Source organism: Balaenoptera acutorostrata, chromosome 8 (genome assembly GCF_949987535.1).
Source record: "Balaenoptera acutorostrata chromosome 8, mBalAcu1.1, whole genome shotgun sequence".
NCBI classification, from domain to species: Eukaryota; Metazoa; Chordata; class Mammalia; order Artiodactyla; family Balaenopteridae; genus Balaenoptera; species Balaenoptera acutorostrata.
This window is the reverse complement of record NC_080071.1, coordinates 91,750,153-91,985,681: the sequence shown is the minus strand read 5'-3', so window position 1 is coordinate 91,985,681 and position 235,529 is coordinate 91,750,153. Positions and strand designations below refer to the sequence as shown.

The 235,529-nt window shown below is 47.8% G+C and overlaps 3 protein-coding genes across 41 annotated transcripts; 1 reads left to right on the top strand and 2 right to left on the bottom strand.

Moving 5' to 3' along the window:
• Positions 1-20,365: 20,365 nt before the first annotated feature.
• On the bottom strand, positions 20,366-167,543 carry LRRFIP1 (LRR binding FLII interacting protein 1). 37 transcript variants are annotated; one of them, XM_057551273.1, is made up of 26 exons: positions 167,408-167,543; positions 88,369-88,455; positions 81,739-81,756; positions 77,992-78,039; positions 76,349-76,393; positions 75,673-75,723; positions 72,668-72,706; positions 69,051-69,104; positions 66,732-66,794; positions 64,253-64,330; positions 62,838-62,882; positions 61,630-61,695; positions 56,729-56,818; positions 47,966-48,001; positions 47,091-47,216; positions 45,471-45,542; positions 43,553-43,723; positions 40,318-40,410; positions 39,268-39,360; positions 38,005-38,097; positions 36,533-36,674; positions 26,369-26,418; positions 24,699-24,816; positions 24,001-24,080; positions 22,807-22,911; positions 20,366-21,220 (listed from the first exon to the last, which is right to left on the bottom strand). In XM_057551273.1, the coding sequence occupies exons 1-26, from the start codon at positions 167,501-167,503 to the stop codon at positions 21,110-21,112; spliced, it is 2,070 nt and encodes a 689-aa protein (XP_057407256.1). In that variant the 5' UTR covers positions 167,504-167,543; the 3' UTR covers positions 20,366-21,109. The 37 variants fall into 37 exon arrangements, 6 of the variants coding, with proteins under 6 accessions (XP_057407256.1, XP_057407259.1, XP_057407258.1 ...); XM_057551276.1 differs by lacking the exon at positions 62,838-62,882; XM_057551275.1 differs by lacking the exons at positions 64,253-64,330; positions 66,732-66,794.
• Positions 167,544-194,698: 27,155 nt separating this feature from the next.
• RAB17 (RAB17, member RAS oncogene family) lies at positions 194,699-216,838 on the top strand. Of its 3 annotated transcripts, none has more exons than XM_007184778.3 (6): positions 194,699-194,905; positions 200,928-201,087; positions 210,298-210,449; positions 211,698-211,811; positions 214,428-214,521; positions 214,789-216,838. In XM_007184778.3, exons 2-6 carry the CDS (start codon positions 200,931-200,933, stop codon positions 214,899-214,901), a joined length of 630 nt encoding a protein of 209 aa, XP_007184840.1. In that variant the 5' UTR covers positions 194,699-194,905; positions 200,928-200,930; the 3' UTR covers positions 214,902-216,838. The 3 variants fall into 3 exon arrangements, with proteins under 3 accessions (XP_007184840.1, XP_007184838.1, XP_007184839.1); XM_007184776.3 differs by having other exon boundaries at positions 194,703-194,905; positions 211,698-211,823; XM_007184777.3 differs by lacking the exon at positions 194,699-194,905 and adding an exon at positions 199,363-199,481 and having other exon boundaries at positions 211,698-211,823.
• Positions 216,839-221,096: 4,258 nt separating this feature from the next.
• On the bottom strand, positions 221,097-223,818 carry PRLH (prolactin releasing hormone). Its single transcript, XM_007184900.2, has 3 exons — positions 223,725-223,818; positions 221,798-221,929; positions 221,097-221,295 (listed from the first exon to the last, which is right to left on the bottom strand). The coding sequence occupies exons 2-3, from the start codon at positions 221,871-221,873 to the stop codon at positions 221,132-221,134; spliced, it is 240 nt and encodes a 79-aa protein (XP_007184962.2). The 5' UTR covers positions 221,874-221,929; positions 223,725-223,818; the 3' UTR covers positions 221,097-221,131.
• Between the last annotated feature and the right edge of the window lie 11,711 nt (positions 223,819-235,529).

The following is a 235,529-nucleotide window of genomic DNA, read 5'->3' as shown; positions in this document are numbered from 1 at the left end:
GAGCCTGTGCCCCGCAACAAGAGAGGCGGCGACAGTGAAAGGCCCGCGCACCGCGATGAAGAGTGGCCCCCACTTGCCATAACTAGAGAAAGCCCTCGCATAGAAACAAAGACCCAACACAGAAAAAAAAGAAAGAAGGAAAGAAAGAAAGAAGTCAGGAGCTCTTTAAAAAAAACAAACAAACAAAAAACAAAAAAAAAACCGTGTTAGGCTACCCAAAAAGTCTTAATCCAAAAAACAGAGTATTAAAGGCTACAATGTGACCCTATTTATGTCAAACCCAAAACAAAAATGTTTCCAAAACAAATTGTAGACTTACTAAAAACCAATGACATGATAAGTCCCTACAATGAAATCTTTCAGCAACAAAAAGGAACAAACTATTGATATATGTAAACTGGTGGATTAATCTCAAAAACATTACGCTGAATGAAAGAAGGCTGACAAGAGATCACATATTGTATGATTCCATTTAAATGAAATGTACAGAAAAAACAAATTTATAGAGACAGAAAGTAGATTAGTGGCTTTGTGGGACAGGGGATGGGAAGAGGGGTTAATGGTATCATTTCAATTTTAACATATGTGCCGCTGAAGCGAGCACAGGAAGGGTTAACTGCAAATGGGCATAAGGGATTTTATCAGAGGAATTAAAACGTTCTGAAACTGACTTATGGTGTGACGGTTGCACCACTTGATAAAGTGACTAAAATCACTGACTTGTACGTTTGAAACGAGTGAGATATATTTCAATATATCTGTTTTTAAAAAGTTAATGACAATGGTTCTTTGAACCCAGCTGCTACATGAGGAAGCCCAAGCTGGTCACCTGTCAGAAAACCAAGGCACCCTAATGGACACATGAGTGACCTCAGAGAAGACCAGCAGAAGAAATGTCCAGCCAACCCACAAAATCATTTTGAGCCTTCTGGCCTCTAGTTATCATCACTGTCTACACGCCTAAAAAGCTGAAGTACTTGTCAAGGGATTCTGGTGACCAGGTATTACAAAGGTTCCTGATGAGTTTGGAAAAAAAAAAAAAAAGAATTGATTTTGTTCTAATTCTCAATGAACTATTTCAATCGATGATCCTGAACAAATCCCCAAGTTTACTCTCCCTGTTCTACAATGAGAATACATTACAAAGCAGAAGAACTCACTCCTTGGAGACAGTATGTCTAGCTTTGAAACCTGATTTAGACACTTAATATTAACAGTGTGAAAAAAATTAATGACAATGAGAACACGGGACTTCCAAAATACATGGGACCTGCCCAAAGTTATAGCCAAAAGAAGTCACAGCTTTAGATTCTTATTATTCAATAAAACTAAAATAAATGATTTAATAAGCAGTCAAGAATCTAGAAAAGAACTAAAGTCTTTATTTCAAAAAGTTGAGGATAGAATTAGTTAAGACAAAAGAAAAAGTGACCAATTTAAAAACAGTAAAAATGATAATACCAAGAGCTATTCTTTGAAAAAATGAATTAAAGTAGATAATATCAGACAAATCTCACTGACAGTACTGAAACAAAAGCTAGCAATGAGAAAAGAAGCATTTTAACAAAACATAAAAATGTACTTTTAAAAATTGAAATTGCTATATACACCTTTGATGGATAATTTGTAAATTTAACCAAAATAGCCAATTTTCTAAGAAAATAGTTTTTAAAAAAAACTTACAGAGTGCTTCCCTGGTGGTGCAGTGGTTAAGAACCCGCCTGCCAATGCAGGGGATACGGGTTTGAGCCCTGGTCCGGGAAGATCCCACATGCCACAGAACGACTAATCCCATGCGCCACAACTACCAAGACTGCGCTCTAGAGCCCGTGAGCCACAACTACTGAGCCCGTGCGCCTACAGCCTGTGCTCTGCAACAAGAGAAGCCACCGCAATGAGAAGCCAGCGCACCGCAGTGAAAGAGTAGCCCCCGCTCGCCACAGCTAGAGAAAGCCCGCACACAGCAACAAACACCCAACGCAGCCAAAAATAAATAAATAAATAAATTTATTAAAAAAAAAAAACTTACAGAAAAAGCTAAACAGAATTAACAATAGAAAAAATTGAAAAGGCCATCAAAGTTTTATCCTATAACAATTCCTATCAAGCCTACTAAATTCTTAATTCATCTGTATAAACAAAAAAGTTCTAGGTCAAGTGAACAAAACTCTAACCTGGTCATAAAAACAGAGTGACGGTCCCTCAATCAATTCCCAGACTTGTGTCAGTGTACAGACCTAGAAGCCCTTGAATTAAGGGGAGGCTGGGTCTTCTTCAGGAAGACCCCCAAATACACTACTAAAAATACTCTTCCCTAAATGGTCCCTAAAGCCTTTTACCGGGGTAACTGTACATTGGGGAAAAGAAAATAATCAGGGGACTCCGGGAGGGCTCACGCCAGAGAGTGCTTCCCACAGCTTCTGCTGCCGGTGTCCTTGTCCCCATGGTGAGCCACAACCACCCTCCACGTCTGCGGGAGACCCTCCAACACTAGTAGCTTAACATTTTAGGCAGAAGAGAGATGTGAAAATGCCTCAAGATAGATAAAGTCTTGGCCTGCTGGAGAAATTCAAGAGTACTGTGTGATGGAAAATGAATATGGACATGATGGCTGGACCTGGAGCAGCTATCTTGAGCCAGCAGGTAACCTTGGTAATGGAGCTACATATGAATGAGCAATCACACAGAAAGTGCTGGATCTCTAAGGAATTTGTGGAACAGACTTACCATATCAGCATTAAACTACTTATCTCTAAAACCTTTCCCTATCCAAGAAATAAATTTTTGTTTTACTTAAAAAAAAAAAAAAAGAGAAGAAAAGAACCACACCTTTCAGGAACACTGGCTCTGAACTGACACTGATTTTAGGAGACTCAAAACATCACTGTGGCCTTCCAGTCAGAGTAGGGGCTTATGGAGGTCAGGTGATCAATGGAATTTTAGCTCAGGTTCATCTCACAGTGCGTCCAGTGAGTCCCTGAACCCATATTATGGCTATTTTCCCAGTTCCAGAACGCATAATTGGGAAAGACATACTGAGCAGCTGGCAGAATCCCTGCAGTGGTTTTCTGACCTGTTGAGTGAGGGCTATTATGGTGGGAAAGGGCAAGTGGAACCATTAGAATTGCCTGTACCTAGGAAAATAGTAAATTAAAAGCAATGCCACATCCCTGGAGGGACTGCAAAGATTATCCAAAGATAACTCCTCTCCTTTTGAGAAACAGCTCTTGGCCTGCTACTGGGCCTTGGTGGAGACTGAACACATGACCCAGGGCCACTGAGTTATCATGCAACTTGAGCTGCCTGTTATGAACTGTGTGTTATCTGACTCACCCAGTGTGCACAGCAACTTTCTATCATCAAGTGGATCTGGTACGTATACATATGTGATCAGGCCCTAGCAGCCCTAAAGGCACAAATAAGTTACATGAAGAAGTGACCCAAATGCCCATGGGCCCCCACTTCTGCTACACTGCCTTATCTCTCCCAGGCTGCACCTATGGACTCATGGGGAGTTCCCTATGATCAGCTGACAGAGGAGACGACTTGGGCTTGGTTTACAGATGGTTCTGTGTGATATGCAGGCATTACCTAAAAGTGAGCAGTTGCAGCATTACCAGCCCCCACCCCTCAAGGACATCCCTGAAGGACACCGGTGAAGAGAAATTCTCCAGTGGGCAGAACTTTGGGCAGTGCACCTGATTGTTCACTTTGCTTGGAAGAAGAAATGGCCAGACCTGAAATTATATACCAATTCATGGGCCGTGGCCAGTGGTTTGGCTGGATGGTCGGGAACCTGGAAAGAACATAACTGGAAAACTGGTGACAAAGAAATTTGGGTATGTAGCTCTCTGAATGGGCAAAAGACGTGAAAATATTTGTGTCCCATGTGAATGTTCACCAGAGAGTGTCCTCAACAGAGAAGGATTTTAATAATCAAATGGATAGGATAATCCATTTTGTCGATGCCAGTCCGTCTCTTTCCCCAGCTACCATGTCAACACCCAGTGGGCTCATGAGCAGCAGCACTGTGGTGGCCCGGATGGAGATTCTGCATGCACTCTGCAGCAGGGACTTCCACTCGCCGAGGCCAGTCTGGCAAACTGCCAGCAGCAGAGCCCAGTACTGAGTCCCCAGTACGGCACCGTTCCCCAAGGTCATCAGCCAGCTACCTGTTGGCAGGTTAATTACACTGGACTATTTTCACCATGGAAGAGAACAGTGTTTTGTCCTTACTGGAATCGATGCTTACTCTGGATACAGATGTGCCTTCCCTGCATACAATGCTTCTGCCAAAACCACTATCCATCGACTTTGAGAATGCTTTATCCACTGCCATGGTATTCCACACGGTAACGCTTCTGACGAAGGAACTCACTTCACAGCAAAAAGAAGTGGGGCAGTGAGCCCGTGCTCAAGGAATTCATTGGTCTTGCCACGTCCCCCACTATCCTGAAGCAACTGGCTTGACAGCAGAGTGGATGGCCCTTTGAAGGCTCAGTTTCAGTGCCAGCTAGGTGACAATACCTTGTAGGCTGGGGCAAGGTTCTCGAGAAGATAGCATATACTCTAAATCAGCATCCAATATACGGTGCTGTTCCTCTGATAGCCCCAGGATTCATAGATCCAGGAATAAAGGGGCCGGAAATGGGAGTGGCACCATTCAATATTACCCCCAGTAATCTACTAGCAAAAGTTCTGTCTCCTGTTTCCACAACATTATGCTCTGCTGGCCTCAAGAGGAATGCTTCCACCAGGAGACACGACTCCACTGAATTAGAAGTTCAGACTGCCACCTGGACACTTTGGGCTCCTCACGCCTCTGAATCAACAGGCAAAGAAGGGAGTAACAGTGTTGGCCAGGGTGACTAATCCTGACTACCAAGGGGAAACTGGATGACTACTTCACAATGGAGATAAGGAAGAATATCTGTGGAATACAGGCGATTCCTTAGGGAGTCTTTTAGTATCACCATGCCTTGTGATTATGGTCAATGGAAAACTAAAACAACCCAATCTAGTCAGAACCACTAAGGCCCGGACCCTTCAGGAATGAAGGTTTGGGTCATCCCCCAGGTAAAAAGAATACAAAACAGGTAGTAGAAGAACGCAGTTATAAATACCTGATACAACTACGTGACTGGCTGCAGAAATGAGGACTGTAATTGTAATGAGTATCTTCTCCTTATTCTGTTATGAATATATATATATATATATGTATATATATATACATCTATTAAGCAAATACCTTTGTTTCCTTTCCTCTCTTATTCCCTTATTATGTAACATAAAATGTACTGACCTTATCAGTATTTAAGCATTGTCAACTTTACATAACAGCATTTACGGAGAAGAGTAAAATCACTCAAAATTTTACCTCCTCTTCTGGGGCCAAGGGATTAGCACATTTTCAGTTGTATGCATGATAGCTGTATCATATTAGGTGAAATTATGATCTTGTAATTGTCTTTATTTGGAGATTAAGCATGGTTTAAGGAGATGCGTATGGGTGCCAAGTTGACAAGGGGTGAACTTGTGATTGTTAATTTAATGTGTCAACTTGAATGGGCTAAGGGATGCCCAGATAGCTGGTAAAAAATTATTTCTGGGTATGCCTGTGAGAGTGTTACTGGAAGAGATTAGCATTTGAATTGGTAAACTGAGTAGAGAAGATCACCCTCACCAATGCAAGTGGGCATCACCCAATAGGTTGAGGGCCTGAATGGAGCAAAGAGGTGGAGTAAAGGTGAATTTGCTTGAAATGGGACATCCACCTTCTCCGGCCCTTGGAAAGGTGACCACTGCTTTGCTTGGAATCTCAAGCTCCTTGTTCCATGGTCTGCAATGTTCTTCTGGGCAGGAAGTCAGGCTACACCAGGGCTCATGTTGCAGGTTTCCTTTCTTTCAGAAATCACAGTCCTGTACTGTCCATTATCCATCTGAAAACAGTTGTTTCACACACGTGGCCTAGTTTTCAAGTTGTTTTATGGCAACATGGTAAAACCAGTCTATTACTTCATCATGGCCATGAGCCTCATTATGCTTGAGAGTATGTTTTCTGACTACAGTACAATTAAGAATAACAAAAAAGACAATAACTTCCCAAATATTTGGAAATTAAACAACACACTTGTAAATAATTCATGGAGAAATGAATATATCAACAATGGAAGTCAGAAAATAATTTGAACTAAATGATTATGAAAATACAATACGTCAAAATTTCTGAGATGCAGCTAAAGTAGTGCTTACAGAGTAATGTACAGCGTTAAGTGCTTATATTAGAAAAAAAGGTTTAAAATTAATGATCTACCTTAAGAAACTAGAAAAATTAGACGAAATTAAACCCTAAGAAAGTAGGATGGAAATAATAAAGAAAAGAGAGGTAAATAAAACAAAAATAGATTATAAAAAACACATCCAAAGTTTTTTAAAGAAGTTAATAAAATTTATAAACCCTTCACAAAACTTATCTAAGAAAATGAGAAAACACAAACTACCAATATCATGCATGATAAAGAAAGGGGACATCACTACAGAACCTACAAATTTTAAAATGATAATAGGGTATATAATGAACAACATGATCTGATAAACTCTACAACCTGAACATACTTCCATGAAAATACAACCTGGATGCAAGAAGAAATAAACAATCTGAAGAGTCCCATATCTCTTAAGAAATTAAAACTGTAATTAAAATCTTTTCCTCACAGAAAACTCCAGATGTAGATAGTTTCACTGATGAAGTCTACCAGTCAATTGAGGCAGAAATAGAGTCAGAATTCAATCCTAACCAAAGTCCATTAGAGAAATATGGATGAGGGGCAACTTCCCAATGTTTTATAGGTCCAGTAATATCTTGATACCAAAATCTGAGGACACTGCAAGTAAAAAATAAAGAGACCAATACTTCTCATGTACAAAGACTCAGACATCCTAAAGCAATTTTTTGCAAAGCAAATCCAGCAACACATAAAAAGAATAATGCATTCTAATCAAATGAAGTTTATCCCAGGAATACAAGGTTGGTTTAACATTTGAAAATCAACTGATGTTATTCACCACAGTAAGAGAATAAAAGAGAAAAATCACATGATTATCTCAATAGATGCAGAAAAAGAACTTGATAACATTTATTAAAACTTAGAACCAGGGATTTCCCTGGTGGTCCAGTGGTAAAGAATCCACCTTCCAAAGCAGGGGACACGGGTTTGATCCCTGGTCGGGGAACTAAGAGCCCACATGCTGCAGGGCAAGTAAGTCCGCACGCCACAACTACTGAGTCCGCAGGTTTCAACTAGAGAGCCTGTGTGCCGCAAACTACCGAACCCACATGCTCTGGAGCCCACGTGCCACAACTAGAGAGAAGCCCGCACACCACAACGAAGAGCACGCACACCGTAATGAAAGATCCCGCATGACACAACAAAGATCCCGCAACTAAGACCCAACACAGGCAAAACAAACTAACTAAATAACTAAATAAATATTTAAAAAAATTAAAAACCAAAAAACCAAAACCCTTAGAACCAATTCATGGTAAAAACCTCTCAGCAAACCAGAAACAGTAAAGATCTTTCTCAATCTAATAACAGGTATCTACATACAAAAAAGCCCCAATTAACCCTAAAGCTAAGATCATGCCTGATGGTGAAAAATTCAATAACTTCTGTCAAAAACAATACAGTTATTCTCTCACCACTTATATTTGATGTACTAGAGGTCCTAGCCAGTGCAATAAAGAAATAAGAAGCATACATATTGGAAAAAAAGAGGTAAAACTGTCTTTATTCAGACCATATGATAACATACAGGGAAAAACCAAAGGGATACTCAAAGAAACTACTAGAACTAATAGGTAAATTTAGCAAGATTGAAGAATACAAAGTCAATATACAAAACACAAGTGCACTTCTATATTCCAGCAAGAAACAATTGGAAAATGAAAACTCAAAAACAGTACCACTTACAAAAGCGCAAAAAAACCATGAAACAGTTGGTGGTTAAATGTAATGAAAGATATACAAGACTTTTATATTGAAAACTACAAAACAATGATGAGAGAAATTAAGGAGGAACTAAATAAATGGAGAGATATACCATATTGTCGGATCGAGACTCAGTATTGTTAAGATCTGTTCTCTACAAATTGAACTATAGATTCAACACAATTTCACTCAAAATCGTAAGATTTTTTGGTAGCAGTTGACAAGTTGATTGCAAACTTACATGGAAATGCAATGAACCTAGAATAGCCAAAACAATTCAGAAGAAGCAATTTGGATGACACATATTTCAAGATTTACAAAGCTACAGTATTGGCAGTGTAGTATGTTAAACTAATAGATTAAAGAACATATTATGAGAGGCAAGAAAGAGAGCCACTTGACTTTTAAGAAAGGCATTAATTCAATTCAATGTAGAAAGGAAGTTCTAAGGCATATCCTATAAATGGTACTGGCACAATTAGATTTCTGCAAGGGGAAAAAAATACTGGGATCCCTACCTCACATTATACCCAATAACAAAAGTGAGATGGCTCATATTTCTGAAGGTGAAAACCAAACCTATAAAGTTTGTCAAAGAAAACATAAGAGAACATATTCATGACGTTAGGGTAGGCAAAGATTTCTTAGAACACAAAAGGTGTTAATAAAAAAGTTGTTAATTTGAACTTCAGCAAAAAAATTTTTTTTGAATTTTTGCATTTTGTTTTATTTATATTTTTATACAGCAGGTTCTTATTAGTTATCTATTTTATATTCATGTATATATGTCAATCCCAATCTCTCAATTCATCCCACCACCACCACCCGCCCCCCCACCACCTTCCCCCCTTGGTGTCCATATGCTTGTTCTCTACATCTGTGTCTCTATTTCTGCAAGGCAAACCGGTTCATCTGTACCATTTTTCTAGGTTCCACATATATGCGTTAACATACGATACTTGTTTTTCTCCTTCTGACATACTTAACTCTGTCTGACAGTCTCTAGATCCAGCCACGTCTCTACAAATGACCCAATTTCGTTCCTTTTAATGGCTGGAACTTCAGCAAAATTTAAAAACTGCTCACTACTGAAAAGTGAAAAGACAAGCCAAAGACTGGAAGAAACTATTCACAATTTATATATCCAACAGAGGACTCTTGGATAGATTATGTAAAGAACTTGCATAAATAGAACCTTTTAAAAAAAGACAATCTAATAAAAAAAAGGACAAAGTAGTTGGACACTTACTTCACATGTGCATAACACAAAGCATATGCTCTTAAGTGTATAAGCAACTGCTCAACATCATTAATCATCAGAGAAATGCAAATTCAAACCACCAAGATACCACTTCACACTCACTAGAATGGAAAAAAAAACAAAACCTGGTTAACACCTAATATTGTGAGGATGTGAACAAACTGAAACTCATACATTGCTAAAGTGAATACAAATTGTTAAGACCACGTATCTTGGAAAACTGGCAGTTTCTAATGATGTTAACCACATAACTACCCTATTACCAAGAAATTACATTCTAGTTTCAGCAATAAATACCCTTCTCTAGAGAATCATTCTTTAATACACTATTCAATAATGACTGAACCCTTATTTAAGTCATATGCTAAGTGTTGAAGACATGAGTTCTTGCCCTAACAGTTAATGATAAGCACACAATAAATAAGCAATTCCCAAAAGCCATGTGGGAGGATGGGAATGGAGCACATTTTATTACAGAGCACCTTTTCTCAAACTTGCCTGACATATGAATCACTTGGGGCACTCTTTAAAAATACAGATTCCACAGCCTAATTTGGAGGCCAGAAATAATAGGAAATTTCTATAACCTGAAGATTTAGGGAAACATAAAAAGACCTAAGCTAATCTAAGGCCTTCATGAGAAAGTGTCCTTTAACCTTTAACCTGAGATCGGAAAGAAGAGCAAGGAGGCGTTAGCTGTAATACTGATTATCGTATCAATTTAGTATTAGATTTTTATATAAAGGATATAGTGTCACACACAAACTGCATTTGGAGTTTTTAAAACTGAGAGTTGTATTTAAAAAGCAATTAAAAACTAAAATTTTGGATTTCACAGATAATTAAGTAGGAAATAATACAGCATGCTTGCGTTGAAAAAGGTAAGGGAAAACCTATAAAGAAAGTGACACCTATCTAAGCTAAATCATGAAGATCACGTAGCGGCTGGCTAGACTAAGGAGCAGGGAAGTGAACAGAGCACCTCAACCTAAGGGGACAAATATGGGATGGCCCCAAGGTAAGAGAAGGGTAAGAAGAAGGGACAAGATAACTAGACTTATGTATAAAAGTGAACTCATTATTGTTGATGGTACACTCACTGAGCTAGGAAACTAGGAGGAAGAATACTTTTCTGTTCTTTATATTATTTTGATTTTGGGTAGGGAGCAGTGGTGATGATGAGTTCATTTTTATACATAGTAAGTTCAAGGGCCTATAATAATTTGAAATAGATATACAGATGTGAAGCTTAGGAATTATCTGGACTAGAAATATTCAACTTTCAACTAATGTTTCAGAAATTCTTTTTAGCTGGTAGCTGAAAAGATGTGGCCCAATATCAAGAGCTTAATAGCCTTTTATTTATTTTTTTACTGCGATAAAACTGGCTAGCAGTTGTTAACCTTTGGGGTTATGGACTTTCTGAAGATTTGATAAAAGTCTGAGAAAATGCACATACATACACATATAATTTAAAGGATTTATAGACTTCTATACTACATTTAAAAACTGCAAGTTTGGACTTCCCTGATGGCGCAGTGGTTAAGACTCCGCCTGCCAATGCAGGGGACACAGGTTCGATCCCTGGTCCGGGAAGATCCCAAATGCCGTGGAGCAACTAAGCCCGTGTGCTACAACTACTGAGCCTACGCTCTAGAGCCCGCGAGCCACAGCTACTGAACCCGCATGCTGCAACTACTGAAGCCCACGCACCTAGAGCTCGTGCTCTGCAACAAGAGGCCACCGCAATGAGAAGCCGGCGTACCGCAAAGAAGAGTAGCCCCCACTTGCTGCAACTAGAGAAAGCCCGTGCACAGCAATGAAGACTCAAAAATAAAATTAAATAAATAAATTAATTAATTAAAAATAAATTTTGAAAAAAACCTGCAAGTTTGTAACTCCTGGCTTAAGAGATTTTACTTAAGTCAGTAAAGATCCTACTCTAGGAATGCCAGGTAAATGTTTAAAATAAAGACTGGGTATAAAGAAAGCTAGTTTATCAAAATAATTAACATTAGGGCTCCCCTGGTGGTGCAGTGGTTGAGAATCTGCCTGCCAATGCAGCGGACACGGGTTCGAGCCCTGGTCTGGGAGGATCCCACATGCCGCGGAGCAACTAGGCCCGTGAGCCACAACTACTGAGCCTGCGCGTCTGGAGCCTGTGCTCCGCAACAAGAGAGGCCGCGATACTGAGAGGCCCGCGCACCGCGATGAAGAGTGACCCCCACTTGCCACAACTAGAGAAAGCCCTCGCACAGAAACGAAAACCCAACACAGCCAAAAATAAATAAATAAATTTATTTAAAAAAAAATTAACATTAAAATAGATAAGTGGTTTTCTTACTTTTTGGACTCAGGTACTCTTCACATTCTTAAAAAGTACTGAAAACCCCAAGGAGTATTTGTTTACGTGAGTAATATCTATTAATACTTATATTAGAAAGTAAAACAACAATTTTAAATATTTTGAATTTATTCATAAACCCATTACTTAACGTAAGTAACACTTTCAATTTAAAAAACGTGCATTTTCCAAAAAATTAGCGAGAAGAACACATATATTTTGCAAGTCTCTTTACTATATGCCTTTACAAGCTGGACCCTCATTCACATATGATTCTGCATTCAAATCTACCTTCGACGTTTTGCAAGCTTCATTCTTAAATATGAAGACACCCAAGTTCAAGAACTTTGACAAGAGGAAAAATTTTAGTATAACAAAAATACTTGCAAATCATGTATCTGATAAGGGTCTATCATCCAGCATATCCAAAGAAGTCTTACAAGTCCAACAAAAAGACAAACAATGCAATATTTTAAATGATCAAAGGATCTGAATAAACACTTCTCCAAAGAGAATATACAAATGGCCAATAAACACATGAAAAGATGCTCAACGTATTAGGTAAATGCAAATCAAAACCACAGTGAGAAACCACTTTACACCCACTAGGATGACTATTAAAATAGAGAGTAAGTACTGTCAAGGAAATAGAGAAATTGGAACCCTCTTACAGTGCTGGTGGGAATGTAAAACGGCACAGCCATTCTGGAAAACAATCTGGCAGTTCCTCAAAAAAAAAAAAAAAAAAAACAGAATGACCATGTGATCCAGCAATTCCGCTCCCAGACATACACCCCTTTTTATTCTACTCTGCCAGGTCTCACTCATCAAACTATTTTCTCCCGTGTTTTCAATCCCGGAACCAAACCAGAAGCTGCTCTCCTCCCTCTGACACCTCCCTCATCCCTACCGGGTCTTGTCAGTTTTAACCCCTGACGCATCTTGGTCAAGAGACCACTGACTGTTAACATGGATCCGGGCAATAACCTCCCACCCAGCCAGAATAATCTTTCCAAAATGCAGATCTGGTCAGTTTACCCCACTGCTTAAAACTAAGCAACAGACTGTCACTGTTCTTTGGATAACGATTAAAGCTTTAGTACCGTCTACAAGACCCCCCCCCCCCCCACACCAAGGGCCTGGGCTCTGCAGGAACCTTAGCACTTCGTGGGTTCCAGATGCACCGGCCACCGCGCTTCCTCACACAGGTTGGGTCACGTGCATCCTCCGCCTGCCGCACCCCGGCCCCCCAACTACCTACAATTCCTGCTCAACTTTCAGACCTCACTCCCAATATCCGTTTCTTAGGGAAACCATCCTGGCCCTCCACACAACATCAGGAACGTCCGCCAGTTTGGAAAACATCCCACCCTTCTGCCGTCCGTCCCACACAGCAGGGTAATTAACTAATGTCCAGCGTCCGTTTCTCGCTCTGGACCGTGGCTGGCTGCTGCCGTACCCCGCGCCCGCTGCACAGGCCCCATTCGTATTTGTCGCAACGATACACGCGTGAGTGAATTCCCACCTTTCCCCGGAGAAATAAACGTCAGGTCCCGCAACGCAGCTCGAAAAGAACTTTAGGCGCGCCAAGTCCGCCTCGGCGCCCGCGAAGCGAGGCTGGGGGACCCGCTTGGAACCGAACGCAAAGGTACCACATTGGGGGATTCTGGAACTCCAAGGCCCCCCGACGAACGCGCAAACCCTGCGGACCACGGCGGCGCCCCCGGACCCTGCCCGCTTCCCCTTCCAGGACCCGCTGGAGGAGACCTCGTTGGCCTCCTTCACGCCGCGCGGCCCTCGGCGGGCGCCGACGGCCCCTTGGCGGGGACTCGCCGCCACTGGGCTTCGCTGCCCGTCCCCCACACTCCCGGCCTCCGCCCTAGCCTGCCCGCAGCCGCCCGCCCCGCCAGCCCGACTCCCAGCTCCTCGCACCTCGGAACCGCGCTATCGCCGCCGTCGCCGTCCGTGAGACACCCCTTCTCAGCCGCTGCCTCGGAGGGAGTGCCGCTCCTCGTGCAGCCGCGGGTCCCGCCGGGTAACGGCCGTCCGCGGCCCGCCCACTGCCTGGCGGGGCGCTCCCATTGGCCGGTGCGCACAGAGGCGGCTCTGTGATTGGCCCGGCGCGCGGGCGCGAAGGCGGGAACCGAGTCGCCCGCTAGGATTTTGCACTTCCCGTGGGGGGGTGGGGGGAGAGGTTTGGCCCGCGGGCTCAGCTCGCAGCGACGCCCAGAGAGGCCTTAACTGCTCTGCAGCCCGCGACCCCTGACCTTCGGCTCTCGTCTGGACGGCGCGGCTGTGCAAAGCCACTGGAGGAAAAAAGCTGGGCGGCGCTCCCCGCCACCGCCGTCGGGGGCCCAACTGGCCCCTGGTTCGGGCCCGGCGCCCGCCAGGTCCCGCGCCCACAGTGTCCGGACAGCCGGTCCTGGCTGCCCTCCTTGGACAGCTGTCCCCACCGACACGTGTCCCTTCTTCGTGTCTAACACAGCGTGTCCTCCCTCGGGCGGTCTTTTACAATATCATTAGCAGGGACGGGGCTAGGGTGAGAGAATGAGTCATTTACTTGCCTTGGGCGCAGAATTTAAGGGGGCGTCAAAAACCTCGATAATCAAGATAAGTGATATTTTAATGCAGTCGTTGAAGGCAATCAAAAATAATGAAAATTCCAAGATGGACAAAATAGCCCCATCAGCACTCCTAATTTTTCCTTCTGCCTCAGGCTTTAATATGGCTCCTCAAGGAACTGTTATCCTGTTTTTAAAAATGTTCATTCTTTTCATCATGAATTTTTTGCATGGATTTTGACTTTTGCTTAAATCATGTTGTTTAAAATCGTCTCAGGTTGCATTAAAATCTTAATTTTTTGATGCCATCTCCAGATACTCCCCACTAGCCCTGTGGCAGTGGGGTCCTTGCTTCTGGTAGTTTCTGGTGTCTGTGTGTAGCCTGAAGCACTGCGTTTGCTGCCAGGCAGCTCTTACATAATTGATTTGGGGCTTACATAGTTTGGATGTGAAGTGTGACGTTTTCATGAAATCTGTCAATCTCTTTGTGATTTAATGCAGTGATTTTAACCCCATTTCAGGTTCAGAATAATGGTATTTACACAGTAGTTTTTACTTGTTTTTGTTTTTTTAAAGTCAGGACAGTGGTTACTTTTATTATTTTTTTGAAGTAGAGTTGATTTACAATGTGTTAATTTCTGCTGTACAGCAAAGTGACTCAGTTATACATATAATATTCTTTTCTTATGGTTTATCATAGGATATTGAATATAGTTCTCTGTGCGATACAGTAAGACCTTGTTGTTTATCCATTGTATATACAATAGCTTACATCTGCTAACCCCTTTACGTGCCTTTTATGATTTGATTATTTTAACATTTCCTTTTTTATATCTTTTAAATATTTTAACATTATTTAAGTCACATGTATTTAATGTAGAAAATTCAGGAAATTGTAAAGAAGAAAATAGAAATTCCCTATAACCCTACTTCTCACAGAACCTCACTTTGGAGGCTACAAACTTGACATTATTGTGCTGAATTAGTCTTTTACTGTGTTGTAGAATCTGAGTTTTAAATTTTATTTATCATTTTCCATCTATGTTAAGTAAGATTGAGCTGTAGCAGGTAGTAGACCATGAAAACTATCTGTGTTCTCTGTTCTGCCCCCGTTCTCATAAACACTGTAATGAGTTTGGTCAAAAACATTATGAAGGCTGTGATGAAAGTTAGTAACGTAACAAGAAACATATTTTCATTTATGAAAGGTTTAGAATCAGTCTTGTTAGTTCCCCAACCAGTGATTTAACCCAGGACCCCTGCAGTGGAAGTGTGTAGTCTTAACCACTGGACCGCCAGGCAATTCCCAACGTTACTCTCCTTTTGAAAGTTGGGAAAATCATCTGTTTTCATAAATTTGGATAACTGGCCTTGAGGGCTCTGAAAGAAACAAGGAATGGTGGAACAAGGAAATTTTGATGAAGAAAAAAGTGAGTAGTGAGTGGTTCAGTGAATTAAGCTATGGTTTTGCTGATGGGCTTGTAACGTGGTGAACACGTTACACCTGAAGAACACATGAAGACCCTCGAGGTTGGTCCTCTCAAGCAGAGATGAAGCTTAAACACCCAAATTTGCAACTTCCAGGGCCTTCTGTAGTAGGGGAAGAACGGAATCTTTCTCTCTGGACTGAGAAGTGTCAAGATATTGAAGAGCATCATGGAAAGGGATGCTGGGCTGCATCTGGACACCGACTTGGGAGCAGGGGACTCAGGCTAGGAACCCACCCACTGGTGCCTGACCCTGTGGCTACAACAGTGATTCCTAAATTGTGCTCTGCAGAGTCCTGGTCCCAGAAGGCTCTGAAAAAAAAAACAGGTTCCATGATCCAACAGTTTGGGAAATTGTACCTAGTCCATTTCCCTCTTAAGGAATCCCAGTGACATTCACAAGTAAATACTCCTCAGCAAGCAAACCCATTGAATGTTATAACTGAGTGTTACCGAAGAATATTTATTTATAGACTTCTCTATACTAACATTCCTAGGAATTAGTGGTTATAGTTGGGAAACACTGGACTTACAGTAATAGTAGTGGTCAGAATAATGAAGAAGCAACATGTGCTACCATTTCTTGAGTGCTGTGCAGCAGACACTGTTCTAAGCATTGAACCTCTGGTGCTGAACAAGACCTTGACCTCCCAGCAGAGCAGAATGGTTACAGGGGTGGGCTGGAATCCTATTGCTGGTTCTAATCTAGGGCCCTCCATTTCATAGTTGTGTCCCTTTAAGCAAGTTGCCTGATTTTTCTGTGCCTCAGTTACCTTACTTATAAAATGGAGGCAGTAAGAATGCCCACCTCAATGGATTATTGCAAAGATTAAATATGATTATAGATGTAGGGGAGGTAGTGACATAATCAGATTTTTAAAAATTTTACTCTAATAGATTGGAGGTGTGAAGAACACTGCAACAGAGAAGACCAGGCAAGGGTAGTTTGCCAGTGACAATGGCCTGGTCCAGAGGAATAGCTATGGTGATGGGAAAAAGGATGGATTTGTGAGGTGTTTTGTAAGTAGAATTGACAGAGCTGTGTGCTTGAGATCAGAGTGGAGGTGGGTGAGGGAGAGGAAGGGATCAAAAATAACACGTGGGCTTCGGACTAGGCTGGTGGTATGGATGCTGCTGCCTTTGTAGCGGTAAGGGTCTGGGGAGGAGACGCGTGCAGCTGGAGCTGGGGAGTGGGAGGGGGACAGGGAATTCAGTCTACATCAGAAGACTTGGCTTTGTAAGCTGAACCGGATTTTGTATTTCTGTACTCTGCGTATTGTCTTTTGTAATCTCTTTTTTATTTTTAATAAAATTTATTTATTTATTAATTATTATTATTATTAATTTTTGGCTGTGTTGGGTCTTCATTTCTGTGCGAGGGCTTCCTCTAGTTGTGGCGAGCGGGGGCCACTCTTCATCGCGGTGCGCGGGCCTCTCACTATCGTGGCCTCTCTTGTTGCGGAGCACAGGCTCCAGATGTGCAGGCTCAGTAGTTGTGGCTCACGGGCCCAGTTGCTCCGCGGCATGTGGGATCTTCCCAGACCAGGGCTCGAACCCGTGTCCCCTGCATCGGCAGGCGGATTCTCAACCACTGCGCCACCAGGGAAGCCCTGTAATTTCTCATTAAGTAACCCTTTGCTGGCCCCTCCTCCTTCACCCAACCCCTGTCAGGTTGTTCTTGGCTCTTCCTGTGCCCTCTAATTATTTACACTTTCTCCCTAGGCAAGTCTAGTCCCAAGACTAGAGAATCCCCTCTTTGTTGATGACTCCTATATCTACATCTCCAACCTGGGTCTCTTCTGCGAGTTCCACACTCGGTTCTCTGCCATCCTGGAGGGATGCAGGATGCCTTCCAGTGGAGGATGAGAGAAGGTAGATAAAACAAAATCTCTTGTATGATAGACAGTGATAATTTGAGAAAAATGAATCAGAAAAGGGAACGGGAATTGTTGAGGGCTGGCAATTTTCAATAGGGTGGTCGGGGAAGCACTCACTACTCCATGCTCGTTTTATGTTTCATTAGCTTCTCAAACTTGATGTGGCCTAAATGGAACTCCTAAGCCCTCCTCTTTGACTTACGGTTTCGGTAGGACTACATTTCACTTTCACTGTTGCGTCAGGTAAGATCTTACTGTTACGTTGTAGTGTGCATCTCAGGCATGGGGGTCGTTTCTATTATTACACATGAACCCATCTGCTTGGTGTCAAGAGATTGATTCTGTGCGAATGATTTTTTTCTAGGTACTCCTATAATATTTCAATGTGTTTATTTGACTATTTCATGCAGATAGCATAAGTTACATTCATACATATTAAATCATATTTGGTAAGTAAATTGAAACGCTTAGGTTTTTTAAATTATTTTTTTATTGTTTGGCCATACCATGTGGCATGTGGGATCTTAGTTCCCTGAAGAGGGATCGAACCGGCGTGCCCTGCAGTGGAAGGGCAGAGTCTTAACCACTGGACCACCAGGGAAGTCCCGGTTTGTTTTAATTATACTTAAATTATTTTTCTAATTCTAAAATAAGTATGGACAAACTTAGATTTAAAACAAAGACATGATACTGATGCAGAATCGAGTGGACATGTAGAAGCTAGTACTGTGACTGAAAAAGTAAAGAAAAAAAGGGACTGGGAGGAGGTGTGGTGTGAATTTCATGATGAATATTGATTTGTTTTCTGGGAAGAGCAAAATGAAAGCGTGCTTTGTTACATAAAAACAGTTTAAAGATAAAGCTGACAATATTAAGAGAAATCTTCAGCAAATACATAGTATGATGGTTTAAAAAATATGTCCACAAATTCTTTGATACTCTTTCCTTTAATATCTAGGGTTGCTGTTCTACATCCTACGATGCTCAGGACAGACACCCAGCACCCAGGAGTGATCTGGCCTGGGACGTCAGTGGTGTGAGGCTGAGAAACGCTGGGTTACAGGGATGAAAAAAGCCAGCCACAAATTCCCTATAGCCACAGGAAGTTTTATTCTATGAAATAAATTTAAAAATTGTGTTCTAGCTTCCTCTGGATGAGGAAGTGTGTGCAACATGGATTTGCTGTGTCTGTAAGGATTGGCACAAGAGGTACCAAACTAAAGGTCTGACTTCCTTCAGAGCCACTGATTTGAGAAACACCATCTTCCCAGGGCTGGTGAGACAAGCAAGAGTCGCTTCTTCACCAACTGTGAGACTTCCCTAGGCTCTGGTTTCCTCATCGGTGATATGGATTTAATAACAGCATCTACCTCTTTAGGGTTTTCATGAAAATCAAATGAGTGAAAATATGTAAAAGCATCTAACTAACTGCCAGGCATGTCTAAATGATATATAAGTGTTTGCTGTCATTAGTGTTATTTGTGAACCAGATGGATATTTTACTGGTTAAACATGTTTGCATTAAGATGTTGTGGAAGGAACATTAAAGATAAGACAATGAAGTAAACATTTCTCTTTTGCTGGCTGGAAGGACACTGCAGGAAGCAGGAGCTCCTCTTTCTGGTTCCTTCTGCTGTGCTTTCTTCCTCCTTGTTCACGGGGCACCTGTGGTGAGCAATTCGGGTCAGCCGGTGGTGCTACCCTCAACCAAAATTTCTCCCAGTCTCCCAGTCTCGGCCCAAGTTTTCCTGTCTCCTGATGTCAGCCCTCTGTCACCCTGTAACTTGTCTGCCCCTAGTGGGTAGTGGCCCCAACCCCTCCAATGAGGTCTCAGTCCCAGTTTGTCGCATTCTCGGGTTCTTTAGATCCTCTTTCATCCGTAGTAGTTAATCCCCTATTATGAGTTAATCATTCTTTATGTTACACTCTCCCTGTTCAAATTACTGGGTGGTTTCTGTTTTTGGAGCGGACCGATACACTGCATTCTTGAAACAACTTGGAACATTTAATGCTCATTAAGTAGAATTTCAAACTAAGTCTTTTGAAGCCGATCATCCTAAGATTTGTTCTAACAAATCTTAGGTAAATATAGAAACCTGTGGGGGAGTTGGAGCTGTCCTGGGATTAATGCAGAGTAGCTTTCCACATAAAAACATTGTTTTTTGAATATGCAGCAGCTATAGCAGGTCTGTGGCACTGACGTGTGGATTAGTGATTGGATAGTTTTATCTATGGAACGCTCAAGAAGAAGATCTGAATATCCTCGGCACAAGGAGGCCGAATTTCTCTTACCCGGTGAAATGTAGCTTTGCCTATCCCACATCCAGCCAGTGCTGGGGGACGGAACTTCGTGACCTCTAGCACTCTGCTGGGAATGTTTTCTTAATTATATATAATCAAGAAAAATGGAATGATTATATATTCCAATTCATGTCTAGCAGTCCACCATGGGTATAGTTATGGATGATGTTATCTTGGTTTGCACTTGCTAATATCCTGAAAAGCTGGCCTGCTGAACCAGCCTTATGTGAAACCCAACGTATACGAAAGAGTAACTGAAAATCAGCAAGTAGCCCAACGCCGTTTACTTTTGTCCTTGGAGTTACTGTCTCTACTCTGGTCTGTAACTTCTTCAGTTTACTTTTTAGTCTAAGAGTGCTGATTCTTATAAGTATTCTATTCTTATTCACTGTGAATACATCTTCTTTTTTAAATAGAGAAAGAAAAGTACATTGATTTGATATGCTAAAAAAATAAAAAGATGATCCAAAATATACAGAACAATTAGTATGAAATACAGATCTTCTTTCTCAGTGGGAAAAAATAAAAACCATATTGCTGAAGTCTTTCAACATTTCATTTTTTAATTTTTCCAATAGTACACTCTTTAAAAGAAGTTAACAACTTCAATTCCAAATATAAGGATTCAATAATGCGAATGAAAAGCTGTCATTTTCAGTGAAGCTGTTGCCTAATTACCCTGGAAAAAAGTATTCTTTTGATTGAACTGATGCAAAAATCCCTTAGAAAAGCTTCATTGTTGCCTGTAAAGAGTCTTCTTAAGGTCACTTTTACTTCTAGACCATCCCCTTGTTTCTAGTGAAAGAGTTTTGCTTGGTAATGGCTTGTGGTTCCACAGTGTTTTGTGTATGAGAAGCGTAGACTAAGAGATACTACTGAAGTCGCTCAAATTGTAGATTCTGCCACAAAAGGACGTCCCAACACTGAAACATTTCCCCTTAATGTTCAGCAAGACACATGAAAAGAAAACTCAAGTCCCACGTTCATCTTTACTTTGATCACCATTTTAAATGGCATGAAAAGGCTGCTGCACCGTCGGAAACAGAGCTCCACGGCCCAGTGTGCTTATTAAATGGCCTGCAGGTTCGGAGCGGCCGCCCCAGCCCGGCTTGCGGTCTGCAGACGGAGGCATCTGGTTGCTGCTGGGGGTCCCGGGGCTGAGCCGGGTGCTCCCCGGGGGTGTTCTCTCAGAAGCAGGGGAAGAAGCAGTGCTCCCAGACAGCAACAGAACAGCGTACGAAACAGTGCTCTCCATCCACCCGATCGTTTCCTGTTCAGAACTGGCCTTTACTGCTGGGACAAGAGGACACTCCTGTTGGCTTTCATTTTTTCCAGACGCTTCACTAAGTGGCCGTTGCTCACCTCGAGCTCTTCTGTTTTGTCCAATGCCGAGCGAAGCTGGAAATAAAGGCAAAAGGCAGTGAGCTTGGATTCCAAGCCTACTGAAAAACAGATTACGACCCAGACCCACCGAGATTCTAAAAATACACATATACCTACACGTGTGTATACGTATATTTCTTAATTTAAAAAGGAACACAAGGCACAAGATTCTGGCCTCATGAGTACCTAGGGAACCTTCCTCCTCTGAAATAGCTAGACCCCAGACATGGCGCAGTCCTGGGGATCCTGATGGTCTCACAGAAGGTGAGGCAAACAAACAAACAAGAGCTGAGCCAGACCAGCTGGAGGAGGTGATCCCCACAGCCCTGGGCAGCTGGGTGCTAGGGCTCTGCAGCCAGAAACCAAAGTGGGACTGCCTGAGGCCAGGATGATCATCCCCGGGAGCCAGGGCCACAGAGCCTGGGGGTCACAGCAGGAGGCAGATCAGCAGGGAGCTGCCTGGACCAGCAGGCAGTGAGGCAGAGTGGAGGTGCCCTAACACTGCCCTGTGATTGTGGAGACGTGCATCATTAGGACAGAGTCTGCAGTTCTGCTTCCGATCCAAAACCCTCCAGGAGGGTGGGCGGGGTCCTGAGACAGGTTAAACGCCCCTGCCCTGCCTTTCACCAGCAGAGGCAGAAGCAGAAGCAGAAGCAGAAGCAGAAGCCCTCTTTGTAGAAAGTTCCCCAAGTCAGGCCTGGGGTATAAATTCAAGTATATAAATTCAAATCAAGCATAATCTCATCAAACACCAAACACACGATGGGACAAACCATCTGAGTCAACAGAAGCAATAAACAACAGAAACAGACCCCCAAGACTGAACGTGTTTCAGTCGTCAGTGTGGAAAACAGAACAGCTGTGTATGAAATCTTTAAAGAAATAAGGATGCAATCAACAAAGGAAACATAAACAAGAAACAATCAGGAATGAGAATACGAAACAAAAGGAGGTGAAATGGAAGATCTACAAAAACTGTACATTATGCAGCATTGGGAGGTAAGGAGATGGGAAATGGAAAAGACAGATGGTAGAGAAATGCAGAGGGTCCATGAGAAGATCTGGCATCCTCTGATCAAAGTCCCAGGGGGAAGGTGGAGTCTAGGGAAGAGGAGTTACTGAAGGAGATCGTGGTTGAAAATTTTCCAAAATTTATTTAGAAAAAAGACCTCACAGATCAAAGAAACACAACACATCCCAAGCAGAACAAATGGCAGTAAACCCACATATTAACACATTAGAGTGAAATGTAGAAAATCAAAGGCAAAGAGAATGGAAGGGCAGCTAGAGAGGGGAAAAAAAAAAGATCACCTAAAAAGAGTTAGAATGACAGATCTCTTAGCAGAAGCCAGAAGATGGTGGCATGATAGTTGGAATCACCATAGAGAGAAAAACCACTGACAGGTGATTCTGGCCCTAAGCTCCTAATTGGCTGAACTACAATTTCCTTTATGGTGTGAGCACAGCCCTTCAGAGTGGTTTGGGCAGATATGACAATGAATGATTTGGCCGCGGGTTTCCCGGCGGTAAATCCTCCCTTTGCTCTCCCAGCTAGAATATCATTACCCATTCTTTTCCTAGAAATAGCCTAGAAAATTTACCTCTCTTTGAAGTTTCCGTTTTTCAGCCTTAAGTTCATCTTCTATCTTTTCAGCATTTTCAGCAGCCAATTTATAACGTGATACTTGGCTTTCTAACCTTATGACCTGAAAGGAAAGGAAAAATCATGTGTATAAATTGATAGGCCTGTTTTCTTTCCCCGATTGCTTTACTATATTTGAGATCAAAAGGTATAATTTAATAAAATGAGAGAAAACACCATGACAATAGTTATGATCTAGCATTTGGGACTATTACACAGGTTCTAGCCACGCAAGCTATTTGTTCATATTTATGAGCAAGCCAGTACTGACACCTATGAGGGACTCATTTCCTCCCTGACCCTTGTCCCAAGTGTGGTTCCCGCCGTGCAGACCCCATGATACCATCTCTCCCCGATATGGGTCGATCCTGCAGAACCAGGCTGGTGAGGCAACGGCTCCACCAGGACCTCAGCTCCAGTCTAATCTCTCCCAGGGTTGGGGGTGTGGGGAAGCAGGAAAGGGAGGAGAGAGGCAAGGGACTCGGAGAGCAGGGTGACGGAAGGCGGCTTTGGGGTGGCAACTGCGGCCAGAGACTCAGCCTGCCCTCAAAGGCATGCTTCCAAACACGCATCGCTTTCTAAGTGCGCTTCTCATTTTCGTCTCTACAAAAATTCCAAAAAGTTCCAGCCACATATACCCACAGTGGAGGGGGCAAGAGTACCTGCTTTTATCTCTCCCTCCGGTTAGGACACAGTCTGTCCCAGGGCCCAGCATGCTGGAGGCATGAGCGCCCCAAATCTAGGGGCCAGAGCAAGCCGATGGGCTGGGAGGGAAAGAGGGAAAATCCAGGCAAAAGGGACATCCCTGCATGAAGCGTTTTGTAATTAACCGATTTTTTTTTTTTTTTTAAAGAACAAACTTTCAAAAAAACCCCTAACCACATTAGGTACTTTCTGCAACTAACTTTGTTTATAAAGGATTAGTATGGATTGTAACAGCCCAGATCCTAGTTATGACCTCTCCCTCCCCACATCCTCTCCTTGTAGGAAATACACAGAGAGACTTGCTGCCTTGTTTATCCCCCTTAGGACCTTTTTTGGTTCTAAAATTCTCTGCTTCTTTTTGTCCTCAGCCTTCAAGTCTTTCTAGCAAATAAAACTTCAGTTAATCCTCAGTTGGGCGGCCAGTGATTGCTTACAAGTGTGCACGTACATTTTGTTCTAATGCAGTTATCTCTTGCTCAGATTTTGCAAGTTTAAATTTGAGGTCGCTGATCTGTCTGTTGGCATCCCCTAAAGGTTGAAAGAGAAGGAAAATCTGTTAAGCTCTTGGGCTTTTAAAATGTTAAAACAATAGTTACCGGGAACCAAGCCCTTACTTTATAATCGTTTTGCTAATCTGTAATTCCCGACCTGTGGCCTCACAACTCAGGAGGCGCTCTTTCTCCGCAGCAGGGAGAGTGCCCTTGAGCAAAGAAGGCAAAGAAATGGTAGGGGGAAGGGGGAAGGGGAGAGAGGCTGGGCCTGCTTTTGTCCCCGTAAGCCTCTTTCTAGTTGACTGGCACAGAAAAATACCTTCCGATTTCCCCATACAATCAGCAGATCCAAAGACTGTATTCAGCGTAGTAAACGTGGTTTCTAGCAGCGCGTCAGCTGGTGGTACCTTGGTGCACGTTTTGGGGCACCTGTTCTGTTTCTTAGGCTCAGACAGAAACATCCTTGCTCTGCCCACCTGCCCATCCTTGCTCTAGCCCACAAGGAAACACCTCTGTGCTTCTGTACTCAGGGCTTTTGGGGGGACGTTGGGAACACCGGCCGTTCCTTGCCACGATAGTTTTTCTCCTCCCGCATTAGTACAATAAAAATCGCGAATGGCAAAGGGATTTCTTCTACACGAGGATTGACATTTACTTTGTAGATCCATCACATGCACGTCCGTCCCGTTTTGTAAGATCCCATCTTCCGGGTGCAGACTGTCTAATCTGATATTCCTCTGTCTCTCTTCCAGCTGCCCTTTGAGTTTCTTAATCTGAAAACATCCACCAATAAAGCACGTTAATTTCTCTATTCTAAATGAGACGAGAGCCTATCAGAAAGGAAGCTGCATGTAACGTAAAAGCCCACACCCCCTAAGTACAATCCGATGTTGCCTTGCAGTCATTTCGTGTGTCTCGAAGGGGCCAGAGAGACAAGGGTTCCATAATGAAGCAGGAGAGAAATGTAGTAAGACATTACAATCCACCAGGAAGATGGGGGAGTCTCTCCCGTTTCATAAAGGAACAAACCCAAATAAATAAATGAAAAACCTTGTGCCAGTTAGTACTCTTCTCAGAAAGTAATAGTAGTATACAGGATGAAAATGGAATTATATTTACTGTAACAGGCATGCACTATTTTGTAACTCTGGGTGAGAAGTTATTTCTAAGGTTGAAGTTCCTCTCGAATTCAGGAGGAGATTTTCCATAGAACAGTTTTGAGTGTTTATCTATGAGTTCATAAATCAGGACACGATTCCCCTTTGCTTTATTCACTAAAGAGCCAGGAAGGGCCACCAGGAGCCTTCCAGGCACAGCAGCGCTGTCCCCGACAGAACCCAAACAGGTTGTAGGTTTGCCACCTGCAGAGAGCTGGCCTCTACATAGCTTTCTTCCCTCTGAGACAGACACACGCACACAGAGTAGCGGGAATTGCAGTTAACAGCCGTGACTGCAGAATCTTCTGCTATGTAATGGGGTGTCTCCCAGCCCTTGTTCTGTTAACCTCTAATCTCTGTGGACTTGTTGGAAGTCCCCCCACACACCGACAGGAGCAGAGCAGACCCCCCAGTGACATACAAACCATCGGTGCATGCTGCTTTAAGAAAACAAGTACAGAATTACCATGGACACATGTTTTTAAAAGATCACAGGCACTTCATGAGAATCCTCCCACCACATTTAGTGCCTTACCCAATTTTGAGAGAAATCTTCAGATCTTGTAAAAAGCGAGGCAAATACCTTTGATTAGGCTTACGCGGGGAAATGAGAGAAATCGAGCTTCCTTAGGAAGTGATTGTGGAATAATTTAATACTACCCTGCATATGAAAAAGACCAAATAGGACAACTGTGTAGTATTTCTTGAGGTAGAAGAGATCAAGGAAGGTAAACTATAGTTAAAACAACTTGGATCAGCTGTAACAAAGAAATACCTGCTGGACAGGGGTGCTGATCACTGAGAGATTTACAAAACTGACTTTTACGGGCCAGTGGAAGAGGAAGGGTGTCGGAATGTCTGGGGAACACCCTTGCCTCTCAAGGCTTAATCGAGGCCTTCTACATAAATCTTTATTTTAAGCAGCAATTCATGTAGCATGTACCAACTTCAGACCATGGCCTTGAATCTTTGGGACATCCTCTCTAAATCTGATATGATTTCTGATCTTTTACTTGGGTAAGAACATTAAGAACACTGGTTGGCTTGCTAATTATTTTCAGCCACGATGCATCAGGGGTTTCCTGATGAAGCAGGAAGCTAGAATGGGAAGGTTCCCGGTTTCAGGTGCCCCGTTCCAGAACCCGTAAAGTAATAAAAAGATCGTTACCTGTTCCAATAAGCATTCCCGTTCATCAACAAGCTTTTTCAACCTAATATCTAAAGAAATCAGAAAGATACAGGTTTAGGTGACTCCATGGACTGCCCCTTTCAGCAGGTTGCTAAACTGAAGAAGGAGCATTGGGGTTAGTGAAACTGATGATGAAGGTATTATACACGTACCACAGCGAATGAGGCCACAGACAGGATGGGGGAGGAATTCAGCCAAGGGGGGTGAACTGCGTCAACCTCCCGCACATGCTTGTCTCGTCAGGGCAGCATCCGGCTGCATGCAAACAGGCTAATCTTCTACTCTGGGTTAGCATGCAAGAGCTCTAGGGCCAAACCACACTGCAACACAAGATCTCACAAGGCTTCACGGTTTAACATCATTAGCAAGGTACAAACACACTGAGAATCGGGATCAAATATCACCAGCATTTTCGTTAGCCTTGACTTTCCAAGTTTCCATCCCCCAAGGGTCGATCTTCCTCATTTCTCTCAAAGACTCACCAATGTCAGAGTTCTGACTCTGCTTATGAACCCTAAGTGTGCCGACAACACATCCCGTAACCCACTTGTTGCTCTTCTTTTGAGGAAGAACGCAGTAATAACTTAGGTTTCTGTCATTCTTCCCACCCCAGATATAGAAGTCTGCATATATGTAAGCACCTAGAAATCCCCCAAACATCTCTCTGAAGGGGCATTGAGTAAAACATTCTCCAGACTACAGAGAGGAAACCAAGACCCAGGGAGGACTTTAGGGGCAAAATCCTACACCAGTTTCAAGGCAAAATCAGGACGACATGATGGTGGTGGGTGCTCAAGGGTGCTGTGCCCTCACTGTGTGCCAGGCACTGTCCCAGCCGCTCACACCACCTCCCGCGAAGCCCTCCAGGTGGGCACTGCTGCCACATCCCTCTTCGACAGATGAGGACCAGGCCCAGCAGCTTTCCTAAGGCCCCAGGGCTGCACCCCTAACCCCTGCACCCACTGTTTTCCTAAACACAGCCCTCTGAGTCAGACCGGACTCCTGGCCTGAGGCTCTTCTTCCCAGGTTTTGATTAGCTGTGTGAAATGGAAATAATTCATACAAAACGCACCTTTGTTTTCATTAAAAAAATCATCTATCCACATTCTAATCCAAGTTACGTGTTTTCGCTGATTGTTTTTCCAAACATCCTAAATTGCTATTTTGAAAGGCACAATAACAAAATAAATGAAAATAGAAAATGTTATGTATAAGATACATTTATAATCCTTTTGAGTTCCATTTTAATTTACACACAAACTGCTTCTGACAGATGTTTTACTCTGTCCCTTCCATAAATGCACCCAACACTGAAACAAAAATCAAAAATAAATTAAAAACCTGGCTCTCTTATTCAATATCACTTTTCATTTTATCTTGTATATTTTATATTCCTATATACAAAAACCACAGGCATCATAAGAAACACTGAATATATCAGAAGGTGATTTGAGGCTCACATATCTATTTACAATTTTATTATTATTTTTTCTATTAGAAGACTTCAAATATCTTAGACAGAAAGTAAAAAAAATGTTAAATTGTAATAATAGTGCTAACAATAAAAAACAAGAGCAATCTGACCTTTAGTCTTATAGTGAAAATATGAAAAATGGAGAGAGACAAATGGAAGTTTTAAGGAAGAGAAATTTTAAAGCAGAAGTGGAGAAGATTAAAACTAAATAGTTTCAGGAAACTGGAAAAAAGAAAGAAGCAAAATTGTTTGATATAAAGAAAATAAGCACTGAAATAAGTCAGGGAAAGACAGACAGTATATGTTATCACTTACATGTAGAATTTGAAAAATAAAACAAACGAATGAATATAACAAAATAGAAACAGACTCACAGATGGTAACTAGTGGCTACCACTGGGGAGAGGGAAGGAGAGAGGGGCAAGATGGAGTAGAGCATTAAGAGGTACAAACTACTATGTATAAAATAAATAAGCTACAAAGGTATATTGCACAGCACAGGAAATATAGTCACTATATCATAATAACTTTAAATAGAGTGTAATCTATAAAAATATTGAAACACTATGTTATACACCTGAAATGAACATAATATTGTAAACCAACTATACTTCAATAAAAAAAAATTAAAAAAAGAAATGAAAATGAGTGCTGTTTATTTTACAGTCTTAAAAGTCAACAAGTCTAACCTGTGAAGTGAACAGTGTTGCATGACTGGTAATTACTGTGATACTGAGCAAGAGTGCTGCAAACCTATACGCACTAAGCAGCCTTGCTCATCATTGGTCTCTAACACCCAAATGATCAGCATTAAAGAAATGAAGTCACACTGTCTCAAACTCAGAGTTTTCTTTTACACTGGGAAGTTAAAATCAATTGGCAATTAAAGTTATTTTAGTAACATTGTTAAAGGATTACATTTTTTAAAAATCTGGTTTTTATATATTAAATTCCACCACACTTTCTGGTGTGAACTTTAGAGACCCGGGAAACAAGAAACAAAGTGGTGAGGTCATACAGACAGTCACAGGGGCAGCAAGCAAGCACCGGGACCCCCAGCCCTGCTCCAGAGGGGCTTGCGTGTTGTGACCGCGTCTGTCCAGGCTGCAAAGGTCAACCACCAGCAACAACCATGGTCACTCGGCACTTACTCTCTAGCGCTTTACTGGGTCTGATCCTCACCACCACTCTAAAAGGCAGGTTCTAACCCCAATTTCAGAGAGTAAAATGAGACACAGTAAGGGTAAGGAGCTTACTCATAATAATATATTGTCAGGAGGATAATTTTCATTCTGTGGGTTAATTTCATCCAATCCGGGGCCTCCTCTCCCCATGGCAGAGAAAGTCACCTCCCTCCATATTCGCAAAGATAATGATCACGAGACTGACATCTCAAGAAATCCACTGAGTGTGGTCCCTTCTCCGCTCCCTCCTTGCCCTGACTTAATTTGATTATAATCCATGTGGTCAGTTTTCAACTTCCCCAGGGCTAGCCTCCCACGCCAGGATCGCCCCTCCTTCCTGTAAAAGGCAGAACAGGGCCAGGCTGCTGAAGAGGTCTGTACAGATGGCAACTCCCTACAGCAGCTGCTGCTTCAGTTCAGCCCAACAGCTGAAGCCTTTCACGTCTCAAAAAATTCGTTCGTCTTTGATGTAAGAGGGGCAGAGAGGGTGAAAGGGAGAGCGCGAAAGGGTTTTTCTCCTGCAAGACTGTACTCCCTATATAAGATCAGCACACTGAATAAGCACGTATTCTGTATGTGGCACGCTCACAAACACCCCTTCCTTTCCTTCTGGAGCCCGGACATTTGGAATGAATCTTACTGTTGTGTTCCCTTGTTTCGATGGCCATGGCGGCACGTCATACAAGGCGGTCTCCTAGAAAAGGAATCTATCAATAGAAAACAGGAACCCTAAACTGTCTAAACACCCAGAAGCAGCATTCCAGGGTCCTAGTGACAGTGGAAATTTAAATGTTCAGGTCATTAGGTTTTCCATTAATTGGAAATACTCAATGTTATAGAAAGTAGTCAATGCCAAGATATCCCATTCTTAAACACTCTTTTCAAAAATTTTACTGCTTCCCAACCTTTGTATGTTATAAAATAGCCTATAATTCAAAATTCTGTTACCTTTCCTTATTTTTTACAGAAACTCACAATTATATTTACATACTTTGGAAGGAAGATTAACATTTTACATACAGTAGGCGTGTTCTGGTTTGGGGTTGAAAAATACCCCAGCTTTTTGATTTAAAGTATCAGTGATCGATGCTTTTCTCTGTTCTGCCTTATAGTGAAACCTCAGTGGTCCAGGTTCCTCTGGGGTTGTGGCTGACAGGTCACCTTTTGATTCTTTTCTGAGTCTGAGTTGTTTGACATTGCAATCTTTCCAAATTGCCTTATATACTTCCACGCCTTCCTACGCTGAATATACCAGAGGTAACCATTTCTTGATAATTCAGGGGCCTTCGCGTGTACATTAATTACTGTGTGGGGCTGTAATATCATCTAGCCCTCGGAGCAGAGTAATTGATGTTCATAGTGAAGGCTCTTAGATTATCAGGGATGGTTTGGCTCTTCAGAATCCTTATCTTTTTTTTTGCTGACTTTCCAATTCTCTGCTGCTTCCACTAGAGATTGGGTCCTATGTGTTTGTTCATGGGCAGAGCACCTTCCATATAGGAAGTGATCTACATGTTTATTGATTAAATGAGGGATGAACACTTGAGACTGCTGGCTGGCTGGCTGGAGGGATGGGAAGCCTATAATAATGCCCTTAAATGTGCTGTTGAATAACATGGGAAAGAAAGGAAAGAACTTAAAATGGTTTGATGATCTCACCACTGAGTGAGTTTGGCTGTTGAATCACTTCCCCAGAGGCCTTTAAAAGTAGGAAGGAGAGCTGTTTCCCAATGTGCATTCCGGTATGAAAGCAGCTTTGCTAAAGTTAGAGATACCAACTTTAAACTCCTTTGCAGCCCTTGGACTTGATTCTCTAGCAAGTCCCATAGTTTTCTATTTATATGGCACAAGTGGAGAGAATTGATCAGTCCCATTATCCTCTGCTTCAGGACACTTATGCAGAAATAGTCAATGTTTATTTGAAATTCTCATCATCCTCTTCAAAACATTCTAAGTATTGGCACCTGTAAGCAAAGCAACAAGATGGAGACCTTTCTCAACTGGGCTCTTCATCAGAACCACAGACCACAGGAGATTCTATGAGGAAAGATCTTACTCAAGGATGGTCCAACACTAGTCCCAGTCTAGATGCCGGGAGAGAAGCTATTCACTACTGACAATGGATATTACGCATGAGTCCTCCATAGAACCCCAACTGGGAATTAGCAACCCAGAAGTAGATAAAAGTAGATTAAAGATGATATTATATAGCCACAGCCAGAATTCAAGTAGCACAAGAGTGATCACAGGCTTGTAAAATTATAAAATGTTTTTATTTCAAATTTTGTTGAGGTATTGGTCATTTTTGCACTCAATTATATCTTGTAACAATAATACGAAGTCATACGATCTCATAAAGTGTCAACAGCATTCAAACTGTACATTCCCCTGTAATTTTAATATTTTATAATGGTTTTTTATTTAACTTTACAATTATTTTTAAAATGTTTCTTTATATAGAAAATATATATCTTGTTCAGGAAGATCAAAACAAGAAATTTCCGGTAAGAATATACTGAAAAACAACAAATGAAAATATTTATACCAAAATACCAAGTGATTCAACTATTTAAAATATCCTGTTAGAGTCTAATCAGAAGTTTGCACAAGAATAGCATCCTTTTGTCTTGCTCTACTGAATAATGATGAAACAAATACAAAGAGAAGTAATTTTAAGGTTAAAAAAATAAATTTTAGAAATGATTCTCCCTGCCCAAATACTGCAGTAGGAAATGCAATTACAACATGTATCTCTTCCAGAAAAAAATTAAAAAAAAAAAAAAAGTCTTTGTATAAAATGACTTTGGTACATAACTGTCAGGAAGTCAAAATCTCCTACAAAATAAATTCAGGTATCCTCAAGAATGAGATCCAAAAGTATTGGTCTGAGATAAAATCCTTATATGAGGTAAAAGCAAGTAAGTTATCCCTAGTGCTGTAAGATGTTTATTTGCTATCCCTAACATGATTAATTACTGTCCTAACATGCAAATCTCATCACTCAGTGACCTATAGGCTGTTTGGCCATTTATGTACCTTTTAAATAAAATACCATACAGGTTATATTATACATATCAAGATCAAATATGAAAGCACATATATTTAAATGAGACACCTTCATTTAAATCATACTCATAATGTGGAAATCTCAGGATACTATTTGGTCACTTCAATTAGATGCTGATACTTTTGGTCAAGAATATGCACATTCATATCAGCTTAAGGCAAAAGCGAAATATTTTGATGCTGATTTTAAGCAGGAATAAAACAGTGTACATTATTGTTTGATGCTCTTGGAATGCTCTCCATTAGAACTAACTCTAATAACAGAAGTGTCCTTCTCATCTGTGTGATAACCTCAGTGATGAAATAGAAATCTACAGGTAACAGTCTATAGCTTCAAGGATTAGATAACTTGGTGGTGGATTGTCATTCGGTGCATCTATACCAATCTAGACCATTTTCTGAGTCTCACCGGTGGAGTCTCTCACAGTTGGACTTGCTGTGCAGTCCTGGCCCCTCCCTAAGGCCCCGCCTCAACCTACGACAAGGTACAGTCCTCTTTGCTTCTGCCCCTCCCGTGTCCACCTGTCATCTCTTCCTTGCTTTCTGAATTAGAGTCCCCCGCCTCGCCTGCTGGTGCCACGTCATCATGTTCTAGACTAACGCTATCTGAGACCTTCCTGATGGTCTGACCTACATTTTCTGATGTCACATGCTCTTCTGTGCCTTCTGTTTGACAGGCATCGCTAATGTTCTTTGAGGGACCTTCGTCTTGGAGCGGGGTGCTGCCTGGCACTTCCTCATCGTCTGGACCTGGAGGATGGCTGGGAGTGGTGCTATCTTCTTCAGAATCATCTTTTATAGCACCTTCCTCTAATTCTTTATTACTGGCACTGGTGCCTGATGACTGAACTGTATTATCTTCAAAATCCAACGTGTCCCCATCAGCGACTGCTTTCCCTGTCTTAGCGTTTACACCAAAATCGTCTTGGTTAAGTCCTCCATCCAACTCAATTTTAGGATTTTCTGGACCATCGGCATTTTTACTGCTTCCTACCGCAGTGTTCTGTTTTGGGTTTTTAGTGACCTCATTCTGTGCTTCTACAACTGGTTTTTTGTCAGTAAATTTTACCTGCTCTTCTTTCACTTCTCTTAAATCTGGGTTTTGAAATGTTAACTCTTTCTGAACATCTTTGGTTTCTACAGGTGCTGGTGATTTTTTCTTCTTGTTTTTCTTTTTCTTGTTCTTCGTTTTCTTGTGCGACGAATCCAGTGCCTCTCCCGGTTGGTCATTCTTTTCTTCATCGGGCTCTTTCACACCTAGGGGTTCACCTTCAGCATCTACCGTACTTGGACCTGTCACCTCCTGAGGACTGCTTTTGGCTTCTGGAGAACAAGGAATGGCTTGGACTTCCAGCTTGACTGGTTTCTCATCCCTTAATTTTCTTCCTTTACCCTCCTCTTCATTGTTCTCCCCACCTACCTCTGTGCTCTGAATTGGGACCTCCTTGGGCTCAGCTACTTCCTGGTTGGTGAGTTCTTTCTCTAAATCATGCCCTGAGCTTGGGTCCAAGCCTTCTGGAGCATCTACCTCCCATTTTTCACGGTGACTCACTGTGTCATCGATACCCCTCGGAGGACCTGAGGCTACTGTGCCCACCTGCTCCCCCGATCCGGTGAGGCCCGCCTCTGGCACAGCCTCTGCGGGGTTCCCACTCTGCTCCCCAGTGTCTGCACTGCTCTCCCTTCCAACTTCAGGTATTTGCAAAGGAGCAGATTCCTGATGTGGCTCTATGCTAATCTCTTCCAAGTTGGTTTCAAAATCTTCCTGTTTTTCTTTCTCCCACTCTTCTGCAGATTCTTTACTTTGGTTTTTGACATCCAAAGCATTACTGCTGCCCTGCCCAATCCTAGGACCTGGGATTTCACCATCTAGTTCACTGTTTATGACCTCACTTGACTCAACCTGCTGTGTGTTTTCAAAGAAGGAAGCGTTCTCCAGAATTTGGCTTTGAACCTGTTCCGCGTTCTCAGGATTTACTAACGTTCCTGGGGAGGGGGCACTGTCTTCAGAGGTTTTCTGGTCCTCGGCATTGTCACCAGGATGTAACACCTCTGTGTCCACAGAGTCCTCTCCTGGGTCCTCTTTGTGCGGTCTTTGCTCAGTGTTCTGCAAGATTTCTCTTTTCCCCTCATTCTCCACCATTTCATTGTTCACCTCCACTTCATTGGCTCTGCCTAAAAGACCATTGAGAAAATTGAAGGGACCCCATGATGTGGCTGACCGCACAACATATATTACAACGCAAACACATGTTCTCTTTCCCAGCCAACCCCGCTCCTAAAGAGAGAGAGAGCCGTCAGAGCAGCACGCGGACAGAAGCCTTTGCCAGTTCTGTGCGGCAAAGCAGCCATCGCGTTAGCAAATGCCGGATCAGCGGAGGCCGCTGCCACCGTGTCAAAGGCAAGAGTGGCTGCCGGTGCCACCTGGGGTGAACTGACTTTCAAAGGTGAAGTTAAGTTTTAACAAATAAGAAAGAGCTCTGGATCAGGCAGCCAAACTCTGCAAGATGAGGGGGTTCAGAAGGACTGAAGGTTCGTGGTCCCCATTCTCATTTCTGGATGCACACGGGGACCACTCCTACTTTTCCAGCTGTCAAACTGCACTGCATATCACGCAGCTCTAAGAGCAGCTTTCAAATAATTTTTAAAAGAAACATTCAGTTCACCTTAAGAAACTCAGCCTCAAGGTCAATCTCAAGGGAAGCCACTTTTGAAATAGCTCATGGAGGTAAAAAGAACTCCACCCTCCACCCCCTCATCACTGTCTTCCTGGGGAAGCAGCCCGTGCCCTCAACACCTTGCTCCTTTCCTGGAGGGAAGGGGGCCGGTTACAGCAGGAGGGGAACGCCTCAGATCAAGAGACCGCTTAATTAGATGTAAATCAATCAGCGATCAAAGAATTATGAATGAAAGAGCCTGTTGCTGCTTTGGAATGAACAGTTACATTTTGGATTCCCCACACAAACAACATCGCAGCATATGAGCTACCGCCACGATGCTGAAAGTCAAAGCTCGGTAATTTACGACCAGCAGTCTCCAGGGAAGATGGAGAGCCCGGCAGGATTCTATTCAGAGTCAGCTTTTCCTCACCCCTTAAAAATCTCTGGTATTGCATATGTTTTATAATGTACATTTTATATTAACTAAATATTACACAGATATAAATAAAAAATAAACATATATCTTGGGAAGTTCCTACAATTCTTTACAGGGATATGTGATCAAAAAATACATGGAGACCACTTACAAAACCGATGTTTCTTGTTCTTTAAGTGTTTGTTACACAACAGTTATCAAGGATTTATAAAATGTATATTTGAACAAGAGCAGCATGATAAGTTCTAGCTGCTCACGTAGGGAACATAAAGGTAGGATGGACACTCATCAATTTATCTTCCCTCAGCAGCTCTGACACAACGAAAAGAGCTGTGTTTCTTGAATAGTCATCAAGGTAATAAGGCACCTTCCCAGAAAGCCAGTCCTGGGAAGCTGGGGCCTACAGGTTTCTTCATGTCCATGAAGAATCTTCCAAATGGGAACTACAGCCATGGTCCCTGACCTTATCCCAGCCTCACTGTGAAAAGCTGGAAATGGTTGCGAGCGAGGCCTTATTTGCTGGCTACAACTTCAGGCGGCCCACCACATGCAGAAGGTTTATCCCAAAGCCAAGTATATTACGACAAATATTAATTGGTGAATCTTTTCAGATATTTGAAAACTGTGTAAAATATTCCTACAATATATTGGGTTTCCCAATTTACATTCTTTCAGAAGCAAAAATGTGACATACAAAGGAACATCACCTCTGACAAAGGGGCGGACGTTTTCAGACTCTTGTTGGTAAGGAGAGCCCTCCGCAGTGACCACACTCACCACCCACAGCTCCCCGTCCATCTCGCCTACACCCAGGGCTACTTGTCCATCTGCTGTCCACAGGCACTTCAGACTCTCAAAACGCTTAATGGTGCACAGGATTTGCAGCACTGGCTTGCAAATACAGTCAACTAACCTACTTTACGGCTCTGCTATTCTGATCTTTTGACAATTCTGTAACGGAATAAGTCACAACGCCGTGTTTGGCACATAACTGAAGAAAACCAAATACAATAGAACCGTCAACACGGTCACTTAATTTTGAGATTATTTTCCTTGTTTTCACAGTCTCACTGGCAGCTTTGAGAAGCAAAAGAAACGTATTCTTAAGCCATTGGTGGTGAGCACTGAACAGAGGTACATGCCAGACAACACACGTGGGTGATGGCATCGTTTGACAAGGAAGTTCCCATGAAGTGACAGAACGAAGGGCATGCTGGGTGATTGTTAATCGATCAGTGATGATTACGTCAACTCTACCAATGCATGGAAGGTGAACCAGTGCTGACTGGAAGATGCAAGGATCAAAGGAAAACAAGTACTTACCTAGCGTCCCATCCCCTGTTGCCTTGAGGGCATTTAACTCTTCCTTTGTCATCTTTGTAGAACCTTGGTAGCCAACATTATTTAGAGAGTCTGAAGTCTCTCCATTGGTAGCTATTTCTGAATTTAGGATTACTCCATGTTTCTGGGAATAAAAACAGGCTCATTGTAATACTCACTAAGTGATATTAGGTTAAACTTTATTTTATAAATAATAATTTAAAAGACCGCTATTTTTCCCTAAGCTGAGGAAAACTCTGCAGAGACAGAGGAGCGCTAGGCTCCAGCCCTGTAAATATTCTATCCACACACACTGATCTGGGATGTCTTCCTCCAAGGGTCCTTCTTCCTTACATGTTCCCATCCACGTCTTGATGTGCTGGTGACAAAACACCTTCCTCGGGCATCCTTTTTCACTGTAGGCTGCCAGAAAGTGCAGCATCAAGCAAATCACTATAAAGTGGTCTTTACCTCTAAAACCCCGGCTGTGTTCTTTAAAAGGAGAGATAGAGATAAAGAAAGAAACATGTACGTGTTCTGAAAGGAATGATGAAACTTGGCTGGAAGGTTTGTTATATTCAAAAGAAATACAATTCGCGCTCACTACACAGCAAAACACTTTAAACCCGGCGACGCTTCACAATGCCAGGACGCCCCCGTCACCCGGGATCACCACCTCCCTCACCCCTCCTGCCGCCCATCGCTCCTTCTCTTCTGCTTGGAGGAATTCCCAACCCTGTACTCACACCCTGGCGGGGAGCGGCACTGAGAATCTGAGCTCGAAGCCTGCTCCCTGCTGGCTTACTGCTCTGGCCTTGACCCTTCATTATAAGTAGCTGACATGGATGTTTCCATTGGCGATGCATGCGCCAGCCCGTGGCCATACCCCCTAGACTCAGCACCGCCTTCTACGGTGCCAAGAGTCCACCCAGAGCTCTGACCCCCGCCCACTGCTGCCCGTTGGTTTATTTTACTCAGTTTCCAGCCAGCAGCTGAAGCCCCCTTGACGTGGCCCAGACAGAACTTTCCCACCATCCACAGGGTCTCCAAGTCTAACTAGCGTCAGTCACACCACTGTTCAGCTACAGAAGTCCTTATGTTCCAGACTTTAATATAAGAAAGAAATACATTCTCTAACTTGGAGGAATGTCCTGGAGAATTTACTGGCGAGTTTGAGAAAAAATGTAGACAGCCTATCAAAAAAATTGGATCTTGGAAATCAGAGTTGATCAGAGTTGCTTTCAAGATCAGATATGCCTATAAACATCTAAAGGCGATCAGCACACCCCACGGAATCTACACTGACTTCACACATCTCTTTGGGGTCAGTAAACCCACGATCTGATTTTATTAACAGAACTTAAATCAACGACATAAAATTAATGAACCCCACAAACCACACACATTCACCCTTGAGAATCCTGGAATTTGCTGTTGTCGCCTGGATTTTTTAAAACTGTACTTTGGCTTCATACCTTTAATTCCTCTTTCAGCACGACTACTTCTTCTCTAAGATCGTCTCGTTCACTCCTTATGGAATCAAAGAACTCTTTCTGCCTCTCTAACGCCTGAGTGTGTAGCAGAGCAAAGAGAGAAGATTCGCACAGGTGAGCAGACGACTTAAGAAGCAGGACTAGGAGGGAGGCTTTTACTATGTAAAAGGCTAACATCGGCAGGGCATTCGACAGACTATGCTTAAAGACACAAACACAATGCAGTGTTAAGCGCTGCACTTAGTTTACGCCAGCCAAGACAGGTCGCTGTGCGTCCTCCCTGAAAGACATTAACGTTCTGAAGGATGCTCTCTTTTTTACACCCTCTCCTGGCTTAGTCTGCGGTTTCACGGCATAGTTGGAGAAGGGACAGAAGCCATGCGCCCATTTAAATGAGGGATAAATAAAGGAAAAGAAGAAACGTTTACAAACCCCCAGTGACAACTATTTTAGTAATTTAGATTATTGTTGTACATTGATTCGCGGTGTTTGTTGTCAGAGATAAACATAAAGTGGTCCTGAAGCAAACACAACGCACACACAGACATGCACACAAAATCTTAAATAAGCGTCGGTGAGCATATCAAAGTGAAGGCAAGGTGCAGCTTCACGAGGCAAAGGCGCTGACGTTTGCTTCAGCATCTAGAGATTGTTATCAGAGCCGTGTGGAGTGAGTCGCCGTGTTTTGGAAGCCATTTGGCATCGCGGAGCACAGCCGTCACTTTATTAAGCGTGTTCTTTCTCCCTACTCGTCACTCCTAAATGCAGATGGGCTGCCTCTTCTTTCCCTGTGGAGGGAGAGGGGCTGACATCTCCCTGGGGAGGCTCAAGGTGGGGATGCGTGAGGTACAGCACCTGCCACCTTGCAGCTTCCTCAAAGCCCTTGGAGAAGAAGCCCAGGCAACACGGGACAGGGAATTCCAAGAGGTCTGAGCCTCCACGCATGAACCCGCCCAGCGTGCCTTCCTCAGTCCTCTGATTTCTGTGCCGCTGGCTGCTCCCAGGCAGGCAGGGAGCCCGGGAATGCTGACCAAAGGAGAATCTCCACGTTGGAAGTCCACTTCCAATTTGGAGTAAATGTCAATTTGGGTAAGTTCGTGTCATCTCTCTTTTATTCGTTTTGTGTCCCACGGGGGTCCCATGCAAACTCATACAAGCCTTTTTGCAAACCAAAGATTCTGAAAGCACTCAATTTGCTAAGCAGACTGCCCACTTGAACAGATTTCAAAGACTTGAGAATCCTACCCCTATCTTTTTGTCTTTCCATTCTATTGTTTCCTGAAGATCAGAAATCTCCCTGATATAACTCGCCTGTTTCTGCTGTAGCTGTCGGATTTCCTGAAGAATAGGAACAGATAGAAAGAAAGCAGATACAGGGTTAAACGGGAAGAAACTCTGAAGTGTAGACAACCCTTGAGCCAGCAAGTGCCCTTGGAGGTCCCAGCACCATTTTTTCTCACTGATCCCGAGTTTGTTCTCAGGATGCTGGGACTTTATCCTTGTCCTTTTCCCCAGCTCCAAGTGTAGGAAGAAAACCAGCTAGAGTGAAATTCTCACTTACAGGCACTAGAGTTCTAACCAAATTAAAAGAGTAAAAAATCAAGCCTGTATTAGTTTCTTTTTGTCGCTGTAACAAACTAGCACAAATTCAGTGGCTTAGAACAACACCAATTTATTTTCTTACAGTTCTGGCGCTCAGAAGTTCAAAATGAGTCTTATGGTGTCCCCAAGGCATGGGCAGGCCTGGGCTCTTTTCTGGAGGCTCGGGGCAGGGGAGAATCTATTTCCCCCTTTCTTTAGTTCCTAGATGTGCCCACAAGTCCTTGCTTTGTGGCCCCTTCCTCACGTGGCTCTGACCTCTGCCCCCGTGGTCACATCTCCTATTCTGCCTTTGACTTTTCTGCCTCCTTCTTGCAAGGACCCTTTGGATCACTCTGGGTCCAAGCAGATGATACAGGATAATCTCCCATCACAAGGTCCTTAACTTAATCACATCTGCAAAGTCCCTCTGGCTGAGTAAGGTGACATAGTCACAGTTCCAGGGATTAGGACATGGACATCTTAGGGGGGCATTATTCGGTCTGCCACACCTCCTCAAACAAACACAAAACCACCAAAGAATGAGAATCTTCACTAATAAAAGGAACTGTCTCCTCAAGCGAGGCATAGAGAATTCGCCTAAACTCAATTTTCAAGAAAACTGGTAGCTTTAGTAATGACCCAACAAGATGCTCCTAAGTCACACACAAAGAAAAAAAAAAAACACAGAAAAGAAAAACAGGAAAAACTACTCACCTCAAGCATTTCTTCTCTTTGCTTCAGGGCCTCTTTCACCTCAGCAAACTGAAACTGGAGGATACTGTGGGCATGCTTTTCCCTTTCAAATTCCTATTAAGGAGGACAAGATCATTCAAGTTCCAGTGGAATCACATTTTTCTGTCACTCTAGTTCACGTTCTTATGATTTACCTTTACCTGGAACAAATTACCTGTTACCATGTCATCACAGTTTTCAAGGCCTTTTTTAAAAATAAATTTATTTACTTTTTTTTGTTTTTATTTTTGGCTGTGCTGGGTCTTTGTTGCTGCGTGCGGGCTTTCTCTAGTTGTGGTGAGCGGGGGCTACTCTTTGTCGCGGTATGCGGGCTTCTCATCGCGGTGGCTTCTCTTGTTTCAGAGCATGGGCTCTAGGTGCACGGGCTCAGTAGTTGTGGCACGCGGGCTCAGTAGTTGTGGCTCACGGGCTCTAGAGCACAGGCTCAGTAGTTGTGGTGCACGGGCTTAGTTGCTCTGCTACATGTGGGATCTTCCTGGCCCAGGGCTCAAACCCATGTCCCCTGCATTGGCAGGTGGATTCTTAACCACTGCGCCACCAGGGAAGCCCTCAAGGCCTTTTTAACAACATGAACCAGTTTCTCTGGATTTTCTAGAAGACACCCCTACGATCTACTGTAAAATTAACCTGAGGACAAACATATGGACACCAAGGGGGGAAAGGGGCGGAGGTGGTGGTGGTGTGGGATGAATTGGGAGATTGGGATTGACATGTATACACTAATATGTATAAAATGGATGACTAATAAGAACCTGCTGTATAAAAAAATAAATAAAATAAAATCCAAAAATTCAAAAAAAAAAATTAACCTGAGGAGTTGATGCAGCTGACAGTATGACCCGATTTCTTTACAGGTAAGCCGTGCCCGGGGAAGGCCCCCCAGGCTGCCTGCTGAGGGCCTGGAGGAGGCAGCTTTGCAAAAGAGCGGTAATAAAATCATCCATGAGTTTGAAATATGCCGATGAATACTCTTTGGGACAAAAAGGGATGGTCTACCTTGGCAAGTTTATCTCACTAACAGTAGGCGGCCAGCTCTGTACCTCAGAGACAAAACAGAAACAAGCGGGGGAAGCAAAGCCCTTGTCAGCACAAAGCCGCTCCCTCAGTCCAACCCTTCCCTGCATGAAACTCATCCCTGGAACCGGGCAACACGCTCTTCTGTCTCCCACTCAGCTCACCACAGCAGCGCAGCCCCTAATGATGGTGTGGTGCCCACCCAGCTGCCAGCAGTTTAGGGAACAGCAGGGAACACCTTCCCTCGATTTGTTACCGGTTATTTTAGACGGGATTTGACCTTAGCTCACCCTGGCATCATGTGCTCACCCACTTTCTGAAGTCTGGGGATGACTGGACCCTCCTAGCTGTGACAAAGATATGTCTGTAGGGCTTTGCTTCGCCCATGGTCCCCACCTTGGGTCAGCGTTCCAGGATCACCCCACTTCTCTGGAATTAGATTCGGGGCTTCTTGGTCTACTTCCTGATGCCTAAATGAGGGCATTCTAGGAGCATTTAGAATGCGTTACAGTACTGTTCCACCCAAGTGGGTTCAGAATATGCTCTCTGCTCCTAAATTATGAATTAGTTTCAAAGAAAGCTTTCATGACATCAGGTCTCATGAACAGTTTCTCCTTTGTTTCAGAGTTCAGTTATCAGGAACTTCATGGACAAAATTCTTCTTTAGCTTCTAACTCAACCACAGTAGTGAAAGAAGGAGGCCCTTGAGTTGTTATGGTATTTGGCTTTAACCTTTAGGATTTAGAGGATATAGCTAGTTAGAAAAAAAAAAAGATAATGACACTCACAAATTAAATTTTCTATTTATCTCAGCAACTCTGAAAAATTGGATAATATTCTAGGATTTGACAAACCAACTAATTCCTTAAAATATGAAAAACAAGTATTCCTTGCTCTCTGTCTCACAAAGAACAGCTAAGCCCAGTCTTCACCAAATCAGCCTACCGTCATTAATTTCAACATATGCTCATGCTTTTTGTTGATATCATAAGTTAACATATTAATTCCAGTGGTTCTTAATGAAAGCCCAAATAAGATTCTACCCTTTTCTGAGGTTAATGAAGGTTTTTAATTCTCAAGTGGAGTAACCGTGTCTTTTCCCAATCAGCAGAAAACAAATGAACATAATTTTCTTAAAATCCTTGATACTTGGAACTATTTCTCTCTGGTGTTGAGATAACAAAATAAGAATGAAGAAATGTATATTAACAGGAAAATCTTGAAGCATCTAATTGTGCTTTGTCCAAGCATGCTGGGTCTTTCGTAGGCAGGTTTTTTCATGGTTATGATTTTACCTTACATTCAAAACACACAAATGTCCTCCTAGTAAAACTGTCTCTAGTTTACATATTGAAATTGTGCATACCAATACTGCAAGTCCCTCAGCAAAGAGCATGGTATTCTTATTCTTAGATGTTTGGGCTTCCAGGGCAAGTGGAGAACTATTGTTTTTAAAAAAACCACACACAGGGCTTCCCTGGTGGCACAGTGGTTGAGAATCTGCCTGCTAATGCAGGCGACACGGGTTCGGGCACTGGTCTGGGAAGATCCCACATGCCGCGGAGCAACTGGGCCCGTGAGCCACAACTACTGAGCCTGCGCGTCTGGAGCCTGTGCTCCGCAACAAAAGAGGCCACAATAGTGAGAGGCCCGCGGACTGCGATGAAGAGTGGCCCCGCTTGCCGCAACTAGAGAAAGCCCTAACACAGAAACGAAGACCCAACATAGCAATCAATCAATCAATCAATCAATCTTTAAAAAAAAAAAAGAGCCTATTAAAAAAAAAAAAACCACACACACACACAAATATACACATACACATGTATAACATGTATATACCATACACCAAATATATATACATACACACACACACACACACACATATTCTCCCATTCTTACATATACCATATGTATATCCTCCCATCCTTACTTATACCATTTATATATATAGTCTACTATAATTACATATACCGTTTATATACGTATGCCTGTGTATATATATATTCTCCCATTCTTACATATACCATTTACATGTATATTCTCCCATTCTTACATATACCATTTACATGTATAGTCTCCCATCCTTACATATACCATTTATATATCTCCATATTCTCCCGTCCTCACACACAGCGTTTACATATGTGTACACCCCACCCTTCTTTCTCGCGCCAGCACGTACTTTGCTCTTCTCCTCGCACTGCCGCTTGGACTCAGCCAGCTCCTCTTCAAGCTCCAGCATCATGTCCTTCAGCATATCGACCTGGTACATAAAGTTTGTCTTCTCATTGTCTAGCTGAGCATTGGAAACCATGGCCTTCTTATATTTTTCTTCAACTTCTGCTAGTGAGTCCTGCAGAAAATAGGTCATGTTTTTGAAATTGTAGTAAGGAAACAGAAACACAGATTAGTTCAGTATTTTTAACAAAACCTCCAAAAACGCAGCCCTAAATTTAGACTTTATTTCTTAGAGCAAATGAATCAGAAGAAGAAACACATGGCAATTTGAAATGCCCCAAAAGTCCCCCTTTTCAATTTGCTCCAATTCTCATGACTCAGGAAATTAGTTATTAACTGTGTCTAGGGATGAAGATAATTTACAGTCATTAGGACAAGGGGGACGCTGGGTGGAAGGGGCTCTGGTCACAGAGGCAGCAGAGCCCTGGTTGTGGGGATCTGATTCTGTAGCCCGTTGTACAGGTGTCTGAAGCAACCACTCAAGACACGTGGCCAGAACCTGGGACAGAGCCAGCGCTGGGGCGGGGGAGTAGAACACCTGCCACCAGCGGCCCACTGTCCCCATTGGGGCTTATGAACCAGGAAAGGCTGAAGTGGAAGTTCACATGTTCAACCCATAGGAAAACTCAACAAGGTACACAGGCCTCACTGGGTAGGTCCCGGAAAGACAAAGCTCATTCCTTTGAAAAGACAACCAGGGAAAGAGGCCTGCAAAGTAAACATGCCCCCCTCAACCCCGGGGCTCACACACCGGCAGGGCAGGCAACAGAGTACAGCAGCGTGTGGATCCCGAAGCACAGGCCAGCGGGAGACGACTCTGGGAGAACAGAGAGCAGCATCCCAGGTGCAAAGGACCCTGAGCTACAGAAAGGCGGGCACTGGCGGGTCAGGCGTGTGTCAGGTGCTACCAGGAGGCTCTGCGGACACCAGCGCTGCTCTCGCCTGCACTTGCAAACCAGGGCAAGGATTTCAGGTGGGACCAGTGACTCCTGCGCTGCTTCCATGGCTCTCTTTCCAACTCCAGCAGGAGTTGAAAGCCAGAATCTTAATTTTCCCCCGTTTTTAAAGAGCGGTGACAAATAGGAAACTGATTAATTAGTCATGTGATTTGGTGCCCCTGGGATACTGAACTCAGACTGGTTTGGGGGTACTTTCTCAGGAGCTGAAAAAGGAAGGAACAGATTTACCATCTCTTGCTAGACTCATGAGCTGCCCGAGCTGCCCTGTGAAGCCAGAGAATAAAGTCCCTGACGCCCCACCTCACTTCCAGGGAGCCTGGCAACTCAATTTCCTGGTCGGCACAATGCAGTAATTCCACTTTCTACAAGTACCGTGTATTTACTCAAATAAATCCAAGAAGATACACATTCAGACATTGCTTCGCTTAGTAAACTGGCACAGTATGCAAATGATTTGTGTGTTTCAAAAGCACAGCAACGGAACTTCCTTATCGGGAGACATCAGGTGTTTTGAGAAGCAAATTAAGTTGAAGCACTCCTTGTATGTAAGGACTGCAGAAAGTGAAGAAAACCAAAAACCCTTCTTCAAGTGTAGGGTATGCTTCTGTGGGAAATGAGAAACTGTTTTTAAGCCAGGTGTGGTGGGGAGGTGAGTACAAGACATGCACCAGGAAACATGTTAGTAACATTTGCTAATGAGGAGTTACAATTTTCAAGTCTTGGTTTCAAAGCTGCCTTTGGGAAAACCATGAGCACACACCCATGCTACTAGCACTCCTGCCACTTTGAGGTCTACAGTCTGGAGCCTATTTAGAGCAAGCATGCAGTCTGAATGTCTTCTGTAGGATTTTTTAAAGTTAAGGTGGGTTAATATCATGAGTCCACACTTCCGTAAGCTGGTACCTTCATCTCTTTCAATCCCTGCATGTATTTGCCTTCTACATCCTGAATCTGGTCCTTTAACTCATTGAGTTCCTGGGGGAAATGGCAAAAAAAGGCAAATGATGTCAAAGGGAAAAATGGACAGAGACCACAAAGAAGGAGAGGCGATTCTCTGATTCTTTTCTACTTCTGGGCGGTTTCCTTATTTGAGTAGTTGGAGCAGCAATCTTCTTTTAACTTTTTTAAGTGTTAAAAGGAAAATAAGATGAATTTCAACACTACAAAGATGAAAATTTAGGTGTATCTCATATGATATTTTCACACAATTTTATCAAAGGTATGTGTCTTCATATATTTTTACACAATTTTACAAAATCGACAAATGAGCTTCTGAAAATGGAACAGGTTAATTTACTCATATTTAACAGTTCAGTCAAGCTCTTTGAGTTCTGCTCTGTGCTACATACAGTAAGATACTGAAGACAGAAGTCAGCAAAGCCTTGTCCCTGCCCTTACAGAGCCCAAGGACTCTACTTTCCCGTCTTGTTCACCACCACATTCCCAGGGGCTGGTGTCTGGCGTGAGCTGGAGTTGCAATAAATCCTTACTGAACGACTGAATCATGCTCACAACCCAAGACCAGACACAGCTTATGACTGCAGCGAACTCTACTTCAAGGCGGGAAAGGATGACCAAAGGGCTGCAGGAGGCCGAGGGACCACACAGGGAGGGACATTTTAGGAACAGAAGTCAAAACATTGTTCTTATAAAGCGCAGGAGTTGGAAGGCGTCTGCAGGGGAACCTAATCCCACCAGACCTGATGTTTAAGCTCTTCTCTGGCCTCCCTGGCAAATGTCATCCATCTGTTCAGGTAGCACCAATGGAGGCTGGTTCCCTTTCACCAGTTTTCATTACGAGAAAGCTCGTCCGTAAATGAAGCCAAATCTGACCCGGAAGAGCCTCCCTGGCCTTGGTGCTCTCTCCAGAGGACACGAGGTCTGGTGACTCAGCCTTCCCTCTGCACAGTCTCCTTTTCAGATGCAACGTCCCTAGTTACTTTAACAAGCAGAGGCCCATTTCTCTGTCACGCACTCAGTGTTGAGGATGTAACAGAGAACAGTGTCCGCAGACCAGTGGGAGAAGGAAAAATCACTAAGACACCACGATGGGGTCTACTGAAGGCATATTACGCATATTACAAAGGGAAAGGAAGGGCACGCTGCAGGCAGAGGGCGGGGATGCGTGAAGGGCAGGGTGATACCGTCGGGAGCAGCGGGTAATCTGTGTCCAGCACCTTCCATCGCTGAGGGCGGAATGTCCACTCCTGCTCTGTGTACAGAGGTGGTTGAGCACCTCAGGGCAGCGTGGTGGGGGGTCTCACCCAGGTTTTCCCCGGGGGGCTGAGGGATCCCAGCACAGATGTGCTGGCCCTACCGGGGCGGGGAAGTCAGGGGCGGCTCCCTGCAGGAACCAGAACCGGGCCGGGCCCTACTGTTACTAGAACACCAAGCTTAATGGGAGGGAGGGGAGACCAGACCGAGAAGAAAGAGCTGGAACTTTACAAATTAAATCCTTTTTTACTTGAAGACTGATTTTCACAGAAGGTTTCCCTAGGTCATGCGTTAAGTAGAGAGCCTTACCTTGATTTCCCTAATGGAGGCCTCAGTGTCAATGGAGATGGAGGTGTCCCCGCTGCCCCTTCGAGAGGAAGTCCCACCCAGCGAGGCCAGTGTGGCTGCAGACAGGCCGGGCAGGCCACGAGACCCCTACAAAGTGGCAAAGAGCAAGTGCGATTTCAGCCAAAACCAAAGTTATTTCTCAGTCTACTATGATGGGACCTTTACTTGAGTTCAGTTTCCAAATTGGAAAATCTTCGGTGGGTTTATGGTGAGCAACAAAAAGAGGTTCACCTCGAGGGGCCTTACGGATGCTCGGGGTTTGTGTGGATTAACTGTAAGCTCCATGGCTGGGCCCATCGTGAATTCCTTCACTGTTCTGCAGGTTTAACACACACTGGAAGTGGCCCCCCGGGGACCCCAAAGGTTGTGTGTTGCCTGGTGAGCCAGCCACTAGTCCTGTTCACCCCATGGTGAAATTCTTTATTAAAGATCAAGTAGGGCTTCCCTGGTGGTGCAGTGGTTGAGGGTCTGCCTGCCAATGTGGGGGACATGGATTCGAGCCCTGGTCTGGGAGGATCCCACATGCTGCGGAGCAACTGGGCCCGTGAGCCACAACTACTGAGCCTGCGTGTCTGGAGCCTGTGCTCCGCAACAAGAGAGGCCGCGACAGTGAGAGGCCCGCACACCGCGATGAAGAGTGGCCCCCGCTTGCCACAACTAGAGAAAGCCCTCGCATAGAAAGGAAGACCCAACTCAGTCATAAATAAATAAATAAATTAATAATAATTAAAAAAAAAAGATCAAGCAATATATTTTCCTGTTAGTTTCATCCATAAATTTCGGGACCCTCGTGGTTTATAGATGACACAATATAAAGCTCTACAGAAATTCCTTACCTTCTCCGTGAAGTCTTTTTCTGGTCTCTCTTCAACCTGGAGAGGAAAATGAACAAATGTTAAATACTTAAAAGCATTAAATGGAGAATCTGGATTTAGGGGGTAAGATAATAATAAAATAAAGCATCAGCTTCCTCTGTGATTTTAAACACTCCTTTGCCGTGAGACTCTCGGATACGCTGGTGTCACAGCGGTGGCCCATGGGCAGCTCAGTGAGCCTGGTTGAATTTCACCGTGTGGTTTTTCAACTTTCACAATTTCCACAGGAAGATGATTTGTGAATGAACTGAATCTGAACAGGATGACTTGACCAGTTTCTACATGCGTGCAGGACACAGTGTGGGACGGGACAGGCACCAGCCTCGTTCACCCACCACGATTACTATGATCGGAACGTGAGAATACGACCAGGGTTCTGGGGGCTGGAAGATGCAACGACACAGAGTTGTAATTTCGACTATCACTAAACTTGGTCTCCAAAGCAAGAGAAAGCAGTGGAGCCAACTGCAGTTTTTCCACTGCTCCTGAGTAACTGAGTCAATGTGAAAATTCTAGTTTAAACATTTTGAGATATACACCCAGATGTGGGGAGCTGGCTAGGGGGTGGGTGACGGTACAGGAGAATTTGCTGGGTGAAAAGGGGGACCCCAAGAATTTGGCTTTTCAAAATCTTTCCTGTTTGGACTGTCTCTGAATCCTCTCTTTTCCCTCCTGCAAGCAGGGGTCTCTGCGGGACCCCCAGCAGCCTGTGGAGCCCCAAGACAGCACATCTGCTTCAACCATATGGGAGACCCCTGCCCTGTGAGGGTCTGTTGGGGTCAACAGTCTGAGGCTGCACTGGTGCTATTTCTTTCTTTGCTTAGCATCCAACGAAAGGCCAACTTTCTCTTCTTTTTTTTTTTTTCCAGCACATTGAGGGCTCCTTTCCGAAAGCCCATGGGAAAGGTCCCAGAGGGTGAGACAACCCTGCACCAAGTTGTCTCCAGACTCTCTGGATTTTCCCATCATGCCTCCAATCCCACCTCCTGTAGCTCAGAGGTTCTTAAATTTGATGGCCAGGGAGTCAACTGAAAATGCCCATGACGGGTGGGATCACACCGTTGATTCAGGAGACCTCATGAGTGAGCTGGGACCCTGCAGTCACCCTTGACTGCTTACGCCACAGACCATCCAGACTGCAGGTGGACAAATCCTAACGGGTCTGGGTCCAAGGCCACCACAGTGCGGCTCACGAACAGGTCAACTGCCCACAACGCCGTCATGCATGGGGCGTGTGGGTGCAGGCGCTAAGCACAGGTCAGGATGCCGTAATGGCGGTGATTTCCTGTAAAGACGAGCACTTCCTCTCCTCTGCCCACCCTGGGCCCTTGCTGGGCTGGATGCCCACATCCTCACCATCCTGTACCCTACCAAGAGGGCTCACTGACTGCCACCTTCTCTCCTTCACGCTCCTCGAACCTTCTTTGCAAGGGCAGGATGCCGGAAGTAACCGCTAGAATAACACAGCAAAGTGTGAGAGCTAATCAGCCGACCAAGGGGATCAGATGGAATCGTACAAAATACTTGATTAATTCAAAAGAAGGCAACTTCTGAAACCAGCTCTGAGCTCAGGAGAGTCAAGCTCAAGGGTCTTCTGCTTGACAGATCCAATTTGGCCCCCGGGTCTGGCTCCCAAATCCACTGCATCTAGTCTCACGCACCCAGCTCACATCTGGGTCTTCAGCAAGGACTTTCTACTCTCAGCTAACCAGTCTCCTTCTTGTCCTGAGGAGACGACATGAAGGAGCTGCAGCTCTCAGGCCAGCGGGGTGACCCGCGCCGGCCTCACTCCCAGCTTGCTAAATAAGCCCCTGGGCGGGTGGGGCTTTGGATTCTGGCGTTCCCTCCGCCCAGAGGACTCTCCTCTCCACTGGGCCACAGCCGGTTGGCCTCCAAGGACAGGAGATTTCCAGACACTCTTGGCCACGTGCATCCTTTTTCACTCTCGATGTGGCAGTCATAGCCCGTTAGATAAAGACAGCTCACTCACAACCATGTCGCACACCATCTGCCATTTGTTGGCACGTGCATTTAGTATGTGTAAACTTATATATTTTTTCAGATGTGCATGTCACACCAGCCTAACTAGATATTCTGGAACATCTGTAGATGGCCTACAATTGAGATGGTTCTATCTCATCCTCCTTGGCAGAGCCCCAGGGAGCCCCGAACCGATGTTCTGAGTCATGAGGATGATTTTAGCATTTCAAGTGTGGGTCTCCTCTCCACTTGGGAATACAAAGATTCCTGAAAATTTCAAATAACGAAGGAAAAGCTAACTGTCTAGCACTTGCTCTGCTGCAGAATCCATTCAATAGATCTCCTGGACACAAGGCCTTTACTCCCTAGAACAAGTTAGTTTACAGAACAAATATTAATGAGATGAAAATAAAGAGGGTAATTTAACTGTTGGTGGAAAGGGAAGATTCAGTTGAACAGGCTATGAAGCTACCGTGAGAAGCTTGTTGCTGTTTTGCTCTGCAGTTTAAATAGTGTCTTTCCTGACTGTTCATCAGCAACAGATAAATATTGCCTAGAGAAATGAAGCTCCAGAAATCCTATGTTCACCTACAGAGATATCCGTGCCCATAAAAGAAGGACCCCACTTTCTTTTTTGTAGTATTTCTTGTGAGAAAGATGAGAAGAACTATACACCAGACCCCAAAGCACTGGTTTCCTGGGGGCCTTTAGCATAGCTTTGTTCTGCATTGTCTCACCATAAACACAAACACTGCTTTTGTAATTTGCAAAACACCAAATAAGGGAGAAAAAACCCTAAAACCATAGCTTTCTCTTTAGTTTAAAGAAAGTTTAAAAGTAGTTTGAAAAAAGCCTTTGTTCTGAAATAGATAACGCACTCAGAATGTGAAAATTCAGGACATGTTTTTAAGTAGAGACCATGGAGGGAAAAATTAAGCTCTCAATGAGAGTTAGAGCCAATCTATGCTGGACTATTGTTTCCAATCTGTATTTTACGTATCAGGGTGACTGACGTTTGTCTGTTTTCTGAATGACAAGGGACACGTGTATTTGCCAGCCTTCCTGCAACCTAAGAAGTACGCGGAGCCCCATGGAGAGAGGTGCAGTTTTGGTTGGGGGAGGGATGGATTGGGAGTTTGGGATTAGCAGATGCAAACTATTATATATCGAATGTATAAACAACAAGGTCCTACTGTACAGCACAGGGAACTGAACTACATTTAATATCCTGTGATAAACCATAATGGAAAAGAATATGAAAAAGAATATATATATGTATAACAATCACTTTTCTGTACAGCAGAAATTAACACAACATTGTAAATCAACTATATTTCAATAAAACAGAAGGAAGGAAGGAAAGGAAAGAAGGAAGGCAAGGCAAGGAAGAGAAAGGGAGGGCGGGAGGGAGAAAAGCCGTGCAGCAGCATGGAGCTATTGCAGCCCCACCGGATGCCACTAGAGGGCAGCCTGCGTCGAGCGGAGTGGGACCGGCCCAGAGAGCCTTGGTCAGGCAGGGCACCCCTCACTGCCCCTAACAAAGGACAGGTAAGTAACCCTGACGGTGAGTTTAATTTGACATAAAGCATAGTACTTTATCTCTGAAAATAATATGCAAAGAAACAGAATAGATGGAAGGGTTTTTAAACACTGTCGTTTCTGCTGCATGATGTGACCCAGGGCACGCCGTGGACCACACGTGCCCCAACACGCTGCAGCCCACGGCAGCACGGGACCCGGGACGAGCCACGGGACCTCGTGGACATCGTCTTCTTATCCAAGGAAAGGCGGCAGCACCACAGATCTTGCAGCCTGTTAGCCTTCCTACTCTCATTTACTGAGCAATACTAAACGTTTTAGGTCAGTGTGAAAACTTTATAGTAACAGGCTTATGAAACATGCAAACCAGTATTTTATAATCACAATGGAGTGCATAAAAAGGTATCTTTTAAAATCTACAGGAGGTAGTCACTTCCAAAAAATTTCTGTGAACTTTTAAATTATGGCAACTCTTCCTTTCAAAAACAAACACTTAACGTAGCACGTTAAATATTTTATTAATTCCAACCTTCTAAAATCGTGTCTAAATGAGCATACTATTTAGGCTCACTTAAATATAATGTCTGGTGAGGTTTCAAACTCCAAGTTTTCCGTATCACCATCCGGCTTGCCCACCTTCCTCGAGACAGAGTACAGTAGGTGGGCGTGGGAAGACCCTAGCAAAGGGGCCAGGGACAAAGGGACTTTTCCTCGTGGGGCCCCAAGCCCCAGATGGGAAATAGGATCACGGAGGCAGTGTCATCATGGAGTCCCTCTCGAGAAACCAACTGACAGTACTGGACGCTGCTCAGAAAACACCCATTTTAAGGGTAATTTTCCTTCAGATACAAACAGCAGTGGAAGCTACCATTAGAATGGAAATTTCTGGTTTTAAATCCGATAATATTGACCTCATCCTGAATGACTGGTCCTTGAACTCTTGTATTTATAATTCAAGACCTGTTTTTCCACCTGGTTCCTGCTTCCACCTCTTCACACAACACAAAACATGAGTCATTACAGTCTTTTGTTTTTCTAACTCAGATGGGGCTGAGATTCCTGTTCACCACCAATGCTTCTCTGAAAACACACTGGCACGTGAACCTGGGCGCCGCGCAGGACACCCCTGACCGGTGCTTCCGTGACCCAGCAGGTTCACCGGGTTCTGAGGCCTGATGACACAGCTGCGTCGGCCCCTCCAGGCAAGGCCCTCTGCCAGGCTCTCCTCCGGGCCTGGATTACCCAAACTCCCGAGTCCAGCTCCCTGGAAGTATCCTGCCTTCTTCCCTCGAGCCCGTGCTCTGAGTTCTATACTGTATTGCGCCCATTTGCTGGGGTCTGCCTCTCCAGCCTGTGGGTCTGTGAGGGGAGCAGGTGTGTTCCTTCACCACTGCAGCCCTGTGCCTAGAATATTCGATAAACACTGGCTGAATGAACGGACCCCAACTTCCTCAAGAGGAAGATTCTGGAGAAGAAGATAGGGCTCACCTACAGAACGTGAAAAATGAGATGAGGTCCAACAGCGTGTGCCCTTCTGAGATGGGGCGGGCACTCTCTCTGCTCCCCACGAGGCCGGAGGACCCGGGGGGCAGGGCACACTTCACGTCTTTGGATGCTGAGGTACCTTTATTTTCTCAAAGTGGGACAAGCTATCGTTTCCCTCATTCTGGTTACTTTTGTTCTCGGACAGCGCTCCCCTCGCCCGCCCCCTGGGGCCCCAGCCTACATCCCACACCCAGAGCCTCCCAGGGCTGCCCCCGCCCCCTGCCCTCACTCGTACCACCCCCTGGAACCGTATTCCTGATGCATCACCAGGCGGGATCGTTCTCCCCGAGCCACAGTGGACAACACTCACAGCCCTGGAAAACTCGGCCAGGAGAAGCAGGTTATCAACCCAAATCTTTTCTTGTTTTTGTTTTTCAAGCTTATCATTACTCGTCTTTCCAGGTGGAGTTCAGGAAGTCTACGTGCCTGGCCAGGTGTCCCCAGCCAGGAATGAGAGCTGTGACATCTTAACCTGGGTCTTGGAACTCCCTGCCCGCTTCCTGCTCTGCGTCCTTCTGAGAAGCCAGGCGGGGAGGGTCACTCACCCCGCAGGCCTCTCCCTGGGCACCGCCTGTCCCTGCAGCTCCTCCCTCCCAGGCAGGAGGACCAGGGGAGTCTGAGCACAAGCTTCCTGGCCTCTTTCCAATCAACAAGGCCAAATGCATCCACTTACACTGTTCGTCTCGCAAGCCCAAAATGCAAACTCCCAGCCCTTTCCAGGGGTGTGACTGTCCAGGCTCAGAAGACAGAAACGGGGCAGATTCCGTGGAAGAGGACTGAGATTTGGAAGCACAGAGGAGAGGGTTCACTCCGCTCCGTCCTCCAGACTCTCCGCAGAGGCCAGGAGTGCTGCCCACGTTCCATCCTTCAGAGGACCGGGAGCCACTATAACCGCGTGGAAGTGCCCTGCGCGGTACACAGGTGCCTCTGCCTCCTGAGGGCCACACCCAGAGGCGTCCTCAGCTCTGACGCCCCACACCCGCGTGAGGTGCCCGGATGCTGACCTCTGCTCACTAACCGCGCCACCCTGAGTCAGTCGACCTTTGTAAATGAGCAGCTGACTCAGGGGAGAAAGGAGGTGGAACCGGTGACCTGTGTGTAATGAACTGCAAAATCAGCTCAGGCAAGTCCCTGAGAGTCTTGCAAACCCAGGGCTCTCTCCTGTGTCCACTAAACCCATTTTGTGGGAGTAAACTGTTGTCAGGTTTAGGAAGCAGATGACAGAGGAATTCGTATCTGGTTTCAGTCTCTTCCGTCCGGGGACCTAGACTGCGTTGCTATGCTGTGACTTCATCCTGATGCCCGAATAAACCCAAAGACGTCAGACCATCACGGGCTCACAGTTCCCTGCTTCGCTTGAGCTGCGCCAGGCAGGGAGCCCAGGAGGGGTCAGGCCTCAGCTTCTTCTGACCACCGTGAACTTTCATGTTCCCCAAAGTGGGTGCCAGAGAGCGAGCATTACGCCTGAGGACGAGGGCTCTCCACGTCGGATCTATCATGGGAAAACGCCGATGACCTGCGTCGGAAACACGCAAGCAAGGGCCTGAAGGCGGAGGCAGGCAGGCAGGCAGGGCCGCACAGGCGGGGGCTGCTGACCTCGGGGCAGGGATCCCTCAGCTCACGAACGCTGCGCTTCAGTCCCGTCTGCCACGTGCAGAAGAAGCGACTCGCCAGGTTTTGAACACTGAACGTACGTGATACGGAACAGCTGGATATCTTACACTCCCTGCTTGACTGGTCCTGGCTGGAGCAGTAAGCAGTGGGCTTTGTGGGGTGTCCGTCACCCCACGTTTCCTGCCCCACCTGAGCGCGGTCAGCAAGCGGCTTCTCCTATTCCCCTCACTGCTGGGGGGGCGAGGGGGCAGCTTTCAATTCCACAGAGAAACAGGCTCTCTTGTTCTAATACTCGCCTGCCTCATCTATCTTTTGTTTCCTCACCCTCGTGTGTAAATGGCGGAGAGAACATTTCGCTACTAGCAGGAAAGCATCAGGGCAAGCCCAGTGACGAATGGCTCTGGCCTTGGCCTTGGAGTCAGGGAAAGCAGGGCAGGCGTGGGGTGACTGAGGCCCCCGATTCAGCAATACGGGCTCAGTCTGCAAAAGGGATCCATCCCTTTGTTTGCGTCGTCAGAAGCAGCAGATGTCTGCATTTGGTGTGAAGACTCCTGGCTTTAAAAGGCTGCATCTAATTTAAAAAACAAATCAGCAGCACCCCATGGGTGCACGTGTGCAAGTGGGCGACTCAGCCCCACGGCCTCTTCTCTGATGACCAGGAACACTTCCTGAATTTTAGACATCGATGCGTCTAACTGTGGTGTTGTGTAAGTGAGTTACAAACCACAGTCAAGCTCCAAGTTCAACTTTGCCCATCTTCGCCTTTTTCTCCCCAGGGTCTATGAGGAGGGGTCCTGGCCCTCGGTGTGGCAGCCCCCGTGGTGCAGGGCTGGCATGCACACCGCTCGGCACACAGCCCAGGCCCTGTCCGCCGAACGTCCTTCCCTGGTCATTGTGTCAGCCCCCCATCCCAAATGTCCCCCGGGCAGATGTGCCCTGCCAATCCCTCACGGTCAAGGGAACAATACAGTTGCCTCATACAAAGCACCAGATGCGGTGAAACTGTCTAAAATTCCAAAGACCATGGGGAAAACACACAATAATGAGACTTAAATGATGGAGACTAGGTAGCAGGACCCCTTGCTTTCGGAAGCAGAACTTGCGTCATCTCAGGCCGGGTGACAAACAGGAGAGCAGCTCTGTCGTTTGTTTCACAGGCACTGAACAGAGGCCCAACGGGACAGTGGGGGATGGAATAGAGCTAGGGGTGCTGCGGCACTCGCAGGCCGATACTTTATCCTGAAACACCGCTGGGCTCCAGTAACAGATAACGCTCCAAACAAAACGTTTAAAAGTGAACCCTTCAATCTAAAAGAATGGTACAAGTGAACTTACTTACAAAACAGAAATCGAGTCACAGGTGCAGAAAACAAACTTATGGTTACCGGGGGGAAAGCGGGGGGAGGAGGAGGAGGGATAAACTGGGAGATTGGGATTGACATATACACACTACTATATATAAAATAGATATCTAATAAGGACCTACTGTGTAGCACAGGGAACTCTTCTCAATACTCTGTAATGGCCTATATGGAAAAAGAATCTAAGAAAGAGTGGATACCTGTATATGTATAACTGATTCACTTTGCTGTACATCTAAAACACAACACTGTAAATCAACTATACCCCAATTTAAAAAAAAATAAGTTAACTGGGACAAATACAAAAAAAGCCTTCAAATTTTTAAATCATAAAAACAACACATCCAGGCACATGGCTACACTTCTCCGGCACTGCGCAAAGTTCCCTCCTCCCAGCGAGACCCCCATCTCTTAAGCGCTGTCAGCAGCTTCCTAGACGGTCCTTTACAAACTGAGCAGTGCAATTCTGATCTCACTGAATAGTCATTTTCTAAATTTGGAAGCATCTTCCCCAATCCTGTTTTTGCTTAGACCTGAAATAAATCATGGAAAGCCTTCCTACTTTCTCCCGGTCCAGGCGTTTGGAGGTGGAGGGGTCTTCTTAGGCGACAGAGGAGTGAAGGGTCCAAGGGGAGGGGGAGGAAGGAAGGAAGGGGACAGCAGCAAGAGCGAGAGGCCCACTCACCACTGGGCTGGCCCGCGCCGAGCTGGCTCTCGAGGAGGTGCGCGAGCTGGACTTGAAGTGGCCGCCGTGCTCCGAGGGCTGCCCACCCAGCTGGCCGCGGGACACGCAGACAGAAACAAAGGAACAGGTCAGCGAAGATGCAAGGAGAACGGAGGCCACGAGACAAAGGCTCCGGTTAGCTGGGAGGTCAGCCAGGCGCAGCCCAGAAAGGAAGGAGAGGTTAGTGCGGCCGGTGGCCGGCCCTGGGAAAGGAGGCTGGGTCTTCCCAGCACATCCGACATGTGGCCACTCCGAACACAAAACTTAATCACACTATCAAAAGAACACAGAATTCTTGGTTAGTAGGAAGAAAGTAACACAGAGCATCTGTTCAGCTGGGGTGTGGAGGACTCCTAGTTTCTGCGCAGAAAAGCCTCCACGATGTGGAAGAGACAGGTCTTGAGAACGTGAGCTGCCTGCCAGCACAGAAACTGAAGAGCGGGACGAGGCGGGGCTGGCTTTGGGGCAATGCAAGTTTGCTTCTCTACTATCTTTGCAAGTGAATACAAAATAAGATTTAGGGTTAACACAAAATCAGGCAAGGCTTTTTAAAGTGCCACAGGACCTTCTATTTGGGGGCCTGCGTGTATATCTGTCTGTCTACCTATCTACCTAAACTTTCTCTCTTCTAGTAAAGGAAAACAGCAGCAACTTGTGTATCTGGAGGCTATGCCCTCTTAACTTTGATTTGTATTCACATTTGTTATAGCCCTAAATGCATGTTCAGTTTAACAACAATAACAACAAAATCTAACCTTCCTATATGTGTACATATAACCCACATCCCCTCCCTCTTGCATCTCCCTCCCACCCTCCCTATCCCACCCTTCTAGGTGGTCACAAAGCACCGAGCTGATCTCCCTGTGCTATGCGGCTGCTTCCCACTGGCTATCTATTTTTCATTTGGTAGTGCATATATGTTCATGCCACTCTCTCACTTCGTCCCAGCTTCCCCTTAAGCCTGCCCCGTGTCCTCAAGTCCATTCTCTACATCTGCGTCTTTATTCCTGTCCTGCCCCTAGGTTCATCAGAACCCTTTTTTTTTTTACATTCCATACATATGCGTTAGCATATGGTATTTGTTTTTCTCTTTCTGACTTACTTCACTCTGTATGATAGACTCTAAGTCCATCCACCTCACTACAAGTCACTTTGCTATACAGCAGGATCTAACACAACATTGTAAAGCAATTATACTCCAATAAAGATGTTAAAAAAAAAGTATGTACATAGCTGAAAAAAATCATAAAATAAAAGCACTTCATGAGACCTTAAAAAAAAAAATCTTACCTTCCTCTTGAACAAGGCAGGGCGGGGGGGAGGGGGTGAGGGGAGGCGGAACTTGAACACCATTTAGGACCACAGACACTGGCAGACTGAGAAGCTGGTCTGAGAGGCCTGTGCTGACTGTCCTCTCCCCGCCCCCAGGCCCCCTGGAGACCCGCGGGCATCATTCCTACTGCAAATTATATGGGGTCACAAAACTTCAGGGGCGCTCGTGATCCTTATCGTAAATACCATCGTTTAGTTTGCCTGTTTTTCCACCAGAGTGGAATTCCCCGGGGCAGAGTCTGTGTCTATTTTGTTCCCTGCTGAATCCCCAGCGACCAGACGAGGCCTGGCACACAGTAGGTACTTGAGAAATACTTGTTGAATGAATCATTTCAAGTTTAGGCTGTAAATAGCCTTGGTCAAGATGAGCAAATTCCCCAGACCCATCTTGCCTGGACTCATTCCTATGTTGGATAAATATTTATTGTGTATTTACACTTAGGTGCAAGATGCTATTTCAGATGCACAGATAATACAGCTGTACATACACTGTGTGTAAGAATCACTGCCATGTATGGTACATACAAGAAATCTACCAGCATTACTAGCCTCACCTTTTAGCTTTATTTTTCAAAATAGAGGAAAACACCTAACGTCAGCACTTTAAAGCAGAAGTATTTCGCCTTTGGGTTTGCTGATACAAGAGAGAGGAAAACTTGCCCCTGTAGACAAATCCTACTGTATCCTATGTCATTCGAGTCCTGGTTTACGGTGCTGAGATATGACAGATGGTTGTTAATACGGTTTATCTCTGACCCAAGTTTCCCCAACTCCTGAGTCTCAAATCATCTGATCTGACTTGATCACGTGGAAAAGAATAAGCATAAAGTCTGTGTCACTGTGGTCCATGTGGCACCTTTGGAATCGCCCATACTTTGGAGTCAGCGTGGCTAATGTGGACTGAAGTATGTTATTCAACAGCAAGATCTGAGTCCAGGGTCCATCTCTTATCGGCCATGAGACCTTGCGAAAGTTACATATCTTGTTATCTATGTCATGAAGTAGAGACACTGACCACACAGGTTCTGAGGATTATGCAAGAGAATATAAACTGGGCTTTTCTCAAGCTGTCAGTTTCTGCTGGAAACAACTTTCACGGCTCCTGGACCAGGTGGCATCGGTGGTGATGACCGCTTCCCAGAGGGTCAGAACTAAGAAGGTCACTTCACACACGGCCAAGAGTCCTTCCTACAACATGCACACAGCTTACTAATGGTAAGGAAGGTACAGAATAGAAAGGTTTTGAAGCAAAACCGTTCTACTTTCAAGAACTAGTCATTTAATCATTTAACTGTAATTGTAATTAGTCCTTTAATTGTAAACACATACTGTGTCTGAGGCTAATTTCTTGGGAGAATGGAGATGGGGACAAGTCTCTGAAAGTGGGCTCAGGACTGTCTTGGGCAGGCCTGGGGTCAGCCTGGACTCAGCTCACAGTACTACAGGTCAGGACAGGAGGGACCCCCAAGGCGCACTGTCCTCACATTTTTGTATGTGTATTTGTCAGCGGCCACAGCTCCTAGCTGCACAGAGAGCCTGGGGAGACAGCATTCCTGGGCGTGGGGAACTCCGCATCCCCGTGCAGGGCTATCCTGAGGGCTGGGGGTGGGGCGGAGACGGGAAAGGATGAGAGGTCAGTGAACCTTCCCTCCCACTAGGCCTGCTGATCTGTGGCTGGCACACAGCTGATGGCCCAGAGATCTCTTCTGAGGGATTTTACCCCGGGTTTCAATTTGTCCCATTTAATCCAGCAAACGCATGCTGTGCTCCTTCTGCAAGAGAGTGCAGTATTAGGTGCAGAAAAAAAATGTCTTTTGATTCTCTTTTATTTCTTCGGCCTGGTGTGAGACCAGGGACGTGAGCCCTATTTTAGGCATTCTGCTGTCGGGACAAGAAGACCTTTTACTTCCTAACTCCCTAAAGCCATACCACCCAGGCAGTTCCTACAGGAGGGTTTAAAGCACCAAATAACTGCTACACAAAAGAGCAATCAGCGATGCCTGTCACAGTGCCCCGAAGGTCAGGAATCAGCTACTTGAAAAAGTCCATCTACAGAGGCAACATGTAAAGAGAATCTATGAGACGTACATCCCGCCAGACATCAGAATTTCTGCTTTGGTGCTTGGGAAGATCCATTCTCTTAAAGAATTAGGCTGCTGCCTCTTACTGATAAAAGAAAATCATTTAGTTGCATTTTATCGGTCCTATAGGCCTGAGCTATTTCATCCGTTAGGTATGGTTTATGAGCTTTTTAAGGGCCTACAAAAATATTTAAGAACTGGGAAAAAAGCTTAATATAGCGGGTTCCACTGCATTAAAATTTTATGCAATATAAAATTGTTCAATGCAAGTGTTCAATTAGATGTCAACAAAAACTCATGTTACATGGAACTGACACATACACACCACTACGTATAAAAGAGATAACTAATAAGGACCTACTGTATATCACAGAGAACTCTGCTCAATACTCTGTAATGGCCTATATGGGAAAAGAATCTAAAAAAGAGTGGACATATGTATAACTGATTCACTTTGCTGTACACCTAAAACTAACACAACACTGTAAATCAACTATACCCCAATAAAAATTTTTAAAAACTCATGTTACATCAATTATTGTAATTAATATTTATAAAAACTACATTCTGAAGAAAACTGTTGGCTACCGTGGCTTACTTCATAAGAATTCCTGAATATTCATGACTGGAGAAATATAATAAATCATAAAGCTGGATCATTTAGTCAATTAATTAAGTAGTCAATTACTTCCAAAAGCAAAACTATAAAAGCACTTTCAAGTATTTCTTAAGCCATCATAGTTCATGTGGGACGTGGATGCATCTTTCTAGGATTTGTGCAGGAGCCTCAGGATGCAGAAGCATCTGCCCCTGGGGAGGGCTGACTGGGTCCAATGCCCAGTTTCAACTGGTCCTCAGGACAGGTCAACCAGTTTCCTCACTTCCATGGGCTGATCCCATTTTGTCTACCTTTATCCTTCACTCATTCACTCGTCTTTTTCATTCAACAAGTATTTCTTGTACAATTACTGCACCTTTATTGAGAAACCCTATCACTTCAGATCCTTCAAAGAGGTGAAAAGACAACAAAATAAAAAAAGGAAATTCCTTATGGGTAATATTCTAGTCCTTAAATTTGTTCATCTTCCTCGATCATCCAGAGGTGAGAATAATTTGTGGTCTGTTGAATTCCCTTTTGACTCTTTGACTCCTTTTATTATTATGAGATCACTTCATCCCTTGTTGCAGGGAAAGAGCAGATGAAACTCAATTAAGATGAATCTTTCTCCCTTTGACCTCAACATAAACTGATGAGTGAGGACATTAAACTAACCACCAAAGGCTATATGACTTACGTTATCCATGACCCTTATTACCATGGAAAACTGGGATGAGACAGTGTTTCCTCCCTATGACTCTGGTTAGTTATCTCCCAGGGCTGAAGCTGTGCTGAGAGAGTCACCCCAGGGTCATGCAGCAGAAAGCTCGGGAAACACGAAAGTGCCTTACAGCGTGGGAACCGCAGGCACTGCTCCGCCGAGCCCCACCGAGACTGCTCTCATCCGACACAGACGCCTGTGACGAAAACAGACTGTCAGGACAGGGCACCTTTCCTCTCTCCATCGGCACCCAGGAAACACTGAAATGTAAGCTAAGGAAGAGTGACACATGCCAGGAACACGTCCTGAAAAACATCACGATGGAAGACATGCAGGAAAGGCTCAAAACCACCTCCACAGGCAAAGACTGTGCAGCAAAAAAACAGGGTCGTGCAAGAGTCCAAGAGAGAGAAGTTTTAGTTGCTGTCAACCAACTGGCATGCAATGCAATCTCCAATAGATCCTTTAAATCTATGACTCTAAAAAATATTCCTTGCTAAGTAAAAACTTGTTAATCTAGATTTAATACGAGCAGATAGTTCAAATATCCTGAGTTTTCTCGTGGCATCCTCATAGTTGATGCTTAGAAAGTTACTCCAATATGAAGTGACTGTGTAATAAAAATAGCATGTTGATTATAGCTCAATTATTTAAAAATTCTTTAAGAATTGCTAACTAGAGAACAAAACGTTTCATTAACTTGAAAATCCTATGTAATTAATCACTGAGGGTAAATAGGAGCTTACAATACCGTGAATGGAACTTTAATTTTCCCTATTTCTCCTTGAGGACACAGCGGGTTTGCTGGACCAGTTATACATCTAATTCATAAGTGTGCAATCTGATGGAAATTCAGAAAGTTATTAACAATAAGAGTATAGCTACTTTGAATACTTAAGTTTCCTGCAGGGCGTAAGTACCTGGTATTTAAAACTGGAAATTTCCAAGATAATATAACATAATGGATTAATATCTGTTAAGGTTACCAAAGCAATAAAAAGCTATCTTTCTTTTTGCCAATAGATTGAGTAAATGTTGCCAATACTTTATTCCTACCTAACAATCCTATACAAACGTGTCTTCCCCAGCTATTGTCAACTGTCGGGAGAAATAAACCCCAGATCTGGCCAAGGAGGGCTGCAAGTGTAAGCTCCACATAAAGGGGTAATTCACCCCCCAGAAGGGCTGCAAACAGGTAAGTCCAATGCACTCAGAGCAGGTGTTCGGTGGGGGAGGGGCGTGCATGCGCGCTGAGGGCCGGTGGGGGGGGGGTAGTCGGAGGGTGGGGATGGGCGGAGGGGGCAGGAGCGGGCAAGGGGTTGTGGGAAGCACACGCACCCGGTAACTCCCAGCCGGCCGGGCAGCGCCGTACATATAGGAGGGCTGGAGGATGAAAGCAAATGGCAGGTTTTTAAACCCTTGAAAAAAACAGCAACAAATAATAGTGACAAGGTAATCATGATGCTTTTGGTGATCATGACAGCCAAGTTACTGTACGACTGTTAGAAGGAAAAGAAGTCCACAAAGGCACCATGCCTTCAATAACTCTGATAGATGGAAATCCACATTTACAAGAAAAACATGAGATGATTTGTAACTTTAAAAATAGTGAACTTCCCCAGAACCTCTGAAATATGGCTATTTTCTGGGCATCTCTTTTCAGGCATTCCTAGAAGAAAGGGTCGGGGAGCGAGACAGAATGGTGACAACGTCAACGACACCAGCAAGAGCCCAAACCCACGACTCAAAATCCCAGGTGAAGAAAGCACTTGGGGGTGTTAATACACAGACTTCCCCACAGACCAGTGCGGCAGGAATAGCCTGTTTGCCTCTATCAGAGGATCCCAGCCAACAGCCTCCAAGAAACAAAGGAGCTGTAGGGGGGCTTCAGCTGTCCAGGGCTGGCACGCCTCTGGTACAGGGGAACCCACACCCGAACAGAGACAGAGCCTGTGCGGGGTGTGCTGGAACACAAGGGCAGCTCGCTGGTGTGACCTGAGCCTCACCTCCGAATAGCATTATAACCTGTTTACCGGCAGAGGCCACGGAGAGCCCAGGGCAGGGGGCCCACGAGCTGGTCAGGGAACATGCAGGAACAGGGATGAATCACTCAGCAACGCAAGGGACAGGACGATGCAGGGAGGTGGCAGTTCAACCTCCATAACGTGATGTGTTCTTGGAGCTCGGCCTCCGACCTCCTCCTACGAGAACAGGACTCCTATACCTGGAGCTAAAAAGGCCAAGCACCTCGGGGACGGCCTTGTACAAACAGGAAACACAGCGGAGAGCGAGTCAGAGAAATAACGCCGTTCTCCCCACTTTCCAAGATGGAGGAGTTAGATTATGCACAAAAGCCTTCCAAATTGCTTCCTGGATACATTTACAGGAGAAAAATGTTTTTTTAAAAAAACAAAGGAAACCCCAAATGGGGAACAATTGCTGGAAAAGGAGGAGAGACCCAAGAGACCAATTTTTTGGACTTGAGCTTTTGAAAATATACATTTAATAGAGCCTCCTTTTTCCTAAACTCCTTTTTTTAAAAAAATATAAGGTCTTAAATTATTTTTGATTTGCTTTAAAAGGATGAGAAAAGTCTTAGCCAGTTAGTCAAGCCAATTGAAACATCTACTAAGCTTTGCTCTTTGGACTTCACATGGAAGAGGTTGAAGCATCCACATCCATTTAATCAGCAAGTCAAGTGACAGCAGAAGGAAAGAAGAGGGAAGAATGATGTGAAAAGGAGGAGGACAGACCCGGTTTCCATTCTGGGCAGACAGGGGTTTGGGAGCAAGGCCACGACTGAGAAGCCCGAAGTCGGAGCAGGAAAGTCCCTGTAATCAGAGAAAACGGGCCGGAGGGGAAAAAGGCTCACAGCTTCATTTCATCTCAAAGGCATCATCAATTCACACGAAACTGACTTCTGCAACAAGATCGGTAAAAGACATGCACTTGCGGGGAAGAGAGAATGAGGGGAAGGAAATAAAGACAGTCCAGTTAAGTGACAAAACTATTACCTGGGACTAAATTAGGACTTGTGAGTCTACACACAGGCAAAAACAGGTTTCATTAATTTGAACTGATAGCAAGGTCAGTGGGGTTTTGAAGGTCTTTCTAATGCAGATTCTAATTTTTACAGTTTGGTGGGAAAAACTCAAAATCAGGAATTTGCAGAGATAGTAACCTCTATATTTCATTGGAGATGATCACGGGCTTGGTTAGGTATTTACACAATGCACATGTGTTCAGGATTCATAGACGACATGATAGATTCGGTGGTACATTTCTGAGACCAACAGTCTATACGAGATTTCTGGGGAATACTACTATATAAATTAGCGGTTTCCCCAAATAAAATGTTCTATCCACATTAAAGGACCCTTGAAGAGGAGGCTAGCTGCTTCAGATTTCCATGTCAGCAGTGTTCTACTGATCACACAAACCCAGGGCAGCCCTTGAAGGGGATGAAGTAGTTCTGTTAAGGTAACTTGGTGGCACCCTAAGACATTTCCCCATCCTTTCGAGATCCCGTAACTTGTGCCTATCGTTCCTATGCCTTGGATCAGGTGCACCAGAATGACCTGAGGGGCAGGCAAGTGGAATCCTGGGGTGGGCAGGGAGAAAGTTTCTAATATTTGAACACAAACCCTGAAACTTGTTCCAGTGGTTGGGAGAATGCCCTGGGTAGAAGCCATTTTGTCAATTAATTTTGGTGAATAATTCACATCCAAGTATTAGATAACTAACACCATGTTCTACTTTACAGAAAGTATCTAAGCTTGGAAGTAAAGTTTTCTGAATGACGAAGTGCTCTTTTCAACAGCAAAATCTCCCGCTGAATTAAGAAAATGCACACGATACACAAAAAACTCAAGGCGTCAAAACCCACCAATCCTTTGGTGCTTACAGTTGATCTTATATTCAGTCAGAATTCACACACTAGGGGAAGGAAGGGTTGGAGTATTTGTTATTATGGGGGGCAGCGGTGGGAGTTTGGGAAGAGGGAGGAGCTTTGGCAATGTCTGGAGCGCCCCCTTCCGCCCTCCCCACGCAGCAGGAGTAGAAAGTTGGGGGCGGGGATGAGGCACGACAGGGGTGAGGACGAAGGAAGGACTAGGAGTTAGACTACTGTGGCTCTACCTGGTTAGTTTCTATTTATTCTTTCTTTTCCCCTACGTATTCTTTAAGATTCAGTTGACATTCTTTGTTATGACACTTCCTGGCAAAATCAGTTTCTGCACGAGTGTGAGGGGCGAGGGGGTCTGTCTTCTATTTTAGAAGTAAATGCTGGGCTTCCCTGGTGGCGCAGTGGTTGAGAATCTGCCTGCCAATGCAGGGGACACGGGTTCCAGCCCTTGTCTGGGAAGATCCCACATGCCGCGGAGCGACTGGGCCCGTGAGCCACAATTACTGAGCCTGCGCGTCTGGAGCCTGTGCTCCGCAACAAGAGAGGCCGCGATAGTGAGAGGCCTGCGCACCGCGATGAAGAGTGGCCCCCGCTCTCCGCAACTGGAGAAAGCCCTCACACAGAAACGAAGACCCAACACAGCCATAAATAAATAAATAAATAAAATATTAAAAAAAAAAAAAGAAGTAAATGCTTCCAGAGGACCTAACTCACCTGCTTGTCTCTGTGACTTTCCTACCTAAACTAGTTCCCTAATGTTTGCTGAGTGAATACAAATCTCACCTAGGTAGGATAAACAAGCCTTACCTATTAGGGCTCTTAAATAATTGAGAAATATTTGCTTATCAAGATTGGTGTATGTTCTTAAAGTATGGGAAGGAACGTTATTGTGTGGACGTTTGGATTTGATTTGATTTTCATTCCAAGTCTATTCCATCCTTGTGAAATTGCCCCAAGTATGCATGTACCCTGCAAAGTAATTCTGCTTTCAAGAATTCTCAAGGAAAGAATTTCAGGGCTTTCTTCTTTCCCTTTTGATTAATCCCAACTACCAGACAGCCACATACTTTCTTTCACCGTACCTAACTCAACACCACAATTTGTATTCAAACATTTGAATCTGAATTCAAATGCAAGAGAGTGGGCTAAATCCGAATTAAATATATCATGTTAATTACCACCCCAAAATGGACTTTAACAGTTATCCAAATGAAACTTCATAAAATAGACAAAGAGAAAAGAGAGTGGAATTTACACATACAGGATTGCATGCTACAAAACCTGTAGTTTCTGCAGAGAGGATGTGAAAGATTTAAATGCAAACCAACCAAGGTGTCCTCTCTGGATGATGACAAAGTAGAGAATCTGCTGTCACCGCCGTAGCTGGAATTCTGAGCAGCAAAGAAGACAAGGTAAGTGATGAGTACTTCCTTACTCTCCCCAAAGCACCACCTGTCCCAGTCAAAAGGCAAATGTGGAATGACACAACCAAACCAGTATTAGTACTCCAGGAATGCCGAGGAAGCTAGAGAACTGATACCCTCTACTACAGCAGAAACTCTTAACCACTAGGGGTTCTAAGCTGTGTTTTACTTTTCAGTGTTAATATCTCAGTGAGGTCGTGTGATTTAACTATTATCATTATTTAATTATTTATATTTAAATTTAGCTATTATTATTTGTAATTCCTTACTAAATCTCAGGATGGACCATCTATAACCTCTTAGTCTAGACTTTCCGTATGACATCTCTTCTTAGGTAACTAAAATTCCATTTATTGCACAATTTTCACTCTTTCCTCAGCCCAGACATCTGAGGGCTACAGCTCAGCCCTGAAGCTCCAGGGAGGAAACAGACATCATCAGTCTGGCCATCTTGTTCCTGCCCCCAGACTGCTACTTCCGACGTCTATGAAATTTCTCATTCCCATCCAATTTTTCTCCAAGCCCATCCTTACACTGTTCCTGGAGTTTTCTGCTCCTATATAAGATGCTACATTAGAAGTACGTTACTTGGTCCTTCAATCGTTATATTGGGGTGGCCAAAAAGTTTGTTTGGGTTTTTGTAACCCGAACGAACTTTTTGGCCAACCCAGTATTTCTCGATTATTTATTAAATCAATTTTATATCCAATTTCACTCTGTGGTGAACAGTTTTATAATCAAGTTCTTTTGTGTCTGATTTCTAGAGGCATTACTTACTCTTAACTAAATCATAAGGCACAATTCTACCGTTCCAACGTAAAAATCAAAGATTAAAATATATGGATATATGTACGATGTAGAGCTTGATGCCACCTTGTATGGTCACAAACATGCTGGCAACTACATGTTTGGGATGTTCTAGAGAAGAATGTAATATTGGGTAGAAGTTGGACTAAAGAACTTCTAAAGTAACTTCCAACTCTGAACTATGATTCTTTGTGATGGATATGGTGAAACTATGCATGTAGGGTGAAAAGTTACTAACTAGGCAATTTAACCCCAACAAGCAGTGGGGAGCCGTCAGAGCTCCTGCCCTATAAAGCCAGCACTAAACAGCCCTCAGGGACGCTGAGCACAGGAAGCAAAACTGTCCACATCCTGTAAGAACGGAATGGATGTTGCTTGCTTCTGTCCCCGGAGTGCTGTATCACCTTAAAGAAAAACATAACAGAGCTTGAGAAAGTCCAAAGGCTGTCAGTGCAAAAGGCAACATAAATAGGAAGACACAGCCTTTAAACTGGGAGGATTTTTTAGTTTGGAACGAGAAGAGCTTAGCTGAAATAGAAGTGTATGCAATCCTTAATAGGAACGAGAAGGTAAAACCGGACTAGCCAGTTTCAGAACGCTAAGAGGGTGTCCCGTTAAACCTTTGAAACCTGAAAATATAATTTAAACGTATATATGATATTGCTTAATATAATTAAGGCAAATGAAAAGAAATACTGTTTTATACAGCTAGTAAAATTTATCACTACAAGAAAATAAATGAAGCAAATGCAGGAACAGGAAGATTTTAGATAATGTAAGGTATAAGAGATCTGCAGCAGGTCAGGAAACTGAATTAAAATGTATCTGGTTTAACCATCTGAAATCCCCAATGACCTCCTTGGTAAACCCTGAGACCTCCCCCACTTTTTCCTGACTGCCCTGCTATCGGTTCATTTCTTCTTCTCTCTCCCCCTGGACAGCGTCCCTCTGCTTCCTTCCCTGGAGCTATGACCACTGCGAGCATCAGTGTTCAGCAAAACACAGGCTCTAGGGTACGTGTCTTTGAAATTACAAATGAGAGGTGGACAACAGTGGAAATGTTGAATTTAAGTATATTTGCAGGTGGAATACACTTCATATGCACATTACACACATCCACCCAGGGCAATAAGATAATGAAGGAGCTAGTACTTAATTCGACCTTTTAATACCTAAGAGATTCCTTTCAATGTCGATCTCTTACCTTAACAGTTAGAATGTTAGAAGACGAACAGTCTAAGATTGCTAACCAACTGGAAAACATTAGCTTTCATTCTATCATGCACACACACACAGACACACACACACAGAGAACTACTATAACACAGAAAAGAACCAAAGAAGCTAAATGTAGCGATATTTTAAAAAAGCTTTGCAGCAACCTGTTTGAATTTCGTGTCATGCAAATTTACTAACCCTGCCAGATCTTCTATTCAGGGGCTGTGATAATTCTCCATCATAACCATTTGTCTGTTTCAGCGAAGAAAAGGAGAAAAACGGACATCAGTATACAAAAGCAGACACAGGTACAGATCAGCAGGGAAGAATTAGCCGGGTATAAAGTTAATTTCTGGAGTGCAGCGGATGGACACGGCCAGGGTAGCACACATCCCAGCAGGCCCCCCCGCTGCCTCCACGCTCCTGATCTGCTCGGGAGAAACCAGCCCCGTCGGCGGATCACATCACCCTCTTAGTGTCACTGGTGACTAGGGGGCACTCACTCGGGGACGGGAGGAAATGCCAAGTCCCCATGGAGTGAGGCGCACGGGCCTGGGTGCACTTGCTTTCCTCGGCAGTTTTTGGTTCCAGTTTTGTGCTGGTGATGCGGGAATCCCAGCCTGTGAGGAGCCTGGATGCCAGGCAACGTGGGCTGATAACCTCCACCTGAGTCAATTCGTCTTTGGTTCTTGGTTCAGCAGGAAGTCCTTAAAAACCATGGCTCATTATGAAGCTGTATTCAGAAGATTCAGAGAGAGCTTCTACTCAATTTATAATTAAATGCAAACGTTCATCACGGAAAAAATGTCTATCATGGCAGTATATCCTCTCTATCAGTTTTTCATTCATCCAGTCCTCCTACTTTATTTTTCAAAGTGAAATCTGAGCACATATTTCATGATTTCATAATTTGTTCTCCAGAAAAAAGGAGAATGATTAAGTTAAGCATATGCTTGTCTGCCTTCTCTTCCCAATTCCCAGCCAAAGCTCGGGCTCTAGAACTGCTCTCATTCATCTATAAGGAAATTTCTGCTGATTCAAGATAAGAGCTGCCAAGTGTCAGGGACATAACCAGCTCCTGAGACAGAAAAAGGAGCAGTCCCGACAACTGCTAAAAATGGAAGGAGATGCCAGGGTATCATGGACCTGAGTCCAGATTCCAAGTAGAAGCTTTGTCATATAATTTTAGGCAAGTTATTTAATCCACTGGAACCTCTACCTCCTTGGCTGTGAAAACGTGCATGGTAATAAATACTTTACAAGGCCACTGTGAGGATTAAAGCTGATTAAAATGAGTGCCCAGATGAGTGCCGACTGTATGGGTAAGTGCTAGGTACTGAGGAAGGACAGGATACGTTTCATTGTTAAAAGTTCGGGGGAGGGGAGACGGTTCAGCACATATTATGCAGCAGTGACGTTGATGGAAGAATAAATATATGGATTTCCAGGCAGATTATAAATCCAGATTCATGAAACCCTAACTATAAAACTGTGTACTTGCTTGTGTTACAATTCAAAAGCAAGTCTATTCGAAGTTTCTAAATGAAAAAGAGTATGTAGAAATCCTTCAAAATTAAAATTTAAAACTATGAGTACATTAAAACATTTCTGAAATAAATTTGATAGTAAAAACCTTTGGAGATTGGCAGGAATATTATTCAGTCTAATTTCCTTTTTTTCTCTCTCTCAAGAGAAATAATCTTGCATGTCAAGGACTTGTATATTTCAGACCTCAGTCTTACTTCCTTTGATATCTGTTTAGAAGCTAGTTTCTGGAAAAACTTAATATTGAAGGCTAACATCAATCAATTTTAGATGATTTTTACCTTGCTAATAAATAAGGAAGAAAAATGTATTACATATATAAACCCTCTGGCTTTCCGTTGTTGCTTATAAAATACATACTGCTGTAGATGGATTTTTCCTTTTTGATCTTCTCATTCTCTTATTTATTAGCCTGCAGCATAAAGCAGAGGGTGGGTGAAGGTTGGGAGAGCAAATGCCCTCCTTCAGTTGTCCCTTTCTCTCCTGGCCTTCCACGAAAATGCAGGAAAGACCCTTCTTTTGAAGGCTTTGTGGAACATCCACACTCTTCTGTTGTAATGAAACTCTGTCATAGAGAATGTATCCCTACGACGTATTCCCAAATCTGTAGACCTCACCAACAACATCTCTGTAGTGAGAAGTACTTTGACCTTCTTAAAGAACACACCAACTTTCTCCTCTTGGGTAGTTTTTCTGTGTTGAATTCAGATGGGTGGAGCTGTTTTTAGTGGCATAAGAGGGTAATAAGGAGAGTTGAAAATTAACTGTAACAACATTGGAATAAAAAGTCCACAGAAGGCATATATCACCTTCATCTTAAGTCAGGTCTCGGATGTTCACCTAGCTTTGTTTTACAGAATTTTTTTTCAACACTCCTCAGACCACCTGCATCCTGGTCACGGGGTGTGCTTCCCATCCTAGGACATCGGAATACCCAGAGGCCCGGGAATATGCATTTTAACAAGTTCCCCAGGTGAATCTTACATATAGTAACATTGAGAAGCACTGCTCTAAGAGAGAACAAAATAAAGACATTCACCAATCAGCATTGTCTAAAAGAGGATAAGCAAGATATAAGAATAAATGTCCCATCAAAACCAATTATTCTAATGGTAGCTTGTGATTAGTCAGAATGCTAACAGCTACATGCAGTGCTGTCAAAGTATAACCAACTTCACGCGTGACCATGCAAAAGGCAACTGTTATTATTTTAATGAATAGTTTTAGGTATTCTTCTATTGAGTCAAAAGACAGAGCACCTTCAAGGGCAATTAGAGATGGGGGAACAAAATAAGAAAGGCAAAATCACAGCGCTGAAGTGCAATCCCCGATGCACTCAATTTAGTTTTAAAGTGGAGGACAGCAGCCTCACCGGGAGACTCCGGGGACCAGCGTGCTGCGCCGATGTGTGGTCCTGTGAACTATCATCTTAAGGGTAAAAATATATTTTAAAAACCGGAGTTTGCTAGATATTTTTTCAGTGCAATGGAATGAATGAAGCACAAAATCCGTTTGGAAAAAGTCCTTCAAGCGAAGAAGTGGATAATCCGCTATAATAATTTCAGTGCTGAGTCACTCTAATGCTCAGTGTGATTAATGCTGGTGAGATTACATTTTTCTTCCTTTTAGTGTAATTTAAGTTTATAGGTTTTCAGAAAGCATAAGGCGTACAAACTCTTCTAGATGGATGTAAGAAGGGAAATTCTGAATTTAAATCTAAAGGCTTCGTTTTTGTTACCGGATTTGGGGTCTTTCTCAAAGGGCACTTTCTGGCCAAAGAGCCATCTGGGACATTTAATTTGAAAGGATACAGATTAGAAAATAATAAATTTTTCATTAGATAAAATGACTTTAAATTCAATCTCTTAAAGGAAATGTAGAGGCTTGGGAATTCTTGATCTGATTTGAGTTCCCTGAAGAAGACACCATCTTTCCCATCTGGTGTCTGCAGCTGCTACCCCAGAGCCTGGCAGACTGCGGTGCTCACAGGCCGCCGGGTGAGGGAGATGGTCAAGCACCCACACCTGGGTTCCAGACCCGCCCATGAGGGTCAGAGCTGTACCCAGGAGGCTCTGGGAAGAAGAGAGCTCGCTGTGGTGTGTGCACCTGCCCTCTGGCTCTCAGTCCCCAGGTAAGAACAGGTGCGTGGCATGTGTGTCTTTTCAAACAAAGGTGTACAAAGGCTCATGAGATTAGTGGAAACGCCACAGGTTATTATCTCCCACGCAACACTATTAGGATCAGGGCACACGTCTGCCCAACCGTCTCACCCAAGCGTAGGGACCCCCGTACTCCAAGTCAGGCTGCGACTGTCAGAGGAGGGATGGAAGAGAAAAACAACAGAAAAGAGTTGCCCAAAATCAATTAAAAAGCTACGTAAGGCATAACAGAAACATAAAACAAAAAACAGGCAATCTTGAAAATCTTAATGAAATTAAGTTTTTTTCATGACTTCTAGGATCTCATGTGGATTTACAAATGCAATTACGTTAGCATCACCATAAAATCCATTAGCGTTAAATAAAACTTCCACGGCAGATGCTGCTCTAATTCATGGAATCTGAAGCAGTCTGAGCAATCCTTTCTCCTCCTCTACCTGAAACATTCTATTTACATTAGGCAAAAGGTCAACAGATGTGTCACTCTCAATTTTTAAGTAAAGAAAATTAAGTACTTATGGTATCTAAATCTAGGTTTTCTGAGAATGTCCATACAAACGCTAGAAAACAAATTTTCTTCCATTTTTAAGGGTTTATCATCACTGTCAGTGGAGTGAAGAGGGCCTGTATTTTGAGAAAGTCAAGAGATAAAAGATAGGGTCTTTGAACTTTGCAAACGAAAGATTTCCAAATATGAAAATATGAAAAACAGCAGAGATTGGCCCTACGCAGAGATGGAATGAGATGAGCCCCCTGGCGGGGGAGGCGCAGAGGGGAACCCTGCTCGCCCACCAACCAGGAGAGACCACTTCCGGGCCCCCGAGGGGCTTTGGGATTGATGCTGTCACAGGACCCTGGCCCTGAGCAGGCCTCCTCGCTGCTCTGGGCTTGTTCTATGTCTGTAAAGATTAGAAGGTTTGACTCTTATCCCCAGGATCCAAGTTCTCAAGGTCTGTGATTTTTAAAGAGAGTTATTTCTTTAGATGAAGTGCATCACGGGAAAGAGCATGGGAGCACGCCACCCGGCTAACGACGAAAACCCATCCACTGCTGACTTTCCACCTTCTCCCCATCTCTTACTTAGCACCCTAATTGTGGAGCTCCTCCATAAACTTGTATATCCTAAAACAAATAGGCTTGTATCTTGGCAAAGAATGGTGTCCAGCACAGAAATTTAGCTCATTTCCGGTTAAAATCGTTGAAAATGAAATAAATGCTATAAACACCCAAACAACCACTAATAATACAATGGTTTTAAGCTCTTTGGGATCAGGAAACCCTCTGAGAATCTTAAGAAAGTGACAGATTATTTTCCCAGAAAAATGCAAGTACAAACAAAATCTTGAATACAATTTCAAGGAGGATCGCAGATGGAAAATGCTGTTTTGAAACAGAGTTTGGGTTCTTTCTCCAGTCTCTCTCCTATTCTCTCTTGAGCCCAAAACAGTCAGGTTTTGCCCTCACTATTTCCATCAAAAGTGCCCTTGTCAAGCTCACCGACGTCTTGGCCAATGGTCATGTGAGTCCTGTGCTCACATGATCACTCCCCTTCTCCTGGAAAAGGTATCTTCTTCACTTGGTTTCAAGGACCCGACCTTCTCCTGTGCCTGCTGGACAGCTGTAATTTCTGACCCTTGTCTACAGATTCTGCAAACTGAGTTTTGCATTGATAATGTTTGGGTTACATAAATCTTACTTCCTCTCGCGTGAATCATGTCAGAGGGCATGTGAGGAAGTTACAACTACATGGCTAAGGAGAAAGTTTCAAATAGCAAGGAAGCTCTTTAACTGACTTCACCTTTGAACCGTAACTTTCCGGCAAAACCACGATGGATATGCTTTTGGCACTTTCAGGACAATGACAATTGTTAATGGCAAAGCAACAGTGTACAGCCATCCCTCGGTATCTGTGGGGGTTGGTTCCAGGACCCCGCCAGATACCAGAATCTGCAGATGCTCAAGTCCCTTATATAAAATGGCATAGTATTTGCATATAACCTACGCACACCCTCCTGTACACATTCAGTCATCTCTAGATTACTTGTAATACCTAATACGATGTAAATGCTACATGAATAGTTGTAAATACAATGTAAAATGCTATGTAAATAATTGCCAGTTCAAGTTTTGCTTTATGGAACTTTCTGGACTTTTTCCCTCCGAATATTTTTAATCCGTGATTGGCTGAATCACGCAGAACCTGGGTATATGGAAGGCTGACTGTATCACCTTTCTAGTTTATTGTTATAAACAGCTAAATTAAATGTACATTTGGTGCATATATAAGAAGGCTAGGAGTTATATCACGATTTAATTGCCACGGTGATTAAGTCCTTCAGTAAAATGGAGTGGCTGCGTTGAGACCGAATTATTACCAGCAGAGAGATGCAGCTTTAATCCAGTGGTAAACTACACCGACACGCTCAGATTAATTCACTGACTTAAAGGACTAAGCAAAACATGTTTTTCTCTACTTCACTTCCCAAAGCATGCCATGTTTTCAAGTATAATTATGAAGATTTTTGGAATGTTTAAGGAAGAATGTGTATTTGTGTTTATCAACCATCAGGCTGTCAGTGATGAAGAGATTTCATTATAGTTGATGAAAGGAAAGGCTCCTGAGGCCCCAGGCTGGATGGATTCAATGTGCTCCAATTTTCCACCGGCAGCCTACAGCAGCTTTCAAGGAGCTATAGGAAACATCACTGAATAATAGTTACTTTAACTTGTAGTTCCTTTCACTGAGATTCCAATTTGCTGGGGAGCATGTGGACTTCCATAAGGACAGAATGAGCCTTCATGCTCCCCTTCACCACGCTAGCAATGAGGCAACTTACTCTAAATGGGGCAGTTTTGTGATGTGGACCAACATGAACAAATGAGGACGTCCACTCTGGGGAGGAAGACACAACAAAACTGCTTACGCTTAGCAATAATCTCTCTACATCACAAAGAGACATCCCACCACTGAATAGACTTTAAATAAGCACCTTAGTTAGACACTGACTATGTAAGGCTACAGGGATAATGAACAAGAACTGTGAATGCAGGGATGGAAGGGCCAGGAACGTGGACGCAGACTGTACCATGCGAACTCAACCATCCTGGTTACTGACCCTCAGACTTCCACGGCTACCCACTGACACGCGCTCATCTTCATCAGATGCCTAGGAAAAAGAAAGGATGAAAACAACCATGAGGAGATGATGTAACAGACACAGAGAAACCAACGACCAGTTCTCAGAGGGAAGCGGCTGACCCGACACACGGCAGGGGGGCAGATCAGGCCCCTCTGAACATCTCAGTGCACGTGAGCCTGGGTTTTCGCCAAAAGGGCTTTGTTTGTGCGCCTCTGTTTAACAGAAGACTGGTTCTGGGTAACACGACTTTCATTTCATTACAGTGACGGTGTTCACTTTGCTGGTAACCTACAAACATGTAGCTTAATGCATATTACTCTGCAAATTATTCAGGGGTATTCAATAGCAAAAAAAGCACTAAAACTGTCATGAATATATTAATACTCAGAAAATTTTCAAACACGCTCCCCTCACCAAAGTCAGGTCAAAATGCTAAAAGCTGAGTTCACAGTCTTTGTTTAGGTAACAGTATCAGTGTTAGTTAATTTCTTTCATAAGTATCATTAAGATATAGATATAGATACAGATCTATAGATAGATGTATATACATATAGATAGATGGATAGAGAGACAATTTATGTATTTCAGCCATTAACACTGCAAATCAGACTTCAGTCAAAACGCCGAGGTAATGAATGAACACAGTACTAACCGACGTGCTTCTTCTGGATCTACGGGAGTAGCGCTCACTGTCTTCCTACCAAAGCAATGGAGGAAACAGCACAGAAAGGTTAGGGGCAGACACAGGAGAAGGCTTAGATACTCCATAATACAGTATTTCTGATATAAATGTCAAACAAATATTTTCTTTGCTTTTGCTAAAAGGCTTCAATTAAACCACTGGGGGAAAATGTTTTCTTCTAAAAGTGGGTGGGGGGCTTAAGCACACAAATAATCGGCATATTTCATTTTGGCTTTAAAAACAAGTGCGCGTTGGATGAAAAGCAGGGTCTTAATTTTTTCTGAATCTAATGTGGTCCATTTAAATCAGCCTACTTTTCTTCTTACATTCAAAACCTTACTCACTTCTCTTCAGGAATCGGAAGAGAAATCATTTTCGTAAGAGATCCAATACGGACGCCACCCTATCTGCATTCTAAGGTGCTCCGTTCTGCATTTGGACGTCTCTGAAGTCGGGGCATATCTTATCATCAAAGTTGCTCATGATTATAATTAGCAACTTTTTTTTTTCTTTCTCAGTGGTATATAAAACACTGACACATCTTTTAACCGTGTCTTACGATTTGATAAACATACATCTGCCAGTGCCATATAAACTTGGAATGATGGTTTACACACAACAGAGGTTGAAGTTAATAATTTTATAAATAGAGGAATTGTGCGTTCTTTATATTTCAACAACTGTTTCCTTTTATATTATACACAGATCTCTAAATGTTAGGTAATTTTATGCTCCCTTAGATTATTTTATGTGTCAGGGACATCTAATAGGACAGTTCCATACTGGCCAGGTTCTCAAGTGCTACAGGTATGTGATGATGTCCATGAGGCCAGTCAGCAAGGTGACAAGGACAGGAAGAGGTGGGGAGCGCTCAGGTGGATGAATTCATGAGAGGGGGCATGAAGCCGTGCTCCCTCGGGACCAGTGGACAGCTCTTGGAATACCCCCTCTTCTAGAACCTCCCGCCAGGGGGCAAGATCTCCCCCTGGGAGGGGTTAAGGACAGGGGTATCGTGAGGGGTGGGCCCCGACTAAGGAGGACAGCTAAGTCGTGCCAGGAAACAGGGTGAGAAGGTAAAGGAATGTTCTCACCAGAGGACAGTGGTTTCTCAGGCACAGCTGATGGGGGTGGGGTGGGTACCCAGCAGCGAAGTACAGAGGTTGGAATGGGGTGACCGGGCAGCTGACTGCAATCGTGAGTGAAGGAAACGCAGCATCACGCGTCCCCCTGGATTCCAACTAGAGCTGGCTGGACCGGACGCTCGTGGGAAGGTTCTCGCGCCGGGGGCACACGCCCAGCCTGAGTGTCCCCAGCGGGGAGCCCACTGCAGAGGAGATCGGGGTCATGGTCGGGGTGGAGACCCTCACAAACGCTGGCCTGGAAGCTCCAGGAGTCAGCTGCTACTGAACAGACCTGACACCAACGCCTGGCCAGGGCCCCTTCTAACCAGGCTTCACATGGGACGTAAACAACCAGGCCAGATGCAAGCACGCCCAGCAGGAAATCGCTCAGTATTAAATTAGGGTGCAACAGGGATCTAGCCATGTAATTAAACTGTGGAAGAATCCAATTACAAACCATTTAAGCTTTTAAAAATCAGATTCAAGGCCTACCATCCATTGCTCGATGTCGCCCCACTTTGTATCCAGCCCATAATATTTCTACAGACAGAAGGGAAAGAAAATTAGGCAAGAAGTGCAACGGTAATCGCATAGGACACTGTTCTGACATGCATTTCCAAACTGTTGCCTAGCCTCAGGGTCAAGGTAGCATGCCAAGGCAAAGCAGGGAAGCACATGGTCAGCCTCTGCCCCCCAGGCGGCCTGTGAGCCTGTGAAGCCTCCCGACCCGCTCCCTCGGGGAAGACAAGAGAGCCCAGGACAAAGCAGTCCTGGGGCGAGGGGGTGGCCTCCGGAGAGACCAGGAATCCAAACTGAGCCCAGCAGCTTTCAAGCCCCTCTATAAAGCTGTCCATGCCTTCAGAGCAGGTGTACTGCAGGAATAAAGCACGATTTAAGAGAAGCCAAAGCCATTCCCACGTTGCTACAACAGGAGTGAGAACACCAGAGGAAAGGGGGAGAAATGGTGTGCTGCCCCTAGATTTCTGGTACACTTGCTCCAGCTATCTGATAGCCATGCTAAATTTAGGCCCTCGAGAATTTCTGGGCTGTGGACGTCTTTATAACATGCCACTGATGGCAAGATGACCAAGCAGGCTGTTGCAGAAGAGGTCTTGGCCCAGGGAAGAAAAGTTCTGCTTGGTGTTTCTTTAGCCAACACCTCCATGTTTTCAGCTTGCCTGTCTAAACTGCAATGGCCCAAGTTGGAAACAGAAAAGCAGATTCAGGGTGGCTACTACTGTTACTAAATACAGCAATTCCAAATTCAGGTGGGAACCCAGGTAGACTCTCAAATAATGAGGCTTTGCTGTTCTCCTCACTTTTCCCTCAATTTCTAATAAGAAAAACAAGAAACAACCATCCAAACCTCCCTATCGTATGACACAGATGGGATTTTCCTCTTACACGTGAAAAGCTTATAATCAGAAGAAAAAAACTGGATGCTAGAGTACACGACAATTTTTGAAATTGTTTTACAATTACCAAAACAGGCTACTGCTATGTTTGGTTTAGTTTCCATTTATTTTGAAGGGCGGCCAGATTTAAAATACATATGTGGCTCTTCGATGGTCTTGCCCCTTTCTCTTAGAGGTGGCAGCAAGTAGAAAATTGGAAGAAGAAAATCAGGAGGGAGAATTTAACAATGCTTTAAAAATTCAAACAATACAGAACCCTAATATCCGAAGCACATAAGCCAAATCTTTTTCTGTAAGTTCCTTTCCTTAGACTATAAATCGAGAAAGGAAATAAACGTAAACACTTCCTAAAGTCATGTTTTAACATCAGTTTAAGTGAAATGCAACGGCTTAAAGCTATTCTGCGTTCAATTCATGTTAGCCCCACTCTCACTGTGAAATTCCAGATGTGAAAATTTGATGCCATCAACCCTCCTTTATCTCATGGCTTAATTACAAAGACAGAAAGAAAATGTGGTTTTTAAAAAGGAGGGGGCCTATAGAAATTGACAAAAAGTAAATTCCAAAAGAAGTCTGTGTCATCCGATTTTCTATTTCCGTATTTCCCTTTTTGGCCAATTCTATACCCATATCAAATACTGCATTCTACCTATTGCTCTTTTTAGGACAAAAATAAGAATCAGTATTTAGTCTTTCCTCGAGTTCATAGGTGGCCTTATAAACAGCTGCTGTAACTCTACAGTTACATCTCCACGCCATTCCATGGAGGGAGGACACCCTTGGAAACAGTAAGTGCGGTTAACGAGTAGTCCTGGTGTTAGCTAGCAGTGGCAGCACAGCAAACTCTAGAAAGTGTACGATACTGCAAACGTAAACTGCTATGATTAGCCAGTGAGTCATGCAGAAGGAAGCAAAAGCCAGACGAATGAAGAAGTGCTTGACTTTCAGAAACAGCTTTGATTCCGCAGGAGAAAAACCGTGATGGATGTAGCTGATGGGCTGGAACCGAGCCTTACTGCTTCCTTTTCCGTTTCCTGAGTCTTAGTGACAAGGAAAGCCTTCCTCTCCCTTGGACACATCTTTATTATAAAAATGTGTATCTGTTTTCCCATGGAGGGCTTCCTGTTCTCCCTCTAGTTGTACTTTGTATACAAATGACCATCCTGACAAAGTTCTAAGGGTGCATCCCTGGTGAGTTGGTAAAAAGAAAATAATCTCGATCCAGCACCAGATGGGAATGAATCAAAGTGGAAATGACCAGATAGGAGTCCCTTGTCTAGGTTTTAGGCAATTATGTCCTGCTCCATCGGATACTGTGATGGTTCCCAGAGCCTTGTCTTTTACCTATGAAATTCTTACCTAGATTCTCTATGTACAGGTTGGAACTCTAGCTTCAATATACATTTCCAAGTGGACCCTGCAAAAACTAACAAAGTCCAAATAGATTCTGGCACCTACTTAACTGGTTTCTTAACACTCTGGGGGACAGTAGTTATGCAGAGTAAGCGGGGCAGGAAGGAAAGGCAATTTGGAACTGTAGCTGGTAAAGGAATCCAAAACCAGAATTTTAAATGTACTGATATAGGGTGTTTAAAGGGTTGGCATGTTCTAACCTATGAAATTAAGTAGTCACCTTGTTTTGATTTTCTTAGTTGCTCTCAAAGACAAATACAGTTCTTCTTTATCTATAAACTAAATAAATTTGTAAACACAAAGCTATCACAGGTGTCGTAAGTAACAACAATTCATTTTTGGGAAAGACTCACTGTAAACACTTTCTGTAAGTTCTTGGGGCACCGCTTACTCCTTCCTTCGTTATTGCTGGATCAGGAGTCACTGACTGGGTTGTTTTCCTCTTTATTTTCTGTGTCTGGCCTGCTCAGTGCATTTATTTCTAAACCTCAGCTGCTTTTACAAAATACTAGGAAACAGAGAATATTGGGGATAGAAGGCAGGTGTGTTTTATTTAAGCTGTTGGATTTTACTGTTATATCGTCGTTTTCTTTTTTTACTCAGATTTTAAATCAGTATGTAATAATCTCCTAATGTGTGGTAATATGCCTTGATAGCTTAAACCCTTTCTTTTTTTTTTTAAATTTTTTAATTTTTATTTTTTTAATGCTATTCTTGTCTGCTTACATTATTTTTATGTATGTATGTATGTATGTATGTATGTATGGCTGTGTTGGGTCTTCGTTTCTGTGCGAGGGCTTTCTCTAGTTGTGGCAAGCGGGGGCCACTCTTCATCGCGGTGCGCGGGCCTCTCACTATCGCGGCTTCTCATTGCCGAGCACAGGCTCCAGACGCGCAGGCTCAGTAATTGTGGCTCACGGGCCGAGTTGCTCCGCGGCATGTGGGATCTTCCCAGACCAGGGCTCGAACCCGTGTGCCCTGCATTGACAGGCAGACTCTCAACCACTGCGCCACCAGGGAAGCCCTAAACCCTTTCTAATAAAGTTATATGAGAGGATAATCTTTCTTTTTAAATATCTGATTGCAAAAGGTTTTCCAAATTCTGAGGTGTGATTTTTATTTTGTCTTAGAGTTAATTTTTCTTCTTAAACAATTTTCTAATTTCTTGAGAAAAGGGAGATGGGAAAAGCTTTCAATACACAGAAATGTATGCTGAGGGCTGCTTTGCGTGTGGGCTGAACTGGGGACCTAAGCACTCTTGTTGAAACCGATTCATAAATAAAGCAGTAAAAGAAGCAGTAAGAACTTCAATGAGTTTTCAATCAAAGGTGTTATTTCTGAAAGGTGACCAGGTCCTTGGCAAGGGAAAAAGAGTACATGCAAATTAGGAAATAAAGAAGGAAGAGCCTACCTTTTGAACCTGATAGATCTATAGAGGGCAAAAGAAATTGGGAAAGAAATATAAAATCCAGTTACAGAAGTATAAACATCAGAAAGAAAGGTTCTGTAAGTACCTAGAAATATGAGTAAAAGCCATATTGGAAAAAAAACCTCTTGAAGTCTCATTGAAATAATCAGTAATTTCATAACAGATTTTACATTCTATTTTAGATATGTTGGTGAAACACAGGCATGTCCACACAAGTCTACAAGAATCCTGCTACTATTCTAATGCAGAAGTTTGTATAACCTGTTACCATTAATGGGAAAAAGAGCTTCCATCTTCAATTTAAAATTTCTTTTCACCGTGATCAAAGTTTAACAAAAAAGTACAGAAATTTAATTGGAAAGTCAACTGGTCAAATTCACAAAGAGTGAAGAAAGAGGCTTTCACGTTCTGATTCATGCAGAATACGTGGAAAATTCAACAGATACAAACAGAATACCAGGAAAATTCCAGCCAAATGGAGTGATCACTGGAATAGAACTGAAAAAAATCTGAAAAGCTTATTATCATACCTTGACACATTAGTTTGCTCTAGAGCTTTCTCCTAATTTTGTAGTAATCTCTAGGTAAGACTGAGATGTCTACTCCACCCATCCGTTCATTCATTCATTCAACGAAACTTGGACTGAGTCAGGCATTGTTCAAGGCACTGCCACAACTACAAGACTCGAGACTTGGTGCTTCTAGTCCTACGTGGGTGAGCACAGGTCAATATATTCAACACTATGACTATTAAACATTGTTCCTCCAGCAGAGATGTTTATCAGGTCAGTAGCAACAAGAGATGCGCTCTGGTCATCATCACATCACCTGGGCATCATACCACCATTTTTTTTCCATTAGTGTAGGTTCTCGAACAAAGTAAGAGGTTCACTCAGATTTCCCAAAGAATATCTACATATTCTCCCTAAGAAATCCATTAAAAAGGAGCTCATAATCCTTTGAAACAGCGCCCAAGCACAGCTAATGTAGTCGGTCCTCACCATCCGCAAGGGTGAAAAGAACCATTCTGGAGGGTGCAGTGGGCGGCTAGGAGGGCTGGGGCTGCCTGGGCCATCTGGACAGATCTGCAGCCGGCTCGAGGCCCCCATGTCCTCAGGGTCTGCTGGGGCTTGATGACAGGTCTACACTCCTCCAGCACTGGTGACACTTCTCACCTCTCCTCTGTGTGCACTCTCATGCTGGCCTTGGAGGGTCCCAGGCACTAGTGCGGCTTCAACCACGACCCATCTCTGACACCCCCCGGTGGTGATGCCAGCTTCCTGCTCTCCTGAGCCCCCAGCGACGGTCACTGCTCTCCAGGCATTCACAGCCTCCGTGTGCCTGCAGCCGAGCTGACCTCCTTGCTAAGGAAAGCCTTGGTCCTGCTCAGAAGCACCTGTGCAGAGGTGGGGTGGCTCGCCAGCCAGTGGAAACAGGGATTGTGTTTCTCAATTTTTACACCAAAGTATCAACCCTACTAGTTAAACACGGCTCTTCCAAAACATATTCATTTCCACTTAATCAACAACTTAAAATGCCAGTGCCCGGGCTATCAGACTGTATAACCTCAGATTGTGGTGCTATTTCTAATAATAGGCCCGGAGATGTGACATGCGGAGGGGAGACCGAGGGATGTTGTCTGTACACCGTCCTCAGTCCTAATAGCGCGTCCCCAAACCTGCAAGCTTGTCTGTCTCCTCTCTCTAGATGTGCACACGAACGCCCGTGCACGCCCACAGGCCCACCCGTGCACACTCCCCCAGCCCGGGACGGGTCACGTCAAGAATCAGCTAGACGAACAGCTGCTGTTCCCGTGTTCACAAAGCGTGTTCACAGCAGACACAAAGGTCCGTTCTGTGTTTATATGACGAGCCCTGAATCAGCACCAAGGAAAAAACTTGTTTTTCAAGGTGCACGTCTGCTTGCAAAACGCTGGGGACTACGTGGATCTTCCCCCGCCTTGATGGCGCGTGGCAGCATGCTCTCTGCCAAGGTTAATCCCAAGGTTAACACACGGACGCTGCCCTTTGCTTTCGCTGTTGGTTATGCACCTGATTTGGAGGCAGAGGATGCACTGGGAAGACTACAAGCTTTGCAGCTTTTCCAGGTCTGGATCTGAATCTTGGCCAGCCACTCGCTCAGCTTCTGGGAAAACTGTCTAATTAAGGTCCGTCTTCCTCGCCTGTCAATAAAACCCGGACAGACCCCTCTCCAGACTGTGACAGCACCCAGTCCCGGCACCGCCACATGCCAGGGGCTCCAGGAGGTCCCTGCCAGGCCCCCCGCCCCACCCCAGATCTCTCTGACTACGAATAAAAGATACGTGTATTTTATTTTAAACCTTTCAAATCCCTTTTTTGAGGAAGCAGACATAACGCTTTAAATGGCAATGCGCTCCTGTCCCAAGCACACTGAATTTATGATAGCAAAACTGTCCTTTGTATGAGTCAGTGCTCCTGGGCTCACACATCGATACGAACCACGGGGCAGAGCCAGGGCCCTCTCTCCATCCTCCAGGCCTCCGCCATCTGACTCTCATCACCCACGAGGCCTTCTTGCCCGTCCTGGCTTTCCCCACTTGCAGCTTGTTCGTTCAGCGTCTGCACTCACCCACCGTGCTGCCCGGAGTTACTTTCTCTGCTTCCTGCCTGACAGATACAGGCCCCCCACCCAGGGTGTCATTCTGCACCCAGATAATTCACCGCGTGGGGCTGGGCCATCAGGCACGTGGCCTGATCCTGAGAAAGGTCCCTGGAAACGTGTTCCCACGTCTGAAAGCATCTCTGCGGTGGCTGAATGCTGAGGGCACCCAACTAGCAAACTTGTTTTTGTGCGAGACCTTCCATGGAACTTGAATCACGACAAAACATTTTCATCCCTGTGAACCACCTAAGTGTCTTTACCGCAAGAATAAAGAATTTCAATGCAAACTATTATATAGAGAATGGATAAACAACAAGGAACTACGTTCAATATCCTATGATAAACCATAAGGGAAAAGAATATGAAAAAATGTTTGTATACGTGTAACCGAATCACTTTGCTGTACAGCAAAAACTAAAACACTGTAAATCAACTATACCTCAATAAAATAAATTTTAAAAAAAGAATTTCAAGATTCTAATGCCACCTACTAACCAACGACACTGTGTGTCTGACCGAGTGAGGCAAACTGTGGCATTTTAAATCAGATTTCCCAGGTTTTAATCCAATCTTCTCTGCAAAGCCCGAGGTCCTTAGCAGGCACCAGACACCCCAGGGCAGGCCACGCTGCACAGGAGCTGGGCTTGAATCTCAGCTCCTGCCGGGCCAGGTTGCTTCAGTCCTCCGGGCTCCCCTGTCCTGAGAGCACAGTGGGGCTCCCAGGGCCTGGCGAGGCTGCTGTGAGGGGCACTGCTGTGCCTGGCGTGGCAGGTGGCAGGGGACCCTCCACACGGTCCCCCCCTCCCCCCACCGACATCCAACGCCCATTTAATGATACCAAAATTAAATGGCCCTGACTTAGTTTCCCATCTTTGGGTAGCAACTGCAGTTTTGCGGCTTGAAATACTGCAACTGAAGTGCAGGAGTTCAGCAGCAGATCACTCTGCAGAATTCAAATGGAATGGGAGGGGACTTTCTTTGACTCTAAGGGGGAAAAGGGTGCTTTGCTTTGAAAGGAGGCCCTTCAAATAAACGGTTTCTTACTTAGCCGAATTCCTCTTAACTTTCATTTTCTAAATCAAGAACTTATGCCAAAGAACTCTGTAATAGGCTGCTTATGTTATCAACTATATATTTAATTCAATTCTGCCCATAATTAAGGCTAGAATATATTATAATTTGGAAGATAGATATGTATGTATATATTATGTAATTCATTTTGGCCTTGATTTTGTAGAAATTTTACCTGAGAGTAACTTTCTCTCACTTGTGAGACAAATGATAAAATGATTATCATTGATAACACCACCAAGAAAACCAAAGGCAGGCCCCCTGACAGGTTCAAGGTCATCTTTCCCGAGTCCAGTGGTCCAGCTCCAACAACAGAGCGGAGGGGACAGCCACAGGCCACCAGAGACACTACCAGGCGGCCACTCAGTCAAATGTGGCAAAACCTGGAGGGGCAACAATATATTTTGAAAAATTCTTCTTACAGCTCTTTCAAGGCCTTAATATAAAAAAGACTGGGGGCTGGAGGGAAAGCAGAGGAAGCAGATGAACGAATGAGCCTCTGCTGGCTCTGGAGAATGCAGCCTCACCCCGCAAACTGTGATGAAGCCACTGCATTAACCGCCGAGCTTCCCTGCCAGTTGGTTTCCAAAGCAGAGGGGAGGGGCTGGCAGCGTCCTGCACACGGGGGCTTTGCAAGTAGCTACTGAATGGACAGGAATATTCTAAACAGACATCGATGCCAGGCAGTTTGAAAAATCAATTTGTTATTTAAAATCTCTAACTTAGGGAATTCCCTGGCGGTCCAGTGGTTAGGACTTGGCGCTTTCAGTGCTGGGGCCCGGGTTTGATCCCTGGTCAGGGAACTAACATCTCGCAAGCTGCGTGGCTCGGCTCAATCAATCAATCGATCAATCAATCAAATCTCTAACTTAAAAACCAGTCCAGGCTAAGAGAACTATTCCATTAGGTGGCCTCCAACGAGTACTCTTTACGTCAGAGTCTGGTGCCTGGCTGTTGGCTGCTGTCAGGGTGATTCCTAAAGCCCAGGTGACACTGTCTCAGACAGGTTAAGTGACAAAGGTCTACAAAACAACACCACCTGTCCCTTTTCTCCACCTTCCAGTCCAAATACTTCACCCCATAGACTTTCCTGAAAATGCCTCTGAATGTCCTTTAATAATGACTCCTGGTCACGTTCAGACCCCAGAGTTTGTTTACAGACAAGTATGAATCAGGTTCCCATCCTCACCCTTAACTGAGCTAATGGCGGAGGGGAGGAGCTTCAGGTGACCCACCAGCCTTACGAAGTTTCAGCTCAGTTGTAAAGTCCAAATAACTAACGTGAAAATTCAGGAGTCTCTATTTCCAGTTTTAAAATAATAAATATGATTCTGGGTTGGGAAAGGCACTGAGAAAATGCGAACCCCGTGCTTCTCTGAGTAAATTAAGAGAAGAAAAGCACAAAAAATTAAAATACTAAATTAACTAGAGGCAAAATATCATAAAAACGAGAACTTAACGACTGTATTTGTATTTCCAACAGTGAGGGAGAGTGTGGTGATCTACTTTCAAATATTTGCTTTGTCTTTGTTTACGGGTAGTTACAGGACAAGTGATGCTTAAAATACGGTCGGGGTATGGCTGCCCCTCTGCTCGGGCCACTTCCCAACGTCACCGCTGGCGTGTTGTGTGGCCCTTCTCTCAGGGACATGTCCCCTCCATCCCCATCACTCCACGGGCCACCTTGGTGGCCCCCGCCCTCCCGTCATCAGGACCCAGGTATGACCCTCCTAACTAACCCCCTGGGCTTGAGTTTCTAGTAACCTTCAACCGATTCTTGGAGCCACGTGGGAGAGGTTTCCTCCTCAAGTTCAAGCCTGGCCACGCCCCTCCCCCCGAGTACACAGGTCCACGCAGAGTGGCAAACCCCGCAGTCAGGCAGGGAATGACAGTGGGCACCTCACCTCTACAGGGAACGTGACCTTGGGAACCTGGCAGAAACTGCAGTGGTTTTGTGAGAAACTGGAAATCCAGAGTTTTATCTGAAACCTCACAAGTTTTAAGACACCGGTTCGACTTTGAAAATTTGGCTACATGAACCAAACCGGACTCTATGAGTATGAAAATCAGCCCCGGGGAAAGCAGCTGGCCACCTCGCCAACACAACACATTCAAATCTTCCAAACAAGCAGAGCCGCCGGTGGGCCTGGCACAGCTGCTCCCCAGACCCCGCGAGGCCGAGGCCCAAGGGAGAAGGCGGAGACCATGGAGAGGGGCTCGCTCATTCGCTGCGTGGGCTTCAAGGTCACAGGAAAGCCCACCCCTTAAACTGCGAGTGAAAGAGCCCTCACGCTGTCCACGTGGCTTCTGGCTCCGGCTCAAGGTGGTGAAAGAAAGTAGCAAACAGCATTAACAGGTGTGTAAACACATTACTATCCACCTTCCCAGGAGGGCAGTTTCTTTCCTGGTTATTTCATCCAGTGTTTATTCTGTTCTCTGTATCACACAGGGGCTTCAGGCCTCATGAAACCTATGAAAAAGTGTAAAAACCACAGGGGAGGTATTTTTAAATGAGACTGGTTAGTCTCAACAAATAATAACCTGTTCTTCTTTCACATTTTAATTCAGAGGACGGGCATTCTAGCTCAACAGTTAGAACCTCAAGTCCAGAGCCAGCACCTCTTGGCTCCTTCCGGCCAGAACGCTGGGCCGGGGAGAGACACGTGGGCAAGTGCTCTGTGCGGAGGCTCGTCCCAGGATCCGACAGGTTGAGTGTCCAGGATAGGCCATCTGGCATCCGCGTGCTATGCCACGCCCTGACCTGATCTCGAGCCAAAGTCACAGGCACAGGTGCCTTCAAACCGAGAGCGACAGCAGAGGGGCAGGTGCCCCGCGCGGGCCCACGCTGCCTGCAAGGAAGCCTCCCGCGAGAACCGACAAGCCGCCCGGCGTTGTTACCTCCTTCTGCTGCCGCTCCAGCTCCTTCATCCGGATCTCTCGGGCCTCTGCTCGTGCCGCGCGCTTTGCCGCCAGCCTGGCCTCCGCCTGCAACAGACCCGGAGATGCTGTTAGGAGACAGACCAGTGGCTCCTGTCCAGGACACGGTTGACAATGATGCTCTTGTTCAGAGCTTAATAAATAGTAACACAGACTTGTAAGCGTTAACAGGGTCCAGGAATCACGGTCACCATAGTTACAGTAGTCACGACTGCTCCCTTGTATTGACCCCTTACTAAATGCCAGTGGGTGCTATTCTGAGGGCTTCATGCATATTATGCCATGGACTCCTTGTAACAGCCCTATTGGGGAGATGGTGTTACCATACCCAGTTAATAGATAAGGGAACTAGGGCACAGAGAGGGTAGGGCACCCACGGTCACACAGCCCGTAAGTGGCAGGGCTGGGCGGTCTGCCTTCCCCTGGAGCAATGACAGATTAGTGCACGGAGCAAAGCACTAGAGCTGGACAAGACCCCAGGTCACTGGTTGAACCCCTCCCTTTACAGAGCAGGAAGCAGAAGCCCAGAGAGGCCACCAGACCTGTCCAAGGTCACAGGACTGAGACTCTGGCCCTGCTTTCCAGAACTCCTGTCCAGTCACCCCTCACCACTCCCCGCTGCCCCCCAGCTGCCCCTTCAGCACCTGAGCGCTGGGAAGCCCATCTTTTCTCAAGCAAGACATCTTCGACCAGAGCAGAGTGGTTCCAGCTGTTACAAATGTTACATTAAAACAAAATCTGGGGCTTCCCTGGTGGCGCAGTGGTTGAGAATCTGCCTGCCAATGCAGGGGACACGGGTTCGAGCCCTGGTCTGGGAAGACCCCACATGCCGCGGAGCAACTGGGCCCGTGAGCCACAACTACTGAGCCTGCGCGTCTGGAGCCTGTGCTCCGCAACAGGAGAGGCCGCGATAGTGAGAGGCCCGCGCACCGCGATGAAGAGTGGCCCCCGCTCGCCGCAACTAGAGAAAGCCCTCGCACAGAAACGAAGACCCAACACAGCCATAAATGAATGAATGAATGAATGAATGAATGAATAAAAAACCCAACAAAATCTGTCTCCATTTAACTACCTGTCAACTTGTAGCTGATGTGCCCTGTTCTACTCACGAGCATCTAAAACCCTTGACCAGGACCAACCAACGCCGTCGGACCTGGCACTTGAACCCTGTTTTGCATTCTACAAATCTTGAGCTTATTCATTATCTCAGGTGATAAAACGGCCCAGTGAGGTGAACGGTGCAAGGGTACCAGGATTCAGGTTTTCTGGTGTCAAACAAATCCATCCTTTCCACTTAATTTTTTATGGGAATACACTTGTGATTCTTCTAACAGTTCTGACAGCTTTCGCCGTTCCCTAGGTCATCTTAAAACGGGGCCATCAGAGACGGCCACGTGCTTCTGATGTGGTCACTGGGGCCAGCAAGCAGTGAGGTGGCCCAAATGTCCTGTTGTCCAGTTTCTTCCCAAAGGCCAGGCACCCTGTACCGCAGGCTCCTACCAGGACCGTGGCTCCTCATGTCAAGGACGTCCCTCGCCCTCACCCCACAATTATATTGCACAGAACTACAAATTCGTCTTCTAAGTTCTAATCTAAGTTGAAAATTGACCACAGCTGATCTGTCAGAGATTAGCTAGCTAATGTCCTTATAAGGAATTTATTCTATAACCTGCTTCGTTCATGTGGTTTCTTTATCAACCCAAGCCCAGGTCCTTCAAATCAAGGATGTCAAAAATCACAACTGTATCAGAACTTTGATACCTCATTGCCATTTTCAATTTTCTAAACCATGTTACATTGTGTGATGAGCCACTCGCTCAGGGTCTATAAAAAGATCCAGCCAAAACGGAGGGGAGAGGAGGGGAGGGGAGGGGAAGGTTTGATAGACTGACATCTGGGTACACGACTCCCTGTAGCCCCATCAACGGGCCAGCAAGAGGTCTGCGTCCACGCTGTGCAGCTGCCTCTCCAGCCCCTCCTGGGCTCCCTGGCTGTTGGCTCAGGGTCTAAGCCGGTGTGGACCAGGCAGCCAGAGCCCATCAGCTTGGGGAGGGGGCGGTGAGGAACAGCGAGGGGATTTAGGAAAAGAGAAGGGAGGGCATGGAGGAAGAAGAGGGGGGTGGAGGAGTGAGAATGTGAGAAAGAGGCTGGAAGAAGGAGGGGCTGCCAGAGGGGGACAGGGAGAGAGGCGTGTGGCAGGCAGAATTCTAGGGTGGTCTCCGAGATTCCCATCACTGCTGTACACGCTCTACATTCTCCTCTCCCCTTGAGTGTGGCCAGAACGGTGAGTATGACAGATGTCACTCCTGTGACTGGGTTACATTATACTGCAAAGAGAAATGCACTAGTAATGAAGGTCCCTCATCAACTGACTTTGAGTTCATCAAAACAGAGCTCCAGGGTGGGCCTGACCTCATCAGGGGAGCCCTGGAAAAGTGCGCCTGGAGGTCAGACAGAGACTCCTGCTGGCCTCACAAAAGCAAGCTGCCACGTGCGAGAGGGCCTGTGAGGGGTCGCATGACAAAGAATGAGAGCGGCCCAGCTGACAGCCAGCAGGAAAATGGGACCTCCGTCCCACAACAGCAGGATGTAAATGCCACCAACAACCACATGAGCCGGGAACAGGACTCAGCTCCAGAACGGATGCAGCCTGGCCGAGACCTTGACTGCAGCCTTGGGAGACCCTGAGCAGAGGGACCCCGTAGGCTGTGCCCAGACCCCTGACCCACGGGAACTGTGAGATCATCAATGTGTGCTGTTCTAAGCCGCCACATTTGTGGGTATCTGTCACGCATCAGCAGACCACTGACACGAGGCGGTGGGGTCTGGGATGACTCCTGCTCACCCAGCGTGGGTGCCCCTGTGACTAAGGAGCCCGAGCCCCTGCACGCCCACCTCCTCCCCAGCCTGTCCGTCCAGCCCCCTCCTCTGCTCGAACTCCTCTCGGGACCGGAGCAAAGATCCTCGAAGAGACCACCTCTCTGAGCAGGTGGTCCCTGCCACCTGAGACGGCCTCCCCACCAGACTGGCAGGCCTCCAGAATCATGTCCCATCAGACCCCAGCTACTCTGGTGGGCCTCTACCCACCAGCAAAGGGCTCCCGTCGTGGCCCACCTCCTCTCTGGGCCCCACGTCCACCCAGCGTGTCTGTCCTGTCCATGAGAACAACCCCCGACCTGAGGGATCTGGGCTTGGGTTGACAAAGGGACCACACGAATGAACCAAGTTACAGGACAAGCTCCCTGTGAGGACACGAGCTAGCCAACCTTGAAGACAGATCGATGTGGTCAAGCTTCACCTTAGATTAGAATGTGGAAGGAGATAAATAATTCAGTAGAGTTTCAAATGCTTGCAGTCACCGCCGTATGAAGCACCTACATCTCACAGGATTCTTCCATGACTCATATGCGGGGAACAAGGCTCTCGTAACACAGGAAGTGGTAACAACCATGCTTGCTTCTGGGACTCTGGCTAAAAGCTAACGGATACACAAGCCAACGTCTGAAGGGGCACAAAGCCTATGCACAGCCAACTTCATTAGCACAAAACCAGTATCAGCAGAATAACCCCGACACAGCCTGCGATGCCTAAGAGAAAAACCGCACAGAGCTCTGACAACACACTTCACTCTAAAACGCGGACATTGCCAAGAACACAGAACAGCGAGACACAGAGCATCACAGGTGCCGCTCATTTAAGACAGCATCAGAGGAAACGTCTGGTAAGATCAGGCGTTCAACGAACAGAAAGTACAAAATAGCGATGGTCCACCCTGGTGACCTGCAGGCACGAGTTCATTCCCCCCAAACCTTCCAGGGAGGCCCAGCCCTGCCCTCCAGTTGCCGACCGTCAGGCGAGCGGTTCCAGGGGTCGGTGTGCCCCCGGCCAGGGCTTCGGTGATGCAGGACAAATCCGTTGCGGACCGACACTTTTGTAAAATATAAACTCACATGCTTGAGGTCACGGCCGTGTCACACTGTTTGAGTCTCCAAATGCACACTTTCACTTTCTGTCCCTCGCCTGCAGGGGACTGCAGCTTCCTGGCCATCAGCACCCCAGCCCAGGCCTCGCGGCACTGCCGAGACTGCAGGGGAAGGACTTTCAACGTGCAGTTTGGGGCCCCAGTCTCAGGGGGTGCACACAAAGCTCTCGGGGACCATGTACAAGTGACAAGTGCTACGGTGGGTGAGAAACCGTGCTGGGGCTGCTCTGGAGGAGAACGTAACCCGTCCGGGTGTCGGGAAGGCGTCCTGGAGGACAGGAGCCCGAAGCCAACGCCGAGGAGCAAAGAGGAGAAGGGCAGGCGAGGGGGCGGGCGGCAAGGGGCCAGCACAGGGCGGCGGAGTCCCGAGGGCCCGGCTGCCCGCGCCAGCCTCAGCCCTGGTACCTGGAACCTTACCTTGAAGGAACGCGGAACCACTGACGGGTCTGAAGAAGGCAGAGCACAGTGGGGTCTGACTCTCGCTTTAGAAACGTGGCTCTGGCTGAACGTGGGGAGCAGGACCGGGGTGGGGAGGGCGGCGTGAGACCCGGGAAGTGAGGAGAGGCTGCTTCTGAGCGGGGGGAGGGAGGCCGAGAACATGAACCACGTGCCAAGGACGAGCGGAGAGGCGAGAGGGCCCTGGAGGGAACGTCAGGAGCCCAGGGTCCCAAGGAGGCCCACGTGGCCCCAGGAGCCAGCCCGTGCCACGTTGGACGCCACTCACCCAAACCCGAACCCAGGCACACGGTCTGCTGACGCCTCTGGCCTCGGAGGTGGAGCATTTCTCCACCCTGACCCCCTCCCCGCCGCGCTCCCAACCTCAAGCGAGACGACAATGGCCGAAGGGAAAGGATGGAGCAAAGGAGACGGACCTATGGCATTTAGGGTACAAACGATAAACTGCACAGGGCTGTAAAACAAGGTTTGGGGAACGAGACGGCCCAGGCTCCCCCCCACCCCGCCCCCGATGGCTGTCAGCTCCCACCGGAGGTCAAGGTCAGTGGGTCCTCCACTGGCTACCAAGCCCCAGGCCTGCTCGCTGTGACCGCACGGCACTGGCAGGGCCGCGCACCGCTCCAGAGCTTGGTGGCCGGGCCGGTCCTGCTGCCCGTCCCTCAGCCCACTGTCCTCGAAAGGGGCTCTGGAGCAGGCATAGCTCCGGACCCCAAATCCTCCTTTTTTGGCCCAAGACCATCTTTGTTGAGATACACACTGAGACATTCAAGGATGACGTGATACGGCCTCGCTCAGGTGGGGAGAGTGGCCGTAGGCTGGCAGCTGTGGGGCTGGTGGCAGGAAGGGGGGCCCTTGTGCCCCAGCGGCAGCCCCTGGGGCTTGTGAAAGATGCAGAGTCTCCAGCCCCACCCCGGACCCGCTGAGTCAGGGCCTCGGGTGCGGCCAGTCTGGGCTTCCACCCGCCCCCAGGGAGCTGGTTGCTCCCCCCAGCGCGAGGACCTCTGCCTTCTGTTACCCCATCTCCGCTTGGGTATGTTTGACATTTTTCATAATAAATAGCAAACATTTTTTGAAGGAAGGAAGGGGGTGGGGGAAGGGAGCAGAGGCTGAAAGGGAGAGAAAGAGAGGGAAGGAAAGAAATGGAGAAGCCCCAAGGCCAAGCTCACGGCGCCACTGCTAAAAACCCTTGCGGTGTTGCCCCCCAGCCCTCACCATCGGGCCCCCCTCCCTGTTCCCGCGCACCTCCAGCATTAGGGAGGAGGGGAGGGAGGAGCTGACCCAGCCGGGCCTCCTCTGACGAGATCCAGGCTCCCTGGCTTTCTCAGGACTGCCCAGTGTTGGTGGGGAACGAACGCCAGAGTCCCAGCCCCCTCACAGGGGACACAGCCCCCCAGGATCCTACCGTCCTGACCTGGAACCTCATAAACAGAGCTTTACAGACACGGGGCTTTAAAGCAAGGCACCCTTTGATGGTGGAGATGGTTGGGAAGAGAAGATTCCTTTTATCACCAAAGTTGCCTCCTAATAATTCTAAAAAGCTGAACCCTTGATTCCAAAGTTCCACTTTTACATTTTATTTTGCCAGAGATAAATAAGACAACACTCCGATACTAAGGTGATATGTATGGTCTGAGAGATGCTAAAAACACACAAAGAAGCACAAGTCTGAGCCCCAGGGCCTCCTAAACAAATGGCTAAAAACAGCCAGGGGCACCCAGCCAGGGTCTGGGACACCAGCCCTACAGCACCCTGCAGGTCCAGGGGTGGAAGCATGGAGGCCACCGGCCAAGGGCCCGGCCCCAGGGGCGCACATGCTGGCTGAGGAGGTAGACAACCAAAGTGATGCTTCCCTCTGAAATGCCCTCTCTCGGCGGCCCAGACCCGGGCTGGGCTGGAGAAAGGCTGGAGGGTTATATGAAAACGTCACCGGCAAAAACAGGAGTTACATTGGTGATGGGTCTCTGCACTAGGCCAAGGGCTTGGTCAGCTCTAGTTCTAGATGGGACCACAGAGCAGAAGTGGATTCTACCAGAGCGGGACACAAAAGTCAGCGGATAAACAGATGCACGCCTGTTCTACCAGTGACCCTGACAGGCCTCCTGCTTGGAGCACCAGAAACTCCCAGCTGCAATAAAACTGTCTTCCGGAGACAACGGCTGCTCCTTTCTTCAGGGTCAGGGAACTCAGGGACAGCCCCCTGCTTGGCCTGGGGATTGAGCAAAACTAAAAGAGAAGTTATGCACCAGGACGGGAGGAGAAAGCCCTAGGTGAGGCGTGCCCTGCCCTCCAAGCCGGGCCCCTGCACAGCTTCCTTCCTCCCTGAACTCCTGTCTGTGCTGGAGGTTTTGTAAGCAGTGGCAGACACTGCCCGAGGGTGCGACAGCCACACACTGCCCCCAGTACCCTGCACCCCAATTCCAGTGACGTCGGGGGCTCTAAGAGCTCTGATAATATCTGTATCCTTTTGTGGCTCCTACCCGTTCAACCCCACATCATGAGCTTCGAAAAGCAGAAACGCGATAAACACTTCTAAAAAGCCCCACACGACTTCCGGAGTCCTGACTCTGTCTGCATACTTCCTGAGCTTCGAAGCTTTCCTGGGATTCGAGCATGGTGTGGAATTCTAGATCCCAAGACCTCTCACCCCGCAGTCCCAGAAAAAGTTCTTATTCTGTTCTTAAATCCTCCTGGGGTTCCAGAATTCTACATGGAAGCTGGAAGGGGTTTATGAGCCGTAACTCTAGGACGACTCCTGAGAAATGGGCCTGAGCGGCTTTCGTCATTTCCTCCACCTGGAAGGAGGAAGGCCTGGAGCCTGGAAAGGCACCGACGTGATGCCGTGGGAGCTGCTCCCAGGCTGCCCCGCAGAGCCCGGGGACACTTCCTGCTCATTACTGACATGCCAATCAGTGACCTAATGCTCTGTGATGGCAGAATTCTCTTCAGGCCATGTGATATGTTACCACTGTAGTTTATAACCTCTTGGGAAAAGTTAAAGGATGAATTTAAGGTTCACTCATGTGAATATAATAGGAATACCATGCAGTTGAAGCCTGCAGTGTGACAAAGAACTGGTTCTGTTTAGAAACAAGCAGGGGCCCTCTGTCTCCACGTGTGACTGTTCCTGGGAATGAGGAAGGACTACAGCTCCTGTTGGGCAAGGCTGAAATCTCAGAGTCGCTGGTGGACACACACAGCCCCGTGTTAAAGTGATTTACAACATGCTGCAGACGGCGCAAAGGAACCATGAGGCTGTGATACAGAATCCCTTTCCTGACTTGCCATTTTTTTTTTCTTTTTTTCTTGAAGTAGAATTGAGTTACAATGTTGTGTTAGTTTCAGGTATACAGCAAAGTGATTCAGTTATTTTTTTCATATCATATTCTATTATAGGTTATTACAAGATATTAAATATAATTCCCTGTGCTGTAAGATATATCCTTGTTGCTTATCTATCTTATATACAGTAGTTAGTATCTGTTAATCCCAAACTCCTCATTTGTTCTGCCTCTCTCCCTCCCTCCCCTTCCCTTTTGGTAACCATAAGTTTGCTTTCTAAGTCTGTGAGTCTGTTTCTGTTTTGTACATAGATTCATTTGTATTATTTTTAGATTCCACATATAAGTGACATCATATGGTATTTGTCTTTCTCTGTCTGACTTCACTAAGTATGACAATATCTAGGTCCCTCCATGTTGCTGCAAATGGCATTATTTCATTCTTTTTTTATGGCTGAGTAATATTCCATTGTGTATATATACCACATCTTCTCTCCATTCCTCTGTCCATGGACATTTAGGTTGTTTCATATCTTGGCTACTGTAAATAGCAATGCTATGAACATTGGGGTGCATGTATCTTTTTGAATGAGAGTTTTTGTCTTTTCTGGATATATGCCCAGGAGTGGGATTGCTGGATCATATGACAACTTTATTTTTGGTTTTTAAAGGAACCTCCATACTGTTCTCCATAGTGGCTGCACCAACTTACATCCCCACCAGCAGTGCAGGAGGGCTCCCCTTTCTCCACACCCCCTCCAGCATTTACTATTTGTAGACTTTTTAATGATGGCCATTCTGACTGGTGTGAGGTGATACCCCATTGTGCTTTTAATTTGCATTTCTCTAATAATTAGCAATGTTGAGCACCTTTTCATGTGCCTGTCGGCCATCCGTATGTCTTCTTTGAAGAAACGTCGATTTAGGTCTTCTGTCCATATTTTGATTGGGTTGTTTGTTTTATTGAGTTGTACGAGCTGTGTGTGTATTTTGGATATTAAGCCCTTGTCGGTCGCATCGTTTGCATGTATTTTCTCCCAGTCCGTAGGCTGTCTTTTCCTTTTGTTTATGGTTTCCTTTGCTGTGCAAAAGCTTTTAAGTTTAATTAGTTCCCATTTGTTTATTTTTGCTTTTATTTCTTTTGCCTTGGGAGACTGCTTTTGGGAGATCTAAGAAAATATCGCTATAATTTGTCAGAGAATATTTTGCCTATGTTCTCTTCCAGGAGTTTTATGGTGTCATGTCCTATATTTAGATCTTTAAACCATTTTGAGTTTATTTTTGTATACGGTGTGAGGGAGTGTTCTAATTTCACTGATTTACATGCAGCTGTCCAGTTTTCCCAGCACACTTGTTGAAGAGACTGTCTTTTCTCCACTGTATATTCTTGCCTCCTCTGTTGTAGATTAATTGACCGTAAGTGTGTGGGTTTATTTATGGGCTCTCTATTCTGTTCCATTGGTCTATATGTTTGTTTTTGTGCCAATATCACGCTGTTCTGATTACTGTAGTTTTGTAGTACTGTCTGAAGTCTGGTAAGGTTATGCCTCCAGCTTTGTTCTTTTTCCTCAGAAGTGCTTTGGCAATTCTGGGCCTTCTTTGGTTCCATATAAATTTTAGAATTATTTGTTCTAGTTCTATGGGTATTCTGTCATGGGTATTTTGATAGGGATTGCATTAAATCTGTAGATTGCTTTGGGTAGTATGGCCATTTTAACAATATTAATTCTTCCAGTCCAAGAGCATGGGATATCTTTCCATTTCTTTGAATCATCTTCAGTTTCCTTAATCAACATTTTATAATTTTCAGCAGACAGCTTTTATTACCACCTTGGTTTAAGTTTATTCCTAGGTATTTTTTTTTTGATGTGATTTTAAACAAGATTGTTTTTTTACTTTATCTTCCTGATACTTCCTTATTAGTGTAAAGAAATGCAACAGATTTCTGTATATTAATCTTGTATCCTGCTGCTTTGCTGAATTCATTTATTAGTTCTAACAGTTTCTGTGTGGAGACTTTAGGGTTCTCTACATAGAGTATCATCTCATCTACAAATAGTGACAATTTTACCTCTTCTCTTCCAATTTGGATACCTTGTATTTCTTTTTCTTGTCTGGTTGCTATGACTAGGACTTCCAATACTACGTTGAACAGAAGTGGTGAGAGTGCGCATCCTTATCTTGTTCCTGAATTTAGCGGGAAGGCTTTCAGCTTTTCACCACTGAGTGAAAACCCACTGGCTGTGGGTTTGTCGTAAATGGCTTTTATTATGTTGAGACATGTCCCCTCTGTAACCACTTTGGTGAGAGTTTTTGTCATGAATGGAATGTTGAATTTTGTCATATGCTTTTTCTGCATCTATTGAGATGATCATGTGGTTTTTTGTCTTTCCTTTTGTTGATGTGGTGTATCACATTGATTGATTTGCGTATGTTGAACCATCCTTGCAACCCTGGAATGAATCCAACTTGATTATGTGTATGATCCTTTTTATGTATTGTTGTATTTAGTTTGCTAATATTTTGTTGAGGATTTTTGCATCTATATTCATCGAAGATATTGGCTTGCAATTTTGTTTTTTTTGTAGTGTCTTTGTCTGGTTTTGGTGTCAGGGTGGTGGTGGCTTCATAGAATGAACTTGGGAGTGTTCCCTCTTCCTTTCAGTTTTTTTGGAATAGTCTGAGAAGGGTACCTATAATAAGTTCTTCCTTGTATGTTTGGTAGAATTCCCAAGTGAAGCCATCTAGTCCTAGACTTTTGTTTGCAGGGAGGTTTTTTGTTTGTTTGTTTTTAATTACAGATTCTATTTCACTTCTAGTAATCAGTCTGTTCAAATTAGCTGTTTCTTCCTGACTCAGTTTTGGCAGGCTGTTATGTTTCTAGAAACTTGTCCATGACTTCTAGGTTGTCCAATTCGTTGGCATGTAACTGTTCATAGTATTCTCTTATAATTCTTTGTATTTCTGTGGTCTCAGTTGCTATTTCTCCTCTTTCATTTCTTATTTTGTTTATTTGGGTCCTCCCTCTTTTTCTTCTTGGTGAGCCTGCCTAGAGGTCTGTTGATTTTGTTTATCTTTTTAAAAAACCAGCTCTTGGTTTTATTGATCTTTTCTATTTTTTAATCTCTATTTTATTTATTTCCTCTCTGGTCTTTATGATTTTCCTGAGTTGACTTTGCTACAGGAAGTGGCAACAGCTACCAACTTTTGTCTTCTATGTAAACCCCCAACTCCTCACATGCAGTAGACTCTAAAAATAGTTTGCTATTCAAAGCAACCAAGCAGGCTGGGCAATGTGTTCTCCTGCACAGGCAGGAACAGGAGAGGGAGCGTATACCAGCTGGCAGCTCAGAAACAGTGGCGATCCTGGCCTCTGTACCACATGTGTCCACTGCCCCCGCGTCCCTCAGCTGCCACGTGCATTTTACTCCACTCTCAACATCTCATCTTTCCAAACCCCTCGCTCAGGCAATCACGGTAAGTTCCCCCACGAGGGGGCCTGCTCTTTTCAGCCATGACTGTAATTATGATGGCCACGGAGAAGAAGGCACTGTGGGATGACAGTTGTCAATGGGGGAAGGGCCATCGCTTGAGAGGGCATTCTGGAACTGTTGGGGGGGGGGGTGCTGGGAACTCACAGTGATTGGAGGAGGGGATTAATGGCATTTAGGGGGCAGGGCATGGTATGCCAACCATCCTGTACTCAGGCCCGCACAATGAGGAACTTTCCCATTGGCTACTCAAGCAGATAGAAAAACCACATTATAACTTTCAGACCTACAAATTCATTCCAACTCACTTATAAATTCAAAATACATTCTGAGTAGTTTTAACATACACTGAATATTCCAGGAATGCAATCTGCATGGAAATCAAGGGAAGATTACACATGGCTTTGTTCAGAACCTTCCCAAGAGTTACTCTCAATATTCACATTCTGTCACTGCAATTTACTTTCATTTTATTTCTTTTTAATGTTACAGTTAAAACATTATACTGACTTGAAATTATGTGTGAAGGGAGATTTTACCACCTAGGAACTTCATTTCAGGTTAGTAATAAGGATGTTAAAAACTTGTTATAAAAAAGGGGCATTGGGTCTGACAGAGCTGCAAACCACAGTTTTAAAACTTCGGGGTGGGATGGGGGGGAATGAACCCCTCTACTGCACGGCCATGCTTGTTGAAACAGCCCAGCCACAGGTTCAGGGCACAGGTCTGGGGGCCAGTGCTTAAGCCACAAAATAAACAAGACACGTTATCAATTTTACTTGACGATTTGGAGGACATAAAGTTAAGGACTAAAGTTTAACTGGTTATTTAAAACACTATGTTTCCATCAAAATCAAATCAGATGAGTTATGGACTGTAAAATGATCACGGAATTTTATGATAAAACAGCAGCCTTCAAAGAAGCCTCTACCTCGCAAGGCCACTTTACGTCACTGCTTGCTAGGAGCTGGCTCGTGGGGGACCAGGTGGAAAAGCCACCTCTCGCGGCTGTGACTGTGGTGTTCTCAGCGGGGCCCTGAGTTTCCGAAGACAGAGACTGTCCAGAGAAGGGTCTCAAGACCAAGCTACCAGCGCCGGCTCTGTTGCTGACCCATTATGTGAACTTGGACAAACTGCATCACTTTTGAACACTAGCCCTCAATACCGGGGGGCAAGGGGACCAGGTGACGTGATCTCTGGGTGCTCCCTTTGCCTCTGAAATGCTATGTCTCTACACTGGGGTGAATTCTTTGCACCCTGAGACTGTCTGTAGAGTTCTCTTTCCCCATTTTGCTACTGGAAATCTCCTGACTTTGCTTCTCGGAAAAACATACCAGAATAACAAACATTTTAATCAGGAACAAAATTATTCATGTTCCTTTATCGAGAGCAGACTAATAACATTTACCTATTCAAACTTCGCAACACAATCTTTGGCTTAACAACGACCCACGCTCAAGGTGATGAATAAAAACAGTGCACAGGGCTTCCCTGGTAGCGCAGTGGTTGAGAATCTGCCTGCCAATGCAGGCGACGTGGGTTCGATCCCTGGTCCGGGAAGATCCCACGTGCTGTGGAGCAACGAAGCCCGTGCGCCACAACTACTGAGCCTGCGCTCTAGAGCCCGCGAGCCACAACTACTGAGCCCGCGTGCCTAGAGCCCGTGCTCTGCAACAAAGAGAAGCCACCACAACGAGAAGCCCGCACACCGCAACGAAGACCCAATGGAGCCAAAAATAAATAAAATTAATTAATTTAAAAAAACCCCAAAAAACAGTGCACAGCATCTCCCATGCAAATAAAGTTCTCTTGTTGTTAATACTTTTAAAATTTTTTTCTGAGATGAGCGATGCTCACACTTCCTTCAACAGTCTCAACACACTGGAGTTACAAGCGAGGGCGTGATGGCCACAGATGACCTTGTGTGTGCCCGGCAGGACCGAGGGTGACAGGCAAGAGCGGCCTGGCCTCACCTGTGCAGCTCTCCAGGTGACAGGTGCCCTCCAGCCAATGCCTCCGGGCTCCATACCCTTCACTTCACCCGCTCCACTCAGGGTCTTCCCTGCCAACTCCACACCTTTCAGGTGACACAAAACACTAACACTGTTCCTTCTCGGAATAAGGCTGGACCCTCCGGCAGCTCCACAGTTTCCCACGTAGGCCGCACACAACTACTGACAGCCTTTCCTATGCTCAAGTGATTCTCCTGGAACCGGCTAGGAAAGAGCCAGAAGCCGTCATTTCCATCCTCAACAAGCTCATCTGGACGGCGGGGAGGAGCTCTACAGCACGCAGGGATGAGGCTGGTGCCCAGCGGCTCCCAGCGTGGCGTGACACAAGTGACAGCTAAAAAGGTGGTACAGTACGAAAAATAGAAAAACAAAAATTTCTGCAGCTCTGCCATTTCTACTATTCCTTTCCTTATTTAGAAAAAATACAGTTCATTGAGTGTTCTTTTGTCTGAAAAACTACCAGAAATAGAAAGGAAACATTAATCCAATGAAGACTTCTCAGTACGCACTCCGGAGCAAGGTCTTGTGTCCTAACAGGCTGCCTTAGTAAAAAGAAACCCTTCAGCCCTGATACTGGGGTTGTGAGGCCCCAGGGCTGCAAAAGAGAGCCTGACGAGAGCAGTGATACTCGCTGACTGCCTGCCAGACCTGCCCGAGCATCGTGTACGGTGGTGACATCATCAGCACCAGCTCTGAAGCAGCAGGGCTGGGTCTGAACTGGCCCCACTGCCTGCTGGCTGTGTGGCCTTGGGAAAGTCCCCTGAACTTTCTGAGCCCGTTTTCTCTTTATGTGTAAGTGGAGATAACGAAACCACCTCTGAGGTTATGCAAGGGGAAGGGAAGACTTCTACAGAAAACACTTAACAGGGCTGACAAGGCAGGGGTTTGGGAGATTCTACCTACTGTTATTACCTACACAGTGTCTTCTACAACGACAGTGTGAATTCAGCTCACAGGAGGTTTAAAAGCACCAGGAGAAGACAAGCATGCTGAAGCACTCACCAGGAGAAAGAGTGCTGGGGACATTTCAGAGGAGGTAGGTGGAGATTCCCCACCCACACCAAAAGCCCACTCCTATTTCTCTTCCCACAGGAAGACTACACACCCACTGGCCAGAGATAATAAAACAGATGTGAGGATCAGAAATGATGGTGCTTTGATAAGCTCTATTACACAAACATATAAATGAAACATTTTAGTTAAAACGAAAAGTAAATCTTCCTCATAGTAATTTAAACTACAACTAGAGTAGTTGTACTTTAGCGTCCAAACAAAACTATTTATACGGCTTTAAAGTTGTCAAGTTACAGTATTAAGGAGAAAACCACTTGAAACTCTGGCCCTCCCCCAAAAGAATACATGAGGCGCAGAAAGGGGATTTTAGAGGTGGTCTGCAATCAAACACATGGCAATTCTGAATCACTTAATCTTGGATGTAGTCAAAATAGTGCTTTGTTTAACTTAGAAGAAAGAAGTTCATTTACTTAATTTTATCTAGACTGTCTGAATAATGAAAGTTCTGGTAAATCCATTCCATGAAAATATGGAAATAAGCTGCTTTAAAACACACACACACAGACTAAAATTTGGGTGGCCCAGAGTAAAAGCAGTAAAGTAATAAATATTCCTCTTCTCCCTGACCCACGTCTAACATATAGTGAGATGTAACAGGCTTACTGCCTTAACAGGTTAGTATTTCGAACCTTATGGCCAATGGAGCTCCAAGATTAAAACTTTTAAATATGATCAGATATTTCGGAAACATTGGCATATGAGTAACTAGTCATAAACATTTCCTTTCAATAAAGATGTTTAATAAATAAATAAATAAATAAAGTCTGTGGGTTCTGGGAAAAAAAAACCAAACACATTTCCTTTGCTGAGTCACACAGCCTGATTTTTCAGGGATAAGAATTTCCTCTTGAACATTGCCTTTTGAGGAGCAAACACAGCGCACCAACATGTGGCCTCATAATTCTGTAGAAACTAGATAAGAACCAAACTCTAATCAGGTAATACACCAATCAACTTTGCCTGAAAACACTTCAGCCGCTATAAATAACTCGATTTCCTGTGCTCACTGTAAGTGGCAGTTTAGACGGCAGGGTTGACAAAAAGTTTGCTAAGGAGGCTTCCACTACTTTGATATTAGTTCAGGCTGAACAGAAACTAACCCTTAAAGAAAAAGGGAAGTTGAGTCTCCATCTTTGCCCTAGTGCGACACTCTTGCTACTATGAGAAAAGACCTAACTTAACTGTTTTTATACCTTAACTGTTTGGGGAAATGATTCACCTAAAGCAAACCATGATTCCAATGCTCAAAGGTCTTCTGTTGAGCCCAGCAGGGTCAGCCCCCCAGCACTGTGTTAACCCCCCCGCCCCGTTCATCCACATGTCCCCTCGCCACCAGGACCTGGGGACCTGCGCACTGGTACCTACAGTAAGATGAGACTTGGGGGTCCACGTTCTACCCTGACAGCCTCTCTCAGAATGGGGCTGGTCGTCTGTGAGGACTTAGCGCTAATCAGTATGTGGAAAACGACCAGAGGTGACACAACCCGGCACGAACATGGGGAAGTTACAAAAGTTAAAGAAACATGGTTTCTACAACTGTCCTCTCCTGCAAGGAGCCTGGACTTCCTGCTCGGATCCTGCTTTTTTCTTGGCCCCGTGAGATGGAGCTGGACGAATCCATCTCCTCCTGCCAACCCCAGCTCTGGCCTCACACCCAGGTGGCCCCGGCCCTCCTCCTCCCCGGAGACCCCTGATCCCGGGACACAGGGTCTCTGGGCGCAGGACACAAGCCGGCACAAGCCAGTCTGAAATGCCCACCGTTCTCCCGCTGGAACGCTACCGCCCAGGGTGGCTGCTGGGCCACTCCTTCTGACACGTCCCACCCCACTGGCCCTTCAGCAACGTTTTCCTTTTCAACCATTAACCTCAGAAAACAGTTCTGCTCTAAAAAAGTTTTTGCTGCTATTTACTTAAGCAAGTTCACAATTGATTACTGAAAACCCCTAGGACCAAATGTGTTTCAGAATTCAACATTTTTGGATTTTAGAAAGGTAACAAGATGCATACACCATATATTCTGTAACAACCCAGAGTAACAGCCCTTAGTCAAGAACCTTAACACACCGGCAGAGAAATGTACGAATATTCACACTAAGAAGAATAAAGACTGAAAATAGCCTCCCATCAGCCAAATGGGACCTGGGGACCTTGGCACAGATACCTACAATAAGATGAGACTTGGGGGCGGCGAATAGCCTCCCATCACTGCCAAATGAATCCTGCTAACAACTTACAAAAAACAAACAACTTCTGATTTTCAGAGCTTACTGGATCCTGGAACTGGGGGTAGGAGAAGGTGGGCTGTGCCCACCGAGCACCTCCTCAATCAGCAGCTGTTCCGGTCTCTTCTGTCACCAACTCCCAGCAGCATCTCTGTGAAGCATGCATCTCAACCAGATCCAGTCCCAGGGTTAAGTTAAGGGTTAATGAGACGGTGCAGCCAGCGCCTTCAGGTGACAGGTGTTATTTCTACTCCTGCCTCTGACGGACTGGCGCTCCCTTCCTCACATCCTGTTCTCCATGGTCACTCTTTTCTTCTCCTTGCCCAGCAGTTCATTCCTCTGAGCTCAAATCTTGCCCAGGATTAACATCAGCCTGTTCTTGCCATCTATGGTTTGCCTAGGCGGCTCCTTGGGAGCTTGGGCATCTCTCAGCGGCATTCCCATCCTTCTTTCTTCCAAGGGCCCTTCCCTGATGGTGATTCAAGGATCTCTCTGCAGGTTCCCAACTAGGTTAAGGGGTAGGAACCAGCTCCAAAGGTCTGGTCCGGGGGTGGAACGTTAAGTCAGGTCAGAGGAGCACACTAACGAGAACCTTAAAAATATCCACCTGACTGTCCTCGGCAAGGAATGTAATTTTCAAGTGCGTATTCATCAGAATCTGTTTCTACACCCCTCTCTGGTGTTGACCGGGAAGCTCAGGGCGGGGCAGTCTTATTCATCTTGAATCTTCCACAAACACTCAGTAGGTGATTAATTCCTACCTGGTGAAGGAGTGATTATTTGGGGTTCACACTTTTATCAAGGTTCCACACAGGCCGGATAAAGTGGAAATCTAGGGTCTCTCTCTCCCTGTCTGCAGTACTAACTTAATCATGTGCTTCTTTTCCAAACTGCGCCCTTTCACCTTTAAATATTCCCATTCGTCATCAACCACAAGCCACATGAAAAGGGGTAGTTACAAACCTTCCCCACCTCACCCCCTGCCCGATTTTAACACCAAACTACTCCCACATCCATGGTTCCAACGCTGGGTGTTGAGCCGGATAACTGCAAAATCCCCCAGAGGGAGGATCCCCTCCGGACGCGGAGACCCCAGGAGACCAGCCAAAGTGGATCTGGGAACTGGGGTCCTCGGGGGAACTAGAGAAACCGGGTGCAACCGATTGGTTCTAAGGCCCAGCGCAGGGTAAGTGCTCCAAGCCACCCAGCCACTGGGAGTGCCAGCCTCAGAGTGAGGGCACCGCCTCTGGGCACCAGTTCCTAGGTGCTGTATTTTGTAAAACATCAAACTAGCAGTTCTGGGCGAAACTCTAGACCACGCGCAGGTCTCACACCTCGGCTGGATCCGCGGCCGAGTCACGCAGCTGGGCAGAGCCCGTCAAAAGGCCGTAACTGCGGGCAGAGGAGACCAGACGAAGTTCCTTTCCGTCCGGCTGAGGGGCGCTGCCCAGGGAAATGTGCTTTCCAGGGCGCAAGAGGGGGTCAGTGCACACCGAGCCGCGAACTGAACCGAGAGCAGGCCACCCCCCCCCCCGCCCATGCTCGCGTGGGGACGTTCGTTTAAGGGGGTCCCCGGCCAGGCGAGGCAGCCCCACACCTCCCCGGGCACAGATGATTGCGGCGGAAGGTGCCGCCTGCCCTTGGCCCCTAGAACATCAACAAGGACCAAACACTGGCAGTCAGAACCAAAAGTTTCGAAAATGTGTTTTCTTCTTACCAGTCTCTGAGCTTCTGGGCTCAGACAGTCTATTTCCTGGTTCTGCGCGGCCGCAGGGTTGGTCATCCTGCCGGCTGCAGGTCCACCTTCTCACACAGCAGGGAAAGGGAACCAATGCCCGGCTCCCCGGATCCGCGGGCGCGCCGGCTCTCAGCGCAGCCGCATGCCGAGAACGGCGGGGCTACTGCCCGGAGACAAATCCGCGCATCGGGACGGGAACCTCGCCCTTCCCGAGGCGGAGGCGCGCCTCCGCGGTTCCGGGGCTGGGGCGCGGCCGCAGGGGCGGGGCGCAGGTGGCCGGAGCCCGGGAGCCCGCGGGCCTGGGGTGGCGGCGCCCGGGAGAAGAGGAGCCGGGGCCGCCGCCAGCCCTCCACCCACGAGGGTCCCGCCCGCGCTCCACCACGCACCACGCCCGCCCCGTTCTCAGCGCGCGCTCCTCCCCGCGCCCCAGCGCCGCGGTTATTAATCACCACCCAGCCCTCCTTCGCCCCCCACCCGAAAGGCGGTGGGGAAAAAGGACCCCAGCCAGCCCCGCCCACAGCCCCGTCGGCCGCCCACCCACCCGCCGAGAGAGGGCGAAGGGAGAGGCCTCGGAGGACGTGGGGGGAGTGGGGAGGCGCCCGCGCGTGGCCTGGGTCGCCCTGGGGAGGAGCCTGCGCGGGGGCGGGTTCTGCGCGAGGGGCGGGGTCCTCTGGGGGAGGAGCCAGAGCGGGGCGGGGTCCCCGGGGCGGGGCCCGCGCGGGGGCGGGGCGGACTGCCCGCCAGACCCCGCCCCCGCCCCCCTCGCCGCCGGTGCTGGGCTCCCGCCCCAAGGTGTTCTCCAAATTCAGGCCGAAGTGAGCTTCTGCGGCCGCGACGACCTCGCCTTGGCCCCGCAGCACCTGCTGGTCGGGGTACCCAGCTAACGCGTCACCCGGAGAAAGGGCCGGCTTCCAGGGCGACCACACCGCGCGGCCCGCGGGGGTGAGAGCAAGCATCCGAGGGCCGGGTGCGGCCCCGCCCGCCTCCCCCTCCGCACGCGGCGGCAGAAGAACGCGGTTTGGCACGGATGCGGCGCCTCAGAGCCGGGGGGCTGCACCGGCCAGGGATCCGGCGGGAGGTCGTGCGGGGCAGGGGCCGATCCGAGGTCCCCGCCGGGCGCCGCGCGGGGAGGGCGCGGAGAGGAGCGTCCAGCGGGGGAACGGGGCCCCGGCCGCCCAGCACGCGCCTCCTGCAGCCGCAGAACTCGCGTCGCTCTTTCTTTACCAGTCCTACATGCAAAGCAACGAAACGTCTCCTGACCTCGTCAGGCCGAAGCAGAAGCGACGGGCAGGAAGCGACGCAGATTTTCATCGGAATGCCAACCTGCCCCGGCCCAGCCCGCTGCCTGTGGCGCCTGGAAGCTTCCCGCGCCCCCCGCCTCCTACCCTGCGTCCAGGCGGCCCCGGGCCCTTCCTGCCCATGCCCTGGGGGCACGTTTTCGGAGGTCGTTCTCAGAAAGATCACCTCCCCGCCCCCGAAACGAGAACTTAAGAATAGAGCGGCTGGGCCTGATTCTCTGCAAAGGCGGCTCCAGCGAAAGCCTCGACAGACCGCAAATATACATTTAAATGTTACAGTCCCCCAGTTTCCCACTCTCTGCCCCACTCACCTCCTTCTCGGTAACACGTTAGCGCAAGGCCCGTGTGCACTCGCCTTCCCGCTCTGGCTTCAGGGCAGGGGGCTCTGGAAGGAAGGGTGTATGTGTGGGGGGGCATAGGGGGGTGGGGAACAGAGAAGGTTCTGAGGGACCGAGGTCCTAACCTAGGAGAGAGTAGGGACAGCAGAAAAGCAAGGCCGAGTAAAGACCCGAAGTGGCGTGTGCGGGAGAAACAGCAGGATTCCACTCTGATGAGCGGGAACACAGCGCCGAGCCTTGCTGGATAGCAGCGTTAGGTTGGCAAGAATAATTTTCAGAGAGATTGAAATGCAAACCTTTAATACCTTGTTTTCTTGCTATGACACTTTAAAAATATGTCAGTGCGTTACAGTTCTTGATTCTATAGAGTTAAACTAGTTGGCAAAAATAATTTTACGCTGTTCTACATAAACAAGTACGGGACTTAGGGAAATCTATGGTGGAAAGCAAAGATGATTTTCGTTAAGAGCTCCACAGATGAGAATGATAGCCAGTTAATAAAATCGCCTTCTGGGAGTCTTCAGTTTGAATATTCTGATCTAGATAAGCAAATTCTAGAGCTACTTGCCACCTGGAACCTTATGACCACATGTCCCTGAGCAGGGCACAGGGAACAGGCTTCTTTTGTCCTGACTGTCACAGGGCAATGCCTGTAGACACCTGCACCCTCCCCAGCTCCCAGGTGGCCGTCCAATGGCTACTTATCAGTTTTATGAAAACCACATAGGGAAGGGGTTAAGTGGCTCTGGAATTAAACCATCTGGCTCAGTTCTTGGCTCTGCCACTTACCGTGGGATCATGACTAAGTCATGTAGCCCCCGTGTCTCGAGTCTCATCTGAAACATGACAGTGATGATGAAAGTGCCCAGGGCGGAGGGGGGGACCCCCACTGAGTGCAGTCAGGGGAGCTGCCTTGCTGCCCCTCAGCCCGCTCTCTTCTCCTGGCCTCCAGGCGCCCAGGCCTTCCTGCCCTTCTCCGCAGCGGGAAGGAAGCTGGGCAACGACAGGTTTAAATGGCTGAGAACCAGGAGAGATTGTGGGTAGCCCCAGAGAAGACAACAAACCCGCAGCCGCCACAAAAGCTGTGAGAGGGCCTGGCTGCAGGACACTATCATGGGGGAAGAAGCAACTGGTTGACTAGTTTTATTCCCAGGAACAAACTAACAATACCAACAATAAAATAATGACAGTAAAGGCACAAGAGATTTCTGATTCTACTAAGCAGGAGCAAATTAGAGAAAACTGCTTTGCTAACATCCTTCTAGATGAGAGGCCTCTATGTTCTGACATGTGTTCCAGCCCAGCCGTACCGTGAAGATGGCTCAGACCCGTCCCAGCTGTAGGGAAATGTCAGTCTATATTTTAAGTGGTGCTGAATTCACACTTCTTGGTGTTACTTAGACCCGGGGGCCCCAGAACAAAGTGTAGAGGGTCTAGTTGCCTTCTGTTCATTTTGACATAAGTAGTTCTCTAGTGAAAAGGGCCCCTTAGGAAGCCCCTTCCCAGGCAGTCTCCATCCCCTTTGTTTAAACTCAGCAAGGCCACTTGGGAGGATGATTGCTGAGCGACTGGAGCCTACAAACGTGGTGCCGGGAAAGTCCACGCGGAAGTCAAAGAAAGTGACATTTTGCAGAACGGAAACCATGGACGGGCACTGGTATATTTTTACCCCAGTGCTCACAGCTCTAAAGGCCACTCGGCCGAATAATATAAATCCTTTAGCTTGAGGAAGACAAAACTAAAACCACCTAAGAGTGTCAGGTGAGAAGAAATCAGACAAGAAGCCCCAGGTTTTAAGTGTCCATCGACAGATGAAAGGATAAAGAAGATGTGGTGCATATATACAATGGAATATTACTCAGCCATAAAAAGAAACGAAATTGAGTTATTTGTAGTGAGGTGGAGGGACCTAGAGTCTGTCATACAGAGTGAAGTTAAGTCAGAAAGAGAAAAACAAATACCGTATGCTAACACATATATATGGAATCTAAAGAAAAAAAAATGGTTATGAAGAACCTAGGGGCAGGACAGGGATAAAGATGCAGATGTAGAGAATGGACTTGAGGACACGGGGAGGGGGAAGGGTAAGCTGGGACCAAGTGAGAGAGTGGCATGGACTTATATATACTACCAAATGTAAAACAGATAGCTAGTGGGAAGCAGCCTCATAGCACAGCAAGATCAGCTCGGTGCTTTGTGACCACCTAGGGGGGTGGGATAGGGAGGGTGGAAGGGAGACGCAAGAGGGAGGGGATATGGGGATATATGTATATGTATAGCTGATTCACTTTGTTATACAGCAGAAACTAACACACCATTGTAAAGCAATTATACTCCAGTACAGATGTTAAAAAAAAAAAAGAAGCCCCAGGTTTCCATCCTCAGAGAGGTTGGCGGAGAAACCCAGGGCGCCTTTGAATGGTCTGAGCAGCATGCGGCTGGGGAGGGGTAAGGAAGCGGGTGGCCATCCATCCGGACTGCACCAGTGTGGGCCCAGGGTCTTTATATAAAGAGCTGTGAGGTCAATGACAGGTTCAGTTTTCCCTTCTTTAGGTCAAGATCCCACTTCTAGCAGGTGGACTCTATTTCCAGCCCCTTCCAAGCTGCTGGGCAGTCACTGACCTGCAAGCACCTAGTCACTGTTTAAACCCAGGGACTCTGTCCTGAGAGGGACCTTAGGTTTTGTGGAAGCTCTGACTGTCCCGGGCATTCCTAAAAGCCACCATGGATGTGGTGCTCTGAGCCCTCTCCACAAAAGTGTAATGTCCAAAATCTCAAAAGCAGTTCTCTGATGTGCAATAAGATTACGTGCAGGAACTTAATTTCTTAAGGGACCCCTAGAAGAGAACAAAAGGTAAGTAGAATGATCTAATTTTGCTCTAGGAACCTCAGACTCATAGCTAACCAGCAAATGCCACAACATTTAACCACTTTGGGGTCACACCCAAACTTGGTTTACTGGTCTTCATGGTGTGGGGCTGCTTCTGGGTTCACTAGCTTTGCCTCCTGCTGTGGTTGGTGTTAAGTGCTAGAGCAACGGAGACAAACCCTTCCAGGATGTAGCACAAGGCAGAGGGCAGGCAGGGGAGGGCAGAGTGGTTCCTGGCTGCACCCCTAGTTAATAACCCACACAAAGCCATTTTCCAAGTCACAGCCATAACAGCTGTTTTTCATGAACATGAATCCCTAGCCATACTGATTACAGCAGAGTAAACATCTCTATATTACTCCTACAAACAGTGAGCTTACATGTATGTTATAACTTTAGATGGATCCTTCTGACTAATATAAAAACCGCTTCATATTATAAAGCTGGTTCATGAAGTGATTACCGAGATTTGCACAGCACCTTTCAGTTTACAAAGCATTTTACACAGGCACACCTCAGAGACATTGTGGGCTCGGTTCCAGACCACTGCAGTAAAGTGACTATCACAATAAAAGGGAGTCACACGAGTTTTATGGCATCCCAGAGCATATAAAAGTTATGTCTGCACTACACTGTAGTCTTTTAAGCATGCCAGAGCATTGTGTCTAAAAAACAAGGTACATACCTTAATTTAAAAATACTTTATTGCTAAAAAATGCTAATCATCATCTGAGCCTTCAGCAAGCCATAATCTTTTTGCTGGAGGAGGGTCTTGCCTCTGCGTCGGTGGCTGCTGACTGATCAGGGTGGTGGGTGCTGAACGCTGGGGCGGCTGCGGCGATTTCCTAAAATAAGACAATGAAGTTCGCTGCATCGAGTGACTCCTCCTTTCACGAACGATGTCTCTGTAGCACGCAATGCTGTTTGATAACATTTTACCCCCAGTAGCACTTCTTTCAAAATTTGGAGTCCATCCTCTCAAACCCTGCCGCTGCTTTATCAACTCAGTTTATGAAATATTCTAAATCCTTTGTGGACATTTCAACAATCTTCACGGCGTCTTCCCAGGAGCAGATTCCATCTCAAGAAACCACTTTCATAGCAAATCCACAAGAAGCAATCCCTCAGTCATTAGCTTTATCATGAGATTGCAGCAATTCAGTCCCATCTTCAGGCCCCACTTCTAATTCTAGCTCTCTTGCTGTTTCCACCACATCTGCAGTTATTTCCTCCACTGAAGTCTTGAGCCCCTCAGAGTCGTCCATGAGAGTTGGAATCAACTTCTCCCCAACTTCTGTTAATGCTGATATTTTGACCTCTTCTGGTGAATCACAAATGTTCTTAATGGTGTGTAGAATGATGACTCCTTTTTAGAAGGCTTTTAATTGACTTTGCCCAGACCCATCAGAGGAATCACTATCTACGGCACCCATAGCCTTATGAAACATATTTCTTAAATACAATGTTGCTACAAACCTTCTATTTGTTAAAAAACACAGTATCTTTGAAACACAATAAAGTGAAGTACAATAAAACGAGGTCTAGGCAGGTGTACACACACGGAGGCCCACAAAGGTTGTATAACTTGTCCACAGAGGCACATTGGCAGAGTGAAGTCAGGTTTTTAACCCAAGTCCCTGCTAAAAGTCCAAGCCCTTAGCATCCGGCGCACTGCCTGACACAGAGGTGCCCCCTCCCCCCAGCCACCCAGGGATCCTCACTGGGAACAGACAGTCACCAGACAGGCTGTCTCCTTGGGCTGAGCCTGGACCAATAACCCCATCTCCTGCTCCAAGGGTGTTGGCAAAGCAGTGCGCGTACCCAGGTCCAGGCCGTAGCTCGCTCTCCTGGTAAGACCCAGGGCACTGGTAGAAACATCAAATGAGGGAGCCAGTCCCTGCCTGCCATTCACAGAGAAAACTGTACCCCACAGTCAGCTGGCCCAGATCAGGCCCACGGTGAACTTGACACTCGGGCCTGGGTCCTGACTGCCTCCAGCGGACGGAAATATTGGGGGCAAGAGTGGCTAGAAAGCAAGAGAGCTCGTTTCTAGCATACAAACAGCTCCTGCTTACTGAGCACACGCCCTGTGTTGGGTGGCCTACAACCACATACTTCACACTCACCGCTGCCTGTGACTCAGGTCTCACTCTCCCCGGAGACGATGAGTGGGCTCTTCCAGAATGGGAGCAGGTGCCCACCTCACAGATGGATGGATGGATGGATGGATGATTCTCCCAGGAAAATGGAGGACTTTGATAGTTTATCATTAACTCTCATTGATCTTAAGTATTTTATATTTTTGGTAGCAACTGAGAATAGAAACTCTCTTTTTAAAACGGCATGACTTTTGGATTTTTTTTTTTTTTTTTTTTTTGCATAACTACCTGGCACGCAGCAATTCACCACACTTTTTTTGCATCTAGTATATATTTTGAAAATCCCTTTGGATTTTCTAAGGAAGGTGATGAGCTTGAGTTTTGGTTGGACTGAACTTGAAGTGGGGCAGAAAGCCTTGAGGAAGGTGTCCAACAGGCACTTTGGCACCAGAAGTATGAACCGGTTTAAAGTGGTGATAAAAATGGTAGCATGCATATAACAGAAAAGAGGCTGAAGGAAGGAATCTGGGGACTCCTACATTTAATGAATAAGAGAGCGTCAAGAACAAGCCAAGATAGACAATGGGTTGTTAGGGAAACAGAAAGTTAGAGGCCCCTTCTGGAAGCCACTATTCAGAAGGCTGGCATGAATACTGGTGTTAAGGTAGATGGAGTGAAGAGGACAGGGTCGAGAAAGCCTTTAATTTGCAACTAGAAAAACACCGGCTGTTGTATCCTCTTATTGAAATTCTACCTTTAAGCATTTTCAATGGTTCATGCACACAAAATAAATGGCATGTTACAGCCTCGGAGGAAGACAGAATCAAGAAGGTTTTGGGTGGGGAGAGATTTGTTCATGTGTTCATCTGTTTTTAAGGATGGAAGAGACTCGAGCCAGTTTGGAGGCTGGAAAGTGGGAGTTAAAGGAGATTGAGCCAAAACAGGGTGGGCGTGTGGGAGACGGTTGACTAAGGGACAGTGGTGAGGGCGTTTCTGGACTTTCAGGATTTGGCCCGATTCTGAGCTAAATGGGGATGAGAAAACCAAAGTGGCCAGGAGAGGACAGATAACAAGAAGCACAGTCCTGGTGCAGAGACTGTGGACACAGAACTGAAGGACGAGGAAGGGTGGGAGTAGCAGAGATTGAAGGACCCGCCAGAGAGCCGCCTCTGGTCCAGCCAGGGTGATGCTGTTTTCAGTGCCTGAGCCCAGAGCCCTTCCATGGGGCTCCAGAAGGCCCAATAATGCTGCCGCAGGGTAAAATCTGTCCACATTTAAAATAATTTCTAACTTATTTTACTCTGGAATTAAGTTCATCTCCAAAAGTGTCCAGCAGTAAGTCTATAGCAATCTTGGAGGAGGGAGGGATGTATCCATTTTTTCAATCCATTCCTCAGAACTGTTGACCCTTAAGACCAGACCAGATGATCACAGAACCCCCCCCCCCCCCATATATTGTGACTAAGGAAATGGCCACAAACACCTCCAATAAAGCACCTCTGAGGAAAACCAATTCTGTTTTTCATGAACACAACACACTGCAAATACCACCCAATTATTTTCTAAAAATACTGAGAACAAAACAACTCAAACCCATTACATATTTCTCAATCATATAGGAAAAGACTTTGAAAAGTCCCTGTAAGTCAACCCTAATGCAAAGAAAAAATATCTGTATATGCACTCAGAATAGTCCATTTAAGAAACTTTTGATCAGAATAGATAGTAAAATAGGGAAATAGGCTTTACTTTCAATAATTGTATTCACTAGCTAACAGAACACCCCACTGAGAAGAAATAAATGAAATGCTTCAAAATATATTTAGGAATATAAAATGATGGTTAAAAAAATAGAAGCAAAATTTCTTCTAGATGCTCACTGATTTATTTGGCTCTGGCCTCAGTAATCTTGCCTATGAGTTTAACATTCTAGGAGAGAGAGAATGTGCCTAACAATCAGAGCCATGAAACAAGTCTTTACCCTGCTAGCTGAAAAATCCAGAAATCAATCAGGCTACAAATGTGATTGACAGATGTCAGTCACAGAAAGGAAGTGCGGGGAACACAGGAGCTTATAATCTAAATTTAAACAGTACCCATAGCAAATAGGGAAATTTGAGGGCAGATAGGATGAATTCAAAGGTTTAAAATCCAGGCACTCCTACTAAACAGCTTGACTTGAAGACAACCTGACCTCAGGACAGACAAAAATATCAGAAGTAAGCAACCTTCCAACCTAAGATACAGAAATTTCTAAAACAGCATCCCTAAAATAATCTTTCTCAGAAAATGAATTTTCCTAAAGGAAAATAAAGACTGTAACACACTTTAGCACAGCACTAAAAACACATGCCCCCACCCTAAAATAAGGGTTTTCCCCTCTGCATTTTAGCCCCTGAAACAAAGGGCAAAGAAAAGTCATCAACTGTTAGCCTCCAGGAAAGTACCAGACTATGGGTACCTTTTTTATCATCAATCCATATGAACCAGATATCTTTCCAGCAGACTTAACATAGAACATAAAAGCCTCACCTTTGAAAAATGAAGATTTTAGATGAACTTCAAGAGAAGTTTAAGGAAGAGCGAAGAACAGCCATCTGGAGAGACGTGTTTAGTATGAGAGTGGAAATTCTGGAATAACAGGAGATCAAATAGCCACTCCTGACCACGTCACCTCTGAGTGCCAGCCGAGAGGTCAATTAAAGTCACCTTTATACCGGCCACCTCACTGGGCAGCTTCGACCCGCCTACCTTAATGGAAGGGCGTGGTTCCCTAAGCCCATTGTAGATTTTCCAAATGCCTCTTCTGACCCGTGGGTTTGACTTTAGTTACTCAGATTACACTGAAGCCCCTTCCTCTTATCCCCACTTCAGTTGAGGCATTTGTATTAAATATGGGGTGAGACTTTATGCGGAAACTCTAATATAAATATGGAGCAGGGTTTCTTAATAGCGGCACTATTGACATTCTGGGTGGAATAATTCTTTGTTGGGGGGCCATCCTGTGCATCAGAGGACGAATAGCAGCATCCCTGGCCTCTACCCACTAGATGCCAGTAACGCTCAACGCTCTGCACCCTACCTGGATAACCGAAGGTGTCTCCAGACGTTGCCACATGTCCTCTGGGAGAGAAAGAGAACCCTGCTGAGAACCCCTGATCTAGAGGGTTTGAGCCTTCATCCAAGGTACCCACACCGTAGATGGACACTGACTTATCAACTTACATAGACAAGTCACCTCAACAAATACACAGCTAAACATGCACAGAAATAATGAGCAAGACAGAAATATTTCAACACGTTCTCTAATGTCTGTAGCCCTCTTTTTCTTCAAGTAAGAACTTAAAAGCAAGGCTGGGTGCTGTAGTCAGGAAGAGCAAGAAAGTCAGCACTAGACACTGAAAGGTAGGAAGTGGCAGCCACAGGGTGGGAAGTTTGAGGCTGAGATTTCAGACGTGGTACAGTCATGCCAAGACCAAGGATGTAATGGTGGAGGTGGGCTGGAAGGAAGAACGTTGTAAGTGAGAAGGTCGAAGAACTGAGTTTTGCCTCCTGACCCTTCAGGAAGGCCCAATCAAAAAGGGGCAAGTGATGGAGCGCAAAGCCAGAGCGGGGCCGCCAGCAGCCGGCACAGTCAACACAGCACAAAAGCCCTCAAACCTCCAAACAGAGGTTTGGGAGAAAAGCTGGTTGGAATCCCTGCTCTGTCGCTTACTAGGTCGTAGTTTCCGGCAACTCCTGTGACCTCTTCAGCTTCCCATGTGACACAGGAGAGACGCAGCCACCGGGGAGGTGGCAGATAAACGGTGGGACCCCAGGCTGGCACCTGCCACACACTCTGCCTGTTATTCTAAGGAACACAGATTAGTTTTCCTACAGATAAGACTCTGGAATTACAATTTACATACAGGTTTAGAGAAGCCATAGGTAGAGTCCCGAGTCACTTAATTGGCTCGGATTAGGTTTAAGGCTTTAGTGTCAGCATTTTTGAGCACTGGAGCTCTGCCCTTTTTCTGGAACGTCCCACCTCCAAGCCCAGAATTTTGGGCTTATTGCTCTCCCCAGAGCCAAGCTTTTGGCATCGTTGGTCCTTAGACAAGTGTACTGTGAATATAACTCTGTACAAATGTACGAATGTAGACAAAGACTGGAAGGAAACGCAGTAAACAAAAGAGCTGCTCTATTTAAGTGATGGATTCGTGGGAATTTTATTGCTTTTCAGAATACCCTTAGATATTGTTTGAATGCTCTTTTTTTATATAATAGTTTAAGGAACTTGAACTTTATTCAGGAGGCAGTAAAGGACCCACTGAAAGTGTTTGAACAGGGAAGTAGGATTTTGTTGGAACAAAGAACCTGTAGGCTACAAAAAAGTTAAAAATCACCCTCCTAATTCTTTTGCAAAAATTTCTTGGCTGGTCTCACTATTTATTCTTCCAGATTAGCTTCAGAGTCTACTTTTTAACTTTAAGCCAACCTTGTCCCCTAAACTGGGATTTTATTTGAATTACGTTATACTTATAAATTATTTGGGATGGATTAACATCTGTTTAATACCGAGTCTTCTAATTCAGAAACAAGGTAACTCTCTCTCCATTTTTTAATCTATGTCCTTCAGTATATTGTTATACTTTCTTTCATATAGGTCCTACATATTTCTTTATTCCTAAATGCTCTTTTGAATGGGATCTTATCTTCTTGCCATTATTTTAAAAAAATTATTGTGGCATATGGGAATGCTATGGATATTTTTTTTTTTTTTTGGAAGTAGGGAAACTTGTTCCCTGAACATATTTTTTAATTAATTAATTAATTAATTTTACCTTTTTATTTTGTACTGGAGTATAGTTGATTAACAATGTGTTAGTTTCAGGTGTACAGCAAAGTGATTCAGTTAAACATATACATGTATCTATTCTTTTTCAAATTCTTTTCCCATTTAGGTTGTTACATAATATTGAGCAGAGTTCCCTGTGCTATACAGTAGGTCCTTGTTGGTCATCCATTTTAAATATAGCCATGTGTACATGTCAATTCCAAACTCCCTAACTATCCCTTTCCCTCACCCTTACCCCCTGCTATGGATTTTTGTTTATATCATTACAAATTATTTCATTGAACTCTCAGTTTTAGACTGATTTTTTTGGATTAGCTATGTATGTAATCTGCAAGTAGTTACAAATTGTATCTATTCCTTTTCAGTAGTTATACTGCCGATTTCTTTATCCTGTCTGAACAACAGAACTCCCATCATTATAATGTTACACTAGCCCTGGTCTGCCATCTCTTCTTAAATTGGATACTCTGAAATTAGGGAAGTAATAAGGACTCAGCAGCTTTGTGGGTTTGTGCTTGTACTGTAATAATACAGGACAGGACACCAGCCTTATTAGCATTTAAACAGCATTAAAGTTGCCTATAAAGTAAACAGAGAATTTGTTGTCAGTCACTTGATAAAGCCCCTGAAAGGAAAGAAATTGTAAGTCTCAGAACAAGACACTCTTGCCTAAAGGCCACAATCTAATTTTGACCAGTAAAAGATAAACAGGCAAAGCGACTTGAAGAAGGATTAGTACTGAAGTCAGTGAAAAGTTTGTTATTGTTTTCTGCAGGGAGAGGCCCTGTGGAGGGATGACACTCAGATTCTGGGGCCAACACTGTGTGGGCGGGAAGCCGCACCTCTGCCTAGAACTTGCTGTTGGTCTTGGGCCAGTTATATAACCTCTCTCTATGCCTCGGTTTCCTCATCTGTCAAATAGGAGTAACAATGGCACCTAGTTCATACCGTTTATAAGGATTAAATGAGTGATTATTCATAATCAGTATTTAAATAAATAAAAAGCTGGCTGTGAGCATAGTGCTTGGTTTACAAAATGCACAATGTTACAAAGTACTTCAAGGCGCATTTCACCTAAATCTAATGTAACCAGTCACCATTTACAAAGGGATGTGGGAATTAACTTTTGTCCCAGACCAAGGGCCCCTCCCTCTTGCCTTCCGGCCCCACCCCACTGTGGCTTCTATCTCAGCCTGCATCTCTGCGGGCCAGGAACCCACAGCCTGCAGGGCACACCCTGGTGCAGGGGAAATATATGAGCTTGTTAAGCCCATGGAAGTGGAAGACTAACTGGAATCCTAAGTCGTGAGGCTCTAGTAGGAGCAACCATTATTACTCTTCTAGAACAAGTGGCCTGAACTTTGGGACAGTTATTGTCTTTCAGGCAACCAGTCACTTCCTAGTTGAGAGTTCTGCTCCAGATGGCTGGACTTGACTGTGTCTGCAAAGAACGGTATTAGGCAATAGGAGCCCAAGAACTTCTCTTTTTTGGGCAAAGAGACTCTCTTATGGTACAATTTTTGAAAAAGAAGAAATTGTTCCACAGTGAAGCAACTAAGAATTTTGAATAAAAATATTCAAAGTTTTCAGTTCTAATATTCTACGGTTATTTAAAATACTTGTCCTACCTTTAAAATAAAATGTAATAGAACTATCTCTATCTTTCAGCATCTTTATCTCTGGAAGGAGGCAAAGGGAGTAGGCAGTGAAGAACGGGAGAAATCAGGGAGAAACAGATACACTTGGCGGGGGGGGGGGGGGTCGAACTCCAGTGGCTGCCTCCTGGTGGTCACCGGTAAGCATTCCCGAGGGGCCTGCGCTAAATGTTTCACGTAGGCTTAAAAATGTCAGACAACCCAAGTGTCCACTGATAGATGAATGGATAGATACATGTGGTGTATCCATACAATGGAATATTACTGGGCCCTAAAAAAAGGAAATTCCGATACATGCTGCAATGTGGATGAAGCCTTGAAAACATTATGCAAAGTGAAATAAGCCAGATGCAAAAGGACAAATATTGTATGGTTTCACTCACATGAGATACCTAGAATTGTCAAATTTATACAGAAAGTAGAAGGTGGTTGCCAGGGGCTGGAGGGGACATAGGAATGAGATTTAGTGTTTAATGGACACGGTTCCATTTGGGAAGATGAGAAGAGCTCTGGAGATGGATGCTGGTGATGGTTGCACAACAGTGTGAATGCACTTAATCCTACTGAACTGTACACTTAAAAATAGTTAAGATGGTGAATTTTATGTTACGTGTATTTTACCACAATAAAAAATAATTTATATTGAAAGTTTTACACTGTAAGAAAGTGGCCAAATCGACCTTGGGATATCTACTTTATAGCATCCCTTCTGGCTATAAAAATGGTGTCTATGATGAGTATGTAATAGAATGCAAAATGCTTGTGACAACGTTGAGTGCACACACACACACACTCAGTACACACACACACACACTCAACACACACACTCAGTACACACACACTCAACACACACACTCAGTACACACACACACTCAACACACACACACACTCAGTACACACACACACTCAACACACACACACACTCAGCACACACACACACTCAGTACACACACACGCACTCAACACACACACACTCAGTACACACACACACTCAACACACACACACACTCAGTACACACACACACACTCAACACACACACACACACACCCCAATAACATCTATGAAAAAATAAACAACAACAAAGACCTTAAGGAAATAAATCAAACTAGAGCCATGGTTGTCTTTATGTTATAATGCTTTTTGTTTCCTTCTATTTCCCAACGATTATTTTGATACGCATGTACTACTTTTAAAGGGGGAAAATAACACAGAATTTCATTTTTCTCTGTAACTTTATTTGAAAAGAAAGGAAGAATGAAAAGAAAAACCTTTATGCCTTTTGTTCCTAGAGGCTTTTAAACCTACAAGGAAACTGCAATTAATTAGGTTGCCCACCACTTTCACTGCTTTCCTATTTTTGTACCATGGATGCCCCTGGCAGGCTGGTGAAGCCTGTGGCCATTCTCAGAATGGTATTTTTAAAAATTAATTAATTTTTGGCTGCGTTGGGTCTTTGTTGTTGTGCGCAGGCTTTCTCTAGTTGTGGCGAGCGGGGGCTACTCTGCATTGTGGTGTGCGGGCTTCTCATTGCAGTGGCTTCTCTTGTTGCAGAGCCTGGGCTCTAGGCAGGCAGGCTCAGTAGTTGTGGCGCACGGGCTTAGTTGCTCTGCGGCACGTGGGATCTTCCCGGACCAGGGCTCAAACCCGCATCCCCTGCATTGGCAGGTGGATTCTGAACCACTGAGCCACCAGGGAAGTCCCAGATGGTATTTTTAAGTGCTTAAAACAAAGTATATAGGGTTACAAAGGAAAGTGATTATTCTGAAATATATTATCAAAATATATTTTTAAATTGTGATATATCGTGTCAATCACAGTCCAGACAGGAAAAAAGGAAATTACACCAGTTCTGTTAATAGGAGCAATTTAATACAGGTGTTGGATGACTGAGAAGGCAAAGGGGACTCGAGTAACACAGAGGTAATACTTTGTGGAACAGCTAGGGCTGGGGGGAACAAAGGGCTGGGTTAGCGTGCCCCGAAGGCTCAGAAGGCACCGTGCTCCAGAATCTCCTACAGGGCTCCATGACGGTGGTTTCTGAGAGCATGAAAAATACTAGAAATGGAACCGACCGCGGCTGCCTGGGTGAAGGCCGTTGCTCGGGTGATGATCACAGAAACAGGAGGCAGACAGGGAGGAGTGGGTCCTGTCTCCTTCCTTGGCCTCACAGTCGCCCTCTAGGGCCTGGGCAGAGCCCGGGGAGATGAGGTGTGCAGGTCTCCAGCCCCAGCATCACAGGGCTGGGAAGAAGCGGGGTTCGGAGCAGAGAGGCAACAGCCTAATAACCAGCCCAGATACGAGCTTCGTTCTTAGTGTACTGAGTGACAAGAGCTCATATCCACCATAATAGCGACACAGACTTGTACATTTCCACAGCTGTCTGCAACCACCGGAAAGTGACATAAAAATAGTTGGTCCTTGGTGATGAAATCACACACACTTCCAAAGTTTTGGGCCTACATTCATAATTGGAGGTAACGCTGCTCTTTTTTTTCTGATACAATTTCAGGGATCCTTTGAAATCTAAACAAAGACCCTTGGAGGATGATTGGACCCAAAGTTAAGAATCCTTCTGGGTGTTTCAAGATGTCGAATACAGCTCTTTTTCTTCCTTAATTTTGGCTTTAAAAAGTCACATGACTGATTACATGATCACATGATTGCTCATTGATACCAGGTTTCTTTTTACTCTTTGAAAGGGAAAATAATACTACCGCAAATTCATGCCTTGGTGCATCTCCCTAACTGATATTATCAACCATCCTGCAAATAGTAAATAGTAATTTTTGCATTTTATTGATCATATTATGCCTATTTCTGAATGCCACAGAAAGTAAAGTAGACACACAACTGTGCTTACATCCTCACCCGCTCTCCTGGGGGACACGGATTCCTGGGTGGTCTTCAGAGCTCTTTCCTGTAAGGTCTCCTGTCAGCCCCACCACTTTGACTGTGACCCAGATGTCCCCCAACACCAGGTGTCTATTTCTTTTCTCTTGACTTACCCAAGTTTCAGCCCATCTGCCACGTGGACATCTCTACCCGGAGGTCCCAAAGTCACCTCAAGCTCGAGACGTATTCAAAACGGAACTTGTGTCGCCTCCAAGGGTCTTTCCTCTGCATTTCCTCCTCCGAGGGGGCGCTACCAGCCAGTGCCCCCTAAGAAGGCTTTCTCTAATGTCTCTGGGCTTCAGTTCCCTCATCAGTGAAGGAGAGGCAGTAACAGTCACATCCTCCTGGGCTGTTGTGAGGACTAAATGTGCTGCCAGGTCTTGACATCAGTAAACACCCGCCCCTGCGAGGTTGGTGCTCTCCCCCCTCCGCCGGCAGTGCATCCATCACCAAGTCGGCTTTCTCTCCTAATGTCACTTCAGTGTGCCCCCAGGACCACTGCCTTAACCCGGCCTCAGCGTGACTCCTCAGAATGATCAGAATTGTCCCCAATGCCCACCTCCCCTACTGCTGCAGAGTCACCTCATGCACTCACTCAGTCAGTCATCACGCGTGGGTGAGGGCTGCCACGGGTCAGAGACCACGGATGTAACAGTGAGCAAGTTGCAGCCACACCTCCGGGGGAAAGACTGATGTTAAATAATTGCCAAATAAGTAATTAATTGTCATGATAAGTGCCATGACATTCCATGAAAATATCCCCAGATGCAGACAGAAAACACAACTTTGTGTTTCTAAGGAAACAAGAAGTGATTCCAAGCGGGGAGGGGTGGGGAAGGAGAGCCCTCCTGGGAGACCTGTGAGGTTTCCCTCTGAGAGCCGGGCAAAGGGCAAACTCCCAGACATCACCAAGCCTTCTAGATGCCGGCCTGGCGTCCTGCCACCAGCCACTCAGCCATCGCCCTTAAATCCCGCAGACCAGCGACAGAAGACTGCCTCCTGGTGCTGACTTCAAACCTTTGAGACTGAGCCCATGTTTCTTTTTTTCCATGAAGACAATTTATAAAAACGTAATGGTAATTGTAATAAAAGAGGACCCAACCCTCAGCTGAGGAACTTTGGTAACAAGCTCATTTATGTCAGAGTTTTATTTAATAGAGAAACAAGATCACTCTTCTGTCCCCCAGATGGAATACACACCCATTGATAAGTCTACTCTTAATCTATAAAGTTTGAACAATTCCACCAACTGTAAAAGCATTTCATCATGCTCTATGAAGAAATGAAAAACTGTAACTATTTACTAGAGACACTGAAAGTCAGTATTTTGTGGCTTATCTATAGCAATACTTGAAAATACAAGGTAAATCACATTGCAAGGTTTTGTTTAGAGTTTCAAGCTAAGGGAAATATTTTAAAATATATATCATCAATTCTAAGATATTTCTAAGGTCTTATTTCAATATATGATAAAGTAGGTACTCTCTTAGAATAACCAGAATAATAAACCAAATATAAAGCGAACTTAAATTTAGGTCAATTTTTTTTTAAGGGCAAGGTAAAATCTGTGTTATGCAGGTGCAGAAAATTTTCTGCTTTCCAGTTTGAACAAGTAATATGATCATAATGGACACCTAAGAGTTTTTAAATCTTTGATTTCTATTCAATTTTTAATTTTTCAAATCTTAAATTTCTCATTGAACACAAAAGTCTAACTCTCTTGCCTAAGAACCACATTTTCCATTTCTATTTTGAGAAGTTTTATGTTGTCTACCACATTTAAAAAGTCACTAACAAAACAAGAAATGGAGGGCACTGACCCTTCCTCTGTAAAGGGTCCATCAGTGACTATATGTCCTGAGACTGAGTTGCTTGTTGTGGGCTTCTGTAGACTTCTAGAAACTGTGAGGACCTAATACAGTACCATTCATACCGCTGCAGAGATTAGAATGAGGAAAAGAAACTCTCAACCTGGTGAACAGTGAAAAAGCCTTAAGAAAAATGTTGCCAGACCGGTCATTCATGTCACTTTAACTGGAATTTACTTAGAGAGGTGGTCTAAGATATTTCACAAGGGAAACACGCACATGCATGCCCAGACACATGTAAAGCCTGTACTGACCAGGGACCCTAGCCCCTGGCCAGTTGGCCAGCTTCTCCGAGGGGACCACGGAAGTGGGGAGAAGGAGCAAGGAGCTGGTGGGCGGCCCACTGCAGCCCCTGAGCCTTGGCAGGGCCCCCTGAACCGGCTCCTTCCCCTGCCCCCAGCTCTTCCTGCTGCATTTCTCTGTGGTTGTCGTGAGAATACAAAAGACTCAACACAAATGTCATTGCAGTGGTTCACCTCTGATTGGAAAGTGTCCGACTTAAGTGTCCAATAGTGAGAGAGAATCTATTCTGTGCCATCCTGGGTTTCTAACGTGTGACAAAAAAATAGCTTTCGTGGGACCATGGGCGGTGCCTGGTTTGTTTTCATAGGTTGAGGCTAAGTGTTTCAGAGCCCGAATTGATGTGAGAAGTCTCCGGCTCTTGGATTTGCACCTCCATGGCAGCTTAGAACCGCCCACTGCCACTTGCAGGGTATGTGAGCAGTGCACATTGTTACACGGCCCTCGGCTGACACCACGAGCCAACACAAGTTCACTGCTCATCACTTGCAAAGGGGGGTACCGGTGTTACAGCAATAACTGCCACGCGAACCAGAAGGGGTTCGCTTAGTTCAGGATCCCGGGACCCTTTTCGGATGCAAGGGATTGGTTCTCCATATACGACCTGAAGATACTGTGAGTCTCTTCAGATAAAACAAGAGGGTGGACGGGAACCTTGGAAGGGGAGGGTTCACTGTAAGCACCCCCCTGGCCCCCGTGTGCTATGCTCAGCACCTCCGCTGGACTCTCAAAGGAAACATTTCTCCACGAGGCTGATGACAAAAATAAGCGCTAACACTGTGCACCAGATGCTATTGAAATGCCTGACATGCTTTATTCTGCTATTTCTCACAACAGCCCCATCAAGAGAAAGGATCCCACTCCCCAATTTGGGACCAAGGCAGAGGCAGGGTGAGTGGCTCGTCAAGGTCCTGTAACCAGGGGGCAGTGCAGCCAGATGTAGCCCAGGACGCAGAACCGGCAGGAACGTGGTCCCCAAACCTTCACCAGGTGGTCACTGAACACTGTGTCAGATGCTGCGTTGGCACTTTATGGGTTTATCTCATTTAAGCCTCAACAGCCCTGAAAGGTGGGTATTATTATTCCCGGGCATCTGAGAGGAAACCGTGGCTGGGGGTTGAGTGATGGACTCCAGCTGACACAGGTTCAAGACCGCACGGCCGCACCAGGAGCTCAGCTGTGCTGCCCTCCCCATAGTCCTGGCTCTTTCCTACCCCATCCCTGCCTCCATCGGACAAATGTTTTTTCTCTTTCTTCAAACCACAGCTGGAAGGGGCCTCCAGACATGATCTGGCCTGGTCGCTGCTCCCAGCAGATGTCACTATTCCAGTCTTGACAAGTGACCTGTCCAAGGTCACATGGTCAAGCAGCCACACCTAGAGCAGAGCAATCTCCGTTTCAACAATACCGCTTTCTGCCCTGCCAGTTGTGTTATAACAACGGCAAATAGCTTTACTGGGGACATTTCAGACTTTTTCCTCTCGGTGAAAAAACCCAGTTGACAAATCATCCTTAGATAATGCGTTATTTTTTCCCTTTCGGAATTACAACCATCTACCACCATTTGTCAAACGTCCAAGAACACAGGAAATGTACTCCTCCCAGCTGGTTTTTGTTACTGGCTCGGTGTCTAACATTCAGATTTGTCCAGACTCTCATGATCTCCCGCCAGCAGCTGACTCAAGCCCACTCTCCAGGCAGTGGTGAGCGAGGCTTTGTGTCCAGCAGACACATCTCACACAGGGGTGGAGGTTGAGGAGAACTTGTAGGCTTCTGCTCGTCAGCAACTGTTTCCTAGGGAACCGTGTGATGGGACAGCCAGTCGGTGTTTAAGGGGATTGTGTTACCAGAGGCGGAATCATCTTTTTGGTCCCACTTAAGTCCAAACTCTTGCTCTCATTCATCTGATCAAAGTACTGTAACGGCTTCAACATCTTATAAGATAAGCCCAGCGGAGAACCTATTTTAGGGCTATCAAGCACCTGGGTAGGCATGTTTCTTTCAGGCAATGAGGAAGATGTTCAACTCCTAATCTCCACCGAGAAAACATATTTGCAATAGCTATGAAATGGGTTAGTAAGCAATCTACAAATCACCAAAAAAAAAAAAAAAAAAATTAAATAAATATGAACACTCCGAGACACGTTTCGGCAATTTGAAAAAGAGCTTCCAAAAACGAAGAATCAAAGAGCCACCAGCTTTGAGCTCTCAAATTTACAAAGGCTAATCACAGCACTTAATCTTGTGGTGAGGAAGACACTTTCTTTCAGACAACACAGATGCCAACGTAAACTGATACAGCCTTTCAGGAAAGCAGCTTGGAACCAAATATCAGGGTTCTCACACATGTTTTCACTTTTAAAATCTATATTTGCACTTCTAATATTCTAATTTAAGGAAATCATTTGAAGTACAAAACATTATTTACTCTTAAAGATATTCACTGCAATGTTATTCACAACTGAGAGAAAAAAAAAACCTTTCCAAGTCCAACAACAGGAAAACGAAGACATGACGGAACATCCTCAGGGCCATATTCTGTGGCCATTAAAACGTTTTTCAGAGCATTCGATACCAAGGTTGCTCTAATTTCTTTCCTTAAGAAAGACAAAAAAGAATGCAGTATTTCCAAATATATAATTGAGACTATGTTCAGAAACATCCATAGATAAAAGAAAGGAGGGGAATAAAACCAAACGTTATTCTTGGCCACAGTATGGGGCATAATTTTTATATTCTATGATTGTCTGAATTTTCCTTATTATTTTCTATAATGAACATGCATTACAGTTAATGTAATAAATTAAACATTTCCTTTCATCAGCAACTATTAGCTTTGTTGGTAATTTCTTCATTTATTCAGCCTAAAACCTGCTGTAAACCAAACTTCAGGATAAATGCTGTCAGGAGAATATGCGGTGAGTGTCAATGCTCCCACCCCAGCCTGGGGAAGTCAGAGAGGGCTTCCTGGAGGAAGGGCGAACTGAGTCTAGAAGGATGGAAAGGGATGGGAGACACTGTTCGGCAGCTCAGTACATTTGCAGTGCAAGGTGCTGGGGGAGAGAGACGGGAGATGCGGGAGGGGAGGGGAGAGGAGGCTGAGAGGCCCCTGGTGTTAGCTAGGCCGTGTTCACAACTCCACAGTGGGAGGAACATTGGCGCGGGCGGTCCTGGCTCAGGTGGCTGTGAGCGGGTAGGGACGCGAGACAGCGGAGGGGCAGCGGCTGGTTGGAGATGAAGAGCTTCAGTGTTGGGGGTCGGGGATGTCGGGTCGTCAGGCCGAGTTCAAAGGGGGGGTCAGGGCGGGACGTGGAGACGTCGTGAGGGGTGTTAACGCCGTGAGTGTGGCCGGAGTGGCACAGAGAACAGCCTGGGACGGGGCAGAGGAGAAGGACCGGGGCGGGGGGGCGCGAAACACATGGTCGGAGGGTGAAACGGCAGGAGGGGAGGCTGAGAGGCCAGTCCGGTGTCACGCACACGGCTCCCCGGCTGCTGGTTAGGTGGTTTCAGGTCCGTGTCAATCCCAGGTGGAAACCGTGGGTACCACACAGCGGACGGTGACGGGCGCGTGAATGAATCGTGCTCCCATGTGTGATGTCAGGAAGACAGCTTCTCCGCCCTCTCTGTGGCCTCCGCAGAGCAGCCGGGCTTGCCTCCCGCCCCCTGGCCTCCTCCCCATCCTCCCCGCCGCCCGCCCCATCTCCAGACGAGGGAAAATTCCCAGCGCCCAAGAGGAGGGGCCAGAGGAATAAAGTGCCCATCAGCAGGGACTGCCCAGTACCTGTACAGCAGTAACGACAGCTGTGCCCTGCTGGCCCTGCTTCCCGGGCGGTGGCGATGTCCTTACACAGCCAGCCTGCCCGTGTGCTCGACGTGGGGCACAGGAGTCCGACTCCAGAGCTTGTTGCGTGCCTGGGTTCTCTTATTTAATTTTTACCACAGCCCCTGAATTACAGCCATTTTCCAAGTAAGGTCGTGGAGGCAAAAAAAGGCGAAATACCTTGCCCCAAGTCATGTGGCTGGTCAGTGGTGTGGCCGGACCCTGGGGGCTCCTCCACCAGGAAGGCCCCAGCGCCTGGGTGTTTTAAACCAGAGGCACACGGGGTCAGGGGCCACGGGAGCAGCAGGGGAGTTGCCATGGAAACCCTGTGTCAGAGGCAGTCCTGTAAATCAAGCCCCAGGGGAAGAACGGGCCCCAAGGCCCCGAGAGTTGACCGCTGTCCCAGCCCTTCTGGACAGTAAGGATTGCCTGCCCCCCTTGCCGCAGGGAGATGGTGTCACCTACCCAGGCCTGGGGGCTTCTCTCTGCTGCACCAGCCAACTCAGCCGTGCTGAAGGATGTCGAACAACCCCCACACAAGATCGCTTCTACAGAGTTTTAATACTAACAAAGTTTATAAAGAGCATATATCTGTTGCCGTACACCTGAAACTAAGACATTGTAAATCAACTATAGTCCAAGATAAAAGAAAAGTTTTTAAAAAAGAGCATATGTTTGCTTTGTTTTTGTAGTACCTTTTGGCAGTTTCATGGCAGGAAATGAATTACTCAGAATAAAAACCCTCCTTTAAATGTTGTGCTGATAATCAGTAAGGCATCAGATTAAGATATTTTGAGTTGCAGCTATCTCTGGGAACCAACTCATTCTTATGAGAAGAGTGGATTCCCATGCTGACTCTGAAATCTGGGAGAAACATCAGGATCCCTATGTTTTGTAGATTACAGATTACTTTATATGTTTTATTCAAAATCACAGGCTCTTAAATTAAAATTATTTCAAAATATAAAAACATCAGGAGAACAATTCACTCCAGTAAATAAGAAAATTAGCATTTCTTTCTTTTTAAACTAAATTAGTATTGTATTTTACCTTAATGTTTATTTGAAACCCTTAGACTTTAGTTTCGTTAACTTCAAAAAGCATCAGTAGTTTATTCCACAATAAGAAATGCTGCATTATTTAACAGTAAGAAGCTTATTTAAATGTTTCATGAATAATTAAAATTGTACGCGTTCTTTATGATACGTGAGAAACTTAAAAATCTTTCAGTGTCAGCACAGAGCAGTGGGCTGATAATGACCCTGAAGTCGTTTATTAGTTTCCAGAAAAAACCCTACATGCCATTTTATGAATGGAAATTCTTGGCTGTCATGAAACTCTGCAAGGTAATGGAAAACTAAATCAAGGGGGCATGAAAATCAGTATGCTCCAAAATTCTTCACAAATGCTCACATCCTTTGAACCCAGTGATTTCACTTCCAGCCACAACCAGAGATGCAGGCAAAGATGATTAAATGTGAATGTTTGTCTCCATATTATGTATAGCAGAGGGAAATAGGGGTGGGAGGAAATAAACTGTGGTAAATATAGATAGAACACTATGAAGCCACTGGGTAGAAAAAGTGCATTTAGAATGATTATTTTATAAAATGATATTTTATCAAATTCTACAATTTATCAATTTTAAAATTCTATAAAATGCTCAAAATTCTAGAATTCAAACAAAAAAGTTCAAAGAAGGCAGCAAAACACACTCCCAGAGACCAGACCTTCACACCTTCAAGGAAGTCCATTCAGTTTTTGAGCAGCATTACTTTCTAGAAAGTTCCTTTTTATACAGAATGAAGCCCAGCTTCCTTGGAGCTTCTGAACCTTGTACAGAATGCAGCTTGTTTCTCCCAAGGGTAGCACTGATGCCCTTGGACATGCTGTCTCATTACCGGACCCCTGGCCCCTGGACATACGCTCCTACAGGGCTGTCTGTTAGTGGAAGAGGGGTGCCCACCCTCTGGCCAGTGACCTGTCAGTCTCTGTTTTCTTTTCCCCTGGACACACCTATTCACAGCACTGTCAGGAAGGTGATTTAAAAGGCCTGGTTTGTAACAAGCACTTGGTAAAGTCCAGTCATGATTTTTATCAAGATTTTCAGGGGGGGCTTCCCTGGTGGCGCAGTGGTTAAGAATCCACCTGCTAATGTAGGGGACACGGGTTTGAGCCCTGGTCCGGGAAGATCCCACATGCCGCGGAGCAACTAAGCCCATGTGCCACAACTACTGAGCCTGCGCTCTAGAGCCCACGAGCCACAACTACTGAAGCCCACGTGCCTAGAGCCTGTGCTCCGCAACAAGAGGAGTCACCGCAATGAGAAGCCCGCACACCACAAGGAAGAGTAGCCCCCGCTCACCGCTACTAGAGAAAGCCCGTGCACAGCAACAAAGAGCCAACACAGCCAAAAATAAATAAATTAATTAAATAAGTTAAAAAAAAAAAAAAAAGATTTTCAGGGGCTTCCCTGGTGGCACAGTGGTTGAGAATCTGCCTGCCAATGCAAGGGACACGGGTTCGAGCCCTAGTCTGGGGAGATCCCACATGCCACAGAGCAACTAGGCCCATGAGCCACAACTACTGAGCCTGCACGTCTGGAGCCTGTGCTCCGCAACAAGAGAGGCTGTGACAGTGAGAGGCCCGCGCACCGCGATGAAGAGTGGCCCCTGCTCGCCGCAACTGGAGAAAGCCCTCGCACAGAAACGAAGACCCAACACAGCCTAAAATAAATAAATAAATAAATAAAAATTAAAAAAAAAAAAAAAGATTTTCAGCTCCTAGAACAGCCTTCTGCCTCGAAGTGATCCTTGTGGGGACAGTAGGTCTCAGTATCCAACAGGAGATGCAGGGGATGCTGCCTGAAGCAGCAAACTGGTCTGAAAACCAAGATGCTTTCAGAGCTCGGGGCAGAACCATCGTAACTGGACCAGGGGATTAGCAGTGCAGTCAGGGACTGAAGAGCAGCCATCAGCAAAGCCTTGGGCGGGCGAATGGCAGGCACACGCGGGGACAGAACCAGGCAGGATAGGAATCCAGGGTCCCCGCCACGAGCCCGACCCTGATCCCTGCCCCTCCATCTCCACTCCCGGCCCCCTGAGGTTCAGTCCACCGCGGTCCTTCACTGAACCCTCAGGCTCAGATCACCAGGGAACTCCCTACCGCAAGGTCCCAGTGACCTTCTTCTACTTGTGCCCCTTTGGGTCTTTCTGCAGCACGAGACGCTGCCAGTGTCCCTCCCGAGTCTGGATGACTCTCCTCTGGCCCTGGCTCCTGGTGCGCGCCAGGTGAAACTCCTGCTTCCCTTTGTCCGTCCCGGGCCCCCGGCGCTTCATACTCAGCCCCCCACTCTCCTGATCTCCTTAGGAGACCTCATGGGCCCATGCGGCTCCGACCATCCCTGAATGAGATGACTCCCAACTGCAGGCCAGTGTGTCTGAACATTTGCTAGATCTTTCCATTTGGGCAGCCCTCAGCTACCTCAAACACACCACTTTCAGAAGGTGAAACTCTTTTAACTCTTCCCTGTTCACCAGCCTGCCCCACCAACCCACTGGCTCCTCAGTCTGAATAAATGGTACCATGACAGTGCACCATCCACCCCCAAGCCCGGAAGTCAAGCTGTTCACCTCTTTCCCTCCTTGTCTTACAGAATGGCCACAATCTTTATCAATCATGTTGTAAAGCCAAAAATTCTAGTCATTTTCGTTAAACCAGTTCCAGGTGTTAATGGTAACCAGTGCATTTTAATTCAGAGAAAATAGGTTTCACTATAAATAGCCAGATCGAGAAAGGGGGCATAAAACTGTCCTAGTTATAAGGTATTATTAATGGATTTTACTGCAGAGCAAACAAGTATTTCAGGTCAGTTTATGACCTATGGTTATACATCTTCAAGTCCCAAGAGAAAGGAAAAAAATACTTTCAGTAGTTGGGCCTGAAAAAAAATGTCTTTCCTTACCTTGTTGAAGGCCTTAAGAGCACAGGACACACACCACACACTTCAACCCCGAAGAACAAAATCCTACATGTGACACTTAAGGACACTGTCCCAGGTTGCATACTCTCCTCCAAAAATTCACGTCCACCCAGAAACTGTGACCGCGACCTTATTCAGAAATGGGCTAAGATGCAATCAAGCTAAGACGAAGTCATCCTGGATGCGGATGGGCCCTCATCCGATGACTGGTGTCCTTATACGAAGAGAGAAGCCTGAACACAGAGACACAGACAGACAGGGAGAAAGCTCTGTGAAGATGGAGGCAGAGGTTGGAGGGATGTGTGTACAAGCCAAGGCACCCCAAGGTTCCGGTGACCCCCAGAAGCTGGAGAGAGGCAATGAACAGACACTCCCTCAGAGCCTCCAGAAGAAACTAACCCTACTGACACCTTGATTTCAGGCTTCTGGCCTCCAGAACTGTGAGAGAATAAATTTACGCTGTCTTAAGCCACCCACTTCATGGCAGTTACGGCAGCCTCAGGACACTAATACAAACACATTGTCATATGTTGCCCTGGGCACACCAGTCTTCAGACAGATTTTATATCTTGCCCAAAGGAATCTTGGTGACTCCTCTTCTGGGGACTCACAGGTACCTGGGTCGGGAGAGCCTTGGCCAGGCAGCCTGGCCATATAACTGCAGATGGTGGACTCAGAAAACAGAGAAACACTGCCATCTGTCTTTCTGCAGCTGTCCCTGGGCAGGGCACGCTGGATGTACTCACCATGACTGGTATGTCTCTGTCACAGACCTTAGCTTCATTTTAAAATCCCATTGACGGCGACAAGGCCATCGGTATCGTCATCACTCTTCTGCTTCTGCCCGAGAGGATCAGCAGTAAGGACAAAGACGGCACCATGGGTGAGGACAGAGGCACCCATACAGCAGCGTCCCCTGGGCAGGGACTGCAGGTGGACCAGGGGCCCAGAGCAAGACAGAGGGGTAAGGAAGAGTGAGCGGCCGAGTCCCCGATTCAACTAGGATCCAGAAGGAGAGAGGGGGTGCTGGGGAGGGCAGCCCGACAGCTGAAGACCAACCCTCCTTTATACCAGGGCGCCAGGGCCATGCCTGGGCTGGGGATGCAACAGAAAGGGTCCCACCCCACAACACGAGCTGGGTGTCTGACTTCCAGAAAGATGGAGACAGGGGTTCTCTCTCGGGAGTGGCCTCGATTTCTTGTGCTTATTCTTCTCTTGTATTGTTGGTCTTTACAACTTCCCGGAGTTCTTTTTGTATCAGGAAAATCAGCCTTAGTGATACAAGTTGCAAATATTTTTTTCTGTTGTTTGACTTTCTTTTGACCTATTTTTAATGTTGGCTTTCACCATAATGAATACACGTAAACATTCACGTTTACATAAGACAAATGTAAACATCTTTTCTTCTGTAACTCCTATGCTTTGTATCTTACTTTGAAAGGCTTTCCAATATTATTTCAAAATTCTCTCATTATTTCTTCTTTTAATTTTATGGTTTCATTTTTTTATATTTAAACTTTGATTTTCTTATTTTAAGTTGTGAAGCATTAGCTGACTTAATCTTATGCCACAGAATTTGCCATCTGGGCCCAAGCAGTTATTTAATAATCTATCTTTCCCCAATGGTTTGAAATGCTCCTTTTGCCATATATTTCTTTATTTACTTCTGCATTTCCTATTTTGTACCTCACCTGCCTGCCTGTTCTGAGATGTATGGCCAGGACCGTACAGTTTTATTTATTATAGATTTAAAATGTGTTTAATATCTTAAGGCTAATCCCCCTAGGAATTTTACTTTTTTGGAATTTCCTGGTTATTATTGCTTGCTAATTTTTCTGTACATATCTTAGAATCAGGTTGTCTAGTTCCAAAAGAAATCCTATTGCTATTTTGATTGGAACTGGCATTATGTAGATTAATGTGGGAGGCTTGATCTTTTTCTGAAGTTAAGTCATCCCATTGAAGAACACAGTATGCCTGTCCTGCTATTGAAATCCTTGGCATCTCTAAGTAATGTTTTAAAGATGACTTCACATAAACTGTGCTGGTGTTAACCTTATTCCTTGGTATTTTATGTATTCTGCAGCTATTAAATTAGGCTTTTTCTTCCATTATAGCTTCTAACTGGTCATTGCATGATTATATGGAGGCTACTGATTTCGATGCAGTACTTTACAGCCAGCTAACATACTGGATTCTTGCATGGTTCGTAATCTCTTTTCAGGTGGTCCTGTTGGTCACAGCACTTCCACACTGGTTTTAACCTTAGTCTTACAGCTCAGTGGGTACAGTGTTCACTGCCAGTTCTTTTGTGTAGTGTTTTACTTATTTCTTGGTTGCACTGATTCTCGAACTTGGGGTTTCAAAAAATACCGGTAACTCGGTGGCAACAGCAAAGCACCTGACTTAATTAGTATGGGGTGTGGCCTGGGCACAGGGATTTGTAAAGGATCTCCAGGTGATTCCATTGAGCAACATTACATGCAAGACATTGTCTTTAATAGTTTATTCAAGAAGGGCTTATGGGAGTGATATTCCTGAATTCTTGCATTTTCAAAAATGGGATTTTATTTCCGTACACATCCTTTCAGAGAAACTCTATGCATATATAAACGAATACAACATTTTTCCTCCTCAAATTTGAATGACAGTTTGGGGTATACCATTCTTGGTCATCCTTCCTTTTCTTAGCTTTGTGGCCATTACTCCAACTGTCTTTCACTTTGGCTTTTTTTGTTTTTTTTAAATTTTTTTTGGCTGCGTTGGGTCTTCGTTGCTATGCACGGGCTTTCTCTAGTTGCAGCGAGTGGGGGCTACTCTTCATTGTGGTGCATGGGCTTCTCATTGCAGTGGCTTCTCTTGTTGCAGAGCATGGGCTCTAGGCGTGCAGGCTTCAGTAGTTGAGGCACGTGGGGTCAGTAGTTGTGGCTCGCAGGCTCTAGAGCACAGGCTCAGTAGTAGTGGCGCATGGGCTTAGTTGCTCTGCGGCATGTAGGATCTTCCCAGACTAGGGATCGAACCTGTGTCCCCTGCATTGGCAGGTGGATTCCTAACCACTGAGCCACCAGGGAAGTCCCCTGTCTTTTCCTTTATTGTTACCATGGAGAAGTCTGAGGCCAGCATGAATATTTTTCCCCTCATGTGTGACTTGATCTTTTTGCCTAGTTTCCTGTGGAAATCTTTATTATGGCTGTCTAGAAACTTTATTAGACTATGTCTTGGTATTGACTGTAGTATGACTCTATTTTCTGGGTCACAGTGTAAATTTAAATCTTCTTTCTGAGATGTTTTATTAATTTATATTTTGAAATATTTATGCTGTTCTGTTTATTTTGGCTCCTTCAGAGACTCTAATTTTGCATGTTAAATCTCCTTTGCCTGTCTTACTAATCACAGGAGCATCTACAAATGCTTAAAAAGTAAAAGTCTGTACAGGTATAAGGCATATTTATTTTTGTCCTATAGGCCTACTTCTCCAAAGTGAAATGTATACTCTTCTCATTATATTTTTTCTCATCCTTTTTTAGTTTCTATTTTTATTTGTACTGTACAATGAATTAACTTTCATTGTGGTAGTGCATGTATAATTTATGAATAAGTAACCATACGTGTGTTGGATGGATATTCCATCAGAAATCTGCTGCTGTCCTCCACAATGCTTGGTGTCGATACAGAAGTACTGAGCACTGTGGCTTTGAGGTGTCTGAGGCCCAGAGCCAAGAACCACTGCTTTCAAAATCTAGCCAAAGTCTTGTACATATAGTTGCTCAATAAATATCAGTCATTTTACTGACCTTGGAAGGTAATATTTCCATAATATAATAAACCATGTATCTCAACTTGGTCCCCCAAAAAGGGCATAAATGTAATTTGAGTAAATCTATTCAAAGATTTCAAAATCCATGCCCCCCCCCCAAAAAAATCCATGCCTTACTCCTGCCTGGTATAATAGCTAGTACCTTTTCTTTAATTATTCTTACTTTAACCCTTAACTGCATAAAAAAGAAGGCTGTGATCTCAAAGCAAAAGGGAAAATTATGTAGGTAGCACTGATTTGCTTAGGCAATTTTTGCTTTATTTGGTTTTTAATATATAATACAATTGCCACCAAAAATTGGTCTTTTTTTTTTTAAGGCTACATAGGTAATTCGTGCCAGGTAGATCTCCCTCCTCCCCATCTTCCCAATCCCTACACACAAATTACAGGTCCAGGGAGTCAAGGTCAAAAACCAAAGGAAACAAGAGAGAAACAACCTTAATAACAAAACTGACAGTCTACTGCATGAATAAATCTCAGACTGCGAACCAAGAGCTTACATTTCAGAAAATAAGAAGAGACCAGAAGGAGATGCCTGCCCTGTTGGAATTATGGGCTTTTTTCAATAATAATCTGAGGAGAAAAAAAGTAGTCTTTCTCTTGTTTTGTCTTTTATTATTTCAACTGAGGGTTTGGATATTTTGGGATATAAAAAGATATAAAAATATCTTTGGATACTTTTCCTTTTGTTCATATGATTGGGTTTCAATCAACACTGAGCTGGTATGTTTTCTACAGGGAATACACAGAACTGTCTTTGGTTAAATCATATTATGAGGTTAAAAAGATGAACTATATACATCCAGTCACAACACAAGCAAGCAGATCAGCTTCCGTGGATTTAGGAGATTTAGACAACCTGCCCCATGTGCTTTGGTGGCCTGGAGAGTCTTCTAAAATCACTGTAACCTTGCTAGACAATTGTGATTTCAAAAAATTATTTTTGATTGTTGTGCCCTAGAATAGCAGTTCCTAAGTCAATCTGGTCACAAGAATAGTTTTTTCAGTCGTCCGAGATGTCCACGCCCCACCCCAGGCTCGCCCCCAGCTCTGAGCACCCCTGGCTAAGTGACCCTCCCAGAGGGACCACATCTCAAGCGACCATGTGCTGGTTTCCAAGCTACTGACTCACATGGTAAAAGAATAACTAACAGTTTAAAATGCCTTTCATGTGCCAGACACCTTTAACACTGAAAAAAAGTCACTTGTAAACTGAAACCAACTAAATATTATAAATACCGAAATAAATTGAAAACATTAAGATCATGTGGATGACAACTCGATCCACTGTTGGGGCCGATCTAAAGTTTGATCTGAAGTAATTTCATTCCAGATTAAGATTTTACTGCCACACAGCCATTTGTCCATTTCCTAAAATTGTCAGGTTGCTCTAATGATGAACGTGTAAGTGATCTCCTCCCTGAACAGACAGGCCTTGTAGGGGCTAAACAACTGTAAGCACCTCCTCACTGAAGCATTTAAATATAGTAAGAAGGGGACATCAGGCCTGATGGAATGAGGTCAGCCCTGCCCGGGAGAGCTGCCAGGAAACACGGCAGCAAGTCTGGGTCCTGAGAGCGAATCAATGTGTATCCTTGGGTGAGTCCTAGGCCCTCTGAGTCTCGTTTTTCAAATGAAGGAGATGCGATAGAAATAAATAATCTCCAAGACCCCTTCCAGCTCTAAGTTATTATGGTGGCTTGATTTAATGCCATGCATCTAGGAGAGCACTTATCACCTGGCCCTGTTTGATCTGAGCGGAGAGCTTGGTGATGCTTTATGCACCGTTTATAGAGCCAGAACTTTGGCGGGAACAGCTGCTCTCCACCGAGTCACCGAGCCCAAGTGCCTCCCCACTAAGAAGCACGTCCAGTTCGGCCCACCCTCGTGGCATCCGCAGGCCGGGTGACAGAATGGAAAGGAATGAGGTGATGAATGGCTCTCAAACAAAAAGCTGGGCTCAGAGCTATTTGCAGACAGACAGAGACTCAGGAAAGCCTGAGGTCACCGGCCCGGCTTTCCTATCTGCTGACCCAGCTGCTGCTTCCTGGGCAGATGACAGCAGAGCGCCAGGCCGAGTGACAGGCCTGAGGCGTGGAGAAGCCGGGCGCACCCTCGAGCCTCCCCAAAGGCTGCCCATCCCACGGCCCGTGAGCGTGGCTGACACCCGAGAGCTGTCATCTGCTGGCGTCGTTCTGATGGTCCCCGACTGCGGGGAAGCCTTGACCGTGGGTGCCCCGAAGTGGAGCAGACTTGCCAGGTCCCCAGGGAGCCGCCTCTGATGAGGTCACACATCTAGATCAGAACGCTTTCCAGTCCTAAGACTGTGAAGGGACCCGGACAGAAGGGGAGGCTCACTGCCCACGACCACCTTCCCTTCCTGGTGAAACGGGGGCGACAGATAGAGTGCCTGTGGATAAGGCACAAGGGCGGGTTACAGGGAAGCATGATCATTTCTGTGTGTGTGTGTGAGTGTGTGTGTGTGTGTGTGTGTGAGTTTTAACAGCTTTACTGGGGTATAATTCACACACCAGTCATCTCCTTTGGGTGTACAATTCAAGGATTTTCGGTACATTTAAAGAGCAGTGCAACCATCGCCGCACTAATTTTAGAACATTTCCATCACCCCAGAGATATCTGTTTTATATAATCTGTTTGGTATGATCTGTTTGTAGACACACTCCCTGGAAGCATATTTAGCCTGGCCTGAAAATTGTACCAAATCAAGAGTTTACTGGATTTTTTGCTGCCTCCAAGGTCACTAGGGAGAAGTGGCCCAAAGTGATTGCTTTCTCTCCTTAACTTTGTACGTTTTTAATGTATTGCCCTCGATCTTCTATACCGCTAAACTCCTTCACAGAATGACCCCCATTTTCTCTTTTTTAATTCCTTTCTCATCCCCACCTCCCATCTGGCACTCCCACTCCCACTCCCCACCTCGCCCCTGCAGTCCGACCCTGACTCAACTTCCCTCTCTCCCTACACTCTTTTCTTATACGGTAAAATACACATAACATAAAATTTACCATCTTAACCATTTTTAGGTGTACACTTCAGTGGCATTAAGTACATTCATGTTGCTGTATAACCATCACCACCACCCATTTCCAGAACTATTTTCATCTTCCTCAACTGAAAGTCTCTTCCCATTAAAGACCAACTCCCCCTCGCCCTCCCCCAACCCCTGGCCCCCACCATCTACTTCCTATCTTTAGATTCCACCTCATATAAGTGGAATCATGCAGTCTTTGTCCTTTTGTGACTGGCTTACATCACTTAGCATAATGTCTTCAGGGTTCATCCATGATGTAGCATGTGACAGAACTTCCTTCCTTTTTTCCAAACTTAAGACTATATTCCCCACACTGTACCTTTCATCCCCATGACTCATTTACTTTCTGAGAGTTGGTACCTCTTAATTTCCCTCCTCTATTTCACTTGTCCCCCATCCCCCTCCCCTCTGGTGACCACCTGTTTGTTCTCTGTATCTATGACTCTGTTTCTATTTTGTTACGTTTGTTCAGTTGTTTTGGTTTTTAGAGTCCACATTTAACTGAAATCACACAGGATTTGTCTTCCTCTGACTTATTTAGCATAATACCCTCTAGATCCATCCATGTTGTCGCAAATGGCAAGATTTCATTCTTTTTTATGGCTGAGTAGTATTCCATTGTGTGTATATGTATGTGTGTATATATATATACATATATATATGTATATATATATACACACACACACACCGCCTCTTCTTTATTCACTTGTCTATCCATGGAAACTTAGGTTTCTTCCGTATCTTGGCCGTTGTAAATGATGCTGCAAAGAGCACTGGTTTGCATATGTCTTTTTTATTTTTTTGGCTGTGCCACATGGCATGCGGGATCCCGACCAGGGATCCAGCTCCTGCCCCCTGTGTTGGGAGTGCAGAGTCTTAACCACTGGACCTCCAGGGAAGTCCCACATATGTCTTTTTGAATTAGTGTTTTGGTTTTCTTTGAAAAAATACCCAGAAGTGGAATTGCTGGATTGTACGGTAGTTTTATTTTTAATTTTTTGAGGAAACTCCAGATTGCTTTCCATAGTAGCTGCACCAATTTACATTCCCACCAACAGTGCACAAAGCTTCCTTTTTCTCCACATCCTTGCCAGCCCTTGTTATTTCTTGTCTTTTTTTATAATAGCCATTCTGACAGGTGTGAGGTGGTATCTCATTGTGGTTTTGACTTTCATTTCCCTGATTAGTGATGTTTCTCATGTGTCTGGAGCTATCTGTATGTATTCTTTGGAAAAATGTCTATTCAGGTCCTCTATTCTTTAATTGGGTTGTTTGTTTTTTGGATATTAGTTTTATGAGTTCTTTATATATTTTGGATATTAACCACTTACGTATTGGACATACCATTTGCAAATATTTTCTCCCATTCAGTAGGTGGCTTTTGTTTTGTTGATAGTTTCCTTAGCTGTGCCAAGAGCTTTTCAGTTTCAAGTGGTCCCATTTGTTTATTTTTGGTTCTGGCTTTTGTTTCCCTTGCCTGAGGAGACAGATCCATAAAGCTATTGCTAAGTCTGATGTCAAAGAGAGTACTGCCTATGTTTTCTTCTATGAGTTTTATGGTTTCAGGTCTTATATTTAAGCCTTTAGTACATTTTGAGTTTATTTTTGCATATGGTGTGAGAAAGTAGTCCACTTTAATATTTTTGCATGTCGCTGCTGGTGTTCCTGACACCATTTATTGAAGGAGTTGTTTTCTCCCAACTGCATATTTTTGTCTGTTTTGTTGTAGATTAATTGACCATATAAGTGTGGGTTAATTTCTGGACTCTCTATTCTGTTCCATTGATCTATGTACCTGTTCTTGTGCTAATACCATATTGTTTTGATTACTGTAGCTTTGTGGTATAGTTAGAAACCAGGGAGCATGGTTCAGGGAGCAAGGTTAGGTTGTTTATTTGAGATTTTTCTTGTTTCCTGAAAAAGGTTTGTACTGTTTTAAACTTTCATCTTAGAACTGCTTTGGCTGTGTCTCATAGATTTTGGGTTGTTGTGTTTCCATTTTCATTTGTCTCCAGGTATTTTTTAATTTCCTCTTTGATTTCTTCCAGTGACCCACTGGCTGTTCAGTAGCATATTTTTTAGCCTCCATGTGTTTGTGTTTTTTACAGGTTTTTTTCTTATAGTTGATTTCTAGTCTCATGGTATTATAGTTGGAAAAGATGCTTGGTATGATTTCAATCTTCTTAAATTTATTGAGACTTCTTTTGTGGCGTAGCATGTGATCTATCCTGGAGAATGTCCCATGAGCACTTGAAAGGAATGTGTATTCTGCTGCTTTTGGATGGAATATTCTATATATATCTATTAAGTCCATCTGGTCTAATGTATTGCTTAAGGCCAGTGTTTCTTTATTGATTTTTCTGTCTGGATGACCTGAGAAGAATTTCCTTCTTTTTAAAGGATGTATAATATTCCCTTGTAAATATATATCACACTTTGTTTATCCATTTCATACTTTGATGAAAACTTGGGTTGCTTCCACCTTTTAGCTATTGTGAATAATGCTCCTATGAACAAGGGTGTACAGATATCTGTTCCAGATCCTGATTTCAATTCTTTTGGATATGTACCCAGAAGTGGAATTGCTGGATCATATAGTAATTCTATGTTAAATTTTTTAAGGAACGCTTTTCTCTTGAAACTACTCCAATCGGGTGTCCACCCCTACTACTCCACCGAACCAGCTCTCATCAAGGTCACTTCCAAATCCAATGGGCACTTCTCGGCCTTAGTCTTCCCCAACCCATGGGTGTTACCTGACACAGTTGATCCCTTCTTTCTATAGATAGTTTCCTCACTTGGCTTCTGGGATAGCATTCAGCCTGCTTTGCTGGTTCCTTACCTTAGTGACCTCTCAACACTGGCCCTTGTTCCCTTGGTAATGTCATCTATACTCACACCATCAATACACTGGTGACTCCCAAGTTTACATCCCCAGTGGAGATCTTGCTCTGGAGTTCCAAGCTCACATCCAACTGCCTAGTTTACTTTCCCATTGTATGTCAAATAGGATTTTCAGATGTTACATGTGCAAAAATCAACTTCTGACTCCCTGATTTCACAGTCTTCCCCATCTCAGAAAGTGAAAGCCCCATAGCTTTTTGGATGGGCAAGTTTGCAGTGGAAGGACCTGCACCCACAGATCACTAAAAGCGGGACCACCACTGAGGAACTCCCAATGTGACACAACAGGAAGCACACAGTGCCACCTATGAGGGAAAGGTTCACCAGAATCTGGAGGAGCCCCTTGAGTTACGCTGCCCAATGCACCTCGCCACAGGTGCCTCCTGGGCAGGTGAGCTACCAAACAAGTGTGCCGCCAGTGCAAAATGCACTGGATTTCAAGGCTCAGTGCCTTAGAAAGAATGTAAATCTAGACTGTAGGACAGGCTAATGGTCGAGTGACTTGGTTTCTGAAAGAACATGGTGGGGAGAAGGGAGCTTCCGTGGATTAAAAGATGCTTAGGGGCAGCCCTTGATGTTGGACTACGTGTAGATCCTGATTCGAAGAAACTAATTTTAAAATGATATTTTTGAGATAATAAAAATCATAAATTTTTACTATGTTTGGGTATTAGACGATACAATGAATTAATGTCAGTTTTTTTTGTTTTTTTAAAAAAATGTATTTATTTTTGGCTGTGTTGGGTCTTCGTTTCTGTGCGAGGGCTTTCACTAGTTGTGGCAAGCGGGGGCCACTCTTCATCGCGGTGCACGGGCCTCTCACTGTCACGGCCTCTCTTGTTGCGGAGCACAGGCTCCAGACGCGCAGACTCAGTAATTGTGGCTCACGGGCCCAGTTGCTCTGCAGCATGTGGGATCTTCCCAGACCAGGGCTCGAACCCGTGTCCCCTGCATTGGCAGGCAGATTCTCAACCACTGCGCCACCAGGGAAGCCCTAATGTCAGTTTTGCCATGTGTGAAAGCATTGTGGTTACGTAAGAAAATGTTCCTGCTGTTAAGTTATGCATACTGACCTGTGTAAGAGTGAGGCAACACAGTATCTGGAATTTCTTATTATGAGCAAAGGAAAACAGAAAAAGAGAGCTGGGTGAAGCAAATACGGTGAAATCTTATTGAATCTAGATGATGGATGGAGGGGTGCTCATTGTACTAGTCTCCCTAATTTGGGGTATGTTTGAAATTTTTCACATTAAAATTCATTTTTATAAACCTCCAACTTAAAGAGTGTGATACAACTTGTAGAAATGAACGCCAATGTACCCCTTAGGGACCATGAGTTAGTCTCTGGGTTCCCTGCATCAAAAATCCACACCCCAGAGGGACCCGGGAAGCATTTCAGAGGAGCACTGGGGGAGAGTAGAGTTGTCAAGAGAGGTAACTAGGTCCTCCCCCCTAAAACTGACATGTACTCAACTCCCAGACTGGCTTCTGTCAGACCTCAGCATCCCTCTTCCGGTCACTCAGGGCAAACCCCCTGGGTCTTCTTTTCGTATCTCTTTTCCTCTCCTATCCCATGGCCAATCTGGGCTGCACAGGCATGTGGACTCCAATCACCTCTCACCACCCCCACTGCTCCTCTCTGGTCCAGCGACCATCACCTCTCACCCTGGGTCACTGCATCCAGCCTGGTCCCTGCTTCTGCCCTCACGTCCTCCTGTCTGCTCCTCATGCAGGGCTAGCCCTGCTCAGGCAGGTGATGGCCACGCACACAAGAGTCGGTCTGCAGGGTGTGCTCTGGGGTTCTGCGGTGCGCAAACTGCACGGCCATCCACGGTGGTCTTGCACGTGGCGGCACGAAGAATCCTCTTAAGACACAGGCCAGCACGGGCCGTCTTCCACTGGAGCTGTCCAACAGCCACCCATCTCACGAGGAGAGAAAACTCAAGTCTCACGACGGCCTGGAAGGCCCCACCGGAGGTAGCCCCCAGCTGTCTCTCACCCTGGGCGCACTGGGCTCAGCGCCACAGCCTCCCCGCTCACGCCTGCTCTCAACCTGTGGCCTTCGCACCTGCTGTTCCCTCCACCTGGGATAGCGCCTTGTCAGGGAGCCCCCCCCCCCACCGATAGGCCATCACAAGGGCAACCCCATTTCCTTCCTTACACCTCTCCCCCTGCTTTTCTGCAAAGCCCTTTCAACCCCTGACATGTTGCAGAGCTGCCCGTTCAGAAGTTTATCTTTAGGGTTACAGGGGGTGGGGACTTTGCCTGAGCACTGCTGCGTGCCCAGCACAGAGGACGTGATCAGTAAAATCGGCCCAGTGGCCGGAGGGCTATTTGGAAGTGAGGTTGTTGAGATAAGCACCGCAGCTTCTCCTTCTGTGGCCCCAGCACACTGTACCTGTAGGGGCCAGTCAAGACGTGTTTGTCAGGTCAGAGAAGGAGTGAATACCTGAGGCAACAGCGACATGAACAAAAAGACAACCCAGGGTTCATACCAGCCCTGTGGCTGTTCCATGGGGGGAGAAAGGAGGCAGTGAACAGAGGAATAAATAAAATGAAAAGTAAAAAAATGTCAAGCTCCTTTGCAGTCCACTATCAACAGTGGCCTGAAAAATACCATCTTCCTTTTGAATATAAAATCTAAAAATACAAGGAGAATGCCCTCAGGTTGACCTATAATTGCATCTATCATCACCGTGCTCTCAGCTGAGTACAGCTAATTAAATAGCGCTCATTCTGTGGGTGGGGAGAGAGGGACCTGGTCCGGGGCCGGGCTGTCTACCACCAGCTCTGAGCTAAGTGGGGGTCCCCAGTGGGGGCCATGGATGCTCCCAGACTGTGGTCCTGGCTCTCCCCTCCAGCTCCTGCAGAAGCCACAGGCCTGGCAGCCACGCCGCTGACCACGGAAGTGAGGCAACGGATGAGAGCCTCCTCTCTGTTTTCAGCCCTGGCTGTTCTGAGAATCCCTTTGGGGCAGCCAGAATGGCAGAACGGATGTATCTCACGGCAATGTGGTACCCAGAAGGGAGAAAGAGGAAAAAATCCTGAAAAGATGTGAGCCGGGCTTCCCTGGTGGCGCAGTGGTTGAGAATCTGCCTGCCAATGCAGGGGACACGGGTTCGAGCACTGGTCTGGGAGGATCCCACATGCCACGGAGCAACTGGGCCCGTGAGCCACAATTACTGAGCCTGCGCGTCTGGAGCCTGTGCTCCGCAGCGGGAGAGGCCGCGATGGTGAGAGGCCCGCGCACCGCGATGAAGAGTGGCCCCCGCTCGCTGCAACTGGAGAAAGCCCTCGTGCAGAAACGAAGACCCAACACAGCCATAAATTAAATAAATAAATATAAATAAATAAATAAACAGGAGCTGTTGTTTAAAAAAAAAAAAGTTAACAGACTTCGGTAAATACTGATAAAAGTAAGGTCAGTTTAAAAAAAAAAAAAAAAGATGTGAGTCTTTCAGGAATTTGAGAAAATGAGGGGAGAGGTAATAAACTGCTTGATTTCAGTGCTTTTTCCTTCCTTTCCATGGCAGCCTGCCATCGCTTCCTGCTTGGAGGGGACCCTCTCCAGATAATTCCTCCCTGGGTCTACACAGCTGGGGCGGTGATGGGGGCACAGGTGGTTTCTAGGAAAAATGGTTTCAGTTGCTCATCACCAGAAAGCATGAGAGGCGAAGAAAAGTTGGAGTCATGTGACTTGTCCAAGTTCACAAAGCAAATATCCTGAGAGGCGAGGTTAAACTTCAGGTCTTCTGAACTGAAGATGTCTTTTCTTTTTTTTTTTTCGGCTGAGCCTGGTGGCATTGGGATCCTAGCTCCCCGACCAGGGACAGAACCCACGCCCCCTGCATTGGAAGCGCAGGGTCTTAACCACTGGACCGCCAGGGAAGTACCTGAAAGGTGTCTTTTTTTTTTTTTTTTTTTTTTAAGGATTTTCTTATTTATTTATTTATTTATTTATTTATTTATTTTTGGCTGTGTTGGGTCTTCAGTTCGTGCGAGGGCTTTCTCCAGTTGCGGCAAGCGGGGGCCACTCTTCATCGCGGTGCGGGGACCGCTCTTCATCGCGGTGCGCGGGCCTTTCTCTATCGCGGCCCCTCCCGTCGCGGGGCACAGGCTCCAGACGCGCAGGCTCAGCAATTGTGGCTCACGGGCCCAGCTGCTCCGTGGCATGTGGGATCTTCCCAGACCAGGGCTCGAACCCGTGTCCCCTGCATTAGCAGGCAGATTCTCAACCACTGCGCCACCAGGGAAGCCCTGAAAGGTGTCTTTTATACCAGCCTGCGGTGGGCACTCTGGACACCGTTGGTGAGCTGCCACATGCTTTCAGAAAAGAAAATCCCTAAAGTAGGGAAAGAGGAGAATTATGGCATCAGGAAAGAGCCAGCAGGTGCCTGGAAGATGAGCCGGACAGTGGTGGCCGCTCCCAGGCTCCTGCAATCTTAAACCACAAGTGCCACGTGGGACATGCAGGAAAAGGTCAGGCTCAGGCCTTGCCTCCACCCACATTAAGTCATTCAAATGTAACTTTAACACGGGAACAAAATGAGGGTAATGTCAGAATCCAAACAAAGAAAGCAAAACAAAGCCAAAAGACCAGTGTCCTCAGATACTGCCTCAATTTGAGGTTGGGACGCTGCTGTAGTCAGGAGCAGCCCTCAGGGCTTCAGAATATCAAGGAAAAGAGTAAGTGCTTCCCCCAGGTTCTGGAACATTCAACAAGCAGATGTGGCTTCTACATCAAGAAGAGTCTGAAAGGCAGTCTCGGCAGCAGCCCCGACTGCTCCTAACAATTCCTGCGAAGGCTGAGAAGAGGCCAAGGCCCATCCCATCTCAGCGGAGACGCAGCCCAGGGCCGGGACCCGGGGGCCCTACCGCTAACTAAACGCGGGCTGAGGGCACTAGACGCAGCTCCCCTCGTGGTGCTCCCAGGCGCTGTCTTAAGGGACAGAACACGCTCAGAACCAGGGCCCCACGTAGCCCCTGCCCCCCACCCAGCCACACCCCCTGGGGGCTGCCCCACCTAAGGGGAGGGGCCCTCTCCTGTCCCAGCAGCGCACCTGTGGGGCGGGTCTTCCTTCCTTTTCTGCTTTGCACAGAGGCCGTCCCATCAGCCAGGGGAGCCATTCAGCACGTTCCCTGCCGCCTGTGCCTGAAACATGTGCCATTTCAGGGCAGAGGTGTTAAGAGCCAGTGAACAAGTCACTGTGGGCTCCGCCCACCGCTGTGATGACAGCAGAAGCCCTTGGGAAGGAAGTCACTATCGGGCAGTGTCCCTGCGAGGCCACAGTGAGCCCCTCAGACCTGTGATGGGCATCTACTGTGGGCAGGAGAGAAACTTCTGTCGTTTCAGACCTCTCAGGCTTGGGGTGTTTGTTACTACATCGAAACCTAGCCTATCCTGATGACACAAGGGTTTCAAATATTAACACTAAAGAAAAGAGAATTCAATGTGAAAAAAAGTCAAACATGGAAAATACTAGTATACTATAACTGGGTAGGTTTACAATTAAGCTAATAACTGTTGAGAACCTTTATAAAATGAAGATTTCACCAAACGCATAAAGCAAAATGATGAGAAGTAAAGGAAAAACCAACAGATGGATAAGGCAAGTCATTTCTCCTTTCTACGACTGTCTCTTCACTTTTGATATGGGAATGATATTACCAACCTTAGTCTGCTCGGGCTGCTATAACAAAAAGCCACATAAACGACTTAAACAACAGTTTAAACAACAGTTCTGGAGGCTACAAGTCCAAGATAAAGGTGCCACCAAGCGTGGCTAATGGTGAGGGCTCTCCTCCTGGCTTGTGGACAGCCGCCCTCTCCAGTGTGCTCACGTGGCCTCTTCTTTGTGTGCACGTGGAGAGTGAGCTCTTCATACAAGGACACCAGTCCTATAGGCTCAGGGGCTCACCTTTTTGGCCTCATTTAATCTTAATTACGTCCTTTGAGGCCTCATCTCCAAATACAGCTATACTGGGGATTAGGGCTTCAACATATGAATTTGGGGCAGGGGTTGGGGTGGGGACAGACATTCAGTCTATACACGGCCTATAGCGTCACCCTGAAGATCTAGTGAGTTAATCAAGGGGTATTAACCACTCAGTAAATGCTGCTACCACTCCCTCTGTTGTTGTTATTCTGATCTTACTACCAAGGGTGCCCGCAATGAGTAATCAATCTCAGGAAAAGAAAAAAAGAACCATATCACAGGATGAAGAACTAGGCCAGAGCTTAGGGAGAATTGCAATTTTGAACGCTCTCTAGAATCCGATGAACGCTGATTTGTGTGGATTTCACGTTGACATTTTCTAGGGAAAGGTTTATAATTCTCTGCAATTTAGACATTTTGTCTTTAATAGTCTGGTCTGCATTTTTCTCTCTGATTTTTCTCACAGTCTATGGCTCATTGTTATTTAAGATAATTTCTAAAAGACAGGTACTGTATTTTCCCTTCTTTCCACTAGACTTTTCCCCTCAAGTCTTTGCTCACTTTCACAGTAGAAAAGCAGGGAACAAAATTAGCAAAAAACATGTCCACTGAACCGCAGGTATTTAGGTTTAACTGCAAAATGAGCTTCAGCTGACTGAAGGTGATTGTTTTCCGCATATAGATTTCTTTACAATGTCACATGTTCAAGAGCACTTCTAAGCCAGACTTGTGCTTTTAAAAACTGAGATCTCATCTCAAACTAGGCAATAAATGACTCGACTATGAAAAGTGACAGTGAGTTAAGATGAAAAAATCATTATTCTTTCTATTCGTCGTGTAAGACCTCCATTCAATAACGATCCACTCTTTAGTCTCCCCCTACCCCCTCCAAAAAAGAAAGAGAATTATCTTCCCAAGCATATCTCATCCCCACTGGGGAGGGAGCAAGGCCTCTCCCGGCTGCACCGTGAGAAAACTGGAAGATGGAGATGAAAACTGGAAAACGTCCCTTCTGGTGGAAGGTGGGAGAAGGGGGACCGTGTGTGGGGCAGGGAGGTGTCAGTGTATCCAGGCCACAGCAGTGAGTGAGTAGAACACTCAAAGGGGCAGGAGACCCAGAGACCCACCCGGCCGGCGTCCGCACAGCGAGGAGAAGCAGAAAAGGCCGTAGGGTGTGGCCAGGAAGAGGCCGGGTCAGGTGCCACAACACACAGGGCTTTCCAATCCCTACTCTCAAGTTCACCGGATACACCAAATAACTCGCTTTTTGTATTCACACTTAAAAAAGAATGACGTACCCACTGATGAGCTTTAGGGTGACCCAGGATATCTGCATAGCCTCAAAGTATCGCTCTCCAAATCTGCTAATGACTGTGACGGTTTCAACCTAGGACCACACATTCTTTGATACCCCTCCCTCCAGGACGTGGAACAGAAGTCCCCTCCCCTGAGACGGACTGGATTTAGGGACTTTCTTCCTGAGGACAGAGCAGGGAAAGGGAAAACAGTAACTCTGCAGTGGAGGAACCTGGCAGACCCCACCTTAGGTCAGCGGTCAGGGTTGATGTCGTCAGGGATGTCATGCTGACATCATGTGCCCCTGATGTGATGTGAGCAAAAGGGCACCTCCGAATTCTTCCCCAAATCCGCAACCTCAGTCTAATCAGGCAAATCCAAACTGAGGAACATTCTACTGAATGCACAGCTGACACTCTTCCAAAGTGCCTGGAAACCATCACAGATTGGAAGAGGCAAAGGCAACACAATGACAAGATGCAATGTGGGATCCTGGAATGGATCCTGGAACAGAAAGAAGACTTTAGTCAAAAAACAACTGGGAAATCTGTACAAAGTCTGTAGTTTAGTAAACAAAAAATTGCTTAGAACAGGTTATGCCTTCTTTTAATGCTCAGTCTAGCTAAGCTTTCTGGTTTACAAGGCACGTCCCCAACATTTAATCGTTTTAATTTCCATCTGCACGCCCAACCCGCCTCCGACATGTTACACCAGCATCACTCTCCTCCTAACGTTTTCAGTTCCTCCTGGTGTGTGCTAGGCTTTTTAGAACCACAGCACTTAGGTGAGGTTAAGGTCAGGCAAAGACAGCTATTTATTGCACCTGGCAGGGTATATGAATACACCTAAATTCCTCTAGTCCAAACCCTGCTCCCCAACAGGGAAACCGCACAGGAGAATGTTCTACAAACCTGCTCCAAGTTACTTCAGCCCCTGGTAGAGTGCCATCAACCTTAGCAGAGCTTCCCTGGACACAGTGAATGTCTTTTTAGGGAGTGCAAGCTCGGGGCACTGGCAACGTGCAGTGGAACCCGATGGCCCATGTGCTGTCCAAAGGCCCACCACTAGGATCATTCAAAGACGATATCCAAGTGCCAACATCACAAAACAAGTCAATGGAGAAACATGAGGGGGAAAAGTCTAAAAAGGAGGAGTTGGAAGAGGGAACGATTGTAAGCATGGTCAGGAAAGGATTGAAAGTTCTGCTTTATTTCTCCTTCCAACTCCTATTACATGAACGGTGGATAAGGTCACTGACCAAACCGGCCAAGGTGGAGGTGGGGGGAATCAGAACGGACACTTCAGGAGTCAACACCTTGCCAGATTAGATCCTGCTAGCAACAGCTTTCTGGAAAATCTTCATTGACACCCAAGCGACCATCAAAGATATTTAATAATCTTGTTCTAGTTTCAAAAGAATCTGTATTTTCAAATGTTACTGTGAAGTAGGGCTAACTCCACCCATCCATCCATCCATCCATCCATCCATCCATCCATCCATCCAATCATTCATCCATCCATCCAATCATTCATTCATTCATCCATCCATTCATTTGTTCACTCACTCACTCACCATTAACCCCAGTAACTGAGCATCTGCTGTGTGCCAGGAGGCTGACCCTCAGGGCTGGCGGCCATGGCCAGGCTCTTATGAGGAGGGGAGATGGAGGGGAGCCTGTGAGAGGGGGTAGCTCCTCAACAAGCAGGTTCACCCAGCCTGAAGGTTATGATAATATTCACATTTGTTACTGAAACAAGCCACTGACTCCTCAGGCATTTGAGCAGGAAAAGGCCCTACTATTCTAATCGGGAATATTAGTGTAAAGGTCGTTCTTCACCTCTCTAATCAGACTCACTAATTGCATCGTTTTATCGAAGGCAGAGCTTCTCAAACTTTGGGGTGTATCAGAACCACCCAGACGGCTCTCAGGACAGACAGCGGGGCCCCACCCCAAGGCTCGGACTCAGTCGGCTGTGGGAGGGCCCAAGAAGCAGCACTGCTAACGGGTCCAAGGGGTGCGGATACTGCGTGTGGAGGCCACATTTTGAGAACCGCTGATCCAAGGTACAATCAGCCACCCTCAATTCCAGCCCGGCACGCTTCGTTCACTCAGAGTAGGTTTGAATAACTTAACGGCTACTGTTTCAGAGAAGCTCTGTGAATGTCCTCGAGGGACCAGAACCCATCTGGGTGACAGGCTGACCTGATTCCACCCCATGAGGACCAGTGGTCCTTGCTGGTTTCCTGGACAGGTAACTCAGCAAAATGCAAGAGCGGGCACAGAGCCAAAGAGACACCACTTACTGCAAAGTCCAAGTAAAGGTTGAAGAGTCCAGGGCCCTCCTTTGTCCTTGAGAAAAGGCTTGAATCAGTAGCACTGTGTAAGTGACAGGACCCTGCGTGTGCAGGGAACAGGGGCTGCTCTCATATACGAGACGGGGTCTTCTAACATTTATTTCCCTCCTATACCATGCAGACTGCACACGGGGCCAGACCGTAGGGGATTAAGGCATAAAGAGATTTCAGTGAAGACTAGAAAAGGCTGGGGAGGACCCCCTTGCCAGCCCCTCTGAGGCCCCTCCCTGACGAGCCTGGCCTGGTGGGGACCTGCGGTCGTCATGGTGACGGTGACTCTAGGCCTTTTCCTTGTCACCTCCCCATGGACCTGAAAGGACCAGGGGCCTCGAAGGCCAGAGCAGGGCTGCGTGTGGACAGCTTCTGGGCCACGGGCTCCTGCATCTTGCCTCCACCCCTCCGCCTCCCATCTTTCCTGATGGACACGCCAGGCTCACAGGGCTCCCACCTCCAAGTTTAGAAGAAAGCTACATCACCACCAACAGAGGCAGAGAGTGCCCTGCGTGAATAAAAACGCACGACCCTCGGGGCCAGTGGACACGCTGCACCCAGTCCGGGAGCCAGAGTCCCAGAAACACCCAGTCCGGGCTGGAGACATCCAGGTGTTACGAATTTACTTCCAGCTTTTCTGACAAGGATACCACCGACTTAACATTTGCAAAGCCCTTTAGGGCTTGTGTGCATTACCTCACATGTTTTCTCATCTGGGCCTCACGTGAACTCTGTGAGGCTGGCCGGTGGGTGTCACCCCTCCTTAGAGTTAAGGAGGCCAAAGCTGAGCAAGACTTGGTCCCGGGCCCTCCCGCCATGGGCCCGCCTGCTCCGCCCCCCACCGCCCCGCCGCTTCCCCAGTCAGGCAGCCTGGGTCAGAGCCTGGAGCTGTGGACGGGAGCCGGGCCTTTGTCTCTCAGTCCAAATCTCACTTATGGTGGGTGGCAGGCAGGGGGCCGTTGTACACACCTGGTCTGTGGCCAGCATGATCCCCTACCTGGTTTCAGAGGGTGTGTGTGTGAGGAGACCCAGATGCCCCGATGAACGGCAGGGGCTCTCCGTCCTAAGCATCACGTCTGGATCCCCTCACCTGGTCCTCCCAACCATGAATTATCACCCCACCTTACAGGTGGGGACACAGAGAGGCCATGTGGCTTGTCCGAGGTGGCAAAGCCAGTAAATGGTACCCTGGGGCCTCAGACCCAGGTCTTCTGTGCTGCACCTTCTCCGTCGGTTTCCTAAAGATTTTCTTATATCTCTAATCATGGGAACCAGGAGAAAATTGCATTTCACTGGTTTCCGTTTCCCACAGTGCTGCCCACCACACTAAAAGTATCGTACATGCCAAGAGGAACTAACACAGACCCGGCCTTGGTGGCAGAGTTCAGTGTGGTTTCTGGGTGGTGCTGGCCTCTCTCTGATGAATTCTGATGAAGTTACCAATATGAGGATAGAACAACGCTATCTCCTGATCTATTCTGGTAACTGATGAGGTCGTCAGGACTTGGAATGAGTTACCAATGAAACCCACCCCATATAATTAAGGTAGTTTATTGACACTTAGAAGAAAAATACCACATTCGAAGGCTTTCATTTTAATAAGAAGATATGAGTCACCACCAAACCGCAGAGAAATTCCCATTTATGCTTTGACTCACATTCATCCACCAGGTGGTCCTTGAGGGCCTCCCGTGTGCCAGGGGCAGCGTTCACTAGCAACTGGACCAGGTGCGGCCCCCAGAGAGCACACAGTCTGCCGGGGAGGAGAGAGCCGAGAAAAGGACATAGCATCCCAGCCGAGAGGTGAGACAGGAGGAGCTGGGGACGCTGGGAAGGATGCACGTCTCAGGCCCGGGGTGGGAGACGGGCGGGCCTGGGCCTTCCCAGAGGAAGTGACCTCTGTGGGGAGGGAGGCCCAGACCTCGGCTGCTGATGGGCATATTCTTGTGAGTTCTCCCAACCACCACCGTCCTCATCCTACAGCTGAGGAACAGAAGCTTCAAGACAGCGAAGGACCCACGTCCCAGATCCAGTTGGCGGCAGAGCTGGGCCTGCTTATAAGTCTCTGGAAGAAATGAATCATCCACCATGGAACGCGGCCAGGGCCCGAGACAGGAAGCACGATGACCATCTAAACGATGCCCGTGAAATCCTCCAACGGGTCAGGTGTATCTTCACCCGACAGAATTCAAAATTTAAAAAGTTGAATACAGAACAGTATAAACAGAATTAATTATAACTGTACAATATATGATGTATATTATATGTTGTGCTTTTTACCTGTTACATTTTTCTATATTAAATCGTATTTAAAAAGCAGGCTAGTATAGAACACAACGCTAAACTGCAAGGCAACTCCCCACTCTATCCTGTATTCAGGATAATTCATTATCTGCCTCATGCTGTTTAGGGAAAGTTGGAAAAGATGTTTAGGAAAGAAAAAATAGATTAAAATTGTGACACTAGGGGCTTCCCTGCTGGCGCAGTGGTTGAGAATCTGCCTGCCAATGCAGGGGACACGGGTTCGAGCCCTGGTCTGGGAAGATCCCACATGCCGCGGAGCAACTGGGCCCATGAGCCACAACTACTGAGCCTGCGCGTCTGGAGCCTGTGCTCCGCAACAAGAGAGGCCACGATAATGAGAGGCCCGCACACCGTGATGAAGAGTGGCCCCTGCTCGCCGCAACTAGAGAAAGCTCTCGCACAGAAACAAAGACCCAACACAGCCAAAAAAAAAAAAAAAAAAAATTGTGACACTATTCACAAAACAAAAGTCTAAGTAAAAAAGATGTATTAAACTCAAAGGAATCCTAAAGCTGAATTTTCAAAGAATGAGAGGGACGCTGTATGTGTGCGTTTTCCTTCGCAAACTGTACACAAAAACAGAAGCAGGAGGCTTCCCTGGCGGCTCATTGGTTAAGACTCTGCCTGCCACTCCAGGGGACACGGGTTCAAGCCCTGGTCCGGGAAGATCCCACATGCCGCGAAGCCCGTGCGCCACAACTACTGAGCCTGTGCTCTAGAGCCCGCGAGCCACAACTACTGAGCCCGTGAGCCACAACTACTGAAGCCCGCGCGCCTAGAGCCCGTGGACCACAACAAAGAGTAGCCCCCGCTCGCCGCAACCAGAGAAAAGCCCACGTGCAGCAACGAAGACCCAACGCAGCCAAAAATAAAATAAATAAAATAAAAAATAATAAATAAGTAAAACCCCAGATGCGGGAGGTCTAAACGTCGGAGGGGAATATGATGGAACACAGACCATCAGCGGGGTTAACAGTCTCTTCCTGTCTCATCCCTGCAGCCTCGGCGGTGACTCACAGGCCTTCGGGCCAAGGGAATCCAGAGGGAACAGAGCCCCGGGATGGGGGAGGGCGTGGGGCGGGAGGGGGAGGTGGTGAGCCACTGGGACGGCTGATTTTTCCGGTTCTTTCCCTGGGAACAGGAAGAGCGGGGAGATGGAGGCTGCACAGGACTCTCTAAAGAGCAAAAGCCGCAGGAGAGGCAGGTGTCCTGCTGAGCGCGAGCCGCAAAGACGCTGGCACGCAGCGCGGTCCTCACAGGGCCCACGTCTGGTCATCTATTTTAACAAGTTCAGCTGCGAATGACAAAAGCAACATGCCTCTTAGGAGACACGGGCACAATCTGCACCCTATGGAATCGTGCTGGTCACTGGTCTCCGTGTTGCTCGACACCCAGCCCCCTTGTGATCCGGGGGGCCTCTCCAGGGGGTCTGGAGTTTTCATGGGCTGCCAGCACGCCCCCAGCGGTGAGGCTGAAGTGGGGTCCTCCCTGTTCCTCCACCTGCAGCACACTTGGGATTCTGCACGAGCAGGTGATGCAGGCGGGTGCGCTGGGGTCATGCCCGGCCTCAGAGACCTCCTGGCTCTTAAACAACAAGGTGGCAGCTTGGACCCCCACCCGTGGCTGTGGGGGGCTGCCCTGTCCCTGCCCTTTTGGGCATGTCAAGCCCACCAGAAGCATCATCCCAGGCCTGGCCACTTACTGGCCTGACATTTCTCCCAGGCTGCTCCCCTTCTCCCAGGCGGTGGGCGTCCCTGTGGAAATGCCCCCCTCAGGGTTACAGGATGGCGGGGTCACAGGCGGATGTGCTTAGCTGAGTCCAGGCAGCGCCCGGCAGCGTCTCTCCTTCCTCGGTCTCTTGCTGAGTCCCCAGCGTGAAGCTGGCAGGCACTAGGCAGAGCCCGTGGGCTGTGGGGACTGGACCCTAGCTGGCTCGGAAGGTCAAGCCTGTGGCCCCCCGACCTCTTGGCAGAGCTGGCTCTCGGCAGTGCTCATGGGGGGGCCACGTGAATGATGCCACCATGGCCCTGTTATCCCTGGAGCACGCCTGAGCCGTCGGCCTGGGGCCTTTCCTGGAGAGAAAGACAACACAGGACTGACACAGCCTGGTGGCCCGCGTCGTCGCTCTGTGGTCCCAGCGGAATCGGGCCTGACGCTGGCCTGGCCGGCCTCGAGCTCACCCACGATTGGGGGGAGACGGGCGTCTCCGACGGGAAGAAGGGAGCCACGAGGGCCCACAGGATGCCACGCAGAGGACCCCCTCTCACCAGCCCCCACCTTCATGCCAACCCATCTTCCGAAGGCCTGCCGTTCAGGGTCCATTCCATCCCCCCACCTTTTAGCCTCTCCCCACGCTGCTCCCACGCCACCATCAACTCAAGCGCCCTCTGGCACACAGCAAAGTGTAATCAAATTTGTAGCTGAAGTCCCAACTTCCTGAGTCTGCACAGCTTTTCCTAAAACAGCTCCACCATAGCCTTCCAGAGTACGCAGGCCCTTCCTACTAATTTCCGGGAGGGTTACGTGGGGAAGCACCAAGGAGAATGTGGTTTGGTCAGCCGGTGCTTTTTGCCCTCCTGGGGAGCAGCCACTGACAAGAGTTGAGGGCAAAGAATGCAGGTTTTTGGAGATGAGGCGTGCAGTTCAGAGCTAAGGTACAAACCCAGTGGAGATGGGGAACGTACAACAAGGGTTCTCCATGGGGCCATTTTGCCCCCTGGGATGCTGTTAAATATCCCACTATGTACAGAAACCCCACCCCCACCCCGGCATCCGGCCCAATGTCAGTAATCCCGAGGCTGAGAAACCCTGACTTAAAAGTAAGAGGAAAAACCTGAGAAACTGGAACGAAGATTTGGAAGGCTGCGTGGCCATTTCATGCTGGAGCTGGCTCCAGGCATGGGTTAAAAATAGGCAGGTAACTTAGTAGCTTCTGAGAGGTCAGATAAGCCCAAAGATAAATGGTGCAGGACACGGCCTGGGTGAAATGGCCCGTTATCTGCAGGAAGGTAACCAGAGGCGCGACAGCAAGGCTTGGCTGCCTGACAATGAAGAAGCTCGAAAAATCTGATGGCATCTTAACTACTGGTTCTTCAGTTCAAGGCCAAGAAGCAAAACTACTGTTGAAAACAGAGGGTCCTTTCCATCTGAATGCCAAAGAATTGTAATAAGCTCTAACCTATAAGAAGGCCCACAGGGGTCTGACACTAAAGAATACTTATCTACTGAGTGTATTTAAAGCAGCAGCCGTTAGCGCTTTTACTCTGAGTTCACTGAACCAGTCCCAAGGGCCGCCTGTATCCTCCTGACACACAGGAGGTTGTCTTTCCTGTATTTTTCTCACAACTTTCGTACAGACTGCTCTCTTTTCTCTCCCCTTGACCCCTGCCTCTCATTCCAGCCCTCATCTTATGAAGGAAGGATTCACTCCTGCCTCTGCATCAGTAGTTCCTGAGGCATATCCTGGCCAGTCCAGCAGGACTGCTGTCCCTTGGTAGAGATGAAGGGAGAAAATAACTACCGTTGGGTTAGCACCTCCTAGGTACCCGGTAGATGCTCTGCATTTCCCAGCACGGCTCATTACTACAACCACCGGATAATGTTTTTCCTCTGCCACAGACAAAGGAAAGGAGGCTCGGATATGCTAACTTGCCTACAGACACACGACTTCAAAAGGCTGACTCTGCTTCTCCCACTGCCCCACACCTTCTCCCCACGCTGGACTGACTTCCGGCCTGTGGGACGCCAGCCCTCTCCACCTGCATTCCCATTTCACTCCTCTCCTATCATGAGACGCAATACCTTCTGCACTACAGAGCACACCTCTATGACAGCAAATTTCAACAAAGAATTAATCATTGCTCTAGAGCTGTGCTGTCCAATATGGCAGCCACCAACCATAGGTGGCTATTTAACTTTACAGGAATTAAAATTAAGTACAATTTAAAATGCACTTTGTCAGCTGCACTAGCCACATTTCAAGTGCTCAATTACTGCTCAGGGCTAGTGGCTGCCGTGACACACAGCACAGAGACAGAACATCTCCAGCAACACAGGAAGCCCTACTGGCCATCACTGCTCTGGATGATTTAAAAGTATATCTGGGTGATTTCAAGCAGTATCTTAGGGCATCCAGGGTGAAGTCATATTAGTTGTTCAATCAACGTGGACATTCCATCTCTCCGAGTGTCAACTTGGAAAATGCCACATCTTCCCATGTGCCTAAGGGACATCACAGAAGAAGGTGAAAAGTAAAAAGCCATCAAGGGTAAGGGTGGAAAAGCTGATAAACTTATGTGAGGGAGGTTAAAAGCATAACGAGCAACTGTAGATCTCCTGGTTTCTTTATGCTGAAATATTATCATGACCATCGTGTGAGTTTTCATTCACTCCCCCAAGCCAAGAAGTGGGTGGAAACATTGCAACATAATACGCCAGTGGAGGTTCTGGACGCTTCTGGCCCTTCCATACTTGCTGATCCAGGGGTTTACCCATTGCCAAGACCATATCACATTCTGCCTACCTAAACTCTCCAGGTATTTTGTATTTGTTTTATGGAAAGTATACCTCACATCTTAGAGAATTTTCCAAACAAATAAATGAATCATCCTTGATGCCTGAAGCTATGAAAATCTTATTTTTTTATAACTTTCTTTGTTTGCTCACCTAATTTGACATTGATTCCACTCTCAGTAAAAGAGCACTGTGATGGCTAGTTCTCTTGTTTGGGCTGTACGGACATTACATCTTCCTTGGTATGTCTCAGATTATTTTTCAAGTTTCTTCTCAATCCCTTCTACCCCCTTAATCAAAAACAAAACTCTATCTGTAGGTACCAAATTAGAGAGGTTTGGCTTGTTAGCATTAAGCAGCATTTCCTCCCAACACTGACCCTGGCCTTGAAGGCACTGGCCTTGAAGACAAGGGGGCTCGGATTCAAGTCCAGGCTGTGTGCCAGTGTCCTGAGGGACGACTTCACGTCTGGTGCCAACACTTCAGCCACCCCACTGCACCCCAGGTGGTGTCCTGGTCACATCTTGTGGCATCTCCCCTCCTGGCCTTTGCTCAAATTGTTCTCACAGTTTTTTAGTGCCTCATTATCACATCTGAATGGATCCAAGGATCACCACCCATCTGGGAAAGGCTCCAAGATGAAAGACAGAGGCCACAGCACACAGAGGACAAAAAGAAAGAGACCATAATGTAGGGAACAAAAGAAATTTTCAGGAAAAACCAGAAAACCAAAAATGAATATTCCTCAGAATGATAAGAAAAGGTACTGCATTAGTGAATCAAAAAGGAGGCTATAAAAATGGAACAAAGACCCAAAACTAACAAACAAAAATCTTAGAAATTAAATACAGAACAGGTAAGTTTAGTAGAAGGAGTGGAAGATAAAGTTGAGTTATCACCCATAAAGTATCACCAAAAGACAAAAAGCTAGAAAATGAGGGGGAAAGGGAAGTTATTTCCAACAACAGGAGTTCCTTTAAAAGAGAACAGAGAAAATGGTGGGAAGGGGACAATTTCCAGAAAATTTTCCAGAATTTTAGGATACAAATTTCCAGATTGAATGAACCCAGTGAATGCTTAATAAGTGGAAAAGTAAGATCTAGAATACTGAGGATCAAGAGAAGATCCTAAAAGCTCATAGAGTGTAAAAACAGATATTACACAAGATACTGAAAATATATAAGGCATCAAATTCTCAAAGCAATCCTGAAAGCTAGAATAAAATGGAAAAAAAGTCTTCAAAATTGTGGTAGAAAATAGTTTGTTAATTATACTTTTTGATATTTATTATTTTATTTTATCAAATAGGTAACACCGTCGCATGGTTCAAATATCGAAAGAGTATGAAAAGTTACACTTAACAAATCTGTTTCCACTTACATCTCCACGTTTCTTTTACTATACTTTCTGCCAGTGTTTCTTTCTGTAAATGCAGGCAAATGACAGCTTTTCTCACATAAGGGACAGCATGCTATCTACACTTTCCGCACATGGCTTTTTTTAGTTAACAGTACATGCTGGAAATCATTTCAAAGAATACATAGAAATCTCTGTCATTCTTTGGAAAATTATTTTTAACCTAGAACTCTATACTCAGACAAACTATCAAGTGTTAAGGTAGAATAAAGACATTTTCAGACATGCAAGCACTTAGAAAAGGCATTCTCTCTCAGAAAGCTACTGAAGGATGTGCTCCAGCAAAATGAGTCAGTATGGATCCAGCAGCAACAACAACAAAGGAGTGGCAAAAGGAGTTCTCAGAATGGCGGCAAAGGGAACGGCCGCTGAAGCAAATCCTGAGAGCGCTCAGAGCAGACTGGGTCTAGAGGACAGAGCTCTCCAGCGGGTAGATTTCCAGGAGGGAATAAAATGGAACTGATAGATTTGTTTAATCACATAGAAAATAATATTGTGAGGGGTTCTATTGAAAAGTTTGTGAGGAATTAGGTATGATAGGTATTCAGAGAGATGAGCAGTTGGGAAGAAAAAAAAAGAAAGAATTAACCCCAGAAAAAGCAGAAAGTTGTGCAAGGAAAAATGTTATAGTATACTACTTGGCTCTGCAGTTAACACTATCATGTTACACCATCATCACCACTAGTGTTTACTGAGCATCTGTCAGTCATCATTCTGAGGTCTTTTCATGGAATACCTCATTTACCCGTATAACCACTTTGTGAGAAGTGTACTGTTAAAATTTTCCCATCTTACATATGAGGGAACGGAAGCACGAAGTGGTTAAGTGTCTTGCCCTAGGTCATGGAATAAGTGGAGGGATCAGGAACTGAACCCAGGAAACCTGACTCTAGCACCCATACTCTTAACCAGCCTACTGTTCTGCCAGCGACCATTTATCTAACCTAAAAGTACAATGTAACTATGGTGTGAAGATAAGGAGAAAGAAAGGTGGGGAGAGGACCTGAGCTAGACCTACAGACCCCAAGTCCTCATCCTCAAAGCAGGGGGCCAGCAGATAGTACCTAAACTTGAAAAATCAATAAATAGTGCATATGCATATTATTTACAAACAAGGAGCTACTTACCAGATCATTTAGGGTCTTGTAAGGCCATTAAGAGCTTGGCTTTTACTGAGGGATATGAAAAGCCATTATGACACGATCTGACATATTTTAAAAGGACCACCAGCTGCTGTGTGGAGAATGGCCTGGAGTACGAGACCAGGGTGAAAACATATATTACTTTAATTCAGGGGCTTCCCTGGTGGCGCAGTGGTTGAGAGTCTGCCTGCCAATGCAGGGGACGCGGGTTCGAGCCCTGGTCTGGGAAGATCCCACATGCCGCGGAGCAACTAGGCCCGTGAGCCACAACTACTGAGCCTGTGCGTCTGGAACCTGTGCTCTGCAACAAGAGAGGCCGCGATAGTGAGAGGCCCGCACACCGTGATGAAGAGTGGCCCCCGCTTGCCGCAACTAGAGAAAGCCCTCGCACAGACACGAAGACCCAACACAGCCATAAATAAATAAATAAATAAATAAATTCAATAAAAATTAAGTTTTAAAGATGAAAGGATGACAAAAAGAAGAGGAGAGACACAGTAAGGCAGAGAAGAATATGGGACTCTCCCATGAAATGTCATGCCCGATGGCTCAGAGGTCAGTTGGGGATGACAGTCCCCGAGGTGGGAAGCAAGTCAGCTTGACCTCAGGGCACCACCTGGAATAGGGCCTTGGCTGCAGCCAGGACACTGATCCCAGGAAACAGCCTGGACGACGAACTGGCACCTCTTAGTTAGCAGATGACCTTAGCATCTTGGATCCTTTTTCTCTATGTCAAATAGAGATACTCTCAACTCTTCTGATGGGATATCATATAACTACGGGGGTGAAGTTTCTGGGAGTACCGGCACACCTTAGGCCTTAAAAGCAACCTCAGTCCCCATCTCTCCCCTTTCCCCTCCTGAACCCTGACAAGGCTCACAGGTAACAGGCTCCACTAGAATCCAGGTCTTCTGACTTCCATTCTACCGAGCGGACTCTTCAGGTCCTCCACGTGCATGCACAGTCCTGACTCCTGAACCCATGAGTCACTAAAGATTCACCCAGAAAAGGGGGAGGGAGACAGCTGGCCCTATGACAGAAATAGCTGTGGGGTGGGGCCCACAAGCCATCGGGGGCCGGTGGGACTGTCCACCCCTGAGTTTCCAATTCCAACTCCATCCAGAACCACCTTGTCGGCAATCACGGAAACAGCCCAAGGTCACAGGCATGGTGCTCGCCATTCCCCGGACAGCTCAGACTGTGATAAAAATCCGCCTGGAACGCTTGTCTTGTCACATTCCTAATGCTTGTTATTGATCCACCAAGATGCGTGTGGCTGTCTAGGAAGATCAGCTAGGCAAGGGCCCGGTAGTTGTGTTAGAGTCTGGGGCAGGGCGGTGTGTGCAGTGCCAGGTGCTGAATGCCCCTCACCTGTTCCCGACCTGGAAGGTGGGGCCCCGATACCACCCCCAGTCCCAAGCCACTGGCCACGCCGGATCTCACCCTCCGGTCAGTGTCCGACAGGTTTGCATCCACCAGCCAGCCTCAGAAAAGCAAGTTCACTGGGAAAAAAGGTATGAAGGTGATGGTTCAAATGAAATGAAACTGGCTGCAGCAACAAGCCTGTGTTGTAAATGCCGGTGGGATCTCACCTGAGGTCAGGGACTGCACCAGGGTACCAGCAGCGTGTGTCACACCAGCTGGGCACCCTCCCAGACTGCATGACCCCAGAGGGGCCAGACCTGCTGAGAGCCGGATGAAGGTGAAGCGGAGGCCCAAACTGAACCAGATTTCCAGGCCACTCTGCAAAAGGGCTTGTGCACCCAACCCTCAGACTGGCCCTCGAATGGCCTTGAGGCTTGAGGAGAAAAAGAGTCAGGGTCTTTCAAGACAGGGTGATCTGTGGGCACTATTTGGGAAGGATGGGAGGTGGGGGCACAGCAAATGAAAGGGGGCTTTAGGATTAGCATGTCCTTTATTCATGGGACCACCCAGAATGAGACATGGAGACTGTCCTAAGTTGGGGTGCCCAGAAGCAGAGCCTGAGGCAGGGATTTGGATGTGAGTGATCTACCAGGGAGCACGGCCAGCAGGGGGATGTGAGGGGGCAGATGGGGCAGGGAAGGAGGTGGACTCAGTATGCCCTCGGGCCCTCCCACGGGGAGCCCTGGAGTGTGAACTGCACCACAGAGTCGGTTCCACTGGGAGGCAAGTGGGCTGGGGGTGGAGCTTTTTGTGTCCTCACATCCCGGGGTCAATCGCTGTGGGCTGCCCCTGGGGTGGGAGGTCTTACCCCCTCCCCTGCAAAGTGACCCCCCCCCAGTGGCCACGGGCACTTCTCTAGTGAAGGGGGGCCATGAGCCCAGAACAGCCACACTCACAGGCCAGGGGTCGACACCCTCCAACAGGGGGGCTCTGGGAGGTGCACCAGCGCCCCCGGGGGGATCATGGGCCCAGAGGGCAGTGTCCCAGTGGGACCACCTAGGAGAGGAGGCCACGGGAAACAGTCATGGGAGAGGTCTCCGTGCTGTGAGCGAGGAAGGGAAACCGACCAGCGTTCATGGCCGCAGAGAGGATGCTAGGCTCGCTGCGAGGACCGTCTAACGCCGCCTGCACAGCTTGCACAGCCGACTTCCTTTGTCCTGGAAAGGCCGTCTCCACCGGAGAGGAATACTTTGAATTGCCTCGGTCATTGTGAGAGCAAGGTCATGTCACTCAGCAGCGGAGCGCTCAATGAGAGGTTTGGCATGCTACCAAAAATCATCAGCAGAGTGTTCAAGGCGGTGGGAGAGAAAGACATACCTGCTTTCACAACACCTCTCCCTGGGATGTGAGAAACGCTGCGCGAGCTTCGCAAAGTGCTTACTGGACCTTCTTCCTGAAAACATCTTGCCTGAATCCCGCCTCAGACAAGACAGTGAGAAACAAGCTACTCGCGCTAACGCAGCTGCAGTGTTTTAAAGTTACAACTCCATTTACTATAAACTTGCCTGGAGTGAAACCATAAACTAACTGCAGGAATATAAATGCAGCGCTTCCGCTGGGTTCCTGCTTCCCGCTCCCGCCCAGAGAGTCCAAAGCCCTCAGCAGGGAAGCCAGCTCTCCAGCAGGGCCCTGCCTCGCCGCTCCGGGCACCCGGCCCCAGACTCCATCACCTCTGCCTGGAACTCTCCACTTATCCTCTGAGCGCACATTCCCGGGGGCCTGACCCGAGTCCACCCCACCCCCTGCCACTTTCTTAAGGCCTCCTGGTTTTCGTCCAGGCCCCCATACCCCCCCAAGTGCTTCGGGGGAGGCCAACTCCCCCCATTTCCAGGATGGGCCTGACTGATCACAGGGTAAACCCCCCCTGCCCCACTGCCACGCCGCTGAGGCCACCGTCCTGGTCACAGAGCTTGGCTCAGGGGCGGCCTGGGAGACGCTTCTAGCTCTCCGGACAGAGCCACCGGAAGAGATGGGGTGTGGGCTCAGGCGGGGCAGCCTGGGAACGCGGCAGGCAGCCTGCCGAAAGCAAGGCGGCCCGAGGATGAGGCCACCCGCAGAGGACGGCCCAGCCGAGCCAGCTACAGAGGAGCCACGGAGAAAAGGGGTCACCGCGCTGGTGAGGGTGCCCGGGAGTCCGTCCTCCAGACAAATCATTTCCCCTCGTGGAGGCCAGTCCAAGCCAGGGTTTCTGTCGCTTCAAGACTAACTCAAAATGCCACTTCCTCCGGGGGGCCTCCTCTGATTGCCTTTCTTAGTCCCGTCAATAAATTGTAACTCTCTCATTTCGAAACCTTCAGGGAACAACATCCTTTAAATCTCAGATCTCTGCCTGTCTTCTGTTTTTGTTATTGATCTATGTCAGACCCCAACTCCTGGAGGGCGGATGCTCTTCAGGTCCATCCCTGAATCCCAGTCTCCCTAGGACGGGGCTTCGGAGAGCATGTATCTGCTGAATCAACGAGCAAACACGAAAGCACGCAACTTAAGATGACTTTGTCAATTTTTATAAGAACTCTCGAGAACTTCATGGTGAATAGATATTTGCCATTTGAATAGTGATTCTAAGTTTCACAGTTGGGAAATAGAATTCAATTTGTAGTAAAACATCAAGTGTTGCACCAGCTCCTTCCAACACTACAGATACGTGCCATTCAGCACTTGGAACGACTACATCTATGGCTGGTTCTACTGGGAGGATGTGTGTGTGAATAGCCCTCGCATTTAGCTAGTTACTCCCTTTATGTCTGCTACTCACTTTAATCCTGACAGCCTCGGGGGATTTCTTCTTCCCCATTTTCGAGGTGAGAAAATGGAGGCTGGGAGGGGGCTGAGTAGGATCGCACAGCTCGCGAGGAGCTCTATATAGTTTCGAGCCCAGGTCTGATGCCCACGTCTGAATTTGTCACCGCCAACTGCGTCCCCTGGCTGGGAGGCAGGACCGCGGGTTCCCAGTTACTCAGGACCTCAAGGCTGTCCACCCAGGAGCAGCCCCTGGCCTTCCTTTTCCGTCTGTTTTTATAAAATCCAGCAGATACGCGGTGGACTTAGGGAACCCTCATTCTCCTTCCTTTGACCGTAACCAGTGCCAGAAAGACAAGGCTCACGGATCGTGTCACCTCAGGCCTCCCAGAGAACACCTGTTTGGTTTTATGTTTAAATACATACTTAAAGGACCGTCTTCACAGGGGGTGGGGATTATGTTCAAGCTACTACATTTAGCAAATGTCTATATTTAGCCAAATGTACTGTAAGTGCCTTGTACCTCTTTTGTTTTTCAGGCAATGCAACAGAGACGTAGGAGCACCTACTATGTGCCTGGCTCTGTGTTGAGCTCTGGGGATACGAAAGTAAGACATTGCCTGCCTGGTGGTCACCTTCTATGGGGGACAGACCAGTGAACAAATAATGCAGAGGCCACGTGACTACCACAGCAGGCGTAGGGAGTGAGAGCTAGTGGAACCCGAGTGAAGGCAGGGAGACTTCTGCCCCAGGGTGATGTAGGAGGTCTCACAGAGGACACAAATCTACCGTGGGCTTTAAGGGATGAATAGGAGTTTTCCTGGAAAGCCTTTCTCTTCGCATAGGGAGAAAAACAAAAGTGTTCATTCATTCAGTAGTCAACAAATACTGTGACAGCCATGTGTCCATAAAAGCAAAATCACCTAAGAACTGGTTACAGAGTAGACCTCCATAAATAGCTGACTGAGGCAACCAGACGCCTCAGCCTAAATCGCCTGGAAGTTCTCCCAGGTGATAATAATGACATGCAGACAAACTCCATCGCACTCCAACACCTGGAGGAGAGGGCATCAGGAAGGTGGCACTGCCTCTGCATATGCGTTCTCTATAGTTAGCACACTGGGTACACAGTTCAAAAGGTACAAAAGCGTATACTGTAAGAAAACAAGCTTGTCCACTGTGGGCCCAAGGAATCACGCCCCTTCCCAGGGAAGCTGCTGCCACCAATCTGCTGGGCATCTTTGCCAACGTCACCGTTTGTTTAACCTGAAGGCTGAATCCTTGTGGGAGAAAAAGGCACTTGTACAGCTACGCGGGCGGTGCACCTTTTGTTCGCCACACTTCAAGTTCATCACCGACCACCATGACCACTATAATAAACTCTGCCCGGGAAACTTTGAGGAGAACCTCTCGGCGTGCCTGAACCCGTCTGCATGCTCGGTCCAGAAACAAGATTCACGGGGACCCCGGTTCGTGCCCAAGCTGCACCTCGTGTGTCAATCGAGACGACAACTGGTTATCGACAGGAGCGGGTCATTTCGCCAGGGCCATGTGGCCTCCGGGGACTGTCCTCGGGCCTCCAGGGTCGGGCCTACATCGCCCTCACCATGCGGCGCAACAGAGCGGGGCGCTCGCTCGCCCCCCACCCGGCCGGCCCGGGGCCACCTTGCGCGGGGCGGGGGGGGCGGCGGCCAAAGGGAGCTGGCGACATGGGGGGAGGGGTCGGTGCCGCCGGCCTGTCCCCGCGGCGGAGGACCGGCGCCCGGCCCACCGAGGTCCCGGCCTGGCCCGCGCCCCGTCCGCGGCGCCGGCGGAGCGACGGACAGCGGACGCACGGACGCCTGACAGCTCCGGCGGCGCCCCCAGCGCCCGCGCCCCGGCCCGGCCGCGCCGCTCACCTCGCGCGCGATCTGGTTCAGCGCGTCGTCCTCCGCCGTCAGCCGCTCGCGGTTGGGGAGCCGCTTGCGCCCCGAGCCCTGGGTGCCCATGTCCATCGGCCGCGTCGCCCGCTGCGCCGCGCGACCGTGGCTCCCGCCGCCCCGCCCCTCCCTCCGCCGCGGCGTCATGGCGTCAGCGGGCCGGGGACGCGGGGACGCGGGGACGCGGGGGACAGGGGCTGGGGGCGCCGGTGGGAGGAGCACGGGAACTCGGGCGCCGGGGACGCGGGGACGCGCTGAGAGGGGACCGGGGAGCCGGGTGCGCTGGGACTCCGGGGACGCGGGGACGCGGGGACGCGGGGGACAGGGGCTGGGGGCGCCGGTGGGAGGAGCACGGGAACTCGGGCGCCGGGGGCCGCAGGGACGCGGGGACGCGCTGAGAGGGGACCGGGGAGCCGGGTGCGCTGGGACTCCGGGGGCCAGGGACGCGGGCGCTGGGGCTGGGGGCGCGGGGACGCCGGGGGACCGTAAGCATGCAGATGGCGGGAGGTTTGGGATGGCTGGGGGTCGGGGGCGCGGGGACGCGTGGCGCAAGGACACTGGGAGTGCCGGTGGAAACTGGGGCTGGGGGCGCGAGGTCACGCCGGAGCGGCGGGACACGGGGACCAGGACGCCGGCGACCCGCGGGGACGACAAGGGCTGGGGATGCGAGTGGGGAGCGGGGACGGGGGTGCGGAGACGCTGGGGCACAGTGAGCGTGGAAACGGCAGCGGACTTGGCATGGCTGGAGGTCGGGGGTGCGTGGGCGCAGGGGACGGGGTGATGAAGGCTTGGGGTGCCGGTGGGGACAGGGGGCAAGGGACCACGGAGGGTTCGGAGGCGAGAGGGGCGGGAGGCTGGAGCTCGAGATGCCTGGAGGGGTCTGGGCCGGCGGGGCACTGGAGGGTGGTCCCCCCTGGTAATCGTGGGCTGACCTCACCAGGGCAGCGGTCACTTCATCGGGGGCGCTGGAGGGCTCGCAGGGAGGGACGGGGCTGCAGAGAGGGGTTTGCACCCAGGGGTGGGTGCAGGGACGTGGTTCAGACCTGTGCCCCAGGTGAAGTGGGGTCTGGCCTCCCAGATGGGTGAAAGCTGGGTTCTCGGGTCAGGCTCAGGGGAGGTCAGATCCTGCTCTGTGGGATCTCGCCAGCCCCCTGAGCCTTACAGCACGTTCAGAAGCCCCATGTTGATGTGGGCGTTTCCTTCTTCATCAGCGTGTTTTCTGGGACCTGCCACTTCACTCCTGTGTCCCCAGCTTCTAGGGAAAGGTCTGAAACATCAGCTGCTCTCAAGAAGTAGATATTGAAAAGGGAATGACTGCTTGAGCTTTACCTTCCACTCTCTCAAGGTGGGTTTAAGATTGAATAGGGGGATCAGATGAGGTTTACAAAGCCATTACCTTCTCTTCCAGGGTGAGGACCCGAGTGACTGTTAGCTGTCTGTACTGAATTAGGGAAGAAGAAATGCGCTGGCGGAAGCACAGTGACCAAAAGTTACTGGTATATTTGGGGTATGGTGAGATCTATAATGTGGATGGGGAAGAATGGAAGGGCAGGGCCATCCTGAAGTCACCTGTGATTTTCCTCCTAGGGATGAGTACAGTTAACATTTTGGTATATTTCTAACCAAGTGACATGACCAGGTTGGTTTGGGTTCTTAGAAAGTAACCTGGGAGCTGGATGGAGGAGGGAACAGAAAAGGGACCCGGCAGTGGCAGAGAAGGATGCTGGAGGTTTACTGCAGGGAAAAGATGGTGGGGGAGTGACACAGGAGGGAGGAACCAGGTTCCGTTGCTCAGGACACCTGAGTGGACTTCAGTGGGGTGGGTCCACAGGGCAGATGGTATTAGAGCTGTGACCTTGTTCATTACTGTACTCCTGGAGCTTGCATACACCTGACACAGCGGAGGGACTGAGGAAATACCTGTTGACTGAGTCTTCTATGTCACATTACACCACTTAGGACCCCATACTCCTTAGGTGACATGGTCCTGGTTGGAGGACCATCTCTTGCTCTGCCCTCAGCCCTGCTGGAGGCTCGCTGCTCCCTTAGCCCGTGATGCCTGGTGAAGACTCTGTCTTTGCTCAGGCTCCTTCCCATGGCTTCACTCATTCATTCCCCCACACCTGCTGCCTGGCTGGGGCAGAACTGCAAAGGACACAGACAGAGCCGCTGTTCTCTCAGGACTTACCTGCGATACCTGGAACTCCTCATCCAAAGCCACATCCAAGCTCCAATATCTCCTTTCTTTTTTGATTGACATATATACACTAATATGTATAAAATAGATAACTAATAAGAACCTGCTGTATAAAAAAATAAATTAAATAAAATACAAAAAAAATTTTTTTTGGCTGCGCTGCGTGGCATGCAGGATCTTAGTTCCCTGACCAGGGATCAAACCCATGCCCCGTGCAGTGGAAGTGCAGAGTCTTAACCACTCTTAACCCATCTCCATTCTGGAGGAAGTCTTCCCAACTCTCCAAGGCTGCTCCTTACTTTCCTCACTGGTCTTCCTCAGAACATCAAGCGACTCTTTCTTCTAGCACTTGAATTCTTCTGTGCTGATCTGATGATGGGAGGAGGGCAGGAACTGACCTTGTCTTGCTCATCTTTCCGCCCTCACTGGGGACTGAATGTGCCCCTGCTTCAATCATAATGAGAGCGTCTGGCTGAATGTGGGGACTGAGTCCAGGTCCCAGCGCCCCCCTCACCATCCCAATTGGGTTTTGTACAGAGACAGGGGACTGACTGCCTCAGGGACTGACTGGAGGTATTTCTGAATAGTTTGGTCCCTACACAGTGTTCTCAGACACTAGAGTGAATTCTGTCTCCCATCTCTCCCCCATCAACCACCCACATCTGGGAAAGGCCAACCTTTTGGGGATCATCAGAACCAACATTGCTGGCCCTCAGGTGGTCCCATGATGTCATGACCTCCTGAACCACCATCCACATGCTTCCTCCTTCTTTGGTGATGTGCTCTACAACTGTCTGCTTCTCCCTTTGGAATCAGTTCTTGCCTTCAAATGGAAATATGATACCTGCATTGTCAGGGTGGGGGCAGTCCATGTAAAGATGTATCTCAGGGCTTGACACACAGGCAATCAATAAGTGGTCCTCCAGCTCCTCTCCCCAAAGGCCTGGGTCTGGAATGAATGGGGCAGCAGCTCCTGCTGGGGCGTGGGGAGGTGGGCAAGGACATTAGGCAGCTTTGTGGCTGTCACCTGTTCTTGGGGTGCCCCTTGAGGGCTGCAGAAACCTGCAAGACCCCATCCATCACACTGAGCCACGGGCTTACCAAGAAGCTGTGGCTTTCTATTTGCTCTGGACTCTCAGCCTCTCCTGCGTGGTAGTCCACGAGCTTGCTTCTACCTAGAAGACTGTATTGTGCCACCAGCACTACCTAGCCCCTCCCATGTGGCCCTTTTCTTATTCCAGGTGATTAGACTACCCACAAGGGGTTACTTCAGAGAAGCCGCGTCAGAAGTCTGATGTCGCGGGCAAGAGAATCAATATATTCATCTCCAAGCCTGGTACTGAGGCTCTTCACAAAGATACAGATGCCCTTCAGGAAGGGTCCATGAATACGTGAAGGCAGCCTCGGTGGGGGGCGCCACACAGGGGACCCCACGTGGACTTTCCACTCCCGACACAGTGTTCCTTTTGTTTGGGACCTCATTAGGCAAGCCTGTGAGCCGGCCGGGGGAAGCAGTTAACGGGCATCTCTGGAGGAGTCATCCAGGCTGGAGGGCGAGGCAGAGCTGCTCTGGTAGGGCCCTCTGAAGGACAGTCACACGGGCCGTGGGCTGACTCAGTCGGGTCCATTGAGAAAGCCTTCCATGTGGATCAAATATCATTCACTCGTGTTCCAGCCTTGCTCTTCCAATTAACAGAGGATGGAAAAACCTCCCTTGGATTACAGCTGGAGAAAGGCTAGGGAGAATCACAGCCACTCACAAGGATGGCTTGAAAGGCAGTGGACAGAACATGGAGCCAAAATCATGCCCAGAGGGGAGCTGGCTGAGGTCAGGGTCTCCACCACACCTGGGAGGTTAATGGTTTGTCTCCAGTGGCCTGCTGGCCTTTGTCTCTTTCCTCTCTCAGCATCTCAAAGCAGAAAATTGGACTGATCCTTCACCCAACCCAATCTTGTCATTCTAAATGCCTCTTCTCTCCCAGGATACCACCACTTCATGTCTCTTGGAGTTAAAACTTTGGAATCATGTTGGATTTTTAAATTTATCTTATCCTTCATCTCTGATTGATTCTATCCCTATCCCCCTTCCGCATCTTTGCTGACTCCATGATGGTCTGTACCTGGTTCACCTTGCCACACCTGTGGGTGACTTGCAGTAAACCATCTCCTGAACTTGAGGTCTCCAGGGTGGGGTGCATGAGACAATACACTGGGGTGCAGGAGAAACATACTAGAACTTCCATTAATATGTATTTTAAACTAAAAATAAGAATGTTATAGATCAAATGTTGATGTATGATCTATAACCTCACTTTAAGTGGTCACAGGTCATGTCATAATGATACACAAGGTATTCCCAGGGGCTGCTAATGGCATTCTCTCTCATTAGACCACTTTCAGAATATTTTGATGTATTTGCATGAACAAGAAATGGATTTATGGGTTACATAATCTAGTTTTAACTAAAACTCAAAGGGTAGATAAATGGCTTCAAAGGATTTAAAGGATTCTCAAGAAAATATTTCCCCCAAATCACAGACAAACAAGAGAATAAGAGACCTATTTCTAACTCAGGAGGAACTCTTCATTGGTCTCAATATCAGGTTATTAGATATGATGAGAACAATGAATAATCATCCCAAACAATTTGAGACAAATTTACATTTCCTATTATTAAGGATTAACCTCATTTTTAGTGGATATTGTGCCCTGATATAACAGATGAAAATAGATTATGAACATAATTTACACATAAATAAATATATAAAATTTGGGGTGTATTTAAAAATATTTGGTGATTGAGTTCATGATAAAAAAAGTCTGGTTTCTAGATCAATAATTCTTAAATTTGGGGGGATTGTGAACTCCTTTGAAAATCTGATAAAGGCTGGATTCCTCTCACCCACCAAAAAAAAAAGAAGGAAGAAAGTAAAGGGCACCTAAACAGGAAATTGAGCACAATTTTAAAGGGTGGTACTTTGAAGTCCATCTGTGGGCCATCAGAGCTCCCATTCTGTGCTGTCCCTGTTTGAGCCTTCCTAACTACCAAAGCCAGAATAACCTTCCGAAGTACACTTCCATCACGTTGCACATTCCAAACTTCAGAGTGGCTCCATCGTAGCCTTTGCAGTAATTCTGGAGATTCCCAATAGGTGTCAAATGTGTTACTGGTAATTCATGACTAGTGATAGTTAAAATGCTGAAGTTTGTGAAATTATTGGCGATAAGTGTTATTACCATGATAATTTTACCTCCACTGAGTGCTACCGAGTGGCAGGAATTTTGCACAAATGAGGTGCTTTGGCAGGAGGATGTCACATTCAGGATAATTACATGCCATGCTTGTCTCCAGGGAGAAAAGCTGAGAGTGACTGTCCTCTTGCACACAGAACCAGCTCCTTAGCCAACACCTTCAGTCAGCTCTCCGTAGCACTCTTGGGATAGCGTTCCTGAGCCCCAAACCCAGGATTGTCTTTTCATCCCCCAAGAGAGCCTTATTCAGGGTCATGGGTCCATGGGTGTTTAGAAAATGTTCGTGGCTTGACTGAATAAAGAGCCCTTTCACATGGTGCTATATAAAATAGGACATGAAGACCAATTTTCCCTTTATTTGTGCAGGAGAAGTGCTACAAATACTCACTGACTGACAGTGATACCAATTTTCTCCTCGCATGGGATTTATTAACTATTAATTCAATTGGTTTTAAAAATAAGGACTTTTCACTTCTAGTGATGGAGAGGAAGCTTACCTCAAACTAATCCTCCTGTCAATAATAATTATAAACCTCAAACAAAATATAAAAGTACCCACTGAAGAGTAATCAAAGCAGATAGAGACTGGACTGGCTACAACCTTTGAATTAAGGGAAGTAAAAGGTGACATCCGCTTCCCCAGAGGATATTCTCCAGTCCTCAAGGTGCACTGGGAATAGAATTCAAGAGTTATTGGATTGGGAATAGATGTTAGGGTCTGAGACTACAAGTACAGCTGGCAATTTAGTGAGGAAATCCCAGAAAAAGGGATGCAGAGAGGGTTAAGCCGCAAGATGTGCATACTAACTTATGTAGAAGCCATGGCTGAGTCCTGAACAATGCGTGTGTGGAGTGAAACTCCAGGAAATTCACATGGAAGCTGGAAGCCTGGAAGAACTGAGCAGAGATTTCAGCAGCTGTCCCATGCTAGGAAGACAAAGTTAGGAATTCAAGCCCTATCAAGTTAGGGGGCTTGGCAAACACCTTGAGCCTTTCATGGAAACCACAGAGGGACCATGCCTTACTAGTAAGATGACATTAGAGGACTAAGGGCTATGATAGGAAAATCAAAATACACATGCTGTAGCAAAGCCTAGAACCAAGTCTCTATAAGATCAAGGTGCTATGAAGGGTTGAGGTAACTTCCCTCCCTGATAGAACCAAATTCAGCACTCTTCAAAAGAAGGCAATAGAATCCAGAGTCTCTGAAATGTAATGTCCTCTATGTCCAATATACAATAAAGAATTACTAGACACAAGAAGAATCAAGAAAATGAGGCTCACAGTCAAGAAAAAAATAATCAGTTGGAAAAGATTCACAGATGACCTCGATGTGGAAATTAGCAGAGGACTACTATAAAATAACTATGAGAAAGATGGATATAATGGAAGAAGACATAGGGAATTTAAGGAAAGATTTGGGGACTCTAAAAATGAACCAAATGGAAATAGTAGAACTGAAAAATACAATGCTTTCCAATTTAAAAAATCTTTGAATAGTATTAGCAATAGATTGGATAATGTAGAAGAAAGGATCAGTGAACCTGAGGAATGGTCAGTAAAATTACCCAAACTGAACGACAGAGAGAAAAAGACATTAAAAAAAACAGGTTACAGGGATTCAGGCTACCACAGTGGTCACTTGATTTTAACAAGGCACCAAGAAAATTCAGCTAAGAAAGGAAAATCTTTTTTTGGTAAGCGGAGCCAAAACCGCTGGATATCTATAGAGAAAATAAAGTTTGACCCTTAACTAACAACTTACACAATAATTAAATCATGAAATATTTTCGACCTAAACTTAAAAGCTAAAGCTGTAAAATTTCTAGAAGAAAATCTAGGAAAATGTTTTTGAAAACTTGGGGTAGGCAAAGATTTCCTGGACAGTTTTTAAACAGCACTAATCATCAAATCCAAAATTGATAAATTGGATTTTGTCGCAATTAAAAATTTCTGCTTATATAAAAACTTCAGTAAGAAAATGAAAACACAAGCCACAGACTGGGGGAAAATATCCTCAGTATGTAAATGTGACAAAGCACTTCTATCCAGAATGTAGAAAGACTTCCTACAAATCAATAGGAAAAAGATAAATAAGTCATTTAAATAACAGGCAAGAGATTTGAATACTTAAACAGACACTTTATATAAGAAGATATACAGAGAGTGTGGAGAAAAGGGAACCCTCTTACACTGTTCGTGGGAATGTAAATTCGTGCAGCCACTGTGGAGAGCAGTATGGAGGTTCCTTTAAAAAATTAAAAATAGAGTTACCATATGATCCAGCAATCCCACTCCTGGGCATATATTCCAGAAAAGATGAAAACTCTAATTTGAAAAGATACATGCACCCCTGTGTTCATAGCAGCACTATTTACAATAGCCAAGACATGGAAGCAACCTAAATGTCTATCGACAGATGAATGGATAAAGAAGATGTGGTATATATATACCATGGAATATTACTCAGCCATAAAAAGGAATGAAATAATACCATTTGCAGCAACTTGGATGGATCTAGAGATTATCATACTAAGTGAAGTAAGTCAGAGAAATACAAATACCATATGATACCACTTTTATGTGGAATCTTAAAAAATGATACAAATGAACTTATTTATGACACAGAAACAGACTCACAAACATAGAAAACAAATTTATGGTTACTGAAAGGGAAAGGGAAGTAGAGGGATAAATTAGGAGTTTGGGATTAATAGATACACACTACTATATATAAAATAAATAAACAACAAGGACCTACTGTATGGTACAGGGAACTATATTCAATATCTTGTAATAACCTATAATGGAAAAGAATTGGAAAAAGAATATATATATGCATATGTATAACTGAATTACTTTGCTGTACACCTGAAACTAACACAACACTGTAAATTAACTACACTTCAATAAAAAATTGTTTGTTTAAAAAAAAAAAGAGGAGATATACAAATGACCAAAAAGTATAGGAAAAGTGTTGAACATGCTTATCATGCAAAATGAAACCACAGTGAGATACCACTTCACATCCGCTGGAATGTCTACCATTGGAAAGACTGACAAGACCACATGTGGGTGAGAATGTCAAGCAACTGGGACTCTCACTCGTTGCCGGTGGGAGTATGAAATTGTATCGCTGCTCTGGAATGCTGTTTGGAAGTTTCTTAGAAACATAACTTACCCTGTAACCCGGTCATTCAAGTCATTGGTATTTACCCAAGAGACATGAAAACATGTCCACAAAAAGACATGCACAAGAATGCTCATAATAGCCCAAAGCTGAAAACAACCCAATGTCCATCAACAGGTGAACAGATAAGCAAATTATAGTTATAGATGTACTACTACTCAGCAATATAAACTAACAAACCCCTAATACAGGCAACAATGTGGATGAAGTTCCAAAACATGATGTTGAGTGAAAGAAGCGAGACACAAAAAAGTATATATTGAATGGTTCTCTTTATATGAAATTCTGGAACAGGCAACACTGAGCTATGGTGATAGAAATTAGAATAGCGGTTGCCTTTGCAGGGTGAGTGGATTGACTACAAAAGGGCACAAGGAAACTTTTTGGGGTGATGGAAATATTCTATTATCTTCAGTGAGGTGTTTGCTGCATAGAGAGACGAACTGTCCAGTTTTATCTGGAGATAAGGGGCTTCCTGAGACGTGGGACTTTCAGATTTCAAACAGGGATAGTCCCAGGAAAACTGGAACCGGTTGGTCACCTTACATAGGTGCATGTAAGCATTTGTCACAACTCGTAGAATTTTTGCATGCATGTCCAAGAGCATGCACACTTAAAATTTGTGCATCTTATTATGTGTTGATTATACAATTAAAAGAAAAGAGTATTTAAAGAAATGATGATGGGAAAACAACCAAACCAATGAAAACATAAGCAGGCAACAGAAGAGAGCATTTGTCCTTTAGGCATCGTATTAAACTCATGGTTTTAATGTAATGACTTTTGGAAAGAGCATAACCTAACACATCGCTGACTACCCGTCACTGACTACACATCACTTCCTCCAGGATTTGGAGATGCTGGATAAAAAGAGATGCTGTGAAGGGATATTTGGTGTCAGCCTATTTGACACCTGTCTCCTGGGAGGGTTTAGGAGGTTGGGGTGGTTCTGTCTATTTCTCCCCTATTACTTGTTGTGGGGTCTCAGATACCCACTGGCGTGCTGTTTTCCTGCAGAAGGACCACAGGTAACAGCAGGACACGGAAACAAAAAGGTGATTTTCTCACAGGCCAGTTCGGCTCACTGTGGCAGCTGTGAAAGGAATCGTGAAGCTCACTCCTTTTTTTCCTCTCCTGCCCATTCATCCCATTTCCCGTGGTCCTTTCTCCCTGTGAGCTTTTCTGTTCTCGTGGTCACTGAGCATCTATAACCTGGAGGGCAGAGCCATGGAATCCCAGGCTGTGTTTGATCTGCCCTGTTTTCTGTTTGGTACCGCACAGGTGATCATAGTCGTGGGCTGGTACCTGTGCAGTGTTTGACAGTTTGTATACATCTGTACATCTGGTGAGGCCTTTGTTTTCTTCTGCTTTGCAGCCAAGCCTAATTATTTTTTAACTGACGTATAGTTGATTTACAATATTATATTAGTTTCAGGTGTACAACATAGTGATTCAATATTTTTATAGATTATACTCCATTTAAAGTTATTATAACGTATTGACTACATACTCCATGCTGTACAATATATCCTTGTAGCTTATTTATTGGGGAGGCATCTTGAGTAGGAAGTCACCGAGTTTCTCCACTACGTACATGGACCAGTTAGTGACTGTAGCTTTTCCCCTTGAGGAATCGCTGTATTTACGAGCAAAACAGCATCCTTTATCAACTACTCAACTCCAGTCCTCCAAAGCGGAAATTGAGCACAGATGTTTCAGATCTTTTTCATTATTATAGGAAGATGTTCGCCATATTTTTGGCAGTAGCTTTTAAGAGTACACTGTATGCTGGCTTTGCCAATTTTTAAATAGGACAAGCATTTCACCAAGTTTTGGTTATACTGAATAGTGCTCTGAAGACTTTCTTGTGAGGAATTCACTGGAAATTCCTCTATATGAAGATAACACCGAACAATTGAAAACACTCCGGAGGGTCCCGAGCTTTACCTCGTTTTACTCTCCGCCATAACAGCGCTCAAGGGTTCTGGGCCAAGATGAAGCTCTCTGTGCCGGCAACCGGGCTATTTTAGGAACATAAGAGAAAAATAGTTTACCACTTACTCATTTGCAGTCTGTGCTCAAGTTAAGTTCTTTATATCTTTCTAACCCAGACAGAGAACAGTTTATAAAATTTGCTACAAGCAGTTTGTAAAATTTAGCTTTGCCTCAAGCAGAGCAAAGGTTATATGGTTTTCTTCTTAGGAAATTTTTTTTTTTTTCTCACAGTAAAATCTAATCACAATGCAAGTTAGCCTCTCTGGGATGATTAAATGAAATCACAACCCTGCAAAGTGCCTGGCAGAGTCCAGCAGGCTGGAAATGTACATCAGGGCACCTACTGTGTGCAGTAGAGAGAGGCTGGAGAAAGAGGGGGATGAGCAAGACCCCCATTCCTGTCTCCAGTGGGTCTCAAGGAGGCAAAAGGAGGGATAAAGTCGCTTTGCTCCAACGGAGCACCTCGCTGGGAAAATCAGGAAGGAGCACTTGCTTTGTGGATGGATAGGATTTATTCCCACAGGAAGAAGCTGTATCCAGGGAAAGCCCAGGCAGGAAGGCTGTGAGCTGCATCCTTGCTTTTACACGGGCCTCGCAGGCCATGGTTTCACTGCCTGAAGGGGAAAATTTTGTGTGAAACCTCGAAGGGTAGCAGGATGCACTATCCCCAAATACGCCTTTTTGGCTTGAGGCTTGTTCTGAGCTGATTATTTTGAGAAACAGCAGACACAGGGAAAGCTCAGCAAACAGAGTAGAAGTTGCCCTTTTGTAAGTGAAATCTACACGCGTAAAGGGTACCTCCACGTACAAGGGGGTCTCCCTCCCTGTACCAGGAATAGAGGGTGACTCTGAATCACAGGAAACTCTCATCCACGGCAAAGGCACCGCTTAGAGCTGCATAACCACCTCACCTGTTTACCTGCTCACCTCCCGTATGAACCTCCCACCTTTCCTCTTTTGTCATTAGCTGAAGATGGTATTTGAGCCTGTGGCTGAGGCCCCCTGAAGAGTCACTCATTTTTTCCCTGGGGATCTCCCACGTATACATGAGGTAAACGTGTTAATAAACTTCTATTTGTTTTTCTCGTTACTGTTTTATTTTAGGGATCTCAGCCAAGAACTCAGAGGAGTAAAGGGAAGATTGTTTTTTCTGCCCTGCAACCATTTCTGTCTCTCTCCAGGGACCCCCGTCTTGTTACTCTGAGAAGGGGACTCGGGATCCTTGCTCAGCACCAGACCTTAGCTGTTGAGCAAAGCCGCTGGCTGCCCTGATGGGACAGAGAGGAGAAGCCAGCTCCCCAGAAGGAAGGCCTCTGGCCATGGGGAGGAGGGGCAGGGCCAGAGCAGGCAGGGACAGGGCTGAGGGTTGGGTTGGGGCCAATCGCTGAAGGAGGGAAGGCCTCCAGAACAGGCCCAGATAAGGGGACAAAGACGTGGCCATGAGAAGCCGAGAGAGGACAAAGAAGAGACCAGCAGGGCCACGTGTCCACAGGTCTGCTTGTGTGAGTATGAGTGTGTGTGTGTGTGTGTGTGTGTGTGTGTGTGAGTGTGTAAGGTATATCATCAACTTCCCGCTTCCCAGTCTTGAGCAAGAACTTGCTTTTGTCTTTCTGGGTAGACTGGGGGGAAAACCATCCATTCAAATTATTTCAAATTATCAAAATGTATTCCATATTCAAATTATTTCATTTCCTAAAGGAAATGGGGCATTCATTCATTCATTTATTCATTCATTCACATGGCCCTTTAATTCTGTGCTTGGCCTTGCTTCAGGTGGGAAGCCTGACTTTTGTGTTTTCGTGGTTTTCATTTACCCACCATTCACTCCATCACTCACCAATTGGATAAGTATTTATTGAATGTCCCCTGGGAACAAGGCAAGCAGGAACCCTCCATCCTTTGGTGGAGCCCAGGGTGAGGCAGAGCCTTTTCCGGTGTCCTTGAGAGACCCCCTTTCTCACTCTCGGTCACAGCGTTTCCTGTGGTTATCAGGGTCTCCACAGCTACCATTCCTGCTGGAAAAAACCGTCTGCTGTGGGGTCTCACCGCAGCCTCTGCTCTCCGTCCTGCCTCCTGGGAAGGTGTCGTCCACACTCTGCCATGTTCTGGGGAGACTAACCGCGTCCTCAGGCAGCAGTATTTAGGGAGAAGAATCCTTCACAGCAAACCTGGAGAGGAAGAAAGAGAAACGGAGTCAGATCAGACATCTGCCTTCCCCTGCCTGACTTTCCGTGTTGGCATCTGTTCCAATGTATCTGCTGCACTTTTCTTGCGGGGGTGGGGTGGGGGGTGGGGAGGTGGGCACTGCATGCTTTTGATGATTCTGATTATCTTTTATACTCTTGGAGGCCTTACCCGTCTATTCTTTTTTTTTTTTAATCTTTATTAGAGTATAATTGCTTTACAATGTTGTGTTAGTTTCTGCTGTATAACAAAGTGAATCAGCTATATGTATACATATATCCCCATATCCCCTCCCTCTTGTGTCTCCCTCCCACCCTCCCTATCCCACCCCTCTAGGTGTTCATAAAGCACCGAGCTGATCTCCCTGCGCTATGCGGCTGCTTCCCACTAGCTATCTATCTTACATTTGGTAGTGTCTATATGCCCATGCCACTCTCTCACTTCGTCCCAGCTTACCCTTCCCCCTCCCCGTGTCCTCAAGGACCTAGGGGCAGGACAGGAATACCCGTCTATTCTTATTGCAACACTTATTGTACTGCTGACATGAATAATTTACTTTTGATATTGTTGTTGAACTTTGTGAAGTTTTCTTTGGCCTCCTCAGTACACAGGAAGCTCCCCGAGGGTATTTCTAGGTGGCCCTGTAGGTTTCTGACACAGTTCTGGGGACTTGGGAAGGTTTTTGATAAGCACTGAACGAAGGATAAGTTTTGAGATCTACTGTGGAAGAGAAGAGATGTATCCGCTCCATGCCGCGTTGGTCGGACTGCTCTCGGGAGTTTGGTCTAGTTCAGGAAGTAAACTTGGGTGGGACACAGGCAAAGCGTCCAGAGGGCAACTGGGAGAACGTAGTGATGGGAGGCAGCTGAGCAGAGTGGACTGTCCGGGGTGAGCGGGCCGAGGAGCAGGCGTGGGTGCAATGCAGTGGAAGGAAGGACCTCCTCAGCATCAGGCCCCAAGCGAGGACAGGGACGCCTTGGCCAGCACGGAGAGCCTCCAAAGGACGCCTCTCCCCCCCGAGGAGGGGCTGGTATCAGACTGGGCGAGTTTTCCCCCATGTGTGTTTCCTGGACCACTAATTCCAGGGCATGGTAATAGGTGGTCCATGAAAAATGTGTTTGGGCTCCAGTAAATGTGGGAAATGCTGGTTTAAACAAAGTTGAACAGGTTGCAATACAGGGGCTTCTTCTCGGGGTCTTCTGTGTACAGATGGGCATTGAGTCTCCGAGAAGGGATTGCAAGGAATAGTCATTCCAGACCCACCTGACCTCAGACCCTTGCCCTGGAGACATATCACAGGTCTAGAAGTCACCGGGCCCACTTCGGGGATAACAGAGTACACTCTGACAAGACCGAGGCCAAGGGCTCTTCCAGTTGCGAGTTTGCGACAGAGAGGTTCGTCCACTGAGCTGGGTGCCTCACCGGAGCTTTCTGTGGCTGTCTCCATCCATTTGGGCTGTAAGAGAACACCACAGACCGGGCGACTTATAAACAACCGCCATTTATTTCTCACTGTCGTGGAGGCTGGGAAGTCCAAGATCATGGTGCTGGCAGATTTAGTGTCTGGTGGGGTCCGCTTCCTGGTTCAAAGACCGTCATCTTCTCACTGTGTCCTCACAGCGTGGAGGGGATGGGAGCTCTCTCTGGGGTCTCTTTTATAAGGACACTAATCCTCTACCCTCATGACCTAATCCCTTCCCAAAGGCCCCACCGCCCAATACCATCACCCTGGGGATTAGGTCTCAGCACATGAATTTTTTGCGGGTACAGATACTTAGTCCACAGCAGTGGCTTTCTGAACAGGCTTGGGCATCTTTCCTCTCTGGAATCAGGATGCATTTTAGGTACCCCCGCCCTGAGGAGTTGAAACAGTACGGGACCAGATGAGTTGTTGTGCTCTGGAGCTTGTAGGCCATGTGTGGCAGTTTAACGGTAATTATTAATGTGACAGCCATCACTCTGTAGGGGACCCGTCCTCCTCGTGAGGTCCCCTTCTGCTCAGAGCTTCCTCCTTCCACCATGTTTGTTCACGGTCCCCCACCCTCACCCACCTCCTCCAGCTTCCTCAACCGTTGATGGGCTCTGGGTGACCGTGTGGGACTTTGGGAAGAGGAGGGGGAGGGACTGACGGTCAGGCAGGGCTGGTCCCTTGTCAATTCTAGAACCGCGGGCTGCTGCGAGTGCAGAGAAGCAGACAAGAGATGGGGGACGCAGAGAGGACCACCTGGGGGTGACACCTCTTCACTTACTGGTTCCAGGCCTGGCTGCCCTCCGCTTCCATGAACAACCTCAGTAGATATCTAATAAAATCCCTTTTACTCCAGCTAGCTTGGATTGGTTTGGTAACTTGCAACCAAAAAAACTGTTTTCAAAATCCCCTTTCAGGACTTCCCTGGTGGCACAGTGGTTAAGAATCCGCCTGCCAATGCAGGGGACACGGGTTCGAGCCCTGGTCCGGGAAGATCCCACATGCCGTGGAGCAACTAAGCCCGTGAGCCACAACTACTGAGCCTGTGCTCTAGAGCCTGTGAGCCGCAACTACTGAGCCCGTGTGTCACAACTACTGAGCCTGCACGCCTAGAGCCCGTGCTCTGCAACAAGAGAAGCCACCGCAATGAGAAGCCCACGCACCACAACGAAGAGTAGCCCCCGCTCGCCACAACTAGAGAAAGCCTGCACGCAGCAACAAAGACCCAACACAGCCAAAAATAATAAATAAATAAAATAAAATAAATTTATTAAAAAAAAAGAAATATTAAAAAAAATCCCATTTTGAGTGCATTTTTTAGGCTCTGTGCTGGGTCTTATCCATTCCTGATATTTCAGTACTCACAACTTCCTGTGGCTAAGGCCTAACTCTATTCTTTTTTTTTTTTTAAAGAATAAGCACTTTAATTAATTAATTAATTTATTTATGGTTGCAGCGCAAGGCATGTGGGATCTTAGTTCCCCGACCAGGGTTTGAAATCTTGCCCCCTGCATTGGAAGCAAGGTCACACACCAGCAAAGGTCAGGGCAGTCTCCAACCCCAGTCTGTCAGACACCAAGGCCATGCCCTGAGCCTCTCTCTGTGCTTGCCGAGCTGTACTTTTCTCTCCGCAGTGGGGAGGGCCAGGCGGAGGCCAGGTGGGCCCTAGACTGGCCTCTACCGGGGGGAGGTGGCAGCTTCAGGGGAGAGAGGTGAGAGCCCCACTGCTGCTCCGAGGGTTCCCCTGTCCGCAGAGCGGGTGGAGGGAGCTGGGCGGCCGTGAGGAGCCCCGCCCCTGCTGGAGGCTGGGGAGGTGATCTCCAGGTGAGGACTCCTGCCTGGCACCTGGTTCCCTGTCACCCACGGGGCTTTGCGGCACCAACTCAGCCTCCACCCCCGCCCGCCACCCCGCGTTCAGCCAGCAGGGCAGGGACTCTGTGTTGCCAATTCTTCAGCTGTTAAGAGTGACGAAGATGTCAGTGGCAGGGAATGCTGGCCACACAGCAGATCTCATGGGAGCAGGACTGAAGTGATGCAGGGCTCTCTGCAGTTCCAGGGACCAAATTATAATCTGCCACCTCTCTGGAGTGCCACGCTGTCACAACTCCACTGCCCTCTTCCTTCTCTCCGACTGCCTTCTTGGTTTCTGCTGTTGTGGCCAAATGCTTAACCAGAGACTAAACTGTCTTAGTCACTTGGAGCTAACAAGTGACACAGTGAGTGTGCATTCGTGTTACCAGCATTACCTCTGCTGGGTAAACTTTGCGCACAGCCTCTGTCACCTGGGGCCCAGGTGGGGGTGTAACGGGGGGCTAGCATCACGGAGTGTGACCTGTGCAGACACGCAGGGCTGTGCTCCGGAAGACTCCAGGATTGGCCTGATGTTCTGTGTCGGGCTATTAACCTCCCAAAGGGCACGGGTTGGGCTAAGCTCTGTACTGGTGTCCTGGGGCTGATGTAACAAACCTCCACAGACTGGAGGGCTTAAAACAACAGAAATTTGTGGTCTCACAGTCCTGGAGGCTTGGAAATCAAGGTGTGGGTAGGGTTGGTTCCTTCTGGAAGCTCTGAGGACAATCTGTTCTATGCCACTCTCCTGGCTTCCGGTGGTTACTGGCAATCCTTGATGTTCCTTGGACACGAATTTGGGGGACACTCTTCAACGCAGTGCAGTTGTCTGGAGTCCAAAGGCCTCCTCTTGATTCAGGAACCTCCCAAAGGACCAGGCCTGGGGCAAATGCCCGAGTTGCTTTTCACAGAGACAGATCTACACAAAAGCACGTTGGTTGACCTTCTCATGAGTATTTATGACGTCCAAGGTGTTATGAGTTGAATTGTGTCCCTCGAGAATTGATATGTTGAAGTCCTAAGCCCCAGCGCCTCAAAATGTGACCTTATTTGGAGAGAGGGTCTTTACAGAGGTCATCAGGTTGTGGTGAGTTCGTTAGGGCGGGCCATGGGCCCATATGACAGGTTTCCTTATCAAAGGGGAAGTTTGGACACAGACACACAATCACGGGGAGAAGGTCTCCTGAGGATGGAGCCAGAGATGGAGGTGATGCTTCTATAACACAAGCCAAAGAATGGCGAAGGTTGCACCCCCCCCCCCCCACCGAGGGAGGGGAGAGGCCTGAAACAGCTTCCTTCTCTCAGCCTCAGAGGGAACCGACCGGCCGGCACAATGGTTGGGTGGACCAAGTGCTATTTCTCCACTTTTTATGGGAGATGCGTTTTCCCGATGTCTGGATCTTCCTTTACTCCTGCCTGGCTGCCTCTGGACATGACCAAGAGCATCCTGGCTGAGTCCCCCTCGCCTCGCCTGCTCGCTCGCCCCGGCTGAGAACGTGGGCACAGCAGCCTGTGGCCTCTGCCGTTGGTCTCACCCCCCAAGGCTCCTCAGGAGTAGAACGTGACCCCTCCAATGAGCCTCTGAGCTCGGGAGGGTCGGGGGTGGGTGGGTGCTGGAGAAGGTCTATTCCTGAGCCTCTTCCTCAGGGAGGTCAGCCAGGGAATCTCAGTGAGAGCCGAGGAACCACCGGAAAAGGAAAGGAAACCCAACAGCCTGGGGCTCAGACAGCCCTTAGATAGAAGGAGCTCACGTCTCACACGTGTATCTAAATCAGGCTGAATCCCTGCCCCTCCTCCACCTCCCTACACTGTCAGCTTTGCGTTTTCCCAAGGCTGCCTCGTGTGCAGGAGGATGAGTAATTTTACTGTCAGCAGGAAGTGTAGCTAAAATCAGCCGATGAGCTAAAGAACTGAATCATTTCCTCGATTCTGCCCTCCGGGTCCTAGGTGCTTTCTGCGTGTGGGAAAGCAGCTGAGTCAAAGGCTGTATTACTGTCCAGCCCATAAGTACATGTTCCCAGTTTACCCTCCAGAAAAACGTACGTTCTCAGTGGCAGTTTCTGGAAGTGTCTCGACTCTCCTTCAGTGAAGGAGTCTGTGTATGCAGCCAGTCCCCCAACTGATAAATAGGTGTTGAACCTACGTAAGTCCCAGCACCCCATGGCCCAATCACAGCTTGGTAAACAAATACAATCCAACAACTAAAGGTAATTAAAAAAGTGATTCCAAGGGGAATTCCAGTTCTAGTAACCGTGCAGGAGCTTGTACTGGACTAATCTCCCCACAGAGAACAATGATAAACTCTGGATAAAATGTAAAACACTGTTTCAGGACACTGGAGAGTGATGTAAGAAGCAAAAACTGGAGGGGATTTGACCCTTGAAAGAAGGGAACTGATCTGGATGAGATCCATGTGCATGGGACGTTCCTCAGAGGGGGGCCCTTCCTGGTCTGCTCAGGGAGGGGCAGCTAGAACTTACAGGTCTGAGAAGTCAGAGGATGGAGTTTGGCTGCCTGAGTGGCTGGAAAATGAGAGGTGAAATCTTGGTTTACCGAGAGTTTTTTATTTTTTTTTATTTTTTTAAATTTATTTTTGGCTGTGTTGGGTCTTCATTGCTGCGCGTGGACTTTCTCTAGTTGCAGTGAGCAGGGACTACTCTTCGTTGCGGTGTGCGGGCTTCTCATTGCAGTGGCTTCTCTTGTTGCGGAGCACGGGCTCTAGGCGAGTGGGTTTCAGTAGTTGTGGCTCACGGGCTCTAGAGTGCAGGCTCAGTAGTTGTGGCTCACGGGCTTAGTTGCTCCACGGCATGTGGGAACTTCCCGGACCAGGGGTCGAACCCACGTCCCCTGCATTGGCAGGCAGATTCTTAAACACTGCGCCACCAGGAAAGCCCTACTGAGAGTTTTTGTCATGAATGGGAGTTGGATTTTGTAAATGCTTTTTCTGCACCTACTGATATGATCATGTGATTTTTCTTTTTTAGCGTCTTGATGTGGTGGATTGCATTAACTGACTCTTGAATGTTGAACCAGCCTTGCACACCTGGGATAAATCCCACTTGGTCGTGGTGTATAATTCTTTTTATCATTGTTGGATTTGATTTGAGAATATTTTGTTGAGGATTTTTGCATCTATGTTCAGAAGAGATATTGGTCTGTAGGTTTCTTGTAATATCTTTGGTTTTGGTATTAGGATAATGCTGGCCTCATAGGATGAATTAGGAAGTACTTCCTCTGATTCTATCCTCTGAAAGAGATTGTAGAGAATTGGTATAATTTCTTCCTTAAATGCTTGGTAGAATTTACAAGTGAACGCATCTGGGCCTGGAGCTTTCTGTTTTGCAAGATTATTAATTATTGATTCAACTTCTTTATAATAACTATAGGCCTATTTAGATTGTTTATTTCTTCTTGTGTAAGTTTTGGCACACCGGGTCTTTCAAGGACTTGGTCCATTTCATCTAGGTTACAAAATTTGTGGGCATAGAGTTGTTCATAGCACTCTTTTATTATCCTTAAATATCCATGGGATCTGAGTGATGTCCCCTCTTTCATTTCCAATATTAGTGACTTATTTATTCTTCCCATTTTTCTCAGCCTGGCTAGAGGCTTTTGGTTTCTTTGACTTTTTTCTATTGATTTCTTATTTTCAATTTCATTGATTTCTGCTCTCATTCTTATTATTTCTTCTGCTAACTTTGTATTCAATTTGCTCTTCTTTTTCTAGTCTCTAAGGTGGAAACTTAGATTATCGATTTTCGATCTTCTTTTCTAATATATGCATTCAATGCTATAAATTTCCCTCTAAGCACTGCTTTCGCTGCGCCCCACAATTTTGATAAGCTGTGTTTTCATTTTCATCTTGTTAAATATCTTTTGAAATTTCTCTTGTGATTTCTTCTTTGACTCATGTGTTATTTAGCAGTGTGTTGTTTAATCTCTATGAATTTGGAGATTTTCCAGTTATTGATTTCTATTTTAATTCCACTGTGGTCTGAAAGTAGACATTGTATGAATTCTATTATTTTAAATTGTTAAGGTGTGTTTTATGACCCAGAACGTGGTCTATCTCAGTGAACATTCCATGTGAGCTTGAGAAACATGTGCATTCTGCTGTTGTTGGATGCAGAGGTGAAATCTTAAAAAGAAGGGAGGTCCCAAATATTGCATATTAATGCTCCTCAAATCCTTAACTGACCCTTCAAGAGCTCATACACAGGTGAGGCTTCAAGAAACCCAGAGGAAAGCAATGCCTGTAAGGTTTAAAGAGCTGAGCAGAGATTTCAGCTGCTGCCCCCTTGCTGCACGGGAGAGTGAGTTTGGAGTTTAAGTTCTGCAGAGTAGAGGGGCCTGGTGGACCCCTCAGACTTTCCACTGAAACCCCAGAAGGGCCTCAGCTTAGGAACAAAGACCATGTGCCAGGAATAAGATTCACCCTAGGATTAAAGGCAAACCAAGCTCCCCAACAAGGTGTAAAGCAAAGTTTCCACAAGTTCAAGATGATCCACAGTAATTTAACTGGCTTCTAGAATCAGCTCAACACTTTTCAAAGGAAAAGAATCCAGAATCTCAGCAACATATCACTCACAATATCTGATACACTATAACAATTCCCAGACATATGGAGAATCAGGAAAATGTGACCCACGGTCAAGAAAAACACAAAACAACCAATCAGTAGGAAAAGACCCACAAACTAACCAGATGTTGGAATTAGTAGATAAGGAGTCTAAAATACTATGGTGAACATGGTAAAGAATCTGTAGGGAAGGATGCATATAGCGAGCGAAGAAGTGGCGAATTTCAGGAGAGATTTAGAGATTCTAGAAAAGAACCAAATGGAAACCATACAACTGAAAAATACAATCTAATGTACTTAAAAAACCAGTAAAGAAGATAGAATACTAAAAGTACTTGATTAAATCAAAAGGAGAAGGACAGAGGAACAAAGAACAGAGGGAACAAACAGAAAACAAACAGCAAGATGGCAGACTTAAGCAGAACCCTGTCAATAATTATATTAAAGGTAGACAGACCAGACGCTAAACTGGAAGGCAGACAGGATCACAAAGTTAATATTCAACTCTGTATACTGTTTATAAGAGATGTCCATTAAACTTGAAGACAGGCTGAAAATCAAAGTATGGAAAAGATATATTGGCTCACTTTGCCCTGCGGTGGCGGGGGGGTCCCTACCCCTTTCCTTCCTCGCCAGTCCCATGCCTCACTATCCACTTTCCCAAGTCAGCCCCGTAAGGCCTGGAGTCAGGCTGGCCTGGAAATATGCTCCATGGAAGGCAGGGTGATGGGAGGAAGCAGAGAAGGCAAAGACAGAATTCCCTCTAAGGGAGGGGTCCCCAACCCCCAGGCCGCAGACCAGTACTGGTCCATGGCCTTGGAAACCAGCCACACAGCAGGAGGTGAGCGGCGGGCGGGCGAGCGAGCGAAGCTTCATCTGTATTTACAGCCGCTCCCCATCCCTCCGCACCACTCCCCACTGCTCCCCATCCCTCTGCACTGCTCCCCAGTACTCCCCAGCGCTCCCCATCTCTCCCCACCACTTCCCACTGCTCCCCACTGCTCCCCAACACTTCCCATTGCTCCCCAGCACTCCCCACCTCTCCCCATTGCTCCCCATGACTCCCCACCACTCCCCATTGCTCCCTACCACTCCCCAGCACTCCCCATCTCTCCCCACCACTTCCCACTGCTCCCCACCACTTCCCATTGCTCCCCAGTGCTCCCCACTGCTCCCCACCAATCCCCACTGCTCCCTACCACTCCCCAGCACTCCCCATTGCTCTCCATTGCTCCCCATCGCTCACATTACCGCCTGAACCATCCCCCACACACACCCCCGCCATCCATGGAAAAATTGTCTTCCATGAAACCAGTCCCTGTTGCCAAAAAGTTTGGGGACCGTTGCTCTAAGGTATACAGTGGGAAAGATGGGATGGGAAATGTGTTCACACTAATAAATGTTCCCCCCATTGGCGGCTGCACTCAAAACATTTATTTACAAGTGGTGTACTTGGAAGTTAAAACATAACGTCCCCCTGAGACAAGAAATGAGGCCTAGGTTCTTAAGCCCCAGGCTATGGTGTACAGGTAGACTGTTACATGTTTTATCAAGCATATTCAGGAAATGGTAACTCATTGAACTGAATGAGGTGGGGTTAGGGGCAGTGTCAGCTTCAGGATGTCCATCTCTGATCTGGGAGCAGACTGAGTTCTTCATGTATCAAGTCTTTCTGCGTCTACAACCACTCTGCCCACCAGCAGCTGCCTCCTGGCCTGGGTGCACACACTGATGGCGTGGTTTGCTTTGGGGGGGCAGGCCCAGCCCCGAGGCCTGCAGGGAAGTGGGCTTAGGTCTACTAGGGAATTCTGCCATCTCAGAATCTAGAAGTCAGGGGCACGGGTTTTAAGCAGTCATGTCCCTTGGTTCCACGAACTCCTCTCCCACAAGGGAGGCACGGCTGGAAGAAGGCCAGCAGAGGGCCCTCTGGGGAGTGGCCCACAGGCTGGGGTTGCTGTGAGGATGAGGGTGAAATCAGAGGCTCCGAGTTAAGGACTTAGCACAGCGCTTGGTGCATAGTCTGTGCTCAGTAAAGAGTACCTACGTTGGTTTGCTATGTTTCTAGTCTTTATGGAATCGAACAAGGCCTCTCCACCCTCACTAACCTTAACCCCGGCTACCCACCCCAGACTGCACTCGCTGGCGGTCTCCCCTAGCGCCCCCTAGTGTGCGGTTCCAGGGCTCGCGCTGTGCTCACTCTACCTCTGGGGCTGGGAAAGCCCTTCCTTCTCTGGGCCAGTGCATAAGTTTCTCATCCGTCTGTCCATCTGTGTGTCAGTATTTCCCCCTGGAAATACCCATCTCTCTTCCCTCCGGCCAAGCGCGGTGTCTCCTCTGCCTGCGCCCTCCGCCCCTTCTGGACCGTGTCTGAACCAGGGCAGCCCCCTTGCTCGGTGTGGTCCTTGTCCCATCCCTGCAGCCCTGGGCACCCCGGGGCAGGACTTTGCTTCGTTTGCTCTCCTCCCCTCTGCTCTGCCCAGCCTGGCTGGCAGCCATGCACCGAACTGATTGTTGAGCTGAGGAATTTCACTTGGTGTTCAGAAACCCCTGCTGGAATTTTCCATTGAGATAAGCGAGGGTGAAAGTTTCGGGGCAAGGCTGGAGGTCATTCCTGCTTATCTCAAAGGCCTTAGGAGATAAGAACATTCTGGAAGATCTGCACCTCAGATATCTATCGCACTATGAGATTGATCCTTAACTACAGCCCAGCAAGGAAGTCTCAGGGAGGAAGGGGAGGCTCCTCTTCCCCCCAAATCCCTAGAGTGGGTCACTGGGCATATCTACTGGAAAGCTGTGTTGATCATCTGAGCCATGGGGGGGTCCTTTCACAAGGAGGTCTGGGCGGGCAGCTGGCAGTGTTGGTTACAAGCCCTGATAACAGCTTCAGAAATCTCAGAAATGTTTATGCAGCAGTGGGTCAGGCGTTCACCAAGTGACCCCAGGAGGACAAACGGGTGGGAAGTTACAAAAGGCTGATGTTTGAACCGTCTCAGGTTTTCAAATCCTAGCATCTGGAATCCACCGTGGATATTTGAGCAGGCCTGGGACGTGAGTCAGCAGGGCTGTTGCTGGGCTCTTCAGCCACTGGGTGCTCAGGCCAGATAGTCCCCAGGGGCCCCTTCAGCTCCAAAATTCTGTAATTTTGCATTTCTTTTGAAGGGGGAATATGCCCATGAGTGTACGTGTCTGAATCTGTGGCCTGATTCATTGGTGCGGTGGAAATTCTTCCTGTTAATGTCAATACAGGAAAGTTGACAAATGCCAAGAGAGAAAGTTAAAACTTGGTACGGCCATATAAAAATAATATTAATTATGGTCATGTAAGCAAATTGCTTATGTACTGTCTTTGATTAGTTTCCACCAAAGCAGTGGTAATTCTGGGGTGCAGGTCTCAGTGGGGTTAGAAGGTCTGTGTTCTAAGTCTCCATCCTCCCCACCAGGGACTTTATTTGTCCCCGAGCCTGACTCACACAACCTCACGGGAAAGCCTCCTCTGATTTAAGCATGAGTGCCCCCGGCTTTGCTCTCTGTGCCGTGAGACCAAATCACAGAGGCCAGAGGTGAAGGGAACCCCCTCACCTTAGAGGTGAGGAAACAGGTGTCACGAGGGGAGTGACTTGCCAAGGTCTCTGCAGGAGGAACCCACAGATTTCAGGGAAAAGACCCACCCAAATGACAGCTGTGCAGGGTGACCCTTAGACCACAGAAGCAATCAGCCCCCAGGCCCTCCTGAGTATCTGAGTCCTGGCCTCTCATGGTGCCCCTGGGCCTTTCGAGGTAAGAAGAGGTCGGCTGTTTGGGACTGGCCTGAGTCCAGGCCCCGGGGGTGGTTCTTGCCACCTGCCAGTGGTGTGCTTTCCCTCTGCGTCACCTGGTGGGGGGAGGGGTGCCCTCCCTCTGTGTGCTCTGGCTCAGGTCCCGAGGCAGGCAGGATTCTAGATGTCTCCCGAGATTCCTACCCCAGGTGTCCACACGCTGGATAATCCCCTCCCTTTGAGGGTGCCCAGGGCCTGGATACAAAGATGCCACTCTTGAGATTAGGTCATAGTACATGCCAAAGGGGAAGAGGTCTTTGTAGATGTAACTAAGGTCCCTCATCAGCTGACTCTGAGTTAAGGAAAGGGAGATTGTGCCCGGTGGGCCTGACCTAATCAGGTGAGGCCTGTGATGGTGGGTCTGGAAGTCAGAGGGAGATCCTGATGGCCTCGAGGAAGCAAGCTGCCGTGTGTGAGAGGGCCTGGGGGCTTGTCGCTTTTATGGGGGCCTGTAAGAGCTGAAAGTGCCCTCTGACTGGCAGCCAGTAGCAAAACGGGACTTCAGTCCTACAACAGCAAAGGACTGGGTTCCACCAAGATGACATGAACTTGCAGTGGACCTCGGGCTCCAGAAAGGATGCAGCCCTGCCGACACCTTGACCGCAGCCTGTGAGACCCTGAGCACAGGACCCATTAGGCTGTGCCCAGATTCCTGACCCACGGGAGCTGTGAGATAATAAGTGTGTGTTGTAGGCGACCGTGTTGGGGGTTGCTTGTTACAGGCTGACAGACAAGCACACGGGCCCCGAGCCCCTATCCACCCAGAGGCAGGTGGAGGGCTGTGTTGGCTCTGCTCCAGGCTGTGGTGGGAGCATCATGAACCTGGGGCTCTTTCCTCTGTGCCCGGGAGTGACACGCCCTCCCCTGGGGCAGTCACTGAGGGTTCTGGGGCCACAGGTCACAGAATTCTTAATGCAGTTTTATTTCATAGCGATTAACCAGAACTTCTCTGCGAGGCCTCTTCCGCTGGAAAATTGAGGGAGGGGTTCTCACCTTGAGTCCAGGCCAGGGACGTTGGTCTCCCGTGGTCACAGGAAGGATTTGGGTGAAATGCCCGTTCTCTCAGGTGCCTTCTTTCTACTCCTGCTCCTCTGCGAGATGGACGCTGGGGACCTAGGTGGGCAGCATCGGGAGGGGGAGGGGACAGAGAAGACTGGCACGAGTGGCTCTTCTAGGGGTTTCCAGCTGCCTCCCTGGCATATCTGGGCTCCCCAGACCTCTCCAGGATCTTTGCAAACCCCTGCCCTCGAGGGTGGGCAGGAAAGGCGTGTGCGCAGCTGTGAGCAGGGGGCCTCTGCGTCCCCGTTCCTCCCCCATCTCCTCCTCTGCCCGCCAGTTGGGGCGTTCCCTAACATGATCCATGGCGGCTGGAGAGTCACATGGGAGCTTTTTAAAGGACCCCAAAAATCTCTTCTTTGGACAGGGTCTGGCTTTCAAACCTACTGTCTGACTGCAGGCACAAAACTCCCATTTGGGGTGTTAGACGCTGGTTATTAACTATTTTGTCTCTTGCATTCCTGCCACAAAACTGATCTTTACAAGTCCCTCCCATTTTGTGCCCCTATCAACCTGCAGGAAGGTGGATGTTTCACGATAACTGGGGAGACGCCCATCCCCGTTAGAGAAAAGCACCTTCACCTGCATCAGAGCTGGACCCTCTGTCACACAGGTTCTCTGGGCAGAGCAGCGGGTCAGCACCCAGACCTCTGGTTCCCGGTCTGCGGGTCGGGGATGAGGACATCATTCAAAAGGGGAGAGAGGTTCTGAGTCTCCAAAATGACAGGACAATTATGCAGTGGCACCCGGGGAGGTGGTTGCACCCCGGACGAAATGATTGTGTGGGGGAAGAACCCTGTCCCCAGGGCGGTGTGGGTGCAGCCCAGAGAGGCTGGCGCTGGAGGGATGGTGGGAGGGTGTCCCCACTGGAACTGACACAGGTGTCCCCGCCAACAGAAGACCCCAGGACCCCGCAGGGCACGGGGGAACCACGGAGCTGACAGAGCGTGTCTCACTAAAATTAAGGTGAGTTATGAGACCATAAAGAAAGCCAGGTTTCTGCACACTGTGTCTGCAGACAGATTCGTGGCCGGCAAATTTCTACCTTTCTCAGCATCTGGTTCCCCCTACCCCAGTGCTCGGAGACTCTGAAAATCTTATCTCAAAGAGGCTACTCCATCATTGCTGAGGCGGGAAATTCCGCAACTAGAGTCGTGTGAAAAATTTGGGAGGACCAGGAAAAAGTCCCCTGCCCAGACCCTCCCACCTCCTGGGGCATGCAGTCAGGTTGCTGGGAGAAGGCATCAGGGAAATATAGCCCTCCAGAGGCACCCAGGCAGGATGGGGTCGTCTGACCCCGGGACCAGCACACCCTGCCTTGCCCCTGGTTCCAGGCTCAGGGCCCCCCCAGAGCTGGCGCCCAGCTGTTTGTGGCAGGAATGAATTCATTTGACCCAAATACTTCCTTCTCTTCTGGGCTACTAGTTTCAAGCCCAACAAAGAGCCCCACAGCTCGAGGGAGGAGCAGAGGGAAATAAATCAGCATTGAAATGCAACTGGTAACAAAACTGAGAAACTCAGGCGGAGCTGGGTGAGCGGATGGGAGCGTGACTTCCGGCACGTGCCCAGGTGCACCCGCAGCAGCGCCTGCATTGATGTCCAGCCTCCCGCCGCCCCAGGTGACCACCTGACCAGGGCGGACCTTGCCCTGAGAGCCTCTCCGAAGGGGAGGGGGCTGGGCATCGCCTTGGCCCGAGGCTGCTGCCTCTCACCTGTTTTCTGTGAGCCTCTGCCTGGCCCCGGGGCCACGGCCACGCCCCGGCCCGCCTGTTGAGGGAACAAAACCTTCCCCTGGCCAGAAGTGGGGAGAAAGGGGACACACGTAGGGGCCCTGTGGGACCCGGTGATGACAGGGTGTCAGGCTCACGGGAAGTGACCAGGCCTGGGGAAGAGGTGAGTCGTTGTTTAAACTTCTGCGTGCTTTGTCGAGTGTGTGTGTGTGTGTGTGTGTGTGTGTGTGCGAATATCGATGTGTGTCTGTTTGTATCTGTGTGTCTGTGTGTATTTGTGTCTGTGTGCCTGTATGTGGGTGGGAGTGTATCCGTGGGTGTCATGCGTGCATGCACCTTTGTGTCTGATGTGTGTCTGTGCACGAGCCCCCGTGCACAGAAGGGCGAAGTGAGCCAGGCGTGAGCTCTCCTGAGCGCCAGCGGTGTCCCTGCTCGTCCCCGAGGGCTTGCTAGGTCAGGGTCCTGGAAGGAGATTCCTATTTCAAGGGTGGCTTCTGGGAAAATCCAGTTAAAGGCTTGAAAGTAATGAATAGGAGCCCTTACAGGAATCCATTTCAAACGGATCACTATGCCCAAGTGCTACCGGCTGACCTCAGAGTAAACAACTGCTCCGTAATCCCTGCGTTCCTTACACGCCTGGGCGGGGAGAGCTGGAGGAGGACGTGCTCGCTGGCGACAGACTCTCGGCAGATCAGACGCATCCCTGGAGCGACCCTCCCCCAGGAAGGCTGGTTTGGACTTGCAGTCTCTCCTTTTTCCCTTGGTGCAAGGAGATGAGCTTGTCAGAAATGAAAAGCCCGAAACCGAAACGCTCCGGAGGGCGTCCCTGTTGGCCCCGATCACGAGTGTGGCATTCTTGAGAACGTCTCTGCGTTTAGAGACACTTCAGTATCCCTATCTTCCTGAAGTTCCACGGGCAGAGTCAGGAGTCACATTTTTCAATTGGAGCCCTCTCTGAACAGAGGGCTTCAACCTCTAATCAATGTGTAATCACACGAAAACTCATACGTGAAAATGCTTACTGCAGTCTTATTTATTACAGAGAAAAAACAATTAAAGCCAAGTAAAAATTCAGTAACAGAGAAATAGTTCAGGAAATTGGAATCATTGTAGGGGTATTATGTGGTCATTAAACACACATAGGTCGAATGCATCTACAACATACACAGTAATGTGGAAAACCGCCCTTGATATGTCTTACTTTTTTTTTTTTAATGTAGGATGCATAATTTTATGTTAAAATGATGGTTTGTTTGTTTTTAAGATTCTTATTAAAAAAACTAGAAGAAAGTAGGCAAAATACCATCCCTCGTTGTATTAAGGGTGTGGGATTACGGGTAATTTCATTTTTTTTCATATTGACAATTATGTGTTTATATTTATTGAAAAGTAATGTTTTTAGATAAAGAGATGTGTCACCTGCATGTGGTATCATAGTAATGGCATGTTTACTCATACTCCACCGATTTTGGTTAATTCAGACATGTTTGGGGCTAAAGATTTTCTTGACTTAAGGAGAGTTTTATTAATTAGTGCACATAAATAGCAAGGAAAACTTGAAGGGGTATCTTTAAATACTTGAGAATTGCTGTTAGGTGTGTTAGAACTTTCTCTTTATGTAAAATTACAGCACAAATCAGTGGAATATCTGCTTCTAAGCAGGTACTTTAAGTACTTTAGCAAGAAACAAGGTATTAGCCTGGGGTGGCACAGAAACCTGGTGAATTCCATTCTTAAAAGCGTTCCTTTTTTCCAGCTTTATTGAGACAATTGACATATATATAACATTGGATAAATTTAAGGTATGTTACGTGTTGACTGGGTACATTTACATATTGCAAAAACACCTCCACCCCATCACATAATTACCATTTCTTTTTGTGGTGAGAACACTTAAGGTCTACTCTCTTAACACTTTTCGAGTGTATAATACCGCATTAGCTCTAATCATCACGCTGTACATGCGATCCCAGAACTTGTGAGTCTTACAACTGAAGTTTGCACCCTTTTACCAATATCACCCCATTTCCCACACACACCCCAGCCTCTGGTCACCACCACTCTACTCTCTGTTTCTCTACATTAGGCCAAAAAAAAGAAAAGAAAAGTGGTTTATAAGTGAGGGCTTGCTACTGAGCTGACCGTCTTTTGGACAATGAGGTCAGGCCAGCGGCTCCCCGGCAGACTCATTGCACCAGCGGTTCTTGATGTGGGTGGAGCGCAGGTCCTGCTGCCTCTGTAAGTGACTGAAATGATGCTCGTGCCTGGTGAATCCAGTGTGGACGTGAAGGCAGCCTGTTCTGGCTTTTAAAAAAAAATTTTTTTTTAAATTTGTTTTATTGAAGTATAGTTGATTTACAATGTTGTGTGAATTTCTGCTGCACAGCAAAGTGATCCAATTATACATATATATACATTCTTTTTCATACTCTTTTCCATGATCGTTTATCCCGGGATAGTGAATTTAATTCCCTGTGCTATACAGTAGGACCCTGTTGTTTATCCATCCGATATATAATAGTTTGCATCTGCTAATCCCAAACTCCCAATCCATCTCTCCCCCGCCCCCCTTCCTCCTCCTTGAGACTGCTCTGGCTTGGACTCCTGCATCTTTCTCTTAGAAAAGCTGCTGGGCCTCTCTGTAAGGTGGGGGTAACGCCAGGACCCCCGGAGGCTTCTTGCTCAGCTTCAGGAGAAACCCGTGTGCAGCCGAGCCGGGCAGGGGCCCTGAGCACGGTCGCCCTGCGCCTCAGTGGAGATGGTGGGTCCATTAGCCTTGGTTCCCTCCTCCCCTGCAGCGTTGTAGGGCAAGGGCTCCCTGCCCAATAAGCACAGAAGCCAACACTATGGCACTGGCTTTTGAGAAAAGACAGAGCTTTAATTCGAGGTCGACCGGCAAGGCTCTCAAACGTGTCTCTGCAATCCAGGTTTGGGGCAAAATTTAAGGGCTTCGGGGAATTTTAAACTTGGAAGCCAACTGGCTAGTCTTGAATCAGTCTCTATAAGCTACGCGCGCTCCTGGAAGCCAGATTTTCCTTATTAAAGGACCTGTCCTTCGTAAAGGGCTCTGGTGGCAACATTTCTATTCTCTGAGTTCCCCAGTCTGGAGCTTCTTGGTTTGGGGGTCATCCTGGAGATGCGGGTGCCCGCCTTGCGCATGCGCAGTGCTGTCTCTTTACAGTAACTCCAGCTTTGATTAGTCAACCCACCTCTTTAAGGAGGCAAAACCACTTTAAGTTGGTCAAGGTTTTACGTGCTGTTACAGCAGCCTCATCTGAATACCTTGCCTGAATCTGAATGCGGGGTTGCCTTTAAACCTGTAACTTTCTGCTTTTCTTGGTCACTCGGGCTGAGCTGCCTGGAGGAAGCTGGTCTCAGCACCTGCTAGATGCCCCTCCTCTGGTCTCTCTTTCTGCAGAGATCCCAGCCCACTTTTTGACAAGCTCCCTGGGGTTGGACTGGCCGTGCAAACTATGCGGTGGAAACAGCATGTCTGTCTAATTATGACTTGCTAAGCCATCCCCACGGATATGCACAAGACATTTATTGAGCACCTACTGTAATCTCAGTGAATACTATCTTTGCTTTCGTGAGCAGTTATGGCCCGGGGAGAGAGAGAACCAAGAAAGAAATAATTCTATGAATTAAGGTAGAGTTGGAAACAGATCATTTCCATCAAGGAGAGGAACAGGGAGCTGTAGGCCCCACGATGGCAGACTTTTCCCTCTTTTATGAACTGTTATTTATGGGGACTGGACACATGATTGGGGATGAGGGGGTGGGGTAAGGGTGGCAGCTGTGAGACCAGACAGGAGGCTGTGGCGGGAGAGGGATTTGCATCAAGGTGAACAGAGAGAAGAGAGCAGATGTAGCAGCTTCACCGTAAGGCAAATTCCCCAGATGATTAGGCAGTGGGGTTGACAGATAAGCAGCTCTAGCAACCTCTGAACTTTGAGCCAACATCTTTCTGTTATCTTTCCTGGGGCTTCAATCCTCATTCCGGACTCTGATTTGCCCTTTGGCCTGTAGAGCTGAATCATAGGCTGTCATTTTATCCCTGGAGGGCCAGCCACTTTGGGGGGTGCCCCCAGTTGTTCCTGGTGTTTATTTTATTTTGCCTTTGAGTTTAATTTCTACCAGTGGATCAGAAATCTGTAGAAGGACTGCTTTGAATTCCTGCATGGGTGGTGGGTTCAGGAGAGAGGACTGGCCCCTGCAGAATGCCATTCCCCAACCCCCGGGGCAGCTGTGGGTCTGCGGGATGCAGAGGAAGTTGCAGGGTGCCCTGGCGAGATGTCATCCGTTGACACAATTCAGCACCATCCCCGCTGGTGAAACTTGAGAGCATCCCATTGAAGATGGGGTTTCAGACATGCTTTCCAATAACCATTCAGCTCTGCTGTGTCCCTTTCCCCAACGAGTGGATGGGCCTGTGAACCCTTCTCTGCCAGACCCTGTAACTCCAGTCACTTTCTGTTTAGAAAGTCTTGTTGGTATTTAGGACTCAGTCCTGTTTGTTTTGAAACTTTGATCCCAAACTCGATTCTTCTCCTTTTGTCCCCACAGGGCAGACCAGACCAGTCTGTGGCTGCGGCTGCCTGTTGGGGACAGCGAGGGAACAGGGTCTGCTCCCTACTGCTCTCTCTGTCCTCCCTCTTCAAAGCTCCTTCCCTTCCTCCATTCCCACCCACTGCAATGAGGTGGGAGAGGCTCTGCTCACTGGACGGGCTGGCTCTGAGGTGGGTTTGGGTATTTTTCAGGGGAAGCTTTTCTCCAGATGCAATCCAGATACTAGACGAAGACGAAATGATAACAGTAGAATGCCACCAGTTTGCAGCCCCCTAATGAAACAGTGGGCATAGGGACAGTTTTCAATGGCTGCTAGCACCACAAAGAGACCACCGGACATTATTTGCGTCCTGAGGAAATGCACACCACGCTCACGACAGTATTCGTGCCGAAAGATAGCCTATATCCAATCAGGTTTCTGCTCTGAGCCACCAAGCTATAAAAAATCAGGGTTCAAGGGAACACATTCAGTGACAACAAAGGGATGCAAGCAGCAAAATCCAGACTGGAAACTAGAGGGCAATCTGATTTCTTCAACAAATAAATCACAGAGAAACAGCGGATGCACGTACCTATCCTGAGATCTGCAGGAGAATTAATAGGATGTCTAGGAATTCCCTCAAACTAATCTTCGGAGGGAGGGGGGTTTGGGGATGTGGGTGAAACAAGATTGGCTACAGCTGATTCTTGTGGAGGTGGATGATGGAGGCCTGAGGTCCACCAGAACGACCTCCATCCTCTCTGTTCTGGTACATGCCTGAAATTTTCTACAATGAAAACATAGGCAGGGTTTGCCCAAATTAATTCTGATCACAGAGTCGTTTTTCTCCAGGGCGTATCACTGTGGGTTCTGAGGTTTCAGTACAGTGGGAAGGACTACAATGTTTTGACATCCTTGAAACACCAAGCGTTTCTGTAAATAGATTTTCTTGAAACACCAATTTTAATCCATGAACCACAACTGAGAGAGTGTTGTACCTTTTAGGTATTTCAGAACCTTTTTTGAATAGTCATAGGTTTTCAAAAGTGAGAGGTGATGGAAGGAGGACGATGAGCCAGTATGATGACTAGCACACAATTACTACTTCGCAGGGTGCGAAGCCATTCATATGCATTGGTCCCTGCCGGGCACCGCGGACACGCTTTCCGAGCACCTCACAACACTTTCACCCTGTCTGGGGGTGAAAACCCCTACTTCCCACCTAAAATAGGGAAACCCAGTGTGTGCTTTGTGCCAATCCTCTCGGGAGGCAGCCGTCATGGTGGAAGAGACACCTCACTGGGAACGAAAACTTCGGTATGAAATTTGGACTCCGCTATGGATAAGCCTTCCGTTTCTCTGTGTCCACTCATTCATTCATTCAGTCACTCATCCATTCATTCGCTCACTCCTCCATTCACTCCCTCACAGCAGGCGTATATTATAGCTATTGTTCACCCCACTTTCCAGAAGGGGAGATGGGGTGCAGAGTGGCAAGCCAGGTGCCTCTGACTCGGCGCTCCGTTCCATTCGAGGCTGTCTGTATTCAGCCAGGGCAGCAGCGTCCAGGGGGTGCACTTGATGAGATTATTTGGCATCAGACATTCAGCCTCCTCCCATCATTGTCTCTCCGCAGGGCATGGCGCAGGTGGATGGGGCCCCCCGGCCCGGGGCTGCCCTGGGCCAGCCCTGCATCTTCAAGCTGGTTCTCCTGGGCAGTGGTTCTGTGGGCAAGTCCAGCTTGGCTCTCCAGTATGTGAAGAATGACTTCAAGAGCATCCTGCCGACCGTGGGATGTAAGTGACGGGACAGGGCACCCTTCCTTCGTCTCCTGGTGGGGAAGCCAGGGCTGCTGACCCTCATGTGGGGCACCTGGGGACGAGGCCGCCTGGGAATTTCCCAGGCTCTCCTGGAGCCTCAGGCAGTGCCTGGCACGTGCAGGGAGGGCATGAGGTCCACCCCAGGCAGGCATGCACACGGAATCCAGAACTCAGACAGGTTTCAGCTCAGCTGGAGTCTGCGGGGGCTGGGGAGGGGGCGGGTAGTGTATCAGGGACAGAGTTTCTGGCCCCAAAGGGTTGGGTGTGTGAGGGCTTCTGCTGGTGGAGGGCGGAGCCCAGAAGAAGAACCTGCCCCCAGGCTCTGCCACTCAGTCCCCTAGAGAAGCCGGCCTCTCACCCTGGCTGGTTGCCCTCCTGCTAACGCAGCTCCCTTTCTGCCTGGACTCGGCTTACCCACCTGGCCTGGGCTGGCGGATGGGGTGGGTGCTGTGGGAAGGGGCGGCAGGGAGGGAGGCCCCTCTCACGGCACTGCTTAAAGAGGATAGCAAGTCATGGCTTTCAGAGGGGAGGGACTTTGACGCATCTGTGGACAACTGGTCTCCTTCACATCCTGTCTGGGGGTGAAAAGCCTCACTTCCCACCTAAAATAGGGAAACCCAGTGTGTGCTTTGTGCCAGTCCTCTTGGGAGGCAGGCATTCATTCATTCATTCACTCATCCATTCATTCACTTATCCATTCATTCACTCACTCAGCAAGTATCTGTTGGGTGTGGCCTCTGTCCCAGGCCCACATTAGGTGTGGAGGATTCTCTAAGATGCCAAGCAGACACACCAACATAGAAACAGAGCACAAAATTCAGCAAATGGTATTAACTACTTGGGGGCCCTCAATCTTCTCAGGAGGGTGGTTCCTGAGTCCCTGAAGAATATGGGGCCCGAAGGGATCTGCCAGGGCCAGGCCCCCAGAAATAGTGGTGAGAAGGGCAGAAGCAGAGTGAAGGGCTGGCCCCAGGACGGGAACACGGGGAGAGCTGGTAAGGACCGTGGATTCAGGCCAGCTGAGGGGCACGCAGGGCCATCTCTTCTCCATCAGCAGGAAAGTTGACACCGCTCACCCGTGATATCAGACTGGGCTTTAAAAAAATATAACAAAGTGCCAAGTCTGGCTTCAAGGTCGGTTTCGTTGAGAGCAGAGACCACAGAAGGGGGCCAGGCCGAGCTGGGATATCGAGGGCTGTGTGCCTGGGTGTGAACCTGGATTCCAATTCGGGGGAGGGAGACAGCAGGAACCAGACCGGGCGGCTTGTCGGGTTGGATCTCACTCTGAGACCGAGGTCTGAGGCCACGGCTCACAGGGCACTGCTTGATTTTGCAAATAAGGTTCTGTGGGGACACAGCCCCGCTCACGCCCGCGTATCCTCTGTGGCTTCTTTCCCTCTGGAAGGGCGGCTTTGAGTTGATTGCTGGCAATGGTGACAGCACATCCCTCGAAGCCTAAAATGTTTATTACAGGGAACTTGCCCGCAAAAGTTTAGGACCCCTGCTCGAGAGCCAGTATCCCGAGAGGCAGTGGGCGGCCAGGGGGTGGGCTCCAGCGGGCATGGATTGGCCCTGGGGGCTCACTGTGAGCTGAGAACTTAGCTCAGTGGGCCCAGGGAGGCCTGCAACTCTGACCTACCTTGCGGGGCAGAAGAGGCCCCATAAACACAGAGCCAGGCCGAGCCTGCGGGCGGTGCTGGCGTTCTGTATTTCCAGGGAGGAAAAGGGGAGCGCAGACAAGTTCGCTAACTCTCCCAAGTGAGAAACCCATAGATCCAGCGCACTGCAGCTCGTGGATGGTGGGTGGCGTGCCCTGTCTCCCCGATTCCAGCCACCTCCACCGCTTCCTTTAGTTCCAGCAAGTTGGGGACCAAGCTGTCACGCTCCCCAGGCTGTCCAAGTCACCCCGCTCTCTTCAGGGGTCCTACGAGGGTCAGGAGGGTGCACAGAGCCTGGGCTCGGGTCAGGGTGGGGGCCTTTGCTTGGGTGACAGGCCGGGGTGCGCCCTCTCCACTCCTGGTCCTCTGCCTGGCCCCGGCCGTCCTCCTCCTGCCCGTGCCCCTCCCCCAGGCCCAGGCTCATCTCCCCAGGACCCCGCCTCATCCCCCCAGGACCCCGCCTCTGCCCTGGGGCTGGTGCCCTGAGCCTTGGCTTCCACTCCAGCTTCCTGGGCTGCGGGCGGGAGGGTGTGGCTCAGTGTTGTGGCCCGCAGCCCTCTAGGTGAGTTTAGCGGTCCTTTATTCAATCAGCCACCAGCCTATTTATTGAGCACCTACTAGGTGCCAGCCACTGAGCTGGGTGTAAGGGACGTAGAAATGAGTACGCCCTCCTTTGCTTTGAGGAGCTAAATCCCCTGTGGGAATGATGGTCTCTGCCACGTACATCTCTGGGCCTACTTCACATGCCTTGTACACCTTGTGACGTTCTTACGAACTTTGCAGGTGGATATTATAAGGATTATTACGTTATTATAGAAATAAATAAATAATATTATTTATTATAATATGATATTTAGTCACGTACTATATTCTATGTGATTTTATTAATTATTATGCTATGATAATTATTATATTATTATAAAAGCAGACATCCCCCCTTTTTTTGTTTTTTTTTGTTTTGGCCACGCCGCGCAGCATGTGGGTTCTTAGTTCCCTGACCAGGGATCGAACCTGCGCCCCCTGCTTTGGAAGTGCAGAGTCTTAACCACTGGACTGCCAGGGAAGTTCCCTCAATTTTCAGAGGAGGCAATGGACCACGAATATCCCTTTAATCTAAGGGAGACAGTCTGTGTCGTACAGAAACCCTTTGAAGGCAGACACGCCCATTGCTTTCTTGCTACGGCTTGGCTTTATGGGGGATAAGAAGAGGAGCAGAGCCATAGGGAGAGGATGTGGGCCCTCACCTCCTCCCCGGGGGCAGCTGGGGGAGCAAGGTGCTGGTGCCTTGCCCAGGGCTTGGCCTGCAGGAAGCCTTTGGTAAATATGAGCTGAACTTACAAACGAGGGGACAGGGGACGGCCGAGGGCAAGGACTTAGGCTCTCAGAGCCATGCTTTCATCTGTAAAATGGGATGTACAGTCCTCTCTATGGGGGGGAGGGCTTCGTGAAAGGTCGACCAAGGATGTCAAGTCACGGATCACCACGTTATGACTTAGGGTTGGGATGCTGAAAACTCGGCCTCTGTGCACCGGTGCTGAATTGTATCTCAGAGACAGGGTTTTGGGTGAAGCAGAAAAGAATAGCTTTATTGCTTTGCCAGGCAGAGGGCGAGACAGCAGGCTCCTGCCCTCGAAAACTGTGGGTCCCAACCCGGGAGGATTTAGTGAGGAGTTTTATAGCTATGGTTCAAGGCCAGGGTTGCTGGTAAGGATCAGGGTGTGTGCAGGGCCTGCACTCCTTTCATCTGGCCTCAGGTGGTCTCCTGATGAGGTTATCAAACCGTGATCTTCTCTGGAATGAAGTATGCCGACATCTATTTGTTGGGGGTTTTAGTTCTGTAGGGAGCTCAAAGATATTGTTATGTGTATCCCTTTTTAAAATAAAATTAATTAATTTATTTTATTTTATTTATTTTTGGCTGCATTGGACCTTCGTTGCCACACACGGGCTTTCTCTAGTTGCGGTGAGCGGGGCCTACTCTTCGTTGTGGTGTGTGTGCTTCTCATTGAGGTGGCTTCTCTTGTTCTCTTGTTGCGGAGCACGGGCTCTAGGCCCACGGGCTCAGTAGTTGTGGCTCGCGGGCTCTAGAGCACAGGCTCAGTAGCTGTGGCGCACGGGCTTAGTTGCTCCGCGACATGTGGGATCTTCCCGGACCAGGGCTCGAACCCGTGTCCCCTGCATTGGCAGGTGGAGTCTTAACCACTGTGCCACCAGGGAAATCCCTATGTGTATCCCTTGAGGCGGAACCAGGACCCTGCCCCAAGGCTACACTATTGTTTCTTGGCTGCTCCTGCCTTGTCTCTGCATGCCCTCCCTTCCTTGATTAGCAACGGTTCCAATCTGCCCTCTGGAACTCAGGGAAGGTCATGGAGGCTGGAGTCTTGTCCCTACAAACAAGAAGCGGGGGGCATGGAGAGGCGTCCGTGCCCAGGAGCCCCACAGGGTCCTGCTCGGTTTCAGTTGTCACCCTTTCCTGCTGCCCCCTTTCCTCAGACGCCCACCCTCATGCTCCCGAGGGCAGGGGTGGGACCAGGGCCCGGCATGTCTTTGGTGGTGCTGCCTTCAGGGCAGGCCAGCTGCAAGATACTCCAGCGCTGGGGAAGAGCGGGGGGTCCCTGGGCCCCTCCAGAGGGTCTGGATCTGTCGGGGTGAGTGTGGGGGGTGGCCCCGCAGTGGAGGGTTACACAAGCACGGGACACAGCTCTGCAGAACAGCGCCTGGGCCGAGACAGGGTTCCAGCCGCCCTGCGGCTAGACCTGTCCATCCAGAGGAAGCCGGAGCCGTAACTGTGACAGGCGGTGGCAGACTCTTGTACCCAAAGCAGAGCCAGAGTAGAATTGAGCATAGCCTCCCGAGGGCGTGGCCTGCTGGGAGGAGACCAGAACCCCCTGAACTGCTGGCCGCCCCAGCACCACAAAGCCCCCCAGGCCCACCTGAGAGAGGGGCTGGCAGGGGAGGTGGGCAGCTCCCAAAAGCGTTTATGGTGGCTGGGGGCTTGGAGCACCAAGAGGTTCCGAAGATCCCACTGAGCTCCCGCAGACCCCTCATCCTTGAATCCTGAAGGGCAGCAGCAGGGGAAATTCTGCCCCATTTCCCGGCACTGCACGTTTTAGTGACATCTTTGGAGGGGTGGTGACATCTAGTGCTTGTGTTCGGATTTGCTGGCAGAAGCCAGTTTGGACCAGCTGGGCCTTGCCTGGGGCAGGGAAGGTGCAAAAGGTACTGGATTTCGCCCCACCTCCCTTCCCTGCAGAATGAAACATTGCTGGAGCCCAGGTGACCCTGAGAAGTCACCCATGTCGTGTTCCCTTCTACCAGGAAGCAGCTCGTGACTTTTACAGAAAAGAGAACACTGCAGAGAGGCCTTCAGTGAGCAGGGTCGGCTGTTTATTTAAACTAAAAGGTCAAAAAGCAAAACCTTTCCTTGTGTTAACATTTAGTTGAGACACCTTTTAATTGGGGGCAACAAAATGCAAGTTGAAGAGCAACCCCCAGTGAATTCTCTTGTCATTCGTTGCCCACTGGGGGTCCACTCAGCTCAGCAAGTGGAAGGCATGCCCGCTTCCAGAGGCTGGGGAGGGGGCCGGAAGCATCCCCAAGTGTCCCCACCGCTGGGGCTCCTGTGTTGAGGTCTGTGCTGGGGCCAGAGGAGGCTGGAGCCCTGCTTTGTGTCACCATATAAAGCAGTGCCAGGTGGCCCTGGTTCAGAGTAACGTCTGGTAAAAATGTGTTGGTGTGTCATCCCCACCAGCGTATTCTAGAAACGTGGACAATTCCGGGTCTGGGCCTGATCCTGCCCCCCATGCCCCAGCTTGTTGCCAACATCATTTCAGGAAAATCTCCCAGTCTGTTTGAATATCTCAGAAGTTAATTTTTTAATCACTTTTTGGATTTAGCTGTGAACAGGTAGAAAATACGGTCAGTGGGTTTCTGAACAAGGAAGGTAATACATGTGGGCTCTTTTGTGGGTTGGAGCCAGGAGTTCATGGAGCAGGGGTTGGAAGTTTGCTTCGGCTACCAGCCCAGGGGCCCACCTGGAGGGTCTGTGTCTCTCTCCAGGGGAGACGAGGTGCTGCGGTCTGTGAATATCCAACAGCCACTCATGCCACGTCATTGCTCAGTGTGAAAACCCTGCGCTCCTTGGAAATCGGTTGGGATTTTACATTGATTTAAACTCAACCACCAGCCATCGTTTTCAGAGTAGAAAAGGAAAATATCAGAAGCTAAGATTGTTAAGCAAAGGAGGCAAACCTGAATTTTATGCCCACCTGTGACCTGGCAGCGATGACTTTTAGGATGAAACCAAAATCGCCCGCAGAAGAGTGATTTGACCTGATAGCAAACAGACCAAGGGTGTGGATAAAAGGCTGCTGTTCCCAGACAATGAGCCGGGAGAGCGGAGAGGGAGGGGAGGAAGGGGCGTCAGGTGCCACACCCTGCACCTCCTCTCTTTTCTCCTGGGTTTGACAACCGCCCTGGGAAGAGGGCACTGTTGACTCTTGGTAAAGGAGGAAGCTGGGATCTCTAAGGTTGAAGCAAGTCGACAGAGTTTGTTGCAGCTGATAGACATCCCTCCAAGGCCCAGGTGTGGCCCTCACCCTCATGACCCCATCGGTCTTAATGGAGCTTCTGTCCTGCTCAGTCCTGACAGTAGCCCTGTATGAGCTGGGAGCTGTCAGTCCTACTGTTGAGCTTTGTTTGACCTGGTGTCGTGTTCTGCTGGGCTGTCATAACAAACACCACAGACTGGGTGCCTTAAATAACAGAGGTTCATTCTCACAGTTCTGGGGGCTGGAAGTCCAGAAGCGAGGTGTTAGCAAAGTAGGTTTCATCCTGAGCCCTCTTTTCTTGGCTTAAGGGTAGCTGCCATCTAGGTAACTGGCTGTGTGCTTACATGGCCTCTTCTTTGTGTTTGCATGGAAGGGAGGGGAGAGAGAGAGAGAGCAGACAGATGACAGAGACAGAGAGACAGAGAGAGGAGACAGAGGGAAGAAGACAGAGGGAGAGACAGCCAGAGAGAGGGAGTGCATTCTTACAGAGGCACTAATCCCATCCTGAGGGCCCCACCCTCACGACCTCATGTAACCCTAATCGCCTCCCAAAGGCTCCATCTCCAAATACTATTGTGCTGAGGGTTAGGGCTTCTATATGTGAATTTTGGGAGGATACAGTCATTCAGTCCATAACATCTAGGAAGTGTATCTGACTTCAAGTTTGCGGACAAGCAGAAAAATGCAGGATGTGCAGGCAGAGGGTTGATTGGAGGTTTCCATTTAGGAGTTGCCCCAAACTAGATTCTCATGAGAGAGAATCATGATCTTACCCTTTCTATGCTAAATGTCTCAGCCCAGACTTGTCTCTTATTCTCTGTCTGTAGCAGATTGAATTGTGTCCCCCAAAAGATTCGTCCTCCTCCTAATCCCCAGTGCCTGTGAATGTGGCTTTATTTGGAAAAAGGGTGTTGGCAGATGTAACTAGTTAAGGATATTCCTGGATTTCAGGTGAGCCCTGAATCCCATGACCAGTGTCTCTGTAACAGGAGAACACAAAGATGCAGAGGGGGTGGCCATGTGAAGACAGAGGCAGAGATGGGAGAGATGCATCTACAAGCCAGGGACCGCCGATGGTTGCTGGTCCCCACCAGGAGCCGGGAGGGGGCGTGAAACAGATTCCCTCCCAGAACTTCTGGAAGGAACCAACACTGGAGACACCTTGATTTTGGACCTCTGGCCCCCAGAACTGAAAGAATAAATGTCTGCTATTTTTAGCCACCCATTTTGTGGTTATTTGTTATGACAACCCCAGGACACTAACACACTGGCCTTGGAGTGAAAAATTTAACTTCAAGCACGCGGCTACATTTACCAGAATCTCCCAACAAGCTTCCAACCCAGCCCGGGTCTGGGCAGGGCAGAAGCTTTGCCTGGAGTCCCACCCCTGGCCCCTCCCAGTCCCTGGTCTAGTTCTGTATATGACATACCCCATACGTTATGGGGGCAGAACATCTTTTTTTAAAAAAATTTATTTTATTGAAGTATAGTTGATTTCTGCTGTACAGCAAATGACTCAGGTATACATATGTATATTCTTTTTCATTCTTTTCCATTATGGTTCATCACAGGATATTGACTATAGTTCCCTGTGCTATACAGTAGGACCTTGTCGTTTATCCATCCTATATATACTAGTTTGCATCCATCCCTCCCTCACCTCCTCTCCCCCTTGGCAACCACAAGTCTGTTCTCTATGTCTGTGAGTCTGTTTCTGTTTTGTAAATAGTTCATTTGTGTCATGTTTTAGATTCCACATATAAGTGATATCATATGGTATTTGTCTTTCTCTTTCTGGCCTACTTCATTTAGTATGATAATCTCTAGGTCAATCCATGTGGCTGCAAATGACATTATTTCATTCTTTTTATGACTGAGTAATATTCCATTGTATATATGTACCACATCTTTATCCATTCATCTGTCGATGAACATTAGGTTGTTCCCATGTCTTGGCTATTGTGAATAGTGCTGCTGTGAACATTGGGGTGCATGTATCTTTTTGAATTATAGTTTTGTTCGGATATATGCCTAGGAGTGGGATTGCTGGATCTTATGGCAACTCTTATTAGTTCTTTGAGGAACCTTCATACTGTTTTCCATAGTGGCTGCACCAATTTACATTCTGGGGACAGAACATCCTGGTGTTAGTAAACAACTATCTTAAAGTCTCAACACTTTGGAAAGCTATGCTAAGGGGAAAACAGTCTTCAGATGAAAGGTGGATTGCCCAATATGTCGAGTGAACGGTTTGGGGATAGATCTTTCGCTGTGTGTACTTATCAAGCAGGGATAAGAAGGCATGAAAGTCCTTGCCCTCCAGGGGCTCACTGTCCTCAGGGGTGACAGGTGAGAACACAGAAGTCTACCTGTGCAGTGGGTGAGTGATGAGCACCGGGGGCTGCTATAGACCACTCCCGGGGAAGGGGGCCCCAGCACTGCCCCAAGCGCTCCCACTCAAAGACCCGCTGGACATGTAGGGAGGTGGGGAAGAGGAAGGATTCCAAGCAGAGAGGTCCGTGGAGAAGGGAGGTCAGCAGGGAGAGGTGTGCATCAGGCTGGGAGGTTAGCAGGAGGCCAGGAAGGATACGGGGGAGGAGCTGGTGTGACGTCAGCATGCCAGCTGCCTCGCTGGACACCCTCGGGGCCATATCGGGCCCCTGGTGGTCAGAGACCCTTCCATGCCGCACATAGCCCAGAGGATTTGAATAGGACCCTGAGAGTCCATCTTCCCACCCAAAGCCGCTGTGGAATCTGCAAAGGTCTGCAGCAAATTCCTTGCAACTCTTTGCTTTCTCTGGAAACTGCCATCTTCTAGAAGAGGTGTTTGCTGAGCCTTCCCCACTGAGGGTGACAGGAAGCACAGGGCTGGCTGTCTCTGGCTGGTTTGCTGAGCCCAGGGCTCACGCTGGTCCAGGCTGAGCCGTGGATAAAGACCTCGTCCTCCATGTAAAGCTCCTTCTGGGCTTCTGTTTCAGGTGCGTTCTTCACAAAGGTGGTGGATTTGGGGGCTGCGTCTCTGAAGTTTGAGATCTGGGACACGGCTGGCCAGGAGAAGTACCACAGCGTCTGCCACCTCTACTTCAGGGGTGCCAACGCTGCGCTTTTGGTGTATGACGTCACCAGGAAGGTGAGGCTCCCCTGGGTGTGTCCCCGCCTTCCCAGGCACATGGACGCAACCTTCTGGAGGCATTATGTGACTGACCTGTGCTGGTGCTTTATGTTAAAATCGTGAGCACCAGTGGAGAATCCTTCAGTGAAAGTCAGTCACCTCCTCCAGGAAGCCCTCCCTGACAACCCTTCTTTCTGCTGCACAGTTAGGTTTGCGCCCCTCCGTGGTCCTCTTGGAGTACCTAGAATAGAGCACCCCCATCCATCACTCACGATTCCTTGGGTGTCCACTGAGCTGGTGAGGGGGGTGTTATGAAAACAAGATACAGCCCCTGGATGCATATCCACTCTACAGAATATCATCGGGCCAAACAGAAGTGAGCAGATGCTTAGTGCACCAGCAGGGAAGGGTGGGGTTCTGTGGGAGTTGGCAGGAGGGGCACCATACTTCCTGCAGGAAGGCTCTAGCTGAGACGTTGGGAGAAGCAGGATTAGCCCTGTTGGGCAGGGCCGGGCAGGGAGGTGGCGGTGGGCGTGTGAGCGGCGGGGGGGAAGGGAGTTCTGGTCAGAGGGCAGCGCTGGTGGAATTAAGGAGGTTGAGTGCCGTGCCTGGAGCCCCGGCAGTGCTGAGAGCAGGCCTACTGGGTCAGCGTGGCTGCTGGGGAGAGGGGCTGCGTGCGACCCAGGGCAGAGGCCCCGTTCCCGGGTCTGTGGGGCGCTGCAGTTAGGAGCAGGGTTTGGGGTGACAGCCACTTCCCCACAAAGTGGTCCTTGAGGGCATCCTGGAGCGGAGGCCTCTAGAGCTCCAGGTCTGACTTGGAACCTCCTGCAGCCCCCAGCCTCCTGCTGGCCGGGTGGGGACAGAGCTGCCTTCGGCCCAGACCACCCGAGGCGAGAGAAAGACCAGCCACCCCTGCTCAAGGGGCACAACAGCCCTTGGGGCCCGACATAAGGCCAGTTGGATCATGTGCCATTTTATGTTAAAATCGTGACAACCAGTAGATTCCTTCAGTGAAAGTTGGTCACCTCCTCCAGGAAGCCCTCCCTGACAGCCCCTCTTCCTGCTGCACCGTTGGGTTTGTGCCCCTCCGTGGTCCTCCCTGAGTACCCAGAACAGAGCACCCCCATCCATCACTCACGATTCCTTGGGTGGGTCACTTGGATCCTGTGTTTTACGCAGGGTAGCCAACGGCACTTGCTTTGTCTTTCCTGGGACAGCTGAGGAAGACCACCGGGTTTGCCTGACAGTCCTGTTTTCCTTTCTCAGGATTCCTTCTGCAAGGCGCAGCAGTGGCTGAAGGACCTGGAGGAGGAGTTCCACCCGGGAGAAGTCGTGGTGGTGCTGGTCGGCAACAAGACAGACCTCCACCAGGAGCGGCAGGTGACCTTTGAGGTGGGCCTGGAGACTGTCTTTATGTCCCTGGTGGGGGAGTGGGGAGGGACCCCAAACACACACGCCCACCTACCCACACACTCATACACACACACACCCCACACGCGCACACACACACATACCACTTTAGTTTCCCTCCTGGGCAAAGGTTTCTGGTCTCTCCTGGGAAGGTCAGACCCAGAGACGGTTTCTCCTGGCAGCGGGGAGAGCTGTCAGCACCACCGCAGCCTCCCGAGGGCTGGCAGGGGCGGGCGCAGTGCAGGGAACGGTTTCCGTGAGGAAACCACGACCCTTCCCACCCTCTCTCCTTCTGTGAGTGATGCGGGTTTCAGATCTTTCTCTTTGTGTTCAATAAACTGTTCAAGAAGGGGCAAATCCAAATGTTTTGCTAGGAAATGAGCAAGGGACAGAGAACCCGAAAGCTGCAGTTCTTCTGTAAAATGACCAACAGCAGAATAAATGCTCTAGGCAGATGCTTGTAAAGTGATGAGAGCCTGGAGCAAGGGGTTCGTGTGTGTGTGTGCGCGTGTGTGTGTGTGTACAGGACATGTGTGTACAGTGGTGTCTGTGTGTGTGTATGTGGGGGTGGGTTTTAGGAGAGGCTCTGGGAGGAGGGGCAGGTGAGGGGAGAGCAGGAGGGGAGGGCGCTGGGCTACAGCACAGGGGAGGAAGGGGAGGGAGTCTGGGGGCAGGGGGCGGCCAGAGGAAGCTGTGCAGAGCAGGCGCTGGGGCTCAGAGGCAGAGACCCCAGCGCTGGTGTTGGGACTGGGGGCTTTATTCCGGGGCAGCCTTGAGTCCCTGGGGTGGGGACCCGATGGGTGATTTAGGAAAAGCGTGTGGAGCCCAAGTCAGGCCGAGTTGGGAGACGGGGCCTGGGTGGGGAGACCCATTGGAGGCCGGGGGCCCCGCTCAGGGGCGGGAGGGGCCTCCTCTCCGCTCTCCCAGGACCCCTGCCTGCGGGAGGGGGACCCCGTGGCTTAGACTGCACAGAAGCGGCCACCCTGGGGCCTGGGCTGTAGACCCTGGGCCCCCAGACCCCGCCCTGGCTTCTTGCTCCCTCTGAGATCCCACTGAGCTGGGCCTTGGGGGCGGGTGGGGGGGCAGGGGGCAGACCCCGGAGCCGCCGGTGCCTCGGCTGGGGCAGAGGCCAAGCTGACCTGTGGCCAGTGCAGCTTTTACACTGATTTTGGGGCTTTTCATCTTAAAATAATTTCAGAATTACAAACATTGTTGCAAAAATAGTACAAAAAGTTCTTGTCTGCCCTTCTCCCAGCTTTCGCGAATGTTAACATCTTACATAAGCACAGAAAAAGGAGCAGATCAGGAAACAAACGTTCAAACTACTTTACAGATTTTGTTCCGATTTTATCATTTTTCCCTCTAATGCCCTTCTCTTGGTGCGGGGAAATCTGCTCCTAGATTTGGCCGTCGAGATCCCTCCCCTCCACTGGCCCTGTCACCCCACCCTGTTATTCTCTGAGCTCTTCCTTCCTTTCTGGCTCACCAAGTTGTTCCAGGTTCATCTTGTCCTTTCTCGGCCCCAGCCCTGGAACCAATCATTTCCCCAAACAGCCCTGGTTCCTAGTGTCGGGGAATGAATTTAGGAGTCAAGATCTGTGCACTGGATGTGCTCATTCCACAGGGGGTGAGGTAACCATGGCTCCCATCCTGGGGGAACTCCAGGACAAACTGGCAGATGGAGGGCTGGGGACCTGCAATTTAGGGGCCAGAGGCTCACTGGACCCGAGGACAAACCCCTAAAATGACCCCATCTGGAACCCCCAAGCTAGTGGGGCAAAGGGGGATATTTGAGTTTCATTCATGTGACCCAGATATGAGCTACTTGAAGTCACCGAGTCTTCAGCTGTACCAGGTCACCTTGTCCTTTAAAGTACAAGTAATAATGTCCCCATCTCTCTGCGTCTGGGGAAGGGCTGAGAAGCTCGTTGGGGGTGGGGGGAGTAGACACCGCTGGGTACCATGCTGTGGGCACGGCCGGCCCAGCCCCCAGGGGCCGGCTCAGCGTCAGGCACTGAGCACTGCACCTCCTGGGAGGGTCCGGAGGCGAGGGGCCTGCACGGGGAGGCCCCCACGTCCTCCTTCACCACGGCCTTCCCATGAACGCTCCTCCGCTTCTCGGCCACACGAGCAGCCCTGGTGTTTCCCAGACACCCTTGCTCTGTACACCCTTCACTCCACGTAGGCCGGACCCCTGTGGGACGGTGGTGGGGGACCCAGAGAAGGGCCGGGCTCCCACCAGGCTGTCCCCAGTCCCCTTCCACGTTTCCTCTGTTCTCACTTGGTTTCAGAGCCCACCGGTGCCAGAGAGTCGTGGTAGGGGTGGGAACCTCGCCAAGGAAAGCATCCTTGGACCCCGCTGGGGGTGCTGGGCTTCCCTGCCAGCTGTCACCCTCCCTCCCCTGCCCTGCTCCCTGGCCTGGGCCCCCTTCTCTAGGAGCCCCAGAAACAGAACTTGAGGAATGACGTTCTCTGCTGGTGCAACTGTTTCTCGGTGTTTCTTGGGTCTTCCTGTTAGAGGGCATCTAAGTGTTCTCAGGAAACTTCTGATGATTAATGTGGGCTTTCCGTGGCCATTTCCGTCAGGAAGGGAGGGAGTTTGCAGAGAGCAAGGGGTTGCTGTTCATGGAAACCTCGGCCAAACTGAACCACCAGGTGACCGAAGTCTTCAGTGCTGTCGGTGAGTGACCAGCCTCCGACCCCAGAGCAGGGGGTGGGGGGACCATCACTGAGTCTTCAACAGGTCTTCTTCTCTGGCATCCTGGGGCCCAGCAGAACGTCCCCAGGGCCTGGAAAGCGGACAGGAGTCAAGGGCCCGTGTTTCCTGGTTCCTGGAAAACATCAGGGAGGGTGGGACCCTGGGGGATGCCACGTGTGCAAGGCGAGTGCCGGGCTGCGGGACTTTCCTCCCAACCAGGCCACGTCCTTCTCCTTCTGTCCTCCACAGCCCGAGAGCTTTTGCAGAGAGAAGAGAAGGAGGAGGGCCAGAGGCAGCAGGGAGATGCACGGCTGGCTCTGAATGAGACGCCCCCGGGGCGGGGCAGATGCTGCGCCCGCTAGAAGGGGCCACTCCAGGAAAGGCCGTGGGGAGGATGCCCCCAGCCCACAACCCACTGGTCCCCAGGGTGAGCCGCCGCCAGCTCCATGTCGATTGTGGCACTTATCCTGATTCACTGTCGATGCTGGCTCGCTCCTGGGTCCTAGAGGCTCTGGAAGAGGGCATCCCTTAGAATAACCACCTCCCAAGCTGGTGTGAGTCATTCAGGGGAGGGTCCCGTGTCCAAGGCTCCCAGAGGGCGTCAGCTCCACCTCCCAGACACCAGATACCGACTGAATCCCAGATGTCCTGCGGGTGGGCGCGCGTGACCCTGCCCTTAGCTGCCTGGCCACCAGACACTGGAGAATGAAATGGTCAGAGGGGAAATAAAGATCGGAAAATCACCCAGCACGCACTTTGTGTTGGGCAGGGGGCTGCCCGGGGGCTTGGGGCCACCCTGCTCCTGGGAGGTGGGAGAAGAGACAGCAGGCCCAGCTGGAGGGGGCAGTGCCAGGGAGAGATGGCGTGACCATCATGGGGCTGGGTCCATCGTCACTGGATCTCTGTGAGGTTCCCCTGAAGGACTGTGCCTGACAGAGGGCAGCTGGGGATGGGGGTGGGGGAGTCAGACCCCCTACTCTCTGCTCCTCGCTGTGACTACGAAGTGGTGCTTGTACAATGCGTGCGAGGACTCAGACTTCGAGCCCAGGTGCAACTTGTACCGCGTATGAGTTTTTCTCCGAAAAGTAAACCGATTTCTATCATGTGGTCTTTTTTATTTTTCCAACTGTTTTTTAATTGTGGTAAAAGTCGCATGATATAAAACATACTATTTTAACCACACTTAGCTGTACAGTTCGGTGGCACTAAGTACGTTCACATTGTTGTGCAGTTCTCACCAACATCCATCTCCTCAAGTTTTCACTTTCTTAAACGGAAACTCTGTCCCCATTAAACCCTGACTCCCCATTCCCCCTCCCCACCTCCCCACCCCTGACCCTGGAATCTATCAATGTACTTTCTGACTCTATGAATTTGGCTATTCTAGGTACCTCGTGTAAGTGGAATCAAACAGTATTTGTCTGCACCTACTGTATACTGGAATGCATTTTTAGGGTTAACTTTATATCACGTGGTCCTCGGTGAGTTTGTAAGCTGGGGGTCTGTTCCTGCACATCCCCCAGGAGGGCTCACGGTGAGTAAATACTGAGGGGTCCCAGGCGGCGGGCTGTGGCTGAGGCGGGCCCAGGACATCTTTCTGGTGCTGACACATCATGAGCTCACCTCGCTCCTGCCTTTAGAGAGGCCCGATGGCCCTTCTGTATGAAATTTTAAATAAGACGACATTGTCATCCCCCTGAGAAAGGTGGCTTCACTATATCAGCTGTAAGTATCAACAGAAGGACGAATGTGAAGCATCCTTCCCTGTTGATGCTGAGCTCCTGGACGTCCCAAAAGCACTCACACGGTTTCTTTCCTAGACAATCTCCAGGTGAAACCTGACAACTTGGTGCTGCGTGCCCTGCAGTTTCTGACTGCAGTGAAGTTTTGTATGCGACTCTTCCCTCGTAGGTGACGTACGTGAGGTGTGAGCCCCTCTGTGTAAGGCTGTGTCCCCGTGCTCTCTGTTCCCCCACTCTGGGGTAGCAGGGCTGGGATCCCTTCTGCAAAGGGCGGGACCCACTTTGGAGGTGGCGGGAGGCTGAGGTGGCCCTTGGCCACTAGATGGCGCGCCAGCATCGCTGAAGGCAAACCCCACCGCCCCTGGTCGTCGCGTCCTGAGGGCTGCTTTGCTGACAGTAGGGCTTTCAGAGGAGTATCTCACCCATCCACGATGAAATAGGAAGTGGGGAAGTAATGATATTTGTAGGATGCCCACATTTCTGATTGTTTTTCTCCCGTCTTGCCAGGCTAGTGACACTGTGCTAGAATTTATTATTAAAGGATATTCTTTGACTCATTGCCACCTGGCATCCTTTCACGCTTCCCCCCCTTCCCCCAAGATGGGATGGGGTGCGTTGCGATCCTGGAGCTGGGTTCCCCATTGCCGGATGTGATAGCCCCTTTTCCTCCCCTTCTCCCCCACGGGGCAGGTGGGGCTCAGCCCTGCGAGGGAATCACCTGGGAGCCTCTGCAGGCAGCATCCCTGTGCCCACCGGAAGCTCTGGTTAAATCTGTCTGCAGTGCGGCTTGAGCCCTGGGAGTTTTGAGCCCTCCTGGTGACCTAATATTCAGATAAGGGGGAGCTCTGCCATGAGGGCAGGGGTTCTGTCTGTCCTTCCTCTCGTGGGGCTCCCGGTGCCCGGTACGATGTCTGGTACATGCCAGGCACTCAACAAATATGTGTCCAAGAGAGGATAGGAGCCAATATTCCCAGTGATGTAAACAAAAGGCGGGTTCTTCTACAAACAGCCTCCACCCCAGCCACCGCAGACGTTTATGGAAGCCTCTCTCTGTGTCAGGGCTTCTCCCACCTGATCTCAGCCCGTCCTGGACCGTGAGGTGGTGGTAGAGGGCGTGGGTGTAGAGCCTGGAGGGCAATGAGCCCGAGGAGTTGCAGGTGCTCAGGGGAGGCTGGTGGGTGAGCTCACCGTCCTGCCCGCATCCAGGGAAGCTGCTCCAGCCCTTCTCATGAGCCGGGGTGTGTGTGCGTGCGTGCGTGTGCGTGCGCGTGTGTGCGCGCGTGTGTGCGTGTGCGTGCGTGCGTGTGTGTGCCTGTGTGTGCGCGTGTGTGCGTGTGCGTGCTCGTGATGGAGGCAGGAAGCACAGAGAGGATGAGAGGCAGCATTGGGCGCAGCCCTAATGTCCTGCCTGTAGCCGTGACCCTTCCCATCCCCCTCTGCTTCTAATGCCTCCTCCAACTTCCCTGGAAGAGCCCCCTGTGCCCAGAGGGCTGACTCAGGAATCCATTCTTTTTCTTTTTCTTTTTTTTTTGAAAAGTTAATTAATTATTTTTGTTTTTATTTTTGCCTGCGTTGGGTCTTCATTGCTGCGTGCGGGCTTTCTCTGGTTGCGGTGAGCGGGGGCTACTCTTTGTTGCGGTGCACAGGCTTATTGCGGTGGCTTCTCTTGTTGCGGAGCACAGGTTCTAGGTGTGTGGGCTTCAGTAGTTGTGGCATGCGGGCTCAGAAGTTATGGCTCGCGGGCTCTAGAGCGCAGGCTCAGTAGTTGTGGCGCACGGGCTTAGTTGCTCCACGGCATGTGGGATCTTCCCAGGCCAGGGTTCAAACCCGTATCCCCTGCATCGGCAGGCAGATTCTTAACCACTGTGCCACCAGGGAAGCCCCATTCTTTTTCTTTTAAAATGTATTCCCTTTTTGAAGGTCTCACTGGCCAAACTTAGGACAATTTGAGCATCAAGAATGATTTGTAAGTTGCTGAACAAAAAGAAAAAAAAAGGGAGGAAAGGAGAAAAAAGGAGAAATATCTCCTTTAGAAGAATCCCACTCATACATGTGGAAGGAATTAGAGAATCACCGTTGTACAACCCATGATGTAACAGTTGATCCCAGCGAAGGTATTCCGTGAGGTGTACATCACTGGCTGTAGCTCTTTGGGAAACAGGCTAGTGCCGTGGGTCCCCAGGGCCTCTGCGGATCGCATAGTGAGCAGACGGGGAACCCGAGAGATTTTTACAGTTGAGAGATCCTCTCCGTAAAGGGCCAGACTTGGCACCTGTCAGAGAGGGGCCCAGAGCCCACCATCAGGTACGATGCCGTAGGACAGACACAGAGCATTCACGCCCTCAGTGGTAACCGAGTCCAGTTCTGCCCCTAGACCCGCTGCTCAGGTTACAGGAAATACAGTGGGGGGGGGGGGGCGGGGGGGACAGAAGAACAGGGTAACAGCACTTGGGGGAGGAGTCGACAGGTCACACGTGTGGCTCTGTTCTACAAGGTAACACATCCGGGCCCTTGTGAAAGTCAATGTCGTGACAAAATGAGATGATCCGGGAGTAACGAGAAATAACTAAGGGTGACCTTGAAATTAGACTGGAGCCTGGCTTCCAAAAAAAAAAAAGAAAAGACAACTAAGATTTTCTTGCCTTATTTGGGGATTTTTGAGTATGGACTAAAAACTCGATGATGTTAGGGAATTATTACAAAATGTTTTAGGCCTGGTGATAATTTTGTGGTTATGTAGGAGATTGTCCTTAGTTTGAGGAGAAAGATGCTGAGATATCTAGGGGAAATACGATGTCTACCGCTTACTTCCAAGAGGTAGAGAGAGAGAAGGGGAGGCGGTGGGGAGAGAAAGTAAATACAGTGATAATTGCAGAATTGAAGTGCGAGGTATTAGATGTCATCATAATATTTTTGTGATTTCCTGTAAGTTTGAAAACTTTCATAATAAGAATTTGTAGAAAAGATAACATCTTCCATTTCTCTACTTCTCTGGGCTCAGAAGATGTATTCGTTTCCTGGGGCTGTGCTGACAGGGTATCACACGCTGGGTGGCTGGAATCCGGAGCCCTTCATCACACTGATGTTTCCATGTCTGCATCACGTGGGGCTGTGAACTCTTTTGTTTAAAGTGTACGACTGAGTGGCGTTTAGCACATTCACCACCTCGGCCCAGTTCCCAGACACTTTCGTTCCCCACAAGGAAACCCTGTAACCCATGGCGCAGACCCCAGCTCCTGGCAACCACCAAACTACTTCCGCCTCTATGGATTTGCCTCTTCTGGACCTTTCATATGAATGGAATCATCCACTGTGGGGCCTTTTGTGTCTGGCTTCTTTCACTTTGCGTCATGCTTTCAAGGTTCATCCATGTGGTAGCATTTGAAAGAACTCCTTCCTTTTCATGGCTGAATAATAATCCATTGTGTGGATGGACCACGTTCTGCTACCCATTCATCCATTGATGGGTATTGGGTTTTTTCTACCTTTTTGGCTGTTGTGAATTGTGCTGCTATGAACATTCCTGTACAAGTATTTATTTGAACACCGGTTCTCAGCTCTCTGGGGTATGTACCCACGAGTGGGAGGGGCCGTGTGCTAACTCCAGGTTCAACTTTTGAAGAACCGCCAAACTGCTTTCCTGGGCTCTCCACGCTGCCAGGCCTGGCCCAGCACCTGCCTGCCCTGGCCCAGCACCTGCCTGCCCTGGAAGCAGACCTGGCCGCTCTCCTGTTCCCTCCGTGCGCATCCACCCTGGGGAGGTGCCGACGCTGCAGGAGCTCTCCCCTGGGAGGCGACTGGCCTCTGCCCTCCCTCTGGCCTCCCTGTGGCTGGGAAGGGGGGCAGCCCTGGTGCAGCTCCGTTTGGGTGGTCTGGGCCAGCTCAGCCTCCTCCAGCTGGCCAGTGAGTGTGACCCACCTTCCTTGATTTGGAGCAGGGATGGCTGGTGTCTGGGGTCCTGCAGGCTTGCCGTGAGTCCCGAGCCCTCCTGAGTGTGGATGGACAGAAGGAGTCCCGCCATCCGGGCAGGCTCCTGGGACCCTGCAGGCAGAGGCCTGACGGGCCCTGAGCTCTGGGTTCAGAAGCAACTGGTTAAACCTGCCCTGCCCCCCACCCCAGCGCTGGACTAGGGGGTGCGCCTTGGAGAAGGGGGTTTACGCTCACAGAGCATCCACACTTGCTGCTGCACCAACCTGAGCTCAGGAGTGAGGCGGGGGGTTACTAGCCCCAGGTTCAGGCGTGGGAACCGGGGCTCCGAGAAGTTAGCGGCTGGGCTCAGTCGCCTGGTTAGTGGCTGTGTGTTTCCCAATGCCAAAGCGAGTTCCCTCTGAGACAGCACACAGGGACGTCCCCGTGCGATTTGAAAGGGACTCAAGGTGGGGTTGAAATACTTGAACCTAGAGTACTGGATACAAGCCACCCGTGCTTCTTTTTCTCCCCCGAGTACCAACAGGGAGGCGAGAAGGCCTGGGGCAGAGAGAGGGCAGGGCAGGCGTGGGGCGGGGCTGCCCTCCTCTGGGGCCTCCTGCGAGGTGGCCTCGTGCAGTGCACAGCCTGAGCAGCCATTCAGGGCGGCTTGGGGGAGGGTGGTAGGAGCTGCAGCGACCAAGGACATCCCAGCCTCCCTACTCCATGCTGGGCGCCCTTGGGCAAGTCCTAGAGCCTCTGGGCTCTAAGGGTCCTCTAGGCTAACGTCCCACGAGGGAAAGCACCTCCCACTTTGTCCCCACACAGACACTTGTAAACAAGACCAGCTGCTTTTATTGGGACTGAAGGGGAAGTAGCCTGTGGAGGAGGGGGCGGGGGGCTGGGGGCAGGCTCCTGGGGTTGTTCCTGGAGGAGCTGAGCTGTCAGCCACCCTGGGAGGGCTCAGCGCCTCCTGCCAGGGGGAAGCAGGCGGGCGGGCGCCGGAGGCCAGGCTTTGGTCCATCCCCCAGGGCTGCTCTCCTCCGGCCAAAGCGGCCCACAGGCCGGATTCCACGGCCCGTGTACCAGGCAGGATTGATGTCAGGGGCTGGAAAGGGAGAGAACAGTGTGTGAATGCACGTGCCCTGGTGTTTGCAACCGCGGAGGCAGGGCCCAGTGCACGCGCTCAGCTCAGTGCTGCCCAGTTGCCAGGCCATGCTGGGACCCGCCCGCGCTGGAGGGGCGCCCAGAGGGCCTGGCCAGGCCGTTTCTGGGGCTGCGGTGGCTTCGGGAGATGGTAACTCAAACTCACACCAGGACGAGCTCCCCCTTCCCTTCCTGCCCCCACAAGCCCGTTCTCATGGGCAAAGTGGCCTCAGCCCCAGGCCACCCTGGTGGTGAGGAGTGAACCCCTCCCCCGAACGTTGGGCAGGGGCCCTTGGGAGCAGGTGTCAGGGACACTGTGGGGAGAGGTCTGCTGAGCAGGAGGCCGAGCCCCCAGCCCCGGGGCACTTAGCAAGGACGGTGCCCCAGCTCAGGAGGCGGCCAGGCCCCAACCGTGACCCCGGGGCGGAGGGGTGGGAGGGCAGGCCAGGGGGCCGGGCACTCACTGCGGAGCTCCATGGAGCGCTGGTGGGCCAGGCCCAGCAGCAGCAGGCACAGGAGCCAGGCCCCCGGCGCCTTCATCCCTCTGGCTCCTTGAGAGGCCGCTCGAGCTGGGATCCCACACGGGAGGGCGCAGCCTGGGGCAGGGGTAAAGGGGAGAGCGCGTGAGGGCGCATGCGCACAAAGCTGGGCCCCTCAGATAACGCGAGCGCCGTGCATGTCAGAGTGGACGTGCCCGTGTGCGTGAGCGTGTGTGTCTGTGAGTGCACGCGTGCATGGGTGTGCACCTGTGCATGACAGGGTGTGCGTGTGTTTTCACGCCCCTGTGTGCGTGAGGGGGTGTGCGTGGGGTTACACGCGTGTGCAGGCAGCTGTGCTCTGCGGTGCGTTTCTCTGCTCTGCTGGGATGGCGGTGAGCATAGAGGTGGCAGGCGACCTGGCTCTCTGCACAGTCCCTTGCTCCCCGGGGACCCCACCCTCTCCTCCGTACAGTGAACACTAAATGAGGTGACCACGTGTGTGGTGGCCTCTGCCGTGCTCAGTCACGTCTGCAAGGACCCTCTGTCATCAGAAGGAGGCCGGGAGGAACATGAGCTGTGGATGTAGGTAGCGGGGCTCTCCTGGAGCTGCCCCCATCTGTCTGCCTGTCTGTGTCAGGGAACCAGGAGTGCGGGAGGGTTCCGCACCACTGTGGGTGTGCACACCTGGCCTCGGCGGGGAGGGTGGAGGTGAGCGGGTTGGTGGGGAGCTGCCCGGAGGAGCCAGGGTTGCTGCAGAGGTGGACGGGGTGCGTCCCAACCTCAGACATGCCCAGGGAGGGGAGCCGGGGGGATGCTGAGCCCGGACCACGTTCAGTGGCCGGGACCCTGGTGCAGGGCTCTTTCCCTCCCTCGGCCCGGTTGCATCCTGCCCCGCGCCGGCTGGAGAACGTCAGCCGCCAGCCGGGCACTGTAGAAGTGTCATCATCTTCCATCCTTCTCGAGAGCACTTACCCTCCCCACGACCCCAGATCCCAGCTGCTGAGTCTCCAAGATCAACCTGCAGCCGGTGGGACCTGTCCTCATGCAGCAGGACACCCCCAGTACCGGTGCTGGGGGAGAGGGTGCTGTGGGCAACAGAGACACCCAGGAAACTCACTTCTCAGCCTGCCGGGGCTGAGGCCCTGAACAGCATCCTTCCCGCACACCTGGCAACTCCTTCCGCAGGTGCCCCCAGCTCATAGGGCTGGCTCCTCCCACCCCACCCCCGCTTGGCACTTCAGGAACCCGCAGAAGACGCCAGAGAGGCTGCCTGTTTCAGGGAGGACCCCTCTGCCGACCTTGGCTTTCCAGCCCCCGGAAAGTGCTCTCCATCCAAGAGATTTAAGATGCCCACCCCTTTCCTTTCCAGGGACGTGTTGGGGTGTCTCGCGCTCAGTGGCAGCGGGACTCCAGCTTAGAGGAAATGAAGGTGCCATCATCAAAGCAGAGTAACAAAGGGCGCCCCCTGGCGGTCCAGCGGTTGGACGCGGCGCTTTCACTGCTGGGGCCCGGGTTCGATCCCTGGTCGGGGAACTAAGATCCCCGCAGCCAAAAAAATAAAAATAAAAAAGCAGAGTAATAAAGAGATGCACCCAGAGACACTGGGGTGTTTGCTCCTCCCCCTGGGCTGGGACCCTCGCTGGCTGGAGGGCGTCTTAGGAGAACCCTGACGGCACCTGATACCAGAGGAAGGACCTGCCTCCTGAGAGTTGGAGGTTGGCTGTTGCCGGGCCGGCGGGATTCCTGGTCTGCTTTCCCAGCAGAGTTGCCTGGACGGCTGCACCTTCTGTCCCCGCCACTGCTGGTCCTGGCTGCCAGGACTGACCCCTGCCCGGATGCGGAGGGAAGGCTGACAGAGGAGGGTGGAGTGTCAGGGACCCCCACCCTCTCCAGCCCCCTGGGAGCTACTCACCGAGGTGCCCACGAGGCTGGCAAGTGCTGTGACCGGGAACAGTGACCCAGGTGGCAGCCAGCCTCACCCCTTTTATAGCCCCGGGAGGAAGCAGTCGACCCGACACCCACCCGTCCCTCCCCGCCCGCCTCCCTCACTGGGCGGCATCAGGAGAGAGTTGTTTTCTTTTTTCTTTTCTTTCTTCTATTTTTTTTTTTTTTTAACTCTCATCAGCGATGTGATGTGTCCCTTCCTGGGTTATATAATTTCATTTGGGCTGAGTGGTTTTAAAACACATTAGCCTTCCTCCTTCATGCTTTGGGCAATTGCAGTCAGGTGCCCCGAGCCTGGGTGCCCGCAGCCGCGTGATGGCTGACACCGAGGGGACCCTGCGGCTGTCTCCCTCCTCCTTTAAGTCCCAGTTTCCAATGCAAAGGTGAAGGGACAAGTCACCCGAGGCCATCACAACTGAATGATATCCTCGTAATCCTTCCCAGGCACCTACGTGGCTTTTCATAGCTGCGTTCATTACATGCAAACCACTTTCGTCCTGTTCCGATCACTGAAAAATTATTTTTTCTAGGCTTTTCCAGAATTGTCATCATTACTGTTTAAAATAAACAAGTTTATTATTATTATAAAACAAATACATGTATTTCCATTGTAAAATAAATAATAAACAAGCTTATTTTTATTATAAAAGCTATTTATGTACATTTGGAAAGAATTTAGCACATACAGAAAGCTAGAAAAAAACCCATCCATCCTATCAGGGAATCCAGCCATTTATCACATGCGATATGTTTCCTTCTCGTGGGCTTTTCACATACTTTCTGGGTGGATTCATCAGACTCGTGCATTTTGAATCTCATTCTTTTCATTTAACAAGCATGTCCTCAAGTAGTTAGAAAAACTGAATACTTACGCTATTCTAAATAACTGAACACCGTTCTCCGTTTCACTTGGCCCTCAGAACTGAACTCATTCCTGTACTGAATAATCATACATGACAGCAAAGGTCATTTAAGCGCCGTTGAGCATCGTCTCAAGGAGCCTGTCCTGGGGAGGGCACCTCCCGGGTAGCTCTCCTTGGACGTGCGCAGGGGCCACGCGGCCCTCCCTGAGCCTCCGTCAGACTTCGAGGAAAGTTCCAGAGCAGTACCTGGACCCCAGAGGGTCAGTCACGGGCGTTTCTCCTTCCTGCCATGGCTGCCCATTCCTGGTGATGGAGGCTATATGGGTGGTGGGTTCCCAGAAAGTCTGGAGCCGGGGGGCGCTGGTGAGGGGGAGTGTATAAGGAGTGTGGCGGGTGGCTTCTGCCCCAGGCTTCAGGCTGAGGCCACTGGGATGGATTCTGTCAGAATGCCCAGGGGACCTCAGGGTCCGCGGTGATCAGAGTGGCTCTTGTGAAGAGTGGTGATGGTGGAGAAGCACTGACATGAGGTGTGGTCCTGTCTCGAGGTGGGTCCTCTCCCTGCAGATGTGTGCACAGCACCTGGGCCTCAGGGGCAGCGGACACTGTGAGACCGCAGCAGCTGGAGGCAGCTTCCTGGGCACTGTCGTGGGAGCCTGCGTGTGTGTGTGTGTGTGCGTGTGAGTGTGTCTGTGAGTATGTGTGTGTGCGAGTGTGCACGTGTGTGCGCACGTGTCTGTATGTGTGTAAGTGTGCATGCATGTGTGTGTGCACGAGCGTGTGTGCACGAGCGTGCGCACGAGTGTGCACACGTGCGAGTGTGCGCACGCGCGTGTGTGAGTGTGCGTGTGTATGAGCGTGGATGCATGTGTGGGAGTGTGCACGCATGTGTGCGCGTGCACGAGTGTGTGCACACACGAGTGTGAGAGTGTATGTGCACGCGTGTGTGTGAGTGTGTGTGCATGTGTGTGCATGAGCGTGTATGCATGTGTGGGAGTGTGCACGCATGTGAGAGTGTGCGCACGCGAGTGTGTGCATGTGTGTGCGCATGTGTGGTGTGTGTGTGCGTGTGTGGTGTGTGAGTGTGTATGTGTGCATGAGTGTGTGTGTGTGGGGTAGTGAATCCTTCTCTTTCAGCCAAGCAGCTTTGTCTCAGTGCGGGTTGGTGCTGATAAAAGAAATGTTCACATATTGAGGTCTGGGGGAGTCGTTCTGGCTTATACGTGCGTTAACTTGAATTGTACGTTAACTAGAACATCCTGTGTGTTAACTAGAACATCCTGTCTGTGGCCCATCAAACGTACATTGTACGTCTGCTTTAATCATGAAAGAAAAGGGCGCACTGACCAGAAGTAAAGAATGTCCACATTAAAAAGAAAGATGAAATGCCTCCCTTCCTGGGATGCCGAAGCCGGTGCTGCTTTGATGATAAGCCTCCCTTCCCAGGGCCAAGGCCGTGCTGGCTCGCTGTGTACCTGCTGGTCTGTTTTTTTTAAAAACTTTGAAAGAATGTATCCCTGACTTGTTTAATGTGAATGTTTCCTGTTCCGACAAGATACACGGCTGTTCTGAAAACGATGCTCCTCCAGAGCGGCTCCTCGGAGTTACCTGGGAGGCTGGCTTCCGGGCTGCAGCCCTCAGCTTGGCTCAGATAAAGCTCTTTCCTATTCCTGGTATGGACTGCCGATTGATTACTTTGGTCGACAGCGTGGCATTGCTCCAGCCCCTGCGCCCACTGCTCTCTGCTCCGCCCTGCTGACAGAGGGGAAGGACGTCCCCCGTGGTCTCTGGTGGCAGCCATAAGAGGACCCAGAACTACTGAGGGGGCACTTTGAGAACTGGAGGTGCTGGGACGGCAGCAGGGGGAGCAAATGCCAGTGAGATCCTCTGCTGCTCTCGCCAGGAGCCCCCGAGCCCCGGGGGGCACCTGCAAGACGCTATTCACCAGAACACCAGGAGCCACTGTCTGCTGCTCCCTGGTCTGCACCTCTAGCTGGAAATTATTTCTAACACGTGTGGGTGAACAGTTCTCCACACAGGGAGACCTCAGATCTTTGGGGAGAGGTGACAGTCTGGCTCCTGGGACCCCACGTGGGGTGGCTGTGAGGCGTGCACGGATGGATCCAGTGACCCGCTGCCCGCTGGTCCAGCGGAGGGCTTCTCAGCAGGCTCGGTCCATCCCTGACGGGCCAGCACCCGGGACACCCATCACCCTGCTCACTCTCGTGTCTGGAACCGTGAGCCGTGGCCGCTGCTGGGCTGCAGTCAGAATCTGGGCTGGAGAGGCTGGGCGGGGGTGGAGTGTCACCTCCTGAAATGTGCGATGAACGGCTCGTGGTCAAGAGGGACACTCCGAGAGGGCACAAGGGCATGGCCGCCCCGAGCCACCCTGGCCCCTGCCCTTCCCTCCACCCTGAGAGGATGCTCCAGGTGCGCCAGGCTGCTGTGAGCGGATGGCACTCCTGCAGCGGAAGAGCCGCGTGGAGGAGACCCCCGTGTCCTCAGCATAGTCAGGAGAACCCCAGTCTTTGGGGTGGAAGTCACAGTTTTGAGATCTTTGAGCTTACACACTCACATGGTAGATTACCGGGTACACAGTGGGCACGCAGTAAGTAGCGTGAGGATGGATGGTTTTTGTTTTGGCTTTTGGACCTAATGGTGCTCTGGAGGGGGTTGAATAGTGTCCTCCCAAATTCATGTCCACCCGGAACCTCAGATGCGACATTACTTGGAAATAGGGTCTTTGCAGATGTAATTTGTTAAGACGAGATCATTCTGGTGTAAAGCGGGCCCTAAATCCAATCACTGGTGTCGTGATGAGAAGAGGACAGACAAGCAGAGACACACAAGGGAAGAGGCGATGTGGATTCTGAGGCAGAGATGGGAGGGATGCCGCCACAAGCCCAGGCGCAACGTCAAGGGCTGCCAGAAGCACCTGAAGCTGGGGGAGAAGCATGGGGCCGTTTCCCCTGGCAGCCTCCAGAAGCCTGCCGACACCTTGATTTTGGACTTGCTCTCTTGACCTGTGAGACAATGAATTTTTGTTGTTCTAAGCCACCTTGCTTGTGGTCCTTTGTTGTGGCAGCCATGGGAAAATATGCAGTGCTCCATAAATGTGTCTGAGTGACTGATGACATGTTTCTTTCTGGCCCTTGTTCCTAGAAGAAACTAGAGTCTTTGTGGCTTTGGCCTGTGTGTTTCTGAAACACGGGATTCCTCTGGACCCCTGGGAAGACACTGTCCTATCTGAGGTCTAGCTGCAGAAGAGCCCTGGTGAGTGGAGTATTCAGTTATTGGCAAAGCTGTTTCTGATGTAGATGGCTTCTGAAAATCCAATTTCTTGAGAAAATGTTAAAGCACTCATCTATAAGAAAGCTGTTTCTGAAGTCTGAGTCATGTGGAAAGTGAGGTCCCTGAGGCCTGAGTGAGATGAAGTTATATTGAGAGGTGGGTGGGCAGCAGTGGGGGGTCCCTTCCTTCTCCAAGAGGCAGTGGCTCTGGGGACCTGACCCTGCATTTGGGATCTGCAGCAGTGCCTTGCTCATGGCTCCCAGTCAACTGATTTCCAAGCTTCAAATGTGATGATGATGTGAGAAACATTATGTATGTAGGAGCTGTGTATTAATCAGGGTTCTGCAGAGAAACAGAACCAATAAGGGGCGTGTGTGTGTGTGTGCATGTGTGTGTTTTCAAGGAGAAAGAGAAAGGGAGAGAGAGGGATTTTATGCAGTAGCCTCATGTGACTTTGGGCCTGACAAGCCTGAAATCCTCAGGGCAGCCGGCAGCCTGGAGACTAGGGAAGAGTTGATTTTGCCACTCGAGTCCCAACGTACTCTGCAGAATTCCCTCTTCCTTGGGAACCTCAATCTTTTTCCTCTTAAGGGCTTCAACTGATTAGACGAGGCCCACCCACATTATGGCGGGTCCTCTGTGAATCTCGCCTGAAAATCACCTTCACAGCAACATCTAGACTGGTGTTTGACTAAACATCTGGACTCCACAGCCAGGCCAAGATGACGCATAAAATTAACCATCACAGACTGCTGTGTTTGTGGTGATGTAGCAAAGTACTGCTTTCTCCAGTGTGACTATTTCCTTGGGATTCTGAGCCCAGGTGCCACTGAGCTGCAAGTGCAGAAGGACTTGAGGGGTTGGCTTGTTTATTTACCCAAAAGGCTGCCTCTGGCCAGACTTTGCTGTAGACGTTTTCAGGGGAATCTGGCAGCATAAGATTCCTCAGGCTGGCCCTTTCCCGAGAAGCCATAGCTGTCAGGTAACTTCTGGAATGGACTTCACCTACTTACCCGTAAATTAACTTGCAGGAGTCTTAGCTAAAAGTTAATATGTGAATGGATGTCCAGAGGAATGAACAAGGTTGCTGGTTGAGAGAGGAGTCTGACTTTTTCTTTTCTTACCTTATTTTTTTTAGCTTATCTATCTCTTCTGTTTTCTTCCCAATAAAGCACAAAGACATCTCATAGGTAATAAAAATCCTCTATAAAAATAACTTTGGAGATACGGGCATTGTGAGTATGCTGAAAGATTACTTGGCTCCAGCCAGCAAGCTGAACGCAGAATGCCTGGGTGCTGGAGGCCAAGCACTAACATTCCTATTGCTCCTTCACCGACGGGTTATTAGGCCCCCAGCAAAGCAGCTTCTGCCTCATGGTGCTGCTGAGAAGTGGAAGTGCTTGGAGCTTTCTGAAATGGAGGTTTGGTATAAAACTGTGGAATTGCAGCTCTTTAACTCGTGGTTGGCTTGAAGTTGATGAGACCAGGGAGGTGACCTGTGAAATCACACTCTTCCCTAACGGCTTGCAGGAGACTGGGCGTCCTTTGGCGACCTGGGTGCTGGATGCTAGGTTATCAGAGCAGAACGATTTGTGCTGCCCACTCACAGCCCCCCTTTAACTGTGAAAGGTCTTTGGTAGATTCCTGCATTCAACTCCTCGTAAAGCTTTTTCTCTTTTCCACATTAAGGAGACTGCCAGAGAAAAAGACTCTGGAGAAGTATTTTCAATACTGTTTAAACAGTGTCTCTCATGTCCACCCAGGGTCACAGTGAAGCCACTGGCTTCTCTCACTCCCTGGCTGGAAGCAGGGGTGTGGCTCTCTGTGCACCAGGGCCACTGGTCCCTGACCTGTGTTCCGCTTCCAGGAGAGATGTCTCTGGAATGGCCATCTGGTAGAAAAAGGAACTCTGGTGAATTCTCTCAAACAGTGGAATTTATAAAGACTATTGGGAGTTAGATGAAAAATCCCCTCTTATTAGATGCTCTGGGAGCCAGAAACACAGCTCCCAGTGTGGCTTCTGTGTCTCCTGGAAATACAGGGGTGCCTGACACCCAGCAAAGCACTTTGGAGTTGAACCTTGTTTTTTTTTTTTTAATTGCAGTATAATTTATTTACAATATTGTGTTAGTTTTTAGGGGTAAAGTGATTCAGATATGTATATATATATACACACACGCACACACATATCTTTTCCATCATAGGTTATTACAAAATAGTGAATATAGTTCCCTGTGCTATGCAGTAGGTCCTTGTTGTTTATCTATTTTATATATAGTAGTGTGTATCTGTTAATCACATACTCCTAATTTATCCCTCGCTCCCTTTCCCCGTTGGTAACCAGAACTTTGTTTTCTATGTCTGTGAGTTTGTTTCTGTTTTGTAAATGAGTTCATTTGTATCATTTTTTCTAGATTCCACATGGTATTTGTCTTTCTCTGTCTGGCTTATTTCACTTAGTATGATAATCTCTAGGTCCACCCATGTTGCTGAGAATGACATTATTTCATTCTTTTTATGACTAATATTCCACTGTGTGTGTATATATATATATATATATATATATATATATATATATATATATATCACATCTTCTTTATCTATTCAACTGTCAGTGGACATTTAGGCTGATTCCATGTCTTGGCTATTGTAAATAGTGCTGCTGTGAATACAGGGGTGCATGTATCTTTTCGAATTAGTTTTCATCTTGTCTGGATATATGCCCAGGAGTGGGATTGCTGGATCATATGGTAACTCTATTTTTAGTCTTTTAAGAAACCTCCCAACTGTTCCCCATAGTGGCTGTACCAGTTTACATTCCCATCAACAGTGCAGGAGGGTTCCCTTTTCTCCACAGCCTCTCCAGCATTTATTGTTTGTAGGTTTTTTGATGATGGCCATTCTGACCGGTGTGCGGTGACACCTCACTGTAGTTTTGATTTGCATTTCTGTAATAATTAGTGATGTTTAGCATCTTTTCATGTGCCTGTTGGCCACCTGTATGTCTCCTTTGCAGAAATGTCTATTTAAGTCTTCTGCCGATTTTTGGATTGGGCTGTGAGCCTTGGCTTTGAGTGAGAGATTGGATAGCAAGTCAGGAAGCGTCCTACTCAGAGAGGGCAGGAGACTCTTCGCCATGTCAGCTCCTGGGGACACGGGCTTGGCTCTGTCCCTGTGCCTGTCTGACTCCAAAGGAAGCCCCCTCCCTCATCTCGGGGATGAGCCCTGGGGCTCTGTCTGGACCGAGCCCACAGCGTCACCCACGGCAAAGCCAGCAGAAAGTGGGCAGCTTGGGAGCCCTTTGAAATGACAGCCTCCCTCGCTGTGCCTAGTGAACTCCGGTCCTGCTCTGCCTCAGACTGCCCACGAGCCGTCACTGTGTCACTGTCACTGGCCTCACGTCTGCCATCTCTTGGAAGACAGGGGTGGAGCCAGGCCCACCGCCTACCCTCAGGTCCGCATCCGTGCTGCACAGCAGGAGCTCTAGGGACCCCCATCCACGTGGGCCCCGGCCAGAGACCCCTCGGTCCCCCGAGAAGCTGGCACCAGCAGGGGTCCAAGGTGCGCCCAGAACCTTCCACCTGACCTTTCCCCTGCACCTTTCAATCCCTGGTCCTTTGCATATGAATGTTTACATACATCATTTAAATTCTTTTTATATTATGTTAGTTTTTCATTTATTTTTTCAATAGCATCCATGAACAAACACCACCCCAGGTCTGCTCTCACCCCAAACCCTGTAGCTTTTACACAGGGGCCAAAAAGACACAACCACCAACCCCGAGAGCGCCTGGATTGGGGATGAAGAGCTGGGGTGGTAAGTGTCCTCTCAAGAGTCTGCCGGGGCTGGGGGGGTGACGCTGTTGTGAGGAGGGTCCCCGAGGACTGAGGGAGAGCACGCCAGTCACGTGACGATGTCCTGGGGAAGGCACGGGGGGTGGGGGGGAATCTGCAATTTATTGGACACCCTCATATGGCAGAAAAAGCATCCCCATTGGTGTTCCTGAAGTCCTGAGTCTGAATCTGCCTTCGCGCTACTAGCTTGGGCAAGTCTTACGACCTTTGCGGAATTTCTATTTTTTCATTCAGAAGACAAGCTGATGACACCCACCTTGCAGGGCTGTTGTGTGGATTAGAGATCGTGACCCCTGGAGTGGCTTGGGGTCTGAATATGTCACGTCTCTAGTTTTTCTGATTAGTCTTTTATGTGCTCACCAGTCCTTGTCATCAGGATCCCGCCCACATCCCAGAAAAAAACAAGAGCCCTGGGGCTCCCTCAGACTCCAAAGGTCAGCGCTGCTTCCGAAGGCCAGGCGGGAGGGGGCCCGGCTGTGGTTGCTGCCACCAGTGTCCCCGCTGGGAACCTGCCGTCTGGTGGCGGCGTATCCCCTGCTGGGGTGGTGCCCGGGCCGCTGCGGATGCCACAGGTGCAGGACTGCCTTGACCTTGGGCTTGCATTACTGCTCAGTGAGGTCACGGGCCTGGCTCTTGATCCTGAAGCATTTCCACTGCGTCCGGGCGCTGGGCCCCCGGGTGTCTGGTCACGGCCACTCACTGCCCGGGCACAGACCGCTTCCCCGCCTCCTTCCCTAAACTGGCACTACTGCAGGCTGCCCTGCACAGACTGGGTCCTCTGGCCTTGAGTGGGGTGGTGAGCACCCCTCCCGCCACTGGGAGAGGGAAGGAAAGAACTCGAGGGAAATTTCCACGAAGATGGGGCTGGGGGACAAGGTGAGGCAGGCAATGCCACCGGGACAGAACGGGGGAGGGCGGGTGTCTGTGCCCCCCAGCTCTCAGGGGTGAGGCGTGAGTGTGGCCAGGCCGCGGGCAGAGTCCCACGGTCTCTGAGGAGGCTGAGCCCCGAGGGGCAGGGGACCCATCCTGTTTGCTCCATACTCTCTTTTTGGGGCTCTGGAAGGGGGTTCCACTGACTGGTTTCTGCAAACAAAAGATTTCCTAATGTGACAACAGTGGGTTGAATGGTGGCTCCCGAAACTTCCATCGCCATCCCAACTTCCGGAACCTGAGAACGTGACCTTATTTGGAACAGGGGCTTTGCTCAGGTAACTGGGGTAAAGATCTCGAGAGGCGGGGATTGTCCTGGAGAATCCAGCTGGGCCCTAAATCCAATGACCAGTGTCCTTGTGAGAGAAAGGCAGAGGGAGGAGACGACACAGAGAAGACGACAGACGAGGAGACGACACAGGGAAGAAGAACATCTGGAGGTGGAGGTGGAGGTTGGAGGGATGCGGCCACAAGCCTCGGACCCCTGGAGCCCCCAGAACCTGGAAGAGGCAAAGGACAGTTTCTCCTAGAGCTTCTGGAAGGAGTGCGGCCCTGCACACACCTTGATTTTGGACTTCTGGCCTCTGTGAGAGAACACATTTCTGCTGTTTTAAGCAGCCCAGGTTGTAGTAATCTGTTCAAGCAGCCGCAGGGCCCATCGAGATCAGGCCGTGGGCGGTGCCTGATTCCAAGACACAGCGTACTCGGTTTTTGCCAAGATGGTGAGTTAATGTGAGGTGCTGGCTCCTTTCACCAAACAAAATCTGCAAAAACTATTGAGTAAGAGAACAAACAATCCCAGGCTTTGAGAAGGGCCCTCAGGGAGGCCGAGAGCCGCTTGGGATGGAAGGTTTGGGGCAGTGGTGGCAGCAGCCGGGGTGGAGGGAGATTGGGGTGAAGATAAAGGAGACAAACATCGTCTGGTCCTTCCACGCTGCTTGGCACTGCCTGGGGACGATCCTTGCCAACCCTGCGAGCCCAAGGTCAAGGCGGTCCTGCATCTGTGGGGTCCGCAGCCTGGACCAGGGGTCACCACAGATTTTCCATAAAGAGCCAGACAGGAAATATTTGGGTTTGTAGCACAAAAGCAACCACAGACACAAGGAAACATATGGACCTGGCCAGATTTGCTGACCTGGCCTGGGCCACTGGAGTGGGCAGCCTTGGGAGGGAGCAAGGGCAGAGGAGCTTTGGAGAAAAGAGAAGTGCTGCCCTGTCTGGACATCGTCGCCCCAAACCCACAGGACTGTGGACCCCAGGCTGGGGAGCTGTCTCCTCTCAAGGTTCCCAGGGGCTCAAAGGAGAAGGCAAAGGGGGCCGGCAGTGGGGTACACGGTGACCATCCTGATGCCCTGGGCTGCCCAGGCATGGCTGACAGAGCAGCCAGTACTCCCAGGGGACACGAGTCCTCAAGTCACAACGATGGTCTCAAGAGAGCAGTAACACACTGGACCACTCGTAACACTGGAAACAAAAGCACAGCATCCATCCAACACCACAGGGTTGTAAGATAAGCACGACGAGGGTACTGAGGTGACAGGGGGTGTGAGGCATGTGAGGCCAGATCTGACATCCTGGAAATAACCGAGTGGACATCTTTGGCATAAAAATATACCCCAAATAAGGGACACAGCCGCTGATGGAACGGAAGAGTTGGGGCATATGCAGAAGTCAGAGTGGCCAGCTTTTCCCGACAGAATGTGAGGTTAAAGAGAGGGTAAAGCCTTGGCCGGAGCCCCTGGGAGGACCTAGTTGACCTGAGTGGATGCAGCAGGGTTTGGGGGTAAGATCGGAGTTCAGTAGGATGGGCTGACTTTGAGATGCCAGAGGAAGAGGCAGCTGGTCTGTGGTGGGGACCTCGGGGCGCCTGGGCTGCAATCCAGCCACAGGTGCCTAAAGCCGTGGGACCTGATGGGGATGGAGAGAAGATTCGACATCAAGGGGCCGAGAGGGGCTGAGGAACCAGCACAGGAGCTGGGAGAATTCACATCCCCGGCACCCCAGCCGCTGCCCGCAAGATGGGTGCAGGTCCCTGGGCCATGCACACCGTCCGGGGCCTGTGCAGTGCTGCCGAGAGAGTGAAAGAGTGAGTGTAGCCCTGACCCTAATTGGAGACCCCAGCAAGAGGTCTTCTGAAAGAGGGACCAATGTGTTTCCAGGTTGGAAGCTCTCTGAACTCAAGTCAGCAACGGAGCTAAGTGGCCACTAAGGTTCCGGGGCACAAGGCCTCACGTGCCTGTTACATCACACGCAGGGCAGTGCTGCAGGCCAGCGAGGACTGCTGCTTCCTTGACGCTAGGAACTCACACTGACTTCAGTTGACTCTGTGAATAAGGAGGGGTGTACGGAAACAAGGATTGATCCTCTTTTGCTTACTGGAATCTTTTAATCATTTTCAGCTTTGAATTAGGAGCTATTTCAAGCAGCTTTCATTCTGAGAAGGAGTTTCAGAGCCATCTTTTCTGCAAATCCCAGCACAACCTGAAGCCTAGGCATTCAGATCAACTCAGATGCTGATTCCGAAGAGCGCACTGGAGCTGCCATGGGCCAGCCCGGCGACGACATGGTCTCTGCGGTGACTGTGATGCCACAGGCTCAGCGCCACCGCGAAGGGAGCTCATGATGCAGAACCTGTAAAGCACGGGTGGGGCTGTGTCCACAGTCAGGTGGGAAGACAGTCTTAGTATCAAAGGCTCTTTCAGTTACCGCTGAACACAAACACCAAGCCCCTTGAGAGAGCAAAGTTAAAGCTGACCCCAAGTCACTGTGGAAAGTACCAGAGGATCGCAGGGGAGGCTGCCTCACACTCGGGGCTCTGTTCCCTCCTCTGCAAAATG

Excerpts from the sequence above, each read along its gene's own strand:
- RAB17 (XM_007184776.3), top strand. The coding sequence starts at position 200,931 with ATGGCGCAGGTGGATGGGGCCCCCCGGCCCGGGGCTGCCCTGGGCCAG. Across the intron at positions 211,824-214,427 it reads AGCGGCAGGTGACCTTTGAG|GAAGGGAGGGAGTTTGCAGA; the intron begins GTGGGCCTGGAG and ends CATTTCCGTCAG. Across the intron at positions 214,522-214,788 it reads CGAAGTCTTCAGTGCTGTCG|CCCGAGAGCTTTTGCAGAGA; the intron begins GTGAGTGACCAG and ends TGTCCTCCACAG.
- PRLH (XM_007184900.2), bottom strand. The coding sequence starts at position 221,873 with ATGAAGGCGCCGGGGGCCTGGCTCCTGTGCCTGCTGCTGCTGGGCCTG. Across the intron at positions 221,296-221,797 it reads GCGCTCCATGGAGCTCCGCA|CCCCTGACATCAATCCTGCC; the intron begins GTGAGTGCCCGG and ends CTCCCTTTCCAG.
- LRRFIP1 (XM_057551273.1), bottom strand. The coding sequence starts at position 167,503 with ATGGACATGGGCACCCAGGGCTCGGGGCGCAAGCGGCTCCCCAACCGC. Across the intron at positions 24,081-24,698 it reads GCATGTGATGGATCTACAAA|GGGATGCCAACAGACAGATC; the intron begins GTAAATGTCAAT and ends TTCAACCTTTAG. Across the intron at positions 21,221-22,806 it reads AACGGAAACTTCAAAGAGAG|CTTCGCTCGGCATTGGACAA; the intron begins GTAAATTTTCTA and ends CTTTATTTCCAG.